This window comes from Abramis brama (genome assembly GCF_963993115.1).
Source record: "Abramis brama genome assembly, chromosome: 10".
In the NCBI taxonomy this organism is placed as follows: Eukaryota; Metazoa; Chordata; class Actinopteri; order Cypriniformes; family Leuciscidae; genus Abramis; species Abramis brama.
In genome coordinates, this window is record NC_139972.1 from 32,955,401 (window position 1) to 33,243,758 (window position 288,358).

The window sequence follows — 288,358 nt, forward strand, 5'->3', positions numbered from 1 at the left end:
ACAGTACCACGTCTGAATTCACTGAGCTCTTCAGAACGACCCACAGATGTTGGTGAATGCAGACCGCATGGCTAGGTGCTTGATTTGATACACCTGTGGCGACTGAATTCAGTAAAATTAAGAAGCGTGTCCCAATACTTTCGTCCATAGACTGTATATTTTATGCAAACCAAGGCCAGTGCATGTTAGCCAATCAGAAAATGTTCTGATTGTACGAGATGCAGGAGATGAACTAATCACAACAGACCTCATTTACATATAATATTACTTAAAGAAACAATAGCAAAAAAAAAGGTTGATGTAATTCTAAGAGAAAACAATTGCCCGTATGTGTAAGCTGACAGCCAACAAGAAACCTACGGCGAGATGGAGACTCACTCATGAGAGTGAGATGGAGAAAAAGAGTAGCCTTACGAGGGGAAGGGAGAGGTTTTCCCAAGTTCCAGGAGTGGTGCAGACCTTTCTCTGTGCGGAATGTGATTGTTTGAAGTGGTTTCCTGAGGAGTGTTTTTGAAAGGAAACAGCTCAGTGGGGGGAAGGCTGGCATAGCCCAACCTCTGCCCCCGAGAGCTAGAAATACCCTCACACTCCTGCCCCAAGAAACCCACCCAAGCCAAGCCAAAGCCACCTTGAAGGGAGGGAGCACCAGCTATACAACAAACTCTCTGAACGGTTATTAAGAGACTAACGGGGCCACACACGTTTTAATCAGCCCTAAGAAACCATCCGAAGGAAAGATGAAGTAACAAAGCCTGCTTTGAACAGCCAGCATGGGCATTACTCGATCCAAGTGAGAAGAATACAGAAGAAGGGTGAACAGAAAGGGTGGGAAACGGCTCAAGTCCGAGAGCCAGGCCATCATCGGTCTGCAGTCGTCCAAATGAAGGTGCTCAGACATTCTGTCGCCAGCAGACGTGGGTGAGGTCCAAGAACAAATAATCACATTCACATACATAATTACACACACAATCTACATTGTCTGACTTGCTAAAATATGAGTGCACTCGCAGACGAATGATGACTACAAATATTGTTCATGCAAAAATAGGGCTGCGTGATTTGGGAGGGAATCTAATTGTGATTTTTCTTATTAATTTTTTTTTTTTAATTGTTTGTACAGCTACACAATTTGGCAAAGATTTTGTGATTATATATCAACATGGCTATAAAATAATAATAATAATGTATTACTATTATTATTACTAAATAAAAATATAAAAAATACTAAAATAAAAACAAAACAAGAAATAGTACTATTAAAATGTTTCACTGTAAACAATTAAAACAAATTATGTAGACATTTGTATTTATTTATTTTTATTTATTTATTTTACATTACAGCTATAAATATTACTTTTCTTTTTATTATGACTGAAAAAATTATATATATATATATATATAAAACAATGTTTGGTAAGGTTTAAGCTTAAAACATGAAAAAAAACAACAACAACTATTTTCTTATGGTCTCAGTTCTACAAAAAATATTCTCCTACTGACTACACTACTGACTTTTTTAGAGGAAGTGAGTGGCACTTTCCAGTTTAATCAGGGCTTTGAGGTGTGACGCACACTCACACACATAGACACAATCTGTAAAATCTTAACAGCAAATGTCAGGGCCTAAGTGACCTTGCCTGATCATTTGAGGAAGTGCAATTCCTCGCAGGGTGTGGATTACACAAACAAAACACACTTACGCACGGAAAAACATTGCCTCGCTGACAGTGGATATTGAGCAGCTGGGAAAGCTCTGATAAATTGGATGACACCAGATCTGTAATTAGGCCAGTGCTCTACAGAGAAGTGAACTCACAGCAGGGCTGCTCGATTAAGGCAAAAATCATAATCACCATTATATTTGGTCAATATTGTAATCACGATTATTTAACATTATTATTGATCAGCGATATGATCAAAGTCTTATTTCATGATTTGAGTAATTTTAAATATCGGTGAAATTTTCACAATTATCGATACTAGAAAAAAACGAATACTAGGTTAACTAATGTAAGAAAAAGTAAACAGTCAGCAATACAATAAGAACAAAGAAACTAATTACAAACAAAACGGACAACAGAACAAAATACGAATTAAATCATCATTTGGGAGGGAATCTAATTGTGATTTTTCTTATTAAAAAATGTATAAAAATTCCCTCCCAAATTCTGTGTCATAGCACAGAATCTGCATTGCTCAAGGTCACTAATGATATATTATTATCGTTGGACTCAGGATCACATGTTGTTCTAGTTTTATTAGATCTAAGCGCTGCCTTCGATACGATTGACCATGAGATTCTTCTCAACCGCCTGGAGTGTTGGATTGGTGTCCAGGGTACAGCCCTTCAGTGGTTTGCCTCATATTTAAAAGACAGGACAGTTACTTCTCTTCCACATTGGCCCCTTTAGTTTGTGGTGTTCCTCAGGGGTCCATTTTGGGACCGTTGCTGTTCTCTCTGTATATGCTTCCTCTAAGCTCTATTTTTTTATAAAGTAAAAAAAGTATGGTATTGCATACCACTGTTATGCCGATGATCTCCAGTTTTATCTTCCTGTGAGCTTAGATAAAACCTGCTCGCTGGACAGAGTACAGGAATGTTACAGTGAGATTAAACTTTGGCTTTCTAGCAACTTTCTCCAATTAAATGAGAGTAAAACTGAGGTTTTGATTGTAGGTTCTCCCATCTCACCTACCTTTCCTGATCATTTAAGTTCCTTGTCCATAAAGATTGAAGATCATGTAAAGAGTTTAGGGGTAATTATGGACTCATCGCTAAATTTTAAGAAACAGATTGGTGCCGTTGTTAAAGGTAGCTTTTTTAACCTGAGATCAATTGCTAAAGTAAAGCATTTTCTATCCAGTAAGGATTTGGAAATCGTGGTTCACTCTTTTATCTCATCAAAGATTGATTATTGTAATTCTCTATATATCGGTCTCCCCCAGACTATGGTAGTCCGCTTACAGTTAGTGCAAAATGCAGCAGCAAGGCTTTTAATGGGGGTGAGAAAGAGAGACCATATTACCCCTGTACTGCAATCCTTACATTGGCTTCCTGTTAAATTCAGGATTGATTTTAAAGGTGGGGTATGTAATTCTCTTTTTTGGCCATTTTTTCAAAATCACTTAAAATCCTATTCCTAACCCACTTACAGCCACTGAGTTAGAAGCACTGAAATAAAAATTAAGCAATTTAATCATCTGTGGAACGGGCAGGACTCGAAAAACTCCAGCCAATCATTTCCAAGACCACCTAGAATCATTGGACAGTAAGTGCGTCAATCAAACGGTCGTGCCATACCCCCCTCCCCCATCCATGTCCATGTTCTTTGAATGGGTGGAGTCAAAGGAAAGAAGGTAGGACCATTTGAGTTGTGTATTTTCAAAATCTGCCGGCCGTTTTGCAAATCACATACCCCACCTTTAAAGTTCTCTTGTTTGTCTACAAGGCCCTCTCAGGCCTTGCCCCCCAGTATATCAGTGATCTTGTTATTCCCTACCCTCCTTCTAGAGTTCTCAGGTCCTCTGACCAACGGCTTTTAAAGGTCCCTCGTTCTGTGGTAGGTCCCAAACTGAGGTCAGCTCCATCAATTGCCACTTTTAAGTCTTATTTAAAAACTTATTTATTTTCTTTAGCTTTTGAATACGTTATGTTTGCTTTGTTATATGATTTTAATGTTTTCATTTTTGTAAAGCACTTTGGGGTAACGTCTGTTGTTTGAAAATGTGCTATATATAAATAAAGTTGCTTGCTTGCTTGCTAAATAAACAGTGTTTTAAGTTTTAGAGTGGTATTCAGATTTAATAATCAAATGTAAAATAACACTGCTTATGTGGCAAGTAGCCATGTAATAAGTGGGATAATGTACATCTGTTGTTTGATCATCATTAATGACAGACTGCAGCAGATTTATTAGGCTGTTGTCACTTTCAAATCTAATGTTACACACAAAGTCCATTTGCTTTTCCGCATTCGACTCTGATTCGGAGTGCACACAGAGAAAGCCACCCGGGGAACAGTGTCTCTTTCGCAGCTTAATGGGCTTTTTTAACACTGTTTAATATCAAACACATCCCGCAGTTTAGCAACAGTACAACACTCACTTATTTGGCTGATATGAATGTTAAGCTAAGGCTTTTATGGAGGAACGAAAGCACACTGCTGTGAAGGAAAGGAAGGTGCACTGGACGGCACAATAATAATTTTTATCTCGATTATCTTGTTTTCATAATCGTTGGAAGCCAAAATCGAAATCGAAAATGAATTACGATTAATTGCACGGCCCTAACTCACAGACATCATCGAATCAAGTGCCTTTTTGCTCTTGAGTTCTTCATGCTTCTTCAGGCTATTTGCACTATTTGCACCTCAAGGTATTGTAGCATATGCGCATTTTTCCCACTTTTCTAATATCTTCTTAACTATTATTTAAAATTAACGCCTCTCCTAGCTGATGCGCAAGGGGAAAAGAGAGAAGAATGAGTTCGGAAAATGGTGGATTCAAACTCAGGACAGTCACGCTTTACGCCCCACGCCACTGATCCTTTTATCAGATTTCTTTTGTAACTTTGTCTCAATCAGATAATGGTGAACAGGGTTAATGAACATAGCCTCTGCCAACAAGGTTTTGCACTGAGTGTAAATAAAGACTCCCTTCATTCCGCTCATTAAAAGTATTGTGTTTCGAAGATTAACGAAAATCGTTTGGAATAATGTGAGGGTGAGTAATTAATGACAAAATTTAAATTTTTGGGTGAACTATGCCATTAAGTATCCCTATGCCTGATTTCTGTGCCACTAATGATACCAAGTACAATCAAACACACACACACAAATATTTTTCCATCCCAAAATATGGATAATGCCTGTCTGTGCAAAACTCTCCACCACTTGTGTGTTGTAGGTGGTTGTTAATGTGTTTCTAAGTGGTTTTTGGTGTGTTTCTACATGGTTGTTTTTACATTGTTCTAAATGAATCAGCTCAAAAGTTAAATCTAATCAATCTGATAAATTTATTTTCAGCTATGCTCTGTCAAAAGTCATAAATCAACTGGTGTGGGGTGACCAGAGAAGAACAGTGCTTCATCTTTAAAGTGGGAATATTCTCACCGATATGTTTGCTTCTGCTTCATCTTTTTATATAACTTTAAGATGTGATGATTCACTTATTATTATCTCATGTAAAACAATTACATATGGCTCTATGTATGAAATGACCTGTTTGAATTCTTAAGAAATACTAGAAACAAAACCTTTCAACTCCTTGGCCGATCAACAGATTGTCCCGCCCCAAACTCACACCACTGGACTGCTAAAAAACAGAAATATGTTGTTGTTTTTAAAAAAAGTTTTTCAGGAAGTCAACCTACCAATGGCTTACAGTCGCTACACATTACACCTTCCTTATTGTAACGTAATTCTAATAAATGCTACAAATCTAATAGAGCGAATACGAGTGGGTGAGAGGGCAAAACAAGGGTGAGAGAGCAAACGAGAGAGAGAGAGAGAGAGAGAGAGAGAGAGAGACTGCTGGCCCGAGCTCTCAGTGGTGACACGAAACGGAAGTCAGGGTTCAGCAATCTCCTTTTCCTCTTTTCTTCAATTCATGACCTCTCTCCACACTCCGACAGCGAGACCCGCTCAATAACTCACACATGTACACAAACAACCACAACACACACACACACCTGTTAATGCAGACTGAGCAAACCACTAATTATCTCTTAGACATATCCTCAGACATGTTACTGTATCCAAACAGTGACTGTTTTTGCTCGGCAAGACAGATCAACATCTTTTGTGGTTCTTGACACAAAGTTCCTGTGAAACATTCCTAAACATTACCATTGACTACAGCTACAATCAGAGGGAAATTTTTGGATGAAATGATTGTTGTTCAAGCCACTAGCCCAAGCCAGTGAAAGAAAGAAAGAAAAACAACGAAAAATATGTATATCTTTGCCACGAATTAAAAATTAATTCCCATGTCAGCACATTTTACTCTTTTGTTCCCTCGTTTTAAGTTAATCGTGCATATGATATGATAATTCAGTCTCTTGTTTTACTAAATCATGGCCATGTTGTAATAATTTGTTCCCTTTAATCAAAAGTTTAATCAAAACAAGGGAACGAATTAGTACAACGTGACCATGATTTACTAAAATGAGAAAATAAAAGTAAATTAAGAATTTGTTTTCTCATTTGAGTAAATCATGGCCACGATATACATACATATATATATACACACACCATATATATGTCATGTGCAGAGCAAAGTATAACTTTTTACTTGTTGGTTACACCACTTGACATTTTAGCATCTTTACAACTGAAAACTGTGACAGATATAACATTTCTAAGAACTTGACAGCTCTCTCATTTAGATTTTCTTTTAAACTAAGTTTTTCTTCTGGCTCATTGACCCAGAAGCTATTTAGACTGAGCATATATTGATGTACATGCTGTGCACCAAATGTAAATAGCCCAAAAAAAAAAGGCATCTTGTTTGAATATAGTGCAAATGGCGATAAACGCAATTCACACAAAGTTCAAATAAGCTATTTGTTCTAAGTGTAAATTGTCTGAGCAAAAGTGGGCAGAAACACTGCCATAAACATAATGAAACAGCCTGTATTAAACACATATAGCTTTAGTTGTGCATATATTCTCACCAGCTCTGTTAAGTCAGCAACGGCTGCGCCCCGGACAGCAGGAAAACAAAACAATAAATCAATCCCTCATTCAACACGGCGCATCATACAGAACCGAGAACAAGCACTGTAACGTACCTCACACGCCACAAACACAAGAAAGACACTGCCTTCCCCCTCTCATTTCCTTTTCTCGTCTCTCTCTGGTGGTGGCCTCCGTCACAGAGAGACCATAAACAGCGAGCAGAGCGCTTTCAGACAGGGGCGGGAGGGAAGAATGAACGCACAGACAAACAACACATGAGTTTGAAAATCACAGTCAGGAGGGTCTGTGAGGGTAGGAGGGGGTTTGAGACATAAAAAAGTGGATGAGAGAGAATCAACAGGGGAGTTCTCTGAAGGGAGGAAGATAGTGGGAAAAGTAAAGTGCTATGAAAAATGCCTGGGGCGGCTGCTTGTTTCATTCCATATTATGACAAAATAGAGTAAAGTTCCTTATAAATGAATGTAGAAAGTGAAAGAGAATAGGAGCTTTGGCCTAATGTTGCACATGCACCTTGAGCCCTGGTGCTCCTATGGGAAAAATACGTTTGAATCTTGCTCACAACATTAACATTAACGTATTCTGCCAGGCAACAATTTGAAGCCCCTAAATTGGAGCTTCAAGGGAGAGGGGACGAGGTGATGTTAAAAACCTCCAAAAAGATGGGAGGTAAAATTTCTTTTTTGTGTTACCCCGAGAAACTTTGCATTCACTCTCAGAACTTTTGTGATGGAAATAATATGAGACGGGAGGAACAACTATATTTTAGTAATGTTGTCGAGGAACACAATAGTTTTGCCACAGAATGCAAATGTTTTACTAGCGAATGCAAAGTTTCTCGGGAAACACAATAGTTCTGCCTAAGAACACACGTTTTGCGAGAAAACAACATTTTTTGCGAGTGAACACAATGCTCTTGTGAGAGAAGTCAGCATAAAATGAAAATTCGCTATTTTGAAAATGCATGTTGTAGATATTTTTGTGTCTATTTTTTCTTTTTTTTTTACTTTGTAATGTTTTTCAATGTTTATCAATTGGTGAAAAGGACAGTTCTCTGACGTATGACAAATTTAGCCCACTCCACATTTTAATGCAACGCCTACATCTCAAAATTCACTCAGCAACCGATGAATAAAACTAAAGATATTTTGAAGAACATGGGTAACTAAACAGTTGATGGACCCCATTGACCTCCATAGTTTGAAAAAAAAATATACTATGGAAGTCAATGGGGTCCATCAACTGTTTGGTTACTGACGTTCTCCACAATAACTTCTTTTGTGTTCAGCAGAAGAAAGAAATCCATACAGGTTTGAATCAACTTGAGGGTGAGTAAATGATGACAGAATTTTCATTTTTGGGTGAACTATCCCTTTAATGTAATGATGTTTGCCCACTAAAATGCCCCAAAATAGGGATAGTTTAGCCAAAAACGAAATTGTTGCAATAATTTATTCACAATTTAAGCCATGGTGCTTATGTAGGCAATTCAAATTAAAATCATGCTTGCAAAAATATTCATCCCCCAAGTCAAAAAGTCTGATTGTTTAGAAAAGAAACAAGCCACATGGTTTGCGGTATCATTCATGTATATTTCAAACCTGTATGATTTTCTTTTTAAAGTTGAACACAAAATGATATATGTGACCCTGGACCACAAAACCAGTCACATGGGGCATTTTTCTCAAATTGAGATTTATACATCATCTTAAAGCTGAATAAATAAGCTTCCCATTGATGCATGCCCGAGATACAACTATTTGAAAATCTGGAATCTGAGGGTGCAAAAAAAATCTAAACATTGAGAAAATCGCCTTTAAAGTTGTCCATTTATGTGTGCGATTGTGCTGCATTCACTCACAAAAATAAATGTTTTATATATTTACTGTAGGAAATTTACTAAATATCTTCATGGAACATGATCCTAATGATTTTTGGCATAAAAAAAAAATCTATAATTTTGACCCGCACGATGTATTGTTGGCTATTGCCACAAATATACCCGTGCGACTTATGACTGGTTTTGTGATCCAGAGTCACATATTTTGCAGAACGTTCATTTTGCCCTTTTCTATACAATCCAAATGGTTGGAGACTATTAGCTATCAAGCTCCTAAAAGGTAAAAATAACACCATAAAAGCATTGGAAAATTAATGACTTATGACAGAATTTTAATTTGGGCTGAACTCTTCTTTTAAAAGAGTGAGAAAAAAGGAAATAACAGCTAAAATAGCATGGACTCCACCATCTCGCAGTTTATACAGTAACATACATTTACATCAAGCTATTTAGAGTATCCACAGAGTTCGAGGCATTCCCCGTAAAAACAAACCGCAACCCTTCCTTTCCTATGTACACATTCGCTCCACAGTAACTCCCATTCAAAATCAGCCCACCACCCCCTATTCCCACAGTCCTCTGACCGCTCATTCATAGGGACTTCATTCAGGCTGACCGCTCAGAGTGTGCTAACACTTCTGCACCGTTAGAGGGGGCTTCCATTGTGGCCGGTTAAAGGGTACAAGGACAGAGAGTCGTACTGTTGTGGTACAAAAGGCCATTCTGTTCTGTGCCGGCAGCCCAACATGCCCTGAAGTAGTTAGACACTTGAGCGCACTTCACACGAGCCCCCCTTCCACTGTAAACCAATACGCACAATGTATGTAGACCTGCTGATAGCAGCTTTTTTAATGAAATATTGTTTTTGACAATCAAGTCAAAGTGAAATGCCATCTGCAACTTATTTAACAGGACTAACAGGAATGTCAAATGTCGAAGAAAGCAGGGCTGGATTTAATTTTATCTGCAAGGAATTTATTAGATCATAATAGTGGGTGTTTTATAATAGAACGGAGGCCGGTTGTTTGAAGGGAGGAGTCGATAAGTAAGCGAGATTGGTGACATCAGTTGTATCACAGGCAGAACAAGTTATTAGGCAAACAAACATTTTTGTAATACCATGCACTGGGGAATCATTAACAAAAATCTAGGAATTTTTATTAAGGAAATAAACATGGTAATTATTAATTTTAAAGATAAATTGTATCTGTGAGAATACCATACCAGGGTGTAGACCATATAACAGCACCCAGGCTGCTCTCATCAGAGTTAGATAAGAGTATAAATGACTTGCTCTTATCATCTGATCATGGTTGTATATCCATTTTAGTATTACTGGACCTTAATGTTGTCTTTGATGCTATTGACCACAATATTCGCTCAAAAATTATGTTGGTATTAGTGGAATGGCATTTGCATGGTTTAAATCTTTTTTTATCTGACTGTTATAGTCAGATAATAAATAAAGATGAATCACAAGCTCAGTATGGTGTACCACAAGGCTCAGTACTAGGACCGTTGCTTTTCTCAGATGATGCTTAGCTCTATATTTCTTTGAGGTCTGACAAAATCGACCAATTCTCCAATGGAAAAAAACAGAAGTCTTAATTATTGTACCAAAAATCTTAATTATTGTAATAACAGAATATAATCTGTATCTATATGGATGTACTGTCAAGGTCTTAGTCTTCAGTTAGGAACCTGTGTGTGTGCTATTCGATAAGCCACATCTCTAGTATTTATAAAACAGCATTCTACCATCTCAGAAGTATCGCTAAATTATAACATTATATCTTAAATTCCAAAAAGCTAATTCATGCATTCATGACCGCAAGACTAGATTCCTGTGATGCATTACTGCAGGTTTATGCAACAAACTTCAACTAGTCCAAACTGCAGCAGCAAGAGTGAAGTTTCAGTCAGAATGGTTTATATTAAATCTGATGTTTTATATTAAATTAAATTAGAGGTATTTTTTTTTATTTTCCAACATGCCACAAGTATATTACATGTATTTCCACATTTGAAAGTGGCTCAGATCTGAACTGAAAATATCAGATAGCTGTTCACACATGGAAAAATCACATTTAAGCCATGTTCAACAGCAGTGTGCATGCAGCCATTAAGGGTAATAAAGGCATCTGCTTATGAGAACGTACATTTTCTTTTCCGTTTGCTATGCCACCCTCAGTTTGAGTGTGTCATCGATTAAACGAAAAGAACCACACTCAGTGTGTGTGTTTTTGTGTGTTTCTGAGAAAGAGAGAGAGTATGTTCCCCCTAGGGTGCCCGAATGACGTCACCCATCTGGGCATCAAGGTTACCTCACTCCCCGCACGCAGACTGTGAGAGGAAGAAGGGAGGAACGGAGGAAAAACAGAAGGAAGGAAGGAAAAGAAAAGACAGTGGAGAGAGTGCAAAGAGTTTTGATTGGTTTGCAATGATACTGTGCTCTTTTTCTTTGCAACAGATTACTACCAGATTCAGTTGAACTTGAGCATCAAACAATGACTCTTTTTTTAAAAACACAAACTGTTGACCAACGCACATCTGAAAGGAACATTTAGGACTCATAATAAGCAAATTATGCAAACACATACAGCTTTCCTCCGAGCTCGAGTGGTAATGCACCACAGGAATCATGGGAGGGAGCCGTCCGAACGTCACACTCTGCTGTAGAGCTGTTCTTCACAGCATATCGTCATCTATTAACTGCTTACTTCCTGTCTTCCTGTGGATTTCTGCCTGTGCAACCCTGACAGACTTCAAACAGCTTCCCTCCTGTTGTCCAAGCTTTCACGCAGGTGTGTTTGCGCACAGAAAGCTTACACTGCAAAACACGTTTTCTTAAGAAGTACTTTTGTATAGTTGTCCAGTACAAATCTAAACACTATAAAACAACAAGTTAAATCTTCTTGAGAGGAAATAATTTGTAAGATAAATAAAAATGTGTAAAAGTTTAAAGAATACAATTTTATTCATATAGCGCCTTTCATTGTGCTTCAAGAATATATTTTTCAGTTTCTGCCAAAAAAAAATTTCATTAATTAAAGACATTTTTTTAATTAATTAAATATATATTTTCTGAAAATAAATATTTATGTCCTATAGATTTTGATTCTCATGTGAATTGATCTTGTTTATGATTATAGGGCTGTCAAACAAATCAAAATGTAAATGAGCAGTTTATGCAACTGCACAACAAGACAAAATGCAGTCTGTAAAAGAATGAGCAAAAAATATAGAGAACAAATCATAATAATATTGTTTAGATCTAATACGCAATCTGTAAGTGATCTAGACAAGCTGTAAATTTACTTCGGGAGGATGTGATTAAGAGGAAGAGGAATTGAGTTCTTCACAGTTGACAAAGAGAGATCGCAGCAGGGAAAGCCAAACCTCGTCTTCCCTCACACACACACACTCTCTCTCTCTCTCTCTCTCTCTCTCTCTCTCTCTCTCTCTCTCTCTCTCTCTCTCTCTCTCTCTCTCTCTCTCTCCTTTGTCATTTTCATGCCAGTTTTCAGGTGCTGCAGTGCAGAGCTGGCAGAATGTTAAACAAGCCAATAATGGCAGCATGGAGGAATAATAGGGACACAGCGAAATAAAAAAGAAAGTTAAGAGAAGGTATAGAGTGAGCAAAGAGGGTAAAGACAACAGGGGGCAAAGCTGAAAGACAAATGCTGATGATGAAGTAGCTGGTTTGAAAAGATGAAAGAACGACATGACAGGCAGGACAGACAGTCCCTAGAAATCAATAGTGAGTCTTTTTACTCTCTTAACCTTCATATTCTGTTTTAATAGCTCAAAAAAACATAATTAACATTGAAGTGTCTGGTTAATACTTCATGAGTTTTCCTAATCTTATGAGAACTGTTGGTAAACAAAATATCAACTTGATAACACACTTCAAACGGCCTCTAAGATTTTTTTTTTTTTTTTACATTACTTATGTCTGGAGGCTCAGAGACGCCAGATAAGCATAAATAAATGCAATGTTTTTTCACACCGATTGATGTTTAAGCTGAAGAAACACTTTTGACAGGGTTTTTTTTTTTTTCCCCCAATTCATTTTTCTACAGAAGCAGATGAAACATTTGATAATAGTTGTTTTTCTGAAAAGTCTACTTTCTGAAACAACACAAGATTAAAGCTTCAGTAATGTCTCTCAAGTGAATTTTGATTAGGTCAGAGGAACAAATTAAAAGAATCCGAAGGGAACATAAGAGGTTAATTGCACAATTACTATCATTATCTACATACATCCATCACTAGGGCCTCTGGGAAGCAAAACAACTGGAAAGTCAATCTTAAAAGAACATGAAGGTTAATACGCATATACGTGTTTTCATAAAATTTAATTAAAATCAAATACTATGCTCCGCTTCTGAAACGACATCACCTAGACTATTAAAAAATAATGTTTCCAAATTTTCAATTATTATTATTATTTTTTTTTTAATGCTAGTTAAGGCTTACTAAAGGTCATGCAAATAATAGCAAATAACAACAGATTTTAAAAGATCTGAATCTGTAAGGTTCAGCCGCAACACCGGTTACATCCCCGCCGTTGTTTTAATTTTTTATAGAAATAAAAATAATTTAGTTCAGTTAGAGAACAGACACTACGACAAAAACTGAAGGCGTCTGCTCAATTTAGCATGAGCTGAACGAGAGTCACAGCTCAGATCAGCAGCAGGAGTCAGATTTCACCTCACTTTGCCCATTTCACCTCACTCTAGACTGACAAGACGATGGCAGAAGATTTGTAAATGTAAAAGAGCCTATTTAAGGCGAGTTTGTCATTGTACTGTTTTGTTGTTGTTTTCCATTAAGAATAATAAGCAATATAATATTGATAAGATCTTAAGTAATTGCCGCCCCCAAATTGGCGCTAATTTAAAAACGACGTTTTTAAAACAGCGTTTTGTTATTGGATGAGAGCAGGTGATTTTTCTTGAAACCCTCCCAAACAACATGTGGTGATGTAGGGGTTGTTTGATTTTTGGATTTTTTTTTAAGGCTTTTTGACCCCAAGACTCAACTAATCTCTGCAATTCTCAATCTGTGATCCTTGGAGAGTCTTTGGCCACTCAAACTCTCCTCCTCACCGTCCATTAGGATGATATAAACACATGTCCTCTTCCAGGAGGATTCGTAACATCTTTAGTTAATTGGAACTTCTTAATTATTGGCCCTGATGGTCAAAATGGGGATTTTCAATTCTGTAGCTATTTTCTTACAGCCACTTTCTATTTTCTGAAGCTTAACAATCTTTTGCTGCACATCAGAACTATATTCTTTGGTTTTGCTCATTGTGATGGATAATTAAGGAAATTTGGAAACTCATATTTAAACTCCTGTGAAACAAGAAGTCATATACAATTTCATGTTCCTAGTCACCCTGGTGTGCTAAAAAAGATAAATATTAATGGGAATATACTTCAGAGATATTTTACTGATAATAAATTCTAGGGGTATGAATAATTGTGGCCAACGTGTTTTGAAGGAAAACATTTATTTCATAATGTGATTTTCCCCCCACTTTCAATTCTTTCACTTTTATTGCTGCAACAGGCTCATTGGAAAAATGTTCCTCTATCTGATTTATTTATGTCTGATTTATTGGCAATAGATTATATTATTGCAATTATATTGGCCTTTGGCTATTAAGACATCGCCATTGGCCATTTAAAAAACAGAGGTCGACCTCTAGCCTAGAAGTCCAGTATTGTGACTTTGTATAAGAGAAAACCAAATGTTCCAGAGTCCAAGGAAACACTGTTCAAAAAGACCTTCTCTAAGGAACATCAGATGGTGACTGAGAAGGTGGATTGCTAGATTGCTGACCTTAACTTGGACCCTGAACACACACACACACCGGTACAGATGGAGTCTTGGCGTAGACAGGAAAGTGTGGCCATCTCCCTGCTCTCACACACCCAATGGCAGGATGTACCAGTGCTCTCGAGCCCTGAGCAGTGCTTCAGGGGTCACGCAGGGGATGACTAGAGAGTGCACTCCACCTCCAGAGAGCTTAACAACCAGCCTTTCCCACAGCAAGCCACACCCTGGAGTCTCCCTGTCTTTCTGATCTGGAGCCAGTGCTGTGTTCTCTCCAAAGATGGTTACGGTTTGGATCGGGATTTGACTAGCCGCTCCTAGATTAGACCGAAAGGGCAACTGCTGCTCAAAAAATCATTTTATTACTACTACCATACCACAGTATGCAGTGCTAAGCCTAAAAACAACACTATTCCAGATAAGTATGGGTTAATTTTCAGAAAGCTATGATGGAGATAGTGTGCATGAAGCATAAACATGCAAACAGGATGATGCTGGTTATAACATCTTTATCTACACAATCAAATAATCCAATAACTGTCGACACAAGCCAGTGCGTCTCTGGCCATAACAAACATTGGTACAGCTTCGCCGAAATTTTACAGTAAGCCTCTGGAAATTACTAAACAATAGCATTGCTATTTAAATGTGCAAAAACCACCAAAAAACTGACGCTGGTACTATTTATATGATGCACAAAGTGCAGAAACACAGAGGAAGTGGAAGATAATATAAAGAAGTAAGCTATCAGCGGCCTTGTACACTAGAGTTCAATCCGAATGAGAGAACACTGCAAATTTGGTGAAAGTTTTGATGCACTCCGACGTAGTAGCATCCAATATGAATGTCAGAGAGCGGTGAGTAAGTGCTTTTAGAAATGCAATTTGCCATATTCTTGTTTCACGAAACCACACTTGCATATAATCAGATATACATGCAGTATTAAATATGCGTATTTGGCATGCTGTCCAAGGAGAGGGCTCTGAGCTTGGAATTTGGCCTGAATCCAGATCTCTCTTCCCCCAACACCCTCCCCCTGGCTGGGATAGGAATAATCGAGAGTGAGAAGTTGGGGTGGAGGAGGGATGCTGGAAAAACTATCGTGGAACAGAGGTAAGTCGGCTCTATAAGCCTCCTCTTGTGCTGATTATCTGAACATGCTCCTTCTGAACTTTGTTTATAAAACATTATATAATTTTAGACTGTCTCGGATCTTTCCACATCCTAAAAACTGATATATTTGCCAAAAACATCTTGAAGGGATAATCCACCCAAAAATGAAAATTCTCTCATTCTTTACTCACTCTATGTCAGTCAAAACCTGTATGACTCTCTTTTTTTCTGTAGAACACAAAAGAAGATATTTTGAAGAATGTCTCAGCATTTTTTGTTCATGCAATGAAAGTCAATGGGGTCCAAAACAACATTATATTTATTAACAAAATATCTTGCTTTCATTATATGGGCAAAAACAGTGGAAACATTTAGTGGAAGAAAGATAGTCACAGAGGTTTGGAACAACATGAGGATGAGTAAATTATTAATGAAATTTACATTTTTAGGTGAACTATGAAACCCGAACTCATGAGAAAACGTAACTATTTTACGTTTTGGCAAATTGGTTGTGAATTGGTATAATTTTTTACGATTTGGGTCTTACAATACACATACTAATTTGTTCCCTCGTTTCGAAACTAAAACAAGGGAACAAATTACTATATTGCGCACAAGATTTAGGCTACTTAAAAGTAATGAACAAATTTATTGTGCACATGATTTACTTAAAACAAGGGAACGAATTAGTAAAACGTGCTGACGTATTAGTAAGTCGTGGAAACGATTTGTTAATTCATGGCCACGATACATATATTTTTTGCCACATGTCATGTACGGGGCTCCATAGTACATAAATGTACAATTTTTAGAAAAAAGGCTAAGCAGATTGTATGAAATTGAATAAAATTGTACGAAAATATACCAATTCGCCAATTCAAATATACAAATTGCAATGAAAGTGTGTTGGAATTATCCCGTGAAATCCCAGGACTGATGGACAGTGAAACTATGATACAGTATACCATTCAGATATACTGAACTCTGTGAACCAATCTACAAACTGCATCGGTTTCAAATTATTTGCTAAATTTTCATACTTAATTGAAACAGAAATATTAATTTATGAATTTAACAGATATTTACATTTTACATTTAGCAGACACTTAACCAAAGTGACTTAAACAAGAGGAATAAAAGCATTTAGTCAAAAAGCCCACAGTAATATACAAGGCCATCATTCACTAAAATAAAAAGGGTATATGCTGTATAGCCTATGTTCAGGAGTAATACTGAACTAGTGGCTTTTCTTGACAGGAACAGTGGTGAAGTCATTCATCATTTTTTATATAACATTAGTACAGCGTGTGGGAACACAGTGTACAACATGCATCAGTCTACAAATAAATAATCTTGCAGATCCGGATAACAAAGTTGTGGAAATGGCCCTCGCTCTGCAAGCAGTAATTGATTTACAGCCTACTGAACTGGGCTAATTAGAGCAGCTCCATCATGACCTCTGAGCACTCCTCCCTAATGTGTGCCTTCACATCTGCTCGAGGTACATTCAATTTACAGAAATTAGTTGCACTTATTAGTGGTGATTGTTAAGTTCTTCAAAAACCCCTTTTCTCAGTTTTAACACTTCAGCGAGTCCCACACTATTTAAGCTACAGACATGAGTGATATACCTGAAATCTTTTAGCTTTTTAGCTTGAAATCTGAATAGCTTTTACACAAGATGAAATGATATACCGGCTGTTTAGGAGGGGTGTGCTGTGATTAGACGTACGATTTTTACTAGACAGACAATAAATTAAGCATAAAATCCCAGTAGACATTAAATATATGAGAGATCTGAACCATATCCAGGGACCAGGTTCCCACACCTTTATATGTTTTTTTAAATAATGGTTTTACTGAAATGTAGTGTATATTCACTGTAGGCTTTAGATAAAAGAAAAGTGTTTAAGGCTGTTCTGCTTTCAGCTTTGCTGCACCAAATGATTGGAATGTGTTACAAAATCACTGAAAATAGAGACGTATTCAATCTGCTTTAAAATATTATTAGGGAGTTTTCGGTTACTATTTGTAAATGCTTTCACTAATCCCCTTTTCTTTGTTTCATCGTTTGATTTATTGTGTTTTTATAATGTCTGTCTGTATGTCCTCCGGGGAGATTATTCTCCTGCCAGGCTGTTGTAAATAAGAATTCATTCTTAAGTGGCTTGCCTGGTTAAATAAAGGTTAAATAAGATAAGATAAGAATGTGAGCCAGTAAGGATCCACTTAGCAACAACTTGGCAACACCATAGCAACTATCAGATCAGCCTAGCAACCACATAGCAATGTGTGACAACAACTTAAAACACCACCGTTACTGTACAGCACCTCGCTGGCAAGCACACACAATGCAGTTTTTAACTTAAAATCCCCCTGTAATCAATGATTTTACCCCTTAAAACTCATATTTGATCACCAAAATGACATATTTAAACGTTTCTTTCCATGGAAAAAAAATCTTCATGCCTTAAAATAGCTTGAATGTAACTTTACACCCTTGCCTCATTTAGTATGGTTCTATGAATATGCAAATTAGCCCCGCCTCCACTCACAGCATCTCAGAGATCCACTTGTTGACTATCACAATATGTTTGTGACATCAGAAACACCAGCGATTTCAAACCGCATTTTTGAGACTGTCTTTGGTTCACTGCAGTTTTAAGGAGAAAATACTCACAGCAATGGTGTTGACTTATGAACTTGTACATGGTTTGTCTTAAATCATATTAAAAACACCACATAGATAAACAACATTAAAAACTTGATTTTCACCACAGGGGGACTTCTGTGTTACTTCTACCTGAGCTTAAAATTAAATTAGTTTGTGTAGGTAACCCAAGGCCGTTACCATGTCTTGCACACTTTTATTTGCATAGGCTACCTAATATGTCAAAAACTGTTTAGAGAATCACAATATTTTCAATTCAAAACGGACATATATGAGAAAAAAGTGGATACTGTTGGCCTTTTAACATTTCTTTCGCAAAACATTTGACATATTTAAATGTTTCCCTATTTGCATCTTATACTCACTCTCAGTTCGACGTTAAACTGACGCTTAGCGCTGGAATTGGCGCTCTGCATCTGTAACTGTAAACCCCGCCTACTTTGATTTGATTGGCCATCTAAACAATTTCGACATTGACAAGCAGACCAGAATAATAATAATAAAACAAGTCTCCCTCAATCTCTATGGTGGTTACGGCCTTCAACCTAATATTTTCAGATTGATTCTTTAGTATTAAGTGTACAGTGCATTTCTGGTTATCTGACCATTTTGCAGTGTGCGTGTAAGATGGTCCTACAGAGTTTTGCACGAGCATCACTCACAATTGCATAATAGTCCATGTATTGTTTGTAGGCTATCTAATTAACAAACATTACTCAAACGACATGACTCTAATTTAAAACGAAAAAATAATAATAATAAAACCGCAGGTTTCGCATCGTAGTACTAAAGGAGAGCTCACGTGAGAATAGCATAGTCCTACCTGTTACAGTACAACCAGTACAACTATCCTCGCGCGACCCCCCAGTTGCCATGGTAGCGTACGCCAGTCTATAAAGCGCTGTGCAACTCAAGATGCTCTCGAAGCCACTCCCTGTAAACAAACGAGCGAAACCTCGAACAAACAAAGAGTCAAGGGATAAAAACCAGTTCGTCTGGAGTTGGGAAGCTGTTCTACAGTAAAAAGGAATCTGTGTTATTCTAGAAAACCAACGAGTTCGGCTTGTCGTACTGTCTTCGGGGAATAGTTTATGGTTTCAGGGAATCTACAAGCGTACAAGAAATAGTTTGTTTGTGATAGAGAACAGCGATAGCCTATAGCGATGTCACATTTCAGCCCCACGAACATTTTTGACGTACATCAACTGTTTATTTCCATAAAAAAATGCTTCGGGCTCAGTGAAACTAGGAAACGAGTGTGGAAACCAGGAAACACAAACACAATAAAACGTTGGTTAAAAATAAACAGTTTGTTGCGTTATACAAGAGTAGAACATCATTTGTCATGAGTTTCGTTACATCATTGCGCAACCGAAGTGTAAACATCAAAAAACAGACGCGCGATAACCATGATGTGGTGCATCTCCAAATGTGCACAATTTGCCTTTTTACGTGCCAAGAATCAATTTAAAGCAGCTTCGATCAATTCGCCCAATGACACGGCTTGCAGATGCTGTGATGTGATACAAAAAAAATAAATAATAATAATAATAATAAAAAGCATCAGTGCGACTCACGTTATTTCGTAAATCTTGCAGCGCTACACTCATCGTGCAGCATCGGCGCTCCGCACGCGACTAAGCCATCATCCCTCGCGCCTGAAACAAACATGACCCGTGAGAGTTAAAACCATCGTTCATCCATTCGCAGGCGCTATTAGATATTGAAAACAGACGTTTACCCTACCTCTGTACGATTTCAGAAGACGGCGCGCATTATGGGTTGCTGTGCCACCGTCAACGACCAGCAAGTCCTATGTTCTGTGTGTTACAACATAGAAAGATGTCTGTGGGAGATAGATAGAAATCAGCCTGTGCGCTCGCGCTTTCTCTCTCACTCTCTCTCTCACTCTCTCTCTCTCTCTCTCTCACACACACTCTCTCACTCTCTCTCTCTCACTCTCTCTCTCATTCCCCCGCCCCTTTCGCTCTCATGCGCGCCGGCTCCGATCTCGATCTCCTGCCGCATCTGTATGGATGGAGGTGATGCTGACGCTGTCATAAGCATCAAGAGAGATGAGCGCTAATGGCCTCTTCATGTACTTCAAACACCTGTATAGTTCTTGAGTTGCCATATGGTTCTTTGGAGATTAAAACGTCTTGACGTTACATTATAGATTCTCCACTGCTTATGGTGCTAGATAGTTTTCTAAAGAATTATGTTTTTTTGTTTTGTTTTTTTTTAGTTATTCGAATTTATAAAGTCGCTTCTATGTGTAAAACCATTTAGCTTCTGATTTAAAAATATCTATCTATCTATCTATCTATCTATCTATCTATCTATCTATCTATCTATCTATCTATCTATCTATCTATCTATCTATCTATCTATCTATCTATCTATCTATAGTTTAAGAGTATATCTAAAACGACATATTAAAAATGCATATAAAATACCAACATAATATATGGATATTATTTTGTTGGAAATCGATGGCATATGGTGCAAAATATTTATGATTTGTTTAGCATTTTCAACCCACAACTGATAAATCACTCTAAATAATTTTACATGAGCAGTTTTCACAGTACATGTTTAAAACATCACAGAAAACTAAATGTTCAAGTTTGCCAGACATAAAAACATAATCAATGAATGCAACACTTTAGAGACAGAATCTTAAAGTCACCAATTAATGCAGTATTCATTAATGATTTATCCATATATTCCGTACACATTATATATATATTTTTATTCATGTGCCTCGTAATCTTTAATCAGAATAACTTCCCCTCCCTCTTGCAGCTCATCTCTTCTCTTCTCTGATGATGTGTTTACTGGCGTGAGGGCGGAGCAACCTGTCACTCACATGAGATCCACCAATAGCAAACCACAACCATCCCGCCCTACATTTGTTTCTTGTTCGAGAAGCCGTTTCACTCAGAAATGCGTCACAATCGCAACTTCTGTTCCATATAAGCTTTAACACTGGCCCCGAGGTTATGAGAGCCTGATCGATGGGTTCCCACGTGAAGAAACAGACATAGCTCAGCACTGGATCTCGAAGCTGATTGAAAACATATGTTTTAAATGACTTGAGCCTGTGTAGGGTTATGTAACAGATTTGAGCCGCTCTCTCTGCTTCTTTCTCTCTCTCTCGTCTAGGAATGAATGCAAATATCTCTGCATCTTGGAGCCCACCCAACCCCTGCATCGTTTAAATGAAATGGAAACTGCAGTAAAGTTCTGGCCCAATATCAGAAAGCAGATTAGACTGATTAGCTTTTACACAAGATGAAGATACAGAGACTGAGGTTTCTCAAGTGTATCCACCAACTGAGTTTCACCGTTGTCTGGATCCATCCTTAACTGTCTACTACTCTTTGAAAATGGCATGAGAATATACACAATGCAACAATACGAACACGCCTTTCTGAGACTTGAAAGTAGTAGTTGCGTAGGCTGTCAATAGAGACAGAAAGCTCTCAGATTTCATTAAAACATGAAAATGATAACTGCGTCGGGCTGAAACTAGCAAAAAAACACTTGCGTCGCGCCTGGATCTGCATTACGCTGGGTGTAGGCCCTTAGAGTCTTAAGGCCCGTTCACAAGAACGATAACTAACAATAATGTATAAATAACGATAAATAACTATAATGAACAAAAGTTATTGTTTTGTTTATTATAAGCATGCCCTTTAGTTTTGCTGTCAATGTTTTTATCGTTCATCAGTTGGATAAAATCGTTCTGAAGTGATTTCAACGATATCGTTTATCTGTGCCGTTATCGTTATAGTTGTGGTGTGAACTCTGCTATTCTTTATTATTGAGAACGATTTTTATAGCTATTATTATCTTTAAAGCAACACTAAGTAACATTTTTTACCTTAAAATAATGTTTCCAAAATCGTTTCAGTGGTTCATCAAGTCGTAACAGGGTGAACGGCACTTCTGGATTCGCTTTGCAGCCCTATATCTGCTATAACCACACTATGCAAGTTTGCCAAACCGGGTCGCGTTTCTGTAGTTCGAATGAGACATAAGAAAACTACAAATTTGACTTGCTTTACGTCAAGCGTTACAATAGTCATTATTTATTTTTTCTTTGTTTCTGATGTCGCAATACATCATACTTTCATGAAATCATGCAACATACTCTACCTTGTCTGTGGACATCGTTCATTCCAAAGCCGGTGCTAGATAAACAGCGAGTGTGTGTGCGACAGTAGGCTGCGGGCGGCGAAATTATTTACGACAGCGGTAATGGACAATTCCGCTTCCAACCTGTAGGGCGACTGAAGAGGAAACATTCCTTAGTGTTGCTTTAAAGTTATCGTCCTTGGTGTGAACTGGTCTTTAGAGTGTATAAATACATATTCCAAGTGTTCTAAAGCAATGCTTTTGTGAGAAATGAAAGTTTATGTAATTAATGAAAAAGTCAAATTTATGCATTTTGTTTTCCAAGGACAGAAAGTTTATAAATTGACATGAGAGTGAGTAAATGATGACAGAACTGTTCCTTCATTTATAAGTCACTTTGAACAAAATGAATAAACCATGTAACTTTTATTTTAATTATTCAAAATTAACTGCCAAAACATTTGATGCACAGTAGAGAGCAGAAAAGTTTTTCATGTTTCGAAATTAGAGCATGAAAATAAACACATCCTACCAAGGAGAAGCAGCAACAGTGAAGTCTTTATCTCAAATGCTCTCTGTGATCAATAGCTGAAGGCTGTAACTCCTGGAAGATTTTCATAAAGTGCCCCATGCATAATATAACTCAGCTCTCAACTTTGGCCAGATGGGAAAGCAAGGTCAGTGGGCAGATACGTCTGCTGATTTCCCCGTCTGCTGCCATTCTCATCTCTCACCTTGAACAACATCAAGGCCTGCCAGAAACCCAATGATCTGATGCAACCGCACACACTTACATTCTCTCCTTTCTATTTCATTTCTCTTTAGTGCAAAGTGTGATTGACTATTCAGTTTCTAAACGACATACTGCAGAAGAGTTTCTCTGGAGAAAGCTTGGGGCGCTGTGAAGTGAGAAGCACTGCAGTTTGACACATTTCTTATTCCTCTTCCAAGTTAGTTTAGACTTCATTTCTGTTCGCCTTCACAATCTCTCCTGCTTATTTCTGGCTGTCTCTCTTGGCCTCCTGCTCAATGATGTTTTTGTGTCTGCCTCCAACAGATTTCTGTTCACCTCCTCCCTCCTTTCTGCTAGAAGGTCAGATCTTGCCATTGGGTGAAATGAACAAGCTCTGCATGTGGCCTTGTCACATTCTTAGAGGAATATTCTAGGCTTCAAAACACGTAGAAGGAATTGTTTATTCAAAAAATGAAAGTTTGCCATTTTACAAATCAGGCTGAATGATATGTGAAGGATAGGACTGATTCATACATGATTCGGACTGATTCGTTCACAGACTCACTTAATATTCAGCAATATTGACTTCACTGACACTTTTGGATGAGAACTCAACTTAGCTGGATGACGGCTTCACTGTTTTACAGAAGAGTTGAATTCTGTTTGCATCACTGAATTCCCTGTTCATCACTTCAAAGCTGATTTGAAACAATCTGTATTGTATAAAGCGCAATGTAAATGAATTGTTTTGAGAGTAAACAATTCTCAATGATTCTCTGTTCTCAAAGATACGATTGGTGTATTAGCTGTCTGATGTAATTTTAACATTTTCATTATGGCTGTTTTCCAATATGGCCCCCTACACCATTTTGCCCACTAAATTTCTCCAATCAAATGTGATCACACCTTGAGTGTTACTACAGTACTACAGTGTTCAACATTTGAAGTGGACCAAACAAGTTCATCAAAGTTGTCCTAAGACAAAAACGGGTATTGTTCAAAATTCATGTATAACTTTGATGAAAGGTTTTGATCCACTTCAAATGTTGACTACTGTAGTGAAGAAGAATCCTAGGATCCAAAATGCATCATACGCTGGTCTTTTCAACAGGCTATTAAACTGCCAACTCTAAAACTCTTTGCAAGTTGGAATTCCCAATCTGTACCGCTTGTGTCCCGGATTCTCTCACCAGAATGAAAGTGCAGCCGTGCAAGACGCAATCTTGTTTCAGATAGTGGCATATAATGGAAGACTAATAACATGCTGTTCAACCACAATAGAGGTGTGTGTCAGGACAGGGCATAGCATGCATAAAAAACACCAGCAGAACTGTCTTTACATCCACAGTGCTTCTTGTTATCAGGGGTGTAAAACACTCTCAAAAATTATACTCGAGTGAAAGGGATACTGAGCGAAAATTTTACTCAGTATATAGCCAAAAACATACTTGAGTTAAAGTAAAAAAAAGTACAATTTTAAATGTAATACTTTTTAAAGTATTAAAAAAGTAAGTAACCTAGCAAAAATAAAAACAAGAGAAAAGAAGAACATCATTAAACGAGGTATTTACAATGTGTTTAACATTTTATAATGCTCATTTTAAACACTAATTGTTTTGAGATTTATAGCATTAAATAATGGCCATCAAAATACAAATATTTACATCAGTATTACTGAAAAAAACCTTATTTCTTTCTCATTTGCACTGTAGTAGACAGTTACAATGGACCAATCGATTTCGCTGTTAAACATTAAGTCATACTGACATATAGCTACTATCTCTTAACCTCAGAGCTCACAAAAGGTCTCTCTTAAAAGGTTTATAAATACTTTTTTTTTTAATCTGTTTTTATGGATTTTTTTAAATGCCATTTTTACTTCCAGAGCCTTATTGTTGCACTCTATTGCTGAGTTAAATCACAGAAAAAAAACCTGAAAACACTGTATGGATATTAACTGACTGTCAAACCGTGAAACACCACTGCAAAAAAAGTACTTTTCAAGTCGAAAAATACGTTTTTAAGGTGTGTTTTTCTTTGGAAAAAGTACAAGTATTCAATTTAAACTGCACTTGAACAAAATACAAATCCTCCAAAATAATCCTATTGTAATAAAGTACAATTACACAAGTGTTTTACACCCATTAAATTAACAATGGTTTAACCAACGGTTACAGTATGTCATAACCTTCGTCTCTCCAATGAGTTTTTGTCCTAATCATTCAAAACAAATGAGAAGACACTTTGTCAGCCATTCAGCAGCATTCTGAAATTCACTGGTCCAAAATCCACACATATGCATATTAAATGTTTATTTAGCCTGTTACTGTGTTGTGATGCACAGTATTTTCACTTTTGAAGAAAAAAAAAAAGCATGTCGCTGGAAACCTTTCACACCTGAATGTCATATATTCATGTTATAGAGCTTTTTATTCCATTTATTATGAGGTGGTGTTGGCATCATTAACTGACTAACAAGCAAAACAGTGATCTTAAAAGGACTAGGTGCTACTATGCTGTCAGAATAATGGACACATCCCAGAGATGACCAAACAAAACCAGGCAAACAGACACCAAGTGTTTTGTATCTTAGTGCTGTATTTTTAAAGCATTATGTAAAAGCGTCACGTTTGCATGACTGAGCATTCACAGCGCACACAGACCACGATATGCTCTGCTTTGGCAGGATACCATTGTGCCATAAGAGTCTCATGTTCTGATGTGGTCATAGCATCAATAATGAGATGGACTAAGGCGCTGTCATAGTATTGCCATGGCAACCGTTTCCAGCCAGTTGGAGGCCTTAAATCCTTTTTTCCTGTGGCGAGAATGAGTGGTGTGGGAGGATGGTGGGCTGACAGCAGCGTCTGGGGGGAAAAACAAGAGTGTTTTCTCAACTTACAGACTTATTTTTATCATTCCATTGAGCTGTACTGAAACGAAATCTTTAGCGTAAGTTCTGCCAGGAAGACTCAATTGTTATGTCACTTATTACCTTCACATCTAACCAATCGTGTTCTAATACTTGCAGTACTCCCGGGGGGTCGTGTGTGCCCCTGCCTTCGTCTTCAGGCAGGAAATGCAGGTCCGCTACCCTCGGATTGTGAGCTACGGACGGGGTCTACACCAAAGAACTTTATAAATGCTTGCTGGGCTGTTAATAAATGAATGCTTTGTTATGCTATTTTGCCTCCAGAGCTCTATTAGTTGCTTTGAGTTCAACATCAAATGTGGCAATTTGATGTTGTAAACAGCCCGTATTTAGAGCACTTATTTATTTATGAAATCCTTGATGTGAAATAAACAGAAAACCCTCATTCTTATTGTGATTTTGGACATGTTCCCAGATCAACATTCCTATCAATCAGCCAGATTTTACGGATAGGAAAAAGGGTTAGGCTCATTTTAGGACTGCTAATGTGGTTTTCCTCTACAGCATTGGGACTTGAATTGGAAGTGAGAGTTTAGAATAAGAAGATGGATGAGGTTAAGGGTTTTGGATTAGGGTTGCAGATTTGAAGGGTTTCATGCTTAAGGTTAGGAAAAGGTTAAAAGGCTTACGGATACTGTAGAACTGATGAGGTTAAAAATTAACAATATTTAATGAGAAAGTACATAACAAATACATCTTCAAAACTGTGTCGTCCTTATTCCCTGTTAAGCTGTTGGGACGGATTTCAGCGGATGAAGCTGCATACTTCCTTTTTTTTTTTTTATGTGTGTATTTGTCATTTGTCAAGCTTTTTTATACTGGCAAGCAATAAAGGTAACCAAGTTTAATGTCACTATACTTTAATGTTAAATATATTTGTAATTACACATTTGTAATGAGGATATTGCAGTTTAGGACATAAAATATATTACTTTAAATGTTATATCAAACAAAACTACAGTTAAAATGACAACACTAAAATTAAATAATACTTTAAATAAAAAGTACTATACATGTGTTTTAGTACGTTAGTCAACACAAAGATAAGTGTATTTATTTAAAGCTTTTAAGATTTATTTAAAATGTAAGACATTTAATTAGAAATGATTACAAAATGCACTTTTTAAAAGTGTACTTAAGTGTGTTAAGAAACACAGTCATGAAAGTGTACACTCTTCAGGTAGACTTAAATGGCCTTTTTATTTCATAAATATTATATTATCTGCAAGTTGTAAAAGTTCTGTTCTGTTTTATTACCATGCTATTTTGGTTTTCCTGTTTGCCTGTGTGTGTTCATAATTAGTTTCCTTGTTTATTAATCATACCCAGCCTGTTTCTGTTCATGTTAATTACTCGCCCTGAGTTTCCCAGGTTCATTTGTCTGATATCATCAATGTTAATGTGGTTATGTTACATTCTTCTCCTGCGATTACCTGAGTGTTCTGTTTTTGGATTTATTAAAGACTGTTCTTGTTTCCTCGTCTTTGTGCGCTTTACTTCAGGCATATGTGACAGAATACCAGACCTAGACTGACTTTTTCTTTTTGTTTCACTATGGATTTGCAAGCCGTCCAGCTGCTCTGCCTCGGGCAGGAGGAACAAAGCCTCGAGGACCACACAAGGAAAGTTTTAGACCTGGCGATCCTCACCAACTTCCCTAACCTCTCGCTTGTGTGTTTTTCATTATTCCAGCCAGCACGAGCGGTCCAAGGCACGTCCTCGGGGAGGTTTAGCCGCGTTTGTGGAGTGGGTGCTGGCGAACATCGGATCGGCGTTCACCATCTGCCCAGCGGAGGACATCACCAGCTCTACTTCGGACCCAGAGCCCAGCCAGCCATCGCTCCCAGCGTCAGAAACAAGGACTGAGCATGCCATCGCCCGGAGCCTGAGCTTCACAATTTGTCTGACCACATGTGTGAGCCGGCAACATCATGTGCCGCCGTGGGATTATGAGGATTACTTATGGAGTACACTCTCAGAAAATAAAGTACATAATTGTACCTTTAGGGGTACAATGGCTTTTCACTGGGGCTGTACCGTCAAGGGTACAATATTGTACCTTAACCTTTAAAAGAAACGGTACATATGTAACTTTTAATGCTTTTTGACCCTCAAAAAGGTACATATATGTACATTGAGGTCCAATAATAAGCCCTATGGGGTACGTTAGTGTAGATTGTACCTTGGGGGACAGAAATGGACTCCTACTGTACCCCTATTTCTGACAGTGTACAAGGGAATGGACGAAGACCCTGCCCACACTCCCACCACTGAGGGTGAGCTGGAGCTGACCTTTGTATTTTTTATGATTTGAAAGAGGATGCTTCTATTAATCTCCCGCCCATGCTGGTCCCGTCCAGTTCAAAGTCTCCTGTGTCTCCAGAGTTCCCACCCAGCCTCCCTCTCCCGCCTCTTCTAAAATCAGCCAGTCCGTCAGCCCCGCTTTCACTGGTTCCCTTCAGCCCCTCGACTTCTCCTCTAACCCTGTTGTGGAGATCTGCCTGAGGTCTTCCAGTCTCCAGCTCAAAGCCCGTCACTCCAGCTCGGCTCGTCGACCAGACGGCTCCACTTTGGCTCCTCCCTCCCTCTGTTCCACCTGGGACCATCGTCCTAATGGCTGCACCGGGCTCCCTCGTCCCTCTGGCGCCGCTTTGGTCTGACGTCGCTCTGCCTGTGCCATGGATTTCTGGGCCTTCAGCTACGCTTCGTCCGTTCACTCCTTCGGCTCCATCGGGCTCCGCCTTCACTCCATTTCGTTTATCACACTGTAAAAAATTATCGTGATTTTAACGGTAAAAGACTGTAAAAATGCTACAGTGAAAAACTGTTAATTGGTTAACAGAAAGTTTCCGTACTATATACGGTAAATAACTGTGATAGATCTAATGGTACATTTAATGTAATTTTACTGTAAAATACCGTTAAATTTACAGTTTTTGAAAGTGAAAAAGAACAACTCATTGTATAATTTACAGTGAAAAACCGTAAATTGACATTCCCACAATTCCCTGCGTGACACTTCACATTTGATCTATTCTTGTTAAAATAACTGTTTCTTCATAGTTTTCTTAGTTTGTTCTAATCAGTTATGTACATTAGGGTTTTATGTTACATTTAATGTTGTTAAATTAATGTTTATTGCATTTTTTAAATTTCATGTGTGTTACCGTGATGGTGTTTAATGTTTGTGTGAATGACACTGTGCAGCTTCTATTATATTAGTATTACATTTCTTGTGGAAGAGCTGCTTGTGATGAGCTTTGATTGATCATGTGGTTCTCATCACTGCTGTGATTGTTGGTTATCAGTGTATTACAATGGTATAAAACAAAACAGATATCAATACTTCAATAGGACGTTAAATTCACATTATAACAGATAATGAATTACGGTTTATTACTGTAAATTTTAAGTTAAGTCTGTAAACAGTAACAGTGATGTTCTGTTTTCTTCGGTTTCATTACCAAGGTGTTTTGTTTGAAAATCCCTGATTTACATGCGAATTTCAACATTTTATTAGTTATATTATATTAATGTCTCAATTGTATTAAGATGAAAGGAAACTATTAAGACAAGCATTGGTCCTTCATAAGAGCTTTAGGCATAAAGTTTAATAAGGTATACAATAGAACATTCGAACACCTTTAGTTGTTACACCGTAAGCTTTGCCCTAGATCACACCTTCAAATTATTTTGTCCACCTATAAATAACTTGAAGGTGAAACACATCTGTGCACTGGCTTAATACCAAAAACATTCGGCAAGCAAATTGCTGTCCTGTCAATTATTCAGCTGCTCTTGTATTAAAAGATCTATTATTCAAGAGGAAGAAAACCTGGCTGAAAGAGTTGTAAATTAGTCTAGCAAATTAAATACGGGTGCCTTTCATCATAAAGACCAAGACAGAACACCTGTTTATTCATTAATGCTGAAATCACCTGTCACAATATAGGGCACCTTAAACGCTTTGATCCAAATGCGTTGGTTTCATGATGCTCCGTTTTCTGTGTTAACCATCTCAACAAACTGGAGGAAGCTCAATATAATAATTTTTGAATTATGAATCTATAAAGCTTCAGTTTCTATTCAATAATAATGTGCACTATAACCACCTACATTCGGGTCCTTCTCATTTAACTGTTAATACATCACCACCTTGTGGTAACCAGAAGAGTTACATTACCAACCTCTCACAATGAGCTGAAGATGAGTGATTTTGCCAAGACAACTGTCTCGTGGGCAGTCTTATACATAATATATATTTTAAGTATTTTATATAGTATTTTAATTAGGCCTATAGAGAAATTTCACTTTATTGACTATATTTAACTTTATTGTTATTTATAAAGGTAAAATCATTTGAGCTGCAAATGACTAGTTGTTTGTGAACTAAATCACGAGCGAGCTGTGCTAATGTGGACATTTACATTTAGACTAGCCTAGCTCTCATACGTAGGGTTAGGGGTTTGAACAAACTTTGTAACTTGTCAGAACGTTGTTCTTTGTGAGTGATGCCACAAATCGTGCAGTTGATTAACTTTCTCATTATTAGTCAGTTGAAAAGTCTAATCACTAACACAGAAGTTTTGCACACTCAAGCTCTGCTAACATTTTACTCAGAAAGTCTAGGTTGTATTTTATGCTTTCCTTCCTAGCTTTGCGAAACTGTTAAAAGGCCACTGTAAGTAAACATTATTTGTCCTTGATTACGTGAACACTTTTATAAATGGTACTCAGCAAGGGGGATATCATATCTGCACTGTACTGTATAAGATTGCTGCGTTCAAGTCCTGGGAAGTTCGTATTTACGAGTTAGGAAATCGTAAGATGTCAGGTGCGTTCAAGACACTTTCGGCGAAGCAAGATGGCGGTGTACTTTAATTATCTACACAAAAATACAGCAAGGTCTTTAAACTCTACTTCTAGAAAATGAAGAAAGAATGTTCTTCAGGTGTGTCTTTCATAATAATTAATTTATGAAGCCACTGTTATCTTTATCGTTACATACATTGGTGTATTACAATGCTATTTTGTGCAGGATTTTGTTGCAAATAAAAAAAAAATCTGACAATGTCATTGCTAAATACCTGTAAGTATTGTGGTATTCCGCCACATTTCTCACTGACAACTCGTAAACTCAGGGCTTAAAGAAGTTCCATCATGGCTTGAACAATCATCATGATTTTACTATATAGAAATGTAGAAATGTTCATTTCCTAATAAAGGTGCGTCCACGTTCCCGTTCATCTTTGTAGGGATCGTAATTATAACTTGTAAACTGGTCATTTCTGAGACCTCCGCCTTGTTCCCCGTGACCGCTGCCACCTGACCACTGCAGATTCATTTTGCCATTGATAGTGTTGCTTTAGAATCGCATAATTCCGAGTCCGATGTAGAACGTCACGTGTTGTCATCTTGTAATTAGTTACGGCATGGCATGAACGCAGCATCAGCTTCATTGCTTCTTATACAGTCCCATTAAACAAAGGCAGTCATTCTGCATGCCAAGCCAACTATTACATAACATGCAAGATACTAATTTAATTAGAAGGGATTGCATAATTATAATGGGGAGGTCTTGCGTGTTTTACATTGAAATCAACAGAAAAGAGGACAGCACCAATAGCATTGAAGGCACCAAACGGGTTTGATCTTAAACTGTAAATGGCCGTGCTGTTGGAGGCCTTAAAGCTCTCAGTAAGTAATAGTGGCAGGGAGGTACTATAGTCATGCCAGCACACATCAAACAGACACTTTGCCCTGCAGCTCAGCTTGATACGAGAAGATAAATCCAAACTTATCCTTCTGTCTGCACATAGAAAGTGATATGTCCTCTCTCACAGTCCAGAAAGACTCCTAACCACTGCGGGTGAGTTGTGATGGCAGCATTAACCGTGGCCTTCCCTAAACCCAATAATCCAATCCTCATTCGGGTTTAGGGCCCACTGTGCTTTCCAACATGGTATATAAAGAATTTGCCCTCAAGAATCAATAATGCCTTCCTGTTTGCTTATTTTTCTGTCAATATGAACAGTTTCATTCTTTTTTTTATTTCGTCTGTATATGACCAGATTGAACAAACCAATTTGAGTTGTAATGCCTGAATTAATATTGGCATGTCAGTCAAATTAAAGGAGTAGTTCACTTTAAAATGAAAATTAACCCATGATTTACTCACCCTCAAGCCATCCTAGGTGAATATGACTTTCTTCTTTCAAACGAATACAATCAGAGTTATATTAATAAATATCCTGGCTCTTCCAAGCTTTATAATGGCAGTGGATTGCAACCAACAGATTGAAGCTCAAAAACGTGCATCTATCCGACATAAACGAACTTCACACGGCTCGGGGGTAAGGATAATAAAGGCATTCTGAAGCAAAACAATGAGTTTGTGCAAGAAAAATATTAATAATTAAAACTTTATAAATTAAAATAACTAGCTTCCGGCCAAACGAACATACGGATTCCACTTAAGAGTAAAACGCAACTTATGCAAGTAATGGGACGTACTGCTGATATTTACGCTACGCCATGACGCACTATGCTACTTCTGACTAAATAAGTTGTGCATTAGGCAGTAGAGACTGCGTATGGCCGTTTGGCCGGAAGCTAGAATTTTACTTTGTAGCGTGTCAAATATTGACGTGTATAATATTTTACTTGCACAAACTCATCGTTTTGCTTCAGAATGCCTTTATTAACCCCCCGGAGCTGTGTGGAGTTCGTTTATGACGGATAGATGCACGTTTTCAATCTGTTGGTTGCAATCCACTGCCATTATAAAGCTTGGAAGAGCCAGGATATTTATTAATATAACTCTGATTGTATTCGTCTGAAAGAAGAAAGTCATACACACCTAGGATGGCTTGAGTGCGAGTAAACCATGGGCTTCATTTGAAAGTAAACTACTCCTTTAAATCCTGCCATTTAAAGCTACACTGTGTAGGATTTACTCCCATCTAGCGGTGAAACTGTATATGACTACCAACTGAATATTACTTTCTAGCCCCTCTCATTCCGAGGGCGTTTTAACTCCTACGGTGACTGTATTATTTCAAATCTGACGGCAGTCGCGAGTAATCTCCCATTCGCATTCGTCACGGTGCCACTGAGTGTAAAAACGCGAAAGGCGAAGCTTGAATTTCCAGGTATGTCCCTCTTTGGCTAATGTATTTTCAAGATGGAGGCGCAACATGGCTTCCGCCATTCGAGCGACTCACTTGTATGTATTCTAAATGGCAGATTATACACTTACGAGAATACTTGATTAGTTGGTTTTTGCTAAAAGTGTTTTTTGCTAAAAATCAACTTAAAATATTACACAGTGTAGCTTTAATATTTTTTTAAGCTGCTCTCTAAAGCAATACTTTCTTGGACACACTTCTAGGCTGCCATTCAAATTGTATCTTATGCTTCCAGCCGAGAGCTGTGAGCAGATTGTCAAATTGTCTGAGAAATTTTATTTAATAAGATTTGACCAACTGGTGTAGCAGTGAGTTCAGTGGATGTGAAGATCTCCTCAGTTTCACACAGGTGTTCTGACAGAGTAACTACAAGTGTAGATCATCATTTCCATCCACCTATTTTTAGGCACATTTTGGGTCAAAAAAACTGCTGGAAGGAAACGCTGCTTTATTTGCAAATGTTTTATGCGATATTCCAATTTTGTGCATAAGTTAAATTCGCAACTTTGGATGGAAACATAGCTACTTTGACTATGGACATGTTTGACTTCAAGAAAGTGTCACATTTTGACAGTTTGCCTTTACAGGATAGGAAAGTGGAGAGCATGGAAAGAGATGGAATGTATTATTATTATTATTTATTTTATTATTTTTTAATTGAAAGTCTGTGTCTGGAACAATGGTAAACAATAAAAAGTGTACATGAAAGGTAGGCCTACTTGAAAAGTAGCAAAAATAAATTATGAATGCATGGTCCAATACAGTTTGAATGTGTCCTTCAGTATAGGCCTATATAAATTTGAATCTGTTTTTAAAGAATTCAATCCCTGGGTCATGAAAGTGTCTGTGTTAAGTCTTCTACTCGAGTTGCAGACTTGATTACAAAATAATCACACACAGGTGGAAGGAATCAGAACATTACCAGGCAATGAATCATGGGAAATGCAGTTCATTATAAGATCAAGGAGACAGGAGGAGTGCCCTCTGGTGGCTATCGTCGGCACTCCAGCTGACAGGCGTGACAGTCTGAAGTTAATGTCTCCCATGGCCATAGTCAATAGTTGTATCCCTTAAAACTCATCTTTGATCACCAAAATTATGGAGCTTATAATATGACAAAACGATTTGAATTTGAATTGTGTATATTTGAATTATTTGCAAGTGTAATCTAACAAAATTGAATTTTAGGTGGTAGTTTAAATAGTTCTGAATTTGATTTTTTTTTAAACGAATATTGAACATTTGAAATTTAACAAACTGAAATGTTTTTATGGCTGAATTTTATAGACATGTATTTTCAAACAGCTAGTTTTTTTGTTCTGAATTCTTATACTGCAAATATTCAGTTTAAAAAAATACAGATTCAAGTTTTCAAGATGAAGAAATTCGGAACTTCAAATTCAGTTTTCTAAAATTCAATCTCAAAAATTCAAACTCAAAAATTCAGATCTTACAGAAAGTAGGTCACAGGTCATCCACAGGGAAGAGTAAAGGATCTCAGATAAGTCGAACAGAGCATTTTGGCTGCACTGCAGTAGTTTTCTGCCGCAAACGCGGTGGTGGTTCAAGAGAATCCGTGTATCTTTCGATCAGTCGTTTTTTTTATTTAATATTAAGAGTAGAAAAATGAGAAAACAGCTTGAGTAGGCCTATTAGATTTCTAATATTCTAGTAATAATAGTCCACTGCAGCAGTTGCACGGAGCTTACAAAACTTAACGCGTATATTGCAACTATAGGCAACATTTAATTTTCTCATCAAACAACTAGACTAACGAATGGCTCGGTACAACAGAAGAGCCTAGAAAGGGCTTTTTCTCTGTAGACCAGCAGTTGATCTGAATTTGCTATAACCTATAGCCTATTTTCTGGACTGTATAGGCTAAGTCACGTTTTATCATGAAACGCGCTGTGATTTATTCCAAAGTGACTCAGGCATATATAATGCATTTAACGTTAAATAATCTAAATGTTGACTTTCAAAAGTAGGCGCGCCAAGAAGGCTAATCTCTGTATTTTGGTTCATTTTTGGTGAGTGCAAGAAAGATCTAAAGAGACCGAGACGTGCTAAAGCAGCGCATCATGTTGTTTTATTTTATTTTTCAATGACATTATATTTTGTAGTCATTTTGAACAAATAAAAATATACATTTTACTGTTTCGAATGATGTCATATTATCTGTATGACTATAAATAACAGAGTATTAAGTTATTTCCCAGCAGTGGAACAAATCCAAGTGATGGCGCTCGCGCATCGCGCTCTCACACAACATAGTATCAGTTCTGGCGTTGCTTCATATCGCAGACTGCTCATTATCAAAATAAAACACAGTCAATCAAACATATAAAAAGTTATTCTGCCTAATTTAATTGGTCTGTTGTACAATATAAAGGGCAAGCTGTGCTACACACAGTCCTCCAAACATTTCCCTTGCTGTGAAGACGCTGATTTAGCCTATACGTGTTTTTTGTGACTCGACTGAAGTATAGGGTCAAAGTGGCAGTTGCCTTGACTGTCAATGGAGGGACAGAAAGCTCTCAGTTTATCAAAACGATCTCCATTTGTGTTCCGAAGATGAACGAAAAGACACGAGGGTGAGTAATTAATGACATCATTTTAATTTTGGGGGGAACTGACCCTTTTGGGAATCAGTTCAGATGGCCCAATGGTTCCTAACGAAACAAACAACTGTTAGTTCAGATGTTTTTCCTCTAATGGCAGGTAAAGCTTTCTGAGTCGTGATGAATGTTTATCACATCATACTGTGGTCCAAAACTTAAAGAAAGAGTTCACATGATGGTTCTACATCTGTGCTGAGCAGGACCAGCTTTCTCATAGCAATCAAATCAAATCAAATCAAATCAAGCATATTTGTGTAGCGCTTTTCACAATACAGATTGTATCAAAGCAGCTTCACAGTATCCACTGAGAGCAATCCACTGAGAGTGGTTCCAGGTCAGAGGTCAGGTTCCTGCAGGGGAAAAGCTCATTATCAACACACTCTCCAGCCACTTGATCATGCCACTTCTTCTCTCAAGCCCCGATTTCTGCTCTTGACCCTGAGTGTTAATGCTTCTGTTATCAAGAGCAGGGCAGATTTGAGGCCTGAAAGCCAATGAAGAGACACAAGAATTCAGACATTAACTCTCTGAAGTGTCGACACACACACCAGTCACATGCTGGAGGTTTGTACCTTGTAGATAGTGGCATAAGTGTCAGGTCAGGTCACAAAGTGTTGTGGTGCATAGCCTAGCCTAACTTTTCTCATGATGTTACCAGCAGTAACATCTTGCTTATGCCACTGTTGTTGTTTCTATAAGTTATATTCATTGAATGTTTCATGCATTTCTGCCTGTTTGTTTGAACCCCTTTGATCTAAATATTGTACAGATCTTGTGGTCTTTGTCTTGAGACCACGTGGTCTTAAGTGGGTTTTCATGCATCTTCACTGAGGAGAGGCTTGAGTCTGGCCACTTTATTTCAGTAAATTTCTCCCATCTCCATATATGATCATGGAGCTCAACCAGAGTAACCATCAGCTTCTTGGTCACCACTCTGACCAAGGCCCTTCTCCATAGAGATGTTCCAGTCCTCTTCCATTGGAGGCTACGCTTCTGAACCTTCAATGCAGCAGAATGTTTTTGTAGTCTTCCCCAGATCGGTGTCTTGATACAATCCCGTCTCTGAGCTCTTCAGGCAGTACCTCATGGTTTGGTTTTTGCTTTGATGTGAAAAAAATAAAGGGGTACGAATACTTTTACAATGCACTGTATAAAATCCCGATTCCCGTTTTGTTTTGAGAAAACCCTTCTCTCACAGAATCATGTGATACGCATGACAGCCGCTAGAGGGCAGAATTACAACGCGTTTCTGTCACTATCATATTTAAACAGGTGACAGACAGTAAGAATTTTTTACAGTCTCATGGCAATTTGTAACTATTCTACGTTTTGGCAAATTTGTGGCCAATTCGTCTGAATTTAAGCGGTACGGAGAAATATTAGTGCGACAAACGGTATAATGTACTGTATGACGAAAACCACTTCACTGAATAACCAATTATGTGATGGATAGCCATAGCCTACATCAGACTATATGACAATTGTAAAGGATTAAACATTAAAGTCATTTATTTCGATTACTTTTAAGAGTACATATTGACAAATAATCTGTTTTCTGATTGGTAGCAGGATTATTCTGAAAAGATTGCCATCTCATGTTGCATTTTAACATTTCATATTTATGAATTATGAGCAGTTATACACTACTGATCAAGTTTAGGGTCAGTAATATTATATATATAGGTTATATAATAATAGGGTTGATAAAGTTTTTTTTGGTAAGAGTGTTTTTATCACTATGTATTTACTGTATGAGTATATATAAGAAATAAATACTTTTGTTCTGCAAGGACGCATTAACTTGATCAAGTGACAGTAAATACCTATTATAAAAAAAGAATAATCATTTTGTAACTTTCTATTATTCAAAGAATCCTAAAAATCAAAAATGGCTTTTTTTTCAATTATATATTTTTTCACTCAATGATAGCAGGATTAATTTACAACTTTTATCATCTTGACTTGCATTTTAACATTTCAAATTATTTTCAAGTTAAAAATACATGAAGTTAATTTGCGGTTATGAATTTCCACAAGTAGGACTATTCAGCAGCTCGATGAAGAAAACACTCGATTCAGCCCAAACAAACCTTTGTTTAAAATCACTTTTATTTCAAGATTTTTAAACTCATACAGATCGTAAGGCATCTGCACAAAGAACAGTTTCTGCAGAGGTTTAAAAAAATCACTTCCCTCAGATGGTGGACGGGTTTGATATAGATGTTGTTTTTGGTGTTTTCCCTCCCCATCCCCCCTCCTTATTTTTTTTAATTTCTCAATAATCTTAAATTACAGCTATTATATAATTTCATACTCTTGATTTCTTACAGCAGTCAGACAAAGTGAGAGCAATGACAGAGGAAAAAGTGTTTAAAATCCATTAAATATGTACATAGAGGCTTCACATCACACACACACACACGGCAGGCTAAACAGTACTATGAGGGGAGCACATCATGTGTTGATGCATCTATTTACAGGTCCCTATACTTACTACACGATGACACTAGGTTCTCTCTTACGGGGAGGCATCGGAGGAGAATCAATGTGACTTGTTTTTTCTACCTTTGCATTTCATTTCCAGTGGGGTGTTTTTGGATAAAAGGGTGGTTCTGATGAGAAATAAGTCCTAAAACCTTAAATAACGTCACACATCCGCACACTTTCCCAACCCTGACGCAGGGCCAGAGAAGGTCTGCATGCATCGAACTACACTGTAATCCAGGACGAGTTTTAAACCGGACCCTAGACGAGCATTCGCAGTACGACCCTGATTTAAACTCGCAGGACGCCACATAGGGGACGGGGTGTACGTGATAAACATGAGAAGGGACCGGGTTTGAGTGAGAGGAACTGACATCGTGCGTCTCCGGGGATTGGTCCAGGCTACTTGGACACGTTGACCCGGAAGGTGACCCGGCCCATGAACTTGTCGCGCTCGTCGTTGTTGATCAGGTCCGATCCCTCCACCTTGCACTCGATGAGGAGCTCAGAGTTGTAGTCTTCCTCAGTCAGCAGAAGCTTCACGGCTACGACGGGCTGGACGTAGCTCGCCTGGTGGAGACCACACAAATTGGAGAAATATGGTAAGAAACTCGGCAATAATTAAATATGGTTATGATTACCTATATTATGATTTTTGACTTTCCTAGAACTTGAACAAAATCCAGAACTTGTTCTTGTGTTCGATCATGTAAAGATACTATTAAATATCTTGGTGTATGTCTTGATTGAACCAAATCACATAATCATGTTTTACACAAAGTCAACTTTGGAATTAGTATTTTACATCAATCTTTCGTAGAAAAAAATTAAATTCAGTCTGTATATTAATGATCTCCCGCAACAGTGTGAAGGGATACAAGCACAAATGTATGCTGACGATACGGTTATTTTCACACATGCGAGAACAGCAGAGTTAGCAGCTGAGAAGTTGAAAGCTGCTACAGAAAGGATCACACAGTGGCTGGAACAATCATGTCTTAGCTTGAACATTAGTACTGTAAAACAAAAGGAATTTTTCTCAAAAACAAATGTTTAATCTGATGTTTATTAATGGGGAAAAGATAAAATAGTTAATGAGTTCAATTATCTTGGCATAATATTGGACTCAAATCTCAGTTTTAAAAAACATGTAAAGAAAATGGTGAGGAATATTAAATATAACTTGGCAAATTTTAGATAAATTAGACAATGCATGATGTAGCTAAGACTTTTATGCGTGCATACTACAATCCTTTCTCCCCTCACATGGCTTACTGTCTGACATGTTGGGGTCAAGCTGGTGAAACTGTGATTAAACCCTTAAAATCCCTATATAAACAGACATTAAACATTTTAGATAAAAAAATAAAAATAAAAAAAAACACTTTTTCATTATTGTAGGATCAGAGAAACTTTTTTTGAACTTTGACAATTTTAGACTATTTTCAAGTTTGTGTATGTTTATAAAATCTTAAATGGCTTGGCTCCTTCTGTATTATGTGACTTTTTGTTCATTTTCGCTCTGAAAACTCTGAGTAATTGTCTGAGTAATTGTCTGAGTAATTGTCTGAGTAATTGTCTGAGTAATTGTCTGAGTAATTGTCTGAGTAATTGTCTGAGTAATTGTCTGAGTAATTGTCTGAGTAATTGTCTGAGTAATTGTCTGAGTAATTGTCTGAGTAATTGTCTGAGTAATTGTCTGAGTAATTGTCTGAGTAATTGTCTGAGTAATTGTCTGAGTAATTGTCTGGTCCCCTTTCATCGTTCTGCATTTGGACTCTCGTCTTTCGCAGTGAAAGCTAATCAGTGGGATGCCCTACCAGAGGATATAAAAGGGTGTATAAAGCTCTTGGTCTTTTTAAATTGAAGTAAAATGTTTGTTTTTTTGTTTTTAAATCAAAAACTGTAAACATTGAGATTTTTTTTTGCCCTGATATTATGTGTGTGAATGCATGTTTTTATTGTATGTGAACACATAGGTATTGTCTGTGTAATTTTCTGCTAGTGTTTGTTGACCTGCCTGGGGACCACGGATGAAAATTTGCCTTTGGCTAAATCCGGTACAATGCATGAAATGGGAATATTTATGTAAAAAAAATTGTACATGGGCCCTTTATAAATAAATAAAGAGGAAGAAAAAAAAACAGCATCAAAATTAGATCTCGTTTCACTTAACACAGCGTATAATAATCTCTGGCAGAATCGTTTTGGGATGTTCTTTTTTTACTCACTGTATAATGTATAATGCGTGACGCACTCCAATGCTCAGAGAAGACATTCATCGGCTTCAGTTTATATCATTACTTTAATTATCCCAGTCATCTAAAACAATACTTTGTACCTTTTTCTTTAAACTACCAAGTTAGACATTCTTCCCAGACGTTTTTCCTTGTTCCTCATGCACACACACAAAAAAACACTTTATATTTAAAAATTTACTGGAGTAATTTACCTGCAGACATTACAGATCCTGGACATCATTTCAGTCGTTTAAACAATCTTTGTCATCTTGTTTTTTTATTTTTTTTTATTGTTTTATACTTGATGTTCATTTACACTTATATTCACTGATCATTATATTTTGTTGTACATTCATTATTGACTATTCTGGTAACTTGGTAGTGTAATATTTTTCAGTATTGTTTTTTGTTTTGTTGTTTGTTTATGTACTGATAATTGTATTTTATGTTTTGTTTCTGTTATTACGTTGTGATTGTGTTGCGTTTGGCCCCCTTGAAAATGAGACTGTACATCTCAAGAGGTTAATCCTAATAAATAGACTAAATTCTTATATGTTTGTTTGATACATGTGTAAAACGTCTATACATTGTTTTGTTTTTTTAAATATTTGGGTTTAATACTTAAAAATGACTCATCACATTAACAGCACAATCAAAATACCAATCATTAAAAAAAGATATATTTATTTTATATATTTTCTGTACATAGAATATACATATTATAAATTACACTTTAAAATTTAAATACTTTTAAACATGCATTTTATATTATAGATTATATATTTTCTATATATCAAATATACAAAGAATATTTTTTTTAATTTAAAAATTAAAATAATATATAAATATGACAATTATATACATTTCTACATATAAAATATACATATAATATTTAAAAATATATACACATTTACACACAAGAATATTTTAATGTATATTTTATGTTTAATACATAAAAAACAAGCCCTTATTTTTACATCTCCCATTAAAAGGCACAATCAGACCAGTTCATTTAAAATAAATTTTATATTACATATTTTTTATACGTCTATATTTTCATATATTACACTTTAAAACGTATTTTAAATATTTTATATGAAAGATGTATACATTTTCTATACATTAATTTTCATTCATAATAAAATTCATTAAAAGTTATATTTATATTTTATTATATTTTTTAAATATGTCAAATATATTTATATTGTATGCATGTAATATTTTTCACATTATTTATTCTGACAATGGTCACCACTATATTGTGCATCTCCACATTTAAACACTGTGATCTAGCTGCATTGTACTCACATGCAATTTCTTGCCATAATAGGGGTAGTAACTCTTGTCCAGTATGCCCTCAGTGGGGAAATACTGCATCTGCAGGGGAGTTTCTCTCTGTACCTGGAGACACGACGACAAAGGGTGAGATCACACTGCTGCACTTCATAGACAATGTGTCATGTGACTCATGAGCAGTTGCCAGTAGCAACAGACTGCCCTCACATCACTCAAACTGATGACAAGGAAAAACAAGACCCTCTTCAAATGCACAAAGACATCAGATATTTCATAAAGCATGTTACACACACACACACAGAACAACCTTTCACACAATACAGACAGGATTTTGCATCATGTACTGTATATGAACGCATGAATCCATAACTCTCTGCTCGCAGTCCATCCAGCAGTAGCAGGAAGCAACAAACTGTTTCAGGAACAGTTGCAAGGTTCTGATCCTAATGTGCATTCAGCAATCAGTTCATCTTTCATTAAGTGAACCGAATGAGATGATGTGCCGGAAGCCGGAAGCTTTTGAAATGGCTGTGTATCTAGAGAAAGGTCAAAGTGATGCATGCTTGCAGACAGCGTAAGTCCAACGAAAAAGAAGATCATAAAAACACTAAAAGGAGGTGTTAAGTCAGTCATTTTAAAGCATCAAACGACTACAAACCATGATTCATGATGTAATAATCAAATTCAAATAAAGAATGTAATTATTAAGAATCAGCACAGAAGCTCAAAGTGCAGCGTTTCATTCGATGCTTTCACACAAACTGCTTTTGCTGTAAATATACAGCATTCATTCAACGCAAACTAGAAATTGTTCGAGAAATTCACTTTACTCCTGTTCGATAATACAATTTATGTAAGAATAATCGGTTTACAATTTATGAATGACCACTACTGTGCACTCACTATATTTTCACAATAGCTGTTTTAATGCAATTTTGATGATAAGGGGTGGTATCAAAATGTGTAAAACACCAAACACAGTTGCTTGTGCGCTAACAGATGTGGTATTATCACTGGAAAAGTTAACGTCAAAAACGCATTCGCTTTTCTTGTGTGAAAGTCCCACTGAAACATTGCAAGGACTATTTGTGGAAGTTTGTTTAGTAAGAAATGGCAAGATAGAAACAGCAGAATCCATCAGCATAATTTTGCAAAAGCGTTAAAAGTTCAGAGGACAGAGAGTTCCTGAAGGAGCAGAGAGCACTTCCTTGTGTCCGCTGTATACCTTCAAGGGTCACACGGGTGAGAGCTCTCAGAGAAGTCATGAGGTACAGGAATGACTAAATGAGATAAGGGCAGTAAAGAAGTTCTCATGGGAGTCGAGTCAAAAACAGTGCAGGTCTGATAGGAACGGCTCACATCTGCAGCAAAGAACTACGTCAGGGAAGCAAACAAGAGTTTGAAATGGGTCCAACATTGCATAACTCGTGCCTGATATCGGTTAGATGTTTGTGGACGTGTTCGTAAGAATTCGTAAGAGGTTTCTGAGGTCAAAAGGCAATGTTTTGCAAGGAAAAAAAATATTACTGTCAATAAAATCAATTGGAATACCTGGAAAAACCATGAATTTGACCCAAACACATTTGACTTATGTGTGGTAGATTCCCAATAGCAACTGTTTACACCTGATATGGTGATCCAAAAATAAGTGCTCAATAAGCACTTGTAATGTAAACACATTAACGTGGCCTGAACAACCCTCAAGAGCCGTCATGTTTACAAGGTAACCGGCTGCTACAGTGAATAGTGATGATTTTGCCTGGTTCATGGCATCAAGATATTTTGAGTTTGGTGTGAGCACTTATTAGCAAGTAGACATGATATTGTCAATGTAAAACAAACTGTTTGTTCATTTACATGTACTGTATATGAACGCATGAATCCATAACTCTCTGCTCGCAGTCCATCCAGCAGTAGCAGGAAGCAACAAACTGTTTCAGGAACAGTTGCAAGGTTCTGATCCTAATGTGCATTCAGCAATCGGTTCATCTTTCATTAAGTGAACCAAATGAGATGATGTGCCGGAAGCCGGAAGCTTTTGAAATGGCTGTGTATCTAGAGAAAGATCAAAGTGATGCATGCTTGCAGACAGCGTAAGTCCAACGAAAAAGAAGATCATAAAAACTGAGGGGTGTGGCCTGAACAACCCTCAAGAGCCGTCATGTTTACAAGGTAACCGGCTGCTACAGTGAATAGTGATGATTTTGCCTGGTTCATGGTATCAAATCTGAACTAAAATCACAGGATTTTGCCTTGTTCATGGCATCAAGACATTTTGAGTTTGTTGTGAGCACTTATTAGCAAGTAGACATGATATTGTCAATGTAAAACAAACTGTTTGTTCATTTACATGTCATAATTTGGACCCTTCCTATACAAGTTGGTCCTTTCTGACCAGAATACGATGTCAAGGGTAGCAAACCTTCTGCTAATAGTCCTTAATATGCTCGTTGCGTAGCCATAACTTGGACTAGGGGTGTCTAATCCTACTGGAGGACCACCTTTCAGTAGAGTTGATCTCTAGGTCAAATTAGCATCCCTGAACCATCTAATCAAGGGCTTCAGGATCACTAGAAACTCCCAGACAGGAGCTGAACTCTGCAGGAAAGCGGCCCTTGTGGAGCATGATGGGATACCCTGGTCCAAAGTATGGCTGAGCAAACCACCTAGCATGCTACCCTTCCACCAAAAAAGGGTTGCCTGCCAAGTCAGCGCTAAAAGAAAACAACTGACAGATTGGAAATGTCTTCACTATGCCCAAAAACAAACACGCAATGACGCACTCCCTTAATGCTAGATGTATACGGAATACGGTATACGCAAAGAGATGGAAAAGGCCCGGGACAAGGACCCTGGGGAAACAATGGGGAGGGAGGGGGGCCCAACATCTTACCCACCATTAATACTGCTGGCCCTATAGGCAGCGTGGAGAGAGACCAGATACAAACAGATGTGTGAAAACCCAAGATGGGAAACAAGCACATTAATTCAGACTCGCACCATCATGATACACTCATCCTGACATTGTCGTCACTGTGATTCTGCCAAATAAGACATGTTCTTGGATCAACTTATTTTGTTGATCATGGAACAACTTTTCTGTCTGAAAAATTAAGCCTCATCCATATCCCTACCCCTAAACCTAACCCAACCCATAACTTCTCCCTTAAATCAGAGGGTAATGATAGGTGAATAACACTGATGTAGAAGCAACTAACCCTGGTTATAGGCCTACTTATAACTTGACATAAACTGTAAACTTGTCCCTTAAATCTGATTGGTTGATTGGAATGTTGTTCCAGGATCAACAAAGATGTTGATCCAGGAACATGATGTACTTGGTGAAATCACGTTACACCTAATATTGTACACATTTAAGATAGTATACAATGTGTGATGAAGGAATTACCTTGGCTGCGCAGCTGATACGTGGGTCTCCTTTTGGCCTAAGCCCAATAACCTGCAAAGGATAAGGAACATATACACTGAACAAACAATTTATAAACAAGCCTGGTCTCTCATTCTTCAAAGGGGAAGTGTTGAATTTCTGAGATGCAATTACATGTTTTTGTCCATGCATGAGCACCATGGCTCAATTTGTCTGGAGAACACATGAAGACCTCCGATGCAAAAGCCTCTAAAAGCCCCTCTGCCAAAAATGAGATAATAATATTGAGTGAATGCTCTCCGCACATACTTTCACTTCAAACTCACTAAATCCCAGCCTCAGCCCATTCAGAAATGCCAGTACTTGGGCAGAAACCTATACATAGGAGCCTGATAAAAATTGTAATATTATTAAACAAAAACTTTAGACGGACTTAGAGGCTTTTGCATCTGCAGTCTTCATATGCTAACAGCTATCCTGCGTTTTCACCAGTTGGTACCTTTTACTGGGAAGCGCGTAAAAACATGCGACTCACTCGATTCATCTTGACTAGGATGCATGGCTGGCCCTCTGAATAACCAAAATTGCTATCAGCCAGTCCAGAGCACTGTCGTAGAAAACTTCTCTTGAACTGGCAGGCCTTCTTCTCCACAGCAACATCATCACCTTGCTCAAAGTACTCCCCCTTGTTACAGATCTGGTTCCCATCCTGTAGCGAGTCATTGTACGCTGAAGTAACAAAAGAGAGAGAACAGATAGTGAGATAACGGTGCTGAGCTGAAAATCATAAACAGTTTGATACAATTGTGTGGTTGGGAGACGTTTTTTCTTGTCTACAAGTGTGGCCAATTTGGAAGTCTCTGAGTGCTCCAAATAAGAGCTTAAAATCCCCCCCAAAATGGTTTAAGCACAACATTCCTGTTTGATATGTCCAGTTGAGGAAAGACATATCAAAAGTTGTACTGCTCTTTCAATTGCTAATAGTTTTAGTTTAAATCAAGGTCAGAATTGGGACATTTCTACTTGAGACCAACTCCAACATAATACAAATAATCATAGTTGTCTTTAGCACCCAGTAGGCATCACATTTGATGAGGAAAGAACTTTATGAATGTTAAAAGTATGTTCTATATGGTAATGAAATCCAGACATACTACATCCGCCATGTTTGCTTTTTCATATGACCAGAACTCCTCTCCTTTGTGCTAAAGGGATAGTAAAATGTCCATCAGATGCACAGTTCAGAATCTCGCCAGAAGTAGGAGGTTTTCTAAATACTATAAACTTCTATGAATACTCATGTCAAACATATTACTCATTTACCCTGAACTATATTAGTAGGGAAGTAGGCATATTCGAATGCAGGGCATGTTTTACACAGCCGTTTCTGCACATATTTTCGAAACAGGGTTCAAACTTATTGAATTTAACCACGGACCTGGGTCCTGCTCATCTCGACTAAAATTACAGTTGTGGATTTCCAAAAGAGTATACAAGTTGGAATTGCGTCTTCAAGAGGTGATCTTTGCACTTTTAACAAGCAAGATAATTGAACATAGCATCAGACAAACCACTGAACCATGATTTGCTATTGCTATTGCAATCATTGTGATAATATGGTTAAGACTGGTGTGTTTAGAGATGTAACCTCTGGTTCTGAATTTAAAATAAGATCATTTATTAATTGTAATACCTCATTCGTGGTGTATAGGTTGGAGTGTCCAGGCTGTTTCTATATAGGGATGACTACAAGAAAACTAAAGACCAGATTAGCAGAGCACAAAAATGCAATTAGAGTCTGCAACCCATTATACCCCATGGCCCTACATTATAGAGATGCAAATCATGGTAGTCCAAGTACATTAAAAATTACCGGCATTGAACATATCCCGAAATCAATCAGGGGAGGAGATAGGGCTAATAGGTTGTTACAGAGAGAGCCTTTCTGGATTTATACATTGAAAGCAACTACATTTCCAGGCTTAAACGGAGAGCTAGACTTTATACCATTTCTGTAATGAATTTTTTTTTCTTTTTCTCTCTTGGAAAAATAGTTACACTGCAAATTATCTGATGTATACAACATAATACAAATAATCATAGTTGTCTTTAGCACCCAGTAGGCATCACATTTGATGTGGAAAGAACTTTATGACTGTTAAAAGTATGTTCTATATGGTAATGAAATCCAGACATACTACATCCGCCATGTTTGCTTTTTCATATGACCAGAACTCCTCTCCTTTGTGCTAAAGGGATAGTAAAATGTCCATCAGATGCACAGTTCAGAATCTCGCCAGAAGAAGGAGGTTTTCTAAATACTATAAACTTCTATGAATACTCATGTCAAACATACTACTCATTTACCCTGAACTATATTAGTAGGGAAGTAGGCATATTCGAATGCAGGGCATGTTTTACACAGCCGTTTCTGCACATATTTTCGAAACAGGGTTCAAACTTATTGAATTTAACCACGGACCTGGGTCCTGCTCATCTCGACTAAAATTACAGTTGTGGATTTCCAAAAGAGTATACAAGTTGGAATTGCGTCTTCAAGAGGTGATCTTTGCACTTTTAGCAAGCAAGATAATTGAACATAGCATCAGACAAACCACTGAACCATGATTTGCTATTGCTATTGCAATCATTGTGATAATATGGTTAAGACTGATGTGTTTAGAGATGTAACCTCTGGTTCTGAATTGAAAATAAGATCATTTATTAATTGTAATACCTCATTCGTGGTGTATAGGTTGGAGTGTCCAGGCTGTTTCTATATAGGGATGACTACAAGAAAACTAAAGACCAGATTAGCAGAGCACAAAAATGCAATTAGAGTCTGCAACCCATTATACCCCATGGCCCTACATTATAGAGATGCGAATCATGGAAGTCCAAGTACATTAAAAATTACTGGCATTGAACATATCCCGAAATCAATCAGGGGAGGAGATAGGGCTAATAGGTTGTTACAGAGAGAGCCTTTCTGGATTTATACATTGAAAGCAACTACATTTCCAGGCTTAAACGGAGAGCTAGACTTTATACCATTTCTGTAATGAATATTTTTATTTTTATTTTCTCTCTTGGAAAAATAGTTACACTGCAAATTATCTGATGTATACATTTATCAGGTGGATGTATTTTGACCTGTGTTACTTGATTCATATAAGGAGGTGATTCATTGAGTAGGTATAATATTGATTTGTGTTTTTTGAATTGTGTGCTGTGTTAATGTTTTTGATGGTTTTTTATTTTATTTTATTTTTCTTTGTTTGTTTTTTGTTTTTCTCTCATGCTTTATATGCATGATGATATTTTCATGATCTATTACTTTTGTGTGAGATGTTTTTTTGTTTTTTTTCTCTCCCTTCGAGTTGCTTTACACAGAGTGACCAGGTGTTTCTAATTTGAGTAATTAGCTGTTGTTAAATGAACTGAGACGTTGTTTGTTGTACACACCCTGATGAAGGCATGTAGCCGCAACGCGTAGGTGTACTTCTCACCAATTTTTTAAAATAAGCCAGGAATGAAATAAAGGCTTTTTAACTTTTTTCACTAACATTCGAGTGCCTTGGAATTCTTGTCTTCAGTGGTAGGTGTATTTAGGGATGGACAAGTGTTTTATCGGACAAGAATGTCTAAATGCCTCTGAGCAGCAGATGATGTCATTTATATTTCTGGTCCATTTTCCCAGAGTAGAAACATTTTAAATGAGTGTATCTCCTAAAACTAACATCTAGATAACCTTAAAACTAATTGACTTAAAGCCACAAGACTCCAATTTTGATTGCATGGGGTCCTTAATTAAATGAGTCACTCATGACTGCTGCATCTGATCATTAGTGATCTATTTAATTAAGACTTTGGCTGCATGTCCGAAAGCTGAAAAATGCTGCCTCCAGCCATGGTCACACTAGACTATGAGCATGCGAAATTTCTTTGGACACTGCAATGGTCGTGATATGACGTCATGGTCTGCAGAGTCTCATTTATAAACATGAACTTATAACAAATAGTAATAAACTGAAAATGTATTTATTTATTTTTTATCTACTCGACTTTACTGCAAAAATATTGTTGAATTAATTCAACCAAAAGGTCACCCCGTGATGCATCAATCTTTTACTTGTCACACGTCTTCACATGATGCGAATTCACGGCTCAGAGTTCACCAAACTTGAACTTTTGATCGCAGAAAAATACAAAACTTTTTGCATGAGCTTGCGTTTGTGGCCTGACGCATTCGCATGTGTATGAATGGAAGTCAATGGAACGAAAAATGTAGTGTGAACACCCCTTTCGGAGCAAGGTAGGAAGGCATCAAGGCATGTCCAAATCCAATGTTAGCTTCACTTCCTGTCTCCTGAGATACCTTCATCTGATTGAAGACCGCATAGATGTATCCTTCACTGCCTTGAATATCCCACAATCCTGTGCTTTCAATTATGTGACAGTTGAACTAAAAAAAAAAAAGATGGTGTCTGAAAGTCGCGGTTGGTGGACAGCATGTGTGTAAATGTACGTTTTTGACCAACGTTTTCCACTTTTACTTTTAGAAATTACCATCGTGGAAATTAAATATTTGCTTGGTTGTCACCAAAGTTCACTCTATTTTGTTGTAGATCATTAAACTGTTATTCTGCCTCAGAAGTCTGTCCGAAATCGGTTTCGTGAGGTACCTTCATGCACAAACACTGCCTACAAAGTCATTGCCTGATAAGGCAGTGAGGCAACAAGTCAGCTGCCAACGTTTCCGGATGCAGCCTTTAAGTTCTACGTCCTCAAGTGGGGTGGTGATCGCATACAGCTGAGAACAATTTGTGCAAATTCAAGCAGTGGGAGTATTACGAAGATCGCATTCAAACCATCCAGACAGAGGCTACACAAGGGGGACATTATCTGAGAGGTTTATGTATTGAGAGAAGCAACTCAAAAGAAATTGAAAACATTTCACTATTTAGGCCACTCCCTAATATACCTTTTATATTATGATGGATTTTAAGTCCTCTTATTGTCTTGCAAAATATCTGACTACACCACCTCCTCCTGATTACTGAAAGATTATGTGTATTTTCAGTTAAATCATGTGTGTTTGGGTTAAGATTGTTGAAGGGCGACATGCTAACATCGCTGCTGAAGGACTGCTACACTACAAACCTTCAATAAATTCTTCTCCCCACAAGAACTCTGATCAAGCTTACGTATTTTATGTATTGGAGAAATCTAATACATTGGCGAGCCACCCAAACCACTGCTCGGCCAAATACAGCAAAATCGATCAATTTAAGCGTAGCCGTAGTCCCAAATATGACCTTGATGAGCAATAGTGTAACAAAAACATGTTAGTAAAAATGTCATTATTTTATCTAAAATCTGGCTCTATTAACAATATCCTCCTAATATGATTTGTTACAAACATTTATTTTATCCACCCATTGCCTGCCATACATGGATAATGTTGGCTGGTTCTGAACAGAGTCGGAGTCTTGATCTTGTGCTTTCTCTCCGCTTCACAAGACTACTGGCTCTGAACAGCTTCTTACAGAAGACTGACCTGCTTAGTGCAGTAACCATGTCAAAGCATTCAAATGGACAGCCTGGTTCTTGGACTAGCTGGAACTGGACTTCGAAAGGTCTAGTTTTGCTCTGGGTTTAGGTGTTATGAGATCTAGTTTGGTCTGGGTCTTAAATGGTCTAGGTATTGGGGAGGCCTGATAATGGTCACGGTCTTAGGAGGTCTGTTACTGGTTTGGGTTTTAGGCAGTCTGGTACTGGTCTGAGTCTCAGAGGATATGGTCTTGACTCCAACTCTGGTTCTTAAATGGGGGGGTTAAAGTATCCTCTGATTTATCTGGTTGGGTTCAGGTGGTGCTATGTTCAGTATCACTTTATACCTTTACAAGGCAAATATGTCGAGAGCGTTGATACTCACGCTGCAGGAACGACTCCAGGTGCTGCACATACTTGCTGTATTCCTGGGGAATGGATCGGTTAAATCCAATTTCCAAGGACCTCGGCCTAATCATCAGCCCTGAGGACAAAATATGCCATGCAGATAAACATCATACAAATTTAATGCAGATTAGAGCACATATATGTGCCCAATACATTGATTCAATATGTGCATTTTTAAAGTGTTGACACATCTGCAATACTTTGTCGGATTCCCTTCCCTTTTTACCTCCATGACTTTTCAAATATGTTTTCAGTTAATGCCAATTTCTAGCCAACAATTACTAATAATGATATTCACTAAGACATTTTAGAAGGGAGTTTAAGGATAATTATTTCCACTACTACTATAAATTCCATGTGGGAATTTAAGACTTATGTCTTAAAAATATGTCCATATAAAAATATGACAGCATAATATGCTTTCAAAATGGTGCAAACCTTCAAAAGACATCTGACTGTATGTGTGCTCATTGGGAAATGTATATGATTATTGTATCAGAACACCTCCGATTCGTAATCAATGCGCATTTGTGATCATTAACACTCAAAATCTTGCTTGGAACATTCAATGCACTGATAATTGGAGACACTAAACTGCAACTTGTCTGAAATGTCGTCCAACTGTGTCTGTACTGAGAACATTCTGTTACTAAAAGATCTCGTGAAAGGTGGGGGGAGCTGACGAAAAAAAAAGATCAGTGGGAGGAATACATTGACACTTGGGGAAGGATGAATGATAGCGAGCGAGAGTGTCTCACTTGCCGGGTTTAATGGCGCTCATAATTGAGAAAGAGGATGGATTTGGAGCACTCATCACAACCACTGTACACAAGTGTGTGGGGGCTGTACAGCGTACAACCGTGTGTGTGTGTGTGTGAGAGTGGGAGGCTAATGGATGATGTGTAACACTGCTGAGACTGGTGTTGTGTGTTCTGACTGTAATAGAGGAAATGATAAAAATAGCACTGAATAAATCACACCAGCTAAATGGCACCTCTAATGCAAGTTCTGTCTTTTCCGTTACTTTCAATGTCAACATTTGTGTATATAGAAGGATTTATAAATCTCAAGTCACTTCAGAACCAGTAACTACGTGAGAAGATCAATAAGTCTTAGAATGTGTTATTAATCCACTGAAATATTTCAAGTATGATCACACATTTATTTAGCCTACCTGTATAAATAGTGCAGTATATAATATAAATGTACTACTACTACCAGAGAGAGAGAGAGAGAGAGAGAGAGAGAGAGAGAGAGGCTTTTTTGAAGTAAATGCAATGTTAGGTGACAAGCTGTGTTATTGACATCTTTCTGTGGTTGAAACACTGATTGATTGACTACATGGAGACATATTGCATTTTGGAAAGTTGTTCTGTTTCGTATTTATTTTGCAAGAAAACGGTGCGCCTTGCTAAAATTACGTACAATATTCAATGCGACATACTACCGTTTGAAAAATGTATTGCTGCATCTTGTTGAATTTCAGTTTACAATTTCTATTGATTTGTACCGCTTTACATAATACATACATTTCCAAAGGGGCGCAACAAAGAATAGTACCTTAATGTTGTGGGATTGTTACCTGGATTGGCCACTCGGTCCCTGTATTTGGGAGTGTGATCGTCCAGCGTCTGTAGCATCACCCACAAGGTGAGACTGAACATCCCAGCCAGGAAGCCATAGAAGACCAGATAAAAGAGCAATATAAGACCTGCAGAGAGAAGAAATACACTTTCAAACATGGCAGAATGGTCACAATTTCTTTTCCAAACCTATAAAGTACTGGGAATTTGTTCCCATAACTCTTCCATGTAGCGTCACAGACCAAGCCCACTTGGAGCAACCGGTGGTTAGCACAAGCACAGAATATTTTAAGAGTGTGTCATCTGGAAAGCATCACATTTTATTTACGAGCGTGTGATAAACGTTGTAAAAAGAGTGGATTCACAAACATTCTGAGTCATAAACCGAGCAAAACGTCAGTTACTCTAGCGTCCAACCGGAGCTGAGGAATAAGCAGGAAAGAGCCTGTGCGTTTGAGAAGTTCAGAAGTTCACACGCTCATATGATGGCTTGGTGGTCTGAAACTAGTAGAAGAACAACAGTGTGGATTAAACTAGTTCTGGCAGTTTTCACTTCCATGCAGTGCAACTAGAAAAGGACATGTCAGAACAGAAGGGAGGGGGGTGTTTACCGTGCAATAGTAAAACGAGGAATGTAACAGCTGAATGCTTTAGAGAAAGGCCAAACATATCTGCTCATTGTCAACAAGTGGAAGTGGAAAGATAATGAATGGTGGTTAATCTTGGAGAATCATGTAAAGGGAGATTGGCACCAAAGAATGGTCAGGTCATATTTCTCGTCAAATCAATGGGAAGAATATTTACACGAAGAAAATGAAGCATACTTTTGCACAATTAAGGACTCTGCCATTGTGACTTTCTTCAAAACAACAGACGGGAGCGGATGTCTGGATCGAACTACTGGTGTGGCTTTGGGGTAAAAATATTTGCTAAATATGTATATATTATAAATATGAATGAATCATAATTTGTTTGCAATTTAAAAAAATGATTGTTTTTGGACACTTGAAAAAAAAATATTCACACAAGACCTGTACGATAAATCACTTAAAGATCATGATCTCGATTCAAACACTCACGCAATCTTATTCCTAAATGACAACAGTTGTCATGTATAGTTATGAAATGACTTCACAAACAGTATACTTATTTAAGCGTTACATTAATTTAGATTATCACAGAAGTACTAGGATTACAGTTTATAGTTCGGATACAAGTCCTGATGTCTATGGAAGCGATCAAAAGACAATCACCTTTTGAAAGTAAAGTGACGCTTCAAAAAAAGATTGTATCGGTTACATTGTTACGCCAGTAGGTGGCGACTGTTAATAAAATGTATTTGTCATTGAATCATTCATTCAAGAGATTCGTTAAAAAAACGCATGATTCATTCAGTAATGAAACAAGTTATCAAGTTACAAATTATCTTTATGAATAAATCATTGAATCATTCATTGAATTAAAAAATGGTTTTAATTCATTCAAATTAGCATTTTTTTAAGACTGCAGCAATTAACAATTTGTCCTTTTGAACCTAGTAAATTGTATGTTATTTTTTTTTAGTTGTCTATTAAATTGTGGGATAATCGCAATCTCTATTTAAAAAAAAAAAAAAGTGTTTCTTAATTCTACAAATTACTTTAATGCAAAAAGTCTGTATAATTAGTTTAATGAGATGCAATGAGAATCATGATGTGCAGAAACAAGTACAAGCACTACAACTACAACAAATAAACATACTTAAAATTACCTATTTTATTTTGGATTAAAATAGGCTACGGGAAACTTGAGTGATATTAAAGAAAATATCATGAAATTGTAAAAAAAAAATAAAAAAAAATAAAAAAAAATAAAAAATAAAAAAATACTCTTGATTCTGGTGTGACGTTTATTTTTTTTTACATTTGCCTAGATATTGAAACTAAATGGACTGTTGAATTATTGAAAAGTAAAAAAAAAAGGGCCAGCAATCCATTTGTGACAAATTAAGCACAACAATTGTGGGACTTGATGACTCCATCTCTCCCACTTACAAACATACCGGTAGTAATGACTAACTACAGCCCGAGAGACCGTCTACAGCAGAGGCTTCAGGGGGCGGTGAAACAAGGGCTAAAGACTTCAGAGAAATCAACATGTTCACATATAATGTAAAAAAAAAAAAAAAAAAAAAACCCACACCGTATAAAAAGTACATATAGACCGGCCAAGACAGAATCTGAATGACTTTGTTGCATTTTCTGGGCTAATTTTGAGGGAAAATCTGCATAATCCTGTAAAATGGATTTAAACGTGCTCAAATATATTTAATAGAGCTAAACACTTACAGTATTGTTTGCTGAAAGCATTAATAAATTAGCCAAAATCTATAATAAAACGCACATTAAAGAGGCACAGCATCTGTAGAACTTTATGAATTATGCGTGTTCTAATCCTGTGGAAATCTTTGCCACATTTTGTGGCTTCAGATTCAATGTGGACATATAGAATTACATAAAAGATAATCACTTAAGAAAAAAAGAAAAAAATCACTTAAGAAAAGGCGGGACAGACCAGTGTTATTTTAGTATTACTGAAAAATATTAATTTTAAATATTACTAAATTATAATTCATTTTCTGCATTTTTGTTTGTTGTTTAAATGAAAATAATTCATTTTTATTACTTTTATATTTATTTTTATTATTACTTTTAGTTATTTTACTACAAGTTAAACTTGATGAGAAATGTTTCTTTGCCAACTAGCTGAAATAAAATGTAAGAATTTTAATATATTTAACATTAACAATAATACATTTAAAATTAAATATTTCAATTTACATTTATTTTAGTCAACTTTAATAACGCTGCTGCAGACTTAATGCAACCCTTACAAAAGAGTACTGTGGTGATAGTAGGGTACAGTATTAATGGCATTTCAATACAAACAATAGTACGGTTTAAATACCATTTAAAATACCACAGTATATAAATATGTACTCAAAGGTACTTCAAGGAATGCCATGCAAAATGCCCAAAATTCCACAGTGGTGCCCCGTCCAAACGACCCAAACATGGAAACACTATGGTATTTGTAGGTATACAGAGAATAACACGGGGTGTCTGAGGTAAGGGAACATAAATACTATTTGAAGAAAAGTAAAGAAATATAAATAGCGAGAGTAAAAGGATAAAAGAGGGGAAGCAAAGGACAGTGTGTATAAGAGCGTGAGAGAGAAGCTCAGTTTAATTATAGATGCATTTCTTCTTTGTAGATGTCTCTGAGGTAGACTCTTACTATAAATAGCATCTGGGGGAGGACAGTTTAGTGATGGCACAGCACTGGCCTAAGGAAATGCGCGTGCACACACACACACACACTTGCGCTTTCTGCTGTCTCTCATAATACTCCACTGGTGAAGAATTGAAAATTCTATATTAGGACTGATGAAACGACGCTCATTTATTCGCCTGGATAATAAGGCAATAAAAATGCATTTCATAAATATATAGAAATATAGCCTATAGAGGTGTTTTTTAATATGTTTCTAATTCCCAAATTATGATGATTATTTTTAAGATTATAGATAATACAACAGTCTTGATTTTACAGTTGTGGTCAGAATGATTGGCAGCGCTGGTAAATATGATCAAAGACGGCTGTAAAAATAAAATCTGCATTGTTTATACTTTTGATTTTTCATTCAATTTTTTTTTTTTGCAAAACTCCAACCTTTTATTGAAGTAAGTGAATTGAAAGTGCAAAAAAAAATTAATCACATTATGAAATGTTTTTCTCCAAAACACGTTGGCCATAATTATTGGCACCCTTTTATTAATTGTTGCCTTTTTGCAACCTCTGTTTTCTCCTATGCCTGATAAGTTTGGAGAACACCCGACAAGAGATCAGTAGGGCTGGGACGGTATGGATTTTTTTCTTACCGCGGGTTGAAAAGCAAGAAATTCCCGCGGTATAGCGGTAAACTGCTTTAAAAAAAAAAAAAAAAAAAAAAAATCATAATGTGATTTCCCCCCCACTTTCAATTCATTTACTTCAATCAAAGGTTAGAGTTTTGTGAGTTTTTTGAATGAAAGATCAAAAGGATAAACAATGCAGATTTATTTTTAAAAGCTTCACTAAGATAATAAAATTCTTTAAAAAATTTTTAAAAAAAGTTGATTGGCACAATTTATTATTTCTTTAATTATGTAAAAAAAGCCTCCACTGCATAATTCATATTTGAAAAATGTCTTGATGGTCTGATTTGGCAAGGTCAATTAGTCTCTTAATCTCAGATAATTTGACCAATTTTATGACAAGGAAAGGTTAGTTGTAAAATGTCATGTGGTATTACTGCCCTAGAGTTGAGAATTAATAATTTATATTTTTCAAAATCTTTTTAGCTTGAAAATACATAAAAATTATTTGAAAATAATTTTGTACATAGGTTTAAATTATATTTTGCCCTTTCCCTTGATAGTTACATCACATGACATTTTTTAGAGACATTAAGTTTAAATGTTTGTTAATTTTTCTCATTATTATGGACACTTTTGTGTCATTGACCAATAAATAAAAAATATAGGCTGCTTCAAATACTCATCAATGAATGGTTTATCCAAAAATGAAGTGTGAAATCATTTACATTAACATTATTTCTTATAGGTGGACCACAAGTTGAGTTATTCTGCAAAATAACTTTGTCTCTGTGTCAGAGTGAAAGTGAATGGGGACAGAGACTGTTGAGCTTCAAAACAGATGAAAAAAGAACTGTTAAAGTATAATAAAACATCATGAATAGACCCATTGATGGATTGAGAGATTTTTCCAAATAATTTTAAGCTCCATTAAAGAAAAAAATTAAGAAAAATCTGACATATTTGGAATGGATTGTGAAGGTGAAGGCAAATGAAGGCTGTTTATTCTGGACAGGGTGCCAATGAAAATAATACATTACTTGTATGTGACACCTAAAAAGACTTCCCCTGTCATAAAACACCTGTACACTGGTACAATATGTTGGCTAGTTTCAGGAATGGGCGTTATAAGAGATATTAAGTGGTCTTGGCCTTCATTAGATTTCCATTTGGCAGATATTACCCCAACATACGGCTGGGATGCTGTATGTTTCTGAACTTTGACCAGAAGCTGATGTGGGAAGGCTGAGGAGGAAGAGATGAGCAAGAGCGAGAGAGAGCGAGAGAGAGCGAGAGTGAGAGAGAGCGAGAGTGAGAGAGAGAGAGAGAGAGAGAGCGAGCGAGCGAGCGAGAGAGAGAGAGAGAGAGAGAGAGAGAGAGAGAGAGAGAGAGAGAGAGCGAGAGAGAGAGAGCGAGCGAGAGAGCGAGAGCGAGCGAGAGAGCGAGCGAGAGTGAGAGAGAGAGAGAGAGTGAGAGAGAGCGAGAGAGAGAGAGAGAGAGAGCGAGAGAGAGAGAGAGAGAGAGAATTTTTACACTCCTTTATTAACACATTCTTCTTTTACAATTCCAACTCCTATTTAAAAATATAAACCATTTACAAAACATTTACAACTAGACAACTAGACTCCTCCTCAGTCAGAAGGCATATCAATACCAGAGCATGATGACTGAGAACAGTAGCCAGTCATTGCTGTCAGGAAGCCACTCAGCTCATCACCATTTCACTCTTACACTTCAACCTATATCACTGCATCTCTGTCTATGCTCTCGCTAATGCCTCTTAGGTTTAGATCTGATCTCACCGGGTCAATACTGGCACAACAACTGACATGCCTTCAACACAACAGATCCACTACTAGAGTGTCTGTGCGATTCTGTGGGCAGGAAACTTTCACCACTAACAAAATAGCAAAAAAGGAATGATGAAAACAATGTTTGAATTTTAACTGAATGGCGTTTAATTCTTAATTCTTCATTACATTTCAACATTATTATTTAAATTGTACTAGAGTTGTCAAAAGTACCAACTTCGGTACTGAAATTAAAAATGTGATACCAGCATTTTGAGTGCTGTTGAAAGGTTTCTTAAACACATCTGGTACACGTGCTCAACATGCATATCCCTGATTGGCCATTGTGTTGAGGCGCTCAACATATATGTTTGTGATTGGCCATTGTGTTGAGGCGCTCAACATATATGTTTGTGATTGGCCATTGTGTTGAGGCGCTCAACATTTATGTTGAGCATGTGAACACAATGGCCAATCATAGACATATATGTTGAGCGTATGAACACAATGGCCAATCATAGACACATATGTTGAGCGTGTGAACACAATGGCCAATCAGACACATATGTTGAGCGTGTGAACACAATGGCCAATCACAGACATACATGTTGAGCATGTGAACACAATGGCCAATCATAGACACATATGTTGAGCGTGTGAACACAATGGCCAATCATAGACACATATGTTGAGCATGTGAACACAATGGCCAATCAGACACATATGTTGAGCGTGTGAACACAATGGCCAATCAGGAGTTTAAAAATCCGATCAACAGCGATCAAAAAGCTAGAGGGAAATACAGGTAGTGTCACATTTTTCAATTTCAGTACCATCTTGGTACCTTGTTTCTGGCACCAAGACATTGGCAGCAGATACTTTAAGTATCTAAGGGTACGTTTACAAGACAACGATATGCTTAAAACGGAGAAGTTTTTCCTTTGAGTTTTCCACGTACAGACGACACCACTGTCAAAACGATCCCCATTCACACGGATCCGTGAAAACGACTAAACACACTGTATTCTGCTGCCAGGCCATTAGATGGCGATGAAACTCTATAAACTGAACACGTAATATCATCTTCAGGCACCCAAAACGCTGTTTTTCATGTAAATAAATGGCCAAAACACATAAAAAGTTGTACGTTTTTAATTGAAAACGGTGTCGTGTAAACAGCCCCTGTGGCTCAAATGCATTTTTACAAGATAGTTTTAAACTAGATGCACATCTTTAAAAAAAAAAAAAAAAAAAAAAAAAAATTATATATATATATATATATATATATATATATATATATATATATATATATATATATATATATATATATATATATATATATATATATATATATATATATATATAATACATGCATAACTCAAAAAAGGGCAATATGGCCATCTTTTTTTTTTACAATTTCAAAGCATCAAAAAAATAATGAATGTAGATGTTAAAGTATTGTAATGTTCTCTATTAGTGACTTGTTTATCCCTGTCTGATGAATTGGAATGTTACTTGTTACCGAATTCCTTGATCAGCACGTTAATTAAAGCACAGCCACTAAAAATATCTATGTAACGTAAAATGTAGATGTAAGGCAAAAATCTAGTCAATAGTAATCAACTGTCTAATTTGGGGCAGGACTGAAACAGGTCGTAAACAGGAAATAAAAGAAAGAGATGGAGATACGGAGAGAAGAGATGCCCAGAGTGAATGAATGAGACACAGTAAGATCCACAATGAAAGACAGGAGACAATAAAAGCCCACAAGACAAGTCTTTATCAGTGGCTTCTTATAGCTGTTGAGAAACCCAAGCCTCCGAAGAACCAGATACTCGTCCTCCTCCAGTGCCGAGGAATGCTGGGATAAAAATACTTCTCTGCAGCCGGCCGGCCGGGGGGGTGAGGGTGTGTGCCGTCACACCAGGGTGCAGAACGGTGGTGTCGTGGGGGTAATTTAGGGTACCGTACTGAGACTGTGAGCACCACCCATAAGCGTCTGTTTTCTGTAAGTGGACATGCTTGAGCTGCATATTACACCATTAACTAGCCTATGGCACGGGTGGGCCAATGATCACATAAACCTGCACTGTAAGGAAAAGACAACCTGTACCCGGATTAAAAAACAGTGCGGGACAGAAGAGCCTAGATGAGCTGTAGGATTGTATCATGAAGGATTATCACAGATTTCATTTCTCAACTCCGAGACAATATGAAAATCATTAGAAATATGAAGATTAAATAGTGTTATGATACTGTACCATTAAATACAATTTATTTGTATTTACTAGAGCTCTCAATTGATTAAAATATTAACCTGCATAATTGTCACCGTTAAAGTGTCATGAAACTCTCGTTTTAGCACTGATGATTCACAACTCAGATTTGCAAAAAGTGTTCTTGAAATGGGACTGTAAAAGCCCTGATATATTCACAGAGAAGTGCTTTTTATTCTTCGCTTGGGGGGTAAAACGAATTTAGAAATACCTGAGGAACGTTATACTGTTAAAAACATCCCGACACCACCCAAACCAACATTGTGGCTTTTCTTCTCAACAGCAAAAAATAAATAAGTGACAGCAGTGAGAAAACAGCAGTGAATAAAGCATCTGATCATAGCAATGTGGATATGTTTGAACTAGCTCTGAAATTCACCACTCAAGTAAAGTCACGTCACATTTATTTATCTAGCACTTATTTATATAGAAAAGATTTTCAGAAAGTTCAATTCGGCAAGCTGTTTTGACTCCCGAAACAGACCCGATTTTGACCTGATTTTGTTTGAAATTACGTCACACCAGTCCGGTCTTTGATTTCGTATATATGAGCCTTGAAGGGTTATTTTACCCAAAAATGTAATTTGTCATTATTTACTCACCCTCATGTCGTTCCAAACCCGTCTTTTTTGATAAACTTTTCGCACACAAAAAGTATTCTCGTCACCTCATAACTTTAAGGTTGAACCAATGGAGACACATGGACTATTTTAACGATATCTTAACTACCTTTCTGGGCCTTGAAAGTGGTCGTTGCATTGCCATCTATGGAGGGGTCAGAAAGCTCTCGGATTTCATCAAAAAGATCTTAATTTGCGTTACGAAAATGAACGAAGGTCTTACGGGTTTGGAATGTTGAGGGTGAGTAATTAATGACAGAATTTTCATTTTTAGGTGAACTAACCCTTTAAAGCTGTGGAAAAGTGGGAATGCAGAGTGTGGGAACACACTTTTTATACAGTCAAATGAATATTGAATTTAAACAGAATTTTGGAAAGAATTATTATTATTATTATTATTATTTTCAAATGGTTCAAAGAAATCCATTCTGCAAACTTATTTGACACATCAACTTCAGTAAATCCATAGCTGGAGATCAAGTGTACTCCTAAAAGCCCAAAAAATAAAAAAATCTTTTAACAGAAATTTGCTTATAAAAAGTTGTCTTTATCTTCCAGGAAACATGATCAAAAAATATTGATGACTCAACCAGCACTCTTGGGCACATCCAAATTTCTAACCAATCGAATGCTTGCAGAATAAGTATGTTGCTCCCCCGGCTAGCAATAGCAAGTAACAAACGGCTGAGGTGTAAATTTAAGGCTACCGCCCATCCAAAAAAGCAGCACTTTGATATATTCCAGCCCAGTTTCCTGTTTCAATAGGAAATACATCAACACAAGAAGGTAGGCCAAACAGTGCTAAAACCATTTCACAGAAATTCCTCACACCACCCATCGCCAACTGCATTTCGGTGTGAGGCACGTTTTACTCCAGAGCGCGATCAACAGGGGTAAGCGTAACACAGCGTGGCCAGCTTGGCTCTAGAGAAGAGTGGCAGATCACCCAGTGATGGTGAGAGGAAGCGGCCCGAGAGAACAGCTGAGACTCCCAGTATGACTTTCCTTCCTGCCAGAATCCCTCCTCCGGGCAAAACACAGACAGCTACATTCCCTCAGGCTAGTGCTAATTCAGTCACGTGATCATGGTAGTGGCATCAGCTACACTTTCTCTCTTCTCATTAGTAGCACTGAAAATGTATTGGTGTAAAATAATCTGGGCATGAAAGATGAGTTTTTAATTTTCTGAAGTAAACGTACCACTACGTTGCTAATGTTGTCGATGGTTGCCGGGGTGTTGCAGTGCGGTTGCTAGGTTTTTCTGGATGGTTGCTAGGTCATTCAGGCCAAAGTTTAATACTTACTGTAGAGGTTAGGGGTTTGTTGACATCCCTAATATTAAGTGTGAGCAACTGAAATGTGAAAGTGATTATGACACCATAACATAATCGTCAAGTTGACCTAAACTTACTGCACATTTGAAGTGAACAATTTTTAATCAATGACTTCTAAAATGCTACAGTGTAGTAAATAAGAGAAAGTGTAAAAATATACCCTAGAGATAATTCTAATGGGTTTCCAACTTCATCCAATCAAGCGAGGAAAGACACCAAATCTCACCCGTCATTTGGCATGAGGGAAAATGGAGACAAGCCAGATATTGGGAAAGGGATTTTATCACCAAGAGTTAAAGGGATAGTTCACCCAAATAAGAAAAATCTTATCATTTACTCAATCTCATGCCGTTCCAAACTTGTATGTTGTTATTTTTAGCACTACAGGGATAAATTATGAAAGTATTTTATGACATTCTTCTCAATACAGCACCAATAACCACGTCTATCAACCGTAACAATTCTCCGTAAGTCTTCTGAAGACTGATGATAGTGAAGAACAGAAAGGAATTTACTGAAATAATTCACCCCTAAATTAAACATCTATCATCATGTACTCTCCCTTATGTTGTACGAAACCGTTTTCTGTGGAACACAAGAGGAGATTTTAAAGAATGTCCCATATAGTGAAAGTCAACTGGGTCAATTTGGACCCCAATACTCTTCAAAATATCTTCTTTTTGTTCCTCAGAAGAAACAAATGCATATAATTTTGTGATTACTGGTACATGAGGGTGAGTAAATGAGTTTATAATGCCTTAAAGTTATTCATTTCTTCCCCTCAGCTGAATCTTTGAAATCTGTGCAACACATTAAGATTAAAAAATGGCTTGGCAATGCAATATACCAAATTTGACATCAATGTTCAAAACATTAAAAGCTAGCGTCAGCCCTAGAGTCCACACAGCAGACATGCTTACCACAGCTTATCCACATTATAACTTAATTCAATCAAATATATTTGCCAGAATAAGAGCATAAAGTACAATTGAAATGACAAGAACGCTTTTCCTTTTTAGCGAACTATTCTTTTAACCTAATTCATGAAGGGTGAAATGGCTCATGAAATCACCATTTTCCCCAATTTAAAATGTGAATGAAAAGCCACCGTTGTGCAGTTCCTCAATTACTACGTTGTGAATCTCAAGCCAAACATGCTTGAACACACACACACTCAAGGCCGTGTTAACGGGGCGAACAAGACCAGGACGTTTCATTGATGAAATGCAGAAAATAGGTCATTGTTGCATATGAAAGCATCACTGCCACATGGTTGGTCTCCTGATGGAGAACAACGTTCCCTTTCATCAGTATGAACTGTCTGTGGTAAACGTATCCTGAGATCCTACCAGCCCAGCTCCAGGCTCATCATACCGCATCGCCACAAATCCCAGAAGCTGTGGACAGATTAGCGTGATCGCTAACCCAAGCAAGGTCAACATTAGATTGGGAAGCGTTAATCTGGGCTAATCCAAACGGACATGCATCAGGGTGCAGATGTCTCGCTGAGCCGGACCCATCCATTAACTCAAGCCTGATCCTTTTATCTCTTCACTACCCATCACTCTCGCTCTCCTTCCCATCCCATGGGAAAAGTAAAAGCAGCCCAGGAATCAAAACGGTTTCTCTTATGTGTACATTTTTTTCAATTACTTAGTTGTGGACAGGTCGCTCTGAGACCCAAACACTACAACCGTGTTTGCAACCACAACCACTGAAGAAAAAAAAAAAAAAAAAAAAAAAAAAAAAAGAAGGTAGAATCATTTCATTTGGTTTTATTTTGGAGATTTTTTATGGGATGCACCCTCTCTCATGGACTCAATTCATAGACTAGGCCTACACTATAAAAAAAAAGTTCTAACTGCTTTCAGTTGTCTATTTGTCCTGCCCAACATTTTTTTTACAGTATTATACAGTATTTGTATTTAGATATACAATTTAAAATGATTACTGTTACACTTATGTTTTAATATTATTAAATGTTTTTTTTACACATTTTCTTTTTCATCAAATACTACTTTTTAATTGCAAAGCAGGAAATGATAGTACTTCCAATTAGACGGGAACTTCATAAATTCCCATAAAAATAAAAATCTGAAAAACAATGGCATCCATGGAAAAACATTACTAATTTGTAATTTTTAAACCCATTTTTACTGGCACTAGCAAGATTATTACAAGTCATTCTTGCAATTTTGACAAAACTATGTTAGCCGTTTCAACCTAGAGGGCAAGTTGACAAGCAGAATTCACAACCAAATTTTCAGAAAAAAGCATGATGTGCAAGGCATAGTTGCATGTAAATTATACAAATCCAACATGTGAACTACAAGCTATCATTAACCCATCAACCACTCTAGAAACTGAAACCAGCATGGGTTGAACGCTAATACAGGCAGTTCTCATGAAAACGTGAACACAGGCCGAGAAGAAAAAGCCCAGGTAAGCAGAATGACCAGGCCTCATTATGTAAAGCAATCCCAAGATCCATTAAAGCTGCAAGCACTGACGGACCATGAATAAAGATCTGCATAACACGTCATATTCCTCAAGGCTGGAGATCGTTTTCATTTAAGTTACATTGATTTCTTTCAAGAGGCCTATTGGTTCAGGAGCCTGCGGAGAGCCAGTTTGACCTTGAGAGGAAAGCAGGGAGGAAGACGGGGAGGAGGGGCTGAACGCGAGCTCATGCATCACATCAAGAAACACCCATCCCAGCAAAGGAGAGGTACTGCAGAGTTTAGCATCACGAACACCGCCGACTGATCGATTGACCGAGGCGCATAACTACAAGAAAATAGTTTCATGCAAAGCTGGTTACTAAGCAACTGGGTATTTAAGACATTGCTCCCCACCCCCACCGATAATTATGGACACTTTACAGCTTTGAGGAGAATATACATGCAAACTGGACTGCAAAACAAGCCCTGAACATTCCTGAATATCTAAATGCTCTCAAATAAGAGAACAGAAAGCTTTTTCTCCTCAACCTCCCTCGGTGAACCAATTGTGTCAAGGGATGTGGAAATTTCCTCTCATCCTCTCAAGCAAAGGCTGTGAACCACAGCAAAGGTAATTTGCATATTGAATGAATGCGGATGCTACGTCACCACGGCGTGAATGATTGACAGCCGAAACGTTCCAAGCGAATGCGCTCGCTGATACTCGCTCGCCGAATATCGCTGCGACTAATCGCAATATTTCCAATGAAAGGATACTTTTTTTTCGCGTGTGCGATGGTATTCCATTCCATGTTTGTGTGAGGGGGATTTCTCAAATTTAGTTAAACTATAAAACTACAGACGTTAAATTAACCCGTAGGAGAGGTTTACTTGAGGCACAGTGAGTTTGGAGCCGTCATTCATCGAGTTACGAATAACAGACACGTAGCCTATTAAATTTTAGCATACAAATTATTCTCTCAACGCATGATTTCACAGCTAATGTGACATGCAGGCCTAATGTAGAGAGCGCAGTGATGACATTAAGGAAAGCTATTCATAGACCTCGAGCCTCAAGTGAATCTGCGGGATACAAACGCGGAGGAATATCTGCCATGCTGTTAAATTAAAACCCGATTAATCACGGAAATCCGCTATGTTTGACGACCGATTCATCCCGTCAATGAAGCAATGTTTTGATTTAGCAACAGTATTAAGTAATTATGGTACGGTAATATTCTTATACTGGAGTAAGTGGAATCATATGTAGGCTTAAGATTTAAAGTCAAGCATTTAGGCTACTACTAAACGCCTTCTATAAAGCTTTTTTAACAGGATATGTTTTAGCTGACTTCAGGTTTCTATAAAGAGGAGTCGTAGAATATGCGATCGATTGCCAGCGCTTTTATGTATGCATCTCGGGTTATGACACATGGATATATGGTCTAAATTAACAGTTTTAAATGGTTAGATTAGTATGTGGCTTGAGATTTATGCATCTCAATGAAATCTAATGCATGATGAGCTGCACATGCTGACACATTGTAACGGACTGTAAAGGTAGGCTAGAGCACAGAGCCATAAAGCTCAGGTCGCTGGGTTACAAATGTGTTTGAGAATCATTATCAATGCAACAGAGCTTTGCATTAGGAGCAGTTCAGTCAAGAACAGTGTGTGTAGCCGTTTAATGGCACATTATGCGTGAAACAATACCTCAACCATAGGTAGATCATATTTTTGGTGTCTGAACATTAGTTTTAAAGGCGTGCAATTGACACTTGTCAACACAAAACCCCCCAAAACGATTACTTACCCCAACTGCTCGCAGTGCGCCCGATGAATTCCCCCGTCCTTGGGTTGTAGATAAAATCTTTCCAACTCGACTGTTTCTCGTCAGCTTTCTCCTCTTTGTTGGACATGGTGTGAACAAGATGAATAAACCAGTTTGAGAACGGTAGATGAAGACAGATCTAAAGAAGCGTTGATTCGGGCTTGCCTCCTTCGCGTTGTGAAATAAAGGTGTGCGGTGTTTCCACGAGGCTCGAGACTGCAGTGCGTCCGCTCGAGCTCTTCACTGGCAGCGTTTGAACTGCGCTTGACGCGCATGCGCGGTAGAGCCGCGCCGCATTTACAGGAGCCGCATGAAGCGCGTTCAACATCATTTGTAAAAGGTTTACCGAAACGCCTCGTGGTTTGCAAACTGCGCTGCATAGAAAACGTCCACTGAAACCTTCATAGGGAGCCTGGGGCCAGTTATTACACTTTTTTTCCCCCTGTGACTAATTCACAGGTTCGGAATGAGTCAGTTGTTTTGTAGGTATTTTGACTCGACAAAAAGGTGTAGAGCATTTCCGCCGGGGTAAGTTGTCACAATAAGTAAATACCACTTTCTTAAAACATGAAAATAGATCTAGTTTGTCGTCCAATTTAGTTAATGGTTTTCAGCTAAAATTGAAAAAGTAAAACTATACATTATTAGAATGTAAAATAGGCCCACAAAAATACCAAATGTATTGGATTTTTTTTTTTCAGGTAGCCTAATTCTAACTCTAATACAAAAAGAAAAACTTTAACTTTGACTCAACACCTTATTGCTACTCAGATGCTCTTACAAATGCTCATTATGATAATTCTAGGATAATGAATCATTATTATTTTTTTAAATAAAACAATGTGTGATGTACGTATATTTGGCTTGAGAATGATGTCTGATCTGAGTTATCCTTTATGGAACACTTTCTCATTATTTTGTTTTTGATGTAATACAGGTTTGGAATAACACGAGGGTGAGTAAATGATGACACAAAAAAACAAAAACAAAAAAACTATCCCTTTAAGATATTTCTGATATGCAATTACATAAAATAATTAAATTCCATAATTCCAATAACTAAACGTTTTTTACTCACAAAAAGCAAATTCTACCTAATAAAATATAAAATTGTATATAAATCTTAATGTATATGAATTTGTTTCCATGACTTTTCCAGGTCTTGAAATCACACTTTTATAATCCCCACGTACAAAATATGCAGGTTGTCCAAGATAATGAGATATTTTTTATTATTTTTTTTTAAATAAAAATGACAATTGTTAAGCCAACAAATTACAACTAGTAGTGTGATTTCAGATTACATCTTGTTTCATAGATTTTTTTTAGCTTATTTTAACCTTTTTTTTCTCTTTTTAAAAAAAAATGATTTTATGCCATCTTGCTGCCCCCTAGTGGGTCCTGTCCTGTTCAACTGGTTAAAAACCACTGCTTTATATATTTTTTGCAAAATCCATTAGATCATCCTCTCTTCCTCATAAAAATATTGATTTCATTTCCAGTTTAAAGGGGCTTTATGTATAATTCAGCTCATTAGCGACACTGGTGGCCGTTAAGTGAACTGCAGACAGCAACTTCCTGCTTGTGCTCACGTTACTTACTAAAGCCTGAATGTGATTCAAGGCAAAGTTCTTTTCCGCTCTTTGCTTAGAAGTAAAACATTTGAAATGCCTTTGTAGCGAACATCCCAACACCGCCCACCCTGTTGAGAGCAACGTTTGATGAATATGTGCTGCACCTTACCTCTGAATAACAAATTGATTATATTTGAGACAGACTATATAGATGTCTGTGAGACTATAGTTTGAATCAATCTCTTTTCTTTGCATGACACATTGATATTACAGTACTGAATGGCTCTTTCATTATTATCCTGAACATTGTACAAGCATTCGTATCACACGTCACTGAACGGAAGAGAGGCTCGCGGAGCGTGCAAACGTCACATCCTTTTGATTTTCCTTCACATAAAAATCAGTCTTCAGGCTTTCATGGAGAACCTAGGAAGTCGGGGAAGATCTCGTTTTTTTTCTTCGTTTTTTCGTTACACACATTGGCAGTACAAAAAAGTGATTAATATGAACATTCTTACATATAGCCCCTTTAAGGAGATGTCCAGTGCAGTTATACTACTGTATTTCAAGAATACTTAAAATCTGTTAAATAGCCTGTACAGTACCTTTTTTTTTTTACCCTTCACATTTAAATGACATTGCTGCTGAAATGATTTACATTTCTGAATATCAAGGTTTAATAACTTGTATTTTTAATAATACCATATTATGGTTTTGAAGTATTCAGTTTTTTTTTCCTAGACAACACCACACCAGAGGTAAACAAAATTATATGTTTATATATGTATACATGTACATACACTTACATTTGCAAACCAAAATTCATATCAGTTCTGTTGAGTTGGTTTAAAATGCCGACCTGAGTGGATCAGGGCTGTTTCATTTATACCGGCCACTCTCAAATCCAACAAAAATGTGTTTTTAATCACTCACAACAAGACTAAATCTCCCAAAATGCAACATTCACACAGCTTGAGGCAACGAGCTGCAAGCTATCCGAACCCAGAACGGCAGATGACCTTCAACTATTGTGATGAATGACAAGGAATAAACTATACAACATGACAAAAATCACACTGAATCAACCTATAAAAAGAACATTTTTCCATTTTTGTTTTCATGTAAAGTCCTTCCAGTCGGCGAACGGATCAGGACGCTGCTTTCCGATCCCCACGGAGAAGAAAATAAAGCGGCACTAGCCCACTGGACTACGCAGATACTGTCATATTCAAATATGACCGAAATAAATACACGTTTGGAAAGAATTTGAAAGTCCTCCGGATGGGAAGCAGAGACTGGAAGTACACCGAGATGACCGAGGCATCTGTTAAACTTCACTTAATCGCTCCCTCTAAGGCCTGACCTGTGTCTCTCTAGCCTGAACAGCACCACAGAAGTACAGTTAATCGTTTCCCCTGGAGCCAAAGACTACTGGCGTTTTGTAGCCAAACTGGGAAAGAGGAAGAAACAGAATGTGAGGGAAGCTAAACATATGGTAATATAGAGAGGAGTGGCAGCTTATTTCCTGTGTAGCGTTCCGCTCGGGAATCCTGCGTCACTCCGGGGAAGAGGGGTTGTCATCGTCTTCGTCCTCGTCGTCCTCTTCCTCGTTGAAGGAGCTGGGCGTCTGTCCGCGGGACTCTGAGGTGTGTGAAGGGGCAGTGCTGCTGCGACTGTGGACGGAGAGAGAGACAGAGATCATGTTATCTACTGTAAATGATGGTGGCCTGGATGTGTGGAGACACTGTGCTGGTCAACATACGGTACCTTGTGAGGCTGAGAGGGGTTCTGTTGGAGTTTCTGGCCATGTCTGTTGGGACAGAACCACACGTTTATTTAGACATTATAAGTCAAACACAAGAACCCTATTATAAAGACAGCATCTCAACAGGCGTGTCACTTTACTTTCACCGAACAGGAAGGAAGTCTGTGGCTGAAGTATAAAGCGGTGACTGATGCTTTAAAAAAAAAAAAAAAAGAAAAAAAAAAAAACCCCACAACATCGTACCAATTACAATTGAGGAAAAATGGTCCACGAAACGTGTCAATGTCTTGTGAATAATTTCATTAAAAATATAATTAATGTTGTTGTCCCCGTGACAAAGAAATTATTTAGCTGCTTTTCTCATTTGCAGCAAACCGTCTTATTTTGTTCCATATATTTTAGTTTTTTATATTTGATTTATATGTTTTATATTTTTGAGACGGTAACTTTTTCTCAGCTGACTGTCTCTGATTTACCTGAAATATATTTATATAATGATTTATATCAACTATTTTTACATTAATCCTATAAAGCCTGACATGAAATAAAAAAAAGTTTTAGAGGAGCTAATATAAAAAAAGTCTGAATTTTATTTTTGAAATGGAAGAGTTTATTGATCCTGATCTCGTGTGGTCATCTTTCAGCTGGAAAAACAGAAGCGTTTGGAAAGAATCCGACAGAAAAGAGCCCAGCTAGAGGAGCTAATATTACAGGTTTGTACCACACCTGTTTGTGTTTGTTTGTGTGTGTGTGTGTGAGGTTTTGGTAGGGAAGCTTTCCGACCTCGCAGCAAAAATTCCAAACAGCACTACATCATCATACAATCATCTGTAGAAAATGAATTTAACGATTCCCATTCTGATTCCACTTAGCGATTCTGGTACTTTAACACTTAACTCTTCATTTATCCATCCATTTTAGTACTTAGCGATTCTGGTGCTTTAACACTTAACTCTTCATTTATCCATCCATTTTAGTACTTAATTGATCCTGACCAATAAATAAATAAATATATACACACACACATACACATATACATACATATATACAGTGAGGAAAATAAGTATTTGAACACCCTGCTATTTTGCAAGTTCTCCCACTTAGAAATCATGGAGGGGTCTGAAATTGTCATCGTAGGTGCATGTCCACTGTGAGAGACATAATCTAAAAAAAAAAATCCAGAAATCACAAATGTATGATTTTTTTAACTATTTATTTGTATGATACAGCTGCAAATAAGTATTTGAACACCTGAGAAAATCAATGTTAATATTTGATACAGTAGCCTTTGTTTGCAATTACAGAGGTCAAACGTTTCCTGTAGTTTTTCACCAGGTTTGCACACACTGCAGGAGGGATTTTGGCCCACTCCTCCACACAGATCTTCTCTAGATCAGTCAGGTTTCTGGGCTGTCGCTGAGAAACACGGAGTTTGAGCTCCCTCCAAAGATTCTCTATTGAGTTTAGGTCTGGAGACTGGCTAGGCCACGCCAGAACCTTGATATGCTTCTTACAGAGCCACTCCTTGGTTATCCTGGCTGTGTGCTTCGGGTCATTGTCATGTTGGAAGACCCAGCCTCGACCCATCTTCAATGCAAAAACTGAGGGAAGGAGGTTGTTCCCCAAAATCTCGCAATACATGGACCCGGTCATCCTCTCCTTAATACAGTGCAGTCGCCCTGTCCCATGTGCAGAAAAACACCCCCAAAGCATGATGCTACCACCCCCATGCTTCACAGCAGGGATGGTGTTCTTGTGATGGTACTCATCATTCTTCTTCCTCCAAACACGTTAAGTGGAATTATGACCAAAAAGTTCTATTTTGGTCTCATCTGACCACATGACTTTCTCCCATGACTCCTCTGGATCATCCAAATGGTCATTGGCAAACTTAAGACGGGCCTTGACGTGCTGGTTTAAGCAGGGGAACCTTCCGTGCCATGCATGATTTCAAACCATGACGTCTTAGTGTATTACCAACAGTAACCTTGGAAACGGTGGTCCCAGCTCTTTTCAGGTCATTGACCAGCTCCTCCCGTGTAGTTCTGGGCTGATTTCTCACCTTTCTTAGGATCATTGAGACCCCACGAGGTGAGATCTTGCATGGAGCCCCAGTCCGAGGGAGATTGACAGTCATGTTTAGCTTCTTCCATTTTCTAATGATTGCTCCAACAGTGGACCTTTTTTCACCAAGCTGCTTGGCAATTTCCCCGTAGCCCTTTCCAGCCTTGTGGAGGTGTACAATTTTGTCTCTAGTGTCTTTGGACAGCTCTTGGTCTTGGCCATGTTAGTAGTTGGATTCTTACTGATTGTATGGGGTGGACAGGTGTCTTTATGCAGCTAACGACCTCAAACAGGTGCATCTAATTTAGGATAATAAATGGAGTGGAGGTGGACATTTTAAAGGCAGACTAACAGGTCTTTGAGGGTCAGAATTCTAGCTGATAGACAGGTGTTCAAATACTTATTTGCAGCTGCATCATACAAATAAATAGTTAAAAAATCATATATTGTGATTTCTGGATTTTTTTTTTTAGATTATGTCTCTCACAGTGGACATGCACCTACGATGACAATTTCAGACCCCTCCATGATTTCCAAGTTGGAGAACTTGCAAAAAAGCAGTGTGTTCAAATACTTATTTTCCTCACTGTACATACATACATATATATATATATACACACACAGTATATTAGTACTATATAAAAGCCTGATGAAAAATGTGAAAAAAACATACATATACACACACACATGCTGCAAATATCATCATCTTCATCATATATATATATATATATATATATATATATATATATATATATGTGTGTGTGTGTGTGTGTGTGTGTGTATACATTATGTTTTTTTTTCATATTTTTATATGAGGGGCCGTACAAGACAAAATCCATTCTTCTACTCTCACACACATACATTCTCCTTTCACATACATACATTTCTATACGCACACACACACACACACACACACACATTCACCTTTCACATACATACTCACACACATACATTCTCCTTTCACATACATACATTTCTATACGCACACACACACACACATTCTCCTTTCACATACATACATTTCTCCTTTACTAGTGTTGTTGGGTTATTGGTTTGCATGTAAACCCGGACAACAGGTTATTTCAAAAATCTGATCTTTGTGAGTTATCAGCGTACTAGTGTACATGTAAACGTGCTCAATGAGATCTTTATGACAGTATAAGAGAATACTTGCATACAATGCATAAATATCAGTCGTCACTCTATATCTCCTAATAATAATACTTGTTAAAAAAGTATAAACTATCAATCAGATGACAGAAGGCTTGTAGTTGATTGTGTACAACAGGTTTATCAGCAAAGTGTTGATCATGTTGATAATTTAGAGGCTGTAGAAATGTGGGTATCAAACATGATACAGCAGGCATTATAGGGTTAAGCAAGTATCAGCTGCCTAAAAATATTCATTACTGAGTTTGGTGAGTGTTAATTTAGGACTCTGCCAAAGTGTGACTTGCAGATTTTGTGGCAGATGGGGCATGTAGCTACAAACACATCACACTCTCGCTCTGCACTGATCTGTGTGTCTTGTTACTGTCCGCATGGGAGATGAGGGGTGAAACCACAGTACAGTCCTGCATTAACTCCATTTTCTTTTTGTCCTGCTTTATTACACTTGAGAGCTATAGATAATTGGGAGCAGAATAATCCTTTACACAAAGATGACTTTAGTGAAGTGCCTTTTTTGAAGAGACAAAGAAGCCATTTACAATCATGCATTTGCATCAGTAAAATAAAAGCAAGAAGAGGTATTTTAAGATCCATGATAATTACTTAATCTATTCAAACTATATTATCTATCAGAACTGTGATATGTTGATGTTTTGGGAGAGATTCTGTCAGGCACAAGCATTCACACAAGCAAAAATGATTGAAAAGGAGGTTTAAGAGAAGTGTGACGTGAGATACTTACTGGTGACATAAGCCTCCAGAGACTTGGGCACTAGAGATTTGGCCATGTTGAGGTTTTCTGGAGAGCATGTGCCGTTCTCAAGCCCCAAAGACATGCCCATCCGCTTCAGGATCTCAACGTCATCATGGATCTCAAATGTGTTATCAAAGTTAAAGAGGTATTCACACCTGTTTTGGAGGAATGAGTTTGTGTGTTCAGTAAAAGTGTTGATTATGACTCATTTATTCACTTTATATGCTTGAGACATGTAAAACATTCATGTTTCACGTCATTATCGGGTTCTTTGATAATAGAATTGCATATATTTGACGGCATTGCGTGATTGCGTAAACAAACTAGTAAATCGGTTCATCGAAAAGAGCTGTCCGAAAGAACCAGTTTGTGGAAAAGAATCGGACAACCATGAAAATGCTTGTGCTTAAATGAAACTAATATGAAAATGCTAAAAATGAGCGAAAAAAAAGAGCTAAAATGATCTAAAATGCAGTAAAACAGTAATATTGTGAAATTAATCTTTTACTTAAAAAGACGTCAAATAAAAAGAGCACGAATCTGCTCTTTCACCCTGTGGAGGATGTTTCTACAGAAGAGAAATCTCATACTTGTCACTGGAGATGGAGCAGTCGATGACGGTGCGCACGTCTGTGTTGAGAATGATGAAGGGAAGCTGAATGACAGATCCTGGAGGGGGAGTTGACTGGGACGACACTTCGTTGGCCTGGTTCCTCTGCACCAGATTCTTGAAGGCGATCTGCTGCTCGCGGGAAGAGATGCACAATTCACCACACATGTACACAGAGCGTTTCAGCACTTATTAACGTTAAATCAGTCAGTATGTTGATAAATACAAAGCTTTGAGTAGTCGTAGCACTAACATGCATACACAGACGCTAACTCATGTAAGTCTCGGGGTGTGTGGGGGTTGGTCAAAGACTATAACCGAGCCAATGCACTTTAATTTAGCGCTCCAGCAGTCCTCCCAGCTCCAAGACTGCGGCAGTGCAAGTCCTGATCAATATCCCAAGGCCTCCGTGATGAAGTCAGTGATGTGTGGACAGATCAGATGTGATCTGCTGCATCACTTACACTCATCTATAGTATGTACTTTCGGTGTTAATGTCACACATCAACACAAACAGACCGCAGTGATTTCCTGAGACTCTCTGTGTGGGCTTTAATTTGACTGCATGAGATGAATGACCCACCCCATGACTCATTTCACTTTGATGAATCAATAATTGAATGAATCAATAATAGGAGATTGCTGCTTCCCAGCATCTCCTTCCCCCTCTCATCTGCTGCTTTTACTTCACTAACTAGACAAAGATTTTTTTCAGCAGTTTTTGAGTTTCATGTTGCTGATATGTTTTGTAGGGTTGGAGAAAAAAATCTGTGATGCAACGCGATTCGCTATTCAATGATTTAGAATCGATTTGTTTTTTTTCTGTTCATGTACAATGGCCCTTGTGTATGCTAGAGACAGTTGTTTTCTGCTTACTGCAATTGCACACAAACACACACACAAAACAATCAAACAAGTAACTTGCATAAGGTTGAAGCTAAATACAAGGGTGGTCTCATTGCGTTGTGTTGTGAGTATTTGCAACACGTCTGTGTATTTGGATGCGTTGTGAGTATTTGCAACACTTTTGCGTGTTTGGATGCGTTGTGAGTATTTGCAACACGTTTGTGTATTTGGTTGCGTTGTGAGTATTTGCAACACGCTTGTGCATTTGGATGCGTTGTGAGTATTTGCAACACTTTTGCGTATTTGGATGCGTTGTGAGTATTTGCAACACGTTTGCGTATTTGGATGCGTTGTGAGTATTTGCAACACGTTTGTGTATTTGGTTGCGTTGTGAGTATTTGCAACACGTTTGCGTATTTGGTTGCGTTGTGAGTATTTGCAACACTTTTGCGTATTTGGATGCGTTGTGAGTATTTGCAACACGTTTGCGTATTTGGATGCGTTGTGAGTATTTGCAACACGTTTGCGTATTTGGATGCGTTGTGAGTATTTGCAACACGTTTGCGTATTTGGATGCGTTGTGAGTATTTGCAACACGTTTGCGTATTTGGTTGCGTTGTGAGTATTTGCAACACGTTTGCGTATTTGGTTGCGTTGTGAGTATTTGCAACACTTTTGCGTATTTGGATGCGTTGTGAGTATTTGCAACACGTTTGCGTATTTGGATGCGTTGTGAGTATTTGCAACACGTTTGCGTATTTGGATGCGTTGTGAGTATTTGCAACTCGTTTGTGTATTTGGTTGCGTTGTGAGTATTTGCAACACTTCTGCGTATTTGGATGCGTTGTGAGTATTTGCAACACGTTTGTGCATTTGGTTGCGTTGTGAGTATTTGCAACACGCTTGTGCATTTGGATGCGTTGTGAGTATTTGCAACACTTTTGCGTATTTGGATGCGTTGTGAGTATTTGCAACACGTTTGCGTATTTGGATGCGTTGTGAGTATTTGCAACACGTTTGTGTATTTGGTTGCGTTGTGAGTATTTGCAACACGTTTGCGTATTTGGTTGCGTTGTGAGTATTTGCAACACTTTTGCGTATTTGGATGCGTTGTGAGTATTTGCAACACGTTTGTGTATTTGGATGCGTTGTGAGTATTTGCAACACGTTTGCGTATTTGGATGCGTTGTGAGTATTTGCAACACGTTTGTGTATTTGGATGCGTTGTGAGTATTTGCAACACTTCTGCGTATTTGGATGCGTTGTGAGTATTTGCAACACGTTTGCATATTTGGTTGCGTTGTGAGTATTTGTAGCGAGTTTCTGTATTTGGTTGCGTTGTGAGTATTTGCAGCACATGTGCTGTCAAACTGATGAGGATGTACTAATTTGCTGGTGTTTTTTCTATTTGCATGTGTTTTCTTCAGTTGAGCTCTCTCGGCCAACATACAACACAGTCAGTGTGCCTATTGTCTGTGATGTCATCAGTAATAATCAAAAAGCAGCAGCAGGGATTTTTAACAGCGATTAATTAAAAATCTGTCATTGCCGTTGTCTGGAAAACTTTTTAGATACAAAAAGCACTATTTGTTCATTGCTTGTAATGTCTTTCTTTGTTCTCTTTATTTATATAATTTACATATATATGTAACACATGAACCATGAGGCATTTCTATGAATGAGTCAAAAAGACTCATGAATCTGTCTTAAATTCACAAATCAACGTTTGAATTGTCTAACGACTCATTCATAAACAATCAGTTTGAGCACTTTAAGTCACTGAACAGAAAGCCATCACTTTCTTCATGCCCAACTAGAATTTCTTCATGCCCATCTAGAAATTAACAGAATAACTGTCCTTATATACATAGTTCCCACATGACGTCACAACATACGGGCATTTGCCGACCCGGCGCCATTTCTGTGGGCAGAACATTAGACGAAGAAGCTGAAACGAGTTAATTTCGTGATAAAAAGTGAAAATGGTCATCTCCTGCTGGGTCAATGGATGTTCAAATCGTGCCGGAGGTTCAGTTAAATTTGGATTTTACAGTATACCCGTCATTAGACTTCATGAATGTGACAAGACGAAGCTTTTGTCAGAACAACGATGGAGGTTATGGCTGGCGAGGATAAACAGGAAAGAAACTCCCTCAAAACACGCAAGAATTTGTTGTTTTTTATTGCGAGTGTACACAAATATAAGTTAACACTTTGCAGTTTGAATGATGTCCTGTATGTACAAAATGACGAGGTATTAAAAACATACAAAAACAACATTGTTTCCACTGTTCGATCGCGCCCGCGACTCTCTCTCTCACTCACACACACAGACACAGACTGACGCACACACACACATTCCAGCCTTGCCATCTCAGATTATGTCCCTAAAGAACCCGCGTATAAAGTAGTTCCGCATTAACTGTTACATTAATTTGCACGCGAGTTTTATTTATTTTCATACCGTGTATATTCATATTCATGCACATATTTCCAGGCTCGGAATTGCTTACATGTGTTAAAACTCCTAGCCAATACCAGATAATGGTACACATGGATAATACTGTATCTGAGCCAAAGCTGCAAAATCAGTGCTCAGTTTAGCGCATACGGATCCACACCATTTCTGACTGAAATTTTCGCATTGTACCTCTCTCTGTCTTGTGTTAATAGAGTGTCTTTATAATCTCTGTCACTTTGTCTCTTCATGATTTTCGTAACATTATAAATAGGAAGAAATCTTCGAAATTTGCTTGTAAAACCTTGTAAACACAGCAGCTTATGCCCTCAAAGATGGCGTCTCCGGGGAGGTCACGTGACATTAATTGGCCTGTGGGAACTATGTATTGGTGGGGGCTTCCTCTAAAGTACTAAAATGGATGGATAAATGAAGAGTTAAGTGTTAAAGTACCAGAATCGCTAAGTGGAATCAGAATGGGAATCGTTAAATTCATTTTCTACAGATGATTCCCATATGTAGTGCTGTTTGGAATTTTTGCTGCGAGGTCGGAAAGCTTCCCTACCAAAACCTCACACACACACACACACACACACAAACACAAACAGGTGTGGTACAAACCTGTAATATTAGCTCCTCTAGCTGGGCTCTTTTCTGTCGGATTCTTTCCAAACGCTTCTGTTTTTCCAGCTGAAAGATGACCACACACACACACGTAAATATGTACATATCTGTCATGTATTTCTATATTTAGAGTACAGAAACACACAGATAACAGATAAGGTGTATGAGCTGCTCCCCCCACCCTTCCTCTCATCATCATCCTCCATTCACCCTGTGTTTCTGTCTGTCAGGCATCCACAGATGTGACACTAACAGATGGTGTCAGGCTTTACAAACACACACATTGTGTCCTCATTGCCAATGCCTGCTCAAAACTAGACTGGTTAGTATTAAAGTACCTACCTGTGTCTCTATTACATACAAGAACACAAATGATATGGCCCAGATAAAATAAATAATAATAAAAATAAATCTTACTTGATTGTCTTCAGCGAATATGTTCATATACATTACAAAACGCTGAAAACTATCAAATCAAATATACATTTTACGGGTTTACATGCAAATCAATAAACTGGCAATGGACATTAGCATTTATACAAGATTTTGAAATGATCAGGTTGTTCCTCCTGTTACACAGTCAAAGCGAACTGGGTAACAGGCAAAAATCTGTGTGTGTCGATTAGGTTTTGCTTAAAACGTTCATGACCTTTCCTTGATAAAAGAACAAGCTGTTCACTTTAACCAATATTCTGGTTAGTTGAAATCTGAATTAGACAGACAGATATGCCTGTATTAATCTGGATTCTGGGTGCCAAAAACACTGGCAATTTCGCTAAATGACCCCGTCGAAGATAACTGAGAATATTCCAAATCAGTGAATAAACAAGTGTATGTTCAACAATAAAGATTAGTTTCTGTCGACCCGTTCTGTAGTAGTTCAGAGTTTTGCTTGCCCTGTCAGCATTTTCACTGGCTCCACTATAAAAAACGTTATTTTATTTGTAGCCATATATTCTTATATATCTCGATTAAAATTTTAATACTGATAAATATTTTTAATGAAGTTAAAATATTTGTATTAATATTTAATAATACTCATATCATCAAATGTCAATTTCTTTACAAAAAACCAACAAGCAAAAAACTAAATCAATTGATTTGTAATATTATAGCTATAAATGTAACTCTCTGACTGCTATAAATTCATAAAAATACTTGATAGTATATGATGCAAAATATTACCTTTTAATTTAAGTAAACTAATTAGTTTACTGATCTAGGTAACTTTCATCCCATTCAAGCTGATGGTAGATGGTAGTACACAAGTGGTGACAAATTGTAACTACAAATTTAAATTTATGACAAAAAAAACAAACAAACATTAACGTTTGCAAGAAATAAAACACATGTACAAGAATGCAGCACTGGCCCGACCTCTCCGTCAAACAGACCCAAACTCTTTCACACTGTGTGTATGCTGCGTAAAAATATGGGTAAAATATAGGTGAAAATGTAAATTCGCTCTATGCCAGAAGGTGGCGCTTGTGGAAGAGCAGGATTATAGCGTTACATAAAGCAGTGCTGCGCTTATCACTATAGGCATTACATACGCATTATAAACACATTTATTATTTATCAGCAGTAGATCAAAACAATCACTTGGCATAAATGTGGGCTATTTGGTGATAGCAAACTGCTCTAAAAGCAGGTGCACGAAAAAATCTCAACAGCACTGCGTCTTTACATTGAAACATGCAGTGCTGGTATTTCATTGATTAAATCATAGCCATTTAAAGTTTAATTACCACATCTAAGCAATATTGTGATTTCTTGTTTTCCCATCCCCAGATTTAAACCCTCCTGAAATTAAAATCGAGACTTTAAAGTGCCCAGCCCGGTTCAGTTCTCAGCAGGGCTTTGCCAAAAATGGGCTTTTCTATAAAAAGTTTGTTTCTAGAATGCTGTTGTCACTCCCATATATACAAATAATTATTTGTAATTATTAAATTATTTTGGCAAGCTGGTTCGAACTCCCTAAATGAACTCCAAACAACCTTCGTTTTGGCCAGATTTCGTTTGAAATGACGTCCCACGAGTTTGTTTTTCAATTTCGCTTTAAGTATATTGGGGCCTTTAGCCAGAACGCTTAACCGGAAGATGACGCACATGCACATATCTTCTGTGGGATCAATGGGGAGGTCATTTGTGAAAGTGAATGTGTCTTTTCACACACACCCACCTCTAAGTTGCGACACTCTTGGGCTGAGTTGGTGGGAAGGCCAATCCAGCGTATCTCCTTCTTCTCTTTGGAGATGATGTTCATGGCCATCAACACGTTGAGCGCGTCATACACACGCCGGCGGATGTTCTTCTGGTCGTACGCTTGCTGCAAGTGCAAACACACACCATCTATTAATGTCACAAAGCACATGGACATGTGTGATCATCCAGTCCAGTCGCAGCCCAAACCCTTTGCGTCTGCGCTGAAGTCTTTAGACTCTTCGTCTCTCGAAGTCTTTTTACTCTGAGTCTTTGTCCTACTAGCATTCCAGGGCAGAGAGATTAAAAACTGGTGGACTGTCAGAACTAATACCGGAAAATACTCACAACACGCCACTCTCACTCCAGGTAGAAACACTTGTTATGCAATGATCTAAGGCCAGCGTTCAAAACCCAAACCCAAATCTCATTATAAAAGAGATATTATCTGAGATCAACATTAAGTGTCTGTTCCTGCTTATGGTTTTGGGATACGGCCAGACGAGAGGTGGACGCTGTGCAGTGCGACGGGAAGTGCTCAACGTTCTTCGTAAACCACAGGCCGATGAATCACAGCTCATATTAACATGAGAGGCCGCAGGAGGAACCTGTAGAACTTTACCATGTTTTATTGGTCCAGTTCTGTATTATTCTGTTGTGTAAACAGACACTGAGTAAGTGATGGTCATTTAGGTGAGGCATAATGGTAACTCTATGCATATTTCATATCTGAAAGAGTCCAAGACAAGGACAGTCTTTTTAGATCAATATCAAATGGCTCTGTAAGAAAACATTATGTAAAATCCATGACTTTTAAGGCTGAGTGCGGGAGTTATGCACCCAATTTTAATACTTGTGGTAAAGGTTTTTTTTTTTTTTTTTTTATCTCTAAACAGACCAACAGTAAAAAATAATTAGAAATCAAGCTTAAAGTCTCATCACGATCTCGTGGCACTCACCGAGTCGGCGGGCATCAGGCTGCTGGCGTGTGTGAACTCAGACACCAGCTCATCGGCCACCTCGTTGTATGACGTGGTGCCTTTCTTTTGTACCTTCTCACACACCTTCATGGAGAAGTGCCTCAGGCCTTTCCCGTTCTTATCTGCCCTCTTCAATCTCTTACTGCAGAGACAGAGGAAGAGAGGGTCTGTTTGTTAGATGGACAGTACAATAAAGATTGTCAAGGTTAGTAGCATTCATTTTTAATAGAAAGCAAATCAATATTCAACACACACACACACACACATACACACACACATACATACATGCATACATATATATATAAATAAAAATAAATGTTGAATGTTGGTTTCCTTTTAATAAAAAATGAATGCATTGTAGTAAAACATATTATAATACAAAAAAACATTTATACTAGGGGTACGTTCACACAACAACGATATACTAAAAATAGAAAAGTTTTTTCTTTGCATTTTCCATGAACAGACGACAACATTGTCAAAATGATCTCCGTTCACACTGATCCATGAAAATGATTATAAATGCTGTATTATTCATGCCAGGCCAGTAGTTGGCGATGCCACTTTGTAAAGAAACACTACGCGCCTATAGACTGAACATGTAATACACATGCGCCGTTTTCACAAATTCATGTTTTTGTAGTTTACGCAGAGACGATCATGGTATCGTTTTCAAAAACTTGCACTTTGAAACCTATTTTCAAAAGTTTGCATTTTTAGGCCAACAAAACGCTGTTGCGATGTGTACTACATCGCTTTGAGTCGCTTTCAGTGGTTTTGTGTGTAAAACAAGATATTTCTTGTTTATAAATTATTTTTTTCGAATGAGAAAAAAAAAAAAAAAACATTGGATAGGGAAAGCTCTGGCTTCGTGTGGATGTGGCCTTAGGAAGTCTTCTGACAGGCTGTTGTTTAAAGTGGAACCAGCAAACAGCTCTGTTCTCTGTAACTGTAGACGACGCGTTCGAGAGTGCCTTGAGACACTTCTTTCCTGTTACAAATAGCAGATATGTGTTGCACAATCACTTTTCATCCTATATTTCATTTACACCCATCATATCCTATTTGTCATTTGTTGATTCAAGTGTGTGATCCAATATCTCACTAACCAAAACACACACACACAATCTGGCAAAGAGACAGCATGTCCAGGGCTGTGACACTCTTTGTGCTCCCAGCATGCATGTGTGTGCACATTTTCATGTGTGCTTCGTGTTTCACTGGGTCCTTGGCGCTGGGTCGTGTGTCACTGTAGCTCACTGCAAGATGCGTCAAGTTCAACCACAGAGGTGGGAAATCAAGCACACACACGATATGTGTGTGAGAGTGCGAGTGACTGACTCAACGTGACGTCGCCAGCACCACTGCAATGCATACAACCACACTCATTCACTAAACTAATGAAGGACAGAGAGGGACGGTGAACATGTCACAAATAAAACCATAGACTGTATAAAACAATGGACATAGTGTCCGTGACGTCACCCGTTTGTTTCTGAAGAGCATTTTTTAAGCTAAAAGTGGGCGGAGCCGCCGTCGCCATCTTGTCAGCGCGTCACTCCCGGATAAACGAAAATGGGCAAAGAGGCAGATTAGCTCAGGTGACGTGGCGCTAACATACAAACGGCTAGTAGTGAGAGCAGCACTCAAGTGACCACGCCCTTAATTATGCACAACTTTAAGGCTTAATATAATTTAAACAGATGAGTTATACAAAAATTCACAGTTGTCCCCCCTCACAGTTGTCATGAAGGGCAAAATTAGCTATATAGACCAAAACCACTTTTTGTACCGGGCTGTAAACATGTCTTTTCTGCTGTAAAGTTGGGCATATTAACATGGGGGTCTATGGGATTGACTCTCTTTTGCATCCAGTCTCTAGTGGCCAGTCGATGAACTGCAGTTTAAGTCCCTTCCAGAGAGACAGGAAGGTTGCCGCTTGAATAACACAGACAACATGAGAATAAAGCACTAGACTCTAAAAACGAAATAAAACGTAAAGTTGTTACTTTGCAAAACCTAAGATAACTAAAAACAAAATAATATAGCGCATTTCCTATGTACTACCTAAAAAATACTTTTTTTTTGGTTATATACCATTATAACAATTTTAAAAATCGCAATGAAACGTAAGTAGTGATAGACCTTTTCTTTTGTATTGTGACATGTCTCCGAGTGTAACAGTTTATTAAATATGAAAGAAACAATGTAGGAAGAGGGTCTTCCCACATTTTAAGATGTGGGCGTTGCACTTAAAAATGAATGTGAGCTTGCCGTCGATTGTGGAGGGGTTAGGGTTAAAGCGGACTAAATGAGATCTATAACAAGCATTTACAAAATAGATAGGGTGAATTTAAATATCATTCTGACTTGTGCTCACGATGCCAGCAAGCAAAAATAACCATCGCTATCAAATTAAGTATAATTTAAAAGGCCGTGCATTCTGCTATACGCATACGCTAGAATAAAGGTAAAATCTGAAGTATAGTCTGGGCTTTACAGGTACTAGCAGGTTACATAACCCGTCTGTGTACGGATCATTACATTACTACACCGCTGTTCCTCATGCCGTGATGCACCATCCGATGTCGAGTGCATGTGTGCCGCAGAGGCTGTGGTGCGTGCGAGCGCTTGTGAGAGTTAAAACAAAGAGATGGCTCAGGGTTCGATGGTGTGCCAAGTACACAAATGGGAAAAGTCCGGAGGAAAATTCACTCATTCTTTCTCTCTCACACACATGAAAAAACGCCACTGCACTGTGGGGTGAATTACGTAACTGTCGCTCAATGAAGGAGAGAGGTGCGGAGAAACAGGAGGAACACGGGGGAGGGGGGGCGTGGGGGGGGTGCAGTAGCGGCTGATTGGGGTTTCAGTCGTCAGGACAAATTAGTTCCAGACCCCCAGCTCACCAACATTCACCCCTAATTGACTGGAAGTACTGCAATGCTGTAAGAGGGACTGTCACGCAGCTCTGTGTGTGTGTGTGTGTGTGTGTGTGTGTGTGTGTGTGTGTGTGTGTGTGTGTGACTGTGAATATGACACGCATTTACACGTAACATACATGCACACACACACTGGTTTCTGCTTAGCAACAGTGCGGAGATGTGTTCCCCCCTGTGAAGAATATTTTAGCATCAGAGAAATGCAGTCTCAGGACAGAAGAGAGAGAGAGAGAGAGAGAGAGAGAGGGAGAGGGAGAGGGAGAGGGAGAGAGAGAGAGAGAGAGAGAGAGAGAGAGAGAGGGAGAGAGGGAGAGAGAGAGGGAGAGAGGGAGGGAGAGAGAGAGAGAGAGAGAGAGAGAGAGAGAGAGAGAGAGAAGAGAGAGAGAGAGAGAGAGAGAGAGAGAGAGAGAGAGAGAGAGAGGGAGAGAGAGAGAGAGAGAGAGAGGGACAGAGAGAGAGAGAGAGAGAGACAGAGGGCTGGAAAAGAGGAAGTGGAAAGAGAGGAGAGGAGAGGGGGAGGGACGTTCATCTGACCTTTCGCAGGAGAAGACACATCTGCCAGAATGCAGCAAAAACGAGGAGAGTCACAGAAGGGTAACGGTCTGTGTCTGTGTCTGTACTGTGAGCAATTCAAAGAAACACTAGAAATAATTCACGGGGGCCTAAACAGGAAATAACTATCAAACTGGAATATAAAATTGCAAATATTTAGTGATTAACGATGAAGTGACCATATTCAAACAGGTTTCCCGAATGCTATCTGTAAAATTTTAACAAACTAATTTTTAAAGGGTAACATTTTTACTGAGTTACAACTCTACTCTAATTAAAATCAACTATTTGTTTCTGTAATTTGCCCTATATTTATATTTACTCCTTTATTATTTAATACATGTATAATATATGTATTAATAATATAATAAAACTCGATATGAAAATCCCACATTCCATTTACAGTTAGTCTTACCACAGTAAATCCATGGTAAATGTTAGTGATTTGTGGATTGAACAGTATTCTGAACTGAATGTTGAGAATGTCAGCTCTGGCTTTTAATTCGTTTAAATCACCAAGACATTTGTGCCTGTATCATCACTGGTGAGCGAGTAAACGCACTTGTTCTGAGCTCGTACTGTGCTGTCCTTTGGGCAGAGATAATAAATGGTGCGTCTGTTTCGTTCCACTTCTGGCGCGTTTAATGTTTCTCATAAGCAACACAAATGCCAGTGCTTGTCAGTTTTCACATTTTATTTCGCTCACGGTTTACAGCAAAACCTGGCCTAAAATCTTGCTGACACTGTGAAACTGCATGATTTGTGAATTATATGTGGTGGGCCATTTAACATTTTGATAAACAAGGTGCGGGCCATTTAAAATTCATCCCCGGGACGTGTTTGGCCCGCGGACCGGACTTTGGACACCCCTGCCCTAGACAGTCCCGCTCCAAACCCTTTGAGCCGATGTGGCAGCCAAGCTTTTATAATATTTAAGCCCATTCAATGTTCAAAATGATGGCTTTCAATTACACTGTAATGTCGAATGGCTATAATTACTTATTTATATTTGTAAAAGCAAATATTTAGATAAACACTGAAATATATTGAGGATTATGTGTAGTGATATGGACAAGAACTCGATGAACTCCTGAACAAATGTCAGCATGAACCAAACAGACGGGAACACATTCAGTAGTGTAGGGGAACGGCACACGGGCACTCGCCGAAAGCACAGGCTCCTGTGAAATCTAGCACACACTACTGACGTCAGAGCTCCTCAGTGAGAAATAATGTTCAATTAAGAGAGAGAAGCAGCTGAAGCAGGGCTTGACAGTGTGTTTTATGTTAGCAGAGAAGCTCATTAGGGACACGGGGGCTCTGAAACACAACTGGGGTGTGCAGCTGTGATCCTCCACTGTCCTGCTTAACATCTGAGCCTCATAAATCCTAGTGAGACTGCGGCTCTCTTTCTCTCGCACACACACTTATTTGTCTCATGGGCACATCCATTCAAAGACGAGTGTGTCTATTGATCCCAGCGTCCCTCAACACAACTCACTTACCTAGACGAGGAGTCACTCAAACACAGTCCGTCCCTGCAAAACACATGTGAATATTTATATTTATTCATCTCTCTTTCTTCTAATCCTCTTTGATACATTCACAAAAATCGTTTTAAACATGATTTTAAAAGTGTGAAAACAGATGCCCCACCTGTCTGAGTAATAGGGATCAATGTAGTCATGTGTCCTTTTTTTGTTCCTAACAAAGGGAAGGCCACAGTTAGTCAACAAACACACACGGTTGAGTTCGCCAAATAACCACTGTGTAATTACTGTGTGATTTCATGTAATATTCTAATTTTTTGAAATCCTGTTTTCGTGGGTTTTATGAGCTGGAAGCCCAAAATATGTTGAAATCGTTTAAGTTGTGGGCCCTGAATCTATAATCTATGGAAGTTTAACGTTTTGAATGGAATTACAGAAATAAATAAACTTTTCCATGATATTGTAATTTTTTTGGAAAGGGTCTGTACATCTGAATTTTAATCGGTAAAATATCTCTGGCTTATGTAAGGTTTTAAAGTTTACAAATGCTTCTCCAAACTCAAGCAGAAAACAAATCCCCATCAGTTCATACGAGGACATCAGAGTGCCATAGGAGCGCTTCATTCCCATTACAATCAGTGCGGTGCACGTGGCTCACCCCGGGGTCCATTCGTTGCCCTCGGGAGGGTGTGCCTGAGTAACCATTGCAACCGGTGTCGTGTGCGGCGTAAACGGGCTGCCGATGAGGATTCCTCCAGGGTGAGACACTCTCTGCGGTGTGCTTAAAATCTACAGAAAGGAAAGAAAACAATGTAAGGTTATGCAAATTATAACTGAAGATAGTTAGGTGACAAGTTAAGACCGGTAGAGAGTAGGTTCATGTTAGTTTTGGCAGTCAGCCCCTCCTGGTGGATACCATTATGGGAAAAACATGTTTCTCCATCCAGGTTGTGTACTTCCAGTGAACAACTGCCACTGAGATGAAAGAGAACGCTAACGGGTCGATTTCTAAAGGTACAATAGACGTTTTGGCGACCTCCACTGTGGTGTTGCTGACAGACACTAGCATGTTCTCATTCATCCCGATGTACATGAGTCCCTGATTTATCTCCAGCGCTCTCCCTCTGGATCTCTCCTCATGCGAGTGTGTGCTGCAGCCCCAGGGGAGCAGACGCGCCTCAGCAAGGACACCCTCATCCATCACCGCACCCATCATCCTCCTCCTGGCCCTCTGGATGTACTCAGAGAGGCTCGCTACCATACATCTGGTACATTATGAGGTGCGTATGAGATGCATAATATCAAAACTTTGTGGTATAAAACACACCCGATCACAAACAAAAAAAATGTTTCACCAAAACGTGCAGTAAATGGCATATTGCACTGTGTACTGTATACCAGTGGCGAAGCTACAGATGCGCTTCATTTTCCAAATAGATGTGTGAAATAATTTCATAAACAATAATTATCTTATCGCACTATATTTATTTAGTTAAAGGAATTATTAAATGGACGTTTCCATGGTCCGCTGCAGGCGATGTCCCAGCTTTTCCTCTCCCTATCGGTGCATATGAATGTTTTATGTTTTATGTTTTATGAATGCCCGTCACCTTGAGCGTTTCTGGTCTCGCACCTGCTGTATCCCACAATGCCTTGTGTTCAAATCTATTTCCAGTGAGATGAATGGGCGATGAATCGTATAGCCATTTTTTTTTTTTTTTTACCTACCATGTCATTAAACTTACATTTTTCATATTTAAATACAAAACCTTATGTTTTATTTATAACATGCTACCTGGAATCTGATCATCTGACAAACTGATTTAAGTATGCAGTATAATGTCTTACGGATAAAAATATATATATATATATCGTGGCCACGAATTAAGAATCATTTCATTCGTTTTAATTTGTTAACTCATTTTAGGAAATTGTGGCCACTTTAAACTACTTTGTTCCCTTGTTTTGATTTAATTAAATTAGATTTACTAAATCAGGAGAACAAATTATTATAACGAACGTACAATTTACTTAAAACGCCCTGTAAGTCGACCACAATATATGTTTTTTTCCCCTCATGTCATGTGTGAGTCTCCGTACATGTCAGTGTTATTTTAGTATTATTGTTATATTTATGAATATTTTGAATGAGCTTTTATTTTTATATTTTCAGTTTTCATTTTAGTTTAAGTTTTAGTAATGGTGTTATGTGCTTTTGTCATTTAATGTGTATATATATATATATTTTTTACAGTTTTAGTTAACAATAACAAGACTGAGTCATGTGACAACACTGTAGCATACTATTTAAAATGTATATCATGTGATAGTTTGATGGAAGTATGCAGTGTGCACTCTGCAGTGTGCAGGAAGTTCAACATTGTTACGTCTTGTTTTCTCGCACCGCTTGAAACGCTGCACGGGTGACACTGAGTGTGGAGGACGTAACTGTGAGATCTACTGAGTCGGAAAGGAATCTGTGTGTAAGTGTGCCACACATCTCTGTAACGAGTGAGTGCGGGTCCTAACGAGGGTCTTTAATAAGCTCATTAGCAGAGGTGCGGGCACACAGCGCGCTTGTTCTCCTCTGAGCCTCTGCTTTCATGCTTTCGGCCCTTCCGCTCTGCCGTCAAACACGAGGACTCGTTGTTTGGTGAAGGGTGTCGTTTCCGCACCTCTAGCGGCACTAAAACACAACTGCAAAAATAATGTCTGCTTCCAAACAGGTTTCCCATGCAGCCCTACTGCCATTGTTGAGACAAACAGGGTCCCGGAAATCACATGTTAGTACATGCAAACAAAGCATGAGTGTTTGCACTCTTCAGGAAGTCAACCTAACAATTGCTTAATTGCAGGTTCCTATTGAGCTAGTATAGAATGACATATTTTAGCACTGAAAAAAAATTCAATGTATGCATTTACACAGAAGACCCTTCCTGATAGATGTTTACTGCAGCGTTGTTGTCAAACTTCAGTTCATCAGGGTCTCTCTCTCTCCAACTTCCTCCCCTTTCATCAGTGTCTTTCCTCCCTTTAAACTCTATTGTGCGAGTCCATCTCTTCAACATTCCTTTCTTTTGTTCTGCTGAGCGCAGCCATACTGACCCGTAAACACCCTCCTCTTCCACCCCTTCAGTTTCCCATTGTCCATGTACAGCAGACAAGCACATGTAAATCACTGTTCTCTGAAGTCTCACTGCCCACTACTGGCTACAGAACGAACTGCAGCACAACCGTCCCATCTTCAAACACAGGCAGCTCCAGTTTGTGAACGGGATGGGTGTAAAGTTAACACTTTTTGTTTATTTATCGGTAGCACTGTACAATAAGGTCTCTTTAGTTAACATTAGTTGTCATTAACCAACACTGATAATGAGCAATATATTTGTTACAGCATTTATTCATCTTTGTTAAAGTCAGTTAATAAAAATACAACTATTTTCAGCTGATGCAAGCTCAGGTCTATTAAATAATATTAACAGATACAACTTTTAATTGTATTAATGTATTAGTAAATGTTGAAATTAACCTAATTTGATCTGATTAATCCGATTAAAACATAAATGGCAAATGTGACGACAGAATTGAGATGTTCGATTCATTTTTGGTGAATAGATATTTATTACAAAGTTTATTTATATCATAGCATAAATATAAATATTCCTCATTGTGTTTAGCAGATTTACTGCATTTTACTTCTAGCATTCAAGATGCAAGATTTTCAGTCTGCTTTGGTCAGAATTACGGTTCCTCTGAACCGTTTTAAACCATTTCAAAATGAACATAAATGCTCATGAAAATAAATGTGATGAAGTTTTACCAACTGTTGCCAATGGCGAATATAATTAATTGCTGTTGCTCTTTAATTTTGTCACTTTTGTAACCATTTAAGTCAGTCTGGAGTAGTGTTGCAAAGGGGCTGAACATTTCCGGTCAATTTCCGGAGACTTTCCATTGGAACTTAATCTGGGGAATTTTGGAAATATTCCAAGTTGGAAACTTAAATGGAATTTATGGGAATTAATTGGACATTTGCGGAAATGTATATAAACTGTATCATATACAAACATAAATATAAACATTTTGTTATAGTTAAGTAGCAGGCATGTTAGTTGTTGTTTTTATTGAATATTGATACATTTTTTAATCTTTAATTATTGATATATTTAGTAATTGTTATGCATGTTATTTATTTGAGTGTAACATGATCCTTCTGAAATCATTCTAATATGCTGATTTGATACTCAGCTATTAACAATGTTGTGTATTGATATTAAGCAGCACAACTGTTTATTAGAATGATTTCAGAAGGATCATGTGACACTCAAATAAATAACATGGGATCATGTGACACTGAAGACTGGAGTAATGATGCTGAAAATTCAGCTTTGCCTTTAAAGGAATAAATGACACTTTACTATATATCCCCACAGAAAACAGCCTTTTTAAACTGTAATAATATTTTACAATATTTTGTCCTGTAATTTGAATGCACAGTGCATGCAGGGTGTGTTAAGTGAGTAGTGAGTGAGTGATTGAGGAATATGAGTAAAAACGCAGCTGAAATTGTTTTAACCAATATTTTGCTGCAAGATTATTATTTTTTTAACTACATGTAAGTACCCTGTGTTATGAGCCTGAGTCATTTGCTCATTGCTTCCATTCTGTCCTGTGTATTATTGTCTCAGTTTCTGTGCATGTGCTTGTTTGTGTTACAGGTGGGCGGTATCTGGTGATAATTTGTTGGAGGCTGCGATTGGTTCTCCTCCACACCGGATCCAGATATAAGGACCACCCCAAACACTCAACAGAGGCCACTATTGTGCCATCGTTGATCGTGAACTACTTCGCTATTGTTTTGTATCATCATCATCATCGTCTAGTCTAGTCTAGAGTGTCGTATCAGAGAAATTGTAAATGTTTCTTTGAGATTGTGATTTGTGATTTTGCACCTCTGTTTATCCTTGTTAACTGACCCACGCCTGTTTGACTACGATACTGCATTGTTTGCTACCTACTTGCACATTTATCTCGTGTAAATATTTTTGTATATATTTTTGCCAAATTAAGGGAGGTAGAGGGTTTGACGCCATTTTATTTTGTGTATCTTTTCACATTGTTTTTGGTTTAGGGAGGGTAGGTAAGTTTAAATTCTATTTTGTTTTCTTTCTTTTTTAGGAATTGTAGAGGGTAAACAAAAGATTGTTTTTGTTTATTATGTTGGGCTTGTCTGCCCCTGACGCTAAACCCCTTTGGAAATAAACGTATTTTTTATTTATTTTTATTTCTACTATTTTTATTAGTGAGAATCATTCCTATTCCTGTTACGGGCGACCCCTAGCGGTCGTAACCCCTGTTTAAAGGTCCCATGACATGAAATTTTCACTTTCTGAGGTTTTTTAACATTAATATGAGTTCCCCTAGCCTGTATATGGTCCCCAAGTTTCTAGAAATTTTAATCGGTGTAAATCGAGCTTTTGCTTTCTTTCTCTGCCTTTGAGAAAATGGAAGCTCAACCGGGCTGATCTTGAATCTCCTCCTTATGACGTCATAAGGAGAAATGTTACCTCCCCTTGCTCTGCTTTGCCCGCCCAGAGAATATTTCTCGCCCATGAGAAAGTGAGCTAGGAAGTAGGAACGCGCGCGCACGATTTTAGTTTGTCCACGAGAGATATCATGGCTTTTGAGCGAGCGAAGCATATTAATTGCTCAATAATTGGATGTACAAATGAACACCAAAGGGACAATACAGAGCTGGGCTTGCTGAAAGTCTGAAACTAAAGTCTGGATCAGTACCAACTCTCTTTGGCTCAGCTAACGTTACACACCTCGGACAAGTAAGTCAACTAATGATATATAAGTGTTGCTTTACTGTTTATGGTTACCTAGATTGTTACATGTAGAATGTGGCTGTAACATTAGCTATGCAGTTACTTGCGCTAATGTAAAGGTAGAGAGCATCAAGTATGTGTGTGAATACACACACTGTAACACGAGTGTTGTACACTTCTTTGTTATTTGGATAACCGTTTTCCTGTTGGTTATATGGCGCGCGCGATATCCGCATTTCAAGATCGCAGAGCTTGATGTAATTGTAATAAGATAAATTACAGACGTTACAGATCTCTCATGAAAAGGCAACAGTAGGTTAGCGTTAGCTACATGATAATAACTGTAAACCATCCGAATAAAGTACCGTATCCAGACATAATATTTTAAACTAACCATTCGGAAACGTCCTGCTGGAGCCGCTGAGTTGCAACTTCTTCATCCGTTGCTTCTCCATCTGGATCAGATTCTGGGTCAAACTGAAATGCTTGAACGACTGCGTGTCTTCGTGCCATTGCAATATATCCAACGTAAACATGCATGGTACCGTTGCGCAAGATGGTCAAGGCCACACCCACCCTCCACCTTGCGCCGCCTTTCTCCTCCTCATTAGTCTTTAAAGCTACAGACACCGAAACGGCCCGTCTGAAGGAAGCTCATTCTGGGACTGGCTTGTAGTGGCTATAATTCTGCACCGAGGCTGAATTTTTGGAAAGAGATTTCAGATACAGTACTAGGGACCACTAAGGCCTATATTAAAGGCTACAAAAAGTAGTATGTCATGGGACCTTTAAGTACATTTAAGGCTAACCTGCAATTTTGCAAATTCCCAGTTTATTCCCATTAATTCATATATATTCCCATTAATTCCCGTTTATTCTCATTAATTCCCATGGAAAGAGTCCAGCCATGAAAATTCCCGGAATGTTGCAACCCTAGCCTGGAGCAACTACAGCCTTAGATTTGAGTGTTTGAGAGATTATGAAGTGCTGCTTGTTTACATGCATTTAAAGACGTGTGTGTGTTTGTACACTGGTGTTGGTGTGACACTGACCATCTGGGCTCCCACATTTGAATTGACCGTTCCTAGTGTGATCTTGGCGGCTGGGCTGTAGCTGGACGGCGTTACCAGGGAAATGTGGCCTGCAAACACAAACACAGTCAAGCTGATGTTCACAAATAAGAGCTGGGAGTTTCTGAAAGGAAAAAGCATTTCACAGACAAGCAGAAGCTTGAATGGATCCCAGCTTTGACTGAATGGAAATGGTGATTTGCTCACAAATTAGAGCTCTCAAGCTGATTAAGTTTTACAGGCTGTAAGCAAACTATAAATGCGATTCACATTACTTATGTGCAGTGAAATGTACCATTAAAATAATTCTGCCTATTCAACAGCATCAGTCCTGAAAATGACTACTTAATGTTGAATCACGCTGGTCAATAAGCAATTTATAAGGCTCAAAATGTAAAAAGGCTCAAATGTATACATTTTATAATGTAAATTTGGTTAAACGCGCACACCATCACAGACATAAGTTCTGCCTCTTATGCCTATTATGATGCGGGGCATGTTTTCAAACTCTATGGGGCAAGTTGTCACAGATGAAATATGTCATCAAACCGTCTATTATAAGCTTTGCAATAAAAAGTAGCCTAAAACAATTATGAAACACAACTGATGAATCGAAACATTGTTCCTTGTATCAAATCAAACTGAATTATTTATACATTAGTCAAACAGATTTGATATCTTGCATTGTTTCTCAAGTTCAAATATAAATGGGTGGCCCTAAAAAAAGTATTTGGACACTTGAGCCACATAAAATTATGAATGCTGTTGCTTTAGATACTGATGCTATTAAACTGAGTGGCGTTTAATTAAAATAGAGTTATGAAGACACATTTCAAGCAAAACAACATTTAGACAAAATGTGTGTGTGTGTGTGTGTGTGTGTGTGTGTGTGTGTGTGTGTGTGTGTGTGTGTGTGTGTGTGTGTGTGTGTATTTTTGAGAATCAAATTTGATACATCAGGCTTTTGTCTCATATAGTATGATATTTTATCTATTTTATTATGCAAAAATATGCAGTTTGGTGCAGTTGCTGAAATTTATATTGCCAAGATGAAATTATGAAAGCTTAATGTAAATCAGTTTATAACAGTATAGCAGATACTTACATAAAATGCATATAAATATCAGCCGTCACTCTATATCTCCCAATATTACGTCTTAGCAAGACGATAGTTCAATGCTTAGTTTCATGATCAAAGCTCTGTAGTTGTAAAATGTATGATGTACTGCAATATAATGATGATTGAGAGATGAACAAATGTTCCTCAAAAGCCTGAGGGAACGTGTTTGATGTTCACATTTCAACATGATTTTTCGAAAAAATGATGGATAATCAAGTAAACGTAAGCTGATTCAGCCCAGTGAGTGTTTATTACTACAATATAATATTACTTAAATATTGCTAACAATATAAACGTGATTCTTACATTTACTACAAGAATCTGTAAAGACTTCACAGAATAAAGACACAAACTATTTTTTTCTTCAATTGTACTAAAGGCCTTTGCCTTGATCAATCAGACGACAGAAGGCTTGTAGTTGGTGTACAACAGGTTTTTCAGCAAAGTTTTGATCATGTTGATACTTTAGAGATCTTTGTGTATCAAATATGGCACATTAGGCTTTATGGGATTGATGTGATGAACTACTCTGCTCCAGTGTCAACATGAGAAGAGAGGACTTCACACATCCACACACAAGCACTGCAATATCAGCTGGTTAAGAGTCATTGCAAAACATCTCTAAGAGGTGAAGTTGGTTTTGAGGAAAGCACTAGCATAAATGTATTTGCAGATATCATCCAATGCAACAGCATCAAGACATGTTTAAATGACGCTGAAGGGTCCAAATACTTCTTGAGGCCACTGTTTAACAGTGGTTTTCAGTGATTTCCATCATGAATATCCCCTTTACACCCCAGGAAGAGACGGTTGCGTCTGCGGGATCAGACTGAGAGCGAGGGAAGGTTACAGTATGGAGATCGAGGGCAAGACACTTCTGAAGAAAAGAAAAATCCCGAAATGCTTTCTTTTGAATAGAGATGCAAATCATGTAAAGGTTGTGGCATATCAGATGCAAAACCATGCAAATGGGCCTTGAAATCACGCACAAACACGCAATAGTGCGAACACACCCTGAACTGTGGGAATGAGACGACATGCCAACAATCCCACACTATGCTTGCCTGCTTCCCACTCAAACTTGGTCAAATCTTCCAAGCGTCTGCATCACAGCGGCCCGTGACGCTCACAGTGTGTCTTTGTCCATCTACAGCTGCGCTTACAATGTTCTCTTGACTTTATGCACCAAACACCAATACAAAGCAGTTTTCTTACTTTTCATAAAGTACAACAGCAGATGTGAAATGAAATGTAGTCATGATTGCCTCTCTAAAAGAATGCTACCGAAAGTGACCAATCATAGTGTGTCTCAATCAGCTTCCTGAGGCCTTGTCCATAGTACTACGTTTTCATTTGAAAACGCATCTTTTTCTCTCCGTTTTGGTCTTCCGTCCACACTGAGACGCGTTTTTAGCAACGAAAACAAAGCTTTTTGAAAACGCTCTCCAAAGTGGATACATCTGAATACGCCGGTTTCATGTTGTCGAAAATCTAGACTGTGAAAACGGAGGAATTTGAAAATGATGACGCAAGTTTAGTCATGTGACACATATTGAACCCATAGATATTCATGTTTATACTGATATTGTGAGCGTTTTGAAACGATAACTCTGTTTTCAAATCTATCCGGATTAATGTAGTCGTGAATCAGTATATCGTGTACACTAATTCGGGCACTGGTGAGGACAGTCAGGATCCTGGCTCACTACACATCGCGGGCATTGTGGAACTTTTTGAGGAGTGAATGTTTGTGACGTAATGCTGCTTTAACTGTTGGGAAGAAGTCTGCTGTGGAGCTCACAGGCACAGCAAAAGTTGGTACATCACTATAATATTAACCCTTTGAGGCGTTCGATCACACTGGTGTGATCAGAACGGTCAGTGCATCACGTGATCAGCTGCTAAATTCAAACGTGCTTTGGCTGGTGCTGGCGCTGGCGCTTACTTGTATTTCAGGAGAAGTGGATGAATTTACGTGTTGTAAATCTGACGAACTAGCATGGCGGTGCCCATCACGCGTTATAGATCAACTAACAGGATCATCATAAAGGTTTTTTTAAACGACGAAACACATTCACTTACATGTATTTGAGAATTGTATTTCAGGTAGTTGATGACATAGCCAACAAGTTTTATAAAACATTTTTAATAAAAAAGGACAAACGAAATAAGCAATACATGTGTCATACAGCGCTATTGTGGTTGCGATGTGTCACGGGACAAGTATGACGTGTTGCCATGGAAATAATAAGGTGATACGTTCTAAAAATAACGGTGGGGGTCAGACAGAATATTTTAAGCGAACGTGATTTGTATAAAATTACACAAAGAAGTTCATAACACATTTTTAAGGCCAAATATGTGTTTCACATATTCATTTAAATGGTGGCTGTCATAAAAAAATGACATATTTATTCAAACATACATTAAATAAGTTAAATAAAAATACAATGAATATGCAATATGATGCATATATTTAGCAAATGCTCTATTTTTGTAGCTGACTAATGAGATTTTGGACATTGAATGGCTTTTCTGAGGTTAATGTAAAATGATACAGATTTTGGTAAGTTGAACGGTCTCTTTCAGCATTCCTTCTGATGTTCATTCATCTTTATTTTGTGCTGTAACTTAGTAAAGTGAAAGAGATGAAACTGAGACGCTACAACGATTTGTTGCGGCAAAACGGTATTTACGGTTTACATTCTGTAAATAATATTGACAGAATTTGAAAGCCGAGACTTTGTTTCATATCAAAAGTAAGAAAGCACAAAGCTTATTGCGATTTATTGGATGGGAGGCACAGTAAAAAAAAAAAAAAAAGTTCATTCATCAACTGAAAACAGCATAGATTAAGAGGTTAATTATTGGGATTTAAGAGATAATGGTTCTTCAAAATGAGAATCGATTAAAACAGAGAAGTCGATATTTTTAACCCAGCCCTACTATTTATTTTACTTATTAGAAGTCAGTGTTTAAACTAAACATGTTTATAAGTGTTTCGGTCTGAATAATTGACACACACAAAAAACAAACAAATGTCAAAACAGACATATGAGCGTTAACTTCAAAACTTCTGAATAACTTCTGTCATAGGATAGTTAGCATTTTGCAGACAACCTCTCAAATTTCATTCAAGACAAACAAGAACGAATGCTGTTTGGTTTCATTGACATAAAACTTGGTGTGACATACAAATATACACAAACACAAATTAAATTAAGCAAATATTATGCAACATTCACTTTTACATGGTATATGTTTGAACATAAATGTGTGTATAAACAACCACCCTATAATGGTAAAAATCCACCCACTAATTTTATAATCGCCATAAATCAGAAATGGTGCATAAAAGGAGCTGTCCCAGTGTTCTGCCTAAAGTGACGTCACATTAGATCAAGCCCCACCCATGACTGGTGACGATCTCCGCCCTATAAACAAAGAGTGAGCCACACACAGTCCGCCATGTTCATCTCCTCGCTAGACTAGCTAATTATATAATGTATACGCTACTAAAGATTATAACTGGCTGTAATAATGAACACAAGTCTTCAGAAACTCCCAGCATCTGAGCCACTGGGGACGCAGTGGATTCATTTCATTTATGAAGTGAATGTGTCCAAGAAATTAGCTGAATTCGTATATGTTTGTGCAAATCATTTTACACACGGACAGCTTTCCAAACGAGGGTCAGTACGACGCAGGATTTGCACAAAAGTTGATTCGCAGAGATGGATCAATACCAACTGTTCGTAATCCAATTTCATACCCAGAACAGGCAAGTATCGCACTTTACATTTAGTGAATGTTTGAAAATTGCCTTTCTGGATGTGCTTGTACGGCTTATGTAGGTAAAGTTACCAAATTGTCTCTGACAAATTCTAAAAATGACTTCTTGAGTCTCTCCATCAGTGTCTGACTCCGGTTTGAGCATGTAAGGCTGAACACCGGTACTGACGATTTCAGACTTGTTGGCTGCGTGAGGCTATTCGGTTTTGTCGTATCCGAAGCATGAGCTGTAAAGGCACAGCCCTCTTCTGGGAAGCAGCAGCTCATTTTAATTTAAAGATACACACACGAAAACAGCATGTTTTTGCTCCAACCCAAATAGGGCCATTTACGGCATGCAATAATATATGACCTGTGGGGTATTTTGAGCTGAACTGCTTTGATTACTTCCTGTGAGCGACAGTTTGCTGGAGGGAAATGATGATGAGAATTGTTGTTGCGAGAGGCTTGACAAATTAAAATTTAATTCCAATATATATATATATATATATATATATATCAATTTTGATTTCATGGTGACTTTAAAAGCTGCACAACAGCGAAATATTTTCAATGAACAACAACTTAAATATCACTCTCTCAGAGGTGTAAAGTCCAGCGGTCAGAAAGTAAAACTCCTGCCATATGTTTATTCCACCCATGAACTCAGTCAACTGATTTCACTAATTAGTTCTATCTCCTGGCTGAAAAACTGTGCTAATTAGCAAATCCAGGTGATTGGAACAAAATACCGAGGAGGACTTTTACTTCCTGAACCTGGACTTCACACCTCTGCACTGTCTTCCTGGAATCTATTCTATTGTGTGTAAAAGAGTGGCTCAGTGATTTAGTTTGTGTTCGTAGGAAGTAAGTCATGGAGATTTCAAAGGACATGAGGGTGAGTAAATGATTGTGAGAATTGTCATTTTTGATTAACCGTAAATACAAATAAAAACAGTTTCAGTGTTTCATCTTGAAAGGCAAGAAAGTGTCAGAGTAGTTTGAATGAATCTTTACAATGTGCTCCAGATGGTGAGCGTACAGCAGCAGGACTGGCTGCGGTCTGAAGGGGTTTTGTGCAAGGCCTCAGCGCAGGAATGCGTCAGTGCCACATGCTCTTTACAGCAACAATGAGCAAAGCCACATTAGAATACAGCTGAGCAGCAGCCCAGCACACACACACACACACACACAAATATTGAGCCGACTTTGTGTTATATTACAAAGCACATGCACAAAGTGCTCAGCGTTTTACACATGCACAAATGTATGATGCACAGATATATGCAAGAGTATAACGGAAGACATCAAAATGAAAACACTTCTATACATGACCCAAGACAACAGGAGGAAAACACACAGTTACTTCCTGGGGCTGCCCAAACAAACTGCACAACTCCAGCACACGCTCAACACGACTGAAAACCACATCAGTGCCTGAGCAACATCAGAGAGGCTCTCACCGAACACAAACACAGCCACACACTTCTGCTGCTCCAAACACACTGGCAACAACATCAGAAAGAGAGAATAACATCTTTCTTTAAAAAGAAGAATTTATAATACAAAAGTTCTAAAATGATACAAAATGTGTATTAATAACCTATTATAACCTTCCCTTCAAATTCTCCAGTTATTTACCTGTTTGTTTATGAAGCGGCACGACAAGCACTTCCATACTTCACCTTTAACTATTCGTTTCCTAATAAAAGCTCAAGTTCTAGTCCCACACACAGACTGGGACGCCCGCTTCACCCCTCCTCCCACTGAACGCAGATCTGTGGAGGAACTTCCACAGTGACCCAGAGAGAGAGAGAGAGTGTGTGTGTGTGTATGTTCCTCTCAGCGTGCCGTCCCAACACACGTGCAGCCTTCCCAGCTGCTCCGACACAATCCCTGAATGCACAAAGAGCGAGAATGAAAAAAAAAAAAGAAAAGAAAAAGTAGGGGCTGCAGGATTTACCTGAAGAGGAGTGGAGAGCATGTTTCGAAGGCAGGCTGGGACCTGGTGTTCCTCTCTCTCTCTCGCTCAGTGTCCCTTTTGTTACCATTCAGTGGAAACTTGAGAGGCTCGCAGGCATTGCCGAGCGAGCGCAGAGGGAGTCCATCCACACACACTTGGACTTTCACCCATGCCGAGTGGGAAATGCGCCCTCTCAATGAGAGCGTGTGTGTGTGTGTGCCATAGGACTTCCTCCATCCGTACACACACACACACACACACACGGCTCCTGCAGGCCACTCATGGGCGATGGGCGCTCGCTTGCTCTGGCCTGAACTGATCTGAGAGCAGTGGGAAGCCCCGGAGAGCATGAGAGCTGAATGGATGTTGCGGCCTGAACACATGTCCTCCCGGCGTAGGACCGGCCCGAGCTGGTGGGCTTTACTGCAGGGCTCGGGGAACAAGCATATCTGGATGTGTGCAGGAGTTTTATTTGGCACCCGAGCGGCATGGAAAACTCACAGTTGGATGAGTGCCGATGACAATTAAAAAGTATTCAATCACATACTGACTAACCAAACAAATTGTTGTCTTCACTCGCTCCAACGAAAACAGTAGCCGTTTTAAACAGTTTTATTAATGAGCTGCTTAACTGCCATAGAAACGACTAACGTAGGTACATAACTGTGAATGTTTTCTAGTTTGTTTTAATAAATATCTCAGAAGCCATCATTGGAGCTTAGCATGCATTTAATCCTGACCGTTCCTTTAAAACCAAAGTTGAGAACAGCACAAAGTGTCTTATTTACAAACTCTTGATTTGAATTGATTCTGATTAAAAGGTAGTTGTAAATTAAAAAAATAAAATAAAAATCAGTCACATGAGATGAAGAGGTTTCATATATTATAAAGGGGTTTTATTATGTACTGTATGGTGAAGGTCGCCACCTTAATGTATTTCGCTAATCGCTACGTAAAATGACGAGAGCCACCATGTTTCACTAAACATCGGAGAGGATCCTCACACTCATCGGCTGCTGTTATAGTAGATACTCTAGTAGTGAGATGGAGGAGTGAAAATTAGACAGTGAAACACTTTTTCAAGGTTTATTTCTGGTGTTTTTGCCTTTATTTAGATAGTATAGTTAGAGAGGGCAGGAAGTGAAGTGGGGGAGAGAGGGGGATGGGATCAGAAAAAGACCACAAGGCCAATTGCACTGCATGTCGGAGCGCTGCCCACGAGGCTATCGGTTCCAACTGAAACACACTTATTATCGCGCTTTACCAGCGGAAACAACGGGGGAATCAGTAGCTGTGCGGCTGAAGATGCAGAAAAGACCAAAAACAAGCGTAAACATCAGTATCCATGTCAATAGATGGCAGTGCAGTGTCTCACACCACTGTGCTATCAGTGCGTAAAGGTGCAATAGGTGATTCTCTACAGAATTTTTTTTTGTTATGCTGGTTGAAAGTCTCCTCATATCCTGATAGCAAGCAGTCTTAATGTATTTTTATAAATATATATCGTCTGTGTGAAAGGCGTAGGACCATGAAATGTTCGTTCAATCATTGCATTCAGTCCGAATGAGCGAGAGCGAGAACGGCAGGCAAACAACCTAACTTTCCTTCTGAACCGACAACAAGTGGCACTGGCAAAGGATCATCGGAGCCAAGCAGACTCTCATCGTGAAACCCTGTCATGCAATAATATTATTACACACTGACACGTTTTGCTAGCTACACAACCGAAATCTTGCGGCATCGAATTTGTTTTTAAAAAGTTGTTTTGCGTTGGTTATTGTAGTACTGTTACTCACTTTACTGTAAGGTTTTCTCACCGGTGAATGACACATGATGTGTAATCCAATAACGTTGTCTCTGGTCGTCTCGCTTCTGGTCTGTGAGAGTTTTGGAGGAGGCGGGGCTTTGGACGGCGATTTGCAGGGAAGGTGGGATTGAATGCTTTCAATGCTAGCAGGCTAAAGTTAGCATTTCCCAGATCACCTACTGCACCTTTAAAGTTCACAAACTCGACGATGCTAATGCAAGCAAGAAAACTACTTCATGCATCTTTAATATTTATTCACTTGGGAATAATGCTGTTATGTTTTTTTGTTTTTCAAAAAGACAGTTTTCAAATACTTTTAGCCATAATAGGTCTTCCATTATGATAAATGACAAAGTTGAGAAATGTTTAACTTTATGCAAATGAAGACTGACTTTCAGGAGCGACAACCAATAGGAGTGAAGATTGTGTCTGGAGCTCAAACATAAAAAAATGTAGGCAAGACTGGACAGATCATTTTTGGCGCAATTTCACTATTCTATATGCTTTTTCTTTCAGAGTGACAACTGCCAGAGAGACACATTTTCTACGCATTCATTGAAAAGGGACAGGTTAAAAGATGAATCTCAGGATTTTAGGAATTGATTTTGGATTGTTTAAATGAATATTAAAATTATTTTATAACCTACGACACCATACCAGTCTCAACCAATTACTTAACATCTAAGTATGCATGCAATTAGACTATTACTAATTATTTCTTGAGCGTTTATTGTTGCGTGCCCAAACTCCTCCTTTTCACTTTGAACACAACCATTTCAAGACAACGGTAGTACATAAAAGTTTACTGCCTGCTAGTAATTGCCTGCAAATTCTTTTACGGCCAGATTGAAAAATGAAAATGCAAGGGAAAGGTTTATTGCACTCTGAATGAGCCTGTGCTTGAAGAACCAACCTTATAGATGTATTAATGTGATCATATAAGAGAGTATCAGAGTTACTTTTACCTTTGGACAGGTTGTGGTTCAGAAAGGCCTTGAGATCTCCACACAGAGCTGGTGCGCCAACCTAAAAGGAGAAGAAATTAAGGAAGAGTTAAAAAGAAAACAATATTAGTTTGCAATATACAGTGCAAATTAACACTGTAATTTGTTAAAAGTTTTTGTTGATGTTATTTATTGCTGCCATCTTGGACAGGTCCATCTTGTTTTTTAAATCTCAAAATAAGTTTTGAAGGAAGGAAGGAAGGAAGGAAGGAAGGAAGGAAGGAAGGAAGGAAGGAAGGAAGGAAGGAAGGAAGGAAGGAAGGAAAATGGCTCCAAAAATGGATAGTTAGTTGAAATATGAAATCATTTCATAAGATAGCAAAATATCAAACAAAGTACTTATTTTAAGCATAAACAAGACATACAAGGATTGTTCTAAATCATACATTGTCATTTCACAAATATGTTTCTTCTGATACTGAATCAATACTTTAATCCTTGTATTTTCTTTATTATTTATTACTATTTACATATACATCTGTGCGTATCTTTTCCAAAGGTCAATTCACTTTCAAAAGTTAAACAATCAAGCTTTTATTTTGACAGGTTGTCAGAAAATAAATGTATGTCGGCACAATTTGACAATCGATAAGCCATACCGTGTTATCCATTTTACTTTAATATATATATATATATATATATATATATATATATATATATATATATATATATATATATATATATAGTGCAGCCCTAATTTACACTGACACAGATTACAATGTGATAAACTGATGTGTTTTAATAAACATTTTTAAATTACAAACTGGCAACCAAACTGACCAAATTATAAATAAAAAACAAACCATTTTGTAATTATTTTGAATAAAACGCATCTATGTTTTCATGGCTTGCTGTGAACTGTGCGGCATCAGATTATTGCGCGGGAAAGCCAGCAGACTACAGTAGGACAGTGGTCTGTTTCTGAAGCGATAGCATGATATCTCACAGCAGCAGAGTGGCCGAGTCTGTGCTAGGCCACGACTAGAGAGGGAGAAGCAACACCTACAAGCTTCAACTGGCTAAAACTAAAATATAGAAGCAAATGTCATTTTAGCGAAGCGATTTCCTTCCCATGCACAGCCGGAGAGCTACATTACACCAGTAGTGTTAGCCACTGAAAGACTGTGAACATCTATAGAAATGAAGGCTTTAAACGGATGAGTAAACAGATGTCGGTCGAGTTTACAGAGACATCTATTCACAGGGGTCGGAGGTCGTGGAACATGTCACCATGATTTAATCAACATGACATCATGGAAGGACATTCAAACTAAATGAGAAATGTCAGGCATGGGTTCTCAGTCTATTGTTATACAGGGCATTACAGTTTTATACACTTCAGAATATCCATAATCATCAATGAGACTTGGGAATACTTTGCTATGAGAACTTAAAGACCTGATAAACTGTTATAATATCATTACATTTAGTTTAACAGAAGTGGTTTCTCTCATCATAACATTATGAAGTCAAAAAATGATGTGGGTTAGTATTACATCCGCAACATAAGAGCAGAATCCAACACCAGATGACCTCGAAAGCCTTTCAGAAGATCTCTTCTGCTTTTGTTTTGACAACAGCAGAAACAAAGTGGTTAACATGTTGACACTGAAACCGTGAATTATATAACCTGATGTTCACACATACGTCAGAACTTACCGTGTTGGCCATCATAGTAAAGATGACAGGGCTGTTTCTGTTCAGATCCCCTCACGCTCACAGCTGCACAGCCCCTGTGGACACACACACACACATTACAGTCATCAGGTGTGTGTGCACTGGCAGACACACACACACACACTCAGCCTGTCCTCATGAATGATCTCGATGATGATGATGGAGGTAACACTGATGACCAGAGATGACAAAAGGGACAGCGAGAGGAGGAGACAGAAAGGATGGAGGAGGATCCGATCAGGACCCCCACGGCACGTTACCTTCTAACTTTCTCCCCCACCGGAAAGTGTGTGTGTGTGTGTGTGAGGGGGGGTCATTCCCTTTCTATTCTTCTACTCATCTATCCATCCATCCATCCATCTATCTGCAGAACAATAATCACAGGGACAGAGTAAACCGAGGCAACCCTTTCCACTAAATATGCACTTTTCAATAAACACAATGATAGCTTGCCACCTAGTTAAAGGTACACTATGTAACTTTAGTCCCTCTAGCGGCTAAAAAACAAAACTTGAACATGAATTTTGCAGATGAACTTTGTTTTGGTTGTTCTTCAGCTCTGCGTGTTCAGATGAATGTGATTATCCTACAGCTCTTAAAACATTCACTACTAGGCTGAAGAGATATACCCAGTTTAGATGGAAAGGATCTCAAGCTGACTGGCTGAAGACGTTACTGTAGCTTTACACGGTACCTCCTTGAAATTAAATTCCAGCACAGTGATACAACAACCACAATAAAATATCACACTTCACAATATATAATGCTTTACAATGAACTCTGTTAGAGAGCAACATATGGAAATTTATCTGTTCAATAAAATACACCTCCACGTCGCTTTTACAACATTTCACACCCCTCAGTTCTCTCCATCGCCGAAAAGCCAAGCTTATGTTGATTCTTGTTTTATTACGAGCTCTGTTGGTTCTCTTTTCACCAGCAGACTCTCCTCTGTTCAGCGACTGTTTAACCCTTTGACACAAGTTAAAAATATTCTGGCTGACCCCCCAGCGTGAGTTTTTCAAGGCGACTGTTATTTAGGTTTCACTTTATGGTTTCCACGGTGACGCGTCACTGCTTGTCACATGACACACCGCAGCAACAACAGGGCTGAATGAATGATGATCTGCTTTAATGTAATTTTTCCTTTTTTATTCAAAATATTCACAAATGTGTTAGCTATGGCATGAAATATCTGATATTCCGATTGCCAAATATATGCAAGTGGAAATGTTTTGTTATTTAAACACCTTTATAACGATCGCGTTAGTTGAGCTGTATGCGCGATGGGCGCCGCCATGTTAGTTTGCGCCACAGTTCAGAGAATCAGATCTGTTGGATTTACAACACGTGAATTCATCCACTTCTCCTGAAATACATGAAAGTAAGTGGCTGGTGAACTGGGAGAAGAATAGAGTAAACTTTAAAGTTACTTACACAATGTGTATCTGATATGAATAAAACGTGTCTAATTATAATGGAAAGGATTATTATTGCAGCTTCCATAGACATCAGTGTGTATTTTACAAACTCTAAATATATTGTTTTGTTAGTACTTATGTGAATTTATATGTCTGAACCCTAAAATAAACATTATGTGGTTGAAAACACTGAAAAGTTATGTGATATATGATAAATGACAGCGCCAGCCAACGCGCGAAAGCACATTTGACTTTAGCAGGTGATCACGTGATGCACTGACCGCTCTAATCACACCGGTGTGATCGTACGCTCCAGGGACCAGCCTAGACTGATCACACCGGTGTGATCGTACGCTCCAGGGACCAGCCTAGACTGATCACACCGGTGTGATCGTACGTGCGAAAGGGTTAAAACGGGTGATTCTCCGGAGGTTGGAGATTTAGCCGCTCCATGTCGTTGTGACAACTAACCTGTGCCACTACCACACCGGACACACTTCAAAGTAGCCAGAGCTACCTTTCCCTACTTCCGGATAAGACGAGACATGCCTTTTGAAAATCCGTTGTCATGTTTCTGCTTTCCTTTAAATTGGTTTAATTGAATTGTTAAGGATCCATAGGAATCGATTGAAAACGCTCGCTCTGGACACACACGCGGTGGGAAAATGTCCTCACAGTCACATCCCTGGCAGAGATGAATGCAAGTATGCAGTCCTTTCGCACATGATTTCTGGATTACTATAGCGGTCGGTAACAGACCTCAGTCCCCAAGGGGATCCATCAAATCTCTTTGCCATTAAACCAGATGTGTTATTACACGGGCAGCTGGTTATCGATAGATTAACATACTTTGAACTAGCTCAGGAAGATTCAAACTACGTCTCGGCCTTGCCATAGAAGACAGATACTATAATACAATGCCTGTTATAGCTCTCATTGAGGCAACCGGAAGCGTTCAAACTTTTACACACACCACAATGTACTTTATACACTTCAGAGTGTGTACATAAATGAAACCAATGCATTTGCCAAAGTAAACCTCTTCAACATTCACAGATTTTGACCCTATATAGAGATTGCTTTACTTGCACAATTGCGATGAATGTTTGCATAAACATACTGATGGAAGTAACCCAACATGCAAGCGCGTAAAGGTCACACCACAAATTGAAGGTCAGATGGCACTGATGATCTTGTCATGCTACATGTGCGCTCTAAATATGCATGGTTCCGTCTATACTTGTGCAAATCAATATTTTCTTGAGCGTGTCTCCATGTAGTTCCTTTAAGTATGCTAATGCCGGCGCCCATATGATCTGTGTGTGTCTTTGTGGCCGGGGCTTTCGGAGGAGGCTGGGAGAGGTGTAGAGCAGACAGCTGGTAAGCCTGGCTGGGGTGGAGGGGGTGAGGCAGAATATACAGAGAAAATCAATAGACGGGGGGGATCTAGCCCTGCCGCCCTGCCGCCCTGCCGCCCACCGCCCCAGTCCCACAATACCCCCCTACAGCCCCCCGCCTGAGCCACACATAAAGGCCTTTTGTCCCAGTGGGGAGAAGCCTGACACAGGAACCAGAGAGAAGCTTCAAAGTGGCTGGAGATCTCTCCTTCTATTCTCTCTCTCCTTTTCTATGTCGCTTGCCCTCCCCCCAATCTCGATTTCTCTTTTCCTGGGTGAGGGAGAGGCCACCCAGTAAATGTAAGGGAACTCGGGTCACCGTGGCTTGACGCGCTGCACTGGTGACATGACACTAAAGAGACAACTTGTTGCTGAGTAAGAGTGGACAAGAATGGAGCGGGACAGCGCAGCGACCACATGATGACAAAAGATTTCATTTATGCACTGTAAATCAAGTCTGCTGTCATGCTTTGTTCCCTGTTTGCTGGACAGTCCTTTAAAAAGCCTCTTGAGATCATAGGCAACTTGTTGAGGACATTCCACAATGGGCTTTACTGACCTCCATTTATTTAAACTTATGTGATTGTTCTCGATCACAACAAAGGGTTTGTTCGTCTAATTAGCGGTGCTTGCTATTTATAATACTCATAGCTAAGCTAAGTTTGGGGATTGTTCAAATTCCTAACCCTAGGTATTAAACTTAACATCCCCAAAACCACAGTGAAGAATCAGAATCAGCTATTAGCTGATTCTGATACCAATATTGGTCACTTGCTCTCTTATTTGTAATGTTGTCATTAAAACAGATCAGTGTTTTGATCATGTTTTAAATGAGCAAAGTTCAAAACACATGCATTAACTAGTTTATTCCTGCATCATAAAATAATTCCCATTGAACATGGATTGGACCCATTTAACATTCAGAAAGAAATTCATACAGGTTTGAAACAACTTGAGGGTGAGTAAATGATGACAGAATTTTCATTTAAAGGGATACTTAAACACTAAGGGGCTGTTTACACCTGGCCACTTCATGCGTTTTCTCAGATGGGATAGCTATCCGATCGTGAAAAGACCAGGTGTAAATGCCCTCCGAAACGCATTCGAGACGGATTTGAATCCGATCGCTCAAACCACTTCAGGAGGAGGTCTGGGCCGCATTCCAGACGAAACTGGACAAGTGTAAACGCATCTGGTTGTTGAAACCACATATGTAAATTGTACTCCTCCCAAAAATGCTAAAAAAATAAACGTGTGAGAGCGTGTTATAGGCTATATGTCATGTTATAGCCAGATATGACGACGCTACTGGAACACGCATCACCGCAGATGAGAAGCTGAGCATCTATTCATTAAGCCAACGTGCAAACTATTGCAAATCAAAGTGAAAGTGAGATGCTTAACACACAATCATCATCATTAAAAGTAGGGAAACGAAATGATCTTACCAGGGCTGTTGCCGCTCTCTCTTATTGCGGTCTTTGAATTAGAAATTTTAGCTGATGATCAATAAAATGCAGCTCATATCTGTTGCTTTTGGTGACGTGCACTCCATGACATCTGCATATAGCGCGGGAATTGAAGATCGGATTTAAATCCGTTTCGCAAAAACACATTTATGTGACCAGGTGTAAATGGAATCGTTTTGATAAATCATATAGCTATCCGATCTGAGAAAACGCATGAAATGGCCAGGTGTAAACAGCCCCTTAAAGGGAGAGACTCCAGCCAGTAGGAGGAGCTCGTTCTGCATGTCTTCAACCTGCCCATAGGGGGATCTCACGATAAAACGGCGTCTTTTCAGTTTCGAGTCGACTAGTAGCCTAGTTGTATCATTTCTTCCGATACTGTCCTCTGTAACCGGTAGGCGTGGCGAAGCAAGTGCATTCTGGGAGTTGTTGTCTTTCATCCACATGAGCCAAAAATACATTCTCTGGCTTTTCTCAGTCTAGAAGGCACCAACTTCTAAAATAACTTCACATTTCTACTATATAAATTACCCAATTTAAATACACATTCATCTTTCCAGCGGTGAAATATCCCTTTAAGTGAACTATTCTTTTAACAATCATAACTATGGGTTTTCTTAACATAGGGTGCTTTTTTGCTGGGCACAGAATATTAAGGAGACAAACAAAAACATGCTGGCAACCATATACCAATTCCTTAAAAACTGCATAGAACATTTTAGCAACTGCACAGCCCTGACAACCACCAGCATCACCCACAATTTCTTTAGAAAATGTAAAAGTCAAGGCACCACAAGGGTCTCAAACCCAGATTAGAAAATCACATTATAATGAATTGATATTGATCTTGTACAAGCTTTGATGTTTTAATACTTTAATGATGAATTAGGTATTAACTAGCTGTAAGTCAGAGTAAGTTAGCCTTATGTAATGGAACTTTTTGCACTGTTGTGCTGATTTTAGCACAGTCATGCTGTGGTTTTCACATGCTTGGACGCGCAGCAACAAAACGGTTGTGTGCAGGGCAGCGTGATGCATTGAAAGCACACCAACACTAAACAGATGAGGCGGCGTTTTAAATGTAAACATGCATATGCATCGCTGCTCTTCAGTGGCGAGCCGCTCACAGCTCCCACGTCGATAGCGCACACAAACCACAGATCAACTCAAGGACATCTATTACACTCTTACTGCCACTGTCAGGGTCATTTTACTTACTAATAAACCTTGACCGGGGTAATTAATCAGACCAATTTCAGACCACATAGCAACACCTATAACACCTTAGCATCATGGAGAAAGTCTAGAGCATTTTATAGGCATTATATCATGGTTTTTATGGCTCGCCTTCTAGTTCTCTTCCCATTACACGTGAGCTTTTATCCTTGTATGTGGTCTTAAGACACAGCCGTGACCCTCCCCTACTCCTCTCTATTGTCATTCTCTTCCGTCCTTCAGTTGGCCTGCCATAAATCCCCAAGATCTTCGTCTGTCAGCCTGACCTCTCATTCTCTCCCCCATCTTTTTTTTCCCCCTTTCTCCCTCTCTCTGCTCATCACTGTTCTCTCTTCTCTCAATCTCCATCATCGATAGACTGAAGAGCACTGACCTGGAAGAGGTGCTTCTCCTGCAGTCTGAGGCTGACACAGTAATGGGGGGCTGAGGAAACAGGCCGGCCTTGATCATTTTAGGGTAGTTTAGGGGGGATGGGGGTCATCGATTCAAACTTATGAGGTTTATTAAGTAGAACAAACAAACGGTTGTGCTGTACTTCAGGTTTCATCCTAAACCAGGGTATTTATGGGTGTCCCATCTGCTACCCAGAGCCCAATGGCACCAGATAAATGAGGGTTTGAGTTTGTAAATTAATAATAAACAATTTGAAACATTTAAAATTTTAGGTTTCTTGCTACTTTAACGTAGATTCTACATTTTTCCTAATTTGCTCAGCTTGTTTGGAGAGGAAAAAGTTAATTTCCAACGATTTGATAAAACTCACAATTTTAACAAAACTTATTCATTTCTGAAGGCTTGCATTATTCTTATATTCTAATTAACTTGCTCAGAGATAAAAAATAAAATAAAATTGGTATTAAATTATTTTAAATATTCTATGGTTTAATTATAATGGTCAGAGGAAATAACTGTACAAAGCGATTTTGGGATTGATCGTAAAAAAAAAGAAAAAAAAAGAAGAAGATTATAGAGAAACTAAATTTCTCCACCAATACGATAGCCGAATATTCAGAATGATATCTGCCGATACGAATAGCTTAATGAAAATATCCCTCCCAACTAATGCTAAACTACACAGGAAACCCTCTCATTTGGTACATTACTATAATATTAAAGGCTAAAATTATCAACAGACAAACATTGATGCACATCTTGATGGAAATAAATGTTGTGGTGGCATTTCCGTCAAGAGGTGCATCAATTTTTTGACAAGATCTTGTATTGACAATGCAAGAGTCCAACACTCTGTAAAGTCTCCTCCAGCACATCCCAAAGACTTTCAGTGAATTAGCCTAAATGATTCTTCATGCTCCTCACAACCATTATTACACAATCTGAGCCTGATGAATCTTGACATTGTCATCCTGGAATATGGCCATGATGTGTCTCTTCCTACATGGTGGTATAAGAAATGAAAAGCTACACACTCCATCAGTTAGTGTTAGAAGAACTGTTGCCAAACATATAACATGCTAGAAATGTAATAATCGCTGCAATAATGATCTAATCATAGACTCTTGAGCATTTGCCAATTTAAATGCCCCTTTCAAGGAAAGTCGGTGGCCATATTTGCAACGCCTCCGGGCAGCTATTTCGGGCATCCAAGACCAAGTCCTATCTATTTGAATGGGGGAATCCTGAAATCTCAAAAAACGGCTTGCTGAACTCACAATTAAATAACATTTCAAATTAACAACAAAATCTGACACGAACTGTCCCATAAATGTTGTTTCTTATGCTTAAACAGGCTAGACGAGCCAATGCGCATGTGGAGTCCTAAGCCGAACCAGTGACATAATGGCTTTACCAGTCAGCGATTGGCTCTTTTACTTTAGAAGGCGGGATGTATTCCTCCATATTGCGCGCTGGAGTTTCTCCCATTCATAAATAAACCGTCTTTGTTCATCTACAATCTTTGTTTTATCGTCCGATATCGATTATTGGCCGATACATTGGTGCATTTTAAACATTTTACTTTGAACGTAACAAGCCTGTGAGATCTGGTAGGAAATAACAAGGGGTTTGGTAATTTTTGTAATTAAATGTGTCATGTCAGGGTATCTTTCACAGGGCGGGTTTGGGCTTCAAACTTCAAATGCCCGCTCAGACCCTGCAGTTCTGCTCACGGCTGGACTTAACATTGCAACAGGCCTTGCTCTTGTAGGACTGGGAAAGTGCAAGTCACAATATGTTGTGCTGATGGTATTAAAAGTACTTTAATTAGATTAATTAGTAGTTTATTGTTCGAGTGAATTCAGTTATGAGATCTGCTGGCTGGTAGAAGCTGGTGAGCTGTAATCCATCAGCCCGAGCTGCATGTTACAGGGATCCACTTCGCAGGACTTTCCAATGGCATGGTGGGGGGTTTGGTGTCCTCGAAGACCGACCACTCCCTCGTCTTTCTGTAACCCCCTCCATCTGTCACTTGTGCGGCTCAGTCCATCTCCATGGCAACAGCGAGGTCATCTACCATTAATTGTGGGACAGGGACTGAGAGGTGCACAGCAGATAAGATGATATTAACGTCCGAAGCATAAAATAAGTTTGACACTGCAGATCTGAGGCTTTAGGAGCCTTTGGAGCAACATCCCCCCCCCATCACTCCTTCTGTCACAGCTATAAGGAGCCACACTCTACAGGAGGCCTCCGCTACTATAGCCAAACTGATTAGCGTGGGCTACACAGAGGACGAGAGGAGGAGGAGGGTGACATTTGGTCTTCTGAGGGAGCGTATCCGTGTGTGCGTGTCTGAAATACAAACAGCCCGGCTCATGTTGTCATTTAAGGTCACTGAAAAGAGGAAGTCTACACAAACATGCTGAAGAAACGGTGTGACGCTATATTCAAAGCTGAGAAGTTGCACCGGTCAGCCTCCACGACACCTGGTCACTCGCCTTCTCTCTCTACGGCTCTGGCCTTCTCTATTCTCGAAGATGAAAAAAGATATGGGCGATCTACAACTAGTTCAATTTCACACTGCTGTTGCACGAACTGTGCAAGAAAAAAATACTAGTACGTGTTGCTTTCTCAGAGCTGTTGCCATGACAGCAGCAGCATTACTGTAAACTGTGGTCTTCTAGTGTCAGCTTTTGTCTTTCAGGGCAACTACGGTATAATGGCAAAGTTTCATACAGTTTAAAGGGATAGTTCAACTAAAAATGAAAATTCTGTCATCATTTACTCTCCTTCATGTCTTTCCAAACCTGTAAGACCTTTGACGCTTTAATAAAAAGAGATCATAAAACAAATCCATAATGAATTGAGCAGTTTAGCAAAAAAATTCTGAAGAGACTCGATTGCTTTGCTAGACAGATTGAATTTAGGCTTTTATTGACATATCAGGGGACATAAACAGAAGCTCAAACGTGCAGCGTAACACGAGAATGAGGTCAAAAGAGAGCAAAACGAGTCAAAAGGACTTTTAAACATCTGCCTTGCTCAAATACAGTATATCTGTCCGGCTTCTTTTAATATCCAGCATTCCATATTTGAGATGCCCAAGATTCCTACAACAGGAAATACAGGAAGCTCTAATTAGTCTGTCCCTCACACAAACACAGGCTGTGCTCTCTTAAAGGGACAGTTCACACAAAAATGTAAATTCTGTCATCATTTACTCACCCTCATGTCGTTACAAACCCATTAGTTCATTCTTCATTCTTTCGTTCATCTTCAGAACATCAGTGAAGATGTTTTTTAATGAAACCTGAGAGATTTCAGTCCCTCCATTGTATGACGTCCCTCCATATTGATCAGCAAACATGTAAAGAGCTCAGCCGTACTTGCTTGACATGCTAGACTGAACCTCATTGGTTTTAGAAATGAAAATTCTGTCAGTAATTACTCACCCTCATGTTGTTCCAACCGCGTAAGACCTTCGTTCATCTTCGGAACACGCGTCTGTGTTACACGTCACCACGTAGGCTCACTATTGGCCGACGCTGGTCATGTGTGTGATGCGTGGTGACGTGTAACACAGACGCGCTGCGCTAAAACACTACGTGAACTCACTCGAGGCCCAGAGAGAAGGAAATGAATAGTGGAATAAAGTCGTTATTTTTGTTTGTTTTTGCGCACAAAAAGTATTCTCGTCGCTTTATATACTTAAGATTGAGCCACTGGAGTCACTTGGACTATATTAACGATCTCTTTAATAACTTTTCTGGGCCAGCAAGTTTCAGCCTATGAAGGAGTGAGACGGCTCTCAGATTTCATCAAAAATATCTTCATTTGTGTTCCGAAGATGAACGAAGGTCTTACGCGGTTGGAACAACATGAGGGTGAGTAATTACAGACAGAATTTTCATTTTTGGGTGAACTAACCCTTTAACTTGTAATGTTCTGCCAGAAACATATTGACTGCTTGCGTAATTAAAAATGTCATTTTCCCTACACATCCACATTTCCTTCTCTTGGATAAAACACACCGGAATGTTGTTCATACTGCTCTTTTCCACACAATAAAATCAAACTGTCACGCTATAAAAGACCTCTGAAGCCATTTGATGAATAGCAACTTAAGTTTCAGTCTGTTCCTCACACAAGGTGTTTTTATATCTCTGTCATCCTTGTCCTTTGATACACAACATGTTGATGTGAACTGACAATCTGATAAAGTGAACTGACAATCTGATAAAGTGAACAATCAGTCCTTATTCTAGTGGTTCTCAACCAGGTCTCAACAAACTTCCAAGGAAGCTGCATGACGACTTCAAAGTAGCCTATTTTAATTAATAAATTACTATTAATATATTCAAATAACCTAACTATAATCTCAGATAAAATGCTAAACACATTTTCCCCTCTCAATACCTAGGCTATTGTTTTTATTGATGAACACCCAGCTCTTGAAACTTCTGGAATCACCAAATGAACTGTGATTAATTAATTTATCAATACTCTTGGTTTTTGTTAATAAAAAAAAGTGTGAAAACGAACAGCTTTGATATCTCGGCTTATATGAGGAAGGGGGCTTTGAATATTGTGTTGGACAACAGAGGCCTTCGAATCAAAAGGGATTGAGTGACTAGTCAAGCTACACATGAAGAGCTGATGTGCTTCTCAAACCTGTCCTGGACGACCGTCATCGGACACGGCCAATTCAAATCTTGAAAAGCCACTTGAAGGCAAATCAAAAATGCACCAAAAAGGCAGTTTTTTTATGGTTGTCAATGGAGGAGAGGCTTCACTACGCTGAATAAACCTCTTTTCTGAGGAAAAAGCTTATCATTAATGAATCGACAGTCCATCGGCTAATCTTCAACATGTTTGCTGCTCTTGAACATTAGTTTTGGATTGATCTATAATGCTGTTTTATAAGAGACAATGTCACGGACAATTACGCAACAGGTATGATTCAGTTTCCAACACTTCTCATTCATTTCTAAGGAATTACATTGAGTGACGTCAAGGCTGTGATGTGATTGGTTATCAAGGCACACATGACCCAAGTTCTCTAATGGTAGAGCCACAGACTCTCGTATCTCCAAAACAAGACCATGACTGAATCCGAAATCGCCCCCAATACCGTCAAATAGGGTGTTATTTCATTATTTGAGGGGACAGCCATTTGTAGCGGTGTCCGAAACCATATTGGATGTTATCGAGTGCACTCATTCAATCCCACAATGCACTGCAATAACGAGTGTACAAACGGTGTACGCTCAACGGCTGTCCGAATTCACTCACTCGTCTTCATTCGCTCCTTCAAGTGAACAGTATTAGTGGACTAACGTAGGGAATAGTGAATGAGGGTTTACGGGACGATTTGGGATTCAGCCCGTTTCTGCTTGCAGTCTCTAGTAATGAGCTGGTGAGTTGAATCTAGATGAGGGAAACATACAAAATGTGCAGTGGGGGGTCAACAGGACAGGTTTTTTAAAGGGTCAATTCTGATATGAGAAGAAAAAGTGTAAACAACTTGCTGTGATTAAACACATACTTTGAGCAATACAGAAACCTGATGCTAGATCTCCCGCCGCCTAGAATGGAAAGTGCAGTGTTGCGACATGAATGGAGAAGGTTAAGTTTAGTCTCCCAGGAGGACTAGGCTAACAAACACACACACACACACACACCTACGCTCTGTTCACACTCGCAGGCGGCGGAGCGCTAACTGTACGCGAGCGTGTCCCATGGGGCATGTTACAGTGACACTGAGCAAGACAGCTGGGAAATGGCGCCAAAAAGGATCCGTGGTGTGAGTGTTTTCTCTGTCCTTTCGCTCTCTTTTGTGCGTGTGCAAATACAAACACACAAAGACAGACCGCGGCCTCTCACGTGACAGCTGCGTCACAACAATGCAGCGTTAGGTCAACAGATCAATACATCTGAACTTTACATTCAATAAGCGTGGCTGTTAAACTAGCTGACGTGCAGCTTTTCTCTAATACACCAGCAAAGACAGCAAAATAAAGCCTCAAAGAGCCACCAAATATGCAAGCGCACCCGCACACACACACACACACACACACACACACACAGGAAAAGTTGCATGAGGTGCTGAATAGCAGGGGGACACCTGTCACAAAAGCTGTGAGCTCTGGGCCGGGGGTCTCATTTCCCTCCTCCTCCTCTCCACTGGAAGGATTAAATATCCAGACCGTTTGTGCGGGACCAACAGATGTCCGCCTCAAATCTGACACAGCCTGGCCTGCAATCTCAGGACACTAAGCCAACAAAAACCCCATGACCTCACACTCCACGGCTTTCTTTTCCAATTACCACACTAAACTCACTCTGAAATGCATCTCTGTCTAAACTAAATTCATTGACCAGTGTCATAAAACATTATTTTTTTAATACAAGTGCCTCATAATCTTTAATCAAAATAACTTGCAACAACATCTCTTCTCTGATGATGCGTTTACTGGCGTGAGGGCGGGGCAACCAGATCCACCAATAGCAAACCACAACCATCCAATCAATTCCTGATTGACAAAATCAAGTCCCGCCTTACATTTGTTCTTGTTCCGAGTTTTACTTGGATATGAATCACAATAGAGAAGAAAAGACAAATCGCAACTTCCCTTTCATGCTGACTTTAAACCTCTTTATATTTCTCTCTTTCTCTATTTTCTTGAATGTTTACTTCACAAGTGAACAAACCTTAATAACAAGGCGCAGGTGCTTCTCCACAAAACCGTGGAAAAATAGACACTCAACGGGGAAAGAACCCACAGACAAAAATAAAGAAATAATACTTCAAGAGAAACACATTGGCAAATATTCCTCAAAAAATGTAATATTAGAAAAGAAAAGAAACAAAATATGTGAACTAGATAATAAATAAATACAAAAGTACCATGGTACTATGTTTTGGACATACCCTCATGGCAATAAAACATTGTATTTTGTTTACCATATCAATTACAATGATTTTAGGACATGGTACCATTGTAACAATATAGTATATAGACCATGGTAGAAGTGTAAACATTGTACATGATAAAGGCAATCACTCAGTACCAGTGTATCAAATGCTCACAGTATACACACCTGACCGTACCATAGTAAAAATACAGCTGTGTGTTCCACTTTTCTGTGTCTTCCAGCTGGTTATTTACAGGATTCTGACAACACTCTTGTTCTTTATGGTTGTTTTATGCATAAACGCGTTAAAATCGTAAAACTGACAGGAATATTCAACAACGTGCTTGCGAGCTGAGGTAAAATCTACATTGACATTATCGCCTCAAGGCCAAAGTTTTATGAGTCAACCCGAGAATAAACTACCTGTCTATTCCTATAACTTTAATATGAGAAGATGTCAGACAATAAATGTGTGGGTATTATGAGGAACTTCTCACCGAAACGCGACGACAATCTCGCCAGAACCGAGTCGTCCTCAGAGCAGCGGAAATGTGCAAAAGCTGCAGAACAAACCAACGATACACTGTACGAGCCGCTCCCTGTGACAGCTCAACACACACACACACTTATAACGTTCACTTATCATTTTCTGCACTTTATAAGTGAATACAACAGCCTTATTAGAATTTAAGTTAAATTTAAGAGGATAAAAATAGGGCTAGCCAGACATTGTCATCGAAGCTGGATGACACTGTTAATTTGATGAAATTGCACTTGTTCACATAAATAAATACAGCTAGCTCTGCAAGCTAATAATAAAACAAATAAACGCTGCAAGGTTTATTAATTGTTAATGACTCAACCCTACTTCTGAAAGTGAATTATAAACTCGTTTAATAATCGCCTGTAGCTGAACACATAAACAGCCGACGCTGCTGTCAAAATATGAAACATTTATCCACAATGATCCACATAATGACACTCTCAAAGCTCAATGTGTACATTCACATATTCTCAATGCATCCTAAATGCGTCAAGTCACGCCTTACCTTGGATTTCGGGCTGAAATGTGTTGAAATGGTCTGTCAAAGTGGAAAACAAACAACTTGATAATGTATGAGAGTGAAAGCGCAACCAGTAACTGCTCTTGCACTTCCTGAGTGATGAACTCCGCACACAAGCTTGGCGGTGGCAGTCAGACGGCGCCTCTGATTGGTCACACCTGTCCGTGACGTCGCATGCCAGATGGACGATGATTGGCTATCCTGAGCGACATGTAAAGCAGGCGTGGCGCTCCACATAAAGGCTGCATGCTATGCGGGGGTAATCAGATGAATAAAGTAATTTAAAAGGCTTTATGGTGATTTTAATTAGTGTATGCAGACAAAAGAAAAACAATGGGAGGTTGTGCGGTACTGCGCTATTTTGGCGTGGTGCGCCATCTGGTTGTTAATCCCATGTTTATGACGTATATTAATTTGACTTTTAAATATTGAATATGTATGCTTCGTTAAAACAATAGAGACGTTGTTTAATTTTTTTTTTTTTTTTAAACTCAGTGAAGCCATTCCCCGGTTTGGCTGCAAAATGCAACAACCTTTTTTGAAAGTTGCTCAATTATTATTGAAACAAGCGAAGGGCGATTTCCTGTGGAAAGTTTTGTTCCTAAACCAAAGACATCAAAAGGGCATTAGCATATTGCACATTATTGCACTTGTTACACCACAAATGGTCCATAACAAATTAAGTGACTGGAAGGAAGGCGTTGCAGCAACAGCTTTATATCCCTAAAATGTTTCTAAAAGAGTTTAGTTGCTTGACTGTCTTAACCTTAGATCAAATTAACATTAATTATGTGCTTATATTGTTATATAGGTCACACTTCTATAAAATGAAGGAGTTCGAGGGAGACCAGAGCTATTTGACATCTTTTATGATATTTCTCAAGGCAAGTTACAAACAAAGCACTGCAAGAGATAGGCTACAGATTTGTGACTTTACTATATAGGCCTATATATATATATATATCTTCTTCTTCTACGCCTTATCAGCACTCAGCTGGTGAGTCCGACGTGGGCTCCAATACGTTCACCTAGTTCTCTCCAAATATTTCTGTCCCGTGCCACAATTGAGGCTTGGTGTAAACTCATACTTGTCCGATATTCGATCGATCTTATCCATGTGGCCTTCGGTTTTCCTTGTTTTCTTTTACCATCTACTTTTCCTTGTAGTACCGTCCTCGCTATACGCTCTTCGTTCATTCTCAGCACATGCCCTAGCCACCTATGCTCCCTCTCATGTACTACTTGCACAATCGTTTGATGGCACCCCGTACGCTGTCGTATTATCTCGTTACGGATTTTGTCTAATCTGCTAACCCGGAGTATCTTCCTTAGGGCGGCCATTTCGAATACAAGGAGTTTTTTCTCTTCCGCTTTTTTAAGGGTCCAGGTTTCACAGCCGTATAGCGCTATTGGCTGGATCAGTGCTTTATACAAGCGCATCTTGGTGTGTATGCTGATTCCTCTGCCTTTCCATGTCTTTTGGAGATCGCCCATTGAACTGAGCGCTGTCGCGGTTCTGATGCGAATATCTTGCATACAGTCTCCATTTGCAGCTATTGTTGCTCCCAGGTACTTGAAGGTCTTTACTTCTGTGAGCGGTTCTCCCCTCAGCAAGACGTGTTGTTGTTCAATTACCTCGCCTTCTTTAGGTGTTGATCTTACCCGCATCCATTCAGTCTTTGTATTGTGGATCTCTTGTCCGAACCTGGTGCTCTCCTCATTTACGTGGTCGATTAATACTTGGCTATTTTGCAGAGTTTCAGCTATGAGACCAATGTCGTCGGCAAATCTTAAGTTGCTGAGCTGTCTTCCGCCGAAACTTGCTCCGACATTTTCCATGTTTTGTCTGTCTAGGGCAAGTCTCATGATGTGTTCCAAATACAGGTTGAATAGATCTGGTGACATTATGCAACCCTGTCTAACCCCGACTGTTTGTTTAAACCAATCCGTTGTATCATGGCCCACGATTACTGCGCTCTCGGCTTGTTTATATAGGTCTTCCAACAAACCGATCAGCTTTGGTTGCAAACTGTAGTGATGCAAGATCGCCCAAAGCGCTTCATGCCACACTCTATCGAATGCTTTCTTGAAGTCAATGAAGATCATGTACAGCTCGCCATTTTGCAATTTGGTATATTTTTCTGCCAATAACCTTAGTGAGAATATTTGCTCAATTGTACCCCGACTTGGCCTAAAGCCGGCTTGTTCCTCTGACATCAGCCCTTCAATACGTGGTTTCATCCTGCTACGTATGATTTCCAGTATAATCTTACTAGCGTGACAAATGAGGCTGATAGTTCTATTATTCTCACATTTTATATATATATATATATGCATGCAGGGCCTAAAATTAACACTTGGCAAGCGCCAAATGTGAGTAAAAATCAGTGTTGGCGAGTGTATGAACCTGTGTAAGTTGGCCGGTAACATTTTTGTGAATTCTAATGCAAAATTGTGAGAACATGAACTTGAACAAACGGGGCAGTTCTGCACTGTCACAAAAGTTTAAGCCTTTCCAATTTAAATATTCAAGCTCAAGAAAACGCGAAAGGGAACTCAATTCGTTACTCGCACGTTGTGTGGGACATCTGAAGCTTGCGCCCAGAAATTCGCGTCCCAGACAGCATGCGAATACTGAATTGAGCTTTCTTTCACGTCTTCTTGCGCTTGAACAGACATATTCAAACAAAAATGTCAAAATGCCCGTTGACGATCACACGTTGATCTGATTGGTTACAAGGTAGTTTGTGACGTCAGAAACACCAGCGATTTCAAACCGCGTTTTTGAGACTGTCAGCAATGGTGTTGACTTATGAATTTGAACATGGTTTGTCTTAAATCATATTTAAAACACCACATAGATACTGTATATAAATAACAATAAAAGCTTGATTTTTTTCTTTTTCTTTAAGGAAGACTTTAAGTGGCCATAAACAGTTGAGAAAGAAAATGCATGTGTACCAGTATACTGGATCCGTGCAGCTCTTAAAGTGACAGCAGCCTAATATTTCTGCTGCTTTCTGTTAATCAAGCAACAAAAGACAAAGAATATTCACTCATTGCTCTTGACTGAATCATTTTTGTAACTTTAAAATGGATTAATCTTTTCATGGCTGGTAAAAAATATTCATGGCCGGTAAATATTCTTAAGTTTGTTTTAGGCCCTGTATATATATATACATATATTTGAAGAGTTCAGAAGCAAAAGCCTCTAAGTGCCATCTGAAATTTTCTTCTAGAATGATAATTTTTATCAAGCTCGTATATTTACGTTCAATAATTTCACTTAAATGGCAATGCAAATTACCTATTAATTGTCATTTAAGTGAAATTACTTAACTTAAATATACAAGCTTTATATAAATGATCATTCTAGAAGAAAATTTGGCATGGTTTTATTTCAGTTAGCCTAATAGCTGGTTTGATTTGCATTGAGAGATGATCTTATGGAAAGTACTCCATGCCAATCTCTAGGTATGGTGAAGGCTATGTGATGATGTGGGGCTATTTTAATTCCAAAGGCCAAGGGAACTTTATCAGGATGCATGGTATCCTGGATCCATGAAAATAAAAATCTGCCTGCCTCTATGGGAATTTAACATAGGGGTGTCCAAACTTATGCACCCTGTATTTTAAGGAAGAACATTTATTTATTTACGATAGATTATTCATTCACAAAGAAAATTGGTGTCCTTAAAGGTTGGATTTTTACAATTTTTTTTAATTAAGGCATTAAGTTCAATTTCCAAAATATGATTTTTTATTCCTCTTTTTAGTCAACTTTAGCATGGGTGTATTCACTTATGCATTGCACTGTATATATATATATATATATATATATAGGCTATATATCATACATACCATAAAACATCCATAGAACTATAAAACCTATCAAGTTCAAAATTGAAGTGGCAGTTGCTAATTTGAATAAGCAAGAACTAAAACAGTGCAGATAGGAATGTGATAAGGAAAGATGACAAGCCCTCAGCACCTGCTCAAGCTGCACATCTGCACAAGCTGTTACAACAACCACTATCATGCTGTCAGCAGCACTACCAATACAATATCAGTTCTACTTCTTGTAATAAACTTGAGGAAAAACACTTGGTAATTCATTCAGATGAATTGCAGGGGCCATCGGTGAGGTTTATTTGTGACTAAAAAAAGCAGGACGTAAACAAGGAAAGATAAGGCAAAACCGCACGGGACCAGCTATAACAGCAGCACTTCATCTCTCTAACAGGCCGACCCATAATTCATTGTGGAGAGGATTTCCTGTGAAGACGATCATGACGCCAAACGATGATCTTCACAGGGTGTGGAACATTGATGCAGCAATGCTGAGTTTGCTGACACGTAGCCGTTTTCTCACACTGTCTTTATGTGACTGGTCAGTTTGTGACTTACTTCAGGGATTTCACATTCTTTAGCTCTGTCAGCGATGCATACTGCACATAAATGTGTACACATTGTTATATCCTGCTTGTTGTTGAATATCTAATGCACTGGATTAGAATACATTGCCTTCACAGCACAAGCTGCAGAACACGTCCCCAGCGTAACACTGCAATGCATGTAAAGACAGAACTTGTGGTTTAAACATATACACTCTGCAGTCTGTGGCTTAAACTTGACCTGAAAAAAAAAAAGCAAAAAAAGTCACACCAGTCACAATGTTAGATATAATAAGAGCAGCAAGAGGAAATTATTGCTATTTTGGTTATATGGCCCTCAAACACTGGAAACTGAAATGAACTATGGCAGGGGTGTGTGTAAATCACTCGTTCACACTGCTATGGCAAGCCGTTTTAGCATTTAATGCCCCTGGCTCTATACTAGTCATCATTTATTTTTGACTAGTAAAAATTTCAATTCCAGATATCTATTCTGCAATTTTGAGATATCTACAATGTGATTATGACTAATATACATTTGAGATATCAGCAATGCTATTTTGACTAGTTATATTCTTCCATTGGGACAAAAATTCTGATATCTACAAATGAGTTTTGTTTAGTAGAAATTGTAATTAAAGATTTTGTACTACAGGAATAATTCTAATTAGAGATATCTCAAATTACAATTTTACTAGTGAAAATTAAATGAGAGAAATCTCTAACTGAATTATCACTAGTAAAAATGATCTCTAACCGTGTTTGACTAGTCATAATTAGAATTTAAGATATCTTTAATTGACCATCTTTAAAGATATCCTAAATACATTTGTAGATATCTGAAAGTATTTTATTACTGGCAAAATTACAATTTTTGATATTTTTGACTATAGGCAAAACTTATAAGAGATACCTTGAATTGGGATTCTTCCAAGTCAAATCTCATTTAAAGATATCTGCAAATTAATAATGGATATCTCAACCTGATTTTTTACTAGGAAGATCTTTCTTTGCAGATGTCTGCATTTAGCTTTGTGACTGAAGCATTTCAATGTAGATATCTGGAATTAACATTCTTACTAGTCAAAATTACTATATATATCTGTAATCTAAATAGTAATCTAAAATTACTATATAAATTAATATATATCTGAAACATGCATGCAAACACACCTTTGCTAAGCCCCACCTTAAACATTTTATTAACCAATCCTACCTTGGAAACTGTTGTATTCTGCCATTTTGTCTAAGAATTGTATATTAAAGGCCCTGTATGTTTGGGTCATTTTAAAATGCTTTATACAGAAGTAAGTCAAAAGTATGAAAATAAAAATGTAGCTGGGGCATGTGTTAAAGTGAAATGAGGTATGCAGAGAGGACATCAGGTTTTGCTATTCTATATCGTAAAGTAAGATAATGTTAAGATACGCATGCTGTGGATTAAATTGGCTGAGAGCTGGGTAAATTCAGGCCCACGTCACACAACAGCAGATTCGACTATAGGAGCAGGTACAATTCAGATATCTGAAAACATCATTTGAAAAAGTCGAAACTGAATTAGAGATATCTCTAATTACCTTCGTGTATGTATGACGCGTCAATTGAAGATATCTATGACGTCATTACAGATATCTGAAATAGAATTTAGACTAGTCAAAGCGTAAGGGGCCAGTGCATATTGGATTGGGCAGCGGTCGAAGGCGGGGGCTTTAGGGATGTGGAATGTCACCTTGTTGGCAGGGAAGGAGCCTGAGCTTGTGCAGGAGGTTGAGAGGTACCGACTAGAGATAGTCGGGATCACCTCCACGCGCAGCATGGGCTCTGGAACCACAGTCCTTGAGAGAGGCTGGACTCTCTACTACTCTGGAGTTGCCCATGGTGAGAGGCGGTGGGCTGGTGTGGGTTTGCTTATAGCCCCCCAGCTCAGCTGCCATGTGTTGGAGTTCACCCCGGTGAACGAGAAGGTCGCTTCCCTGCGCCTTTGGGTCAGGGACAGGTCTCTCACTGTCGTGTGCGCCTATGGGCCAAACGGCAGTGTAGAGTACCCGGCCCTCTTGGGGTCTCTGGGAGGGGTGCTGGAAAGTGCTCCGACTGGGGACTCCGTCATTCTACTGGGGGACTTCAACGCCCACGTGGGCAGCGACAGTGACACCTGGAGGGGTGTGACTGGGAGGAATGGCCTGCCTGATCTGAACCCGAGCGGTATTCTGTTATTGGACTTCTGTGCTAGTTACAGCTTGTCCATAACGAACACTATGTTCAAGCATAAGGGTGTCCATCAGTGCACATGGCACCAGGACACCCTAGGCCGTAGGTCGATGATCGACTTTGTGGTCGTTTCATCTGACCTCCGGCCGTATGTCTTGGACACTCGGGTGAAGAGAGGGGCGGAGCTGTCAACTGATCACCACCTGGAGGTGAGCTGGATCCGATGGCGGGGAGGAAGCTGGACAGACTTGGCAGACCCAAACGTACTGTGAGGGTCTGTTGGGAACGTTTGGCCGAGTCTCCTATCAGAGAGATCTTCAACTCCCACCTTCGACCGGAGCTTCGACCGGATCCCGAGGGAGTCTGGAGATATTGAGTCCGAGTGGACCATGTTCTCCACCTCCATTGTCAACGCGGCCGCTCGGAGCTGTGGCCGTAAGGTCTCCGGTGCCTGACACCAGAAGTAAGGGATGCCATCAAGCTGAAGAAGGAGTCTTATCAGGCCTGGCTGGCTTGTGGGATTCCTGAGGCAGCTGACAGGTACCGGTATGCCAAGCGGACTGCAGCCCGGGTGGTTGTGGAGGCAAAAAATCGGGCCTGGGAGGAGTTCGGTGAGGCCATGGAGAAGGACTAATGGTTGCCCTCATAGAGATTCTGGCAAACCGTCCGGCGCCTCAGGAGGGGGAAGCAGTGCCCTACCAACGCTGTTTACAGTGGAGGTGGGCAGCTGTTGACCTCAACTGGGGATGTCGTTGGATGGTGGAAGGAATACTTTGAGGATCTCCTCAATCCCACCGTCACGTCTTCCATTAAGGAAGCAGAGGCTGGGGGCTCGGAGGTGGACTCGTCCATCACCCATTCTGAAGTCACCGAGGTAGTCAAGAAGCTCCTCGGTGGCAAGGCTCCAGGGGTGGATGAGAACTGCCCTGAGTACCTCAAGTCTCTGGATGTTGTGGGGCTGTTTTGGCTGACAAGCCTCTGCAGCATCGCGTGGAAGTTGGGGACAGTACTTCTGGACTGGCAGATCGGGTTGGTGGTCCCTCTTCTCCCCGGGAAAGTCTATGCCAGGGTACTGGAGAGGAGAATTCGGCCAATAGTAGAACCTCAGATTCAAGAGGAACAGTGCGGTTTTCGTCCCGGTCGTGGAACACTGGACCAGCTCTATACCCTCTACAGGGTGCTGGAGGGTTCATGGGAGTTTGCCCACCAATCCACATGTGCTTTGTGGATTTGGAGAAGGCATTCGACTGTGTCCCTCATGGCGGCCTGTGAAGGGTGCTCTGGGAGTATGGGGTCCGGGGCCCTTTGCTAAGGGCTATCCGGTCCCTGTACGACCGGAGCAGGAGCTTGGTTCGCATTGCCGGCAGTAAGTCAGACTCCCGGTGCATGTTGGACTCTGGCAGGGCTGCCCTTTGTCACCGGTTCTGTTCATAATTTTTATGGGCAGAATTTCTAGGCACAGCCAGGGGTCGGAGGGTGTCCGTTTTGGGGACCACAAGATTTCGTCTCTGCTTTTTGCAGATGATGTTGTCATGCTGGTCTCATCAGACCTTGGCCCCGGCCCCAGATAAGCAGAAGAAGATGGATGGATGGATGGACTAGTAGTTATAATTGCAGATATCTCTGATTAGAATTATGCCTAGTACGAAATCAATTCCAGATATCTTTAATTACAATTTCTACTAGTCAAAACTCATTTGTAGATAACTCATTTGTTTTCCAGTGGAAGTCAATGGAATAATATGACAATATATATGTGGAATAGTATTTTTTATTAGTCAAAACTAAATTACAACTAGTAGAGCTAGGGGTATTAAATGCTAAAACGGCTTGCCATAGACTCCCATCAGAGCAGAGCTGTGACAAATGTTACGTTTACATGTTGTCCTACTTTATTAACTTTAGTCAATGAAATTATTGTTCCAATAATTCAATAATTACAATAATTATTGAAATTATTATGCCAATTATTGTTCTATTATTAAAATTGAACCATGCAGTCATACATGGCAAAGCAATGAATGAATGAATGAATAACAGAACTTGTAAAAACAGCATCAACTATAAAATGTTACGGCCATTACCGGAAGCCAGCAAATATAGTTTATATAGTTATAAATATGGACATTTTTTCTTACAAAAACACATCGATTCGCTTCAGAAGGCCTTTATTAGCCCCATAGAGTTGTGTGGATTACTTCTTTGATGGATGGATGCACTTTTTTGGGCTTCAAAATCTCATTTTCTCAAATCTCATCCATTATAGAGGATTGAAAAGCCAGAATATTTTTTAATACAACTCTGATTGTATTCGTCTGAAAGAAGAAAGTCATATACACCTAGGATGGCTTGAGGGTGAGTAAATTATAGGATAATTTTCATCTTTGGGTGAACTATCCCTTTAAGATGATACATGCAACTAAACTCAAGACAGAGATGTTCTTTGGCACATGTTCTTTGTGGGATATCGGTTACTTAGTCCGGTAACATGTCTGACCTCTGACTAGACTTGACCGGGACTTGACACTCCTGCCCATCCAGTTTGAGCATAAACCTCCATCCACCAACACATCAGCAAAAAAGGGCGAGTTAAAGCAATAGTTCACTCCAAAATGACAGTTTTGTCATCATTTACACACCCTCATTTCATTCCAATTCAAATCCCCATGACTTTGTCTACTGTGAAACACAAAAGAAGACATTTTAAAGATACAGTTTCAGTGAATGGGCACTGAAGCATCAAGCTTCAAAAAGGTCACAAAAACAACACAAATTGATCATATAGTTGGTCTTGAAGTGCCCTAAACACAACCTGTGAGATTAAGTGTGGATTTGATGGTATTTTTATGTAAGTTCTGAAAAGCAAGAAAGTTAAGTAACCTCTGAGTCTGAACCTACATTAAACCAACTCTTAAATAACGTTATTGTGCAGGTGCAATAACTTTACAGTTCATGCTACTGTTACCCAGCAGCGATAAAGAGAGGAAGTGAGATGAGCCAAAACACATCTGTACAACAGTGCAGAAACAAGTCCTTACATTACCAGTCCTAATCAACTGCAACATACTGCCATATATGCAAACATAGAGGCATAAACAAACCCACCTGTGAATGACAGTCCCAAGTCTGATATAAATGCAACTTCAGATGCAGCTTCTGTGCCACATCTGCATGGCAAAGATGGATTTATCTGCAAACTAGCCTGTTAAAACGACGATGTGTGGGTCATACCATTTGTTGCAGAACTCCTTGTTCAAGATAAAAACTTTTTTTTTTAAAGTAGTCACCATGAAATCAAAATTGACAATTCAAATTTTTTTATCCATGCACATCATTATTTTTATGTTATGCTTCCTTGTAATCATATATCAAAATGGCTTTGCCTCCGTCTTGCAACTCTTCTCTTCTCTGATGATGCATTTACTGGCGTGAGGGAGGAGCAACCTGTCACTCACATCAGATCCACCAATAGCACACCTCAATTCTTCATTGCTAGACAAAAATCAAGCCCTGAGAATCAAGAATCAAGATCAAGCCCCTTTTTCTTGTCTGAGAAGCCATTTCACTCGGATATATTGCAATAGGGAAGAAAGCACTTTCGCAGCTTTCGTTTCATATCGACAAAGCAAATACTTTTGTTTTTCATCTAACGTACCTTGGGATTTTGCATAGTGCTTAACACCAGAAATATTTCATCATATTATAGTAGATTGCAGGGCTCTTAAAATGCTGAAATGGATTGGTTATGATGATCTGACAGAGAAAGTAAGAGGATGAAAGCACTTCCACTATGTCTGTCTTGGGCAACTGCAGCACTCTCACATATGCAGCACTTGTCAGTGTTTGGTAACACAAGTTATGTAATCAGATTACTTTACGCAAATAATTAGTAAAGTGACAGATTACTTTTGAATTTTGGCCTACTACATTGCTATGCACAATTATAAATCTCTCCCCTGTTTTACTCAAACAGGGTGTTCCCCAAGGCTCAGTTCTCAGGCCTTTACTATTCATTATTTACATAATGCCTCTTGGAAATATTATTCGCCGTCATGGTTTTCATTATCACTGTTATGCTGACGATATTCAGATAGGCTTATTTACAGCTTGCCGGACTGAGTCCACAAAAGTTGCTGACTAGTCGACTTCAGTGCTCTGCCATTTAAGCTTGACGTCGACTAGTCGCTGATCATGGCCTATAGAGGGCACAAAACTTGTAAGTGCAGAGGCGTTGTGTGTGCGTGTGAACATGATGATTATTGTAGATCTCTAGGCTAATGTGAGCATGCATTTACTCATCTCACTTGCACAAAAGCACATTCAGTAGTCCTCAAAATGAATAAAAAACATGAAATGCAAACTCAGAATATTATGCAAACCTGCAATTATGAAATACGTTAAATAATAACAATATACTTTCCCAAAAGACAACCCAGTAAATAATTAGTCTTTCAACGTTGAAATATGGTTGAAAATAAGTCGGTCCGCCTTGGACTGGTTTACGACGTGATTTCAACTAAGTAGTTTCGGCCGGACTGTGTGACTGTGTTTTCAACTGATCATAAGACAGGATGAGTCTGTTATACATGCTAAAATAACAGAGAAAAACAAACTACCAAACCATCCAAACCATTATTATCTCAAATAAATTTAAAGAGTTTTACATATTCCATCAAGACGTTGAAGATCGACCTGTTTTCAACGTTGAAAAGTCGTAATTAGACGTTGAAGATTTACGTCTATTCAACGTCTAATAGACGGCTTTTTGCTAGCTGGGAAGGCTTAAGATAGTCCCAGACTAAATTGCATGTTTGACTGAAATTAGCTTGTACTAACATATCTTAAAATATGTCAGTGCCAATGTTTTGTCTCAAGATGCACAACAGTAATGTTTTTTTTTATTTCTAAGGCACGTTTATAAAACTTAAATGCCCTAATCGAACTAAGGCCTGATGGTTTAGTCTAAGCCCTGTCTGTGAAACAGGGCCTTAATGTAGCCTATTTAATCTCACTTTATTAACCAATGGTTTTGCTGCTGACCTTCGTTGATCCAGTTCAACCAGACTGAGCAAAAATTACTTTATCCCATTTGTTTCATTTGCTGAAGTAAGAGTGTTGAGCTTTCTTCTCCTGCGTCCTGAGGACTGAGGGGTTTGTTTGAGCGGCGCCCTCTACTGTACAGCCGTGAGTTTGCATTTGCACTTTTGGTGTGAAACGGCTTTTTACATTTGCCAAAAATAGTGTTTGTATTATTATTATTAAAAAACAAACAAGTAAGCCTAGCCCAGATGAGGATAAAGTAACACAGTAGCCTAATGAAAGGAATTACTTTCTATAAAAAGTAACTAATTAACTAAATTAGTTAATTTTTACTAGGGAGTAACACAATTTTGTAATGCGTACTGAAACACAGACAAAAGCAGACAGTCACTTCACCTCAACACTTCACAAGTGTTGCAAATTTTACAGTGTACAATGACAATTGTATGGTCATACCCTGGTGGAAAAATAAATAATATTAAATATTAAAATTTTAATATTAAATAATAAATAAATAAATATATATATTAGTGTACTTTTGTGTACAAAATTGGACCAACTTCAATGCCTGTGTAGGGACTAATTACATGCTTGATTAGTGATATTAAAGTGTACTTTATTTGTGTTACAAGAACATTACAAATTCATTACGAGTGTCTTCAAAACAAGCAATATACCAATATATCTTTAGAAAATATACTAAAGCACAATTATTTTAAAGTGTGTTAAAAGTTGTATTGTGAAAGTAGGTAAAATCATGATGCTAATATACTTATATATTTAAAGAGTACTTTTTTTTTAAAAGTATATTTGCAGTGTACTAAAGGGAATATATTTCAAATACAATAAAGTACGCTATACTTTTTTCTCACTAGGGTAGCAAACCCTTAATTTTACAGTGATCAATGGAATTAACCGCAGAAAAAGTCAGATTATACGAGCGTGAGAATACTTGTGGTAAAGCTTCAGTGTTCAGTTAAATGAAACACATTTGTCAGTGGGGCATGACTGTATGATGGTATATCTTCTGCTATCACATCAGTGAGTATTTACAGCACACACAAAACACACACAAAACACACACACACACACACACACACACACACACACACACACACACACACACACACACACACCTTGAGTTGTGTCAAACTGGATTTCAATGTACTGGATATATTAAAAGAGATAAGTGGGATCAAATGGCAAAATTAGCGCTCATTTTGTTAAGCTAATTTATTTTATAATTATTCATTTTGTCTACTTGAAACACAGTTCCCTTTTATCCACAAGGGGTCACTGTGTGCCATGAAGCTTATAAAGTCTTTCTCATTCAGAATCTGCTCTGGTGCCATTATACTGTATTTTAAAATAAAGTTTTAAAAATAAACCTTGTGTTGAGTCAAAACAGCATTTGTGATGGTTAATAAAAATAACCTCAACTGTGCGCCATAGATCTCAGATGTGGCATCTCAAAATGCCTTGTTTAATATAAAGTGTGTAATATTGCAATTATTTATTTTTTAAATGCAGCAACTTCTAACAATTAAGAGTCTACGTGTCCATACAAGCAACCAAAACTGACAATGCTTGTGAAATACTGTTTTTCCCCCCACAAAAACAAAAAACAAACAAAAACAATGCAATATGTGTACATGAATTATGCAACATATTTGAAATTATTTCCCGATTGTTTTATTTTACCGTGTCTGTGCTCGCTTCAAATTAAAAGAAATGTAACGAATTCGTTTCGGAACTGTTTTCATTGGAAGACAAAAACTAAAATTAATGGCTGATATATATATATATATATATATAAACACACACACATATTTGTCGTCTATGTGTAATCCCTGTTAAATGTCTCTGTAATGCTTCTACGTCAAATGTTCATTTGCTTAATAACGCAACTCGTTTGTAACCTCAGGAGGGCCACAGTCTAAAAGCGCTAACAATAACCTGTAACTCAATAACAATCCTCCGCCCTCGTGAGAATACCGTGTTCTCTGCACATCTGATAGTTCACCTGGAGATAAGCAGCACGAGCTGGCGGCGTGAGCACTGAACAGTGAGTCAAACCGGCAGAACTAGTTCCGCTCGCCTCGCGCCTGCTTTCACCGACTAACGACACTCACTGTACGTGGAAAAACAAACCAAGCAGACAAAACATGGTGGAAATATATTTTAATACAAAATTCTTCAACGAACAAACACACAAAATCTACTTTGGTGGCTTAGTACGTTTTTAAAATATATCTCATCATCAGTTCATATTAAGAAATTAAGTCATCTGCTTCACACCGTTACCATTAAAACACATTTGTAATGAAAATGAAAGTGTTGCCTCTTTATATTTACACATCTAGAACTCATGACAACATTATTGATCCAAAACTGGTCCTTTGAACGATTATTCTCTTATTACTTCACAGTGGTAGGAAATCAAGTTTTAATCCAAAGTTGCTTTGAACAACACGATTTTGTATTAGCTCCTCTTGAGATTTGAATGCAGATGCTTTTATGTATTATTTTTATGACTATATTTATATCACGTTTCTCTTTGTGACAGTGATTCCTGTCGAAAGGAAACCTTACGGCGACCCTGGCAATAAAACATTTAACAGTTGGCAAGCCTTACATTCAGAAAAATGACATTTGCAACCAATTGTGCCTTTCTATTTAAAAGAGTAGTTCTCCAAAAAATGTAAAATTGATGTTATTTATTTACCCTAATGATGTTCCAACCCTTTATTATTTTCTTTCTTCAGCTAGAAACCAAAAGTAGATGTTTGGAAGAGTGTTCAATCTGCCCGTTTCCATGCAATTAAAGTCCATGGAGATTTACACTGCCAAGCTCCACAAAAGAACAAAAACACACCATACTTTTATTACTATAGTCCATATGTCTGAATAATGTGATATATTCCAAGTCATCTGAAACCTTAGGATTTTCCCATTTTGGGATACATATATCAAAACGTCCAATGTGATTGGTCACAAAATACCCAACAATCCCCCACATTGACACTTCCCATGTGATTGGACACAACATATGCGATGAACGATGTCAGATCTGGTGTGAGGCATCTAACGCCACCCTTTCAGGAATTTAAAGTATGAATACAAATTTGTGAACTCCAAAAGAGAAGTATGGCCCTTCGTGTTGTTTTGTGGAGACTCCTAGTATGTAAAAAGGTTGGAATGACATGAGGGTGAATAAGAGTGAATTCTGAAGCTGAACACTTACATTCCTTTACATTGTTGTTTCCACACGGCTTCCTAAGAATAGAGCGGGTCGATGCTAACTGAATGTGAAGAGCTTGAGGGAATGGTGTGTGTTAGCAGGCCTTTACTTGTCCTGTGACCTGCAAGGCACCAACAGTAGGAGTGTTGAGGCACGTTCATCTGATATTTCCTCTGTCGACGGCTGTAGAAGGCTAAAGTGCTGCTAATCGAATTCCTGCAAGAGATCGGCTCGCTGGCAGCACTGTGAGGGTCCCGAACGCTAAATCCAGCACTGCATCGCTTGATGCGTAACACGCGTCGCTTTTTTAGGCCCATCAGGCCAACAGCAGTTTGACTGTCACACCAGAGAGGCTTCTTCAACCACACGACGACGAGCGCTGACGCATACCGACTGTTCAAATGGGATGTTTGTTCCGTAACCGAAACCATCCATCAGGTTCAGACTGAAACCTTCATTACAAGGGGTCTGAAAGGCATGAGATCCTCAAGGAACCAGAACAACGCATCATCTTTCACACCCACATTTTTGCATAAAGAAAATGAAATGGTATGTGCACAACTTTAGAGCAGGTGCATGACCAAAACAACATCCAAGAAGGACTTTTAAAAATCATAGCACACTGCTAGACAAATGTTTCGACTAAGACCGAATGGGTTAAAGCTCTATTGGTCTACTATGTGTCAGTGTGCTAGACTTTTTTTGTTCTTTTTTTAATAAAGAAAATGAAGGCCATTAAGATATTTCTGCATTAAAACTCGACGGTTTCTTTCCTTATGATTTTGATCGGGTCCGAATGAGAACCGGTTTGATCGAGCGTGACTCTTTTTCTGGGTTCCACTCGTGTCCATCTCACACACAGTCAGCGATTCAGACTATTTGCTGTCGCTCGTGTGAGACGAACCGACAGATTTAAGACCTCACAAGACTTGTGAGACGAGTCTAATTCTTGTTAGTACATTTGTACCGTGTCAGCCTGGATGTTGATGCTAGATCAACCCTGAGATCCAATATGGGGGTTCTTTAAAGAGGAGATTATTTAAAAACAAAAGCAACAGGTGTGTGAAAAGCAGCAGGGCAGTGACATACGAGGCACTTTCAGAAGAAGCAACGCAGCATGTGCGTTCACATGATCCTCTCAGTGTTTATTAATAGGGGCGGAGGCAGGAATGGCCATTTATGCTGCATTGATTTTGAGTCATCTGCACATGTGACAGGATCACATGATAAAAAAAATAAAGCTTCCTCTTCAAAACATCCAGAAGGCACACTTAAAAACTAACCGAAACCAGTACAGTTATTGCTTGGAGATTTGCGCGATCATAATTCGCTGTCGTTTAAAGTGCAGCAAGATAAGCGTTCGAGAATTAAAGGCCACCTGACGGTTTTATTCAGTATCGTTGTTCAGGGGAAGGACCGTGTAAATGGAGATGTCACTCAGGATCTGAACACGTGCACTGCCCGCACCACATACTGTCGGCAGATGGGACATTCGCTCATGCGCTTGCCGCACTTTGTGCACGTGACCATGTGCCCGCACTCCAACAGGACGCAGTCGATGGGCGAGTCCATACAGATCTTACACAGGCTGTCCTCCGCCGCAGTCACAGTTCCAGAGTCTGCGTAAAACAAAAGAGAAAAAAAGGAAACTATTTTTTTAGGAATTTTTAATATGATTTTTCCTTTTCTTAAACTTGAACACTAATTTGTCATAGACCAAAATAAAATTGACTGATTTAAACCGTAATATGCGTATTTGTGAAATCCACCTGCAAGCTTACACAATTATGTGAACTGTTGACTGATCAAATTATTCATAGTTTCACAATAAAATGGACATAAAACTCTTGCAAAGTTAAATGAACACTTAAAATATTAACAAAAACTATTCCTAACTTTTGAAGTCATAAGAAATAAACCCACCTGTGCCTTGTATGGCGGTAGACACTGTGAAATAAAATACAGCCCACGTTAATGTAATCAACAGATGCATTCAACTTTTACATTTACTTTAGAAAATGAGGTCAGGATACCAACTAAAATACCACTTATTACCCAACTACATGTTAGATTGAAAAATAGCACAAACCAAACTACAAAAAATAAACTGAAATAAAAATATCTTAGCCCTCGTCCTATTGTTGGTCCAATCACATCAAACTCTTTACCCATGTCCTGCAGGTTCTTCTGGTCGTGGTAGAGACGCGTGACTCTCTCCATCAGTTCCCATTTCTCACAGCAGCCCTTGTAGTTGACAAAGTTCCTGGCCAGAATCTCCTTCAACTGCCGGACACTCAACGCCTCGATATCATCCACTGATCCGAGGTCTGAGAGGGACGCCCGTCGCCCAGGAGCCAGCACTTCTTCAGTGTCTGAAGACTGACAGAGCAAGAGACAGAGTGAGAGTACGCAAACAACGGGTTTTCTTCGGCTGATCTCTTGGCATACCAAAAACATCATTCCACAGAGTCAAAGCCAACTTTAGAGAAAGAGAACCTGGCAAATCAAGGGCAAATTCCAGAAAATTCAAGTGTGTCAGAAAACATTTTACTTACACTTTACTGATTCAGAAACATGTTAAACGGTTTGCCACCTAAAGCCCCAACAACACCACCACAATCTAGAATCTTGGCCACCATAAACACGAACAGACACAACACAAACAGAACATGTGCCAAGCTAAGATAGATGCGAAGGGAGATTACAAAAACACACAAGGATTAATGCAAGTTTGATTAACTCCACATCCTGCTATTATGCAAACACTATATGCTAATGCTAGGGTAGAGATAACACGCTGAGTGGTTCATTAACATCTACAGTTTAAAGGTCCTGTGTAGATAACTTCTAAACTTCAGCCTTTTTATTAAGCCGAGGAGTGGTACTGTGTTAATGTTGGCCTTCCACCACATGGTAAACACTGCACTTATTTTGCTTAATATAGCACTTGAAGGGCAGATGACCATCCATGTTTGACCAACAGAGAGACTATATGTATAAAGAGACTATGGGCCAGATTTACTAACAGCTCGTACTAGCGCAAACCCTCTTTTGGCGATAAAAAAACTACTGTCAGGATTTACTAAAATAGCGCTGAAAAGGCATGGACAGTTATTTTTGCTGACCTTATTGCATATGCATTTGTAGGAGTTTCCCTTTCAGACACAACATTTATGGGAGGAGAGTTTTTAAATCAAGGTGACTTACTAAGGCTTGCACTAGTCAATTTACTGGTATTTGCACCATTATATATCTTAAACCAGACGTTAACGCTGCTCTAGGTTGATTGTGTTGGTCATTATGGAAATGATCCGGCTGCGTCTGTTCATTAATTTGCGCGTCGCTAGTAGACCCATCGGCGCTCAGTTTGCGCTCTCACACTAATTTGCCCTGTTTAGTAAATCTAGCCCTATGTGTAAAAAGAAAAAGGGGAGCCATATGCACAACAATTACAATGGATGGTGAAAAGTCAAAAGAGCTGAGTCCACTAATGCAAGTTTACGGGATTTTATCACCCGTCATCCACCATCCAAAAAAACTTAAGTTAGCATGAAATGAAAATTCACTTTATCTGATTTTGTAATCTTATTGTGAACTAGGCTATTCATAAATGTTTAGGTTTCATTTATTTATTTATTTTTACTTTGTAATGTTTAATAAAAATGTCATAACTCAATCTTTTTTTTTTCTTTTTGATAATTCGTTACACTCGAACGTGCGTCTCAATTATGCTTGCGGTGGTAGTCAGTGTTGGTGTTCGGTCATACACCAATTACATTACTCTCCCACTGTAGATTTGCTTTTTTTATAGAAATAAAAACATTTAGTTCAGTTGGACAACAGACGCTACAATTATAAACCGAAAGCGTCTGCTCTGCTCCATGCAGCAGGTGTCAGATTTCACGGATCATGTGTCGAGAGAGTAAGGAGAGATTACTGAGAAGATGATGTCGGAGGATTTGATGAGCAACAGGTCCTGAACGTCACTGACAAATATCTAACGTAAAATGTGCGGTTCGAAAGCAAAAGTGAAAAACGAGCGTGCATTAAAAAAGCTAATTTTCACAATATGGAATAAAGGATCTGTTGCTACTTCTGGTCCATTGTGACTTTAAGGGTGTTTAAGGTCGGAAACTAACGGGGGCTTGGAAACAAAATGGCAACAAAATGAACCAAATTTAAGATAAGAAAAAAAAAAAGAAAAAAAAAGCCCCTGCACAATTAAACCAAATCAATTATGACTTGTGTGAAAGTTAAATGAAAACACATTCTGTGTAAATGACCCCTACTCTGTTTTTCCGCAACGATAGTTTGACAGGTCTTGCAAATTCCCTGGCTCTATGATACATCATCTCTCTTGTATCCAAAAACTAGTCAATTGGCCAAGTCCTTATCCTGCCCTGAATTCCCTGTTTCTGTGATTTCTTCCATGTTATAACGGTAAACACACTGTTCTGTTTTCACGTTAGATTTAGGTGCACGTCATTCAGTGAAGTGCAAAAGAAACAATAGAACAATAATTCTGCAATTACCACAAACTGCAGCATGAAGAGTGTGTTGCAGCAGTAATGACAGACTTTTTTTTTTAAATGAGTAAACGCCTTGCTGTGAGCGCGACTGTTTGTTTGTTTTTCAGTTGAGAGAGAAGCTATATTTGCTACATACAAAATATCCACGGAACTGTAACTAGTATCGAATTTCCCAGATAGTTATAATATTAAATGTCAATACGAATCTAAAGAATCTGTACTGGCTCTTATTTTCAATGATTTTGTTCCATTGTTGTTGTCGTCTGTTGCCGTTGTCTCAGCAGGACGTGGCGGTTGGTCGGTGTGGTATTCGGCCCACACCTCCTTCACTGTGATTGAACAACTGGGTAAAAAGTGACAGTAAAGAATGCTGAACTTTAGGTAAAACGCAGCACTCAAAGTCACGCTGCTCCCGGTTTAAAAACGTGGCGCTCCCATTGAAAACAATTGGACAAATACACTAGCATCCGGGAAAAACACACTTTGGTGGACACATGGCCTAATAGTTTGCTCAGTAAACCACTGTATAATAGCTGCCCGTATAATAACTGTATCTTCATTTATCCATGAACTATCCCTTTAAAGGGTAACTCTCGCCAAAATGCAACCTAGGCTCTTTTTGTTAATCTACCCGAGGCAAACTTTCGTTTAAAAGCATAATTAGGATGGAAACGCCACTTTTAAGTTTGACCGTATTTTCGTTTTCGGTCAAATTGCCTTTTGAATGGGAGTGATTGGGGCACTTCTATGATAGCATCAAAATCGCTATTTTTAAAACACTAAGGCGGCTCGACACAACATGAAACTGTGCTTGTAGTATCACCAGGGGCTCTACACATGAGCTCGAGCATTGAGAACATTGATTGTGTACACAGAGTTTACTAAAAAGAAAGGTTTTGATCAACTCACTGTAGCTGTGTCCGCCGGCAGTTTGACAGTCAAAAATAGTCGATCTCCGAATGCAACGTAACAGGGAGGAGAGTAAAGATGGAAAGCTCCTAAAGCTTAGTTCCATATACATTCACGGATAATTAGTTTTTCTGTCGTTAGTGAAAATCAAAATTGACCTTGTATTTGAAAAAGGATCCTCATATAAGAAACAACACTAAAATTCAGAGTCGGTTCATTCGCATTCAGAGATCGACTATTTTTGACTGTCAAACTGCCGGCGGACACAGCTTCAGTGAGTTGATCAAAACCTTTCTTTTTAGTAAACTCTGTGTACACAAACAATGTTCTCAATGCTCGAGTTCATGTGTAGAGCCCCTGGTGATACTTCGAGCACAGTTTCATGTTGTGTCGAGCCTTCTTAGTGTTATAAAAATAGCGATTTTGATGCCATCATAGAAGTGCCCCAATCACTCCCATTCAAAAGGCAATTTGACCGAAAAAGAAAATACGGTCAATCTTAAATGTGGCGTTTCCATCCTAATTATGCTTTTAAACGAAAGTTTGCATCGGGTAGATTAACAAAAAGAGCCTAGGTTGCATTTTGGCGAGAGTTACCCTTTAAGATGGATTGGTGTGACAAAGAGTGGACTTGAAAACAGACTTTTAAAGAAGCAGTGATTTATCCCAGCCTGTAGCCAAGTCTTTTCCCACGCACAAGGCACACACATGGAAGAAGACATTCTTTAAACGGACGGCATAAATCATCAAGAGGCCAAATCTTTTCATTGCAAAAGACTGACAGAAAGAGTCCCAGGCATTGTAGAGGGTGACAGGCCACTGATCTTTGCTCTGCCACAAAGAAGAAGAGGAGAGGTGATGAGTTTCAGGAGGTACCTGCATCTCCTGCTCCACCTGCAGCTCATCGTCCATTTCACTTTCAGCTGCCTCAGCCAAGCTCTAAGGGTCAAAGGTCGCAGCCAACAGTTTAACACAGCTATGCTCTCTAACTTATATCACACACTCCCTAGTGTGCTTAAGAGACTGAGTCACATGAGTCACTTCATTCTAAAGCTGTGCATTACAGTGCCGTGTGAACCAAACTGAGAAGTGAAGCACATGCAAGGGATGGAGTGAATCTCACAAGATGGATTCATTTTTATCGAAGCACATCAAAGGTTTGTTTTCTTTCAGTTTTAAAATAATTTCTCCTAACCTAGTCTAATGTGTAGAGACAAATACAAGCAAACCTTTTGCAGGTTGACTTCCTGAAGTACACTATCAGTCAAAGGTTGAAAGGCTCACAAAGGCTGAATTGATAAAAAAATCAGTAAAAACTGTGATATTGTAAAATATTATTACAATTTAAAATAACTTTCATTTGAATATTTTTTAAATGATTTATTCATGTGATGTCAAAGCTGAAATCGAGTCTTCAGTGTCACATGATCCTTCAGAAATCATTCTAATATGCTGATTATTTTATTATTATTAATGTTGAACACCGTTTAGCTGCTTAATACTTTTGTGGAAACTGTGATACACTATCAGTAAAAAAATAAAATAAAGAGAAAAATAATACTTCAATTCAGCAAGGAGACATAAAATTGATCAGTAGTGACAGTAAAGACATTTATAATGCTTCAAAAGTTTTCTATTTCAAATAAATGCTGTTCTTTTGAACTTTCTATTCATCAAAGAATCCTGAAAACTGCATCACAGTTCAAAACTTCAATATTGATAATAATAAGAACAATTATTAATAATTGAGCACCAAATCAGCATAATTAGATTTCTGATTTCTGAAGGATCATGTGACACTGAAGACTGGAGTAATGATGCTGAAAATTCAGCTTTGACATCATAGGAATAAAATTACATTTTAAAAGATATTCAAATAGAAAAGTTATTTTAGATTGTAATGTCTCACAATTTGACTTTTTACTGTTTTTGATCAAATAAATGCAACCCTGGTGAGCATAAAGACTTATTTCAAAAACATTACGAAGCTTTTGAACAGGACAGTTTGGAACTTTTTGTACCTGTGCATCTTCTGTTGTCTGAGCCTGAGGTCCCAGTTCTGTTGTGCTGTTGTCCTGCGACAGGCTTGCCGTGTTGACTGGAGTGTAAGGGTCTTCCTGCGGGTCCAAGCGTGTGGTTATTGGGGGAGGAATGTGTGTGTCAGACGGAGGTGTCTGTTGGCCGAGGACCAGCTCGACCAGCTCCTCCTTCTCTCGGCACATCTGTGTGGGGACCCCGTGCAGGTGAAGATACTCCCTCAGATCCTTCACCTTCAGCTTCATCAGCTCAGCTCGCTCGTACAAGATCCCGCGGAAACGATGGCAAGTGTGGCACAGCCACGGCTGGAGGTCCTGCTGAGTGGAGCACTGGCTGCAGTAGCTTTTCTTGCAGTCCATGCACATGTGCTGCAATGAACAATGGGAGTGTGCATTTTAAAGCCAGGTTAAGACTGGATCACAATCTCAAATCTTTTTTAAGGAGAATTTCGCAGTTGGCACAGGCATTAAAGGGTGTAAGAACTGGGTCAAAAGGTACACTCTATTGCCTCATTCTAAACAGATCTACTGTTTGTGTCATTACGTCTGATAAACACTGAGCTGTACCGGATAATGCCAAAGCAGTCTAGGAAGTTTCTTCAGGGAATATAAACACATGACATGTACAACTTGACCGTAGTGTTCTGGAAGTCACAATGCCATTCAGTCAGAACTGTGGCTCAATTCACACACTCAGGACGTGCAAGAGCTGTTGGCTCATGTCCCGATCTCATTTCCCTCCTCCTACTTTCCTGTCTACGATACACATTACTGTAAAATAAACGCAAAAGGAGGAGTGACGACAGTGCAGGACGAGAGAGGACCAGGCCTGGGACATTTATGGGAGGGACTGCCACTTTACTTTTGTTGTTTATTTTGGTCATTAAAATGATGTTGAACGTTCGCTGGTTCCAGCCTCCTCCGTCCCTGAACATCGTTACACTCACATTTCAGCCTTAATTTCACATAAGAAAAGGGATGAGTCGAAATTATGAATTATTATATTTCGATTAATTTAAATTTCATAAAGTCGTCACCTTTTGAAGTTTAATAATCACATTAAGCATATCGCGATTCCTGTTTTTCTGTCCCCAAATTTAATTAAGACTTTTTTTTTCTTCTACCATTAAAGATATTTAAGACTTTTTAATTGCCTTAAATATGATAAAACTGAATTTAATACTTTTTAAGGACCAGCAGGAACCCTGTTGTTACCTGTACAAAAAAGTCAATTACACTGCTTGATTGCAAACTGGTATTCGTCATCATACTAAGCTATTTTAATTCATTATCATAATCATAAACACACTGGTTTGTAACTTTGTATTGCAAATTGTTTTACCATTTACTGCACTTTGTTTTTCTACTAGTTATTTACCCATAGCCAATAATGAATTGAAAGTCCCAGTGTTACGTGGGTGTGCAGGTAGAGGAATTGTTCCCAGTGTGTGATTTCTAGTATGAGAAGGGATTTCCCTGATCCTTGAAAGTGGACTGACGTCATCAGGGATTTCTACTATTTAAACTGGCGGCTCTCTTCCAGTAGCTGCACGCAAGACTCGCTTGTTTTTATTCTCCACGGGAGCTAGGTAAGATCTCTGCAGGTGATTAGGTGTAGTCAGGGGTGTGTTTTCTTTAGCTGCCCTACCTGCTTACTATTATTATTTTAATCTTTTAAAATTAAAGTTAATCTTTTGTTTTGTTTATTATCTTATGTGTGTGAATTTGTATTGTTGCTTGTTGGATTTTCTTTGTATTAAAACTTTACAGTGTATATATATATATACCAACTTTATAAGACGTCAAAACTAATCTATCGTCTGTGATTTCTTATATGATCGGTCCTTGCCTTTTTGAATGGTTTAAATGAGCTAAAGTTGGTTTTGAGCCATTAAAAAAAAAAAAAAAAAAAAAAAAAAAGTTGTATTGCTAAACAAGGTGGATGCTGAAAGTGGTCACAACTTCCGGTTCACACAGACTTAAAGGCCGTGAAACAAGGTGACCTAGTTTTTCCAGTTTGCTCCCAACCATAGCACTAGTTGGACCCGCGTCAGCAGCTTGAACAGGTGACGCAGTGAAAGCCACTAGTTCTTTGATGTCGGTTTAGTGTGTCATGGCTAAACGTTTTTAGGATGTCTGAGGCTGGTGCATGCTTCTGCAGAAGCAATACATCAATGGAATTTCAGCTTAATTTATAAAAAACGGTTTTTGAGCACCAAATTACTGGTGAAGCATCACACAACCCACAAAAGTAAAATGAAGTCCTATAAATAGGACTCCATTACTGTGTAAACAGGAACCATTGTAATGTCCACAGTGCCACCCTTTTGCAGGCTAGTGGAGGTGAGCTAGGTAATGTTATATAGCATCTATCCAATAGGGCTGGGTATTGACACAAATTTCACAATTCGATTCACAAGCTTGCAATTCGATTCGATTCGATTCAATATTGATTATTTTGGATATCAGGTACAATACATGGCAAATTTTCTCAAGGAAAACAAATCTAACTAATGCTGTAAACTATGGGAGTCAATTATAGCCTACTATAATGTTGAAGGTAAAAATTAACTGATTTGTAGCTATACAAACACTTAAATTACACTTATTTATTTGTATAATAAGAAAGTTATATGAAATATAAACATTTAAATGGTGGCTGTCATAAAAACTTGCCAGATTTATTCAAACATTAAATACTGAAGAACAATAAAAATGATAATGAATATGTAATATGGTGCATATATTTAGCAAAATGTTCCTTTCTAGAGTTAATTTTTCTAGCTGACTAACGAGTTTATGGTCACATGGTTTTTCTGAGGTAAATGTGACGTTACATGACATTGTTTACAAGCTGTAAACTGACGTCTTTCCACGGTTGAAACACTGATTGAGCGACTCCATGTGACATGATACGGATTTCGATAAGTTGTACTCTATCTTTTAACACACTTTCAGATGCTCATTCGCTGTAACTGGTGTTATTAAGGTGGAAGAGAAGATCGTGTGCGCTCCGCGCTGCTGCTTCTCTTGAGCTGAGCTGCGCCAGAGCGATCTCATGCCACAGCGCCAAAACTGTTTATGTTTTTGAATTTCTTAATTTGAAATTTAAGACTTTATTTCATATCATTAGTAACAAAGCACAAAGATTATTGTGATTTATTGGATGGGATGCGCTACAATGTTCCATTCAATCATCAAATGAAACCAGAATGACTAATCGATTCTTGAGATTTAAGAATCGATATCGGTTCGTAAAAATGAGAATCGATTAATATCGAGAAATCGATATTTTTTACCCAGCCCTACTATCCAACATTGGTTAATATGGGATGTTGAAAAGACAATACAACAACATAATTTTCTGTGTCATAATTATGTCATGGGATGAGTACTTCATTCATTTACTGGTTTTCAAATACCTTTTCTGTCTTTTTCTAACTTGAATATTTATTAATCATGGTGCTGTAGTTGGTTTGGTTCAAGGCTTAGAAACATTTTTGTAAATATGTATCAAAGATTAAGCTTCTGCTGAAATTACTGAGCGGTCACTAGTGTTGGGCGATATTCTCCATAGTCATATCATGCAATCGTCAGCCGCGCGGGGCGGGGATGTACAATAGTTTTCTTATTTGATCATTAATTACTTATTTACTCATTTATTTAATTAACTTCGTTTTAGAATTGTGGAGCATGATTATCTTTTCATTCATTTTGCGAGCAAAGATGGAGTTGGTGATGAAGAGAAATGTCATGTCGCATAAATATTAAATGTAATATATAAAGCAAAAACGCAGCTTTCAACATCTGTCGCTGCATTAATGGCACATTCTCTCAGAGACGACGAGAGATTATCTACCTCAACATCAAATCTTAATTTACTGGCTTAATATTTCTCCTGTGGAGCATACATTAAAGGAGACATATCATGCTTTTAAATTGTTCCTTTTTACATATAAATCATACATTTGTAGTCTATATAAAGCGGAACTGCAATGCTTGGGTCTGAATTCCTCATTATTATAGCTCCACAGGCCCCTGAGGAGTTCTACCCCTTTTCTGATGTGCGTCTGAGAGCAACTCGTTTTGGTGCGGTCTCTTTAAATACAATTGAGACACTTCATACCCCGCCCCCTCTCCAGGTTGCAGAGGTTCAACTCCACCCCGTTCGGCCATTTTTGTAGTTTGATAGCAGAGATACGATTATCTAGCGGCACAGAAACTTTTTATTCACACGTTATTAACAAAATGTCAACAACGGAAGACTTGTCCAGCCAGCCTTACATGTTCGAGCCAGAGTCGGAGCCGGAGCGAAATGAAAATGAAGACGACGAACCTGTAGAACAACGTCTTCATATGGATGTATTGCAATGGTGTGTTACTGTATTTACACATGAAACTTTGGTCTTCCGACCTTTTACCACCGTGTCGATTTATATTGATTAATATGTGCGAGGGAGAGAGAGCAAGACAGCGTCTAGTTTGGAGACGGTGAAGTCTTGTTTACACTTTCGCCTGGCTCTGAAGAGAGAGAGTGCGCGCGTGACCGGGTCTCTCTCTCTGCTCGTTCTTTCAGTTAAACATGCGTCCTGTAACAAGCGCGGCAGTTTATCTACATTAAACGGTGTAATGAAGCGTGTGGGTTACTACATCCAACAACCGAACATTTTAACTTACCCTCTCGTATCTTCTGCATCCTTTAGCTTGGACTACAAAATTGCAGCGAGAAATAAAAATGGCGGATTGCTCGAAGTGTTGGGCCGGAAGTCAATGTCCTTATTTGGCAGTTCCGCTGCAAATACTGTGACGTAATAGTTCAAAAAACGTCATAGATAACAGAAAAATCGGAACAGGTTGAAAAATATGACCAAAACAGAATATAAAGATATCAACGAAGCACCTGAAGAGAATAATTTCATATTTTCTGTACTTCTAAACACTCCAAATATACAACAAAATGCATTTAAGGGCTAAAAAAGTGCATTTGGCATGATATGTCCCCTTTAAAGATAGTCTGGTTATGAGTGAAGTGTGGTTATGTGGTGATGTCGTTATGAAATTAGGGAGGTAAATGAATTGTAGGTTCTAATATTAATTTAATAATAATATTAGCCTGATAATTACCCTGGAAATCCAGAGTTCTCGCGAGAGCACAATTTGAATTTGCTCAGCGAGTTACTCTGGCATTGAGTAATGATGCTCATTAACAATGCCCTTGAAGCCGAGCTGCACCAATCACATCGGTGTATCTGATATAGGCGGGCCAGAGGCGAGCTAAACAGATGACGACAGCGCTAGTGACAGCGCAATCACGACAGTGATTGGTCGTAGTGTTATCCAATTGCATGCAGTGAGATTTTCAAATGCATGCTTGGTGCCGCCCCTCGAGTTGGGCGATTTTCATTAGTCGACGCCAGACCCTTAATCTTTCGGATTTGGGTCTGGATTTCCAGGCTACCTGATAATAATAATAATTATTATTATTATTATTATTAATACAATAATGGGTTAAATGAGCCCATTTTCAGAGAACAATACTGGATGTACTTTGTAGATGTCTTACCCACTAGTAAGTCTATAAAAAGCTTGCTTTCAAACATCAAAAACTTTCAATCTGGAAACCTGGTCTCAATGTTACTCTCTGTAGTTATTCTTTTGTAAGGTGCATGTGCAGGAATTCCATGAACGTGAAGTGACAATAGCAGCACTGCTGTAAGGAACTGGTACAATGGCCATGACATTGATACGCGCCATTGTACTGTCATTGGAGCCACAGTTTACAAAGTGCATTCTGGACAACTCCCCTCGTGAGGCAAGCAGGGTAGTCATCACGCTGGAGGAGGACGCTTCACACAATGACTCCAGTCACTAACTCAACTTGTATGGTGGCTATAAACTGTAGCTTGAGCCTTTCCCTTATCTGTCCGTGACAGGAGGATGACGTTAAATACAAAGCATCAACGGGATTCCAAAAGGCACCAATACAGTACAACAGTGCTTCCCCAAATAATTGTATACCACTGCTAAAGCTAAACATTACAAGGTGGATTTGCAAGTCAGTTGTGTGAAAATGAGTCATGTCATATGGTTACCTTCCTGGCGAGGCTCTCAAAGCGACCTCCACAGGCCTTGCACGTGTTTTCCGGAGCAGGGGGCGATGGGTAACTGCTGAAGCCCGAGTTTGTGAAGGCCTGATGTTGTGTGCTACTTCTGGTGCCCTCCACAGTGGAATCATCCAGACAGACCCAGCCGCAGCAGCTGGCCCACATACTCCACACCTACTGTAAGAGGAAGAGATGCTTAAGTTACACGTAATCGCACCATAAATTAAATCTGCTCAGTCTTCAAATAGAATCAAACCACCTTAGTCCTAGAACACAACGGATGCACTTTTTCAAAAAAGTAGATTGGTCTTCTTGAATCAATACCCTAGGTAGTGAATTAGCGGCATGGAAAAGTTCTTCCAGCGTCAGTCAGGGTGGCTGATAAGCGCTCAGCTGGAGTCATTTAGCTGAAGAAGTAGGACTTCCATCATTTATTCAAAGGCTGTGTGCAGTCTAAACCACAGGAGCTGTGCAATACTCCTACTAGGATGACACTGTATCTCGCTCTCACTCCCTATCTCACTCAAAGCCAAATAAAGGCTGTCTGATCCAGTATCACTACCATGGTAATGTCTCTCACCATTTGGGCCCATTGTGTGTTGAATCAACTGATTAGCTTAATCACTCAAAATAGTTTACAAAAGAAAAAGAAAAAAAGAAAAGAAAAGGAATTGAGTAACTCCTTCCCGTCACCACTGTCCGAGGCGTATTACCATGATAACCCTCAGTATTTTTACTTCAGTAAGATATGCTGGTATAAGATAGTCTTGACTAAAATTCACATGCAAAAAAGTATTAAAATTAAAAACCTGTATGACCAGAACTGACACTACAAAGTAGTTATTGTCAACATTACAACAAAATTGGCACTGTTTCTTTTCCTGGTGCAAAGATTAATCAAAGGATATTCTTAAAAAAAAAAAAAAAAAAAAGTTTGGCTTTGTAATCTTTCATTAAAACTATAAATTTCTCGATTATTGAAATTACTTAAGATTTTGCAACTTGTTTAAACTGCTATTCTTCTTTATACATGCCTCAGATGGATGTATAAGGCCCCGATCACACTTAACGCGTTTTTTTAGGTTTGAAAACGCGAGGTGCACAGCACTGTCCCATCACACAGAACGAGCAGTGCGATTGGATCATTCGATCAGACAGTAGAAAAAAAACGCGATGACGTCGGGCGCTTTTTCCGCTCGGAGTTGCTTTTTTTTCAACTGCAAAAACACAAGGCGCAGCAGGCGGTAAAACGCGAGGCGCCTGAGGTGCATAAACAGCGCGCAGAACGCTCACGGCCATAGGAAACCAATTGAAAAAAGGCGCCTCTCACTGCAAAAAACGCGTCAGGTGTGATCGGGGCCTAAAAGTCATATTTTTACCAAAATAAAAAGTAAAAAAATGGGTCTCAAAAACAAGATCTCAAGACTCCCTTCAAATTTGGGGTGTCGCGATATACCAGTACTGACGATAACTATGACATTTGTGAGTGAAAATATACCGGTATTGGCTATAGTGTTGTCAAAAGTACAGACTTCGGTACAAAGTCGTTACTAAAACATTTAAAAAAAGTGACGATACCTGCATTTCCCTCTAGCATTTTGAGTGCTGTTGAACGGATTCTTAAACACCTCTGGTTGGCCATTGTGTTGATCGGCTACAATGATCAACACTTCAAAAACATGTCTTCACCGAGCACTTACACAGATACACACGGGAGCGTTTGAAAGCAGGCGTCTATCAGCGGATCCCCAATATATCCACTGATAGACGGATCCGCTGCAAACAACGTCACACTGCAAATGTCACAAATGTCAAGAATCATGAAGTGACAACAAAAGAAAGCAAACTGAGATGTCAAATAACAAGAAAGTCAAGTCACCCAGCGGGACTGTCTGGACTCCCCTGTTGTGCTCTACAGTGCGGCCTACAGTGGTGTAACCTGTGCGATTATACACAGACTGTCATCGTTAGGGCTGGGTATAAGGGTTGTTTTTGGCGGCCTGTTTTAATTTTAGTTTTAGTCTAGTCTTTGTGTCAAGCTGTCATTTTAGTTTTTATTAGTTTTAGTCACGTTCATACTCTTTTTAGTCTAGTCAAGTTTCAGTCGACTAAAAGTCTGAGCTTTTTAGTCTTATTTTAGTCAGAATTATCCATGACTATTTTCGTCTAGTTTTAGTCGACGAAAACTGATGACATTTAGTCTAGTTTTAATCAATGAAAATTGTATTTTAGTCTCTTTTTCGTAATGCAATTCTATTTAACCCAGTCAATATAGTATAAGTACCTAGTAGTATGGATGTCCCGATCCGATCCACGTCATCGGTATCGTGCCGATACTGGCCCAGAACGCTAGATCGGAGATCGGAGGGGAGAAAAAAATATGATCCAATACCTATTAGGGGTGGACAGTACGTGCGTCACGGTTTGGTGCATGGATTTACACGGAGAATACTGGCTGCGATGTCAAGATTGCAATGCTGGAATGTGTGTATGTGTGTGTGTGTGTGTCAGAGGCACGATCGAACAGTGGAAACATAAAAACATACTCCGTCATTTTGTTCATACAGGACATCATTAAAACTGCAGTGTTTAGCCTACTTATATTTGTGTAAAACACAACATTGTGCTTTTGTCAAACTGTAAACTCTTGTCAAACTGTAACCTACAACTGTCACCCAACCAAAATCACACACACACGCCGTTTAAAAGCAAAAATTAGCTCATCTTTTGGTCATTCATCATATTGCATTGGTTTTCATTTCTTGTCCTAAAACAGAGCACTAATCTGTTTATTTTTAAGTTACGCATTCTACATTGATTAAAAAAGAAAATCAAATGTGTTTTTAGTATTATTTTATACAGAAATAAATTATTTATAATTCAGATGAGAATAAAGTTAAAGTTAATTAAAATTTTAAGGAAACAAATATATTGATCTGAAATATAGCAAATTAATTTTAATTTCATTCAGGTACAATTACCAAACATATCTTAAGGTCTTTTGAATAAAGGGTGGCAGTCTTTCATAATCAACTGTTGTTGTGGACTATATACTGGAGAAGTATTTGTTCTCCATTTGAGTGAGATGTTTTTATGTGGCTAATTGAGCAAAGTGCTTCCATATATTTTATTATTATTAGTATTAGTTCAAGAATAAAATAAAAATATCGGATTGATATCGGTATCGGCAAATAGCCAAAGCTGCGGCATCGGTATCGGAAGTGAAAAAGTGGTATCGGGACATCCCTACCTAGTAGTATAGACGAAACCTAAATTTTCTTTTAGCCAAAACCATTTCAAACAAAGTTATCTTATTATATTATTGTTACCTTTATAGACTCAAGAATACATTCATTCCAGACACGGAAGACGCTCCGATTTGAATTTACAACATATTCATTTTACCAACCAAACATGTTAGAAGTACACACACATAAATGTATCGGTCCCTTTCTCTGTGTTACGCCCGTTTCACACAAACTCTGTATGCGGTGCGTATTTTTTTCCGCACCCATGTTAACAGGTTAGAGCTTTCACACTGTACGTGGATGCGGTCCGTCAATGCGGTCCAGGTGCGGTGCGTATACAGCAGTGCAGCGATCGTTTCCACACCGAGTCTATTTCTGCTGTGCTGCACGCGCTAAATTAAAGTGACAGCGCATGGTTCGTGGTCAAAATTAACACAGATTGACATGAAAATATAATAATCTCACCATAAATGCATTTAATTAAATACTACTATTTTTCACAGTCATATTTTTACTTAATGGACCGGGGTAAAGCAAGGAAAACTACAATTTACCTCAACAAGGCAACATAATGAACAACACTCGTCTCATTCGTGGAGGTGGAAAAACGAGTTCTTTGTGACATGCAAGATTTATTGTATTAAAATTTAAAAGCAAAAGAAAAGGCATGATAGATAGTCGGCTGTTTTTGTCAATTTTAAGTTTTAATTTAAAATGTTTGAGATTTTAATATAAGTACATGGTTAAATATTTTACCACTTGCTTGAACAACTTAATATATATAATTCTATATAGAAGAAATGCATTGAATAATACGTTGTTTAAATTGTGTTTAAACATGAATACGTCTATTAAAGAGTGTATGTGTACTAAGTCTATATTCCAGACCTTCTAGACCTTCTTCTGTGATGTGATGATAGTTTCTCTCAAATTAAATAGTCAAAGTGAGAATATTAAACTGCAAAGGGACTATTTAAATATGAATCCTTGAATCCATGTTATACCATTTAAGATATTTAAGACTTTTTATAACCTTAAACGTGATAAAACTGACTTTTTGAAGACCCACAGGGACCTACTTTTTATTCGCACACATAATCCTCAATACATTTTTAGCAAAATGTAGTGGAATTTAGCGGAAATGCGAGTGAAATGCTCGCACTGTTGAGTCCTGCATTAACTATAATATTAAGGGTTAATATTAATAACAGAGTTCAAATTCGATTGCTATTAATTAATTAAATCAAATTGCACAAGAGAGACTTAATATCAACTTTTTAATTATATAATTAGGTCTCTACTTCTAATTCGTTGTAGAAATATAAATGGTTCCTGTCATTACTTGTATTCATAAGGTTTATTCAAATGTACAATAAAGACAAAACTAACAGGTTATTTAAGAATACAAAATGTGCCTCTCTAGAGTAATTTTTTTCTAGTTGACAATCGAGTTATGGTCATTGAATGGCTTTCCAGAGATAAATTCAGCGTTATGTATTTGACACTGTTTACAAGCTGTTTTATTGACATCTTTGACACGGATTGAGCGATTACATGAGACATGATACATTTCAGTAAGTGTTACTATTTCAACATTCCTTCTGATGTTAATTCATGTTTATTTTGTGACATAACTACAAGTAAAGAGAACGAGTCGATTGGTTCATGTGCGCTTCGTGCTGCTGCTCGAATGGTTTTTGTTGTTTGAATTCCATAATACTGATAGAATTTGAAAACTGGGACTTATTTTCATATCAAAAGAAACAAAGCACAAGGTTTACTGCAATTATTGAGTGGGAGGTGTGCTAAAAAATAATGTTCAATCAGTGAAGTTTGGTTTACACATCAACAGACTAAAAGACTGATTCTTGATTTAACAAATTACCAATTTATTTCAATGAAGCTTGATTAAAAAAGGAGTACATCAACCCAGCCCTGATATACTATACTGATATACTATATATGTTTTTCAAGTTTGTCATTGGCCCTTACCACAATAGCGCCATAAACATACAATAAAAACTTCTAAAACACATACTTTGAGTTTAAAAACCTTATGGATTTCTTCCACTTTTAAAAAGGAAACCAAAACTTGCATCCATGTAGAAAAAGACAAAAAGAATCCCCAAAACCAAACAAACGAATCACATTACTTAGTGTCAGCAAACATGTGCAAAGTGCAAAACAACAAATGCTCTCACAGTCCCCACTGACCAGCTGACTGGACATTGTTACTGCTGGGCTGTCATTAAACACCCCAGCCCCCCTTAACCCCTCAGCCCTGTAGTGTCAGTACACCCAAACGCTCCCTAGTAACAGACCAACAATAGCTGCACTGTGGCTAGACAACACACACACACACACACACAGAGACAAATCCCTCAACAGCAGGAGGATGCTTGTAATGCCTGGAGTTACCGGTGACGGGTCACATGGTTAAGGGCGGAGAGGAATTATAAATGACCCATTAAGTTTGACCACCACAGAGAAAGAATTTGAAGTATGGGAAGGATAGGAATATTTTGAACAGTTTTAAAGCTAAAATTATTGGTGCAGGTCTATACAAACCGATGTAGATGTTACACACTTCCAGAGCTGGAGTGTCCGTTGGGAATTGTGTTAATGCATAATTTTTTGTTTGCCTTTAAAGAGAATGTGTTTGAATGTTGAATCTGGGTTTAGCTCTTTATTTGACCAAGGGTTAATAATAGCGTCTGAAACCCGCCCCATAAGTAAAGTAACCAACCTGTACATAACCCCGGACTTACTAGCACTGCTGCGTAAAAACAAACTAGATTTGCATATTCAGAGAGAAATACCAGTGCTTGCAAGACAGTAAAACAATTAAAAAAAAAAGCCAGAGGAGTCGAGGGCACAGAGAAAGAGATCTCTATTCCGGACTTGCGCAAAAACTGCCTTGCAATCATTTCCCAATATGTTATTTGTGTGGAAATATTACAAAGTCTGTAAACAGGACGTTAAGACAGGCCAGAGACGGGACACGCTGAAGACGGACGAAAAGAGGAGAGCAAAGACGTGCCAGCAGATACTCAACAACAAGGCACAACAAGCTCACTGTTCGCAATGCTCGAAATACTGGAAGAAAAATATACGTTTTGAATTTAGGGTGGGGGTTTATATTAATGTATATCTGAAGGGGACTGACTGTCTTCAGAAAAGTTTCGATGGCATTTTCTTTTCCTCTAACCTCCGTGTAATAAGTAGTTTATAAACGCACTGCTTTCTGTGCAGCGGCAACCAAGGAAATGCTATATTGCTGCTGTCCACCTACTGTCAGAGAGTGAATGTGCATTTCCATTCAGTCCATCTGTTGTTTGTGTTTTGTGCAGGTGTGTCTTATGAAGCATAATTTCACTGAGGTAAAGTCAGATCATTCTGTTTTTGCTTTAAAGTGTCATGAAATCCCCCCTCTTTGGCCTGGTTGTTAACACCTCTGAGCGATAGTCTGGTGTCCAGCCGCAACACCTCTTTCTTTTTTGATTATTAAGCAGTTAATGCAAAAACTGCCTTATGTGCAGTTTACATGTTTGCAGTTTACATGTTTGCAGTTTACATGTTTGCATACAATTTGTTATTTGAGTGTTGATTAGCCTATCATATCTAAAAATAAAAAGCAACTGAATGTAGGCTAATAGCTTGGGCTCTGTTGTTAACCTTTAATGTTATAGTAATGTGCAAGTAAGGGCTCCCTATATAGTTTACAGCATTAGCAGAGATCGTTTTTTTAATCTTTTAATTATAACTGGATTCATTTAAGGACAGACAATTCATTCAGTAAACCAGTTTAATAAAAAAAAAAAAGAAGTAATTTTTGGTTTAGACCATATATATTATGTCGCGGCTTAATTGACCATGGGGGGTTGTGGGTCCCGTGGTCAACCCAGTTGAGAACCACTGCCCTAGAGTATGACAGACTCAGAACAGGCTTCAGTGGGCGGAGCTCACATGAATATTCATGAGTTTCCTGGACATGCGTGTAGAACTGGGAATTTTTGTTCACGCCCCTCGTCTCTCAGCAGGTTTAATAGATTATTTCATAAAAGGTCAATAAAAAGTTTCTCTGTGAACTTAAACTAGTTCGCTTCATGTTAGGATAAAGCACAGCAAACTTCAACTACTCATACATACATAGATTTCATTTTGTTGTGCTTTTCCTTTGTACCTTGCAATGCTTTTAAACTGTGTCTTTTGTTATCATTTGTTGAATATGACCCTAACAACTGAAATAAATGTAACTGTGGACATAATATTTGTGTTACATACAATATGCAACATCCTCCATTTTCTATGGTTGTGAACGATCTGCAGTTGTAAAAGTCATAGCATTTAAATATTTTACAAACAAATATACATTTACAAATTCAAATTATCACAAGGTTCCACCTTTACTTTGAAACCAAAAATTCCAGAACACCTGAATGATTAAATCTACACTGATTTCCATTAGAAGAGCAGATATAGAATATTCTTAAATACATGAACCAACTATCATTTAATTTATTCATTGCTGTGTTATGTATGTTACCTCACCTTATGACACTTTAAAACGGTGTCATCTCTGCTAATGACCGAAATAAAGTCCACAACCATATCAGTGGCCTAATAAACATTTTGCAACCTGATGTTTCTCTCTGTCATGTGTTCTTTCTTTGACCGAGTGTTGGATGATACGCAATGATGATCATTGATACAAAATGCATGACCAATTGGAATTCATATTAAATAAATATTTAATATTTCTATTAAATAAAGAATCTTGAAAATAGATGCTGTATAGTGATTTCCACACTTCATTAATGAGCCCTGCCATCACAAGAAAAAAAAAAAAAAATATTAAAATAGAAAACAGTTGGTAAAAATATTTCACAATATTGCGTTTTTTTTTTTTTTTTTTTTTTTTATCAGATAAATGCAGCCTTGGTGACCATAAAGAACCGTACTAGTACCAAGGGCTTTTGAAAAGTATTGAAACATTTAAAAATATTTGTTACATTATTTTGCCAGTATGCATATTTGTAAATATAATTTTTTTGTGAACATCAAACTGGTTGCTTATTCTATTCTGTAAAAGAACGAGAAGTATGTTTCTCATTTACAGTAGCCTAGCTGTATCAAATGTAATTTTTACACTATTGTCCATACAATTTTGTATCATCAAAATTGTACTTGTAATGTATTATAGCAACACATTCATGCTTGTGTGTGGTCTTAAGTTATTTGGCTTGTGTTTACAAAATTAACAAGGATTTAAGAACAATCACACCAGGATAGGCCTATTATACTAAAAAAAACGCAGGTTTATTTCAGTTATTGCATTCAACAAATGATAACAATTAGTAAAAGACACAAATTTTAAAGCATCGCTGAAACTGAAACTATTTTAAAAATGTTATAATCCATTAAACTTGCTGAGATACAAGGAGGAGTGTGAACTAGCCTAAAATTCAAACTCATCAATATTCATGTAAGCTCCGCCCACCGAAACCGAAAATAACACCGGCAGCCAATCACTCACATTCCGTGACACTGCTTCAACTTTGCTTTTCAAACCAAAGAACGAAATTGCTCTGAACAATGCAAAAATAACCAGTTTCCACTTGTTGATCAAATGTATGCTTTAGTGTTTTCAGTGATGTGCGGCTGTAGCCCACATACTGCATCTGTTCACAGCTCAAACATGTGCTTTAGGGTTTCATGGCCTTTAAATCATACTATCTAATAAATAAAAAAAAAACATGTTTTTAAACTGCTCATGCAACTGTGTGTGTGTGTGTGTGTGTGTGTGTGTGTGTGTGTGTAGCATCTTTCTTTAGATCATGATTAAATTCAGTGTTTGCCTCTAATTTCAAATGGTTAGATATATTTAGGTCAGTTTGGCCTGTAGAGCAAATAAACAACAACTTTTGCTTAAAGGAATTGGCCATGAAAAATCATGTTCGGTGCATCACTATCTCTTACACCTTGAGCTCATGTTGTACACAAAACATCTTATCTCACCGTTTTCAAAAACTATTATTTTTCAAAAAAAAAGTATATATATATTTTTTAAATGTCATAAATTATTAATTAATAAACACAATTATGTTTTTGAGGAGTCAAACCATTTTAAGGGATATTTTAATTATACCTTGGCTTGAACTAAACTTGCCTTATCATATAGAGGTCAAATTATCTGATATTTAAAAAAAATGTAAGTTATTGAGTCATGAGGTGCAGCAGGGAGCTTCTCCATATCATTTCCAATTTTTCTGTATATAATATAATAAACCATAATAAAATATTATCCCATGTGTTTTTCTTTTGAAGAATTTCATTCCTTTAATGAGGCTTTTTTCCCCCTTCATTATGATTTCAGGACAACTATACAACCCTGACTTTATGCCAACCCTACAACCCTAACCCTAATGCCATTGTCTTTTAAACGAAAAGGTGTATTCAAGTAATTGCATGTATGAAAAGCACTTTTAATGTACTTCCAGGATCAAATTGCATCAGTAAAAGTTGAAGTACTGTTCGTACCTTGAAAAGGAGTAAGTGACGTGTATACTGTGACGTTCAGTGGTATATGATCCAAGCCATTGGCATCTATAAAGAGAAGAACAACACAGTAACACGTTTATGAGTAACATTTACAGGATGTGCTGGTACACATTCTCCTTTTACTCAAGAAGCAATGGAGGATCTGGATCACACCTTCCTCTCTGTTTGCAAATCTACGTCGCAACCCAAAGCTCACACAATGACTTGGCAACCTCAAACATCCGTGTGTCAGATCACTCTGAAGCTTCCTCTTTAAAACAGGAAAACTTTTGTTCACCAAGACCAAATGGTGCCGCAGAAAAGTATTAAAAGCATAAAAACATTTTCACGCTAACGTTGCGTAGAGTTTTAGAATGATACAGTATTCATACACTTACTCAAAGTGTGTATACAAAGCATTATTATAGTCACTCAAACAAACTTTCACCAGGTCAGAGTATTAGTATAACGTTAGTAGAGTATCAGAACTTTGGACTAGTTTTATATATATTTTGAAGAATCATGCGACACGTTCACAAGCGGTCACGAGCGCAGAAAACAAGACTAAAGAGTTTAATGGCGAAAAGTACAGGGAAGACGTTGTTATATTACATCGCTCAAAACATTCAAGATATAACGTTATATTAATTTGAGTAAAAGTGAAAGAGAGCAGAGTTTGTTTCATGTCTAACTTGCTCTCTTTATTCTGTCGAGAGGACGTTATTAAACTTACCTCAAATGAAACGAAGGCGCTCGAAAACCGCAGCCGCAGATGTTGAAAACTCTGTATTCATCAATAATCCCTACAAAACTAATAAAGACATTGGGAAAAGACGTTCAGCTCTTCATTTTATGGTCGATTTTTGAATGAACACACACTTTTAGTGTTTCGAATTACGCAAAGTTCGTTAGTGACGCTCCGGTTAGTGGGTACTGAAGAGCGAGCACGGCGTCTTCTTTCAAAACACGAGAACGCGCACGTCGATCATCAACTAGTTTGACGCACCCATTTTAAAGTTTCGAGCCACTGGCCATTAAATATAAAATAAATAAGGTCGGTTTAAAAGGATTTTTGTTGTTGTGAATTCTCTGTAAAAAATAATAATAATCTGTGAGGCTTTCTCTAGGGAGCACCTGCCGTTTCAAAAACCGAATTCATTTTTTTTTTTTCTTTATTTGAGATATTCCAACACTAAAACTAATCCATTAAATAATATATTATTCAACGAATTGGTACCTGACCAACAATTGGAAATACTACCTAACTCTCAAAAACCGGTTAACCGCAAATGACTGTGATTGGTCCATTCTGGCCAGCGCTGAGAAAAATAACATGTATCACATGACCCCGTCTCTGGACCGGGACAATCATTTATACCTGGAAAACTTTAATATCAGTTTAATTTTAAACTTTGTACCTAACCAATTGGCTCTATCTTAAATGTCTTAAAATTAGATGTACATTTAAAAGAATGGACGTCATGCATTCTTATTTAATTAATCTGCTCTTTAATTTCTCACTTATACTAATAAATAATACTTTCCATCTTGATTAGTCCCATACATAGACTGTAAAAAAATATGATTAGTCATTTTTGATATTCCTAACAGTTAGCCAGGAAGTGATATAAAAGCACAGCTTAAGTAGGCTATTAGCAAACAATCAACTTTTTGAATAATCAACTTATAATTATAAACGGTTAAGTGTTTGAGAATGACCAGAGTATATTTCTGAAAGTCTATCCTTAATGATAGAACCAACACCGAACCACCGAACTCACTAGATTGTTCATTTCATACGATCTGCTAAATTAGGTAGAAGGCAGCGGCCTCTGCTGAAAACAAATAGAAAGTGCAACGGATTGTGAATGGAAGTGAAAACTGTATGGAAGATTGACTGGAGAACCCTCGTTTACTCATAAACTTTAAATATTACTGATTATATAACCTAAAGCCTATATGCGACTCCATGAATCACCACACATAAAAAATAATGTGCATTTTCTTCGCTACACATTTTATAATCTGGACAAATAATTTACAACAAAACAATTTTCTCAAGGGTTGTGTGATCCAGATATTTTGACCACATTGTTTTTGTGTCAAAATGTATCTATTAGAAGTATTATTTTCACTCACTGTACAGGTAAAGAAAAGCATATCCAACAACAAATCTCGCAAAACCTGTCCAGGTCATGTAGCCCCAAATCATCATCATTATTATTTTTAAGTAGAAATTGTATTCTGCAGAACTCAATTTGCATTGGCATTATTTTCATGACTATCATTGTGTAAAAAACGAACAAAAACATATTAAAAACAGTCATATTATTTCAAATACAAATATTTTCACATTTAGGCAGCATTTGTTGTATATAAATAGCATTTGTTATATATAATCTTAAATTATGTAAAATTGTATTAAATACATTTTTACAATTCTAGAAATAGACCTTATAAGAGCAGCGTCATGGCAGTTATGCAAGTGAGGCTGTGAGGGATATAAACTTGCCGTATTTTGTATCGATGTTGTAAAAAGCAGGCTTAAATCACCTAGATCACATTGTTTATCACTTTTCCACAGCTCATGTCTGTGGTATTGTCCACTGAAATTTCTCGGAAAGATATTTTTGCAGTGTTTCGTCAGCAAAACAATACAAAAACACATTAAATGACAGTACAACCCACTGAAGAGATGCCCGTCTCCCACACAGCCTCGATTTCATTCCCGTTAAAATCAAAGCTGGCGCTGCGGTGGATTTGGTCTAGCCAGGGGCAGGGCAGACGCCATATTGTACTCAGCTGTGACGCTACGAACGATCCTTCACGTCCTTTTCAAATCTCACTGCTTTCACACTGTTTTATGTTGTTTGTCTATTGAGAGTAGTTTTGGAAATGTGTTTTGTCAGCTGAACAATTCGCATGTAGAGTATGATCCATTGAACTATATAGGCCTATTTCTATCCCTCAGTTGTTTTCACTCGTCAAAAATGAAATATGGCACTATCATACAAGTATAGTTCCTAATTTAAAATAAAATAAAATAATAATTCGTCCTACAACTAATCTTAACTTTTTAAGGATTTTTTTCTTAACAGTGAAATATAAGAGACATTCTTTAAAGTGAGAATCACCCAACAAAGAGCATTGCGTCCCCATATTTCTTTGTATTTAGATCACTTGACACCCCAAACCCATAGTCTCCTCTTCAAATCTTTTATTCTTTACATATGCAAAACAATCACTCATCACGTGTCTCCTATGTTGAAAATAAAGACTTCCTGTGTTTGACTCAGTGTATAGACCATTCCTGACCCAACGAAGATAAGACTGTGTCTTGTATGGACAAGTTACCTTGTTCTTGAAGCATACGACACAATTCCCACAACTTGAAGCTGCTGTGATAAACCAACTACTACCAGGTGAAATTTTGGTAAAATAACTTTTTTTTTTCTTTAAATGACTCAAACACTATATAGCTTCACAGGACACAGCATAAATTCATCCCATTATCCTATGGCAAAACATTCATTTCAAACACTGTAAGATGATACAATTTATTGCCATAAACAGTGTAGGAAAATGAAAAGAAAAACAAGAGAATAAAAACAGCCGACCTCTATAGTACAGTATAAGAAGACAATTTTGAACTTCCTCAAAATCCAGTAAAATGCGAAGAGAAGGGTTGCGACATGGATTTCCCATGAGGACTCTACACTCGATCCACTAGGAGATGAAAGTACAGCGGCCGGCGTCACCGGCGTGTCTGGAAATGTGCGAGCAGTTCAATTTTGTTCAATACGCTTCATATGGAAAGGCAGTACTGACGGTGTTATGGATCATAGTGTCTACTTTTTTTTTTTTTGTCCTGGAAAGAAATACATTGCCGTCAAGCTGTGGATGTCGCTGTAGACCCATGTGTCACCAACCAAACCTATCATGCATGCATGTTGCTCTTCTAAGTGAATGAAATACATGTGGCACATTGTTCCTGAAAGCTCTGGATGAGCCAGATTTGGTCAGGTTCGGAAAATCTTTCGTAAAGACAACGCAAGAATTCAAACAGATTCAAAAAAAGCTCTTCACTGTGAAATGGTTTAATTAAGAATCAAGCTCAACGTTTTAATTTTCAAATACAGTAAAGAAATTTAAAGAGCAAAATATAAAAAGCACACGGCTGCAATTACGTCCGCGTGTCTACAAATTCGGAACACAAAGATACTTTGGAGAGGGAAAGAGATATTTTGAAGTCCTTAAACACAATGGAAATCAACCGGGAGATGTTGTCCTCCAAGTTTGGGTTCTTTGAGGCGTGTGGGAGGAGTCAGCGAGGACAGGCAGAGGCGGAGTTAAGAATATGCCCCGCCCTCTTTCTAGAGCCCCCACCTCCACATGCTTTTTAAGCCAATCGGATGAGGGCTTGTTTGGATTCGAGAGGAGACCAGCACCTCGTGCCCCTGCCTGCGCGTCACTGGGAGAAGTCTTTGAAAGATTTTATGGTGATCAAAGCCAGTAGAATCCAGTATAGCCTTCCGGAATAATGCAGCCACACTGACACAGATATTAATTCTTAAGAGAACGGAAACATAAAACAAAACAAGAACAGAGTGGTTACACAGGGTCCATTGTAGGAGATGGTGAAAAGTTGACATTTGCATATGAACATTTTTGACAAAGCAATTATTAGAATGAGTTCAACACTAACAGGAAGATTGCGGTGGGTCGAACTTGAGTAGATCTACCGATTAACATCGTAAGAAGCACGGCTCCGAAACCGAACACCGACTGTACAACTGGACTACGTTGTGCTTTGACACGCCAATTTACAGACACGATAAGGACTAGGGAAGAGGAGAAGCACCACATGTACATTCCAGTGTGCGGTCGAAGGTTTGCGTGCGCGTTTCGGAAAAGTCGTCTGAAATCGCGAAGGAGCTCGTGCCGTTTTTTTGAAATCACATCAAAAACAAACAAACAAACAAAAACTTCAAAGGTGCAGTCCAGTAAAAATCCAAAGAACAAAACAATGGTAGTTCAATCCAACAAACCTAATACTGCTTTTCGCGAACGCTAATATAAATTGAATGCCAACCATGGAAACGTTAGCTAGCTGCCCCGCAATAAAAGCGCACAAACCAAAACGGCGTCGTTATTTGCACAATAAAAGGGCTCAGCGTGTGTAGTTTAGTCTATGTCTATAAAACAAGCCAAAAAAGAGACATTTAAAACCAGTTTCCATTCCATTTAGGAGAACAGCTCAAAAAAAGAAAAACCTTTCGGATCTCACCAAGGATGTGAAAGAACTTTCCCCCGACGAAAACTACAGTAACAGAGAGCAGGCACTAATTACAGGGAAGCAAAGGTGGACATAAAACCATTGTTTTGCCATGCATTCACGAGCTGCTCGTTGGTGTGCGCAGGTGTCATGACGATCGATCGATGTAGGCGTGGTTTCGTGTATTTGTTTCCGTTGAATAAATATATAGTCACACGATCTGAATTCAGATGTAGGGACTCCGTTCATCTCTAACAGGTAGGAATGGTAGAGGCCTTATCGCATTCCCGTTGGCATGATACGTTTTTTTTTTCTGTCGTCGTTGTCCCTGTACCTCGCCGTTCCCTCCCCGTATATCCCTCCCCTTCTTTCTCTATCCCTCCCTCCTTTTTCCTTCCTTCTGGAGCGGTGAGGGAGGCTGCAGTCTCTTAGTGTTTGTCTTTGGGAATTACCTCCTCCCGGGGTTTGGCACCCCCAAAGATGGCCGAGTTGGGGTTGGCCACTTGGTTAAGGGGACCTGCCACTGTACGCGGCTTCAGCTGTAGCTTTGGTCTCTGCGCTCTTTCCTCTGTGGAAAAAACAACATAATTGAGACATTAGATGATGTTGTTGAGTAATTTATGTCAATAACTTAACTTGAGTTCAACATGAAATGCAGAAAGATTTTAATAGACAGTATATTAAAGGGGAGTTGGGCTGAACTTGATTTGATTCAGTGGGATTCAGTTCATCATTAAAAATCATTAAAAGTAGGCATTCCATGCCAGAATGATGGCCGATCTTAATCAGAGTTTGTGGAGTCAATTGAAGAGTGGATGAAAAAGAGGCCATATTTATTTGAGCCTCAACTTGCTGGGAACTATAACCTTTCCTTTGCATTAACATTATTTGGCTTTAAATTAAAAATGTATTGAATAATGAAAGATTTTAGAAAAGCTGCATAAGATCTTAAAACAATAGTATTATTTTAGGATATAATGCAGCTTCTCTAAAAATCTATTTTTCCATTACGATTGGTTAACATTATGGATGTTAAGAAATATTAAAATTCTGATTCTTGATATTTTCAATAACTGATAAATGGCTAATATAATTTAATTGGTAACACTTTACAATAATGTTTCATTAGTTAACGAACTAAGAATGAACAATACATCTACTGCATTTATTGATAAATGTAATTTAAACATTTACTAACACATTACTAAAATCAAGTGTTGTATTTGTTAATATTAGTTAATGCCCTGTGAACTAACATGAACAAATAAGTGCATTTTCATTAACTAACATTAACGAAAATTAATAAATACTGTAACAAAATTATTGCTCATTGCTCATAATGCTCCAATGAAACATTGTAACGTTACGTCAATACATTTTATACTATATTGCCTTGGTTAAAAAAATAATAATTAAAATCTACAAATTTAGACAGAAAACCTTGACATTTGCTAAAGATTTTGTTTAATGGATTAAATTTAAGTGAAGATTAGATGTCATTATAAATTAAAAAAAATAATCTAAAATAGATAAGGTACAGGTAAATATTGTCTGTCTAAGTAACATTAGTTATTTATATTAATAATAAATTGGTTTACATTGGTGTAAAATGCTGAAAATCAGAGCAAGTTACAACATTTTGCTAAAAGTCTTAAAGGTCCCATATTGTCAAAACTGAAATTTCCTCTTTTTTCATAACAGAGGTCTAGGGGATATGAAACTACCAAATAAGATTCAAAACAGTCAATCCACAGACAAATGCACACAGCCTGCATTAAGTAGTTGTGACCTCCGTATAAATGTGATGTCAGAACTACAGCCCCACCGTCAGGAAACCACATCAATGCACAGGCTTCCGAACATTAATATAAGAGAAAAGTGGCTAATGTTTATTTATTCAGAAACGCCACAGCCATTAGCTCGACCTTAACCGTCTGTTCTGCACAGTTCACAAGTGACCGCTTCATCAATCAGGCACAGTCCAATGCCGTTTCTTCAAAGAAGCTCCTCCTCAAAGATGCTGCAGTCTCTACAGTTCATAGTTTTACAAGTTTACCTTGGGCATCAACTGCAGCGTATGTTCTCGCGTTCTGTGGGCATCCTTGCAGATTTACCACAAGTACACCTTTTACAGAAAAACGTAACATTGTAAAAGAAATTGTGGCACGTCAACTTACTGTATCAGTAGGAAAGCAATAGTTATAGCTTACTGCATTCTGTGTCTGTCTGCTAAAGTTACATTATAGAGCAGTTAAGTGTTTAAAAATCAGTGTATAACGAGCTATTAACGTACATATTTTGGAGATTTAAATCGAATTTGACAAAAAAAAGTCTGAGTTTGTTTACAGTTTAAATTAGCGTTAACGTTAAATCTGCGTGCAGCATTGATGTAATGGTAATTACAATACTCTTACAATAACGCCAAAAATAAGGAAGTGGTTGTTTGTCTCCTGTCGTCTGCGATTCGAGATCTGAGTCCGGCTCGAACATATAAGGCCGGATAACATTTCCCTCAGCAATGTCCATCATTACAGGTGTTTTATTTACCTTACTTGTGAGCATCACCAAGCCACAGCAGGCTACAGCATGCATGACCCTAGTTACCTGTGGTTGGCCTGGCCGTGCGTCACTCAGAAAACAACAGGCCAATCAGAAGAGAGGCTCATGAATATTAATTAGACAGGCCAAAATTGACCTGTTCTTAGCAGAGCTTCTGAGAAAGGAGCTGTAAAAATATATTGGGATGGTTTTTGGTACTTCTACCGCAAATATATATATTCTTAAGGACATCAAAACCTAAAATAAAACTTCAGAAAGGTGTACAATATGGGACCTTTAACATGTTCCTGCTGTTGGAGTAAATGGGGTATATATTGATTTCATGTTGACTTTAAAGCACACATATAAGGGTATCCGCTCTCATGAGAATGAATAAATCTGCGAGACCATCAGAAGGTTCTCTGAAGTCTGTGGAGCCTCCGCGAGGAGGAGGTCCACCCCCCTCTCTGAAGCGTCCCATGCCTCCACCCCCCCTTCTGTCGGCCGGGCGCCCGCCTCCTCGACTCCTCCCACCCATGAAGTCATCATCTCGAAATCCTGTGGGAAAAGGAAGCGGAAAGCAAATGCATGAGTAACTGGTGCATCACTCTCCCAATCCACTGCAAAGTTATACCAAAATACTGATCCAGGAAAGGCTCTGGGAAAGAAGTTAAAATTGTGAGAAGCCTGATCCTAGATCAGTATTTATAGACAACTTCAATTAGGGAGGACATTTGACTCCGCTGACAACATGACTGATGGCAATGAGATGGAGTCCCTGAGATCAATGTACAAAAAACAACTTGAAATTAACTATGAAAAAGCCATCAACAAAACACAAACAAACAATACTAAGTACCCTGCAGATAATGCAAGTCCTGTGGCTCAGTTACATTTATTTCTGGGAAATATTCGGGGTTTATTTTCATTTTGACTCCCTCAATTTGTAAAAGAAAGTGAACCATGTTTTCTGTAATAGGGTTATTTTTCACCCCAAAAAACAAATACAAAATGTTTTTTTTTTAAATAGCTTATTGTCGTAGTGTGGGAGAAAAAAAAAAAAGTACACGTTGTACTGAATGTATGCTGATTTTGTTAACGTTGTTAAATAATAATAAAGTACCCAGACATATATATTTATTTGTAAACATGTTTTAAGTTCATTTTCACAAAAGAGGAACACTTCTGAATTATCTGTGGTAAAAGCATTACGACAGATGTGTCCTCAGATTCCTGCTAAAAACAAACAAATTTGTACGTAGAGCCAAAGCCCAAAAGGATCGAATTCTTGCCCATTTCACTCTCCGCACCTCCTCCAGACTGGTCGTAGTCGTCTCTGGGGTCACGTCCCCCTCCTCGGCCCCCACGTGAGCCACCACGGCCTGAAAGGGACAGGGGGGCTGTTTAATAGGGGCAACAATTCAAAAGCGAGATCAGGGTGAAAGAGAGGCCCACCCAGATAACGCGTCTACTGAACCAATCAGATCATCAGCCAAGACTGCGCACAGGAAGACACCAGCTGGCCTATCAGAAAGCCCTCCGTTTGTTAGAGGGGAAGGAAAAGGAGCTAGAAAGGGTTTTTCTATTGAGGGGTGAAAAACAGAAGAGAACAAAAAGATCTAAAGATGAAATGAACAATGAATGTGAGAAGCCCAGCTAAAGAAATGCTCTGTTTGTGTAGTATGAGCAGGTTTTGCAGCAATATACAATAAAACAAAGCAGAACAGTTCAGAGTAAGAGACAGAAGACACAAAGCATTATTGAGCATTGGTGCTCGGGCCTAAACCTTGGATACGGCACGTCACAATATCAAACTCCTTTATATTAACTTGGTTCCTACTTTCTACTAATTTAGAAACTAAAAGATTAAATTGCTAAAAACAGCAAGATACATTAAAAAAAAAGGCAAATTGATCAAATGAGCCATGCACGTTGTAAACATATGCACATGCCATCAAATCAAATCTAGGTCAGTTTTTTAGCAACCTTGAAAAATGTATATTCGCAATAGAGTAACTATGTTATGATTTGCACCACCAATGTGATTTTTTACATTAACGAGAATAAGGACTTAATCGCAGTAAGATGTTCACATGACACGAGCAAAACTTCTGTTTACAAGCAATTTGTATTATTCTGACTATTCGTTAAGTAGTGTGGTTATTTTTACAGTAGTGGCAACTGTTTTAATCTACTTGCGTCAAAATACAAAACATTTATATGGACGTATTGGATATTATTCGGTGCCATGCCGCTGTAGTTCATTCAAAGTTGTGTGAACACGTCATTCGTATACGTCCGACCACACGTGCACTTTGGTCAGAGCAGTAATAACGTGATCAAGGTGTCACAGGTCTGTTTATTGCATTTATGGCTGATACGATTATGAGCTTAACCGCATTCGTTTGATCAAAGTATTGTTTACATGAGGTAAAGTTTAATCAAAATATTTGATTAGGGTGCATGTGAACAGTCATTACAACAGAAGTGGAGTGAAGGAGAGTTTGCAGTCGATTGTGGAGGGGCAGGAGTTAAGTCTGCTACATGTCAGAAGTAGTAATATAGCTTTTTAATGCCATTTGAGGATTTTTTCAAGGCAAAAACGAGCTGCATTTGTCAGCAGAAAAAAAATCTGTAATTTTCACTGAAAGATCGAGTTATGAAATTATATATTAATAAGAGTTTGCAAGATTTACGATGCTAGTAACTGAGGAAACGTGTCATCACAGTGTGTGAAAAGGGTCCATAGGGTGAAAAGCCATTTCATGCCGACTATCACTTAATAAATGTGATGAGTTGAAGACTGGGTAATGCAATTTATCATTATATTTTAATGAAAAACACTATATGTGAGACTCTGGATCACAAAACCAGTCATAAGTCGCACAGGTATATTTCGTAGCATTAACCAACAATACATTGTATGGGTCAAAATTATCAATTTTTCTTTTATGCCAAAAATCATTAGGATATTAAGTAAAGATCATGTTCCATTAAGATATTTCCTACTGTAAATATATAAAACATTTATTTTTGTGAGTGAATGCAGCACAATCGCAAACATAAATGAACAACTTTAAAGGAGATTTTCTCAATATTTCAATTTTTTTGCACCCTCAGATTCCAGATTTTCAAATAGTTGTATCTAAGCTAAATATCGTCCTGTCCTAACAAACCATACATCAATGGAAAGCTTATTTATTCAGCTTTCAGAAGATAAATAAATAAATCTCAATTTCCAAAAAATTGACCCAAGTGACTGGTTTTGTGGTCCAGGGTCTCATTTACACTATCTATACAGAGTGTGACAGGAACTCTTCCGACTGACAATTCTACTGTAAATAAAACCAGACCACCATTGCTCATTTTTCTGATATTCAAAATACTTCAGTATTTAAAACGAAAAGCATGCCACAATGTGAGTAAACAGCACTAACAGAAGAATAAGATAAAAGACTGTGCTAATGAATGACAGCAGTATTCGACACACACACACACACACACACACACAGAGTACCTCCTCCTCTGTCGTCTTTCCGGAAGCCGAAGCCTCCAGCGCCGCGTTCTTGCTTTCGGCCCTCAGCGATATCCACCCTCAAAGATCGGTCGCCTAGTAGCTGTAAAAGAACAATCGGGAGCACACGATATATCAAACAGAACCGCACCGTTCAAAAGTTTGGGGTCGGTTTTTTAAGTTTTTAGGGGGAAAAGTTTCTTATGCTCACCAAAGCTGTATTCACATTTCTACAATGTTTCTACAACAGTGGTGCTTCACTGATCACTGACCTCAAACTGTTGAACGGTGCATTCATTACGTCTGCATTAGATGATGAACAACTGAATAAATAGTGTAATTAAGTGACTTACAGCGCCATCATACGTCAAAGCCTCTTTTAGAGATTCCAAGTCATCAAACTCTACATAACAGAAACCTGGAGCAAGAAAACAATTGACCATTTAGCAAAATGCTTTTATTCAAATTGATGTTCGATTCATTAAAATATGTTTTAACAGCATGTGGGATCAAACCCTTGACCTGGCCATTGCTTGAACCACATCCTTCCCATTGTGCAACAGTAAGATAAACTAGCCAACACATGTTGAGGTGTAATTCATGTCTGCAGCACAACGTTTAATGCTTTCCTAAAACCAAGTATGAGTAGTAAGCAAACAATGTCCCACATTAAACATGCATTGTGAGGAATAGATCAGCCCACCTTTGAACTTGTCTGTCTCTTTGTCTCGGACTAGTCGGACGCTCCTGACGCAGAGGTCTTTGAAAATGGCATCTATGTCTCCTTGCACTGTGTTGAAGGGCAGGTTGCCGACGTACGCTGTGTAGGGAGGCTCTGAGGGAAGTTCCTTCTGCTTTCGGGGTCCGCCTTGGCCACCGCCACCACCTCGGGGTCTGCAGCCCAAAAGCAAACAACTTGGTCAACACTACATCTTCTAGAAATAACAGGAATACGGTTGAATTATTGATCTATAAATGTGAACCATCGGTTGATTCTTCTTCATCCAATGATTTTGCATTATGCATGACAAAAAACCTCACATCCACATGAACAGGAATGAGTCAAGCTGAACTGCAGTGGTGGATGGGTTGTTTTCCCTGAGGAGAATCCTGCATTTCTCCTGAATGTCTGAATCAGACATGTGTGCTATATTAAGTGAGCTCACATTATTCTGTGGTACAAAAACCTTGCTTCGGATACACATTTCTTTAACATTTAATAGTTGACCAGTAGAAATGTTTCCAACGGCATATTACTTTATATATCTTTACATCAGTGACAGAAACTAACTTTTCCATTAAAGAGCAATATTGCCCCTTAAAACGGATTTCCATTGGCATTTTTAAATTCATAAGCGTAGATTTTTCGAACCTTTATATTAGACACATGCATAATCTTTTATTTAAATTACAATAATAAAACACTATAGGTCATTACTAATCAAAATAAATCAACATCAGCACAATTCTCTTCAAAGGTGGCAATGCCCGTTTACAAAGTCTTGATTTTGGTTGATTTTTGTCCGTTTAGTTCCGGTCTTTATGAAGCCCCGCCTCCTTGCGAAAAGCACCGTGTGCTCTGATTGGTCGGCTGGAACAGCGTGATGTGATTGCTCAACAGCTACCAACTTGTTGTTTTGGAAACATCGCACCCCTTAAAATTAACACACTACTAATGCAACTTAACCAGTGCTCACACCCTTTTATTTTGAGAATGCCTTGGGGTAAAATTATTTAAATGAGGAATTGTGACGGTCTTTCCTGGGAGATTATAATCTCAAGGAACACTCAAGACTATAATGGGAGCGTTTTCAGGGAGTTCAGAAACAGTTCACAGTGATATAGAGAAGAACTCCCTCAGGAGTGACTTTGTGCTTGTAACTTTCCAGACCCCTTTCATGCTCAAACAGCAACATTACAACACTAAAGAGAGCTGAAAAAAAGCACAAGTCGTCTTCAATGGCAGTAAATGAAAATGGCTGAAATCAAACCAACACTTGTGACAAGTATTCGAGTAATCACAGTGCTGAAAAGACGTAAAAATGAGCATTATCTGTTGACGAGGCTTCTGTTTATTTTGAAACTGGCATGAGGGTGTACTAACACTTCTGTTAGTCTACATAGTGGACAGTTACCAGCTCTCAAAATGGCCAAATGTCATATTGGCTTGCCCCACATACCGGTCTATTACTGGTGAGAAAAGTGAAAAATGCACCAGCTATTGGACAGATGGAAAGTGCTTTGAACAAAATGCATCTTCACAGTATGTTCATTTACTTTCTGTAAGTAACAGTAGATTCTATTCCATGCGAAGCAAATCTGTGTGAGCTTCTGCTGGGATCCAGTGTGCCAGAGACATTCCTCTGGTGTCAGGCCCGAAACAAGCATATAGTGTGACTTCTCCGCTCCACCTTAGCCCAGCACGTCTGATGTTTTCAGATCTGTGCCGTCCACAGCTAATGATAGATTACTGCTACTGGGAACTCGCAGAAACCATCATCAACCTCAAGAACACATTTGACATTAAAACCTTTCAGTACTGTGGTGGTACAACGGCTCAGTGGCCAGATGGAAATACCATGGTAGCCTGACCCATATACTTATGACAGATAATAAATCAAGCTTGTAGAGATCATATGACAGCAGCGTAAAATTGGCTGATTAACAGAAGGAGGGCAAAACATCCATGGAACTGATGGTCTAAGACACTTAAAGTGTCTTAATGCATTGAGGCCCGGTTTGCATCTGGTATTAATGGTAGGGCAGGCAAATTTTGGAGCGGCTAGCATTAGCAAGTTAGCTTTGAAGCATGAGATACCCCTTTCCTTCAGAGTCTCCAAAGCCACGCCTCCTTCAAAACATGAACGTGTACAGCAGTTTTCGAAGCGTCACAAGACCAGGGTTTTTCCTACATTGAAATTTTTTTGGCGGCCGCCAAACCGATTTTTTGTCCCGCCAAAGCCTTATTTGATCTGTAATTGGGTTTTGTGAGTGAAGCAGGCTACTGACGGAGTGACGGAGAGAACGATCACAGCGCCCCACCCCCGCGCGGGAACTCTCCGTCTTCAGTTCTGTCTTTGCTCTCTCCCTCGCATCAAAATCAACTGATCCTAAAGGTCGGAAGACCGAATCCATGTTTCACGTGGTGCATTCGGAGAATATTTTTGCTGAATTTGCGCTGGGTGTGAACTGCAGTCAAAAAAAAAGTTGCCTTATCTTCTCTTACAACTTGTGACAAGCATTCAGCACATGCAGCTGACATAACTTTAAATAAATGCAAAAAAAAAAAAAAAATCTATCCAGTTTGAAGTGTTTTTTTTGTGTGTGTGTGTGTTGACAAATCTTTCGTGATGTCCTAACAGCCAGGATTCCCACACAACACGTCCGCTAAAGTCCGATTCGCGACCTAATGACTCCTTTGAGCCGATTCATTATAATGAATGGTTAAAGCAATTGGTCTGCCCGTCAGTGTCTGAATCGGTGTATAACAAATCATTACTTAGAAGAACATACACATCTGAAATGAGAAAGTAAGTGTGCTTACCTCAAGAGTGTTTAGTAAAATTTTGCCTTAATAATCCACAGTATGTACAGGCCTATGACAATGTGTAGTAAATTACCTATAAAATCATTTAGTTTAAAGTTAGACTGGAGTGAGATGAAACTAGATCAAAGCACAAATCAAGCTGTTGCTAGCTAGCTGCTAATTTTATATGCTAAAAAATGTCACTATTACACATCTTAACGCTACATTTTAATGCTACTTTTTAATTTATATGATTATACTAAAATAATTATCAGGTCTATCAAAAAAGGATTTTATCTTTCAAAACAATGAAAGCCAGTCGTGGAAAAATCACAGCTTTTCAAATATACTTTGGTATCGATGATGTTTACATGTAAAATAAGTTGTAACCGCTTTCTTTTACTATCTAGCCTGACAGTGATCGTTTTTTCATGAATAAATAGGATAAGAAAAAAAAAAAAATCACAAACTGTTTCTTTGTATTTATTTTAAATTTAACATTTGTCGTCAATATTGGGCTTGCGGATCATGTGGGTACTAGGGTACTCTTTGCTGTGTGTGGATGACCATGTCGGTCAGCCACCACCGAAGACCAATTATGACCCAGAAAAACCCTGAAGACGAGAGATGGCGTTAAACTAACACATAACATTAGAATAATAATGAATGTACGAAAGCCTGTCCTAGGGACTAAAGTTGTTGGCCACACGGACTGATTATAGTGTGACACGCAGGAAGACGATTTGGAGAATGTTCATCTCTGCACACTTGTCTTTGCTCTGTATAATGCGTTTATGTCTTGATGCAAGTACATCTGCATATGTATTTTTATGGAATGTATGTTATTGATGTCCCGCGATCGTTCTGCGGTTACCATCGGTGAGATTTGAGCGCCGTAGCGGCCGTAATTTGCCGCGAGAGAAACGCGTTAATCAGTATTAGCCTCGGCAGTATTCTAAACTGCGTCACCAATGTTGTTTACATTAATAATGTATCATTGCACAATTTATCATGATTATTTGCATTGATAAGGCTGTTATTACTGATAAGGATGCAGACTTGAGTATTTAATCATTGTTTATTGCATTTGTTTGACTATCATGCCAATGTGTAAATGATTCTCAGAATATGATTGTAATTATATTTCTTTATTGTTCCTTTAGACCATTAATACAGACATCATTGCCAAAGAATAACTGGTTCAGATGACAACCTAAAGACTGTTCAATAAATCCATCTTTGTGAAGAATATATTCTCCGACCCCTGATTCTCTGACCGGAATCCTGTCCATATTTGGCCGCCTCAATCAGCGTATTATAAAGTTGTAGCACGCCTCCGCTACAATGAACATAAACAACTTAAAGAGCACCGAGCCGTACCACCTGACTGCTGCAGCTTCATTTCGACGTTGATAGTGTTGCCATTGAAATGAGTCACGAACCGCTCCAAATGGCTTCCATCTCTTCTAAATTGCTGTAGTTATGGTGTGAACGCAGCATAAGCTGGTTGTTTTGGTTCAGGAGGAACTGTAAAAGGTGACCGCTGTTTGTTTGCGGCACTCGGCGACTGACGTCTGTCTATGAAACGTGCTAATGATGCAAGTGCGCGGAGGGAAGGAAATACATACGCTGACAGGCGGGTAGGACATTGTTTCATTGCATTCGGACCTAATGTGACTTTCAACTTTCTGGAACAAATCACTTACTCTGCCTTTAAGATGCGTTTTGGTCGATCGGATAACAAATAGACGACGCAAAGTACAGGTGTAAACGGGGTCTAACATTTTTTGTCCACTTTTGACCACTTCCAGAGGTAGTCGGAAACGCATTCGACCGGATTGCTTTCGGAGTGTAGACGATGCTCATGTGGTTGGAAGCGGACAAAAGTGACGGATTAAAACACCAGGTGTAAATGGGAATGTGTCTCCCTCGTCTACTTGCGATCCGATCGACCAAAACACACATTAATACCGGATGTAAACAGGCCCTAAGACAGTGATATTAAAAGATCAAACTCAGTACAACCTACTGATGATGCCTACTATATACAAGCCAGCAGATGAGCCCAGGATATGAAAGCAATGCACTAAACAGCACGATAAGCGTCATTTATTTAGATTTTTAATGGGAAAACGCTCCACATGAATCATATTCTGTTCATATTCTGGGTTCATCTGCTTGTCTGTAAGGAGTAGAGGCGTTGAAATGAATCGTTTCTACGATGCATCGCGATACGGACGTGGACGATTCTGTATCGAGGCAATAATAGACCAAAAACGATTATAGCCTACATATGTTTCTCTGACACCATTCGACGGATACGCGACTAGCATAAAATGGCGTTGGGAGGCGAAACGCAAAAGCGAGTAATAAAAAATGCACCCACTCTTTTAACATTTACAGTGTGTGTGTGAGAATTGTTGTAACTTAAGTCACAACTTGACAGTTTCATTCATTTTTAGAATTTACTAGTGTTTATTAGTTCTAGGTCCAGTCAGACTTAAGTTTTGTTTGACTACATTCAGGAAGTGTACTTTCTTGGAGCAGATAAAATAAGAAGGGAGTGACTGATATCTGACTGACTGATATCCAATCGAATCGTTTACATTATAATCATAATTGAATTGAATCATGAGACCAGTGACGATTCACACACCTAGTTTTCATTATAATGGTTTTCTATGGGAAAATGTTTAGAGTGCAAGTTAGGATGTTGCGTTCATATTCTGGGTGCATCTGCTTGCCTGTATTATATAGTATGCATCATCAGTAAGATGTATATTGTGAATTTAGTAATCATCATTTTAGTAGTTATGTTATACTATATACTTAAATAACTGGCAGTCAGCAGAGGAAGGTTTTTTCCCCTATAGGTAGGCATATATATATATATATATATATATATATATATATATATATATATATATATATATATATATATATGAAACCAAAAGGTAAAGAACCCATTTTGACAGGTTTGCATACATCAAACAGGCACTTGCTTTCTGTTTCTATATTCAATAATTGGTAAATGCCACGCATGTCTGTGAAAGGCAGCGTGCACGTATGAAAGTAAAAAAGTAATCTGCATGCCATCAGGTTGATCTGATGGAGGGAAAACACAATAAACTGTGTTTATTATACTGGACATGGACTTATGCTGCTGATCCGAGGACAACGTGAGCGGGAACTAGAACAGAATGCACATGTTTGTATTCATGTCACTTTCATGGCATTTATATGATTCTCCAAAGTATTTTGAAGAGAACCATAGTGCATGTCCAAAAAGGTGAAAGCGCCACGGTATCTTTCAGGAATAATACTCATCGTAAACAACAACGTACCGTGCGAACCGGGAATGATATATATATATATAGAGAGAGAGAGAGAGAGGGGAGTCTGTCAGACCCCTCTTCAAGGCCCAGTGCAGATCGTGCTAAAACACGCCGTCGCACTGCTAAAACAATACAATTATGATATCAATAATCATATTCAATAGAGATAAGTGATCAGGAATGCTTCACATAACGTCCACGGACAGTGAAATGCGGAGCCTGCCGCGAGACATGAAGCCCATGTGGGCTGAGTTTCGTGCCCGGCCTCCATTCATCATAGCGGGGCTGCGTGGCCTACACTCGCTCGAGCTCCCGCACAACTGCGCTCACACGCACAGACCCGCTTCCTCCTGTCATATACGCTCTCAAACATGCTCTACCGCTGCTCTGATGCGGGTTTCTTACCCTCTTCCTCCGCCGAAGCTCCCGTAAGCCCGATCCCGGTCATCGTAGTTATCGTAATCCGCCATTGCCGAAGATGCTGTCCAGAGAAAGCAGCAGTCTGACGCTGAAGGACCCCAAAATATACGGCTGCGAGGCTTAGCTGTCCACGGCGTGCCTGAAACATGACACGTGAAATTTTATAAAACATATTTGAATAATGATAGATTATATATGCCAGAAATATTAAAATGAGACGTGTGTATATTGGTTTTGGAGGACGTATTCAAATACAGATTTTTAATGAGGATTTTGGACGATTTTTCAATTTGGCAACGGCGAGTAGACTCGAGATGCGATCTAACGTGGATCTACCAGCTTATTGTTTTGGAGGAACCATAGAGGTGGGGATTTAGATTCATTGATGTTTCTAATCTTTTAAATCAGTCATTTCAAGAATGTTTATGGCCATCAGTCATTTTTAATACATTCACAATTCTTCCTCATTCCTCATGAGGCTCTGAGGTTAAACTGCCCAAAATGAGAGTTGAAGGGTTTTTAACCCTCAAACTTTGACAATCCAGACCAGCAATAGCAATATTTAGGTTCTCTCTGAACTTCAGTGGTGAGACTTCACGTGGATCTGTGAACTTAAAAACTATGCAGCTGGTAATGAAGTATTTTTGTATTAAGTCACAGATATTGTTATTTGATTACTTAAAGTCACCATGAAATCAAAACGCACAATTCTATTTTTATGGAATATTGCAGTGTTATGAATAATATATCTGTAAATCATTTTCTTTTAAATAAAACATTTTCTTTTTTAATTGTGCCTCATAATCTTTAATCAAAATAAAGTCCCCTCTCTCTTGCAGCTCATCTCTTCTCATCTCTTCTTCTTTGCCACACAATACAGCCACAACCTCATCGAACCAAAGAAAAGTTTTATCCTGGTCAAATAAAGGATATTAACTAACTAGAGCTGCATAATTGATCATTAAAAGATCGCAATCTCGATTCAAACACCCACACGATCTCATTCCTAAATACGATTCTCCTGTGTCTATTAAACTTTTGACAAAAACACAGCGGAACATTTAAATCTGTGTTGGCGCTGCCGCTGATCCAGAGAGAGCAGCTGTCATGTTATGAAACATCTTCACACACATAGTTTTTTCAACCACACAGTATCATTATTTCTGTGTAACAAATATTCAAATGATCACAGAAGTACTGGGATAAAAGTTTATAGTTCGGATATAAACACTGATGTCTACAGAAGCCATCAAAATAGAGCACAAAAAAAAAAAATCACCTTTTGAATGTAACTTAGCACTTCAAATAACGATTGTATCAATTACATTGTTACACTAGTAGAGTCTCGTCCCGTCGAGAGCGCCCTTCCAGAGTCTCGTCCCATCGAGAGCGCCCTTCCAGAGTCTCGTCCCGTCAAGAGCGCCCCTCCAGAGAGCGCCCTTCCAGAGTCTCGTCCCGTCGAGAGCGCCCCTCCAGAGAGCGCCCTTCCAGAGTCTCGTACCGTCGAGAGCGCCCCTCCAGAGTCTCGTCCCGTCGAGAGCGCCCTTCCAGAGTCTCGTCCCGTCGAGAGCGCCCCTCCAGAGTCTCGTCCCGTCGAGAGCGCCCTTCCAGAGTCTCGTCCCGTCGAGAGCGCCCCTCCAGAGTCTCGTCCCGTCGAGAGCGCCCCTCCAGAGTCTCGTCCCGTACCGTCGAGAGCGCCCCTCCAGAGTCTCGTCCCGTCGAGAGCGCCCTTCCAGAGTCTCGTCCCATCGAGAGCGCCCCTCCAGGGTCTCGTCCCGTAGAGAACGCCCCTCCAGAGTCTCGTCCCGTCGAGAGCGCCCCTCCAGAGTCTCGTCCCGGCGAGAGCGCCCTTCCAGAGTCTCGTCCCGTCGAGAGCGCCCCTCCAGAGTCTCGTCCCGTCGAGAGCGCCCCTCCAGAGTCTCGTCCCGTCGAGAGCGCCCCTCCAGAGTCTCGTCCCGTCGAGAGCGCCCCTCCAGAGTCTCGTCCCGTCGAGAGCGCCCCTCCAGAGTCTCGTCCCGTCGAGAGCGCCCCTCCAGAGTCTAGTCCCGTCGAGAGCGCCCTTCCAGAGTCTCATCCCGTCGAGAGCGCCCCTCCAGAGTCTCTGTGTCCTGTGCTCTCCTCACCCTTGTGTTGGCCATTTTCCTGTTTGTCTACCCATTGCTGCAAAATAAACTCTAGCACTTGTCCTTCTGTCTCCGGGTCCTCTGTTCCGTAATAATTACTTGGAATGCACAATAAACAAAACAAGAACCTGTTTTTGCAAATGGACTCTTCTGTTGTAAATGTCCGAATAGGGAGAGGGTGTGCAATTTTCAAAGAGTTTAAAGAAACGTTCATGTCATATATTTTGGTAGCATTTGTGAGTTAATAAAAATGTACCTTGTAGTGTAAACTTGGCACATAATATTTAAATACCGTTAAATCAATCGATATAGCCCTGAATCGAAATCGTATCACAGAATTTGTTTAGGTATTGGCAAATATCATATCGCTGGCTGAGAGAATCGATATTATGTTTGTATCGTGATGAACTGTCCGATTTACACCCCTTGGCACAGTGCAGTCAGGCAAGTACAGTTCTCCTGGCAACCACCAAACCCAGACTCGTCCATCGGATTGCCAGACAGAGAAGCGTGATTCATCACTCCAGAGAACACGTCTCCACTGATCTAGAGTCCAGTGGCGGCTGCTTTACACCATTGCATCCCACGCTTTGCGTTGCACTTGGTGATGTAAGGCTTGGATGCTCGGCCATGGAAACCCATTCCATGAAACTCTCTACACACTGTTCTTGAGCTAATCTGAAGGCCACACGAAGTTCAGAGGTCTGTAGCTATTGACTCTGCAGAAAGTTGGCGACTTCTCCGCACTGTGACCCCGCTCTGTCATTTTACATGGCCTACCACTTCATGGCTGAGTTGCTGTTGTTCCCAACTGCTTCCACTTTGTTATAATACCACAAACAGTTGACCGTGGAATATATAGTAGTGAGAAATTTCACTATTTTTGCACAGGTGGCAACCTATCACACTTGAGTTCACGGAGCTCCTGAGAGCGACCCATTCTTTCACAGATGTTTGTAGAAGCAGTCTGCAAGTCTAGGTGCTTGATTTATACAACTGTGGCCATGAGAGAGATTAGAACACCGGAATTCAATGATTTAGAGGGGTGTCCCAATACTCTTGGCAATATAGTGTGTGTGTATATATACAGCATATATTATTGATTTAAAAAATGCAAAACCAAAGTTATTTTAAGTCGTGGGCTACACGAGTGGAGTTCACACCTCTTAAAAATATCATACAAGGTTATGATTTGCATTAAACCTCCACTGGATGGAGACAGAGTCCGATGTGATGTTCGGAAGCTGAGACACACCAGGCTAAAACAATCTTCACATGTGTTGGGTGGAGCAAACCTGCTTTCCCTCCCACATCATGTACACGTAACCTCTTTTTACATTGACAGTTACTGAATTACAGCATAACTCTACTCCGTAGAGGGGGAGGGTGAAACGCTTGACTTTGTATTTAAAGGGCGTACAAGCTTTAGAGATGTGGGAAGATGCGGTTGTTGTTTGTCTTTAATGCTAACTGCCAAAGACAAGTCTCATACAGAGTTCAGTGATGTGTCCTCCACTGTGATAACTGATAGTACAACAGCCCAAACACTCCTGTGTGTGAGCTGAGCGTTTCATTAGTATGCACTATAGAGATGTATGATTGATTCATGTGGAAACAGGGCACTTTATAGTGCTGAAAGCCTTTCACAGCATTTGGATGTTTGAGATTGATGAGGGACGAGTTAACAGCACCAAGCAGAGAATGCTAAAGAGAGTCATGTTTGAGAAGAGCCTGTGTAAGAAAAGCTCAGGCTTGTTTCCAATGGTGACTCCTAGACTCCTAAAAAGTTTAGAAAAACTGGAAGTGAAAAATTATATTAGTACTAGAATGTGTAACTATGCATATTGATGCTAATTAGCTAGGTCTGTCACATCATTTTAATGTTTAATTAAACTAGTTTTGAATACTATATTGATGTTGAATTGTATATGGTGGTGTTATTATCATTATCTATATAACTTTTCTATTGCAGGCTATATTAGGCTATATTCTCTCTCTCTCTCTCTCTCTCTCTCTATATATATATATATAAATATATATACACACACTCATATCTGTCTGTTTCTCTATCTATCTATCTATCTATCTATCTATCTATCTATCTGTTGTCCGTCCGTCCGTCCGTCCGTCCATCCATCCATCCATCCATCTATCTGTTGTCCGTCCGTCCATCCATCCATCCATCCATCCATCCATCCATCCATCCATCCATCCATCCATCCATCCATCCATCTATCTATCTATCTATCTGTCTGTCTGTCTGTCTGCCTATCTATCTAGCTCTCCATCTTTGTTCTCATGATCTTTAAAAATGTAAAACCTTTGATCTGATTGTCTAATAAAAACAAAAAGAAATGGATGAATTGGACCGGATAGTAAGGGAAAGCAGTTTGTGTCTAACAAACATGTTAACTCCCAGGATGCACCTCTCGAAGTCAATATACACAGTAATCTAGGCAACATATTTAAAATCTACTCATAAGAAGGTCCTTTCAATCAAGGTACATTTTTAGATATAAAAAGGGACACTAAAATGATAATCACAGCGTAGCTATATTTTTCATACTTAATGAAGAAAATGTGAGTGGTAATTTTCCCATGCAAAACCTGTCACCACAATGCTAGGGTTTTGTGGGTGGTTGTCATGGTGAATCTATGCAGTTATAGGGTGATTTGAGTGATTATTACCAAGTTTCTATGTGGATGCTAGGGTGTACGGGTGGTTGCTAGGGGTTTGCCAAAAGTGCCCACTCCCAAAATCTCCACAATAACCATGGCTGCGTTTCCCGAAACCTTCTTAATGCTACGTCGTTCTTAAGTTACGCCTTAAGCTGTACCTTATCGATAATACGTGTTTCCCGAAACGTTCTTAGTTAAGTATACCTTCTGTAAGTCATACATTCGTAAGGTTGGTCTGGACCACTCTTAGCCTTACCTTATCACTGTTGCAGGTCTATACGAATATAACTCTGAAGTTTTAATACAGCCAGACAGTGTTCAATTAGGCTAATTCAAGTGTTTTCATGCAAAGAATAAAATTGTCATTACACTGATTGTTGTTAGATTTTTAATTATATTATTATATATAGCCTATATTATTATTAATTTAATTAAAGAGCGCTTTTAAAGGCCAGTGAAAGCATAGGCTACTGTCAGTTAAGTCCTATTCGGACGCTAATTGTTTCTCATGGGCTCGTATTTTAAACATTTATAGGGGTAAGTCGGTGATTTTAGTGCCGTCCGAATCCATAATATCAGTGTTTTTTTCTCACCCAACCCGCGTAAAAATCCCTGGCCAAATTAGTACCTACTGTTTTTTTGACAAACAGGTCGTGTGGTAATTTAATTGCTGTCCGAATCCAAATCTCTGAGTTTACAAGAAGAGATTCAAAATTCACTGTTTAAATCCCTTTTGATCACTGCCGAGCACCGTACGTAAGATGTACACTTTTATTACTGAAATGCTGGAAAGTATTTATAAGAACAATATTTCATCGCAGCTCCACCTCAGCGAACAAAAATGGGAAAGAGATGAAAGCACGTAAAAATTTGAAATGGTTATCATGGCAGCAATATATGATACAATTTTAAAATATAGGCTAGGCTATTATAGGCTATTATAGTTTGGATTATTTTTATAATATCCCATGAGTCCTAATAAATGCAATTTCAACTATTTCTGAAGTGCTTCTTTTATAAAGAACACCGCTTTCTCACATAACGCAGTGAAACAGCCCCTGCACGAGAGAATAATCGATATCAACCAATTCAGCACCATCGCCACGGACAGCACCCGGTAACGTCGCACGTAAGAAGGTATATCTTAAGCAGCTTCCTAAGGTATGGTTCGGGGAACATGCCTAGCAATGATATACCTTTAGTTATACCTTAAGAGTCTTCGTAGCGCGCTAAGAGACAACGTTATCGGGAAACGCAGCCCAGGTCTCTAGATATGACTCAGTTCCATCGTTCAATTTAATTCAATTTACAGTTTTTCTCAATAGCTTTGATTCAATTCTCAAATTATATATTTTTTTCTCTCTCAAAACAACAAGTTCAGATCTCTGAACAATCAGATTCTTGTTCACATCAGATTTGAATTTCTTATTGATTTATTTCCTTATGTGTTTTGGCATGTGAGCAAAAGAGTAAGTTTACAGTAATACCACACAATTTGGACAATAACTAAATGTTGATTCTCTGTGAAACTGTTAAACAGCAGCAGCAGCAACAGCAGTACTAAAAATGCATTTGTATTTATACAGTACATTTATTTTAGTTCTCTTTTTGTGTACTACAGTTTTGACTTTTTCCAGTAAATGTTTACCTACTGTCTGATTTGGCTAGACAAAACTCACATTTTTGTATAGTATAAATCAGCGAGTGTCAACAAAAAAGTAGAAAAAACATGACATTTGTTTATAACAAATATTTCCAAAACATTTTGACCAATGTATATGGCTCACAGACGACAAACACACTTTTTATGTTGGTGGCATTGCCCAATTTACTGACACATTAACTATAGGTTTTGAAGCATGAACTGTGAGTTTTTATCATATACCAGGTACAGTTTTAAATCTGATCTCTTAAAGAAGTAATTGCATAGATTTTGTCAATAATACGGTACATCAGAGGTTGAAATCCTGACGTGCTGAAATTAATAATTTGGTCACTCCAACGATTATCAGAGGCACTGGATTCTGAAAGATTAATTGACAGAAGATGTTGAGCAGGTGGAGTGATAATAGAGGTCACTTTGCACATTTATCCAGCACAGAACAAATGATGTAGTAATTAATCTCAATGGGATTGGATAGGCCTTTGGAATAGATTAGTGGGACGATTGAAATGCTCCGTCTTTAGGAGTGGTACATGAGGGACGGTCGTGTAAAACGGTGTTGGATTTCATTAACAAACTTTAACTTGAAGGGTATAACACCTCGTACTGAATCCCAGCATATTGTGAGGTTCCCGAGAGCCAACACAAGCATTTCTCATTACGGAAGGTTGAACATTATACTTGACAACTTGGAGCTTCAGAGAATTTTTGCCGAGCTGAATCTCACAAAAAACTTGTGCAGGTCAAGTTTGGTTTTAAGACTTTAAAAATGTTACATTTTAATAAAGATTTTTGCATGGTGGCATTATTCCATGCAAAAATTCCAGTAATTACGATTTCATAACGTAGCCATATCAACCTTACGCTTTTGTGATCAGCTTCAGTATATCACTTTATAAACTGTATGTTTATCACATACATTTACATTGCAAATACATCACAAAAGGTTCAGCTCCAATCCCAAATGAACACACCTGAACCAGCTCAAGGTCTTACTAGCACACTAGAAACTTCCAGGCAGGTGTGTTGAGGCAAGTTTGAGCTAAACTCTGCAGGACAGTGGCCTTCCAGGACCAAGTTTGGGCACCCCTGCCCTATACACCCTTAAAAAGGTTCAGTAACACTTTAGAATACTGTTCCTTCATTAATTAATTTCCTACACAGGAACAAATAAGTACAAGAAACAAGAAACTTTGATTAACAAATTAGTAAGTAATAGCGCTCAGTCGAATGTTCACTATTAGCTAATCAGTAACTACTATTTTTCATACCTCACTGAAGACTACTAACTACTAATAACAGGTTCATAATTAATATTACTAATGCATAATGTATAATATAAGGTAATGATAACCCATTGGTAATGAATCAAGTGTTACTACATCCTTCTAAAGGATACAATTTGGATCCGTATTCTAAAGTGAAAAGCATGATTACTAATATTGACTGGTTTTTGTAAGGTTTTGGATAGTGATGACTCAAGTGTTACTACATCTTTCTAAAGGAACTACTAATTATTTGGATCAGTATTCTAAAGTGAAGATCATGGGAACACACTAGTAATGGACTAATGTGTTAACAAATCCATTGGAAGGAATTACTATTCAAAATCTTACAATGACTTCAGTCAATATAATGTTTTTCACTTTACTGATCCAAATTATTAGTAGATCATTTAGAAGGATGTAGTAACACTTGAGTCATTACTAGTGTGTTACCATTACCTTTTATTATAAATTATGCATTATTCATGTTAATTATGAACCTCTGGGAGGTATGAAAAAAACTGATTAGCTAATAGTGAACTAGCATCCAACTGAGTGCTATTACTTACTAATTTGTTAATCAGAGTTTCTTGTTAGTTAATAGTAGTTATAGAATGTTAATAGTGTGTTATTCATTAATGAAGGAACAGTATTCTAATCCATGGAACCTTCCATCCAATTCTTTACAGCACAATAAAAAAAAAGGTTCTTTAGACAGTTAAAATGTTCTTTACACTTTCTTTTCTTTTAACAACTGTTCTCTGCAAGGTTCTTTTGAGAATCAAAAATGGTTCTTCTATGGCGTCTCTGTGAAAACCCCCTTTTGGAACCTTATGCGTGATAAATTGCGGTGCATCAGACAAATGCAGGGAAGGGACGTTTTTTGACAGAACATACCCTTGTGTAGCCCCCATAAATGAGAATATCAAACCCTGGATTGTCATCTGAACATATATATATATATATACACTGTACGTCTGAATGAGGTTGCTGGAGCGTTTGGATCCTCAAAGCGATACGTCATTGCGAGCCACGGCGATTGGCTGGATTCAGCTCCTTTTTCTCCACAATTTGCAACCACGAGCGGTCTTCGCCTCCGGAGCAGAGACATCCCTACAGTAGAGGCAGGTAAACTATCGGTTTCAATGTAGATCTTCGCATGTTCATGTGTCTGGAGAAGCTAGTTATTTATTTTTCCTGCGTATGGGCTACTTTATGGTTTTCTTCAGACAGCATCTAATTGATGAACAGCCCTGCTTCTGCTGGCTGATCTGAAGGAATGCCGCAGTTGAGAAATGAATGCTGAAACAGATATATGCCTTTTGTAATTGTAAAAGAATAGCTTTGCGAAAAGGGAATATAGCGGCTTTATTTGCGCGCATACGCCACAAAGTTATAGCGACCAGCGCGCGCGCGCCCTGTACGAATGAGATCGCTTTTGTTCTTAAACACATTCTGTATGCGTCAAAGGTGTGGGTTTTGAAAGTGTTTTAAAGGACGATTTCCAACGTGACTAGAATTGTAACGCTAAAAACCCCACATGCTCTTTTCTAACCCTGGATTCCTCATTGGATCTATTTTAGGTGGACTCGTTTCCCCCCCAAGAGAAATGAATGCAATATAGCGCGCGCATTCGCAGGGGTGGACATTTCTTTTCGCTCTCATCTCAATTCTTCCCTGCAATACAGACACAGCCCGAACCGGACTAAATGAGTGCCCGGACCTTGGAGAGACTGGCGCTTTCCATTCCCCACTGTGCCTTAAACGGAACCGCTCGGACCAACAATGGCACCTGCTTTGACCGGGTGGATCAGTTGTTCCAGGCGTTCTCATCCACCGTCGTGCTTTTCGTGCTCATCGCGATGATCATTGGGATAATAGCCGTGTCCATCACGACCTTCCACTTTCACAAAAGCAAGATGAAAAAGCGCAAGATACAGAAAGCCCAGGAGGAATACGAGCGCGACAACCGCAGTCCCAAAGCGGGCAAAGGCAAGCCGGTGGTCCGGCAGTGCATCATGGTGAGACCCCCCACGGCAGTGCGGAAAACTGACCCAAACACGGAGGATCCTGGCGTGACAGAGGACATGGGACACTCGGGACAGGCGAAGGATGAGAACTTGTTGGAATCGGTCGCTGTGTCTTGATAACGCAGTGCCAGCTTCGGGAGGACACTGTAAATATCCTATGTATTCATATGATATTACCCACGGAATATATCAATTCTTTGTATAAGCATTACAGTTGATAAGTTTTCATCATATAGATCCCGGAGGAGTCTTTGAAAGAAATCTATGAACAGTCTCAATGGAGAAAAGACTATGCGGACTGTGGAATTTCCTATCAAATAATTTGGAGCTAGTCCTAATGGGATCAGATGAGAGAATTGAAAAAGATCCTATTGGATGAAATGAAGTAAAAAGGCATTAATGGGTTAATCCAACAGGATTTTATTGAATGCAAATGGAATTTCTATCATAATTAGGAGTTAATTACAATGATATCAAACATAATACCCTCTAAGAATAAAAAAAAAGCTCCTACTGGATAAAATTTATTTTTAATTAATTTATTTATTAATCAATAAAATCTTACTGGATTAAAAGAATAGGCCTAATTAATTGGATAAACTAAGAATCTTATTTTAGTAATAAGAATCCCCCCCCCCCCCCCCCCCCCCCCCCTTAAAAAGCGATCCTCAACAAATCAAATAAGATTATATTTCATAAAAATGAAATTCTGGGGGGAAAGACATTGATCATTCAATCCAATAAAATCTTACTGAATATTGATGGATTTCTAATGAAATTCAGAGCCATTCCTGTGTGGATCAAACAAAACTCCTCTAAGAATCAAATTCAGTAGGATTTTACTCGGCGCTGATGATTCGGAACCAAATCCAAACTGGATCAAATGTGAATCATCTAAGAAGGATGGATGAACTGAGGTGCCTATTCTTTTCCCCAAGCCTCTTTTAGTTAACGTTTCTCAGAATTTTAGTTAATCCAGTAAGATTTTGTTTTATCCCGTTAGGATTGTCTACAAATTATGATAGACATGCCTATTTCTTTAATATATACAGGCCCAGCATCTGTACATGCAGATTGTCGCGTCCACTCTTCTTATTGTCATGATGCCACCAAGAGGAATCAGTGTAAACATGGACAAATGATGGACCTATTGACAGTACTTCCAAAGTTTATTACTAAATATAGTGAAAGAATAGTTCGAGTTAAAGGGACGGCTCTCTTGCATAAAGTCTGTACAGATGCTAAACTAAGGACAGAGACAACGGTCTTATTCGTGTAGAATTTCAACACAACTCGCAACAATTTTTCTTTGTTTTGGGGTTTCAGAATCCCTTTTAGGCAACATTGTTGTTTCTTTTGACAAATGGACTTTCTTAATTGGGATTTTCTTTTGTCTCAGTGGCTTTTTTCAAGATAGAAGTGCAATTCGTGCCATTCTGGCTTGGCATGAATAGGTTTAGTGTTTTAACCCCTTTATCCCCGAGACTGTTGATGTGCAATTGCTGCTGCTAGTGGTAGTGTAGCCTGTACTTGTTTTGTTCATGGCACTATATAATCATAGTAAAACTTATGTAACCTGAGGCATTTCAGTTTTGTGTTACAGCTCTGTATTAGTTTTTGCTCTAGATTAATATAGCACTAATGATCGAGTATTATATTTTTTATCATTCCTAACTAGTGTAACAATCAATAAGAAACTATAGAACATTTTAAAAGTCATTTTCTGTATTTCCTTGACGTTGTGTTGAACGGGAAATGGGAGTCATAGACCGAAATCAAGTATTGTAACAGATCGCAGTTTGAATCTTTGTTTTTAATTTTGTTCAATGCATACGATTTTGAATTACTAATAAAGTATTGTGCAGATGGGTGTCTCATTTTTTAATTCATTAGCATGAATCATCTTAGAATTATTAGAATTACTGCCCAAAAGCATCATAACTGAAGAAGTGCTAATTACAAAATTACATTTAAACTTAATACATTAAGGCTCTAATATCTATCTATCTATCTATCTATCTATCTATCTATCTATCTATCTATCTATCTATCTATCTATCTATCTATCTATCTATCTATCTATCTATCTATCTATCTATCTATCTATCTATCCGTAAGGCCTATAAATCTTCAATTCTTCAAAATATTTTTTCCAATACTTTTTTTCAAACATTTCAAACAAACAAACAAACAAACAAGCAAACAAGTTTTTTCTTGACAATCTCTTTTTTTTCTATAAAAAAAAGACATTTTATGAATTTCTTTGAGTTTTAAATCATTTTAGTTCAACTTCCATTCAAATTCGATTAGCATTCTGCATTCTGTTTGTAGGGAAGCTTGTTTTCGCCACAGAATAATAAAAAAAAAAAAATTGTATGAAAGTAATTGTGACTTTTTATCTCACAATTCAGACTTTTTTTTCTCGCAAGTGTGAGTTTATATCTCACTTCATATCTCACAATTCAGCCTTTTTTCAAATGTATAACTCGTTTTAGAACTGTACAACTGTCTTTTTTCCTCAGAATTGTGGCCCTATTTTAACAAGCGCATGGTCTAAAGCGCACGGCGCAAGTGCACCCGAATCCACTTTTGCTAGTTTAATGACATGAAAAATGGTCGGCGCACCCGGCACATGGTCTAAAAGGGTTGTCCCTATTCTTAATAAGTAATGGGTGTGTTTTGGGCGTAACGTGCAATAAACCAATCAGAGTCTCATCTCCCAATCCCTTTAAAAGCCAGTTGCACTCGCACTATGGCGGATTTACATGGCGGAATTTGCAAGCGGAAAAGCTGAACGCTTCTATAGCGAGGAAACGGCTCTGTTGTGCGCAAGGTTAAAGCAGACCATCTACGGGATAAAGTGTACGCGCATTATGCACCCGCCTATAGGCGCACATTACTAACGCGCTCTTTAAATAACAAAAAAAAAAATATTGCATTTGGCAATATAATCCATTGACTTTAGACCAGGTTTCAGTTAGTCAATGGCTCAGTCTATTTCAGTTCCTCAAAATATCAACGCGCCAAAAATGCGCCTGAACACACCTCGTTTTCAAACCAGCAGCCAATGGGTGAACAAATGGGCGCAAATGCATTTGCTATTTAAACAACGTGGCACAGGACGTGAAAATGATAACTGCGTCGGGCTGAAACTAGCAAAAACACTTGCGTCGTGCCTGGTGCTGCATTGCGACGGATGTATGATAGGGCCCTATATTTTGCAATACGGACTTTATGACTCTCAATTGCAAGTTTATATCTTACAATTGTGAGAAATTAAGTTTAAAATTGCTAGATATAAACTCAGAATTTCAAGAAAAACTCAGAATTGCAAGAAAAAAGTCTGAATTGTAAGGTATGTTTTTTAATTGCAAGTTTATATCTAGCAATTCAGACTTTATTTCTCGCGATTCCAAGTTTATAACTTGTAATTCTGACATTTTTCTCATTGCGAGAAAAGAAGTCCAAACTGTGGAAAGTCGTAATTACTTTTTTATTTTATTATTTATTCCTTAGACTTAGAGGAAACTTTGAATGCTTGCTACCCAATTCAAATTCAGCAATTGAACTGAAATCTAAAGGGCATTCTCAATTCAGTTCTGATCCAGAAACACAATGCCGCTGCTGGTGTGTTCCTGTCAGAGGTGTAGGATATAAAGCACAACTGTCAGCTGTCTAAACTATACTTGAGAGACTGAATTCAATAACCCTTCACAAATCAAATAATTATCATCCCTCTATTTATGTTAAAAGGCTAATTGCTTGACTGCTGCAATATCCACTTTGTGTGGGACATGAACAAAAGTGACAGAGGAGCACTGCTGGGTAGAGAACAATATCTCCTCTCATCTCTTCTCATGGTTTTCATTTCTTCTTCAGTTGAACGTTAGAGCACAGCGGTTAGTGTGATACCACTGACAAAAGGAAAAACGAACAAACAGAAGATGTGGGAGATCTTTGCGCCTCCCCTCCAGCCAATCAGAGAGCGTTCGAGTAAATACACCTGTGTGTTCGACACTGTTCGGTGTGCCAAACTTGTGCCCACTACACAGCCCACTCTCCTCTCTATGTCTCATTGTGTGTGGGCCGCAGCAGCCACTGGCAGCACATTGTACACGTAACGGCTCTCTCTGCCCACATCACATTAGTGTGTGAATTCATTATTCGGTATGAATAAGAAGATTGAGATTAGATGACTGTAATTAATCTGAAAGTAAAAAAAAAAAAAGTTTCCATCCATACGTCTTCTGTACGTTAGCTATTTCATCCCAAATAATGGAACTGTTTGCTGATTTATCACAGTCAAACCACATCATAACACAAGGAGCACATCTGCATCAAAATGTCAAGGTCAGTAAAGGTTTTTCCTGAACGAATCTATCACCACAGTTGGCCTTGCATGCAGTAACAGTGTGGAAAATGGAGTGAATGCCAATACAACTGCAGCCCTCAACATTAAGGTTACCCCACTAATTAAGACAGTAGGTTACCCCACTAATTAAGCATGTAAGTAAGTAAATACATAAATAAATCAATATATATTTTAGGTATAGATCGCTAGATTGGTTGATTCATGGTTAATTCATATGAATTCTTACAATCTCATTCGTACATTTTCGCACGATCGAAAGTCACATCATATGTATTCATATGAAATCTCCATCTCGTAAATAGGTGACATTCTCCTGTGAGATGGGATATTACTAAACTAAACTAAACTAAACAATGCATAAAAACCTTTAAATTGTCCAGACATAATAAAACACATTGAGTGATCTATTTTTTTAGCTTAAAGTAAATAAAAATGATATACTAAAAGTGATATTTAAAAGCTAATCAACCTCAGAATCTTCTCAAAATGTAAACTAGCAAGGAAAATGTAGTGTCAGGTTTTGGGGAAGGAGAGTGCGAGGACTCAAATGCAGAGCGCAGTAGGGCTTTTTATTAAGTGCCAAACGTTCGGCGACGATCTAGCACAAGACAAAAAAGTTTTGCTTTTGCTTTTTTCGCAGACAAACGACAACGTTGTCAAAACGATCCCTGCTGAGAAGAATCTGTGAAAACGACTAAAAACTCTGTATTCTGCTTCCAGGCCAGTAGTTGGCGATGTCACATTGTAAAGAAACACTACGCGCCTGTACGTCTGAATATGTAATACATGTACAAAAGTTTTCACAAATTCACGTTTTTTGTGGTTTACATGGAGACGATAACGGTATCATTTTCAGCGTTCCAGATGTGTTAAAATAAATGATATTATCTAAATCAGAAACCTGCTGCTTTGCTGCTCAATCAGACAGAACAGAAAGCATTTTCTGATGAGAGTATCTCCATTTAAATTGGTTTCTGACCTTCAGGGCACCATGAAATATTGTCAATCAATCCATCCATAAATCCATCCATAAATCCATCCATCCATCCATCCATCCAACCATCCATCCATCCATCCATCCATCCATCCATCCATCCATCCATCCATCCATCCATCCATCCATCCATCCATCCATCCATCCATCCATCCATCCATCCAAACGTTTGAACGATTGAGGACATGGTTGTTTCCCCTACGTTAGGCTGCATCTTTTGACCAGCTGCCTTGGCCGTATAGTAAGGTCATGATTGAAAACATGGTCCACAATAGTGTCCCTCATTTTATCTGAAATGTGCCTACGTCCTTGGCCTCTTCTACCTCTTCCTCTGTTTTGCCTCCCATCCCCTCCATCACACATCCTTACCCCTCTTCTTCTTCCCGGCTGTTGACCCTGATCCTTATTGTTCCATTGTCAGAAATTGTAACACTGTGTTGTCCTCTGTCTATGGAATGGAAAGCACAGGATTGTGGGATATCAAAGGCAGTGAAGACCACATCTATTCTGCCTTCAAAAATCAATCAGATGAAGGTATCTCAGGAAGTGAAGCTAACACTGGATTCGGACGTACTTGATGCCTTTCAACATTGAAAACAGTTGTGCTGCTTCATAATTTCAGGAGTCTGAAAAATAATTATTAGAAAGTTCAAATGAACAGCATTTAATTGAAATCATTATAACACTGCAAATATCTGCAATCATTCTTTACAAATAAAAAAAAATCTTATTCAGGTGATCTGGAGAAAACTTCCAGCTTGACAAAAGACACAAAATGAGTTTATCAAAATATTTGAAATTAATGATAAATGTGCAATGCTAATAGAGACACCATATATGACCACAGGATGAATGATCAACATGAAAAATGTAGAAATCAATGATCCCTGAAGCGATGACATAACCACAGCTTGCTTGATATGATGAAACCATCCCTTAGCGATGACAGTCATGACTGATGTTACTTGATATGCTTCTCTCCCAAACACATTTAGTCTTGCTGGAGGGAAACTAAATGAGAGAAGGCATAATTACCCAGCAAGACAAGGCAGCATGTCTCCAGACTACTGTGGCAATCTGTCAGTGTCAACAGTATTGGTGTTTTCCTCTCTCTATTGCACTGGGAATACTTTGTGAAAGGAGGCAATTCAAAGAGGCCTGTTTATGGTCGGTTCTGCATTATAGCTAATTAAGCACTGCAATTCTTGCATTTTCTTTAAGGATTATACAACCCAAATGCTAAAATGCTTGCATTTCCCCATCTAACTTACCCTGTTCTCTTCGACACTGACATGAAACAAAAGAGGTTAGTGCTGAGCTCAGAGATGCTGACTGTCCAACCACAGAGACGAGCGCCAGATCTGCTTCCTCAGTGGCCTTGCATTGATCCGACTGTGGCTAAATTTAGATCTCTTTGACTTATGGTACAGTGGGCTATTGCTTTTTGTCGTTGTTGTTGCAGTATTCAGATTTAAAGGTTTCACATCAATTTGACCATTTCTTTTATATGTAGGGAAGGCCTGGACTGGCTGTCACATGAGGAAATTGTCACAAGTGTTGTATAGCCTACCATTAACTAAAGGCTTTTTTTGAGTAAAAAATGATTTGCTTTTTCAATCAGTGGTTTTGTATGTTGGTTAAATTAGGCCATTTTCTATGAATTGTCCATATAAATAGGGTAATATCATGTTTTTGTTATAGGTAAACATGATAAAACCGTACTGGGATACATTAAGGAAAGAGTCAACTATATGATGAAGGAGGTATATTTTAAGTATGATTTGTATTTATTTTATACAAACAATGAATTCACTACAATTTCTGCCAGCCAAAATAATAGTTTTCTATTTTTATTTTATTTTTTTAAGTCCCTCTGTAGTCAATCATTTTATCCCGTAAAACTCATCTTTGGTCACCAAAATGACATTTTAAACGGGTTTTCCTTGAAAATAAAATTATTCATGCCTTAAAATAGCTTGAATGTAACTCAATTAGTATACGCCTCATTTAGTATACGCGGTTCTATGAATATGTAAATGAGCCCCGCCTCCACTCACTCACACAGCTCAGAGATCCACTCGTTGACGATCACACGTTGATCTGATTGGTTCAAGGTAGTTTGTGACGTCAGAAACACCAGCGATTTCAAACCGCGTTTTTGAGACTGTCTTTGGTTCACTGCAGTTTTAAGGAGAAAATACTTTTGAATTTGTACATAGTTTGTCTTAAAGCATATTCAAAACACCACTTAGACATAAAACAACATTAAAAGCTTGATTTTCACCACAGGGGGAAAAATCCAGTCTTAAATCCAGTCTTCTATCGATAAGCTGATAACTAGTTTATGGCTTTTAACTGATAAGGGTCCATAGTTGAAGAAACACTAGATAAAGATTTTCTCTCTCATCATGTCTGTCTGTCTGTGAAAGCTGTTAAGAGTGAACAAAATGGAGGAAGGGGGCGTTTGAAGGTTGAGGAACCACTTGAAAAGCCAGCATTTATCTTTAGGCTTCAGCACCCTGCAGCCTCTCAACTGCAAAAAGACGTGAGGGAGATGATTGCTTCTCATAAAATCTGGAAATTCCCAGGAAGCAATTATTAAAAAGTGGTGTATCCACCCACTCCTCTGGAAATCATGATGATAAAACCCACATGAGGACATAAACTCCCTTCAAATTTTATAGGAATGTACAGGACTGTAAATGGAAATTCGTTCCTCTAAGCATCAATTAAGATCCTATAAACTGACATTCTGACAAAATGGAAGTAATTCCTGTGGGATTCTCATTAGAATCCTTTAGAATTGCTCCAGATTATGACAGAAAATCCATTAGAACACCATTAGCATTCCTTTATTAGTGAAGAAATTACTAATTTCTCTCACACACCTGTTCTCTCCTTGAATAAACTGGTTGAATGAAGTGGCTTTACTCTGGAAAAATGGCGTCATTTAGAATTAGAATATCTGACAAAGCTTATTTTTGTGAATTCAATTTCTTTGTTGTTGAGACCAACTTTTTCCACATAGGAAACTATTTTAATGAGTTTAATTAAATGATTGTAATTAAAATGATTGCCCTCGCATGGGGTACGTTTATTAATATATATTGCCTTTCAAAATGCCTTGCCTGTTAAATCAGCCCCTAATGAAGAATAATGAGGGGTTTCGAAATGTGGTGTCATTCTGCTTTGATTATTAATCTTCGCCAGTAGCCTGAAAGATGAAATTCTATTATGTGTAGATGCCTATTCAGCTTCCGACTGGGGATCTCGGAAAACAGCAGAATTCAATTTCAGTGATAATTGCAATGAGAGCACCAACAAGAACCAAACGTCTCTTCTCTGTTGGTTATTTTATCTGTCTGGGGAAAGAGATGGGAAGAAACAAGAAAGCACTTAAAGATACAATTGAAAACGGTTCCCGGAGCACTCCGCTGGATCGCAGAATTCCAATAAAAGCCCTAGGAGGATTTTAGTGAGCTTGAAGAGGATCCTTGTCAAGCAGTGACTCAAACAGATATGTCACAAGATGATAGTCTGGTGCAGACAGACTTTTTGACCAGTGGCATGAAGTCTGGTCCACATGGCAGCTTATTCTGGCCAAGACCCCCTCATTTGACTTATATTTTAGGAGTGTGTGTATCTGAAATAGATTATACCACAAAAAAAAAAAAAAAAAAAGATAGAATGCTGCAGCAATGGCGTATTTTTCTAGGTCAACCCTGAAGTTAGCATAACTCTGGTTCTCTCGACAAAAAAAACAATAGGATTTTTTCATTGGCTTTTGGAATATTGCAGAAAATGACCAATGATAATCTTCAGAAATTAACACAAATTGTATGAATTTTGAAACCTTTTATGAAAATACAATCGGCAGAAGTAAAAAGCTAAACGTAGGCTATAAATGAACTACACCATGGTCGCACGGGCATCATCTCTAATGCCGGATTTCAGACTACATGATATCATCCGAACTTTGGCACGATCCACTTGACGTAGTGAAGTGGTGATTCGCAAACGACAATGGCCGTCGAGACACAAGAATCGATCATTTCATCTTGTATAGTGTGTGTTACATGTTACATAGCGTGTGTTACCCTCTAGAGGTCGGAAATGTTTGTTACCTGTGTCTGTGTCTTATTATGAGCAGATTCCCTACACCTGCGGATTCTAGGATCCACTGCTGCTTCAATGTATATCTAATGAGTGATTATAATCAAGGTATTAATCAACATTTGTTCCTTCTTAATATCAAATTAGTTGAAGGACTTCTCTAAGCTTATGAGATTTGATTTCGTTATAAGACGTTACCAGTGTGATTATCGAAATTGTTCTTTCATGTATTCTTTAAACGTCTGTATTAAATATCTGACAGGTGACTGAGGGTCTGGCCCGTGCCAGGAATGCAGAAACAGCGCTTGCTCATTTAGCCCGGCTTCCAGAGATGAAATATGGACTTGTTTTGTTTGAGAAAGGTCTTCAACATGTGTTAATATATATATAGTCTGTTCTTCTAGCTCACCATGACGACTATAGGTCACAAGGGTCATTGGAACCAATAGTTTAAGTGACCATTTCTTAGCTAAAGTCTTTTCTTCACTGTTAGATTAAAGTGTCCTCTCATTGAGAAAAGTAACATGTTATCTTGATGATTTGGGAAGAGTCTCCTGTTTATCGTTAGAGCCCGACCAAATCCAACCTTGAAGAAGCTGTGTGTCTATGTGTGTGTTAGTATTCTTGGTTACAGGAACAAGTGACATTATTGGAGATTGACTGACTTGTTTTCTTCAACATGCTGGCACCCAGCAACCCAGATCTGTGACCTGGAAGGTCACGACGTGCCTGACTTCAGGGTCCGAGTGTCAGCTGCCTAATCGAAGGAGAAATGCTTCAGTCTATCTGTCCATGTGTGGAAAATGTGTTTATCTATTTCTTAGCCAATCAGAATCATTCAACCTGAAGCAATGGCGTAGCTTAGACCCTGGTGTAGGGTATACCTGCTGTGATCTTTGTAACTGTATAGGAACAGCCTACGAACTGCTTATGAGTCTTGAAGCTGACTTCTGCTGATGAAACTGCAACTATCTTCTTTCATTTATTATAATTCTGACTCTTGACTTAAACTGACTTTTTTTTAATTTTTATTACAAGACAGGTTAGTTGGTTGTAAAATGTCATGTGGTGCGATTCCCCAAAAACCTAAAGATATTTATGACTTAATAGTTCATGATATTTATAAAAAATGTTTTACCTTGATAAAAAAAAAAGAAATATATATATATGAAGACTTCAGATGCAAAAGCCTCTAAGTGCCATCTGAAATTTTCTTCTAAAATGAGTATTTTTATCAAGCTCGTATATTTAAGTTTAGTAATTTCAATTTAATGACAATTAATAGGTAATTTTCATTGCCATTAAAGTGAAATAAGTGAACATAAACATACAAGCTTGATAAAAATGATGAAGGCACTTAGAGGCTTTTGCATTTTAAGTCTTCATATATATATATATGTGTTATATATATATATATATATATATATATATATATATACATACATATATATATATAAATGATTACTATTTGAACACTTACATATACACTGCAATATATGGAAGCAATTTTCATTTATAAATTGCTAGAATATTTCCGAAATAATTACATAGAATCTGCAAGAAATTTTAAAGTAGAAATATTTAAATAGTATTTTCATGTAACATGTTATGTTACAGGCAAATTTGGCAAATTTAGCAATTAGTTCTACCTAAGGCGCACTCATAATATCGTTTAGTCCCTGGCAGATTGATAAAAAACTGACTCTCAAATGTGTGAGGCTGGTCTCCATATTGTTGAAGGAGAGTCTGTGCAGTTAAGGAAAGATCAAATTGGCTAAATAAAGTACAATAGGAGAAAGTGCATGTATTAGGTTGATTATTTTTCAAAAGTTCCTTTTTTTTACCATATGCAATGGCATTTATGTACTTGGCATTTAAAGATTTGTTAATGTCTAATGTTTAAAGACTGGGAAGAGTATTCCTCAATGTATTGAAGTGCAGTAAACAAGCTTAAGACGCCCGAGTTTTAATGAGCCCCTCTTTGTTTTTCTCCCACTTAACACGCATATTGAACAGTCTTTACACTTTGGTGAACAGTTCTGAACTGTCTGGCCTCAAAACTAGACATCTTTATTGTAACAACCTACTCTTGCTCTCAAGACAGCGCCGCTCATTTCCATAGAAACAGACCAAATTAGCACTCTGCCTTGTGTATCACACAGTTTTTCCTTGCTATCTACACTAAACAACGGTGCCTAAGAAGAATAAAAATACAGATGGAAATGATATCTGAAAAAATATCTTTCATCATTTATGCATGGCAATAAATTGCACTTTTTGCACAACGGTTAGAAATGTATTTTTGCCTGCATTGCTGTACTGAGGAGAAATCGGATATCTGCTCTAATTAGTGTTTTCACCCACATGTTGGGATGTGATTGTCGGTGATGATTTACATTACAAGAGGATAAAATTTTAATCAATGGAAAGGGTGTCTACAGCGATTCTTCCGAGACCCATTAATGATAGCAGGAGAAACGCTCCACCCAAACATCTTGCAAGACATAAAAGCAGCATCAGCAAAACTCACAGGGCGAGAAAGAATGAGACAGATGGAGAGGGAGACAGTAAGTGAGAGGCAGTAGTCATGGATATGAGGCAGAGGAGGGGGTTATGAAGAATGAGAGATGTGTGTGTGTGTGTGTGTGTGTGTGTGTGTGTGTGTGCGCGTGTGTGTGAAGTAGACACCAAGGACTTAACTAAACTGCTGAGTCAATCCAATACAGGTCATTAAAACATGACAAAGACTCAAATATGTGCTGAGTTCGGGAGAGTGTATGGCTGAATTACACATAACATGTTATGGCCATAATCCACCCTTAAAGAAACACACTCTTAAAAATAAAGGTTCTTTATTGACACCGATGGTTCCATAAAGAACCTTCAACAGTCTATTGAACAAAAGGTTCTTTATAGAATATTAGGTTGTTCAAATGTTCTTCACACTAAGAAAAAATGGTTCTTTTAAAGGGGTCCTATTATGCCTTTTCACTTTTTCAACTTTAGTTAGTGTGTAAAGTTGCTGTTTGAGCATAAAAACGATCTGTAAGGCTACGAAGCTCTAAGTCCACTCCAAAGGCAGTCTCAGAAAGAAAACACATTTCAAGAACTACAACAAACGCCTTATTGGGATTACAACGTGCTTCTTTTGGATCACAATGAAGTCACAATGTAACTCATTTAAATAATCGAATACGCAAAAAAAGGGAGCGAGGCCTGGTTGAGCTGCGCTCGAAAAGACCTGCTCTAGTAACGTCTTGTTGCCGAATTGTATCCTTGTTCCACCCCGGTTCCAAAACCCCTTTGTTTGGCCTTGGACGAACATGGAAAACAGTGGTTAAAATTTATTTTTAACACTGTTCCTGAACATTATAAGCCCAACATTTATCTGTGTGTGGCACATTTTACGGAGGACAGCTTCCAGAACCTAAGGGAGTACAATACGAAAGCTTCCCTGAAAGACAGAGTGGTTCCCATTTGTCGGGAAAATCTGTTGTTTATGGATCACAACTTGTAAGTATATTTTATTATTTGTGTCTCTACTAGCTAACATTGCAGTGTTGATGAAGTGATTAAGCTTTTGTAAGCTCTGTTGACTGTTCACTGATCCTTAGGAACTTCCCACTCTGAAACGTCCTGTAAAATCCGTGCTGGCAAAGGTTCTGCACGATCCTCTTGTTCGTAAACAATTTCAGGGTCTGAATTGGGCTAGAAATGGTATGGCATGATTGACGCCATTGTTAATAATTTCACCTGAGCAGATGAAGCTCGCGGTTATGGTAAGGGTCTAAGCAGATCGCCAAAAAACACACTGGGCCAGCTAACCAATCAGAGCACATTTGGTATTTTGGAAGGAGGGGCTTCATCGAAACAGGAACTAAACAGGGGTGCATTTCCCTAAAGCAGGGATGGGAAACTTCGGTCCTGGAGGGCCACTGTCCTGCAGAGTTTAGCTCCAACCCTGGCAAAAACTCTTTTCTAGTAATCCTGAAAACATTGATTAGCTTGTTCAGGTGTGTTTAATTAGGGTTGGAGCTAAACTCTGCAGGACAGTGGCCCTCCAGGACCGAAGTTGCCCATCCCTGCCCTAAAGCATGGTTCGCCAACAATGGTCGCAAGTTCTGTCGCTATCAGATTTCAGATTTAAAGCACCGTTTTTGAAGAGTGTGCATGTGCATACGTGCTCTATTATGTAAGAATGAGCCTAGGATTGAATCTGGAAATAAAGCAAAATTACATGAGAACAATGAGAATTAGTCTCATTGTTCTCATGTATTCATTTCAATTAGAAATGAATTAAAAGAAGTTATTACCATCTGTGTGACACCATACATTGATGTTGTTTTATTTTAATTTTTTAATATTTTTTATTTTATAATCATTAGTCATTTATGTAGTTGTCATTTGATTTACATAATTTATTCATTTTATAATTTAATCATTTTATTCTTATTCTTATTATTTATTTATGTAATTTTATGTTTATTTTATGTTGTATTTAATATGACTTATTTTACTTATTAAACTTGCAATACTTGCTATTGTTTTTTAATCTTATGATTCTATGGCTTGAAGGGATGTTCGTCTCCATGTGAAGCAGTGATTTTCCATTGCTTTTCTCTTGGTATAATAACAACACGTCTGGTCAGACGAAGTCAGAGCTTTGAAACATACGCAACTAAGATTATTCAGTGACCTGCTCTTTTTTATTATCATAACTTCGTCTCCTGCTTCTGCTCTTTCCTGGCTTTCTCAGTTATACTCTCCGGCTGATAGAAGAAATATCTTCTGGCAGGGATTCGGCGTCCGGGGTCGAATCTAATATATCTGATATTTCTATTTCTATGCAGAGATGCATCCGATCCAACATTTTGGCACAATCTAACATTTCTTTCTGAATGTTGACAGTATTTTCTGCCCAAAAACCATAACCATAAAACATAACCATTCTGTTCTGGAAATGTATGCAAATTAGCACATATTTAATTCCATAATACCTCATTAACATATTTAAACATAAAATGTATGTTTAATATTTATATTTAATCCTAATCACTGCGGGTGTCTTGCTTTTAAGTCATATTTTAGAACATTTATTTGCACTGTGATAATATTTTTATGACAATTTACCCCCAAAATTGTAATTAATGCAATGAAAAATCATGATAAATATGATAAAACATATTATTTACATGTTGTTGTTTTTTTGTTATATTTTGTGTTTTTACATATTTACAACTGCAAATTACAGATTTGTATGCAATTTCATGTACAATATTTATAATGTCCTACTATAAAAAAGTGGCAATGATCTCCACGGTGCCAGTTACCTTCAAAAACCTTATGAAATATAATTAAACATCTACTTTATCATGCAAAACTTTGATCTTGAAACACATCTCCAGTCAGTGTTTTGTTAAAATAATTAAAAGACGGATGAAGATTTGACTGTCATGCAATATTCCCACGCTCTGTTATTTTCCACCCAGTTCATTAGACTGCATTTCTGAGTGAGTGATTGATTCGCTTTTGTTGGTAATTAGTTTTAATTACAGGCATGTTAATTTTATAAACACATAATCAGCATTTCTTATTTTATATCGTTTTCAGCAATGCATAATTAATAACTACTCGCTTGAAAACATAAACTACTCAGATTGACTTTATTACCATAAGCGATACAAAGGATTTGAGAATTTCATATCAAAGGTTAGAGACAAAATAAGGTGTTATAATTTACATTTAATTCTTTTTAATGACAAAATTGTTTGTCATGATTTTTTTCTTGACAAACAATAAAAGAAATCCCACAAATCCTATAGACTGAAGAAAGAAACTGAGGCAGAAGGAAGGAAACTGAAGAAGGAAACTGAGCATTTAGAGATCAGAATATCATTGAGACTTGGTGGAGAGCTCTTTTGTGCAAGTAAAGTCTGGAATAAACTACATGACTTTTAAATTGGGAACAGGTTTTAGGCATCGTACACTTGCCGACTTCTGTAAATGTAGAAACAAAAAAGCAACAAAAAAACTAGGCATCATACACTAAATGACTGAGGATCACACACTACCAGACATTCTTTCCAAACACAAACTCTAAAACCAGCTCAAAATATAAAACATGCTTGATTTCCTCAGACTGGATGTTGGATAATCATAGTCAGAAGCTGAAAAACAAGATTTTTGGTAACACTTTATTTTGATTGTCCCCTTTAGACATTCTGTTGACTATAAGAAACATTCCACCTACATGTCAACTAACTCTCACTGAAGTATTAGTTGAGTATTAGTAGGGTCTGGGTTTGTAGAATAAGTTGACATGTACTTGTAAAGTTACGTATAGTCAGTAGAATGTTTGTCAGGGGACCATCAAAATAAAACATTAGCAGATATTAAACAGACAGTCTATTAATACTCAACTAATACTCCAGTGAGAGTTAGTTGACATGTAAGTGGAATGTTTCTTATAGTCAACAGAATGACTAAAAGAGACCATTAAAATAAAGTGTTACCCAATTTTCTGTGAAATCTGTCAACTCTGACTGCCAGAAATCTGCAGACTGGCTCTGAGTTTTGGGAACTAGTGCTGACTCTTCTATAGTCCAAAATAGTGCTCACTCTTGCATAGTGCAAAAATGTGGGCAAGTGTATTGGAGTGTATTTGCCAACAAGACTATTTACACTTACTCCACCCACCAATGTCTGGTTGGGCCACACAAGATTTAAAGTCCCCCTGCTGTAGTCAACAATTTTTATACCTTAAAACTCATCTTTGATCACCAAAATGTTTTCCTTGAAAATAAAATTATTCAGATCCATGTATATGGATATATATATGCAGATCCATGAATATGCAAATTAGCCCCGCCTCCACTCACTCACACCAGCTCAGAGATCCACTCGTTGATGATCACTCGTTGACCTGATTGGTTACAAAGGAACACCAGCGATTTCAAACCGTGTTTTTGAAAGCATTTATTTGGTTCACTGCAGTTTTAAGGTGAAAATACTTGAATTTGCACATGGTTTGTCTTAAAGCATATTAAAAACACCACATAGACATATAAACAACATTAAAAGTTTGATCTTCACCACTGGGCGATCATATTAACGTCTGCAGTGATGTGGGCTGTAGGGAGTTTGGTGCCTGAAAGTAGCTTTTGACCTGAGGTCGAATCCGCCTTTTGCCGAACTTGTTCTTCTCCTTTTCCCCATCACATATCAGATGGGAAAGTCATTTATTTTCAATAAAAATTAAGAAAATATTTGAAAAGTGGAAATAAAGTGCCTAATGAATGTTTAATAATAAAGTGTTAATCGGCTAGGGTTAGGTGTGTAGAGAGGGCTTTATTGTCCCAATAAGGTGGCATCCATTTAATAATTTTAATAAATATAGTCATTTACACTATGTTATTACTGCATCCTGTTAATGTACTAAAATACTGAGGTGCAAATAGTATCTGCCACTATTTATAAGTAAATAGCATCTAACAACTACTGTATTTGCCAAACTGCTACTTTTATATAGTGTAAAAAGAACATCGTCTATTGCTATTTTCACTTAGTTAAAATATCATCTAGTGCTAAGAAAATATGCTATGCTTAGTGCAAATAGCCACTACCCTTAAAGGGATAGTTCACCCAAAAATGAAAATCAGCCCATGATTTATTCACCCTGAAGCCATCCTAGGTGTATATGACATATGACGAATACTGATGAAGGCTGTCTGAAGTGAAGCGATGTGTTCGTGTAAGAAAAATATCCACATTTAAAACTTTATCGACTAAAATAACTAGCTTCTGGCAGACAGCAAGTCGACTTGCGCCAAAAGAGTAACACTTGATGATGTATGACGTAGGATGAAGGATGGAGGACTAGCGTAAGCTTTGACGCCTCTCGCGGTTCAAACAAACATGACTGGGCAACCGCGTTCGTCATTACGTTGTGTGTCAAGTTCAAGTGTTACTCTTTTGCCGTAAATCGATGCGTACGGCTGTCTGCTGGAAGCTAGTTATTTTAGTCGATAAAGTTTTAAATATGGATATTTTTCTTACACAAACACATCGCTTCACTTCAGAAGGCCTTTATTAACCCCTGGAGACACGTGGAGCACTTTTATCATGGATGGATGCGCTTTGATGGACTTCCAAAAAAATATACCCATTCACCCCCATTATAAAGCTTGGAAGAGCCAGGACATTTTTTATATGACTGTCAAAATAACACTGTCAACTGCCCACAACAGCCTAGCATTGACATTTTCTTCAGAACATATAAAACTCTAACTTTCACCACTGCAACTTTGATTTGTCAAACGTAGACTCTGAAAAAACTAGTCATTTTATTTCATATATGCCTGCAAATCATTCAGACTAGCGCCATAACAGTTTATTTATTCAAATGCCCTAGACGCTCATTACATTGAATATTGCGGTATTACATCATGAATGGTTCAGCTTCAGGGTGATGTGTTTGGGTGTTAAATTGCTTGACAGTAGAATAACATAAAATGCACAGATCTGACATTCATTATCAGAGCCTTATAATAGTTCATGTTGTGTAACAGCCATTTCTGTAAAAATGTCCCTGGTGTGGGTGACTGAGGTAAAAGAAGGTAGGTATGTTTCATAATACTTGCGCATTTTGCATATTTTAATAAAAATTCACATTTTGTGGGTGTGCATGAACATTGAGTTAATGATTCTTGTTCTGTGTGCAAAAAGTTTTATGGTAAATAGCAAGATTGCTGCACATAATTCTCATTCAAGACGTGAATCATTCTTGCATCCAGTAATTCCTTAAATGGTCCTATGAATTATTTATAAAATGTCTGTATGCACAGAAAAATAGTTAAACAGAATGAAATATGTAACAAAGCTGTTGTCTGTATGCCGCATTACATTCCCAGATTAAGAATTTGTTAATGTATAACTTTTTAGTCTGTACGTTTCTTAAACAAACACAAGCTAGCTCAGGACAGAATTTGCCAATGCAAACATTTTAGATCTGTTAACAGTTGTTGAGTTGTTGAATTAGACATATGTCAGTATATCCGAGTGAACCGGCTTCTGGAACAAGAAAAAATGTGGGGCAGGATTTTGTCCATGGGGAATTGATTGGATGGTTGTGGTTTGCTATTGGTGGATCTCATGTGAGTGACAGGTTGCTCCACCCTCACGCCAGTAAACACATCATCAGAGAAGAGATGAGCTGCAAGAGAGAGGGGAAGTTATTTTGATGAAAGATTATGAGGCACATACATTTAAAAAAGAGTGAAGTGTGCGGATAAATCATTTATAATAAATATTGTGACATTCCATAAAAAAACAAGAATTATCAATTTTGATTTCATAGTGACTATAAAATATGAAACATGCATTGATGAATCATAAGACCAATAACGTGCATTTAAAGTAATATAATTTTTTATTTAATGCTGACTTAAAAAGAGTCTACATTTTTATTGGTCATAACTTCTATAAAAAAAATAGATATAAGAAAAATATCAATAAGAAAAGTTTCATGTTTTAGTCTTAGGTTCATTTGGTCCGGACCAAGGGCGAAAAATGATACTTTGTAGCATTTTTCAGGCATTTTGGTTCCTTTTCACACTACACTGATTGCTCTGGTCCGAATCAGTTTATGAGTTGATAAAATGAACCAAAATGCAGTCACGTGACAACATCCACATCACTCGTTGGCCAGATCAGAGCCCGTCTACGGAGAGCCTGCGCACTCCCTATTAAGTCCTCTTGTACCGAATTTTGGTTGTAGTTCCACCAGAGTTCCACTGGGGGCGATCGCCATGAGTGCAGAATGAATGGGAGTCTATGGGGCTAGACGGCTAAATTTGTCTCTTTCACCCGATTGCCGTTGAGAAATCTCAGATTTGATTGTAGGTTTTGCAAGTTCAACATGGGTTATAGGTCGAAAGTTGAATGAACGAGTACTTAAGTCCTTTTGATTTCTTACAGGTTGAATTTTTGTTGCCCATAACACGCTAGCATTCTGCTAATGAACGCTGATTGGACAGTGAAGGACTGATTACGACCAGAGATACCGCTTGATGGCATTGTGGCATCCGAAGCGGGACCAGAAACAAACAAAACACAAACTCTTCTAGCTCGTGTATTTACCTGTGTCAGCTGTGTTGTCGATGCCTCGAGAGAAAAAAAAATGCAGAGCGCTAAAGCACCAAAGTGACTGAAGGATTGCCGTAAAGCAGTATCTCTGGTTGTACGATGTGTATGACGTCATTAACACTTTAAAAGACTTTTTAAAGCAAATAAGTGACTCTAAAAAATCTATCACCCAGCAATGTGTAATTTCTTTGCATCTCCTTTCGCATACAACATTCAAATTACTAGACAAAAAATTATATCCTGAGAAAAGTGGATTTTGATGGGTATAGCGCCATAGACCTCCATTCATTCTGCACTCGTCCTGTGAGCGCCCCCGCATGGACAGAGACGTGTTACTGCAGCCAGTCCAGAAACCGGAAGTAACCAGAGAGTGCCAATTCTCTATTAGACATTCTCTGGCCAGATGTGTCTTGAACGCATTTCCATAACTGCACTTCGATTGGTCAGAATTAAAGTGCGGGAAAATTCCAACAGAACTCCCGGAAGTAAACAAAGAGGAGGAAAATCCGTCAGACAACACGCCGCTGTTTACTATGGAGAGACGACTGCGTGGGCTGATTGTATCCTTGGTCATATTTTATTATATAGTTTGTCTACACCACTTTAGACAAACAATAATATTTGATAATGAAGCGAGGATGCGGCTCGAAAAGAATGTTAATAATTTCTATCAGGCTCCGCACCTCCTCACAACTCCAAGTTTGTCCGCGAGCTGCCATGCTTAAAGTGCAAACTGTCAACAAACATTTCTCCTCATCCCATAATCACAGCGCAGCTGACTACGGCAACTGGCTTAGTCCAAAAATGCGCAGTTCTTTGGCAGTTGGTTCTGTTCGAGGTCGGATCACGTTCTCACCACAAACGAACCGCTCCAGAGTTCGTTTCAAAGTGGACCGAGACCACGCTTGTTTGGTCCGCTTTTGGTGCGCACCCGAGTGCGATTGCCGCATTCACACCTGCCCAAACGAACCGCACCAATGGGGAAAACGAACTCTAGTGCGATTCAACCGAACTAAATGAGGCAGGTGTGAAAGCACCCTTAAAGTCCCCCTGTGGTGAAAATCAAGCTTTTAATGTTGTTTATATGTCTATGTGGTGTTTTAATATGCTTTACGACAAACCATGTGCAAATTCATGTCAACACCATTGCTGACTATTGTCTCCTTAAAACTGCAGTGAACCAAAGACAGTCGCAAAAATGCGGTTTGAAATCGCTGGTGTTTCTGACGTCACAAACTACCTTGTAACCAATCAGAGGGTTGTTCCATAAAAGACGCTAAGAAAAGCGGGGATTAAACTTCAACACCTGACTTGAAAGAACCTAACAAATAAGTTGGGGCTAAAGCGGTTTCATAAAAGGTAATTGAAGTTCACGTAATCCCACGTGATCCAGGTTTATCTAGTCTAGTGCACGCGTTTCTGAAGCAGCCCTAGAGGTCGATCATGGATCAAATCGATACACCATCAAACATCATATATTTTGTGCTGTTATATGCATTTGAGACATGTTTTTTTTTCTTTTCTTACTTTTTAAGTTTTTAAACTTACATTTCACAGGTATATTCTACATCTGTAAATGTTAAAAAGTCGCGCAAATATTTCCATTTTGCTGCTAAACTTCACATTGAGCGAGCGCTTGCTGCTCCAAATAGGCAATAATTCTAACTAAAATATAAATTTTACTTGGAAAATTAATATGCAATATTTTATAACACCAGAAATATCTTCTAATTATAATAATTTATCTTTAGGATGTCGGATAAGTTATAGTGAACGTATAGCTCATTACACTCATATTTATACTTAAAATAATAATAAAAAATGAACAGAAGTAGCCTAATTCAGGGAAGATTTTTTTAAGAAACCAAATATAATAAAGATACAAAATATAGTTTTGGGTATAGGACCTATGCTGCTTAATAAAGATGACTTATAATTATTTAGAATGCTGAGAATTACAGCTTTTAATGCCATACTTTTTTTTTTTTTTTGGAGAAAGCAAGAATCCCCAGTTTTAAATGATTGGTTAGATTTAGTTTCTAAAGTACACTATGGAGAGGATAACATGAAATTAAGAGCAAAAGTATACATTTCGAAAAGATATGTGCAACTCTAAAATCAAAGAATATTCCATAAAATAAAGGAATACATATTAGCCTACATCTACTACATTTTTATATACCCCCCCCCCCCCCCTTTTAATTCTAGTTATTTGTTATTTTATTTATTTACTTATTTAATATTGAATATTTGATATTTAAATAATATTACTTGAATAACTGATTAGGAATTATGTGTCATTATAAGAGTTTGATTTAACGATGTGAATGTTTAATTTTTATTAATATTTATTTTTTATAAATATTTTCCCCTTTTTTTCATATGTAAAAGTGTCTAACTATGCACTTATTGGTTATTGTTCTAATGATGTGTTTTTGAGACTGTGTTGGTGGGTATTATCACAAAAGAAAAAGAAAAAAAGTAGAAGGAAAAATAAGGAATATTTATTGGGGAAAATATTACGTCTTTAAAGGAACTGTCCATTTGTATAATTGTGTTAAATGTGTTTGAATTGAAAGACATAATAAAGTACATAATATATATATATATATATACAGTATATATATATGCTAAAATATTTGTAATTTGGACATTAGATGTGTCTTATTTACAATTTTAAACCTACAAGTGTATTTTTATGATTGCAATAACTGTAAAGGGACTATTGTAATGGGATAAATCAAATGTAGGCTAATATAATGTAGTTCAATTACTAAGCTCAGATTCATCTTACCAGTTAAAATGTATACTGTGCTTTTGTAATTAGCTTTTTTTTAAGATTGTAATTTTCTTTTTTTTCTTTTTTATTGCAAATTAACCAAACAGTAGCTTGAACAAGGTAAGAAATCAATGACACACAGAAGAGTGAAAAACAAAAACAAAACAAAAACAAAGAGAGAGAAAACAGCTAAATATAGATATCGATATAGTGGTGTATGCAGGTACATTGGTAAGTAATGAGATATTTTAGTGATATAGATATAGATAGAGGCAATTTAAGACAATCATAGTAATAGTAATAGAGTTGTAGTGGAAGTAGTAAACCTACTAATAATAGTAGTGGTAGTAGTAGTAACAATAATATTCATGATAATAATAGGATTAGCATTAGTAATTTATAATAATAGTAATAATAATAGTATTAGTAGTAGTAGTAGTAATAATAATAATAATAATAATACATTCAGATCAGTCAATACAATTATTGTAGATATACACTATTTTCTAGGTCTGGGAGCCGCTTGACAACTTGCCAGAGAGCACAACCAACAGACCCTCCCGACATTAGCCCCTTTCACACAGCGTGTTGACCCCGGGAAATTGCCGTAAAATTGCTAGATCGCCTTCTGTGTGAACGCAAACACGTCCCGGGATTGATTCCGGGATCAATGTCGGAATGGGGACCTAATAACATTGCCGGGATCAGTCCCGGAACGTGCCCCGTGTGAAAAAAAAGCCAGGACCAATGCCGTAAGGGGTGTGTCGTAGAGATGATGCACGTGCCATCGCACGGGCCTTTCTACAACCTACACTACTAGTACAGCATATGGGGAACGAGCCACTCGGCAAACCCAGTGGCGCTACTGGGGAGAATGGACTGTGTATGTGACCGTGTAGAAATGACGAAGAGGAGTTATCTGCAGAACTGACATCTGACAGGACTTATCACATCCTGACGTCACGTGTCTTTACGGGATGTGTGTGAACGAACTCACAAAGGCGACATGGTGTTAGTGGTGAATTATTAATTTTGTCTACTTTCCACCAGGCTGTTAGAGTTGATGCAATTGTAATATTCTTAAAATAATGCATTTTCTTAATTGATTTTGGTAGGAAGGCGAGGTCTGATACTCAAGTATTTTTGCACTGATTTTGTTCCAATTCCATCCATAAATTATTATGATTGTTCTTATGAATCCATTTATATAAATATTGTAGCTGGTTTGCTAAAAAAGTAATATTGAAAATTTGGAGCTTCTAAGCCGCCTTGTGACTTTGTCTTTTGTAATTTTTCCAGAGATGTTTTAGGTGTTTTGTTCTTCCAATAGAAGTGAGAGGTTAATGAATCAAGTGATTTGAACCATTTATCGGTGGGTGTTGTTGGAAGCATTGAGAACAGATAGTTGACTTGTGGTAAGGTTTTCATTTTAATGCGACCGACAAGTGATAGTGGTAGGTTAGTCCAGCGGTTTAAATCATCTCCAATCTTTTTTAAAAGTGGGATATAGTTGAGATTAAACAACTCTGACAGGGGAAATGTTGATACCCAAGTATGTAATGTTGCCGGTGTGGAGTGGAAGAGAAGAATTATGAGTTGTGTGGAATCCCAGGAATCCCAATATTAATAAATGTAAAGGTTTCTTCTAGTGACTTGTGGGGTTTTGTACACATAACAAATCTTATGTTGTGTATTGATGTTTTGCATACCTTTGATATTGTTTTGTTGTTTTGCTGCTGCAAGTGGTTCTATAAATATGGCAAATAAAGAAGGAGAAAGTGGGCATCCTTGTCTGGTCCCTCTGTGAAGTGTGAAATTTTGTGATGTGATCCCATTTGTTGTTATTGTGGCCCTGGGTGAAGTAGGCTATATACTATTTTTATCCAATGGATGAATGACTCTCCAAAGCCAAATCTGTGTAGAGTGCTGAAAAGAAATGTCCAGTTAACTTTGTCAAATGCTTTTTGGGCATCAAGTGATTCTACTATTCTAGTAGCTAATGCTTTGGTAATGATCTTTAAATCTGTGTTTATTCATGAGAGAGGGCAGTAACTAGAAGGGTGCATTGGATCTTTGTTCGGTTTTAGCAAAAGTGTCATAACCGCCGTATTCATATGTGTCGGTATTGTGGATGTAGTTTTAATTTCTGTGATAACTCTGAGGAATAACAGAGATAGAATTATAGAACTGATAGATCGCAATTTTCTAATGTTCTTCTGATAACCATAAAATGTACTACAGCTGCCAAACAAAACCAGAGAGAAACGTATTCATACATTTTTAAAACAATGTAATTAAATCTTGGGCACAAAACATTCAGCCAGTAAGAAAAGAAAACCTGTAGGATATATATTAAATGAGGCAAGGGTATAGAGTTACATTAAAACTATTTTAAGGCATGAATAATTTTTTTTCAAGGAAAAAACTTTTAAATATGTTTTAAAGGATATACGATTATTGACTACAGGGAGATTTGAATAAATCCTGATTTGTTCCTCATTTCATAAACATAGAGCTGAATGTGATTGTACATGTATTCAAAACAGGAAAACTGTCGAGTGTTCATTTTCTCTATCAGTCTAATGGCTGTCAGGATAAAGACAACTCGAAACAAGCAGACACATGTGGCGTCATTTCACACCCAGAGTAATGAAGGATGACCCATCAAGATGTTCCCACCATATGACTAATGTGTTACAGCATGATCCTAATCTGCTGCGAAACACAACCAATTAAGTACAAAGACTTTACACATTTATATCCGTCCATAAGACACTTTCTAATGGCAAGACATGTTCGGTGTCTTCTTACTGTGATAAAATGTATCCTTTTTATTGGGTTTGATTTGTTTTATAACAGACATGTAGGCACATTTTACTAAAATGAAAAAACAAAAAAACAAACAAAGCATGACCTAATGTTTACAGAATAAAACTGTCAATGAGTGTAGATGTAAACTGTAGAGGTTTTGTAATTATTTAGACCAGTTAGAATACATTTTAAAATGAAAGCTGATGAAGCTTGTTTGTGAAAAAGCCTGTACACCGATTTCCCACCCACGTTTTTTAGTGAACGAGACCTATTGTCACAACTGATGTGGTAGTTAACAGAATCATGACAATGAATATCAAATACTAACTTGTTTAATGAACACAAAGAGAATACATTGACAAGGGCATAGAGAAACATAACATTAACTACTCACACTAAAGACGAGAAATGACCATAAACTGCATGAAACAGGGAGTATAAATACACAGGGAAACTTAATGGCAGACAGCTGAACACAATCAGGAACCAAGGAGACTAACTAGGATGCAATTAAGACTAAACTGAACTGAAGCACAACACACAGGAATGAAACTAACACACAACACAGCATAATCCTCACACCCATAAATCAGTAGTTTTATATTCTATTCTTCATTCAATTGACCTAATTTGCAATTGCAGTTTTTTGATTATTATTGCTGCTGTTTTTTTGTCTCAAGACTTATTAAATAAATAATAAGGAAATACTGAAAAAGTGGGCGGTCACCACCACCTATGTTTCATCACCCTGCTTTTATGCGCATTTTGAAGTAGGTCGATCGCATCAGAAACGAGAGATGGAAACGGCAAAAAAGTTTTTACACTCGCATGAGGTGGTTTTTGACTTGTGCGAAAAAGAGAATGCGAATAATGTGAGATGGAAACGTAGCCAACATTAAACCCATGTGACGGATAGGCTGGAACCGAACCGGATTATTTGGCTCAGCTCAGTAATAAGAGTTTCCGTCTGCGAGTGTTTCTCATCTTGTTTTCTGGCCCGATATTAAGGATGATCTTTTCACCAAACTTCTCGACCACATGCACTCCATGCAGTGACTGAATATTATGTTAATGTGTAGCCTACTGTATGTGTATGCGACGAATCAAGAGTGGCGCCGGTAATCTCATCACACGTGATCGCACACACATACACATCAAAATAACATTCAGTTAGTGACTACTTGACGTGTGGCTGAGAGACGTGGCCAAAGGATAATTATATTATTCTGTCTTGTAATAATATGCAAAAAGGATCACTTAAAGTCCCCCTGTGGTGAAAATCAAGCTTTTAATGTTGTTTAAATGTCTATGTGGTATTTTAATATGCTTTAATATGCTTTGAATCATGTGTAAATTCATAAGTCAACACCATTGTTCAGTATTTTCTCCTTAAAACTGCAGTGAACCAAAGACAGTCTCAAAAACGCGGTTTGAAATCGCTGGTATTTTTGACGTCACAAACTACCTTGTAACCAATCAGGTCAACGTGTGATCGTCAACGAGTGGATCTCTGAGCTGGTGTGAGTGAGTGGAGGCGGGGCTCATTTGCATATTCATAGAACCTCGTATACTAAATGAGGCAAGGGTGTAGAGTTACATTCAAGCTATTTTTCAAGAAAAAAAAAAACGTTTAAATATGTAATTTTGGTGATCAAAGATGAGTTTTAAGGGATAAAATGATTGACTACGGGGGACTTTAAAGGAGTCGGCTCATAGAGTCGAACGACACATCACTACTGTTTCCGCTGATGGGTGTTTTATTTACTGTTGGTTACTAGGTTACCAATACCATCGTCATCCGCTCGAACAAGCTAATGGAAACGCACCTAATTCACTTTTTTTTTTTTTTTTTGAGCTTGGAAAAGATTCGCTTCACGTTTGGATGGAAACCCAGCTACTGTTGTGCTCTACTGTAAATGAAAGGCAAAACTGATCCCACAGGCCCAAATGCTGTTTCCCAACTCGCAGTATATTGCACCCTTAGTAATTCAGCACATGTATAAATCCACATTTTTGACTGTAAAGTGGCTGACACATCGATCGGATCAAAGTCTTTTCCAGCTGAGTGTAAGAGGGTCTTTCAAGGGCTCCGGGTGCTCCTTCCCCAATTCTGCACTCATATGAGCCAGTGACTCCCCATTTCCTTTGTTTCCCTTTGTCTCTGAAAATGCTTTTCAGAACCTGCGTGTTGCCGGTGATTTGGGGGAATTGTATTACTGCTGAGCGTCAATGCCCACCGCTGGAGAGAAATTGGATTGCCTGAACACAGTCATAGTAATTTACTGGTACTGGGCAGTGGGAAAAACGAGCAGTGCACATGCACAAAAGCACAGGATGGGAAGATTGACTGAGTTCACAATGCATCCTGTTTACCTAAACATAGCTTAAATTATGCTTAAATAACAGGAAAAATAGCTTTTTGTGTACTAGGTCCAGTTACATGGCCTTAATAATAATGGCTTGGCTTACACAGTAATATTAGCTGTAAATTGCTACTTTGAAGTCCTTGGCACAATGTCAACCCCAGAGCCTATTTGCACAGAGCCAAAGGAAAGGTAGATGTCTCAGTAGATAAGTTTGAGTTATTAAAGTCGATACTCAGTTGTATGGTATGATTACCAGAGAAGCCACAAGATGAGACCGTTAAAATCAGAGCCGAATAGGTTTTTTTTTTTTTTTTTTTATTATAGGAAAATGTGAGTTGTGCTTGCCTAAAATAAATTTACCTGCACAATGCACAAAGGGAGTTGTGGGAGGTTGCCAGGGGATTTCAAGACTCAAGATGTCAAGTTTTTAAAGGAATAGTTCATCCAAAAATGAAAATTCACTCATTTACTTACCCTAATACCATCCTAGATGTGTATAACTTTCTTGTACATAAAATCAAATGAAGATTAGTCCATACAATGCAAGTGAATGGTGATCAAAACACCAAAAGAAGTCTAATCAGTTTTAAGTCCACTTAATTTATTAAAAGTCTCAAAAGTATATATTTAACCCTTTCGCATGTAAGCAGCCATGTTTTTTTTTTTTTTACATATTTTTCAGTATAGTAATATGCAGCCATCTAATGAAAATAAACATGGCTGCATGCATCGGATGACCGTGTTTCATTGATATATTGACATTATTGTGCTTATATGCCCAATAAACGTTTGTCATTGTACTTCTGTGACAATCTGAGTGTCTGTGACATGAAATGAACACATCATGTAACTGTAAACACTGCTTAAGCAGCTAGTAGTGCGAATATGAATGACAGCCGCTTATGCAGCTCGCCTCCCCCTGTGTTGGCGCAAAAGCCAATTTGAATCTGGCATCCAACAAGTGGGACTGTCCCGCTCAAGTGGTTAAAAAACTACTTGGCTTTTGTTTCTGCTCTGACAGCTGCAATACCACGGCGAACGCTTGTGAGTGTGTTAGAAATCAGGAATAGTGAGAGAACATTGTGCTTGGTATGTTTTTCGTCTTCCAAACAAACTTGACAAAGCTTAAAGTCCGTCTGGCTAGCACACTTCCCATAATGTTTACGCGTTAGGTCAGTAGGCGGAGAGTAGGCGTCTTTTGCGGCTGTTTTAACACATTTGACCACACGGGCGTCTACACTGTGAAAGCAATCCGGTCTAATGTGTTTTCACCTACTTCTAGAAGTGGTCAAAAGTGGACAATCTCTAAACTTTTTAGACCCTGTTAACACCTGTATTTAGCGTCATCCACTTGTGATCCGATCAACGAAAACACATCAGATCAGGTTTAATATTTTTGGGTCTTTCGTCCCTCTGTATTCCTTTTGAGTACAACTATACAAACTAATGCTTTTTATGGTTTTGTTTGCTATTCATCTCCTTTCTGCAGACCTCCACAGGAGGTCAAACTTCCCCTGAAGTGAATGTGCGGCCAGCAGGGAGGGCCAGTGGACAGCGTCCCTAGAGGACTTCCAAAGCCTCTCTGGCTGGGGGAGTAATTGGGTTAGCCAGGTTACAGCTGTTTGGATCATTGCTAGTGCCACAGACAGGCCATTAGCACTGGCAGGAGGATTGGCTAATGATGGATGCAGCAGGACTGCTAATGAAACGATGACCCGCGACTGCAACGCACTTCCAAGCTGTAACATCTCTGGTGCGAACTAATGAATTCTCATACTCATTCAATCACTTCTGGTTTTATTGGATGCATATGAAAGGAAGAATGCTGTACGATCAGCAACATTGTCCTCGTCAATAATCTGTTTAGGAGACAAAAAAGAGTAAAGAGTTTTAGATAAAAGCAGGAGTTTGATCAAAATCTGTCAGATATAAGAACAAAGACCTAGAGAGGCAGGAGAAATTTTAATAACATGATGAAAAAGAGAAAGATGCATGTCTTGTCTCCTTCAAAATGTCCATCTGTCAGACTGTCAGTCACTCACCTCAGTGTCTAATAACCATCATTTCATCACCTCTCCTGACCCGCTCCTGATCACATTTAGTGTGACATCACTGTATTTATGAACACATTAAATTACACTCGACACAAGATGCTGAAAATATGGAGAACAGCAGACGCATAGTGAGCGATGCCTTTGTTTCTGCCATGCAAATGGGACGCAGGGCCTGTGCTGCAAACAGAATAGGACATTTTGTGAAACAGCAGATTTTGAAATCACTGGAGCAATTCTTTATTTGGGCTGAATAGAGGAGACAAATAACTTGACATTTGAGTCCAGATTTGTGTCCAAACAAACCCACCTACACAAAAACACAATATTTGTCAACCAAGTATCTTTTATATAGCTTTTATATTCCTGTTAACAGTGCGTTTAGAAGATTATATCTGAAGCAGTAAAATATAAAAAGGCTAAACCACTCCTCTGGCATATTTTGGAAATGTTTTTATAATAAAGGTTATACAGTAAAACAATTTAATAGCAATAAAATGTAAAATCAAATGTTTGCAGTAAACTAGAAATGCTTTTTAATAGGTTATTATTCATATTATACAAGAAATGGGAATGTTGTTTGTTTCATACAAATCTTGAATTACTACCAAGGTCTGGGGAGTAAATGTGTTTTGTTGACTACTTCCATTACTTTCAATTTTTATGCCCCTATGTGTCCAAGTATATATATATATCAGGAGTCTTGTTCCGAGTAAACTGTGCAAGCTTTTTTTTGTCCATTAGATCGAAAAATCTGAAACACCCATTTATTTACCTGCCCATAGACCCTCCCCTCAAAGAAATCAGGACAGAAGTGGTTGAAAGTGAACAAAAGAGATGGATTAATACCTGTGTCTCCCTCATCTACTTGTGATCCGATCAACCAAAACGCATCTTAAAACAAGGTGTAAACAGGGCATTAGACTTGATTCAAGGTGGACTCAGACCTAACACTAATAAACAAGGTGCATTTATAATTTCTAATTAAGATGCAAGATTATTTTATAATATATCAGGGATGGCCCACTTTACCTGAAAATACATTTGTCTGGCGTGCCTGATCTCAAAATGTTTATTGGCGTATACCTTCCAAATAACACATTATGTGAACTGAATTTAAATCATTAATTTTATATATATAAATTTATATATAAATATGTTTATATATAAAACCTGCAGATTTCGCAGCAGGTTCAAGGTGCTTGCTTCAAAAGTGAATTCTGTGTAAGTTGTGCTTAATACAAATAGCTAATGTCGCTAATGTCACCGCACCATTCTTTTAATTGCAAACATGTCTTTTTATTTAAAGTTGGCTGATTAGAGCAGGGATGGCCAACTTCGGTCCTGGAGGGCCACTGTCCTACAGAGTTTAGCTTCAACCCTGAAAAAATCACCTGCCTGTAATTTTCTAGTAATCCTGAGGACCTTGATTAGCTTGTTCAGGCATGTTTGATTAGGGTTGAAGCTAAACTCTGTAGGACAGTGGCCCTCCAGGACCGAAGTTGCCCATCTTTGGATTAGAGGGTGCCCAAAAGTCAGTAATGTTTTCCTGTCACACTGTGGCCATTTTACTCTCTGTTGAAAACAGGAAAACACTTTGTTTAAAATTGATATTTTGTACTTTTTCCTAGTGATCATGACACCAATAATAAACCAAACAATGATCAAATAATAAGGAATACTGTTATGACCTCATATATCCCGACCGCCGTGTTGTTGAGAACAATTTCAGCTTTTTAAATAGCCAATTCAGGGACTAGGACAACATTGGTAGAGAGACGCTGTACAGTCCCAATAAAATATGCCTGTGTGTTTGGGCTGTTACCTGATTTGCATAATTCCTTTAGTGAATTGGTTTCTAAAACAACATAGACAGTGTCCGCAATTCATTCTTGGTGATTTGCCTCTATAGTGTTCCAGTCTGCTCTGGATATCATGGCACCAGTGAACACCATCGCTATTATCCGGAGAGATACTTCAGCAGGTCTTGTGTAATTGGAGGAAATCGAGTAATTGAAAGGCAGAGCACAACACTGACTCTCTTCATTACTACCCGTCTGGAGGAGTTTCTGGCATCCTCTAAAATGATTTCCACTCTCCCTGACTTGCATATTTTTGATAACAGACAGGCAAGAAATGTGGATTCATGAGAGATGCTTCTGGTGTATGCAGATACTTCAGCGTAATCTCTGTTTTTATCTATTTTGGCTGGTATTAGGATGTCTTAAAGGTGATATAAGACATAAGAGTAATTGCTTGGAAGAGGATAATGAAGTAATCAATGTACTCAAGGACTACATCTGAGAATATCTTCGCTCTATAGCACTCCAGAGATTTGATGACTAGCCCAGACACACCACCACAATGTTTACCGAAGTCCCATGGAGAGGTTCTGCCTTGATGTGTCTGTTGTGTCAATGCTTGCCGCTTATTAGTAGTCAGAAAGAAATAGAGATCTCTGGAGAGAATATTCAAGCCTTTGAGACATCACACACCTTGTCTTATGGTGGAAGCATTTAAGCTTGATCCACTGATTTTTGCTTACTGATGGATTGTGCCAGTAATTACTTAACATTTCGATTTATTAGTCACATTTTTAGTCCAACAGGGTTAGGAGTTTGTTCTAAAGCCCCTTCAAGTCCTCCTGGGAAGTGCGTATTTATGATTTGGGGAGTCGTAACTTGGTGCGTAAAAATCATTTTGGTTGGAGCAAGATGGCGATGAACCTTCTCGACAATTTTTATTAGGTGTCTTTGACTACTATGTACTTACATAAAAATAATAATTGTTAGGTACAATGTACTTATTGTGTTCATATTGTATTGCAAAACACATGAGATGGGATACGGGTAAGGTTAAGGACAGGTTTGGTGGTGTGGGTAGGTTTAAGGCTGGGTTAAGCTGTAAAAATTATGACATTGTGGTGGCCTTCAAGTGTGTTCAACTCGTAAATACAATCTTTCCGACATGAACACACCTCTACACTGTTTATGATATGGACATGAATTATATGTCAAAGTGTGTCTCTTATTGAGGTGTGGTGTCCTATCAAACGGACGGGTGAAGGCAGAGGAATTAGGGCGATGAGCCGAGGTGGAGTTATGGGGACAGCGGCCAGAGGCAGAGCCAGGGAATGGTCGAAGGTGACTCACAGGACACCCCAGATGAATACCTGCCGCAGAGAGGAAACAGGGGATGAACTGTGGGGCTGACTGGAGACGGAGAAGACTGGGCTGGAACTGGAAGAGGAGGAGGATGGGACCAACGTGTCATATCCAGTCCAGCAGACACTCACTCACTGTGGTGATGATGTGAGCGGGGAACTCCTCCTTTCTCTCGAACTCCACTAACACTCCCTCCACTGTGGGCGATGGGACTGGCTCGCACAGCAGGTCAGACTCGCGGGGCTCATACTCTGGGATGATGGTTGGCTCAATCGCATTTCTTAGCGCTGGCAGCTCCATCGCGGTAGGCACTGGCACTCTGTCTGCTGGGGCCTCCGGCTGTCGCTCAGTGTTGTGAGGTGGCTGTGGGCTGGGATCTTTTGGCGAGATGGCAGATATACAGCATGTAGTCCAAAATATTACGGCCACTTCGGGCCAAGGCAGCGATCTGAGCTGCCATTTCCATATTGAGGTCAGTTATTCTGTCACATTCAGTCAGGTCCAAAGATGAAGGAGATTCCAAATTTCCCAAACAAGAGTATTTATTGAACAAAATAAACACAGGTAATCCACAAAGACGATAGCAATTTAACAGCGCGTCTAGCACAAGCTCAAACACAAACAACAACCGACAATGAAGCCAGGGAAACTAGGAACTTAAATATACACAGATACGAACTAAAGAATTAACGGGTGTAATGATCAAATGAATCACCATACTAACTAATGATAATGGGAACAAAGACAACAGTAAACAAAGAGAAGCAAACTAAAAGTCCATGAAAATGAAACTAAACTAACACATAACTGAATAACAATGAACGGCCCCTAAATGTGAACATACATTTAGTCATCTGACTTCTCAAATACACATTCAGTATCCCTGAAAATGAATAAAAACAGTGAAATGCAAACTCAAATTTTTATGCAAACCTGCAATAATTAATTACTAATAACTAATTGATGCAATTAGTTACTTTTTTAGGGAGCAGCGCAATATTGTATTGCATTACTTTTAAAAGTAACTTTCCCTGCACTGTTTGCCAGTCACACAGTAATGCTCTAAAACAACCAGAAGACAGCAAAGCACCACTCACATTTTCTAAAAAGAAATTCTTTTTTTATTCAGTACCAACAATACAATACCCACAAATCCTTTTGCTATAAGTGTCAGATGACTGTGGCACTTCTAAATAAGAAGGCTCGCCAAAACAGTAATGATGAAACATGCTAGAATGGCAGAGTTATATAATTGAATCAGGATCGTTACAGGATTAAAGAGGGAATGCACAGACTGGAATCAGCTGTGCTCAGCATTTTCCTTTTGTAATCAAACTATTTTCCAAGCTCACTGGGCGTGATTGCATTGGACAAGTATGTAGAGAAGAGGTTCTTAACTGGTGGGTTGCAGGCTTGTCCTGATTGTCCTGAGTAGTGGAGAACACGGGTAAATACTATGCAAGATGCTGATAACAAAATGCAATTATGATGCAGTGTTTTTGTTGTGGACATTAAAGGTTGTGTGTCCAATAGAAGTCTATGATATTTTGGTTCAAATTCATCTGTCACTGGTAATATGGCTAATACTAATATGGTATTTGGCCCAGAGTTTCTTCCATATGTAAATTGGGAAACCATACTTCCGGTGTTGTCTATGTATTTATAAAATAGTCCGTTTTCATATTCAGTAAATGTAATCTTAATATTTCTTAAAATTTGTTGGGTCTATGTGTCATGGGTGACAAATGAAGAGGCGGAACTTTTGTTCGAAAGGGCGGAACCTTTGTGCACGGTCATGATTTCCGGTGTGGGACCCGAGAGCGCTCCGGTTCCTGTAACTCCGGGCAAAAGCATTAACTGGCGATTGATTCCAGGTGTACCCAGGTGGATAAAATATTCAGTAGGTGGCGGTAATGCTCCTATGGAGTGAACGGCCAGACAACTAAAAGAAGAAGAAGAAGAAGAAGAAGAAGATTCCAGGTGTGAGAAGAACGCAAATCAGCGGTGATTGGAAATCACAGTGGGAGGAAGAGATACAAAAGGGCTTCATCTTCTGAACAGTTGTTTGGTCTTTCTTTTCGTGTCATCTTCGAGGTTAGTGTTGGCTGGAAGTTGTTCGTTCTGGATCGTCTTCTGTGTGTGTTTTCCAGTGTGTGCTCCAGCCGTTTGCGTCTCCGCCAACGTGGGTTCGTCAGTCGGGTGCTCCAACTAGTGTGTTTGTTCTGGATCGGAAGAAGAATTGGATACTTGGAGAGTGGAGATCGAATTATCAGCGGGAATTCATCATTAAGGAGAGATAAGTGTTATACATTGCTTAGATTGTGATGTGATGGATGTTTTGGAAGATACAATGGAACTATGACTTATAACTTATCTTTTGGAGAGGATTGGACACCTTACGCTTTATTGTGGATGTTAAGGAGATTGTATTGAAGAATCGAGGATTGGAAGTCCCTGCCAACGCCCTAAGCTGTGAGTTATGAAGATTTGTAGTGCTATACATTGATGTAATCACGTGTGCTGTTCTGTGTGGATTGCAGTGAATCACGAGTGGGAGTGCATAGCGAAGGCATGAGGAGATCCAGCCCATTTATGAAAATAATATCTTTTCTGTCTCGGAATCCGATGAACGAGATCAACCAGTGGTGAACTCCTTTCCATTACTTTTTTAACTAGATAAGTCAGTGGATGGTTTTCTTTTCACTGCTTCCGGTATTATGTCTCCAGCAGTGTCCGCTTCAGCGTTGTTGAAGCAACGATATTCATTTCTGTCTGTTTGAGCCCCGTGAAGAGAACCAGTTCAGCTTCGCTGAAGAAGCCACCATTCTCTGTCCGTCTGAGCCCCGGGAAGAGAACCAGTTCAGCTTCGCTGAAGAAGCCACCATTCTCTGTCTGTCTGAGCCCGTGAAGAGAACCAGTTTAGCTTCGTTGAAGAAGCCACCATTCTCTGTCTGTCTGAGCCCCGGTAAAGAGGAATAAGCCAGTGCAGTGTGGGCTAACTGCAAGAAGTCGAAGCTCTCTTTTTTTTTTAATTAGTATTTTTCAATTAAATAAAACCTTTTTAAATCTTATTCATTTTGTTGGTCCTTTGTCTGCCTGTGTGCCCGTGGTATCGGCTCCTCACAGTGGTGTCCCAAATTCAAGAGGGGTGTGGCCGGGTCATCTCCTTGTAGTTGCCCACCCCGACCTGTGACATATGCGGTTACTTTTGTATGATAAAAATGTTGGTACTATTGAGTCACCACTTGATCTCCCATAGCCATGTTTCCACTGTAGGGCCAAAAGTGAGCAGGCTAGTGGTTTCCAGTGCGTTCACGGGCAGGAGTTTTTGGTCCAAAGCGGGCCTACTGGGGCTTGTGGAGTGGTCATGAACAAACGCAGAGTTTATATAAGTAAGGAAAGAGTCAACACCGGTGTTCATTCCCCAGAGTTTCTTATCAGGCTACCAGCTAGCCTCAACATTTAAGACTCATAGACTTTTCAGCTCAAAACTCACTTTCAGACACCAGCGAGTTGCAATCCGATGGGGATTCTGACCACCGTACCACCGAGGCAGAAATATATTTATATGTGATGCTAAAGGCTACTATAATAAATGCACATATGACTGTGGAAAATACCAGAGACTGCTTAAAGAACTTGAAGACAAATCATATACACTGAAGAAAACATTTTGTCAGTTCTACTTCATGTGGTAACATCTAAATAACTGGTTTTATTGAAATGAAATACATTATTTAAGATGACTGATTATAACTGAATTCAGCCAACCTGAAAAAAACAAGGTTTTACTGAAGTATAAATGTCAGTAGATATGACTTAAAATTACTTAAGTATGATAAAAAAAAAATGTTTTATATGATGAAAGTCCTTTTCCACCTTGATGTAAATGCACTCAAAAAATAAATAAAATAATAATCATTACTTAATTTAATTGAAGATTTTTTTTCACACTATTTAATTTAGTTCATTAAAAATAAATCAGTTTAGTTGGGTCAGTACAATTTAGTTGATTTAGATAAAATGAAATTACTTGACTAATGCAAGTAGGTTAAATATTAATAAAATGTAATTTTAACCTACATTTTGAAATAATTTATTGAGGTATAATTTTCAGTTCATCATTACACACAATGTATATGCTAAACCACTAAGTAAAGACCATCCCAGAGCTGCCTGCTCTCCCAGACACGGCCACAGAGGCCGTCCCAGAGTCGCCTGCTCTCGCCACCTCGCCGTGACAGATATTTCATTAATATTTTTCTAAATGTGTAAACCTTTAGACTTAAAGGGCCTTTCACACTGAGCGCAATTACTCAACGTGAATGTACGTCGTGATGACGCTCTTGAATCGAAACAATAGATCCCTATGGGGCCATTCAGACCGGGCACGATCATTCGCGGAGCTACAAAGCGAGAATTTTTTTTTCGACCAGTGTATTGATTTTTTTCTTGTCATCCCACGATGAAATGGGCCGTCCAATTAGATGTGAGCTTAAGATCATGTGCCTGGAGCCGCTGCTGTTGCACAAAAGGCCCAGAATTCTGGTGCTCTTTTGAAAAGTATTCCGGAAGAGAGAGGAGAATGGATGCTGGGTTCTTGTTATCATTGGTGTCTGCAAACAGATTTATTACGGTGATATATGTTCTGTATGTGTTTTTTATGCGGCTATTTTTTTTAACAATAAAGGATGTTTACATGAGAAATGGTAAGCAGGTGTAGCATTCAGTCCATTATAAAACACTACAAATAATGCATGTCTGCCCATTGTATGGGCAAAATGAACTTTACATTGCAATCGGAAGTTATTACAAGCACTCGATGCCGGTTTAAAGTGGGGTTTGAGCAAAAACATAGTGATAATCTCATAAATTGTGAAGTGTAGCTTGATGCTAATTGTAGTTCTTATGCACCTGTTACCCATCTGCGACTGTATTATGTATTTGGTCAAAAGGATTCTTGTAAGCATTATAGATAGTTTGTGTTTCTGGTGTAGTACCAAACTTTATTCATCTTAATTTACTGTTGATTGTCGTGCAAAGGACAAGGTTAAAGCCAAATGGAAAAACCTACGAGATGCATACATGAGGAAAAAGCATTCTCGGTCAGTGCCACCCATCCTGCAAGCGTGAATTAGCCGAAGGCGATCACTCATTTCGCGTTTGGTGTGAAAGCACTTTCTTCAGGAATTCGTTAGTGTCACGCTCAGTGTGAAAGAGCATTAATGGAGTTGATTTGTGCATTCCTGTGATCACAAATATCTAAAAAGCAGGCACAACTGAATAAGCATGTGTGTTCTAAGTTCTCAGTCTCCTGACACACATTAACAAATTACTGTCACTGTAACATTTTTTAAGGTAAATCATTTGTCAAATATAGATGCTGGAATATAAGGGGCTTTCGCACCGGAGGAACCTTTTCATAGTTCCTCGAACTATTGGCGGAAGTACCCGTTTTTTTGGCGCGTTCGCACCCCAGGAATTAGGAACGATTTTAGTTCTAGGAACTCCTTTTGGAGGAACTAATTGAGCTCCTACTTCAGAGTAGGGTCTAAACCAGCACTTTAGGAACTACCAGTGACGTAAGTGTAAGCTGATTGGCCGAATGAACACCAGCACCCGCCATTTTTAAAAAGCTGGGTAAATACACAGATTATAGCCTATATATTAACTCTACGAACATAGAAAACAGTGATAGATGAACATCTTAACCTTTACGCTGAGGAGAAAATCCAACGCAACTTTGAGGGAACCAAGAGAAACATGATGTATTTCCGCTCAGCTAGCAACACTGGACATCAACCACACGGCATACGCGAATACCTTTTCATTACTGTCAACTTTCTATGTATAACAGTTCTATTTAATAATGTATTAGACAGGACTGTTAGACACATCGTAAACTAATGAGCACGGAGAATGCGAGCACTGTTTGCTCAGGCTCTGCCGTTCTCAGCGCGTCAAAATAAAGGTCTGCCGCACCGTCAAAATAAAAGTCACAACAACAAGCGCGGCTTATGTCACTTCAGAGTTCCTTACTGGCGGTGTGAATGCAACCAGGAAAAGTTCCTAAGGGAACCATTAGTTCTCGAGGAAACGAGGAAGTCAGGTAGCTCGAAGAAATGAAGAAGTCTTTAAGTTAAGACAAAATGTTTGGTTCTGTCATGCTCATTTTGCGATCTAGCTAGTTGTCAGTCAGGTAGCTCGCGTCTCAGGGTCAGGGGCTATTGACCCCCGCTGTCACGATGTTAGCCCCGGCTCGCACTGGCCCGACAGTGGAAAAGCAGCTAATGCAACTCCTGAAAGGAAACCAGTTGGGGAACATTGAGAAAAACAAAGCTCTACAAAATATATAAACAAAAAGGTCTTACATCTATATGTTGGATCGAAGTAATGGAAATATGTCGGGATCTATAGTGGATGGCTTTAATCTGCAGTTTTTTGATGAACAATGAATTAAACATGGCTGCTATCCTGTCCAACAATCCATTATTAATTGGGCCTTGTTAATCTGATAAAACACAACCCAAGCATAACGGTGAGACAAGACAGCGGATGAAAATGTTCTGTGCTAATGGATGAAGCAGGGAGTGTTATACACTGAGGGAAACAGAGTGAAGGACAGAAGAAAGTCAGAGAAAGAAATAAAATAAAGTAGAAAGGCTAAGAGGAAAGACATGACCAGAGACAACTATTTAATTATATTTTTAGACATTTTAGTGATGGTACCACTTATTTTATAAGCTAGCTTTAGTTTCATTACACACACACACACACACACATACACATACTGTCATGATTCTGCCTTCATGTCCTAGATCTTTCTTGTTTTGAGGCAGGATCATGACAGACCCATGTTTTGTGTACTAGCACATGGCCATTTGTTTGGGCCATGTGCTTGTGTTGTCTCGTTCTCTGCCCCGCCCCCTTGTTATCCTCGTTTTGTCTTGATTGCTTTACCCATCATCACCTGTGTTCCTGATTAGTTTGCTCCCTATTTAATCCCCTCATGTTTTCTGTCCTGTGTCGGTACATTGTCTTACATTGCCTGTTATCCCCTGTGGTACATTGCTTGTTCTACACTGTGAGTACTTTGTCAGAGACCTGTTATATCAGTATTGTGAGTTTGTTTCCCGTCATTGTCAAGTCAGAGTTTAGTCTTTATTTGTTATCTAGTCTTAGTCAAAGTTACCTGTCTTCAGTCCTGTTTTGCCCCCTCGTGGGTATTGTTTTCTGTTTTTGTGTTTAAATAAACCTTGAGTGTCTGCACCTCGTCTGCTTTTGGGTTCATCTCCTCCACATCCCATGACAGAATGTACCGACCAAAAGAGAACCCAGCAGACAGTAGGTCCTCGCCTGTCGAGTCCCAAGCGGACCTTTTTGTTGAATGGTGGCAGAAGACAAGTTCAGACATCAGGATCGGCAAGCTGCCGATTCCGCCTCAGGGAGAGAGGTCCATAAAGCAGTACGCTCGGGTCGCTCATGAGAAGCGTTTTTTCCTCCCTGACATCCTTCTCAACCGCTACTTCATTGCGGGTCTCAACGCTCCTCCGCCTCTTGCTGAACGGGAGAGGTTGGTAGACCGCCCGTTTGCTGATATGGTGGACTGCCTGTCGCGAAGGGAGTTGCGGGGCTCCATCTTCTCTCCACCCGCCTCGCTGCCAGTGGTCCCGGAGGATCGCGTCCTGGCCGTTGTTGCCCATGGTGATCCGGCTGGTTCCACTTCTCCAGAGGTCTCTTCTCCACCTTTTGAGCTCCGTGGTAAACGAGGGAGACGGGTTTCTTGGGATTCCCCGTCTGAGTCTTCCTCCACCGAGTCAACGCTGCCTGAGACTTCCCTACCAGCACCAGTTACTGTCTCCGCAGAACATCTCCAACTGGTCGCTAGTCCAGCTACGGATTCGGCTTCGCGACCAAGGAGAAAGAAGAGGAGAAAGGGAGCCTCTCGCTCTTCATCTCAGGCTGTCCCAGGCGCAGTCTCAGAGCCCGCCACTGCTAGCGCTGTTCCAGAGCCCGCTACTGCAAGCGCTGTTCCAGAGCCCGCTACTGCAAGCGCTGTTCCTGAGCCCGCTACTGCAAGCGCTGTCCCAAGCGCTGTTCCAGAGCCCGCCACTGCTAGCGCTTTTCCAGAGCCCGCTACTGCAAGCGCTGTCCCAAGCGCTGTTCCTGAGCCCGCGGCGGCAAGCGCTGTTCCTGAGCCCGCCACGGCAAGCGCTGTTCCTGAGCCCGCCACGGCAAGCGCTGTTCCAGAGCCAGCTTCTGCAAGCGCTGTTCCAGAGCCAGCTTCTGCAGGCGCTGTTCCAGAGCCAGCTTCTGCAGGCGCTGTTCCAGAGCCAGCTTCTGCAGGCGCTGTTCCAGAGCCAGCTTCTGCAGGCGCTGTTCCAGAGCCAGCTTCTGCAGGCGCTGTTCCAGAGCCAGCTTCTGCAAGCGCTGTTCCAGAGCCAGCAGTCATGAGGGCTGCAGAGCAAGCAGCGGCCGATTCAGCTGCTAAGGCTGTTTTGCGGTCGGTTTCGGCGAGCCACGAGATGCCGATTGTCACCGTTGCAAGAGCCTTGTCCGAGTATCTGTCCAGTCTAGCCAAGATTCTGGAGATGCCTGTCCCAGCTGATGTGTCCAGCCCTGTCCCAGCTGGTGTGTCCAGTCCTGTCCCAGCTGGTGTGTCCAGCCCTGTCCCAGCTGGTGTGTCCAGCCCTGTCCCAGCTGGTGTGTCCAGTCCTGTCCCAGCTGATGTATCCAGCCCTGTCCCAGCTAATGTGTCCAGCCCTGTCCCAGCTAATGTGTTCAGCCCTGTCCCTAATTTTGTGTCCAGCCCTGTCCCAGCATCACAGTCTACAGCTTTCTCCACTCCCTTACCACCTGCCTCACCCATTGTCTTCGCTCCGCTGCCGGCTGTAGCTGTTCCCTCTGTCACCACTTCACCCCGGACTGTTTCCCCCAAGACTGTTCCTCGTGTGTCCCCATCCAAGTCTGCCCGGACCCCTCGCCCTCAGCCATCGTCCTGTCCACCCAAGACCACAGTCCCACCCACCCACCCTGGACATTCCCCCATGAACTCTGTGTTGTCTCCGCCTCCTCTTCCTTGTTTTTTATTTTTATTATGTCACCCCAATCCTGTCATTGTGTATTCATGTCTGCCTTTATTAGTTTTTGTCATGTATTGTTGGTTTGTGTCTATGTCTCAGTCGGTCTTGTCCCGTGTTTCATGTTCCCTCTAGGGAGCGTCTGGAAGCCGCTCCTTGGGGGGAGGGTTCTGTCATGATTCTGCCTTCATGTCCTAGATCTTTCTTGTTTTGAGGCAGGATCATGACAGACCCATGTTTTGTGTACTAGCACATGGCCATTTGTTTGGGCCATGTGCTTGTGTTGTCTCGTTCTCTGCCCCGCCCCCTTGTTATCCTCGTTTTGTCTTGATTGCTTTACCCATCATCACCTGTGTTCCTGATTAGTTTGCTCCCTATTTAATCCCCTCATGTTTTCTGTCCTGTGTCGGTACATTGTCTTACATTGCCTGTTATCCCCTGTGGTACATTGCTTGTTCTACACTGTGAGTACTTTGTCAGAGACCTGTTATATCAGTATTGTGAGTTTGTTTCCCGTCATTGTCAAGTCAGAGTTTAGTCTTTATTTGTTATCTAGTCTTAGTCAAAGTTACCTGTCTTCAGTCCTGTTTTGCCCCCTCGTGGGTATTGTTTTCTGTTTTTGTGTTTAAATAAACCTTGAGTGTCTGCACCTCGTCTGCTTTTGGGTTCATCTCCTCCACATCCCATGACACATACATATACACATACATACATACATACATACATATACAGTATATATATATATACAGTATATATATATATGTTTTGACTGGAATTTTATCGGTATGTGGACAGATGCTCTGATGATTTATCAACTTTTTTCAGTGCAACTTACCAATTTGAAATAATATCAAATCGACAATATTTGCTTTCTAACATTGTTATTACAATTTCACTGCAACGACAATGTACTAATTATTTTCAGTGGTAATCTACATTATGCCATAAATTATGTCGATTGAGTTTAACTTGTATGGAAGCCGGAATATTCCTTTAATTTGAGTCAACAGGTACATCTTTAAATATCAGTTGACTAGATATGGGCTGAAAATGGGGGACCATGCCACTGCTGCCAACACCTCCAGTTCTGTTGCCTCTGTGTGGCTCTTTCTTCTCGTATTGGTATTTTCTATGAAGGTGACAGATGTGCTGTGGTGATTTGGTGCAATCTTTGAGCACTAATGAGGAAAATAAAAGCCAAGCATTTAACCACAGCCACAGTGAATAGGGTCATTCAGCTGGACCTCTTCCTGTCTGCTAAACCCAGCCTCATTAAAAGACCGCTAACATAAACAATCAGGACAGCCTATCTATACTCATAACAAACATTGTATTTTTTTTTAAATCAGCACAGGTACAACCAGGTTAAAAGTAAACTTTGTGAAATGACATTGTGAAGTGGATTTCTGTGTTAACAAGCCTTCATTTCCTTTCAAAATCGCAATTATTTTTATAGCCTCAAGAGCCATTAGAAGTTTAGCGTGCGTATGCACACACAGCCCAACACAACACAGTTAATTAAATGGCTTATTATCTCAGGGGAGAAGCTTTTTTTTTCTGTTTGCATGACAAACAGGCACATGCTCACAAACTACCCGCCAGTTAGTCATGAAAAGCGGAGAGCATGGGCAGAAATGAGGAGAAGTTGAAGAAAAAAGTTATTTTGAGAGATAGACCAGGGTAACCCATGGGAAGACTGGAGAGCCGTAAAAGAGGAACACAGTGACCCCTGTTCTATTTCACAAATCCACAGCTGAAATGAGGATTTACATCACATTTCTATTGGCACCAAATTCACAGACAAGCTCAGAGAAGATTCTGTGTTATGTAATCAGAGGAGAGAATATCTGAGAAACAGAGGTAGAAAGACAGTGCTGAATTGAAAATAGTGAGATTTCAGACAGGTTTTCTAAAATCACAAGCTAAACCAAATCTAATTTTTAAGACAACACAAGATAAAAATGTAATTTTAGCCTGTTAGCTTTGGGATCAACTGTTAGTGTACTCCTAAAAGTTAATATTTTAGCAGACACAGTAGTATCCAGTTTAAAGCTTTTTCTCTTCCTGGATGAAAAATGGATTAAAAAATATTAATGATATGTTGTCTGCAGGGGCTTATGCAAAAAATAAAATAAAATAAAAATAATAATAATAATAATAAATTGTCCAATGAAATGCTCTCTAGAAGGACAATGTAGTCTACCCCTTTTACTATTACTAATTATTAATAATAGCCTACTTTAATTTAATAATAAATAATTATTAATACAACTATTAATAATACTTTCACCTGTGCTAAAGCCACAAAAACAAGCAAACAACAGCTCAAAGATACTAACTCGGTAGCAAATAATTGGATAGAGTGCTATTTGGACACATTAACACTCCCAATGACAGCCATGGGCCTCTTTTTCAGAACCATCACTCTTAGATCTTGGCTCAAATAGATATGGCATTAGTTCAAAAACAAATGCAGGTTTCATCACAGCTTCGACTTCTGGCAGGTCTACAGGTGTAGGTGAATGTAACGGCCAAAACTCATCCACAATATTTTCATAAATGGTGCAAGATGTCAAGTTTGGTTTTGCCAAGCGCCAAGCACTAATATGCCTCAATTTAATGTTTTAGTAGGAAAAACATCAACACAGAAAAGAAAGAGATAAGTATGCCATCCCATTTGTTTTTTTTTGGTATAAAAAATGGTAACACTTTAGTTTAGGGTCCAATTCTCAATATTAGCTAGTTGCTTATTAGTGTGCAAATTATGTAAATAATGTTATTGGCTGTTTATTACTACTCATGAAGCACATAATGCCTTATTCTGCATGACCATATTCTACATCCCTTAATCCTACACCTAAAAAAATATATACCTAAACTTAAGAACTACCTTACTAACTATTAATAAGCAGCTAGGTGTTTGAGGCAAAAGTCATAGTTAATGGTGAGAATTGGACCCTAATCTAAAGTGTGGCATAAAATATATGTATGATAACATAACAAAATGAAACTATGGCACTTTATGAACTCTTTTCCCCAGTTTTTGTTCAGATATCCAATTTTTTCTTCTTCAAAGAATGACAGTTGTCTTGTGTAAATAGTTCTGGCACAAAACCGGTTTTATACATCCGTGTTTTTCCCCCTGACATACTGTAAATAGACCTTCAATCTCTAAACACCTTTTGATCTAATTGTTTTTCATAGACCAAAAGAGTCAAAATTTTAATCCGGTGTCCTCAGTGGTCCATGACCTTGAGGTACAGATGTTTAAAAGAGTACACAGTGTGAGATGAGACACAACAGACCTCCTCACAACAGGCCAGCTGGGTGAGTTGGAGCATCACCCATGGCTGTTTCACCATCATAAAATCTGAATTACCTCAACCTGCAAGTTATCTGTAGCAAAAGAGAAAATTTCCAAGAATTCCATGGATCTGACTGGCTACATAACAACTGTACAATGTGACTCGATGTTGTTCTTGGTATTGTTCAAAATGTGGGTCTAAGGGTAACTGGTTTGGGTTTTGCAGTGTCTGATATTGGTCTGGGTCTTGGATAGTGTGGTCTTTATTCTTAGTGCAGGGGTGTCCAATCTTGCTGCTGGAGGGCCACTATCCTGCAGAGTTTAGCTCCAATCCTAATTTAATACACCCGAACCAGCTAATCAGGGTCTTCAGGATTACTAGAAACTTCTAGGCTATTGTGTTGGGGCATTTTGCAGCTAAACTCTGCAGGACATTGGCCCTCCAGGAGCAGGATTTGACACCCCTGGACTAGTGGTTAGTGCATGCATATGTGGCTTTTGCAAGTTTGAGTCTTTCCTGTTAGTTATTTCCTGATCATCAATCCCCTTTTTTCTTCCTACTCCTCTACTACAGAGGTTTTCAAAATGTTCTTAAAGAACTTCTTTAAGATTGGCCTTCTACAGCCCGTGCTTCATTATACCCAAGGAAGGTGGTGGGTTACGGCCAATCTTGGACTTGCGCCTCTTGAGTCGGGCCCTTTACAAGCTTCCGTTCATGTTGCGAACACAGAAATGTATTTTCAAATGCTCCGTCCCCGAGATTGGTCTGCAGCGTTTGACCTGAAGGACACATACTTAAGATCTGCTCTTGTGTTCGAGGGGTCGAAGTCTCAGTACAAAGTCCTAGCCTTCGAGTGCTACACAGCCAGTTGGGTCTTCAGGTCAACTGGGAAAAGTGCAAACTCGTCCATGGGCTGAGGATCTCTTTTTCGGGTTTGGAGATGGATTCGGTCCAACACGTCTCCTGAGAGGAGCGTGTCTGGTTGGTGGTGTTAAGAAGTGTGAAAGGGTCCCACTGAAACTTTTCAGAGGCTCCTGGGGCATATGGCAGACACAGCCGCAATAGAACGGCTTCCTCCATATGAAGACCGCTTCAGCACTGGCTTCATGGCTGAATCCAGAGGTGGCTGGGGCAGAACGGCATGCTCCGTGTGACAGTCACCTTGGCCTGCCGCCAAACCTTCAGCCTGTGATCAGACCTTTTGTTTCTCCGGGCTAGACGCCCCTAGAACAAGTGTCCACCAACACCGGCTGAGGGGCCACGTACAACGGGCATGCAGTAGCAGGGGTCTGGGCGGGCCTCCAACTGCATTGGCATCAACTGCCTCGAGTTGCTAGCAGTACACCTTGCTTTGAGACGCCGTTGCTCAGCAAGCCTGTACTGGTCTGTACAGATAACACTGCAACCATTGCGCTACGATTCCCTCGCATGTTGCAACTCCCCTTGAGACCTCCCCTTGAGCATTGCAGGCAGCTGGGTTAAAAATCCTGTTTTTAAAGAAACAGTTCTCCTGCTTGCTTTACCTCTATCAAGAAGGTAGGGGACCTGCAAGCATTTTTGGTCGACGAATCGTTCCTGGAATTCGGGTCGGCCAACTCTCACGGTATCCTGAGACCCCGGCCTAGATATGTGCCCAAGGTTCCTTCCTCTCCCTTAAAATGGGACCAGGTGGTGAGCCTGCAAGCACTGCCCCGGAGGAGGCAGACCAGCCCTGGCTTTTCTCTGTCCCTTCCGCTCCTTGTGGTTATAACTGGACAGAATGCAAAGCCTCAGGACCTCAGACCAGCTCTTGTCTGTTACGGAGACCTGCAGAGGGGAAGGCTGTTTCCAAGCTGATGTTGGCCCACTGGATAGTGGTTGCCATCATCTTGGTATGTATTTCCAAGGTGCACCGTGCCCACTGGGTGGTGATCCTCTCCAAAGAGAGAGTGTAGCTCCTTCCTGGGCGTTGACACAGGGTGCCTCACTGACAAATGTTTTTACAGCTGCCGGCTGGGCGACACCAAAACATTTGCTAGAAAAATAGCCTATGTGTCGAGCCGGTTGCTTCCTGCGGGCTCCCTTCACATGAAGCCAGTTCACTGTAAGCCTGGTTCGAATTGTCGGCTTACTGCGCCATTCCCCTCCTATGGACTGGATATGTGCTACATTCTTGCTCCAATAGAGGTCCTCTTTAGCCGAACCCTGTTGAGTTCCTCCACACCCTTCGGCAACGGACGTGGAGGAGCGTCCAATGCCAGGCCTAACACTCGTATCCACTGGCGGAACCGAAATCCCATATGTGTATTCTTCCACGATACAGCTTCCTGCGGCGAACCTGTGTCTTCCCTTGGCAGAGCTGCTCTGCCGTCACTGACCAGTTGAGTTTCCCCCCTGTTATAGGCTGGAGCCACCTCAGTGACATTCCATATGTTGTACTGCCCGATAAATCACCCAGTCCATATGTGTATCCCCACATGTTACCTCCCTACGGGCAGGATGTGGCTTCCGCAGCGCATTCCTTCCAACGAAAGGGTAACGCTTTCCCAGTGGTCTTGTGGAACAGCAGTGGCTTCCCTGGCCTAAGCCCTGTCCTATCTCCGCCTCAGTAATGCGGGGGGATCAGGAGGCTTTTGTCTAGGCCAGGGGTGGGCAAACTTTTTGGCTCAAGGGCCACACTGGGTTTTAAAATTTGACAGAGGCCCAGTAGCAGATTATGAAACACGATCTCATGAAAGTGCGTATCTATACCACGAATTTAATTTCTCGTGCCATTTATACGCCAAAAATGTTTTTTTGCGTGCATATGCTACGCACTGTAAACCCCTTGGTTAGGATTAGGGGTGCGGAGTGCGTGCCTATTACACGCCATAAAGTCAAGTCAAGTCAAGTCAAGTTTATTTATATAGCACTTTTCACAATACAGATTGTATCAAAGCAACTTTATTAGATTAAAATAATACATCAATGTTTGTTTCTAGTGGAAAACGTCCACGTTTGGTAATAGTATTGTTGATTGATTAATTAAATTAAATATCCCCAAATATCCCCAACTGAGCAAGCCAAAGGCAACAGTGGCAAGGAACCGAAAAACTCCATCAGGTGACCTAATGGAGAAAAAAAAAAACCTTGGGAGAACCCAGGCTCAGTCGGGGGCCAGTTCTCCTCTGGCGTTTATGAACTAGAGGTCGGATTTAACTGTAAGATTAAAAGTATTATATGAATGCCTGGCTGAAGAGATGCGTCTTTAATCTAGTTTTAAACTGGGAGAGCAAGTCTGAGCAACGAACAGTATCAGGAAGACTATTCCAGAGTTTTGGAGCTAAATGTGAAAATGCTCTCCCTCCTTTGGTTGATCTGGATATCCTAGGTATGACCAAAAGCCTCGAATTTAGTGATCTTAAAGAGCGCGATGGATTATAGGGCGATAGAAGATCCGTTAAATAGACTGGAGCTAAGCCGTTTAGGGCTTTATAAGTCAGTAGCAATACCTTGTAATTAATACGGAAGTTTATAGGTAACCAATGTAGTGATGATAAAATTGGTGTTATATGATCATATTTTCTTGATCTAGTAAGAACTCTAGCGGCGGCATTTTGGACTAACTGTAGCTTGTTTATTGAGGATGCAGGACAACCGGCTAATAAAGCATTACAGTAATCTAGTCTCGAGGTCATGAACGCATGAACTAACTTTTCTGCATCAGAAACTGATAGCATGTTACGTAGCTTAGCAATGTTTCTAAGGTGGAAAAAGGCTGTTCTTGTAACATATGAAATATGATTTTCAAAAGACAGGTTGCAGTCTAGTATAACACCCAGGTCTTTTACTGTAGAGGATAAAGTAACAGGACATCCTACTATGTTAAAGTTGTAGTGTGAGAGGTTTAGTGGGCGGTTTTTTGAACCAATGATTAGTACCTCTGTCTTGTCTGGATTTAATAAAAGAAAATTGCGCGTCATCCAATCTTTTATATCTTTAACACACTCTGTCAATTTGGATAATTTAGCGTTTTCATCTGGCCATGATGAAATATAGATTTGAGTGTCATCAGCATAACAATGGAAACTAATTCCATGTTTCCTTATAATATTTCCAAGTGGCAGCATATATATTGAGAATAACAGAGGGCCTAACACAGATCCCTGCGGCACTCCATAGTTTACTGGAGTTATGATCGATTTTTCTCCATTTAAATAGACAAAATGGTAGCGGTCAGATAAGTATGATCTGAACCAACTTAATGCTTGTCCTTGAACACCAGTATAATTTTGTAGTCGATCTAAGAGTATTGTGTGATCTATAGTATCGAACGCAGCACTAAGATCAAGTAAAACTAGTATTGAGATACAGCCTTGGTCAGAAGCTAAAAGTAAATCATTTGTAATTTTAACGAGCACAGTTTCAGTGCTATGATGCGGTCTGAATCCAGACTGAAACTTTTCATAGATGTCATTTTCTTGCAAGAAAGAGCCCAGTTGAGCGGACACCACTTTTTCTAGTATTTTAGACATAAAAGGAAGATTTGAAATGGGTCTATAATTTGCTAGATTATGCAGGTCTAATTGTGGTTTCTTAATGAGAGGTTTTATAACTGCCAGTTTAAATGTTCTTGGAACATGACCTAAAGATAAAGATGAGTTAATAATATTGAGGAGAGGCTCTTCCACTATAGGTAACACTTCTTTCAGTAGTTTAGTTGGTATAGGATCTAATAAACATGTTGTTGTTTTAGATGAAGTGATAAGTTTATTTAACTCTTTTTGTTCTATAGTTGTAAAGCACTGTAATTGTTCTTGCGGGGTGATAATTGAGGCTGAATTATAAGGCGCGATTGAGGATTGAACGTTTACAATTGTGATTCTGATGTTTTCTATTTTCTAAGTGAAGAACTTCATGAAATCATTACTACTAAACTGTAACGGAATATTTTGTTCAGGTGACATCTGTTTATTTGTTAGTCTAGCCACAGTGTTAAATAAAAACCTAGGATTGTTTTGGTTGTTTTCTATTAGTTTGCGGAGGTGCTCAGTCCTGGCCGCTTTTAGGGCCTTTTTATAACGTGACATACTGTCTTTCCATGCGATTCTAAAGACCTCTAAATTAGTTTGTTTCCATTTACGCTCTAAATTACGGGTTTCTCTCTTTAGAACATGCGTAGTATTGTTGTACCATGGTGCTTTACTTTTCTCTCTGACCTTTTTTAATCTAATGGGTGCAACAATATCCAGTTTTCCAGAGAGAATGGTGCTCATAGTGCTAGTTAATTCCTCTAGTTCATCTGTTTGTTTGGGTTCACTGAGCAGCTGAGACAGATCAGATAAGCAATTTGAAAAATGATCTATGGTGGATGGAAGGATTGTTCTGCCTGATCGATAACGCGGCGCAGCATTATATATTACAGGAGTACGTAATATGCAAGTTACCATGTAATGGTCAGTGACATCATCACTTTGTGGAATGATATCTATATCGGTTGGATCGGTTCCATGTGATATAATTAAATCGAGTGTATGGTTAAAACGATGAGTTGGTCCGGTAACGTTTTGCTTGACCCCAAAGGAGTTTAATAAATCTGTAAACGCAGCCCCTAACGCATCATTTGGATTATCTACGTGTATGTTAAAATCTCCACCAATTAATGCTTTATTGACATTGACTAATAGGTCTGAGAGAAAATCTGCAAACTCTTTTAGGAAATCAGCGTAAGGCCCAGGCGGTCTATATACGGTAGCCAAGGCTAGAGATAATAGGGATGTTTTTCTAACATCTAAGAGCGTAACATTTAGTACAAGTACTTCAAACGAAATAAACTTATAACCCGTTTTCTGAGTAACATTGAGAATATCTCTATAGATTGTTGCAACACCGCCGCCACGACCAATCAGATGGGGCTCATGCTTATAGGAGTATCCTGCTGGAGTAGACTCATTTAGACCGAAATAATCATTTGGTTTAAGCCAGGTTTCAGTAAGGCAAAGTACATCGAAGCTATTATCTGTGACTATTTCATTTACAATAACTGCCTTAGGTGTGAGTGATCTAATGTTTAGAAGACCTAGCTTTAGAAATTGTTTTTGTTTACTAATAGCAACATTTTCTGTTTTAATAACAATTAGATTTTTCCTAGATCCTGCAGTAGATTTATTATTTGATCTCACTAAACGAGGAATAGACACAGTTTCTATGCAATGTTCTACACTAGTATTTATATCAGTTAAATTGGTGCAGCAGAGACTATGATTTGGACTTTTGGTTACTAGTCAAAAGGTATTTAACATTTTGGTGATGTTATCCGACAGAAGATCCGCTCCGAATCTGCTTGGGTGTAAGCCATCAGCACGGAAAAGCCTAGGACGCTCCCAAAACAGATTCCAATTATTTACAAAGAGCAGCTTCTGCTCATTGCACCATGACATTAACCATTCATTTAGCGCGAATAATCTACTAAACTTTTCTTGTCCTAGTCGGTACGTGGGAAGCGGTCCTGACACAACGATCGTTGTTTCAGGCGATGTGCTGCGTACCGTATCGATCAGATTCCTGAAGTCTTTCTTCAGAACCTCCGCCTGGCGCAGCCTGATGTCGTTCACTCCCGCGTGCAGGACCACAGTTCCGACGCGCTTGTCACCGTTCAGAATCTCGGGAACGCGAGCAGCGATTTCAGAAACACGAGCAGCAGGAAAGCAGTGACTGTGCACCTTACTTTTACCTAACGTAGCGTGTACGTGCCGAACGATGGAATCGCCGATGATCACAGCATCGCGTTCTGTTTCGCGAAGAGGGGAGAAGCGGTTTTGGGTGGATATCTCGAAAACCGGGTGGGTCGGAGAGAGTCTTCTTGGTCTAGACCTGACTCGCGTCTTCCGCTGCGGAACCATCCAGGCTTCGTGGTGGCGTGTTGGAGCTGGAGTGAACGAGACCATGGCTGATCGCGACCTCGGCGCTCGGGACCGATGCTGAGAAACGCACGGAGTAGACGAGGTCGGAGTTAGCGGGTTAGTAACGTTAATCACTGATTTGTGTGATAGGCGAAAAAATGTTTGTTTGTAAGTGAGTGTGGAGAAGACGCGTTCAGCCGTGATCCACAGGAGTAACCTATAAGAGTATCCGGCGTTGGATCACTAAAGGCCTATTTATACTTCTGTGTCGAACTGCCGCCGTAGCTACGTCGTAGGCTGTGTGTAGTGCGCGTACCCTTCGGCGTACCCTGGCGTGCACCTCTCCAAAACAACGCGTCAATTCTACGCGACGCAAGCGCTGTGATTGGTCTGCCAGAACCCCTCCCTCGGGGTTTCACATGCTCCCTAGGTGCGCGTCAACGCGGACAACAACGCAGAAGTATAAATTAAAACCAACACGTTGCCTACGGCGTATAGGCTCCGGCGTAGGTCCGACGCAGAAGTATAATGATGCCTTAATAGGCTTGAGACGCGTCTGCTCAACAGTCCGTGTTGTAACTATGAGGTTTGAGCAGCAGTGCTTCTCAGTGAGAAAAAGTAGAAAATGTTCGTTGTAAGTCTGTTCGTTGTAAATGAATAAGAGAAACTTTTTTTGTGTACCTGAACAATCTGTGGGTTCCGCGTAAAGTGCGTATCATATGCACACGAAAACTGCGTATCATAAGCACTACAGATACAATTCTTGGTATTCACACTTTCATGAGATCGGGCTGAGCAAACACATTTACGCTGTGGCAACGTCTGCGCGAAATTCAACAACTGAGAGACGACATTCTGACAATACATTTTTTTATTCTAAATATCCCCCATTTAGCATGTTATGTTTTGAGGTTAATTTTTAATTAGTCAGATAATTATAGCCTATACTTTTTAAATATTGTTTATCCTTATTATTATTTAATGGGCCTAACAGTAAATTAGAAACAAAACACCTGCAAGTGTACACTTAGAAGAGTAAAAAATGACAGACGGTTACGTTAATTCAACTTTATTAAAACTGCATATGGCAATCAATTTGCACTTCCAAAAGTCATATATTTCTTTACATGGCAGACTTTCGTAGTCGAAAGCTGGGCGATAAAGGTCAGTAAACGGAATCAGTCAGGATACATTCACAAATCCAGAGGAGCAAAGAAACTAAATAGCAGACAAATCAAAGGAAAAACTAAACAGGTGTGCAAGCGGTTACCAAACATTTTTTTCTCTGTGAGTTTCCAAAAAAGGAAAAAACATTACCGTGCAACAAGTCTATGCGCTTAAGTCGCTGTCTGTTTGGTTTCCATGGTGACGCGTCATTGCTTGTTACATGACACACCGCAGCCACAACAGCGCTGAATGAATGATAATCTGCTTTTATGTCATTTTTCCTTTTTTACATTTTTTAGCTATGGCATGAAATATCTGACATTCCGATTGTCAAATCAACGCATATAACGCAAAGTATTGCAAGAAAAAGGCAAAATGAAAGCGATCTTAAGACAATTTTTTAAATACTCGACGGGCCGGATTAAACAGCCTAACGGGCCATATGTGTTTGCCCACCCCTGGTCTAGGCACTGGAAGGTGGCAGCTCTAGTGGTGTTTTAATAGAGGATTCCAATCAGTCGACACGTCGACTATGTCAAACTTGACCGAACTGATAGGGAACGTCTCGGTTACGTATGTAACCCTCGTTCCTTGAAGGCTCCTGTCACCACTATTGCTGGACCACCGCTGACTCCGGGCTCCGCTTGGCTCCTCAGCGAAAAACAACTGGTGTGTGTATCCACTTCCGTATTTATACCCGCACTGCGGGGCGGAGCGTGTGATGCAATTCTTGCATGCCAATGTGCATTGGCTTGTTTTAACAATACTCGAAGATGACAGGCTCCCTAAGCGTGATCCCAATCAGTCGACACGTCGACTACGTCTCCGTTCCCTCCTTCAGGGAATGAGGGTTATACATAACCGAGACGTTTCTGAACAGTTAGGCAAACAAGAGCTCTATCCATATATCAACTGTTTCCTTTTATTTAACAATGCCTCAAAATGACACTCAAATCTCTTCAGCTCCCACTTGACAGAAGCGGGATGTTCTGAGAAATTTCAGCAGGGTTTGGAGAGATTAACTGTTCTCTTGCAGGCTCCCCTGATGTTTTTAAGGTCACCAGACTCATGTTTTCACTCGGCTCATTCACTTGATTAAGGGAAACAGGGATGAGGCATGTGAAGCTCCTTCAGTGTTTATGCAATTGTGTTTCCGCTGTCCCATTGAATATAGATGACATGCCTGATGAATGATTTAGAGCACTTCTCACACTGTACAAGTAGGCTAGTTTTGGTGCAAATGTGAAGGGCAACTCACAATGAGTTTACATATTAGGAAATATTTTAAAACCTCAGCCTCAGTCTCAACCGGAGTTCTTTGTCACTCTAAATCAAATACTAGTAGCTTGTGTTCCTGTTAAAGTTTTGATGTAATGGACGTAGCGCCAGATCTTTTGAAGATGAATCCGAGTGAAGCGGATTATCGATTGATGGATTGCGCGTTAACACTTTAGAATAATGGTCCGTCATTAATAAGTAACTGTGCAGGAAGTAATGCAGGACTAATGAGTAGTACTACATTAACACTTCAGCTACTACTATTAACTACTGCAGTATAGAAACAAGCTCAACTATTCAGTAAGTAATATAACATTTAGGAGATAGGTCCTTATCAGGTAACCAAAAATTACTTAATGAGATTAGCCTCGTTAATAACTATTAACTAACTGACAAATTATCAAGAACATTATTGTGTGTCTGAGACATAATCAGTCATCATTTTTACTCTGAATATAGTCATAAAATGCATCACTAATTACTCAAGTGTTACCTAGTCATTATGCAGGAACTACTAGTGATCTGGACATCTTTAAACAGTTTAAACATCTTTTTTTCCCCTTTTTTTTCACTTTAAAATAAAGGTCCAGATTCACTATTAGTTCTTGAAGATTGTTTTTTTTTTTTTTTTTTTTACTCAGAACATGGTCATACAATGCATCACTAATTACTCACTCTTCAGCTAGGTAACACTTGAGAGTGATACATTTTATGACCACGTTGAGAGTAAAAAAAGACAATAGCTAACTTCTCAGACACGATAATGTTGTGATTAGTAATTAATTAGTAATTCTATATAATTGGTCATAAGTACCTATCAGTTCTTAATGATGCCAATCTCTACAAAAGTAATTATTGATTACCTAATAAAGAACTATTTTAGTCCTAAATTCGATATTACTTACTGATTGGTAAAGCTTGTTTCCAAATTAGTTAATAGTAGTAGCTGAAGTGTTAATGTAGTACTACTCATTAGTCATAGTTACTTATTAATGAGGGACCATTATTCTAAAGTGATACAGATTATGCTACTATATTATCTGGAGAAGATTTCTAAAGGGACAAAGGGTGCAAATTTGCCTATGCAAATATAAGACTGACTTATAAAACGTAAAAAAAAATAAAAAAAATCTCTGTATAAATAAGTTATATTGCTTGACCATTTCTAGTTTGTGCAGTCAGTAATTGTACTTGAGGTTGGCGGGCTGCCTCAAGGAAGAAGCTGTCGTGGTGACAAGAGGTCCTTGAACGAATGGACTTTGTCTACTAGACATTGTGCATCTGAGGGGAGTAAGGTGAAGAGATAATAACCAGGATGTGATGGGTCCACGGTGATCTTACAAGCTCCATTTGAAGTTCATAGGGTTTAAAAGCTCCTCAGCTGATGCTCAGTGACATCCAGTGATCTTCCCAGCAGAGCGAATCATCTGCTGTGGTCTAGCAGCAGGAGAGAGCCAGAAGAAAACCACACTGTGATGGATGAGGTGTGGATCCTCTCAATCACTGATCTGTAACATTAAGTCCATAAGTTGCTGGGGAAAGTCGTTAAATAATAACATTTTAGGAGTTCAGAGTTTGAATTTATTCAAATGCAATTTTAGAAAAAAAAAAAAAAATTGTGCATGAGACGAGTAAAAGAGTACCGTTACAGCAATACATCTCTCAGTCAATCAATAATAAAGTAATTTATTATTAGGCACATAAAGATTATTTCAAGTCAAACCGCGGCTTTGCATGTGGGTTCACAAACTGTGACCTCAATCAGGAATGTAAACAGAGCCACTAATAAGCAGTTCTTTGTATTCTTTTGATTCAATTTGATTCAATCACAATAGCCAAATCATGATCTTCATCATTATCATTGGCAGCACATTCATTTTCATAAGCTGCACTGAAACGCTCAACATATTCTAAGGGGTTTTCACAAAATTTCTGTTTAACTTTAGTCGCACTTGTCCAGGGAGAATTTCCTTTACTTTATTTTTGTAAAGCACAGGTATTCATAAATAGTTCCATAAATTCTATCAGAAATTTTATTTCCATAACATACATTTTTCTCCTATATTTCTTTTCATCAAATTGCTTAGTCTGCAGATACATAAAACAAGTATCAGCATTATTGTCTCTGTCCCACTTATCTCTACTGTTTTGCAGAAACCAAAATAATATATTACTCACATTTCAATCCCCAAGTTGCAAAGACTTATATATGCCTTATAGCTGTTTGCTCCTTCAATTCTTATCATATACATTTAAGTTCTCTAGACATCTAATGTCATGCATTCATTTACTGGATGAAAAAGTAAAAACTTTATTTCTCCTGGCAGTTCGACTTTTTTCTTTGCACTCTGCCTCCTCTAATCAGCACAATATTGTTGGCTTATAATCCACACACACGTTTAACACAACAGCCCTTGTGTTATTCACTTCCCTCTACAACAGGGTCTTTAACTGCTGTCAGCCTATTGACACTATTGACACAAAGTTCCTTCTCTAGGGAAATCATGGTATTTAATAAACCCTTCAATACATACATTCATACATGCATAACTCTCCTCATCTCAGTCATCTGACAAAACACCGGTGTATCATTTTGACATTTTTTTCTCTTTTTACTCTGGGACTTCCCCATGATGGCCAGTTACTCTCTGTGATTCTTTCGGCGCACCTGTATAACTCTAGACATCTCTAGAGAGATCCAATTGTCACCTCAATTGGGAAAGGGGAGCTCTTGCTCAGTTTGGTCAGCCAGACCAAACCGCTACAGTGTGGTCCTGGACTACTGTGGATTAACTAAACCCACCAGACTAGTATCCATGTACTAACCTAGACTAGTATCCCCGTACTAGTCACCACAGTGTTCCCTCGACCATCATGAGTCAATCCCTCTGGTACCTTTTATAATTTAAATTTTGTCTCTTACAAGTCTGAAATGCCACTTCAGTTCTTTTTATGATTCCAGTGGTGTCTCTCTTGTCACGAGGTGGCCCCTTGTCTCTTAAGTTTACGAGGTAGGGTCCAAGAGGCACATCCAAGGAATCCTAAAGGAGGCCTAAATAAATTAACGGCAAAGGAGAGGGTTTTTGAAGCGACTCGTGGTCTGTAATAAACCATGCAGGCTAGAGGGCTGAGGGTTGGCTGTAGATCTGCAAGGTAAGTGGATGCGCCTCAGATTTACAGGACGGGCAAGTTCATTGCACATGCAGTGCATGTAGTGGTGCAGTGAACAGTGGAGGGTAGAGAAGTATAAATCAGAGGCAAGGCTTGGAGGCCGAGGACGGGGAAGAGCGCAGTCACCTATCTTACATAAACACCACACTACCCTCTCAGAACACACAGAGAGAAGACAATATACTAGGGGTTCTCAACCTATTTTGGTCCACAACCCATTCTGTAGGGTATACAATTCGTACGGCCCCACAAGCATTACAGAATTTGAGGAATATTCTGGGTTCAATCAGATAAACTCAATCGACAGCATCTGGGACTTATGTTGATTACCACAGAAAGTATTTCCACCCTTCCCAACTTTTCTTTTAAAAAGGAAAAACATCTGGGTTGTCAGTGAGGCACTTACAATGGAAGTGAATGGGGTCAATTCATAAATGTTAAAATACTCACTATAATGCCAAAATCCTCAAATGACTGTATAAATCATTATTTAATCTACTTTACAGTTAAAATAGTATGCAATAACAGTAGAATTAATTTAAGTTATAAAGATAGTGTCTTAATTTCTGCAAACAAGTGACAAGTCAAAATTACTTTTTGTGATAATCAACATTATGCTATAAATTCTGTTGTTTGAGCATACAGTCATATGGAAAAAATTAGGACAGGCAATTAAATATTCAGTTCTTTATTAACCCTTAAACGCATACCTTGGGTCTTTAGTGACCCGATATCAACCTTCTTAGTATTTCTCAATCAATTCATTATAAGCAATTGTAGTGTCTGGATCAATCAGACACACACATACACTGCTCAAAAAAATTAAAGGAACACTTTGAAAACACATCAGATCTCAATGGGGAAAAATATCATGCTGGATATCTATACTAATATGGACTGGGTAATGTGTTATGAACGAAAGGATGCCACATCGTTTGATGGAAATGAAAATAATCAACCTACAGAGGATTGAATTCAAAGACACCCCGGAAATCTAAGTGAAAAAATGATGCAGCAGGCTTGTCAATTTTGCTGAAATTTTATTGCAGCAACTCAAAATGGTTCTCAGTAGTTTGTATGGCCCCCACGTGCTTGTATGCATGCCTGACAACGTCGGGACATGCTCCTACTGAGACGACGGATGGTGTCCTGGGGTATTTCCTCCCAGATCTGGACCAGCGCATCACTGAGCTCCTGGACAGTCTGAGGTGCAACCAGGTGATGTCAGATGGACCGAAACACAATGTCCCAGAGGTGTTCTATTGGATGTAGGTCAGGTGAGCGTGGTGGCCCTTCAATGGTATCATTCCTTCATCCTCGAGGAACTGCCTGCATGCTCTCGCCACATGAGGCCGGGCATTGTTGTGCACCAGGAGGAACCCAGGACCCACTGCACCAGCATAGGGTCTGACAATGGATCCAAGGATTTCATCCCGATACCTAATGGCAGTCAGGGTGCCATTGTCTAGCCTGCAGAGGTCTGTGCGTCCCTCCATGGATATGCCTCCCCAGACCCTCACTGACCCACCACCAAACCGGTCATGCTGAACGATGTTACAGGCAGCATAACATTCTCCACAGCTTCTCCAGACCCTTTCCTGTCTGTCACGTGCTCAGGGTGAACCTGCTCTCATTTGTGAAAACCACAGGGCACCAGTGGCGGACCTGCCAATTCTGGTGTTCAATGGGAAATGCCAATCGAGCTCCCTGGTGCTGGGCAGTGAGCACAGGGCCCACTAGAAGACGTCGGGCCCTCAGGCCACCCTCATGAAGTCTGTTTCTGATTGTTTGGTCAGAGACATTCACACCAGTGGCCTGCTGGAGGTCATTTTGTAGGGTTCTGGCAGTGCTCATCATGTTCCTCCTCGCACAAATGAGCAGATACCAGTCCTGCTGATGGGTTAAGGACCTTCTACGGCCCTGTCCAGCTCTCCTAGAGTAGCTGTCTGTCTTCCTGGAATCTCCTGCATGCTCTTAAGACTGTGCTGGGAGACACAGCAAACCTTTTGGCAATGGGACGTATTGATGAGCCATCCTGAAGGAGCTGGACTGCCTGCGCAACCTCTGTAGGGTCCAGGTATCGCCTCATGCTACCAGTAGTGACACTGACCCTAGCCAAATGCAAAACTGGTGAAAAACAGTCTGAAAAGATGAGTAGGGAAAAAATGTCAGTGGCCTCCACCTGTAAAACCATTCCTGTTTTGGGGGTTGTCTCACTGTTGCCCATCTAGTGCACCTGCTGTTAATTTCATTAACACTAAAGCAGTTGAAACTGATTACCAACCCCCTCTGTTACTTAACTGACCAGATCAATATCCCAGGAGTTTAACTGACTTGATGCTATTCTCTGATTAAAAAGTGTTCCCTTTATTTTTTTGAGCAGTGTATTATTCATTTATTTAATGAATAATCCAGCAAACTCACTCTCCCAAATAAGGCCTGTGAAACGTTCCCCAAATGAAGCTAACACACTGGCAGGACGCAGTGTCTTGTTACAGGACACACACTGAGACTGGGTTTTACGACGGAAAAGAATGTCCTGAGAGCTGTGACTCTCACTTAAATTCTTGCAGAGGAAGAGAAATAAAAACCCTGTTAATCCTATATATATTCTATATATAACCACTTGATAAATGTGTAAACATGTATCTAATTTTCCCATCTCATGATTTTCCCTTTTATGTGGCGTTTGTATTCTTGTAAACTCAATTGGGTTAATGTTTCAGACTTTGCATATTATAGTTAACCAACATTATATATGCAGCATGTTTGGTCTCTAAAAAATCCAATCTTCGTCTCCGATTTGTTAATTTACATTACATGTTGCTAACTTTGTGATGCATTAGTATTATAAGAATCTTAAAGATTCTTTTCTTAAACACCCAATGAAAGTACATATTCAAATGCCCTGCTAGAACACAAAGGGTCGTAAAATTTCCCTCCAAAGGGAAATCTTCTCATTGGCTCTTGCACCTCCAGAGGTTGTGCCATCACTGATCAGCTTTTAGCTCTCTCTTACTCCCTTTCTGAAATGCTGACGTGAAGATGATGCTGAACTAGAAGCCTCTAAGGACCCACCAAGCTTGTGCCAGGCTGCGGCCTTGTCTTTCCATTCACCAAAGATATTCTGACTACCACTGGCTCTCTCTCATCAAGACCACATCAGCAAAGATCAACTGGAACCTCAACAAATTGCATCAGGACAGTTTAATTCAAATGGGCGAGACATGCAAGTATCAAACTTAGTCTCATTATTTGATACATTAAGTATCCTTACCCCTTTAAAGAAGGGTGTTTTAGAACTAAACTGATGGTTTGCTCAAGGCTGTTGATCTGCTGAATTTCAAACAATGCTATAACTTCTTGCTTTCCTGTATTCTGCTTCAGCTCTCTTTCCCTTGGTAAACTGTATGCATGTATGTGTGAGTATGTTAGAGTAGTTTAAGTGTTTGGTAACACTTTAGAATAATGGTCCGTAGTTAACAAGTAGCTATGCAGGAAGTAATAGGTAGTACTGCATTAACACCGAACTTAATACTATTAACTAATATGGAAGCAATATTAACTAAGTAGTAAGTAATATCTAAATTAGTACAAAGGTAGTTCCTTGGTAGGTATTTGATTATTACTAAAGAAATGTATCCTCACTGAGAACTAGTTGTGAACTAAGAAAGAATAACCAATTAATTACTAATCACAAAAGTAACATGTCTAAAAAGTGAACAATTGTGGGGTTTTTTTTTACTCTTAACATGGTCATAACATTTCAGAAGCTTGTGCCTCAAATGGGTTCTTAGTGGAAACCAGTTTATGAATATTATATTCCTCCAAATACATTAGCTACAGGTTGAGATTGTGACTACTACTCTTGCCAAAGGATGGACGCATGTTCTGTTTATTTCAAACTTAAACATAGAATAATACTAATAATGATAATTTGTTTAAAATTTTAAACAATTAGGAAGTGATGCTGACACTCATGATTGGATTAGTTCACTATTATGAGCTCTATTGAGTGTCAGTTCAATATGTCTCAGACTCCAAAGACCTACCTTTATGTTACAGTAGCCGCCAGAGGAGGACTTCTCTTTAGGATATGAATATAAACATTGATGTTCTCTTGTCAAAAACAATTTGCATCCTTAATGAAGAAATTGGCTGCATTTATGTTGCGATAATCGCAAAACCACATCTTCCAGATTACAATGTTTGTTAGAATATTACTAGTGCCTGTACAGTATGTGTTAAATATAAAATTAAATAACTTGTATTACTTGTGAAAAACATGCTAACTCCTCACTAATTACTCAAGCGTTACCTTGTTATCCCGCAGGAACTACTAGTGATGTGGCCCATTATTTTAAAGTGAAAAACATGCCAACTCCTCACTAATTACTCAAGTGTTACCTTGTTATCCCGCAGGAACTACTAGTGATGTGGCCCATTATTTTAAAGTGAAAAACATGCCAACTCCTCACTAATTACTTAAAATTAATGTTTTGACTCTATTGCATTCAATTGTCTTATCAATTAAATTTTCAGTCACATTTATTAATACAGTTTAACGTTACTCATAAATAATAACATTTCGCTCTGTTCATGCCTTCTGCTGCAAATTCGTTTCGGATGATTAGCCTATATGGTGTTAAACAAGAATACACTTTAAAACCTTAAAAATACCTTCTTTAATCGTTTAACCATTTTGTGTTTTATTTACTGTGAGACACAAAAGGTATTTTCTCCTATAGACCCATAATACACTAAAACACAACATAAATTCACAAAATATATAAATTTTATTAGCTTGATGTAATCTAAATCTTTAGAATCCATACGTTGTTTGCAAGAAACAGATCCAAATTCAGCCCTTTATCCAGTGATCTTCATCTCCATTTCCGCTTCTCCCGAAACATGTTTTACGGCAGTGATATCAGACGCTTATTGGCTCTCGCATGCTTCGTCACAGATTACGACATGCCGTGTTTAAATTGGTGTACTATTACTACTATATTTGAATTGGAGAAGCGCGCGCGCCTTCACACAGCGAACAGCGAACCGAAACCGGATTAACATTTTAATGGATTAATAACTTATATTTTGCTCTGTAACGTTACCTCATACAATACTGCCAGAGAGGACTGCGACACATCGTCATGTGAACAACTTTTGGTACCGGTTTTGATATTTTCTCAATAAATAAATGATTGTGATTATACCTGTCTGTTGTTTTTCTTTATAATTCTAGCCTACGTAACTTAGTTTACAGAAATTGTTAGGGGTAACGTTAGGGGTAGGATTAGTTTTACTATGTTTTAATGCTATATTGTTAATAAAACTGCCATTTCCCTACACATATCTGTCCATTAAGTTTTATCCTTTTAATTTTGTCAATAAAATGGGTATGTTTAGGTGTGGGAGTAGGGTTAAGAGATCTTACATTTATAATCTATAAAATGGTAAAAGGGAAATTATACAGATATCGTTATGATATGAAATATTAGTAAATAGTTTACATTTTTTAGCTGTAAAATCGTAATAATGTTACGTTTAAACGTTGCAGATACGTCCATATTAACGTTATACGTTTCCCCAGCTAGCAGGGAACGTTCTCAGAACTTTCGCTAACATTCCCTACAAGTTTGGTTAATGTTCTAAAGAAAACATTTGAATGTAATGTTTACTGAACATTTTAAGGATGTTTTCTCATTTTAAAAAATGTTCCTATAACGTTATATGAAAACTAAGATATAACATTTTAACTGCAACATTCAAAAGATGTTTTGGGAATGTTTCTGAAATAACAAGTTGTACTATGATCTCAAAATATCATTGTCCCTATGTTTCATTATAACGAAAGAAGAACGTTCTCTCTGTCACGTTAGGAAAACGTTTTGAGGATATCATTGAGAGATGAGATGTTGAATGTTCTTTATAAAACGTTATTTTAATGTGACGAGTTAACACAATTAGAACATTTTATTTGCAACATTTTGAGAATATTTTGGGAATGTTGTTAAAGTTAAAGTTTGTACAATGATCTCAATATAACATTGTCCCAATGTTTCATAAAAACAAAAGAAGAACGTTCTCTCTGTCACGTTAGGAAAATGTTTTGAGGATATCATTGAGAGATGAGATGTTTATTGTTCTTTATAAAACGTTCTTCTAATGTGACGAAATAACACAATTAGAACATTTTACCTGCAACATTTTGAGCATATTTTGGGAATGTTGTTAAAGTTAAAGTTTGTACAATGATCTCAAAATAACATTGTCCCAATGTTTCATAAAAACAAAAGAGGAACATTCTCTCTGTCACATTAGGAAAATGTTTTGAGGATATCATTGAGAGATGAGATGTTTATTGTTCTTTATAAAACGTTCTTTTAATGTGACGAGTTAACAAAATTATAACATTTTATTTGCAACATTTTGAGCATATTTTGGGAATGTTGTTTAAGTTAAAGTTTGTACAATGATCTCAAAATAACGTTGTCTTAATGTTTTGTCATAACAAAAGAAGAACGTTCTCTCTGTCACATTTGTAGAATGTTTTGAGGATATCATTGAGAGATGAGATGTTTATTGTTCTTTATAAAACGTTCTTCTAATGTGACGAGTTAACACAATTAGAACATTTTACTTGCAACATTTTGAGCATATTTTGGGAATGTTGCTAAAGTTAAAGTTTGTACAATGATATCAATATAACATTGTCCCAATGTTTCATGATAACAAAAGAAGAACATTCCACTTGCAACATTTTGAGCATATTCTGGGAATGTTGTTAAAGTTAAAGTTTGTACAATGATCTCAATATAACATTGTCCCAATGTTTCATAAAAACAAAAGAAGAACATTCTCTCTGTCACATTTGTAGAATATTTTGAGGATATCATTGAGAGATGATATGTTGAATGTTCTTTATAAAACGTTCTTCTAATGTGACGAGTTAACACAATTAGAACATTTTACCTGCAACATTTTGAGCATATTTTGGAAATGTTGTTAAAGTTAAAGTTTGTACAATGATCTCAATATAACATTGTCCCAATGTTTCATGATAACAAAAGAAGAACATTCTACTTGCAACATTTTGAGCATATTTTGGGAATGTTGCTAAAGTTAGAGTTTGTACAATGATCTCAATATAACATTGTCCCAATGTTTCATGATAACAAAAGAAGAACATTCTACTTGCAACATTTTGAGCATATTTTGGGAATGTTGTTAAAGTCAAAGTTTGTACAATGATCTCAATATAACATTGTCCCAATGTTTCATAAAAACAAAAGAGGAACATTCTCTCTGTCACATTAGGAAAATGTTTTGAGGATATCATTGAGAGATGAGAGGTTGAATGTTCTTTATAAAACGTTATTTTAATGTGACGAGTTAACACTATTAGAACATTTTACCTGCAACATTTTGAGCATATTTTGGGAATGTTGTTAAAGTTAGAGTTTGTACAATGATCTCAATATAACATTGTCCCAATGTTTCATGATAACAAAAGAAGAACATTCTACTTGCAACATTTTGAGCATATTTTGGGAATGTTGTTAAAGTTAAAGTTTGTACAATGATCTCAAAATATCATTGTCCCTATGTTTCATTATAACGAAAGAAGAACGTTCTCTCTGTCACGTTAGGAAAATGTTTTGAGGATACCATTGAGAGATGAGATGTTTATTGTTCTTTATAAAACGTTATTTTAATGTGACGAGTTAACAAAATTATAACATTTTATTTGCAACATTTTGAGCATATTTTGGGAATGTTGTTTAAGTTAAAGTTTGTACAATGATCTCAAAATAACGTTGTCTTAATGTTTTGTCATAACAAAAGAAGAACGTTCTCTCTGTCACATTTGTAGAATGTTTTGAGGATATCATTGAGAGATGAGATGTTTATTGTTCTTTATAAAATGTTCTTCTAATGTGACGAGTTAACACAATTAGAACATTTTACTTGCAACATTTTGAGCATATTTTGGGAATGTTGCTAAAGTTAAAGTTTGTACAATGATCTCAATATAACATTGTCCCAATGTTTCATGATAACAAAAGAAGAACATTCTACTTGCAACATTTTGAGCATATTTTGGGAATGTTGTTAAAGTTAAAGTTTGTACAATGATCTCAATATAACATTGTCCCAATGTTTCATGATAACAAAAGAAGAACATTCTCTCTGTCACATTAGGAAAATGTTTTGAGGATATCATTGAGAGATGAGATGTTGAATGTTCTTTATAAAACGTTCTTGTAATGTTATGTGTTAACACAATTAGAACATTTTAATTGCAACATTTTAAGGATGTTTTGAGGATGTTGTTGAGATAACAGATTATATAATGTTCTCAGTAAAACATTGGCACAATGTTCCATAATAACAGAGGAGGAACATTATCAAATCAACGTTCGTAAAATGTTTTGAGGATATCACTGAGACCTGAGATGATGAGTGTTTTTAAAAAAAATTCTTGTAATGTGACGTGTTAACAAAACTAGAACATTTTAAATGTAACATTTAGCAATCAAACTACACAATTATTGTTAAATTGAGCTTGCTGGTCTGACAGCAGGCCAACAGGGTTCACGATGGAACATATGGTGCATTTAAGTCCTCCTGGGAAGTTTGTATTCATGAGGTTTTACAATTTTGTTTAATGTTTTAAATTAATGAAGCCACTGTAAACTTTATCATCACATATTATACTGTTACATATTAATGCTATCATATTTTGTGCAGGCATTAGCTTACTTCATTGTCACTGCTGAATACCTAAGTATAGTGGTATCCCACAATGTTTCCCACTGACACACCCCTAACTCTTCAAGATCGGGGTTAAAGAAAATCCTGAGCTTCCTACTCATATTCTCATCATTGTGGTGGCGTTCAACTTGTAAATACGATCTTTATGACATGACTTGAATGCACCAATAGCTCTAGCTTAATTAGGGACAATCCATACAAACACTCTTTGCTAAAATACATTACAGACTGTCACAGTAAGAAGTTATTCGTCCTGTATCAACGCTAAAGGCCTAACCACTGCAGTCAACACCTTGGAGTATCCATGCTGTTAAATAAAAGTCTGTAGACAAGGGTTAGGGTTAGGGTTAACCTTAACCCTTAATTTCTAACCCAGACCCGGTTTCACAGAGTTTAGATTAAGCCAGGATTAGGCCTTAGTGCATTTAATTAGCTTTTAAAAATGTGCCTTAGAAAAAAGAAAAAGAAACATTACTGGTGTGCATCTTGAGACAAAATAATGGCACCGACATATTTTAAGATATGTCAGTGCAAGTTGCTTTCAGGTAAAACAGCTCAAACGTGCATTTTAGTCTGGGACTACAGGCTTAAACCTTGCCTGTGAAACCCGGGGTATATGTTGCAACTTGTATAGAATTATGCCAATGTTACCAAAGTGTTGTGTTGGACAGAGGATTTACCCTAAACCAACAGGTTGTGTAACTGTGCCACACAGGGTGAAAAGCAAGTTGACATTATTAGGCATAAGAGTGTTTCTAAAGGAAAGGTCAATATTTTGTTAAAGTGCAAAAGGATCATTATGGGTCACATGAATGTATCTCTAATGTTACCATGATACCAATCCATTAGTTTTTCATGTAGGTAGGTATACAGAATTGTATATGAATAGCCTATACATATGCAATGTTTGCTCTGTTTAATATATAATATGTTTGCTCTTTTAAACTGCTGTTTGGCAGAGCAGTGGTAAATATATGTTGTTATACATGGTATATATTATTTGTGTAATTTATTATTATTATTTATATGTTATTGTAAGTTTATTTATTTTTTATCATGCACTGCAATGAAGACACCATTTAACCAATTGATTAAATATAACAGCCAGCTTACAAATACAACTAAATAAATAGCCGTGCACATTTTTTTCATATTCTTTCTTTTAAAACATGTAATCTTTTCCTGTAATTGCAATGTTACCACATTATTGGCTGTCTCTTCGAGTTGTTTTGAGCATGATTGGCTATTCAGACTGTCATCCAGGAATCTGGCCAATGGCAGCTATGCGCGCCTTTTACTGGTCAAGTTTGAAGTTTGAATATTCGTCTGTTTTAGAGTGAGAGTGTGTGTGTGTGCGCGCTGCTGCTGCTCGGGAGGATCTTCAGTACTAGCCTCCTTCGGTTCTGTGGCTTTTACATTGTTTAAAACATGGATTATTTTGCATCGTACTGTTACATTTTTATTTTGAGCGAGTTGCGGGATGTAAATGGACAACGAATTTTAACAACGTAGCCTACGTGTAACGGACATATTGCAATCTGCGGAAGGTAAATAACTTTATTTTATATAAAAATACATTCTGCTACATCAAAATATAGTGTGTTAAATTGAGAAGCTAATTTTAAATGCGACTAGAGCAATATCGATATTATGTCAATGTTTCAGGCTGCATGTGTAACGTTAGGCTAAATATTGTCAGCTAAGTTAGTTTTTGATAAAAATAAATAAAAATAAACCTCAGCATAGTCTGAGCTTTACAATGAGTGAACTGAGAACATTGTGTCTTTATACAGAGAGGAACTCGACCCACACTATGAAAACTAGGCTTTTGAATGATCGCGGGATATCGGCCTAACGTTACCGTCAAAATGATGAGTCATCATCATAATATGTTTTTGAGCTGGTGAGTAAAAATTTGCAAGCTTTTTATGTCTCTTTTAGTAAGTAAATACAAATAGCTAATAATATTGCTGTATGTGTGTGTTTCCCATTATCCAGGAATTTTGGGAATAAATTATCCAGCCACATGATCTTCAGTTGCGGTGAGTATTGTCATAGTAAAATACACGTGAAATAGAGGCAGAACATGTAAACTCTGCTCAAAGGCACACTGGTCCAAACCCTCCAGTCAAAATTGTACCTGTCTTCTTGATATGAGTTTTTATGGGCCTAGCTGACCCAAACATAAATGTCCTTTCAAAATGAAATTATTTTCAAACCTGTATGACTTCTGTGAAACACAAGAATGTTGGGAATAAAACAACATTGGAACCCATTTTATGGAAACAAATGTTCCCAATGTTTCATGATAACAAAAGAAGAACATTCTACTTGCAACATTTTGAGCATATTTTGGGAATGTTGCTAAAGTTAAAGTTGTACAATGATCTCAATATAACATTGTCCCAATGTTTCATGATAACAAAAGAAGAACATTCTCTCTGTCACGTTAGGGAAATGTTTTGAGGATATCATTGAGAGATGAGATGTTGAATGTTCTTCATAAAACGTTCTTCTAATGTGACAAGTTAACACAATTAGAACATTTTACTTGCAACATTTTGAAAAAATAAAATAAAATAAACCTCAGCATAGGAGCTTTACAATGAGGGAACTGAGAACATTGTGTCTTTATACATAACATAAATGTCCTTTCAAAATGAAATTATTTTCAAACCTGTATGACTTACTTCTCTGAAACACAAGAATGTTGGGAATTAAACAACATTGGAACCCATTTTATGAAAAAAAAAAAAAAAAACAGTGAAGTCATTTCTCAAGATATCTTAATTAAGGTTATACAAAATAAATTCATACAGTTTTGGAACAACATGGAGTACCGGTAAATAACGATAGAGAGTCTATTTTTTGGATGAGCTGTTCTTTTTAGGACATGTTCCCAGGGTCCTTTGCTAAATTAACCATGGTTTTTATTATAGTAAAGTGTAGAAACAATATTTTTATGGTAGATTGATTACAATAATTTATTACCATTTAGTTAGTGTAGCCTTACCATGGTTAATGTTAGTAAGGGTTCTCCAGATTTATATAGCCTAACACTTAAGGAAAACATAAAAAATGGTCCTATGTCACCCAGATCAATAGTCTGTTAACACACATTAACACACTTTTTACATTTTCTTAAGATCAAGCATTGGACCAATGTTTACGGAGCAGAACAGGCACCAACAGAGAAACAAGTCCATCACTAGTAAGTATCCACTGCATTTTATAAAACCGTAGTCAATTTTAAACGCACAATGCACTCCAAAATAAAAATGATCTATTTTTTTCTCCCTCGTGCCAGATTTATATCTGTCCCAGATTTATATCTGACTTTCTTTCCACAGAGATTTTTAGAAAAATGATCATTAAAGAGAATCATATAAAGAGAAATGTGGGAGGAGCTTGAATTTATTGCCTAGCCCTGTTTGTTTGAACCGCGAGAGCCGTCAAAGCTTATGCTACTCCTATGTCATGCACCGACAAGAGCCTTTTATAGTCAACACGTCGGACGCAAGCAACTTGCAGTTTTGCCCCCACCAACAACGCATAGTATTGCATACAACGGTGCGTCGCGTATCAAAAACTGGGACGACACATTTTTCTACTCATAGACGCATATGGCGGCCGAAGTGTAGTGATGCGTAGCCTTGCAGGCGCATATGCGTATCGATGCGTTGACTAACTCTTTGGGCGTAATTTGACTTGCATATGGCTGTCTGCTGGAAGCTAGTTATTTAAGTCGATAAAATTATAAATATGGTAGGGCTGGGGGAATTAACACGTTAATCTTCGCGATTAATTTGAGATGCTTAACGAGTTTATAAAAAAAATGCAATTAACGCAGCACTTTTTTTGCCTCATTTTAATGACTTCCTGTTGCGGAAAAGGCTGCAAAATATGCCGTCCCGCCCCTCCGTGTTCGGCGATCAGGTTTTATTCTCACGCAGCTTTCATGACCGGGTCTTTTCCGCTCCGCGCTCTCCATTCCGTGTGTGTGTGTCGGCGCACTGACACACACACACAACACTGAGCAAACATTGAGCTCTTTGCTCAATGTTCTGCTCCGTGTTTGCGCTGCGCGTTCTGCTCTGTCGTTAACGGCCCAAACGCTCCAATCATGTACCGATCATGCACTGGAAAAGCAAAGTCAAATAACGTGAAATTTCTCAGTAGTAGACTTCTGTGAAATAGCCCTACTGAGCTGGTATAGTCATGCTGACAACAATGGTAAAATTACCTGCTCTGATCACATGCTCTTGTAATAATAGCTTTGTAGGACTATGTTTTATTTTGATAATTAAAAAAAAAAAATTATAATAATAAATTGTTAAATTTATTATGTTGATTGATTATTGAAAATAATAATATATTGATATATTGATGTTTAATATTATTTTAATACAGGGCTATTTTCTGTTCCTTTTTTTCCTTTTTGTTGTTTAATTAGGTTATTCTAAGTTTAAATATTGATGATTACAAGCTTGGGGGAAATGCAATTAATTGCATTTAATTACAGCAAATTGTGTAAATAATCAGTTACTTTTTTTAATCGATTCCCAGCCCTAAAATATAAAATATGGATATGTTTCTTACACAAACGCATCACTTCGCTTCACCTTTCGCCTTTATTAACCTGCCAGAGCCGTGTGGAGTACTTTTATCATGGATGGATGCATTTTTATGGACTTGTCAAAAAAATCCCACAGGGAGCTACAGAATAAGAAATCTTTGAAGTCCACTTTTTTACTGTCTGTTTCCATCAGTAAAATTACAGTTTTTTTTTTTCTCTCAGAATTGTGAGGCAAGAACACACAATTGCAAGAAAATATCAGAATTGTGAGCTGTCTTTTTTACTCCCCTCAGAATTCACCCTTCGAGGGAGTTTGATTGACAGGTATTTTTTACATTTTTATTTTACCAAAAATATTTTTTTCTAAAAAAATTACACAAATTAAACGTTGAGACTTTGTTTCAACTTTCATATCAAAAGTAACCTGCTCTGTCTTGTCTCTGCGTTTAAACGTTTCAGCGTTTTTTCTGTGATCCGCAATGTATTTTTCATTGCGTGACAATATGATGTGTGGCGTGAGAGCGCCATGGCTTGTTGGACATAGCAACAGTAACTAAAGGGGGCGGGTCTTTGCAAATTGCATTAACCATGGCTGCCTGTTAATTATCACTGGACTACTTCGCTCTCGCATCTCCCAAAAGTAAATTTTTTTTTGTTTTCTTGATTCCATTTGAATGGTTTAATTAAATTGCTATAACCAATTATTTAAAATGTAATGATTTAAGCAAAACGTTCTTCAAAGGTTAAACCAAACTTTTATTTGACGGATTGCCGTGTAGACCTTTGAGTTTCTCTGTGTTTTATGATATGATGATAGTTTTTCTCAAATGAAGCTAAAATGCTGCTGAAGTGACTCTCAGAGCAGCTGTATTGATGAAGTCCATTAATGTTCTCATATAGAAACGACAGCAAAAAAAAAATAAGCCAGAATTGCTTTTTTTTCTCAGGTTTTACTAATTTATCCTGTGATTCTGACTTTCAAACGGCCAATTGCGAGTTTATATCTCGCACTTCTGAGAAAAAAAAGTTTGAATTGTGATTCGCAATTACCTTTTTTAAAAATTGTATTCCATGGCGGAAACAAGCTTTCATATGCACAGACAGTAGCTCACATTTAACATGCAGATTGTGCGCACACAGAAACCTACTGGAGCACAAAAAGTTAGTGTCAACACTGTCCTGTGATTTCTCAATAAGAAACAGAAGTTATAGCATATTTTTCTTTCTGCTTTTGAAGTAACTAAAACTTACAGCTTAGCTAATAGCAAAGAGACGATTCACAGGTATGATTAAATCACACTAGAAATTGTTCTATCTCAAATGCAGTACTACTTTATCTGTATCTGATTTAAAACAAGCAGAAATCTGTAAGAAATGTAACAATCCATAGACAATATAACTGATGAAAATGAGCTGTTACATCAGAGCAAAAGCATCGTGGGCAGTGCTGTGACATGCTGCAGCTGTGCTCAAGGCTACCTGAGTTCGAGGTTCACACTTCTCAAGCCAAGTTTGTAGTTTGTTAAAATAATTTAGCCTCTAGTTGTGTTATTAAAGGGATACTCCACTTTTTTTGGAAATAGGCTCATTTTACAACTCCCCCAGAGTTAAACAGTTGAGTTTTACCGTTTTCGAATCCATTCAGCCGAGTTTCTGATATTTGGAAGAATATCAGTAACCAGACAGTTTCTGGTCTCATTGACTTCCATAGTAGGAAAAAATATATACTATGGAAGTCAATGAGACCAGAAACTGTCTGGTTACTGACATTCTTCTAAATATCAGAAACTCGGCTGAATGGATTAGAAAACGGTAAAACTCAACTGTTTAACTCTGGGGGAGTTATAAAATGAGCCTATTTCCAAAAAAAGTGGAGTATCCCTTTAACATGTATATAATGGATTAAGTATATGTTTTAAATTACAGAAACAAAATAGATACTCATAAGGTATCATATTTATACTTTTAAATAAACTAATCTAATTAATTTCTGATTAATAATTAGGCTGGCTAATTTTGAAAGTTTTCAAAGTCAATATTGCTTGTGATCTTAATATGTAATATGTATTTGTATTATTTTTGTTTACACTGTTGCATGATCTTCTTTTATAGGCTATGAGGAAAAACTCTACCATGCACACAGAGAATGGAGCTCAATTCTGCTAACTGGGATAGCAGCTGAAAAAGAAGAAGAGAAGAACAGTAGAACACCTATTAATGCAGATGACTTTATTCTTTTTCTGCAAGAACCAAGACAACCAAAGACTGATGATGAGCGCTCTGAGCAAACAGCAGTCAAGACGTGTGATTGCACATTGGACTTTACTGAGTTCTTCATTTAATGTTGGGCATCTACTGTACGCAGAACTTCTAATAATTTATGTGAATGCCATTCATAAACCTGTTAGATTTTTGTTTTATTTTAGAGATTAATAAAATTGTATGTTTTAACAATGTTATAGCTAAGCATTATTTATGTTTAAGAGAACATTTTGGGAACAAAAATAAAACTTCCCACTAAAAAATTTATAAGAATGTTAAGTAGTATTTTTAAGAGTATTTTTAGAGAATGTTATCCTAACTTTTAGAAGAACGTTCTAAGAATAAAAATAAAACTTCCTGCTAAAAACTTTATAAGAATAAAGGGATAATGTTCTAAAAATGTTATGATTAAACATTTATAGAAGGTCATCATCACAAAACATTTTTAGAGTGTTCTTAGAGAATGTTATCCTACCTTTTAGGAGAAATAATGTTCTAACAATATTATTATTAAACATTTTTATAATGTTGTAAAAAAAAATGTTATCTGAACTTTTAAAAGAACATTCTGGGAACAAAAATAAAAACACCCCCTGAAAACTTTCTAAGAACGTTAGAGAATAATGTTGTAAGAATGGTACACCTAAACATTTTAATAATGTTTTTAAATAATGTTATCCGAACATTTAAAAGAACATTCTGGGAACAAAAATAAAACTATCTGCTTACAACATTATAAGAACGTTAGAGAATAATGTTATAAGAATGTTATTACTAAACATTTTAATAATGTTTTTAGAAAATGTTCTCTAAACATTTAAAAAAACATTCTGGGAACAAAAATAAAACTACCCGCTGAAAACGTTCTATGAACATTAGAGAATAATGTTATAAGAACGTTATTACTAAACATTTTAATAATGTTTTTAAAAAAATGTTATCCGAACATTTATAAGAACATTCTGGGAACAAAAATAAAACTACACGCTAAAAACATTATAAGAACGTCAGAGAATAATGTTATAAAAATGTTACTACTAAACATTTTAATAATGTTTTTAGAAAATGTTCTCTAAACATTTAAAAAAACATTCTGGGAACACAAATAAAACTACCCGCTGAAAACGTTCTGAGAAAATTAGAGAATAATGTTAAAAGAATGTTACTACTAAACATTTTAATAATGTTTTTAAAGAATGTTCTCCAAACTTTTAAAAGAACATTCTGGGAACAAAACTAAAACTAGCCGCTGAAAACTTTCTAAGAACGTTAGAGAATAATGTTAAAAGAATGTTACTACTAAACATTTTAATAATGTTTTTAAAGAATGTTCTCCAAACTTTTAAAAGAACATTCTGGGAACAAAACTAAAACTAGCCGCTGAAAACATTTATAGAACAATACATGCTAATGTTCTTAGAACATTTTTAGAACAAAAAATTTCTAGCTGGGTCAGCATCGAAACGTACAAAAAAGTATGTTTTCTATCTTTGAGAAAATTACATATTAATACCTACGTATTACAATGAGACCAGGCTGCACTAGTAGTTAACAAGGGATAACAAGGTAACGCTTGAGTAATTAGTGAGGAGTTAGCATGTTTTTCACAAGTAATACAAATTATTTAATTTTATATTTAACACATACTGTACAGGCACTAGTAATATTCTAACAAACATTGTAATCTGGAAGATGTGGTTTTGCGATTATCGCAACATAAATGCAGCCAATTTCTTCATTAAGGATGCAAATTGTTTTTGACAAGAGAACATCAATGTTTATATTCATATCCTAAAGAGAAGTCCTCCTCTGGCGGCTACTGTAACATAAAGGTAGGTCTTTGGAGTCTGAGACATATTGAACTGACACTCAATAGAGCTCATAATAGTGAACTAATCCAATCATGAGTGTCAGCATCACTTCCTAATTATTTAAAATTTTAAACAAATTATCATTATTAGTATTATTCTATGTTTAAGTTTGAAATAAACAGAACATGCGTCCATCCTTTGGCAAGAGTAGTAGTCACAATCTTAACCTGTAGGCCTAGCTAATGTATTTGGGGGAATATAATATTCATAAACTGGTTTCCACTAAGAACCCATTTGAGGCACAAGCTTCTGAAATGTTATGACCATGTTAAGAGTAAAAAAAAATCCCACAATTGTTCACTTTTTAGACATGTTACTTTTGTGATTAGTAATTAATTGGTTATTCTTTCTTAGTTCACAAGTAGTTCTCAGTGAGGATACATTTCTTTAGTAATAATCAAATACCTACCAAGGAACTACCTTTGTACTAATTTAGATATTACTTACTGCTTAGTTAATATTGCTTCCATATTAGTTAATAGTATTAAGTTCGGTGTTAATGCAGTACTACCTATTACTTCTTGCATAGCTACTTGTTAACTACGGACCATTATTCTAAAGTGTTACCAAGTGTTTAGACTAGTTAATAAAATCTTGTTCATGTCACATGTAAAGTTGTCCGTGTCTCAAGCTCATAACTGGAGTCACTAATCATTTAGATCTTGATTACTGCTCTTAGTAGTATTGTAAATTAAGAAAGACATTTCCCATGCCCCGGAAATGTACATTTCTTAGAGTTAATAAACAATTGATCCTGAGTGTTCATGGGACAAATAGGTTAATTGATTGTAATATTAATTTACGACAGTAAATTAATTATATTAACTAATCCAAATATTCATAATCAATTATAACCAGTTATTATGAATGCCTGTTTTCCCATTCATTTTTTGTAAAAATTGTATAGGGTCGCTTATGACCCGAGGTGTGTAACAGTATAAGTAATTTTTTTCTGCATAATAAGTAAATCTTTGATGACTGAATGAGTGAAATTCACATTTATTCCATAAGGTGGCAATGTCTGAAACACAATGATAAAGTAACGTTCCAAATTAATCAACCCCCATTACAAATCAGGTTAATTGGCAAAATGTACAGACTTTCAGCTGTTTGCAATGAACAAATCAAACAAAAGTAATTGAAATAGCTCAACACAACAAATATTTCAAGTGGTTTCCCTAAATTCAACTGAAAATGCAGCTTTTAATGACTTATGCAGTCTCAAAATTATTCAACCCCCTGAATAGAATCCCTCACAACAGCACACATCTGCAAAATAGGTGTTGTCTCAAGCACACCTGATGCAACTTATCAAGGGCTTCATTAGTTCCACCAGGTGTGCTTGAGCTAGAACACATAAAATATCTGAACTGGCTAGGTTTGTTGAGTGTCACATTTGACTGCATTTTAGAAATATGGCTAAGTCAAAAGAATGATCCACAAAGTTAAGAGAAGATATCATCCCCCCTTCACAAACAAGGAACAGGATACAAAAAGATAGCGAATGAACTAACTGATCCTAGAGACACCATTGGGAGCATAGTTTGCAAGTTCAAAGTTAAGGAACAGTGGTTACTCTACCTGGACAGGGCAGAAAAAGAAGCTATCAACAGCTGCAACCAGATTTCTGAGAAAGCAGGTTCAGAAAAACCCTCAAGTGACAGCAAAAGACCTGCAGCAAGACTTGGTGACAAAAGGGACTGAGGTTTTAGCTTGAACAGTGTGTACAAAATGTATACCAGAACTCCAAGACATACATGACAACTGACCCAAAAGCACAAGCAAAGGCAGCTCCAATTTTCTCAAAATCATATAATTAAGCCACAGAAGTTTTAGGATTCTGTTCTGTGAAGCGATGAAACAAAACTGAAACTTTTTGGCCCTATGGATCAGCAGTATGGCTGGAGGAAGAAGAATGAAGTATATGCTGAAAAGAACACTCTGTCAACAGTTAAGCATGGTGGGGCTTGGTGATGCTCTGGGGCTGATTTACATCCTCTGGCACTGGAAACTTGCAGCGTATGGAAGGCAAGATGGATTCATTAAACTATCAGGAAATCCTAGGAGAAAACATCATGCCGTCAGTGAGGAAGCTCATTGCTCATGAGGAATGGGCTAAGATTCCTCAGAAACACTGCCAGAAGACAGTGTCTGGTTATACATCTCGTTTGCAGCAGGTCATAACAGCAAAAGGGTGTTCTAATAAGTACTAAAGATGCTTACCATGAAAGGGTTGAATAAATTTGACACGGCAGAAGTCATCAAAAGTTGCATTTTCAGTTGAATTTGGGGAAATGACTTGAAACATTGCTGTGTTGAGCTATTTCAATTACTTTTGCTTGATTTGTTCATTGCAAACAGCTGAAAGTCTGTACATTTTGCCAACAAACCTGCAATGGGGGTTGAATAATATTTGAGTATGTGCAATGGGGGTTGAATAATTTCGATTACAACTGTAGATCCGGGTCGTTAAAGACCCGAATATGTAAAAATGATTTGCGAAACATTCATGCGTTTAAGAGTTAAGAAATGTCAGCATATCGATTTCTGATATTGTTTTAATTTGTACCTATAGATAAAGGTGATGTAATTGCATGTAAACAACAAAATAATCACTTTGTTTTCACTTAATAAATCAACAAAAATGCGCATTTCAACTGAGGAAAAATTTAGGACACCCTATGCCCTATCAGCTAGTGTTTCCTCCTTTGGCTGAAATAACCTCAATGGGAAATTTCTTGTAGCCATCTACCAGTCTCTGACATCAACTGGAAGAAAGTTTCCCCCACTCCTCAAAGCAAGAATTCTTTCAGCTGTGTGATGTTTGAGAGGTTTCTTGCATGCACAGTCTGTTTCAAATGACCCCACAGCATCTAAAAAGGATGTAGATCTGGGCTTTGACTTGGCCATTCCAGAACTCTTCATTTTTTACTTTTCAGCCAGTCCTTGGTGAATTTACTGGTATGTTTTGGGTCATTGTAATGTTGCAAGGTCCAGTTCTGCTTACATTTTTTGACAGATGTTCTCACATGTTCCTCAAGCACCTTCTGATACAATGTAGAATTCATAGTGGATTCAATGATGGTGAGCTGGCCAGGTCCTACTGCAGCAAATCATCCCCAAACCATGACACTTTCACCTCCATGCTTCACAGTTGGTTTGAGGTTCTTTTGCTGAAATGCTGCATTTGATTTACACCAAACATGCCCTCTGTTTTGGTGTCCAAATAATTAAATTTTAGACTCATCTGTCCAAAGTACATTATTCCTGATGTCCCAGCCTTTGTTTTTGTGTTCTTTGGCAAACTTCAGTATTGCACTCATGTTTTTCAGGACATTTCATAGTGGTATATGTTTTTGTTTTTTGTACATTTTAGATATAATGTTATACACCATTTAATCATATTTTGACAGTGAAAACCAAGGTTAATTTTCCTAACGGGCAGTGAACAGTCGAGAGCTTACAAAAGCTACAGTAAAAAGCTACAGCCTGCCTTGTGGTTCTGGAAGCTGTTCTCGGTAAAATGCGCAGCACACAGATAAACGTTGGGATTATAATGTTCAGGAACAGTGTTTAAAATAAATTTAAACCACTCTAAGTTCGTCAGCCTTAGGAAGGTCAAACTAATTTTTGGAAACGATGTGGACTAAACAGCGTCTCTTTGACATAGCAGCAGCTCAACCAGGCCTCATCCCCTTTTTTGCGTATTTCATATGCAGGGATTATTTAAATGAGGAACGTTATGACTTTGTGAAGCCCTGAAAAAAATGCATTGTAGTCCAAACGAGCCATTCGTTGTATTTCTTGGGAAGTGGATTCTGTTAAAGTACCCCTGTGGTGAAAATCAAGCTTTTAATGTTGTTCTTATGTGGTGGATTTAATATGCTTTAAAGGTCCTGTTCTTCGTGATCCCATTTTTCAAACTTTAGTTAGTGTGTAATGTTGCTGTTAGAGCATAAATAATACCTGTAAAATTATAAAGCTCAAAGTTCAATGCCAAGCGAGATATTTTATTTAACAGAAGTCCCCTTTCAAAGCCTACATCGAACGGCCGGTTTGGACTACATCCCTCTACTTCCTTCTTTAATGACGTCACTAGAACAGTTTTTTGACTAACCTCCGCCCATAGGAATACACAAAAAAAGGGGGCGTGGTCTTGTTGCGCTCCCACAGAGAAGACGAAGAGTTGCGTTTGTAGAGTGTGTTTGTCGCCATGTCGCCAATTAAAAAAAAAGTTAATGTTAATTTAGACAGTGTTTAGCATGTCACACCACAAGACATTTACAGACATTTTCATTTGCTATTTACACTGTTTTCAACAATTAGACTATCATGCCAGCATTAAAACAATAAGTCATGTTTTAACTTATTTATTATACACTTATTTTACGCTTATTAATGCTGAAAATCTCTCTTAATAACCAGGATTTATAAATAAAGACAAAAGCAGTAGGATGTTTAATGTCCATTAATTTAAATTAATTATGTAAGTCACTCCACAGGCCTATTTCTACCACATTCAGTCTGATACGTTTCTATACATTAACTCACTTTATAGTTTTTGGCCTGTTTGACACTTTTATTGATAGGAGACTATCGTGATGACAGGAAATGACACAAGCCTGAAAACTCATTCACCTTCATGGCATTTGAGCACACACAGTATGTTAACCACTATGACACAGCTCCATTCTTGTCTTTTCAAAATGTCACCCAGCACCCAAGCATCATTATTCTTTGCGAGGGTTAATGAATTTCAGGAAGGAAACAGCTCTTTTTATATCTTGGAATAATCTTCTCCCAATGAATTGCAGTGATAGAACTAAACACAAAAGCTGAAACTCGATGTGAAAAAAACAACAAAAAAACACCAGTATATCTCTATGTATCAGTTGAAGGATCTGCTAAGATGAATAGCACTGTGATTTGACATGTTCCACATTTCTGGTAACTTATCGTGGTATAAAATGACCAAAAATCTCCTCCGATAAGTGAGCGTTAAAGAGAGAGAGACTGATAAATGGGAACAATGGCTTTGCAAAGAGCCTTTCAGAATGTCTCTGATATTATCAGCTATTTAAAACACATCTGCCAAACAATTCCATGTTTATTCAAGGTCATTAAGGGACTTACACCCTGGATTTGCCAAAATTTGCCAAGTTTGAAAAACAAAGTAGCAAGGACACCAGATATGAATGAGCAAAACTGTATTCTGATTTGTTTTCTGAGTTACACTAGTCAAAAGGCTGGCTATGCAAAGCACTGCAGGACTGTCAGAAAACGGTCCTTCGGGAATTCTATGAAGTAGACAGGTGCAGATGTTTTCAGACAGTCACTGATTAGAAGAGTCTTTGTTTATCAAGGCTAACATCTGATTTTGCAACCGCAGACTGACTAATTGCAGAAGGTTTCCGTCATCAAGACTAACAATTTTAATTATAAAACCAAACCTAACCCAAATGTTTAATGTCATGATTGTTACCATCTATTTGCATTAGTTTATGTCCAGTTGGTTGCTTTTATGCATTCGTTATGCAACAAAGTTTCATATTTAAAGCTAGTGATGTGAGAAAGCAAATTGATATGAAACATATTAACAAATCAGAAATGCATCCAATTTCAGTCCTTTCTTTATCATCACTGAAATACATATTTTGTTATTTTCATTATATAGCAATTCATCAAGCAAATAAAGTGTGAGAATATAGATACAATATACATGTGTCTAATTTCAATGCTATGGCCTCTGTGTAGATATTTAAAGATGGCCATCTTTAAGCACGACTGTTTGGATTTATATGAAATGGTAACGCTTTACAAGCTGTGGGCGCTTGAGAGTGTTTTGGCAGAGCAGCGTTTTTTTTCAGTTGAGACGCTTTGCTTGCTATGATCAGGAATATCTGCGGAAGTGTTACAAGTATCTCATTTCACAGATAGTTTGTTTCTGTGTTGTTTCTATATAAAAAAATGTTGATACAGTGTAAAGTATTTTCTCTGGCTCTTGTTTTAAATTAGTTTATTCCGTTATTATGTTCCGTTTCCATCTGTTGACGTTGTAAAAGCAGAATGTGATGGTTGGTCGGTGTGGTATTTGTCCCGCCCCTCCTCCACTGTGATTGGACGGCTGGGTAAAAAGTGACAGTGATGAGCGCTGTTTTAGCCAAAATTCAACTCTCGGCGACCGTTAAAAATGCAGCGAGCTCAGCGCTTCAGCTTCAAATAGACAATCAGCGCCTCGTTACACCTGCCGTTTTAAAAACACTTTGGTGGACACACAGCCTTACGCTCCAGCGTTTACAAGCCCATCAAACAGCTGTGGTAAGCCAGAAACATTCATACTCGGTGTTGTATCTTCTCCTGTTACTGTTGCTTGCACTGCTTGCCACTGGCTTCTTACCCCAGTAGTGGGATTCACTTTGAATAATTTTACATTGTTCTATAACAACCATATTAACAAATGTTTCTATTTATTTCCAATAATAACACATTGGCTGGTGCATCATCATCCTTCAAAAGCTAAACTTGCATCTAAATGTTACAATTTAAAAGTAAATCCACATTGTTCTTAAGGGGGGCATCTTTCACCATGTTACCCAACAGTAAGAAAAATGGATATTCATACTGAGATTGTGTAACAGAGGCAGGGACGAAGCGGAGAGAGAATCCACATGTAAGCAATACTTTACTAACAATAGAAACAGGTAAAACAGGGCAAACAAAGAAACTGGGGACAGGAACATGGTACAGCAAACAACGACCGACAAACCACAAGAGAAACACAAGTGCAATTTATACACAGGCTAACAAGGTAACATTGTCGATTGTCATGGGAACGCCCGAGGGTAACCAAGGGAACTAACAAGACACACCTGGAGAGACTAATCAACATGAAAAACTACAAAACATGGCACAAGACAGGAAATAACACAAAGTCCTTACACAAGACATGAACACAGGCTGAGATTGTGACAGAGCCCTCTCCCTAAGGAGCGAAGACACAGGGGCAGAGTCGGCCATCTTGTCCGTGGGCTCTGGAAAGGCGGCGGCCATCTTGTTTCTTGGACTCTGGAAGGGCGGGCATGGCGTGAAGAAGCTCAGGCTCGGCAGGCATGGTGTGAAGAAGCTCAGGCTCGGCCATGACGGGATGAGACTCTGAGAGGTCAGCCATGACGGGTGGAGACTCTGGATGGGTGGCCATAACGGGACAAAGATCTGGAGCAAGGGTTACTGTGGGAGTGCCGCATTCCTCCCCTGCGACCCCCACGGTAAATGCAGAGCCACTCATTTGCAATACACGATCGATGTAAAACTCCAGGGTCCAGTGAGGATCATGCAAAGGCATGAGTGAGCTAAGAGGTTCAGATAGCCCCCCATGAAAGTTATACCTTGTCCATAGATGTTAAATATGCCAATTCAATAAAGTCATCTACATAGTCCTCAATGGGCAGATTCCCCTGACGGAGATGCATGATCTGTGCTGCTGGATTCATGGTTGGTCAGTCATTCTGTAACAGAGAGGCAGGGACGAAGCAGAGAGAGAATCCACATGCAAGCACTATTTTAATAACAATGCAAACAAAGAAACTGGGGACAGGAACATGGTACAGCAAACAACAACTGACAAACCACAAGAGAAATACAAGGGCAATTTATACACAGGCTAACAAGGTAACAAGGGGGTGTGGTTGAATGTCATGGGAACACACGAGTGTAACCAAGAGAACTAACAAGACACACCTGGAGAGACTAATCCACATGAAAAACTACAAAACATGGCACAAGACAGAAAATAACACAAAGTCCTCACACAAGACATGAACACAGGCTGAGATTGTGACAGATTTGTTGAAGATTACATTCACAGATCAAGTTTAAGCGATGATGGCAAAGGTATATATGAAAGATAAGCATGTACAATATGAGTTGATACAGATATTTTAAAACAAAATCAGTTGATAAGCAATATTGTACTGATATATTTTGCCTCAAAATGTGCATGATCAAAATATACAGTAGATTTGTAAATATGTACAGTAACTTACCACCCTTAATCTCATACTCAGAGATTTCAGTTTACTCAATGATAATGACAAAAGAAAGGGAATATTGTTCTGAATATGGTACTTGGATGTTTTGATTCGGCTTGAAAAATTCGTAGACCAAAGGTAAATGGTTCTGTGCAACGCTAAATCCTAGTTCAGTTATTTGGATCTGAAAACACAAAGGATGTTTCCTTTTAACTTCAAGATGCCACTGTTGTAAACAAGCATTGAACAAAATCCTTAAAGTAGAACTGTAGCAATGAAATTCTGGACTGAAATGTATCTAAGGCCATGGGACAGCTGAATCATTGCAATCAGACACAGTCTAAAACACAAATCTCGGTCCCACTTTATATTAAGTGGCTTTAAGTACTATGTACTTACATTGAAATTAATAATTTGATACAATGTACTTATTGTGTAACTACATGTTTTTACATTGTACTTACATTTTAAAAATTCCTTCATGTAATTACAGCTGTAATTAATTTATGTAATTACATTTGTAATTACACAGTTGTCCCTTCCCTTACACCTTAAACCTACCCAATCCACCACACCTGTCCCTAACCTTACCCGTATCACACCTCAATAGCAGCAAAAGTGTTTTACAATACAACATGAACACAATAAGTACATTGTACTTATTTTTTGCTGTAAGTACATAGTACTTAACGCCACTTAATATAAAGTGGGACCCAAATCTCTTGCTGCCAGCTTCATATTTTTCAGTCTGTTTTAAAGACAGATACAAACCGAGGAACCAGAAAAAATTCTTAAAGAAACTTTATTAAATTGTAAATATGCTTCTCTCACACATTGACGAGGTAAAATTAGCTTTGTGCTAATGGATAGATTCTCTCTGGGTTTTAGTACATGCTCTGAATTAATTATAGCCTCCAAAATCACTTACAACTCATACCTCTGGCGAGCCTCTGGGAATAACTAACCTAACAAAGACTGTGTTTCAGTTTCTAAATTGCCTAAGCATAAATTGAGGGGAAAAAATAGTCTATTTGTCCTGATTAGGTGAGTGTCATTCTGAAATTTAGGACGGGGCTATTGAGCTACTATATTGACCTGTATCAGGTGTTCTTGTGTGCATCATGACAAAATACAGGTTTGCAGTACATGCTGAAACTGTGAAATGTTTTAACCTGCCTGAAATACTAACTAGCAGTGTTCTGAACATGCATTATTAGTGATATTTGCTAATCACAATCATTCATTAATCTGAACCATAATATAATATACCTAACAATTATAATGTTAAAGGAACAAAATGCATTTCCAGATATTTATATTATTTCTTGAGATTAGCTAATGTATTTAGCTTTTTTTGAACTTTGAACTTTTACATATTTGTAAAAAGGGTAATTGTCCATCCACATTTTCAGTCAGTGTTAAAAACACTCAGTTTCAAGTGGCATTTGTCTATTGCCAGTAGTATAGAGATCACCGGTACACAATAGTGTCAGCTTTATGATAGGCTGAAGCAAGTCTCTCTCAGGCATTCAGGAGGTGTGGCAAAGGGACGCAGCATGTTGTTCCCTTCTCAGGGAACAATGGTTACATTCGTAACCTGAAACGTTTCCTTTTGAGGAAACTCACGCTGCATCGAATGACAACACTTTGGGGAAAGAAATGCACCACACTGAATAATGCTTGCCCTGGTGTGAAACCTGTCTCGGCACAACTTAGGACGAAATTATTTGAAAACCCAGCATGGAAGGAAGGTCCAGACTGTAAAATCGTAGAAATGTGTATGGGGAGGCCGAACCCGCAGGATCACAGACCTCTTGGAGCGAGACCCCAGACAATAGAGCTTTTGAGGCTGCCACACTCCTCGTTGAGTATGCCCTGATCAGCAAAGGCGTAGGCATACCGCACACCTCATACTCTGTTGAGATCGCCTCAACTATCCATTTACTGATGGTCTGCTTTGACATTGGGGACCCCCTCTTGGGAAACTCAAAGCACACTAACAGCTGGAGCTGGTCAGACCTCCTCCATGGAGGAAGGAATGTCCAGAGCCAATCCAGTAAGGATTGGCTCTGCTGCCTCAGTCAAAAGGATGGACCTGTACTTTGATATTGATGGAGTTCATGTTAAGCCTTCGTCATCTATTCATAACCTTGGTGTCTTAATCGATTTCTTGGTCTGCCCAAAAAACGTATTGCAAGATTACAGTATTTTCAAAACTCAGCAGCAAGAGTTCTCACCTCCACCAGGCGTTCTGCTCACATTACTCCTCTGCTTCATGACCTTCACTGGCTACCCATGGCATGACGTATTCACTTTAAGGTATTACTTCTAACGTTTAAGGCATTAAATGGTCTTGCACGAGGTCTGAAAACCAAACTCGAGCTGGCCAGAACGCGGCTACTAAGAGTAGACTGACCCCGTCCCAGCAGACCCTCTCTAAAACTTCGGACAGCAGAACGGGGAAAAAGCGTACAGGTGCCGCCTCGGCCATGCCTGCACCATGACATCCAGCAACAGCGGAGCCACAGTGGACAGTGGGTCATCTCTCGAGATGCAAACAGATCCGGCCAAACACAAATGTGCTCCCAGCACCGGGCCCTGGGATAGAACCAAGTTTCCTTCCATATAACCTGGGAGTGAAGGCATCTGCACGTAACCCTGATCATACGGAGGGGGGTAAAAGTAAAATGTACATTTTACATTTATAAAATGTAAAAAAATAATATATATTTTTTACATCACTTAGGCTATAAAAGGCTATAAAAAGCTGGTGCAGCAGTTTGCATTTTACTTTCACTTTCAAATTAGCATCAATTCACCCTTCGCAGGGAGTTTGATTGACAGGCGATCTGACCAATAATAATTTGCCGTTTTTGTCCGACAAAGTACTCAGGAGAGTTAGAAGATTAACGTCGGTGGATTTGAACTTGAAAAACGGTGTGTAGGCTACTGACGTCTTACCGCGGTTAAAACAACAGTCCTTCTGATGTTCATTCATGTTTATTTGATGCTATAAATTAAATAAGGAAGAGATGATCGGTTCACAAGCAGCTTTAACTGAGGCAATTTGTCACGACACATTAAAGAGCCTCAAAACAGTGTAGGCCTATTTATGGTTTAATTTTCTTTGACTGACCAAATTTGAAAGTTGAGACTTTGTTTTATATTAAATGTTACCTGCTCGGTCCTGTCTGTCAGTGCGTTGTCAGTGTCCTCTATGTATTTTTCACGACATTAATAGCTCTAACCCAGCGGGCCCCTTGACGTCACTTTGACATCAACAAATAGTCAAGATTTTGACCACCATGTATGACATGCATGAATATGCATATTTTCATTATATTTTGTAATTATTTCCTTGTGGTTGTAAAGATGCCCAACAAAGGTATCAATCTGACATGTTTTTTCTGGTCCCTACATCTCAGGTCAATATCATTGACATTAAATCGATGTTGATTTGATGTCAGGAAATAAGACATCAAATTGATGTGAAATTTATGTCAAAACAATGTCTGAAATGTCTGAAAATGTATATTTATTACTCATTGTAAATCAATGTGACTCATTTTCAACATCTAAAAGACCTAGCCTGAATGATCTTGAAAGTTGTAGGCCTAGGTCTATGTATTTTGCATGTGTGTTTTTATTTATTTAAATCCTAGCATATTTACATTTAGTTCACGTTTAAAATGACAGCAAGACACTATAATTGCATATACTACAAAAGGTCAATTTAATCTGATATTGAAGCTTGATATTGAATGATATTAAAATAGCATTAAAATGACATCAACATCATGACATCCTGACATCAAATAGATGCCCAGCAGGCACAGGATATAGACTACAATGTCGGTCAGACATTGGATTTTGGTTGAAAATGAAAGTCGGGTTGATGTCTAAATCCAATGTTTGTTTGACGTCAAGCTCCAACATTGGGCAGTCGTTGAATTTTGGTTGGAATAAACCAAACAAAAAGGTGAAATGCATGGCCGTACACTTATTACCAGCTTCACTTAAAGCTAACCAGATTTACTTTATTTAATTTCCGGTTTAAAGAAATCATATTTTGTATTTTAAAGTCACCATGATGGTGGTTAGCGTTTGCTTTAGTTGTGCTCTTGACCCTTGACTCTTTAATATAAAAAATTCTCTGGCTGCTATAATTTTGTGTTTATAAAGCACAATTGTTGTAGCTAAAAAAGCCATGAGAAAATTAGATCAGGTGATGTTGATGTAAATCTGGTTAGTAATAAGTGAAGCTGGTAATGCTGTTTGTGGAGTTGTTTAATCCTCCTCTGCTGAGATCTTAAGAGATTTAATGTGCTGCCATGCATGTCACATTTTTTTGCGGTGCTTATTCCAACCAAAATTCAACATCTGTCTGACGTTGGAGGTTGACGCCAAAAAAAAAAAAACGTTGGGTTTAGACGTCAACCTGACTTTCATTTTCAACCAAAATATGACATCTGACTGACGTTGGATTAGTTGGAGTCCAACGTCTTCCTGACGTCACATTGACGTACTGTGTTTGCTGGGTGTAGAATTGACATAAAATGCTAACAAAGCTTGACATTGTAATGACAGCAACATCATGACATCTTGACGTCAAATAAATGTTGAATTGACGTCAAATAAATGTTGAATTGACATCAAATGCCAACAAAGCATGACATCAAAATAACATCAAAATGACATCAGCAGAGGTCAAAATCTTGACATCAAATTGACATCGACACTTTGACGTCAATATGACTTTCATTTTTGACCTATTTCGTGACGTAATTTTGACATCAATGTTGATGTCATATTGATGTTAAATTGACATCAAATGCCCACTGGGAAGCGCATACTCGCGCGCTTAGAGCTTGTGTGAATTGCACATAGAAAATGAAGTTAAGGAACAACCTCGATCCATCAGGAAATGCCACATAAGTCGTTGCATTTCACTGCGCTTCATGAAGAGTTTTTCTTTTGCGCGAAGAAGCCGTTCGCCGGAGATGTGTTAAAAGAGAGCGGAGTACATTCATGATTATTAGACTGCCGGTATAATAATCATCCTGGTGCCGGGTCTGAGTGAGTAATTTACTCTCTCACTTTTGTTCTTTGATTAACATTAATGACACCAGCCGCTTCTGCACATGACGCGGATCTGACACGCGTCCCATTTTCTCAAAAATGTTAACGTTTATTTAAGACTTTATTTTACTCATTTAAGACTGCTCTTATGAGGACACTCGACAAAACGGACATTTTGACATAATTTGTGTGTGTTCGTTCAAGCCCGAAAGAGAACTCGATACTGACGCGCGTCTTTCTGTGGGTCGTGTGTGTGTCACATAGGCAGGACATTGACAGACAGCACGGTCTCTTTTGTCTTGTCGCGCTTGAATGGTTTAAAAGCATTTGCCTTAAGAAGAGCGTGATCATACAACGCTAGTTAATAGGTGACAGAAAAAAACGGATACTGCGTTAAATATTTTTAACGCCTTAAACTGAATTGTTTTTGTGAAGTGATGAAACAGGTGTTGCGACTGAACACCGTGTAACACTGACTATCGTAGCAAGCCTATTCTCCACCCTTGATATATCTAGGGCAGGGAGGCATAAACTGCTTAAATGCCTTTTCACTTGCCATTATTCTTGCTGAAGACATAAAAACTGACACTATTGTGTGCCGGCTTACATTTGTAGCTTCCCAGGCGTCACACGCTATGTCACGATGCAATGCCAGTCAAGATTGGATTAGTTTCACACATGCTTCAGACGCTGTCACGCTGAGGAATTCCCCAAAGTGTCGTCATTCGACGCAGTGTGAGTTCCCTCAAAAGGGAACAGTAATTCCTGCTTAAGAACTTTCAATTAAAGAGGAATGAAGAGAAATACAATGACTTGGATAAGTTTGTCACGTCAAACTTGTTGATTTACTGTTGGGTAAAATTTCAGTGTACTCTATATATTTCTGCTACAGACATGAATGTTACATAAATAACAAAAGGAGTGCAATTATTTTTCTAAATTCTGTTCTGTTCTGTGACTGGGAGAAAGAAACAACCTAAATCAACCTAGATTTTCTTTTTCTTGTAAATACTATTCCTAAATGTTAAAATAACTAAGTTGTCACACCCAGAATGGCCATAGCACAACAGAATGAATGCCAAATCCCTGTCTCCCAATTGTCTTCTCTTACAATCACACAAATTCTAATCAGTTATACGTCTATGAGGAAACTGCTGTGCTCAGTCTAGACGGGTAATTACAGTCCGATGTTGAGTGACCACTGTCAGAAAATGAGCAGGGTGCCTCTGTTTACTCTGTCAGAACACTGGCATTTACTCTAATTACAGCTTGTCTTTAGAAAACACTATGCAAAACATTACATCTCAAGCTCACAGCTTCCATGAGGAGTGTTGTGTACATCTCATAATCAATTTGTTAAAATTGGCCTTCTGATCTACCTTGTACTGCTGTGTTTGCGATTATGTATATTGATCCATGTTTTCTTGTGATTGTTACTAGGCAGAGAGCAATAGTAACCCGTCATTACCTAGCACCAAAGCTGTAGCTTTAAAACTTGAGAAAAGGCTCTCATTTTTACTCAAGAAAAAAGAGAAGAATTTAATTTACTTCCACATGCACAACATTTTGTGCTTCTGAAGCCACTTGCCTCTTGTAAAAGGGCAAAATGCAAATTGACTCATCTCGCTTTAGCTGTCTCAAGAGCTTAATTTGAGCCAGATCCTGTTCTGGAAAATGCCAGATTTTGTATTTTTGCATTTAGATGTGGTGCCAAATTCTGTGACCATATTTGGTGCTGTATTGAGTGTAGGTTTAGGATTGGGTAGGTCAGATTAGCTTAATACAGCACCTACTAGGTTCATACAATTTGGTGGGTCACAGAATTTGGCACAACACTGGTATTTGTTTTTGAATGATTCAGCAAGTGCATTACATGGTGACAGTGTGTGTGCGCAAGTGACACAGAGCGAGCATGGGTTTATGAAGATATATTCAGAGGTTATGTTTTGCTATTGGCCCATACAAATATATGTTTTTTACCAATTTTTTTTTTTTTTACGTGCAGTGAGCAGCGGGAAATTTGGAGAGAGTGTCATACCTGACAAATATTCTATTAAAAATGTTAATTTCACCAAAATATTAAAAAGACAGTCAAGCCTCTTAAAATTTTTCATTTCCACGAGTAAAGCTGATGTTGTTTCTGATCAAAAGAGATGCAGAGAAGATGTAACTGCACCGCTGGACAATTCTGCTAATCGGGGGTGTGTTTCCCAAAAGCATCGTTAGCCAACTATGTTTGCAAATTACATTGAATTGTGTTGGTAACGACACTTCAAATGCGGCCTCCAAATGTGTCCTTTGTTTTCCCATGAAATGAAGGATACAACAGATGGATCCTTCACGGCCTTGTCTAGCCCAGAATTCATTGCATGCCAGCGACAGTGATTTTTTGAGAGAAATTGCCAAATTACACTTTTAAAAGTAAGTATTGGGTTTCAACTTGTAAATGTAAAAAAAAACTTTAAAGCAGTTCAAATGTTGACATATCTTACTAAGACGTGATACAGTATATAGTTTTATTATACACAGAAATGGACCTTCGTGAACATATTTAGACAGTTTGTTAATCTGTTTGTTTTCAGACAGTTTAATATAACTTTCATAAAAGTCCAGTACAAACTGTCATTCATCAACGGCAGCTGTCACAGTTGCTTGGCGACAAGAACAATCATCCATAGGCAAGACTGTCCCATTTAACAATGCTCGTTCTGACCTCCGTGGCCTTCGAAGGATGCAGCCTCTGAATTGGGACACAGCTAGAGCTGAGCCCCCCACTGATATTGAAATTCTAAGGGTTGAAAGAGATGTTGTCTGCACTAGTTTGCTCTATGGCACATTTTAGTCTGCTGACAGCAGGGGGGTTTGACACTGAGAAATACGATTTTCTGAAGTGTGGCTGAAGCCCTAACAGAGGAAGTTGCAAAGTCTGACACATTGACTTGACACTGAAATACCAAACAACTAAGTAGGTCAAACTAAAAAAACAAACAAACAAAACAGCTGTACACAGCACATTCAGTCCAAGTTAAAAACATGTAGAATTGGCCAAGCCATTATTTAAATTTAGGTAGTGTCATGTCCCAATCCCATCTCTATGTTTCACCATACGTTCTCCTCATGTTTCTGTCTATACATTTTTTTTAAACTCATCAAAAAGACAAGACTAAAGATTAAATAAATATTTACTATTTATTTACAGATTTATAATATTAATTATAATAATGCTCATTTGATTTACTTTTGCCATTATCATGTTTTGTTTCTTTGTCTTGTCTAGTTATGTCTCTTGTCTCTTTTTGTCTTGTTCATTATTAGTTGTCATGGTTTCTAATTAGTGCTCACCAGTTCCCTGTTCTATTAATGATCTTCCTCTGCTGCCAGTCTGGTATACAGTGCTCACTTTTTACAATCCAGTTAACAACAGATGGATAAAAACTAGTCCTGCTCTATGTTTCTTGTTTGATGGCTTCACTCGGAAATAGGTCCTAATACATTTACATTTATTCATTTAGCAGACGCTTTTATCCAAAGCGACTTACACATGAGAACAATAGAAGCAGTGAAACTAACAATAGGATAACAATATACAAGTGCTATAACCCCTCCCACTCTAATCTAACGCAGTACATGAACTTTTTTTTTTTTGAAGATAAAGTGTTAGTATTAATGGATCAGGTGTTGCCGAAAAAGATGCGTCTTCAGCCATTTCTTGAAAATGGCCACGGACTCACCAGCTCTGGTTGAGTTGGGCAGGTCATTCCACTAGCATGGAACAGACCAGGAAAAGGTCTGAGAAAGAGATTTTGTGCCTCTTTGAGATGGCACCACAAGATGGTGTTCGCTTGCAGAGCGCAAGTTTCTGGATGGCACATAAGTCTGAAGTAATGAGTTTAGGTAAAAGGGAGCAGAGCCAGTGGTTGTTCTGTAGGCAAAAGTCAGTGACGAATTTGATGCGAGCGACAACTGGCAACCAGTGCAATTTTGTGAGGAGAGGAGTGACGTGTGCTCTCTTCGGCTCGTTAAAGACCACTCTAGCTACAGCATTTTGGATTAGTTGCAGAGGTTTGATAGTGCAAGCTGGAAAGCTCCTGCCAGGAGAGCATTACAATAGTCCAGTCTGGATAGAAGTAGCGCATGGACAAGGAGTTGTGTAACATGCTCTGATAGGAAGGGCCTGATCCTCGTAATGTTGTACAAGACAAATCTGCAGGACCAGGCAGTTCTAGCAATGTGGTCTGTAAAGTTCAATTGATCATCAATCACAACTCCAAGGTTCCTGGCTGACCTTGATGGAGTTATGGATGACGAACCTAACTGAATGGAGAAGTTGTGGTATAGTGTTGAGTTGGCCGGGACCACAAGCAGCTCTGTCTCCGAAAGGTTGAGTTGAAGGTGGTGGTCCTTCATCCAGCCAGAAATGTCTGTCAGGCAGGCTGAGATGCGAGCGGCTACCATCGGATTATCAGGCTGGAATGAGAGGTAGAGTTGTGTGTCATCAGCGTAGCAGTGATAGTAAAATCCATGTTTCTGAATCACAGATCCTATTGATGTCATGTACTGTATATGGAGAAGAGAAGTGGCCCAAGCACTGAGCCCAAGCACACGTCACCCCTCCATGACACCCTAAATGACCTACCTAAGAGGTAAGACTTGAACCATTGGAGTGTGGTTCCGGAGATGCCCTTCATCTTTAGGATTGATAGAAGGATCTGGTGGTTAATGGTGGTCAAAGGCAGCAGACAGATCCAGCAGGATGAGAACTGAAGATTTGGAAGCTGCTCTTGCCAGTCTCAGAGCTTCAATTACTGAGAGCAGGGCAGTCTCAGTTGAGTGTCCGCTTTTGAAACCAGACTGGTTGTTGTCCAGGAGGTTGTTCTGTGTAAGAAAGGAGGAGATCTGGTTGAAAACAACTCGTTCAAGTGTTTTCGCTGTGAATGGAAGAAGGGATAACGGTCTGTAATTTTCCAGATGTGCTGGATTTAGAGTGGGTTTCTTAAGCAGTGAGGCTACCCGAGCCTGCTTAAATGCTGTGGGAAAAGTACCAGTGTGAAGAGAGGTGTTTATGATGTGCGTGAGTGCGGGTACAACTGAGGAAGAAATGGCTTGAAGTAGATTAGTGGGAATAGGCAGTAGGGCGATTGGGAAGGAGGAGATTGGAAACTTCTGCCTCTGAAAGCAGAGAGATGGAGATGCAGAAAGTGTGTGTTAGCTGGTAAGATGTGTGTGTCAGTTTGTGGTTTGGTAAATTGGCCGCTGATGGTGGTCGTTTAATTTATGAAGAATATGGTAATATCGTCAGCTGTTAGGATTGATGAAGGAGGAGGAGGGTTGAGAAGAGAGGTAGATAGTAAGTCTAACTTTTTAGCAGTAGATATATTAGCAGAGAAGGACTCTTCCTTTTGATAAAGGATTGATAAAGACCAAGGTCAGTAGGATTTTCCGATTTGCGCCTCTTCCTCTCTGCACCCCTGAGTTTAGAACGATGTTCGCGGAGAACATCAGATAACCAGGGGGCATACTGGTTATCAATACAATACAATAGTAAAGTTGGTCGCAACTTCCCTATCATGCTGATCACATGAGCAGCCTCATGCTACAGATAATAACTAATGATGTTGTGCTTCTGATTTGGAAAAACAGCCCAACAATGTGAGCGGGAAATTGCTTTTATACACCAATTCAGTAAACCAGAACTATGTTAAATTATTTACATTTTAGATGCAGGGTTGGCAGTTACTTTTTCTGATTTTGCTTCACCATAATCTATTCTGATTCTACACAATGTGTTTAGTTGAATGAATGATTCAATGACTGACTAATAAAAACAAGCTGAGTGATGCAAAGAGTGAAAAGTCCCACTGCTGTTGGGGTCCTTTATCAGCACTCTTGGATCACCTCAGATTCGGACGTACTTTATCCTGAGCTGATGATATCAAAACACTTTGAGAGCATCTATGCCTTGCTCTTAACAAGAGACCTCTAAGCCTCTAATGTACCTAGTATAGCAGCTACAGTATACCAGGAGGAGAAGGAGTACATAAGAGGCCTCAGTTCCAGCAGCTTGTAAGAGTCGCTGTGTGACGCCTCACTTAACTAGTGCACTGGGGGGATTTTCCTCATGGTGGTTCATAGATGACATGCAGGGAACTTTATTACCCTGCCATGAAGAATGCAGCTTGGCATCTAGAGTTACCACGGGATTTTTCACACAGAGGCCACAAACACGATAAGCGTCATTTACGATGTATCATGTCCCCATTTTTATTTTTATTTTTTTGCCATGGCCAATTTTGTCCCTATCACTTTATGAAATAGCTCACAGCAGGGATTTATCTAATACAGAGGAAGCATCTCCGGTTGTTGAGCAGTTTTCATTTCATTCATGATGAGTGGCAGTACAGAGACGATTTTTTGTTTTTTTATTTCTAATGTTTCGTTGTTATGAGTCACGGAAAATAATCTCTCCAACACACAGCTCTCTAAGCAGTCCAATACAGTCTGTCTTTTTGTCAAACACTGAGACTTTAATTGTGACCTTGTTATGTGTATTTGCGATTTATATCTCACAATGTGCCTTTGTTTCTTTTAATTGCAAGTTTATTTCTCATAATTGCGAGTATATTTCTCGTAGTTTGCAACATCTTGTAATTGCGACTTTCCTTATGTCCAAATATGCCTATTTCCCCACAGTAGTATATACCGGTAGTAGGTGAAAACAGTATGTTAAATGAGCAGTATGTCTGAATTCATAGTATTCATAAGACAGTAGGCAAAAAAGTAGTAGGTCAAAAAGATGACCTACTACTTCATGAGATTTCAAAGTCTGCACATTATAGACACTTTACCATCAAATGAGGCCATGGGAGAGGAATTGACCCTTCGCTAAGCCCCGCCCTCCTTAGTTACTGTTGCTACGCCTGTCAAGCTTTTGCGCCTGGCACATCTATTACAGTATGTATGCACTGGTTTCAGACATTCCTAAGGAGATAATTAGTAATTTTTGGCGAACAGGTGAAAATCTGAGAGAGCATGACAAAAGGGACTGCAGTATGCATTCGAGGGCTATATCCACGACATAATATGCAAACGATTAGAGAATAATTTCATCAAAATTGAAGTTAAAGCATAACGTTAGGTCCCAGCGCAAGCAACAACCGCCTCATACGCTGACCATTCAAATGGGAAACACACAAATTTGAGGAAAAAGCTATGTGCATGCCCAGCAGGGTAAGTGAAATTTGAAAATATTCTAATATTTATAAAACAAACAGCTTATCCATATGTATTGTGGAATAAACACAAGACATTAGCCTGACCACTTTGCAATGATAACATTCTCCCGCTTATGTTTTTAGCGCGCCAGGCTAACGTTATTGCTCACACGTCGGACTAACTTACTGTTATGAACTGATTAAGTTTGCATACCAACCTTTTCCTTGGAGATCTCCGGCAAGCCCCGTGATGTTCCCTCCTTTTACTAACTACCTTTTACTTTTACTAGAACTAACGGGAGAGTCGCGATCGGATTGGGGTAACGGTTTGGCCATCGATTAACAAAATGTTGAAATATATTTTTAAGTAACGTTAAGTTATGTCAGTGAGCCTCCGTCTTGCCTTTAATCACACTGCTTGATCCATGAGCTGGACAATAACTTTATTCTAGAGCTGCTATAAAGCCAAAACACTTTACTTTTAATTTCCTATTATCAATGTAAAGCTGCTTTGGAACAATCTACATTGTTAAAAACGCTATATAAATGAAGATGACGCCTGGCATTTCTCCCCTTGGGTTTTAGGTTTCGGGAAGGGAACAAAATCCACCACCCCGTCCAAACTTTTAGGATACCGGGTATCAGATTTGCACAATCCATACGCACAACGCTTCGGCATGTTTCCCTCGCTCGAAAGCTTGCCAGACCTCCCGCGCCTAGTTACGGTTGCTAAGCCACGATTGGCCTGTGGCGGTTTTCGGGCGTGGCTTAGCGAAGGGTCAATTGTGAATGGCATTAAAGCAATACAATTACACCACAGGTTAAATGACAATGGGTAACACTTTATTTTGATGGTCCCTTTTGAACATTCTGTTGACTATAAGTAGCTTTGCAACATGTCAACTAACTTTCATTAGAGTATAGAGTGTCTGCTTAATATCTACTAACTCTTTATTGTGATGCTCCTCCAACAGACATTCTACTGACTATAAGTAACTTTGCAACTACATGTCAACTTATTCTAACCCTAACCCTACCAGTCTACTAATACTCTACTAACACTCTAATGAGAGTTAGTAGACATGTAGGTGCAACGCTAGTCAACAGAATGTGTTAAAGGGACCATCAAAATAAAGTGAAACCAGACAAGGTCCTGATTTCATTCATACTATGTGGAAAATACTTTTTTAATGGTAGCAAAGTAAATAGTACCCCATCAAATGTAGTAGCTATTCAAACAGTAGGCTATGTGATTTCGGACGTAGCTTCTGTCTCGAAATTTTTACTTAATCTCGTAATTGGCAACTTTATATCTTGTGACTTTTTATATGAACATAACTTGATTTCTGATTTTAAGCTTTATTTTTTAATATTATAATTTTTTAAAATACTAATTTAGGTAGAAGCATACATATTCCCTGAAGGGACATGGTGATGGAAAAAAAATTCGATTTTGCGTTCCCCAAGTAACTTTGCGTCCCCTCGCAAAGAATTAAAAAGATTTACATGCGAACACAAAGTTTCTATGTGGACCCTTGAGAAAAATAAATATACCCAAATTAATTTGAAATATATTTATTTTATGCTAAGTATACTACAAATACATTTACATATTTATGTACTTAATATAAATACCCTGAAATTATACTTTTGGTATACTAAATTAATATTCTTAAAGTCTGCTAAATTAGAACAACTAATTTTGTACTTAATGCACTTTAGTTAACCGGAAATAGTGCTGTGGTCCAGCTAAAGATACTTAAGTACAGAGCCGGACAGTAACGGAGTACATTTACTTGAGTACAGTACTTAAGTACAATTTTGAGGGATCTGTACTTTACTCGAGTATCATTTTTGGGGAGTACTCATGACTTTACTCAAGTAAATTTGAGAGGCAAATATTGTACTCTTTACTCCACTACATTTCTATCCATAACCTTGAGTACCCCTTACTACTTCTAAAAAAAAAAAAAAAGGAAAAAAGAAAAATCTCGGAAACCCTCAATTTGTTGTTTCCCTCTCAAACGTGATTGGATTGCGCAGGCGCCACTGATTGGGACAGCCTATCAGCAATCACCTTCAGCTTTCCGCCAAAGTCACCTCCATGGTCAGATTTAGATAAGAGACGAAACCATGGACGAAACAATGGATGAAGACGCAGCAGGTCCATCCCGTGAATGTGCCAACCCGTGGCCCCACCTCGCCAGACTATTTCAATTTTTTGAACAAGTTAATGATAGTTTTCGCTTCAAGTGTTTGCTGTGTTTACCAATGTAAGCACTGTGGCAGTAGTAATGCAATATTTAGAAAATGTACTCTTGTACTCTTGATACTCAAGTACTTTTAAAAACAAGTACTTCAGTACTTTTACTTAAGTAGACATCTGACTGTAGTACTTTTACTTGTACTTGAGTAAAATTTAGCAAGGGGTATCTGTACTTTTACTCAAGTAATGAAGCTGTGCACTCTGTCCGCCTCTGCTTAAGTACATATGATTGTGCTAAAGTGGAACTATTGCAAGATTACTTTAGGTACACTTTAAATATTTGCATTTAAAGACTAAAATGATACAGTATCCTTACTAATAGTGATATTAAAAGACATTTTAGGCTTAATATTAAGTGCCTTAAATATTATGTTTTTTTTAAAATACATTTTGGTACAGGTTTTGTTTTTCACTAGGGGACAGCAAAACATTTTCGAGAGAACGCGAAAGCATTGACTTATTCTTTTTCCCTCCCATCTCATTTTTTTTTTTTCCACAACCATGTCCCTTTAGAGGCTCCATAGAAGCAGGATTTAAGAAAATCAGTTGAGTTTCTTCTGAAAATAATCTTTCATAAGAGGCCTTTTGTGATTTCTTGCAGCTCCACAACTTTGCTGTCAAATTGTATAACTAGAAGTTTTGGGCCTTCAACCAACATGTTATATAATTATATATAAAACTTTAAAGAGGGTTTCATGGGGAATGTACTGCCATGTGGAACTTGAAATAAGTGAGCTCTAAACTTTAGTTTATATTTGTTAATTTACAATTACTTTAACTACTGACCCGTTTATCATATTTCTCAGCACCCTAAAAAATAAATATCACATTGCTGATCACATATTTCTTTAAATTATATATTTCAGGCACTTTTGGCTAATAAATTGCTTTGCTATTCATAAATCATTCCACATGGTTTCCCACCGCTGATCCGTTGTCATTTTATTTCTCTTCCAAACCCCAGTGCCAGGAAGCTGCAATATATATTTTTTAAAAAAAAGTGTCTTTACAAGACTACCAGACTAATCTTTCAAAAGCATGAAAATCAATGCCCTCCTTGTCCCCCCCTGCATGAATTATTCACCATCTCACACTTTGCTTGGCGAGTGCAGAGGACTGATCTAATATGCCGTGACCCACTAATGTTAGAGCAGTGAAAGTTCAAGGCTTTGCCAGCATGGCATTAAATATGTGTTTAGGACAAATGGAGGCCCAAAGTACTGCATTAATAGGTAAGAAAACATAGATTTTCATGTTTTCACAATTTTGGACAGAACACATTCTGATTTTGATGCATCGATCTCAGCCAAAGACAACCCCCAATTTCCCAATTCCCCCCAAAAGTTGGGATGCTGCGTAAAATGTAAATAAAAACAGAATGCAATGATTTGCAAAGCTCACAAACCCATATGTTATATACAATAGAACATAGAAAACATATCAAATGTTTAATCTGAGAAAATGTACCATCTTAAGAAAAAAAATAAGGTAATTTTGAATTGGAACTGGGCAAAAAAAGGCTGGAAAAGTAAGTGTTACTAAAAAGAAACAGCTGGAGAAACATCTTACAACTAATTAGGTGACATGGCAACAGGTCAGTAGCATGATTAGGCATAAAAAGACTATATTAGGCCTTGTCCACACTAATACATTTTCGTTTAAAAACGCATATTTTTTTCTCCGTTTTGGGCTTCCATCCACACTAAGACAAGAATGGTGGTTTCATGGCCTCTCTGTCGAACGAGTTCAGTGTTCTCTGATTACTCATTCCAATGTTCCTTAAAAATAATTGGAAGTTTTAAACTTTAGTCTAACTAAAACTAAAACTACGAAATCTTAAAACTTGCTGACAGTCAGTAGGGGTGGGCGATATGACCATATTATTCCACAATATGTGACATTTTATTTCACAACAACAATATCATACTAATATATATATATATATATATATATATATATATATATATATATATATATATATATATATATATATATATATATATATATATATATATATATTTAATATATATATATATATATATTTATATATATACATTTTTTTGATATTTAATTTAACACGATTTAAGAAATACTACTGAATGGTACTGCTTGGTCTTAATTGTATTACATTTGTTACGCGCCACATGCACGAACATAGAGAGCGACACCCTGAAATAGGTGTCACCCGGAGTTCCGTCTCCTGCTCCCACAAATACTCCACAACACAAGTAGTCAAATAGTCATTTTTTTAATTTTACATAGGGGTAAGATTTTCTTTCAAATGAAAGGTAAATTAGTAACTTAGGTTGAGGTATAGTCGGCCAAAACAACAAACAAAAACACAGAACATATGTTCCAACACGTAACACATTCTATGAATTAATATCAATTGATTCTTAAAAACAACCCTTATGAAAAAGAAGTTTATTCAAGTGTGCTATTAGTATAGTTCTTTTCAACTAAAAATAAGAAAGTATACTTTCAGTCTACTTTTTATGTACTTCTCAGAAATATACTTTATGTACTTCTCAGAAATATACTTTATGTACTTCTCAGAAATATACTTCAAATTCCACTTAAGTGTACTTGACTTATACTGACAGAAAAGTCTAAGTATATTTGGCCTCTACTTGTTGATCGAGATAAAGGTATAATTAAGTATACTAAGTATTCTTGGCTTGTACTTGTTTACTATTTTGATTGAGTAGCTTATTAAATACTTTTTTTTTTTAAAAAACATAATATTACACACTGTCTTATAAACTAACATGTTCAAGTTTATATAGTAACAAGCTTTCGGGTGGAATAGTTTATAGAGTAAATAAAATAAGCATGGAACTGAACCTGATCTTGTACAAATAATTCCCTTACGAAAAAATAAGTTTATTCAAGTGTTCTATTACTATACTTCTTTTCAACTAAAAAGAAGAAAGCATACTTTCAGTCTACATTTTATATACTTCTCAAAAATATACTTAATGTACTTCTCAGAAATATAATTAATTCCACTTAAGTGTACTTGACTTATACTGAGAGAAAAGTCCAAGTATATTTGGCCTATACTTGTACTCAATCTTTTGATCGAGATATACTTAAAAGTTTAATTATTCAAAGTATACTTGGCTTGTAGTTGTGTTAACTCTTTTGACTGAGTAGCCTATTAAATATACTTTTTTTTACATAGTTTTTCATATACAGTCTTATGAAACTTCCATTGTTTGAAAATATTGATTAAAATATTGATATAAAACAGATATGTTTCCAATTCTGCGTATCTGAATTTTTGGGTAGGCTAGTCCACTGGTAGTGCACATAGGAATTTACTTTAATTCTACTTTACTCTTTCCCCGCCATTGACTGAATTTTCCAGCTATCCATGTTTTCACTGGTATACGGTAGGGGGCGCTATGACACATCTTCTAGTACAGAATGTCTGGATCAAAACACAGGAGAAGAAGAAGCTGAAACAAGTGATAGAAGATTGCTCACTCAAATGTAAAATAATGTGATCATCAAACATTAAACAGCTTGTAAATCAAAACTGCTTAATGTTTCCAAATGAAATGAAGCGTAACCCATGAAGAGAGCTGTGGAGGTGTTGGACTTGATCTACTCCATCTGTGTTTTGATCATCGTTCTGAATCTGATCAAGGCGTAGTCTTTGACAAAAATGAGATTTTCTCAACTTTTTTGTTTAAAATTTTGCCTGTATTTATGAAACTTACCGACATTCAAGTGTTGATAAAAAAGGATGCATGAAGCTAATAAAATGTTTTTAAAATTAAAGTACAGTTAATGGTATTTTTCAAGTATAAAAAATAACATTTAGTATAGGCCTACTGCAAGTGCAAAAATTATATATAGCCTAAATAGTAAGCTATAAGTATAATGTTAAGTTCACTTAAAGAAAACTTGCAGTATAAAACTACTAGTTTACTGAGAGTACACTAAAAGAGCAAAAATAATATATAAATGGTAAACTATATGTTAAGTTCACTTAAAGAAAACTTTTATTATAAAACTACTAAACTAGTAGTTTACTGAGACTATACTTCAAAGTTGCTACAAGTATTAAAATAGTAAACTACTAGTATACCTATAAGTTCACTTGCAGTAGAAATGAGAAACGTAATTATGAACTAGTTGTGCACTTAAAGTTTACTATTGTTACACTTATAGTACACTTAAACATACTTTTATATACTAAAAGTAGGCCAATTTAGTCCCAAGCGGTATTAAAATAGTACAAGTTTACTACTAGTACATATTGACTTACTACATAATGTATACTTAAAAATATACTTGAACATTACTTAAGTATACTTCATAAAATGAACTTTAAGTATACTTCTTTTTCTTAAGGGAAAAGTTATTCAGTCAAGAGCATTGAGTGATTTTCTCTTAGTCCTTTACTTGATTAAAATTGTAAGGGTGGATTCCTGCAGTGGTTCAAGCTGCAAGACTGCCGAATGACTAAAGAAATGTAATTAGCAAGATGGTAGAAAACTGTACATTTCTTGTCTATTCCACCCACTGCCACTTATACCAATGACGGAAATAAGCACAGTTACAATAGCTTAATATGTGGGAGAGCATTGCTATAGAGAGAGACAATATTGTATTGCAATAGGTAGCACTTCAAAGTCAATACCAAATCAAAACTAGTTAGTACATTATGGAACATACCACAAAATATGGTTATGGTTACACTTAAAATAGTTACAAAATAGATGTATGAGATGATGATAACTCATATTATTAATTGTACCCAGCATATATGAAAAATATTACCAGAGAGAGAGACAAAAAGAGACAAAGAAAACAGGATGTAAAGGAAGAGAGCCCCAATAAAGGGACCCAGAGAATCAGAGAGCCAGAGCATAAAAAGAGACAGAGCAACCGTTCTTTTATCCTTTCCTGACCATGTGAC

At 38.3% G+C, this 288,358-nt stretch overlaps 6 protein-coding genes and 1 long non-coding RNA gene across 17 annotated transcripts in view; 2 read left to right on the top strand and 5 right to left on the bottom strand.

Annotated features, from left to right (window-relative positions):
• ece2b (endothelin converting enzyme 2b) overlaps window positions 1–20,175 on the bottom strand; it is a 70,390-nt gene extending 50,215 nt beyond the window's left edge. Inside the window, exons 1-2 of one of the 3 annotated variants that reach the window (XM_084126096.1) lie at window positions 19,909–20,175; window positions 19,740–19,820 (exon numbers count right to left, since the gene is read on the bottom strand). In XM_084126096.1, coding sequence (XP_083982222.1) covers window positions 19,740–19,772 — 33 coding nt within the window. In that variant the 5' untranslated portion in view covers window positions 19,773–19,820; window positions 19,909–20,175. Of the gene's footprint in view, window positions 1–6,672; window positions 6,985–19,739; window positions 19,821–19,908 lie in introns of those variants that run through there. The other 2 variants (XM_084126098.1, XM_084126097.1) reach the window with 2 other exon arrangements.
• A 17,691-nt stretch (window positions 20,176–37,866) lies between these two features.
• Window positions 37,867–67,365, bottom strand: atp1b3b (ATPase Na+/K+ transporting subunit beta 3b). The gene is made up of 7 exons (XM_084126752.1): window positions 66,898–67,365; window positions 52,727–52,855; window positions 51,122–51,220; window positions 45,719–45,912; window positions 45,205–45,255; window positions 41,808–41,900; window positions 37,867–38,829 (listed from the first exon to the last, which is right to left on the bottom strand). The coding sequence occupies exons 1-7, from the start codon at window positions 67,001–67,003 to the stop codon at window positions 38,662–38,664; spliced, it is 840 nt and encodes a 279-aa protein (XP_083982878.1). The 5' UTR covers window positions 67,004–67,365; the 3' UTR covers window positions 37,867–38,661.
• A 1,883-nt stretch (window positions 67,366–69,248) lies between these two features.
• tfdp2 (transcription factor Dp-2) lies at window positions 69,249–119,185 on the bottom strand. 2 transcript variants are annotated; one of them, XM_084126750.1, is made up of 15 exons: window positions 119,073–119,089; window positions 118,521–118,631; window positions 105,172–105,245; window positions 103,474–103,534; window positions 93,830–93,918; window positions 87,605–87,735; window positions 87,113–87,160; window positions 86,962–86,994; window positions 81,942–82,104; window positions 80,963–81,109; window positions 78,778–78,846; window positions 74,833–74,984; window positions 74,231–74,397; window positions 70,257–70,299; window positions 69,249–70,162 (listed from the first exon to the last, which is right to left on the bottom strand). In XM_084126750.1, the coding sequence occupies exons 3-15, from the start codon at window positions 105,184–105,186 to the stop codon at window positions 70,045–70,047; spliced, it is 1,236 nt and encodes a 411-aa protein (XP_083982876.1). In that variant the 5' UTR covers window positions 105,187–105,245; window positions 118,521–118,631; window positions 119,073–119,089; the 3' UTR covers window positions 69,249–70,044. The 2 variants fall into 2 exon arrangements, with proteins under 2 accessions (XP_083982876.1, XP_083982875.1); XM_084126749.1 differs by lacking the exon at window positions 118,521–118,631 and having other exon boundaries at window positions 119,073–119,185.
• A 13,710-nt stretch (window positions 119,186–132,895) lies between these two features.
• On the bottom strand, window positions 132,896–158,304 carry rffl (ring finger and FYVE-like domain containing E3 ubiquitin protein ligase). 3 transcript variants are annotated; one of them, XM_084126100.1, is made up of 8 exons: window positions 158,070–158,304; window positions 157,337–157,402; window positions 147,537–147,725; window positions 141,430–141,813; window positions 140,285–140,347; window positions 136,139–136,349; window positions 135,894–135,917; window positions 132,896–135,589 (listed from the first exon to the last, which is right to left on the bottom strand). In XM_084126100.1, exons 3-8 carry the CDS (start codon window positions 147,711–147,713, stop codon window positions 135,408–135,410), a joined length of 1,041 nt encoding a protein of 346 aa, XP_083982226.1. In that variant the 5' UTR covers window positions 147,714–147,725; window positions 157,337–157,402; window positions 158,070–158,304; the 3' UTR covers window positions 132,896–135,407. The 3 variants fall into 3 exon arrangements, with proteins under 3 accessions (XP_083982226.1, XP_083982227.1, XP_083982228.1); XM_084126101.1 differs by having other exon boundaries at window positions 147,537–147,722; window positions 158,070–158,297; XM_084126102.1 differs by lacking the exon at window positions 140,285–140,347.
• A 2,575-nt stretch (window positions 158,305–160,879) lies between these two features.
• eif4h (eukaryotic translation initiation factor 4h) lies at window positions 160,880–176,048 on the bottom strand. 4 transcript variants are annotated; one of them, XM_084126521.1, is made up of 8 exons: window positions 175,930–176,048; window positions 169,367–169,557; window positions 169,017–169,081; window positions 168,667–168,766; window positions 166,460–166,531; window positions 165,558–165,707; window positions 163,064–163,179; window positions 160,880–161,905 (listed from the first exon to the last, which is right to left on the bottom strand). In XM_084126521.1, exons 1-8 carry the CDS (start codon window positions 175,992–175,994, stop codon window positions 161,900–161,902), a joined length of 765 nt encoding a protein of 254 aa, XP_083982647.1. In that variant the 5' UTR covers window positions 175,995–176,048; the 3' UTR covers window positions 160,880–161,899. The 4 variants fall into 4 exon arrangements, with proteins under 4 accessions (XP_083982647.1, XP_083982645.1, XP_083982648.1 ...); XM_084126519.1 differs by having other exon boundaries at window positions 166,442–166,531; XM_084126522.1 differs by lacking the exon at window positions 166,460–166,531.
• Window positions 176,049–184,645: 8,597 nt separating this feature from the next.
• LOC311091116 (uncharacterized protein C11orf87 homolog) lies at window positions 184,646–187,570 on the top strand. 2 transcript variants are annotated; one of them, XM_084126881.1, is made up of 2 exons: window positions 184,646–184,802; window positions 185,258–187,570. In XM_084126881.1, exon 2 carries the CDS (start codon window positions 185,384–185,386, stop codon window positions 185,819–185,821), a length of 438 nt encoding a protein of 145 aa, XP_083983007.1. In that variant the 5' UTR covers window positions 184,646–184,802; window positions 185,258–185,383; the 3' UTR covers window positions 185,822–187,570. The 2 variants fall into 2 exon arrangements, with proteins under 2 accessions (XP_083983007.1, XP_083983008.1); XM_084126882.1 differs by having other exon boundaries at window positions 184,659–184,798.
• Window positions 187,571–251,557: 63,987 nt separating this feature from the next.
• Window positions 251,558–259,171, top strand: LOC311090737. 2 transcript variants are annotated; one of them, XR_014607939.1, is made up of 6 exons: window positions 251,558–253,683; window positions 253,930–254,039; window positions 254,135–254,178; window positions 255,283–255,347; window positions 256,935–257,036; window positions 258,825–259,171. It is a non-coding gene; the product is annotated as an uncharacterized lncRNA (long non-coding RNA). The 2 variants fall into 2 exon arrangements; XR_014607940.1 differs by lacking the exon at window positions 256,935–257,036 and having other exon boundaries at window positions 251,576–253,683.
• The last annotated feature ends 29,187 nt before the right edge of the window (window positions 259,172–288,358 follow it).

Excerpts from the sequence above, each read along its gene's own strand:
- atp1b3b (XM_084126752.1), bottom strand. The coding sequence starts at position 67,003 with ATGTCCAACAAAGAGGAGAAAGCTGACGAGAAACAGTCGAGTTGGAAA. Across the intron at positions 45,913-51,121 it reads CCTGGAGTCGTTCCTGCAGC|CGTACAATGACTCGCTACAG; the intron begins GTGAGTATCAAC and ends TTGTTACTTCAG. Across the intron at positions 38,830-41,807 it reads ATTATGGCAAGAAATTGCAT|GCGAGCTACGTCCAGCCCGT; the intron begins GTGAGTACAATG and ends GGTCTCCACCAG.
- eif4h (XM_084126519.1), bottom strand. The coding sequence starts at position 175,994 with ATGGCGGATTACGATAACTACGATGACCGGGATCGGGCTTACGGGAGC. Across the intron at positions 169,082-169,366 it reads AGAGACAGACAAGTTCAAAG|GTTTCTGTTATGTAGAGTTT; the intron begins GTGGGCTGATCT and ends TTCTTGCTCCAG. Across the intron at positions 166,532-168,666 it reads GAAAGACGACAGAGGAGGAG|GCCGTGGTGGCTCACGTGGG; the intron begins GTACTCTGTGTG and ends TGTCCCTTTCAG.
- rffl (XM_084126100.1), bottom strand. The coding sequence starts at position 147,713 with ATGTGGGCCAGCTGCTGCGGCTGGGTCTGTCTGGATGATTCCACTGTG. Across the intron at positions 140,348-141,429 it reads AGACAACAGAAGATGCACAG|AGCTTGGCTGAGGCAGCTGA; the intron begins GTACAAAAAGTT and ends TTTGACCCTTAG. Across the intron at positions 135,918-136,138 it reads GAAGAACCTGCAGGACATGG|TGTCTACCGCCATACAAGGC; the intron begins GTAAAGAGTTTG and ends TTTATTTCACAG.
- tfdp2 (XM_084126749.1), bottom strand. Across the intron at positions 93,919-103,473 it reads GAACCACAACCTGTCCAAAG|GCCACATTTCCCTGGTAACG; the intron begins GTAAAAGTAACT and ends TTGTGTTTGCAG. Across the intron at positions 74,398-74,832 it reads TGCTCCATCTCCAGTGACAA|GTGTGAATACCTCTTTAACT; the intron begins GTATGAGATTTC and ends CCTCCAAAACAG.
- LOC311091116 (XM_084126881.1), top strand. The coding sequence starts at position 185,384 with ATGAGTGCCCGGACCTTGGAGAGACTGGCGCTTTCCATTCCCCACTGT.